The following is a 280251-nucleotide window of genomic DNA, read 5'->3' as shown; positions in this document are numbered from 1 at the left end:
ACCCTGAGAGGTTATTGTTGTTTCTCTTCTCTAATTCCATCAGTTCAAACCCCAACTAGCTGTGCCCTCACCATTGTAAAGGTCCTATTAGTAGCACCATGGTTTCCTTTGACTCCTTAACATTAATTTCTTACAAAGTAATATTTACCTCAAAGATTTATCAAGGGAGCTGTGAACTAATCCAACTGTTTTGGAAAATAATTTAGAACTGTGTGATTAGAGAAATCATCAGTGCAGAAAGAAGGTATTTGGGGTAGTTTTTTAGAAGTGAGATGGGGGGAGAGGGAGAGAGAGAGAGAGAGAGAGAGAGAGAGAGAGAGAGAGAGAGAGAGAGAGAGAGAGAGAGAGAGAGAGAGAGAAAGAGAGAGAGAGAGAGAGAGAGAGAGGAAGAAAGGGAGCGAGAGAGCGAGCCTTTACCTGAATACCTGGAAAGCAGACAGCTTGAGATGTGTGAAGAATCAACAGTTCCTTAGGGATGTGAAACAAGTTCTAGCCTACAGAGTTAGATAGGGAGAATTTGGGCCAAGATATCTGTATTTCTCTGGCCAGCTCCTAGGGAAAGATGTGACACAGTCGTGGCTACCTCCTAGTTAGATGACTGGATGCCAATGCTTGTGACTGAGATAATAGGAAGTTTCAGAGAGATGAGTCCAGAAAATGGAAGAGGGAAACCAGGAAATTGCTTGATCTCTCCCAAACTTCCCTCAGAAACAACGTTAAATTAAGCCTCTAAATGGATTCTGGAGCTGTACAACCTACAAAAAAGAAAGAGTAAAGCAATCTTCCAGCTTAAAGTAACCTAGAAGGTTTTTAGGAAAGGTCTGTCTCACCTGGATAAAAGGGGCACTCAGCTCAGCCCAGCGGTAGTTTGGGCAAACCAGAAGAGTGCTCTTAGCCATAGCACAGATCAGTAGATGAGGATCCTTGGTCCCAATTCAGCAAGCTAGGGGCACAGGAGCTTTTGTCTTATTTTGTCTGGAGCTGAGTCTAAAGGGCATTTTCTGGCCATGTCTAGACCATGTGGCAGCCAATATTATACCTCCTCCTCTTGCTCCAGCTCCCCTGTGTGTCTTGTCTCTCTGTATGAAAATGTAAACTCTTGAGGGCAGATGCTGAGATGCATGGTTGTATTTGTACCCCTAAAGTTTAGCATAGCACCCAACACATAGAAAGCACTTAATAAAAGCTTTTTCCATTCATCCATTCATTCATGTATTCATTCATGGGACTTCCTTTCCAAGTACTGATATGGCAAGGTGGGGCACAGGGGCCAGCATAGTGAACGCGCATCAAAGAAGTTGTTGTGCTGTATGTACAAAGCAGAATTGCAACAACTCCAAAGACATGTGAGATGCACAAATTTAGAGGCATCTCTAGTCCAAATGTTCATATGGACTCTTTGTAGCTGAGCTGTGTAGAGCCTTCTGAGCTCCTATTAGTCTGATCAGCCACAGTCAGACACATTATACCTTGACTACAACATAATGATGCCATTTTGGTAGTGTGAGGATGAAGGACAACAACCAACCAGCACCTAGGAAAGTGTCAAGTCTTGGTCCACAGTTAGTGAAAAAAGCAAATGTCTTCTCAACTCAAAATGTTTTACTCACTTTTATGGAGCATCTTAGAATAGACCCAATGGATTCCCCCTTCAGAGCCATTTCAAGGACTGTAGATACTGATACTTCAGTGTGAGGGAGAGAGGTAGAGGAGAAATAGAATGGTGAGAAGTCCAATGGAGGATGTGACTTTGAGGTGAGCTTTGAAGGAAGCTACAGATGCTGAGATGCAGAGATAAAGAAAAAGTACATGCCAGACCAAAAAAAGTTTTTCTCAAAACACCAAATTTATGGTCTTTTGGACCATACATAGCAGTTGGACTGTCAAATATGGGCAACAGCTAGCAGCAGGTCAGTTTGGCTGGAATAGGACATTCCTGAAAGTGAGTCATAAGACATAAAACAGACACAGTAGATGGGAATTATAGGATCCTAGATTTAGAACTGGAAAGGACCTTAGAGGCTAGGGAATAATCTCTCTCATTTAGCAGAAATCATATAATCTGGTACTGAGGTCACCACAGATCACAGATTTTGAGTTGGAAGGGACCTAGAGTTCATCTAGTCTAATCTTCTCATTCTATTTTATTTAACATGTTTCATTTGAGGCTTCCTTCATTTACATTGTTGTCATTTCCCATTAATGCTCCTCCCCTTCCCCACTCCCAATGAACTTTCTTCATAAGCAAAATGTAACCTAGATGAGATCACCACTGCCACTGAGATGTCATGAAAATGTTCTAGGCTGGGATATGTGTATGAAGGCAGGTACTCTAAGTTACTCAAGCCTTCGGGGTTATGGGTCTTGAGGTGAACTTCCACCCAGAGACCACAGAGTAGAAACCAAGAAGGACCGTGTGTTGCTCTGGTCTTCCTACTTCCCCTTCTGGGTACAACAGGGAGCATGGGATGGGCACTGACCTTGTCATCTCAAGCAGGGGAATTGTGGAGGAACTGAAACTTCTCTGGGGATGGCAAGAGTGCCAGGAAAAAAGGAAAAATTGGAGAAGAGCTTATAGTTTGGGAAATAGGCTAGAAAGAGCTTTGGGGTAGAACGCCAATCAGCCAAAGCATCAGCCCTGTTTGGTGAGTTGGGTGAAGCCCAGGTCATACCTCCCTTTGTCTCCTCTTTCCGCAGAGGGCAGAACTAGGCAAATTTCTACCCAGGGATTAAGTGTCAGTCTCTCCCTTCAACATCCCCTCGGACCATTGGTGAGGGTGGCAGGAAGAAAGGACAAAAATCCCACCCTCTCAGCCATTTTACAGGGTGCTATCATTGTTTCAGTATCTATATGCTATTTCCAATGGTCTTTGATACTGTTGTTAAAGTACATGGACATTCACTCAGATTTTCTGTAATCATCAGCTCCCCAGTAAATAGATACTTTAAGACAGAGGCACAATAGAAAAGAGAAATGAGGAGGCAAGACCTATATTGGAAATTTTTAAAATATGTTTTGGGGAAGAATATGAAAATTTGCCTTTTTGAAGCTTTAATTTAATGAGGAAAACAAAGACATTAATGAAGGAACAAATACATATACAGACCAAGAGTCAAGGGATAAGAGTGAAAAATGCTTTTTTTTTAATTAGTATTTTATTTTTTTCCGTTACATGTAAAGATAGTTCTCAACTTTTGTTTATACAAGCTTTACAATTTCAGATTTTTCTCCCTCCCTCCCCTCCCTCCCCCCTCCCCTAGACAGCAGGTAATCTGATATAGGTTATATGTGTGTATATATGTATATATATATATATATATATATATGTATACACACACACACACAATAACATTAATCCTATTTCTGCATTAGTCATGTTATAAGAGAAAAAATCATAGCTATGATGAAAAACCTCAAAATAGAAAAAACAACAGCATCAAAAACAAAAGAAATAGTATGGTTCATTCAGCATCTATACTCCGCAGTTCTTTTTTTTTTTTCTTGGATTTGGAGATCCTCTTCTATCACGAGTTTCCTGGAATTCTTCTGTGCCATTGCATTGGTGAGAAGAATATAGTCCATCACAGTAGATCAACACTCAATGTTAATGTTACTGTGTACAATGTTCTTCTGGTTCTGCTCATCTCATTCATCATCAGCTCACACAAGACCCTCCAGGTTTCTCTGAACTCCTCCTGCTCATCATTTCTAACGCAACAATAGTATTCCATTGTATTCATATACCACAATTTGTCCAGCCATTCCCCAGTTGATGGGCATCCCCTCAACTTCCAATTCCTTGCCACCACATAAAGAGCAGCTATAATATTTTTGTACATGTGGGGTCCCTTTCCCCTTTCCATGATTTCTTTTGGGGAAAAGACCCAAAAGTGGTATTGCTGGGTCAAAGGGTATGCACAGCTTTATCGCCCTTTGGGCATAATTCCAAATTGCTCTCCAGAATGGTTGGATCAGCTCACAGCTCCACCAACAATGGATTAGTGTTCCAATTTTTCCACAGCTTCTCCAACATTTATTATTTTCCTTTTTTGTCATTTTTGTCATTTTAGCCAATCTGATAGGTGTCAGGTACCTCAGAGTTGTTTTATTTGCATTCTCTCTAATCATTAGAGATTTAGAGCATTTTTTTCATATGGGAATAGATAGCTTTGGTTTCTTCATCAGAAAACTGCCTGTTCATATCCTTGTGACCATTTCTCAATTGGGGAAGGACTTGGGTTCTTATAAATTTGATTTAGTTCCTTATATATTTTAGAAATGAGGCCTTTATCAGATAGTACTGGCCTCAAAAATTGTTTCCCAGCTTTCTGCCTCCCTTCTAATTTTTGGATGCATTGCTTCTGTTTGTACAAAAATGTTTAATTTAATGTAATCAAAAATCATCCATTTTGCATTTTATAATATACTCTATCTCTTGTTTGGTCATAAACTGTTTTCCTTTCCAAAGATCTGATAGGTAGACTATTTCCTTCTCTCCTAATTTACCTATGGTATCACCTCTTATGTCTAAATCATGTATCCATTTTTGGACCTTATTTTAGTATAAGGTGTAAGATGTTGGTCTATGCTGCTGAGCTATTCTTCTGGTCCCTCAAAAAGAATATTAAATCGAGCCTCTGAATGGATTCTGAAACTACAGAACCTGCAAAGATAAGGGAGACACAGTCTTCCAAGCAGAGATCATTTAGAAGACTTAAGGAAAAGGTTGGTCTGACTCCGGGCAAAAGGAATGCCCAGCACAGGGCAGCAGCCCAGTGCCGAGGGGGTCAGGGCAAGTCAGCAGGAGCTGGCAGGCCACAGCCGTACCACTGAGGCCTAGAACCTGGCTCAAAAATCTTGGTGGCCAAGAAGGACAGTGGAAAAAACAACCTGCACTGACCCGGGAGGGCCCACGACAGGCAGACGGGAGCACTACACGGGAACGGGCGCCTGGCTGAGCGCAGGCAGCAGGAAGTGCAGGTGGGTGAACTGCACACCCTATAAAGGCCTCAGAGTAAAAAGCGGCCACACAGCACCTATACCCCTGGACAAGAAGCCTAAAACAGGGACCTTTACTCTCTACTTCAAATTCCCACCTGAACTTTCCTGTTCCCCCTAAACACCTTCACATAAAGGGCCTAATTGCTGAACTCATTTTGACTTTGGTGTTTATAGGGGAAGAGTTTTCCCGTTTTGTTTATCCCTCCATGGAAGGATTGGAGGATCTGAAAGCCTTGTGTGAAGCCCTGGTATTTGGGATCCATCCCTAGCCTTTGTACTTAACATGATAATGGCCAGCCTTTTTCCTATGCATCCCCTGAGTCAGGTCAGGAGAGACCAAGGAGGGCTAATCCAGGATGGGATTTCTTTTATCTTCATGATCCCTTGTTAATGGGCTGAAGAAATATTCCACGTCCAATGTCCCCTAAATCTCCACTTCTCTGTTCCAGTCAGGGATTATTTCCTATTCTGCCTGACAGATAGACATCCTGACCCCAGATCAGTCACTGCTATTGCTCCCTGAATCCAGGATCTGGGTCATAGGTCTTCCTGCATGAAAATAGCACCAATCAATAAGCATTTATTATGCACCTACCATGTATCTGGCACCATTCTTGGTGCTGGGAATATGAAGGGGAAAAAACAAACAAACTTGTTCCTGCCCTAAGGGCCTTAGATTCCCTCAGAAGAGATAGCTTCTACAGATGGAAATATACATAGAACAAATGGAAAACAAACACCAGCTCTCTTATGGAGGGAGGGCACTAGCCTGTCTGGGTATCAGGAAGGACTTCATGTAGAAAGTGGTGCTGGACCTTTGTCCTGAAGGAAGTCAGGGACTCTTGAGAGGTGGAGGTGAGGAGGGGTGTATTCCAGGGACAGGGAAAAGTCAATGCAAAATCATGGAGACAAATGATGGAATGCGGTGTGGGGCCAGTGAAGAGATTAATGTGGTGAGACCATAAAGTTTGGGGAGGGAAATAATGTGATAAGATGAAAAGGAAACGTAGGTTGTGGCCACATGGGGAAAAATCCTCCATCCTCAAAAGAAACCCCACTAACCAGAGTTGGTTTGCAGGTAGGCAGGGATCAGATAAAAGTCCCTTTAATACTATTCCCAACATCCCCCCTACATCCTGTCCTGGCCCTCAGCCTGGCCACCTACCTCTAATTGGGTCAATAATCTGGCTTGTATCCATCCTCCATGATTTGTCTTTGAAAATCTCAAATTTACTACTGCGTTTCCTGTGCCTAGCCTATTCCATTGATCTACCACTCTATTTCTTAGCCAGTACCAAATAGTTTTGATGACTGCCGCTTTATAGTAAAGCTCCAGGTTTGGTACCGCTAACCCACCTTCCTGTGCATTTTTTTTTCATATTTCCCTGGATATTCTTGATTTTTTTGTTTTTCCAGATGAATTTTGTTACTATTTTTTCTAGCTCTATAAAATAATTTTTAGGTAGTCTGATTGGTATGGCACTGAATAAGTAATTTGGGCAGTATTGTCATTTTTACTATATTAGCTCTGCCTATCCATGACACTAGTAATTTAGTGTTTGATAAACCCAAAGACTCCAGCTCCTGGGATAGGAACTCAGTATATTGGCAAAAACTGCTGGGAAAACTGGAAGATAGTATGGCAGAAATTAGGCATAGACCAACATCTTACACCTTATACTAAAATAAGGTCAAAATGATACACGAGTTAGACATAAGAGGTGATACCATAGGTAAATTAGGAGAGAAAGGATAGTCTACCTATCAGATCTTTGGAAAGGAAAACAGTTTATGACAAACAAGAGATAGAGTATATTATAAAATGCAAAGTGGATGATTTTGGTTACATTAAATTAAAAAATTTTTGTACAAACCAGAAGCCATGCATCCAAAATTAGAAGGGAGGCAGAAAGCTGGGAAACAATTTTTATGGCCAGTACTTCTGATAAAGGCCTCATCTCTAAAATATATAGGGAACAAATCAAATTTATAAGAATCCAAGTCATTCCCCCAATTGAGAAATGGTCAAAGGATATGAACAGGCAGTTTTCTGATGAAGAAACCAAAGCTATCTATTCCCATATGAAAAAATGCCCTAAATCTCTATTGATTAGAGAGATGCAAATTAAAACAACTATGAGGTACCACCTGACACCTATCAGATTGGCTAAAATGACAAAAAGGAAAATAATAAATGTTGGAGAAGCTGTGGAAAAATTGGAACACTAATGCATTGTTGGTGGAGCTGTGAACTGATCCAACCATTCTGGATGAGCAATTTGGAAATTATGCCCAAAGGGCGATAAAGTTGTGCATACCCTTTGACCCAGCAATACCACTTTTGGGTCTTTTCCCCAAAGAAATCATGGAAAGGGGAAAGGAACCAACATGTACAAAAATATTTTATAGCTGCTCTTTACGTCGGTGGCAAGGAATTGGAAGTTGAGGGGATGCCCATCACTGGGGAATGGCTGGACAAGTTGTGGTATATGAATACAATGGAATACTATTGTGCCTGTAAGAAATGATGAGCAGGAGGACTTCAGAGAACCTGGAGGGTCTTACGTGAGCTGATGATGAGTGAGATGAGCAGAACCAGAAGAACATTGTTACACAGTATCATCAACATTGAGTGTTGACCTACTGTGATGCACTATATTCTTCTCACCAATGCAATGGTACAGAAGAGTTCCAGGGAACTCATGATAGAAGAGGATCTCCAAATCCAGGAAAAAAAAACTGGAGTATAGATGCTGAATGAACCATACTATGTCCTTTTGTTTTGGGGGCTGTTGTTTTTTCTATTTTGAGGTTTTTCATCATTGCTCTGATTTTTCTCTTATAACATGACTAATGCAGAAATATGATTAATGTTATTATGTGTGTATATATATATACATACATATATATGTGTGTGTGTGTATATATATGACTAGGCAGCTCTATCAGCCAAGCCCAGAGTCAGCCACTAATGGATTGAATAGACAATCCTTCCATCTAACCAGTCATCCAAGTACAAATGTTTAAATAACATTTAAGTGACTGTTAAGTAACTGCTCAGCCCTGTGCTTGGGAGCATGGGGAATACAAAGTATCAGAGATACCCTGACTCACACGAAAATGCAGCTGATACAAGTTCATACTGACTGTATGTGTGGTACAGAGAAGAACAGCAGGAGTGGAAAGCAGGGGGATATTCCTGTGGCAGGGGATGGGCAAGGAAGGAGCAGGTAGGATCTGAACTGGGTTAAGATGTGGAGAGAGAACTCATGTTAAATGTCAGCAAGTGTCCCTTCACTATATTAGCTCACATTTATGTGGTGTTTTTAAGGTTGAAAAGTGTTTTGTTTTGTTTTTTTTTGGTTGGTTGGTTTGGGGGGGGGGTTGGTTTTTGTTTTTTGTGGGGCAATAAGGGTTAAGTGACTTGTCCAGGGTCACACAGCTAGTAAGGGTCAAGTGTCTGAGGGCAGATTTGAACTCAGGTTCTCCTGAATCCAGGGCATGTGCTTTATCCACTGTGCCACCTAGCTGCCCCCTGTTTGTTTGGTTTTACAAAATCTCATCTTATTGTCACAACAACCATGGGGAAAAGGTGCTATTATGATCCCCATTTTATAGGTAAAGAAACTGAGGAAGACAGAGGTTAAGTGACTTGCCCAGGGCTACATAGCTAATAAGTGTCTGAGGCTGGATTTGAACTCAGTTCTTCCTGATTCCAGGTCCAATGCTTTACTCCCTAGAGCACCTAGCTGCCTCCTTCATTCATTTAACTTAATTTAATTTAATTTAATTCATCACTGAGAACTACTACATGAGAGCTGTGACAAGAGCTGTGGAACTCAGTTAAAAATACAGGAAGTAGCCCTTCCCATCCAAGAGTTTGTAATCTAGCTGGGAGATAAAAGTACAGACACATAAGTCTGTGCACCAAGGCTGAATAGCATACATGCCATGAGAGTTGCATCAGGAATGCAGATGGTGACCTTACTTTTGTCAGATGCCTTCCCATGGGATTTTGGGCAAAGCTCTGAACCTCACTTTCCTAAATGATAAAATGGCGTATTGTATAGTAGTGGTGGCAGGGAGGGTAGGTCAGACCAAATGATTGCTAACATCATTTCTAGTCCTAACATTCAATCAATTAATCAAGGAATAAACATTGATAAAACACCAACCATGTACCAGGCACTTTGCTAGGTACTGGAAATACAAAGACAGTGATGAAACTTGAGTCCTTACTCAAGGATTTACATTATATTCAGTGTATGTGTGTGTGCATGTGTTTAGCATTTACATGTATAATTATATACAAAATACTTCAAAAATAAATACCAAGTAGAATTGCGGGGAAAGACACTAGAGTAACTGGGACCCAAAGAAAGGTTGGTGTTTGAGGGGAGCCTTGAAGGAAATTAGGAATTCTATAGGCAGGTAAGGATAGAGTGCATTTCAAGCTTCAGAGAAGGGACACAAAAGCAGGAAGGTGGGATTATGGCATACTGTGTATGGGGAACTGGGAGAAGGCCATCTTGGTGGAACTGGAGAGCAGTGGTGCAAACTCACATGGGAATAGGAACCAGTAAACCATAAATCATGTGGGCTGCCACATTGACATAGACAAAACCTATTGATATTATCTATTTTATTTATTTCATCAAATATTTCCCAATTACATTTTGATCTGGTTTGAGCACCCCAGGAGTAGTGTATGATGTCACATGAGGCCTGTGGGCTGGATTGGACACCTCCACTGCAGGGTGTGCAAAGGTATCTGGAAGGGGAGGCTGGAACCTGGGAGTAAAGTACTTGAAGTGCCCAACAGAAGAGTGAGATTTGATTTCGGAGCCAAAAGGGACCCCTAGAGGTAATTGAATTGGGGAAGGGGTGGCAGAGAGTGATAAGGTCAGAACTTCCTTTTAGGAAAATCACCCTGGCTGATGTATGGAGGTTGGGTTAGAGTAGGGAGAGGCCATATAACTATGATCGATTCTTTTGGCTAGAGTGATTATGGAAGGTTTAATGGAGGTGGTGACATTTGAGCTGAGCCTAGAAAGACAACTAATATTGTGATGAGTAGAGATGAGAGAGAGGGAATGCCATGTCTGAGAGGAGGGTGAAAACAGAAGGCTGCAAACAGGTGATCAATTAACAAGCATTTATTTAGAGCCTATTATGTGACATGCCCTGGGGATACGGAGAACAAAGCAAAACAAAACAAAACAAAAAAAGAGCCCCTGCCTTCAAGGCACTTACTTTCTATCAAGTGAAACAATGTATATATACACACACACACAAGCATGCATATTCATCCAAAATGAAAGGCAGTTTTTAGAGGGGGCGGGTACTAGCATGAATCGCTTCATGTAAAAGGTGGAATGTGATCTGAGTCTTGAAGGAAAGGGTGCTAGGAGACAGTAATGCAGAAGGAATGCATTCCAAGTCTAGGAGAGAGCCTGTGTAAAGGCCTGGACATAGGAGATGATGGAGTATTGGGTGGGAGGTACAATAGAAAGCCCCTGGAATGTGTCTGGACTTTGAGAGTGCAGGAACAAAATAAGGCTTGAAAAGGTAGGTTGGGACCATCTTGGAAGGCTTGATAAGCCAAGCACAAGAGAATTTTACATTTCATCCATGAGGTAACAGGGAGACACTGGAGTTTATTGAATAAGGACCTGATGTGGAGAGGCCTGCAGTAAAGGAAAATCATTTTGGAGAAAGGGTTGGAGTAAAGAGAGACTTAGGGGAGGGGAGACCTATTAGGAGGCAACTGCAATAGTACAGGGTCTGAACCGAGGTGGTAGCTGTGTGAGTAGAGAGAAGAGCCCAATTGCTGTGGAGATACAAAGATTCAGAGGTGGACATCCTGAGTAAAGAAGGTTCAGAGAACAGGGAGGGGGACTTGTGGAGAGGAGATGTTGGGAATAATTTCCTTGCAGTGTTTGGTTATGTGTGGACTCCCAGAGGAAGGGAGGTGGGGCAGAGGATGGACATCCTGAAAGGCAGCAGTGGGTGCCATGAAAGGACGACTGGCCTGGGAATCAGGAGGGCACGGTTGTTCTAGTCAATGAATTTGTCTCCCAGCTGGGGCTGGGGGAGCGGAATGGTAAAGCCGTGCATGCACGCAAAGATCAGCCTGATTCTTAGAAGAGAGGAGCACATGCAGCCACTTTTACCCCAGTGCCCAGCCAGGGTTGGGGGTGACTTTGATGCCAGGTAGGGCTGACCTGCCTCTGGGTCCCCCGCAGAGCACTTCATGGAGCAGATGAAGAATGAGTGTCTCTTTGTCAATAGGACTGAGCACGTGCAGTTTGTGGGGAGACTCATCTACAACCGCGAGGAGATTCTGCGCTTCCACAGCGATGTGGGGGAGTTCGTGGCCTTGACTGAGTTGGGGCGGCCTGTTGCAGAGCTAATGAACAGCCTGCTGGAGGCCCTGGAGCAAGCGTGAGCCCAGGTAGCCAGGTGCAAAGACAACTATAGGCTGTTAGAGTCCTTCTGGATGCAGAAGAGGGGTGAGTGGGAGCAACGGGATGGGAGGGGTGGATAAAAAAAAAAGAGTGGAGAGTGGAGAGGAAAGGGGAGAGGAGGGCATGAGGGGAGAGAAAGGGGAGAGGAGGAAAGGAAAGTAGGATGAGGTGAGGAAAGGACAGGAGGCAAACAGGGGAGGAGAGAGGAGAGAAGGGAGCCGTGAGTGGAGTGTGAAGAGGGGCAGGGCAGAGTAGGGGAGACCAGGAGGGGAGAGAAGAGAGGAGAGGGGAAGAGATCAAAGGCTGTCTTCATCAAGAATCTTGTCTAGGGGGGGCAGCTAGATGGCGCAGTGGATAGAGCACCGGTCATGGAGTCAGGAGTACCTGAGTTCAAATGCAGCCTCAGACACTTAATACTTAACTACTTGTGTGACCCTGGGCAAGTCACTTAACCCCTATTGCCTCACTTAAAGAAAATAAAAAAAGAATCTTGTCTAATTCACTGGGATCTTGATGCATGATGTCTACCTATCCCGACAGGGCAGCCTGGCTTAGAGTCAGGATAACTGAGAGGGCCTTAGACTTTTCCCAAGGGCATCCTCCTTCCCAGAGATTTCTTCAGTGGATTTACTGGGGGCCTGCTCTGGGAAGGAGCCTCCTGTAAAGTTGAGGTGTCTGTTCATAATCAGAAAAGCCACCTGCTACTAATTATGATCCATGTCCCTTAGTGCTGGTGTGTCCAAGGACTTATGGGGCTACTTCTTGCTGTCTAAAATGTCTAGTCAAATGGAAATCCTGCCCACATCTTGGAATTGGGATGAAAGGGGGACCTGAGCCTTTTTTGGGATGAGGTGTCAGGACTAGACAACGAAGATCTCCTCTGGCTCTCTCACTCAGGATCTTTCTTTTTTTCTTCTAGTTGGGCCTGAAGTGACTGTGTATCCATCAAAGATGGCTCCCCTAGGATACCCAAATCAGCTTGTCTGTTTTGTTACTGGTTTCTACCCTGGGGACATTGAGGTCAGATGGTTCTTGAATGGGCAGGAGGAGACAGCTGGGATTGTGTCCACAGGCCTGATTAGTAATGGAGACTGGACCTACCAGATCCTGGTGATGCTGGAAATGACCCCCAAGCATGGAGATGTCTACACCTGCCAAGTGGAGCACTCCAGCCTGCAGAGCCCTGTCATTGTGGTCTGGGGTGAGAAGTAGCTCCTGATCCTTCAGACCCAACATTCCTGAGGCCATGAGAACCTCCAGTTCTGGTCTCCTGTTGGCCTCCCTTCTCCTCTAGGACATCTTGTGCTTCTGCCCAGTGCAACCCCCTTAGTACGGTGCAGAGCTGAGGGCTATGGGGACCCAAGACCTTGGCATCGTCAGTGGCCCCAGCACTACAAGCTAGCCTACTTTGGGGACTCTGTATCAGCCTGTATGTTCCTTTCCCCTGGGATGGGACAACTAGGTTTCTCTTCCTCTTTCCCTTTAACCAACTACTCAGGCTCTCCTAGACTTGTCTGCTCACCACAGCAAGATGGCTCCTGGAGGGAGCATTGTATTTCTTGGTGTGTCTCTCCCCTAGAAGCACAGTCCAGATTTTCCCAGAGCAAGATGTTGACTGGAGTTGGAGGCCTTGTGCTAGGGCTGATCTTCCTTGGGCTTGGCCTCACTGTTCACCTGAGGGGTCAAAAAGGTAAGACACCTGCGGGAAGGCCCTGAGGGCCCCATGTTCTCTCCAAGGGAGGAGGTGGGGACTGGATTTTGCTGGGACTGTGAATCTGGTGCAGGGGTGTGGAGGTTGTCTGGCTCTGGTCAGATCTCAGGTATCAAAGGGTTTTGGAGAACCCCTTTTCACAAAGGTAGCTCTTTGGGAGACATCTTGTGCCCCAGCTCTGGGAGCCCCCACACACCCAGAATTATAGAGGGACCTTCTTAATCCATTTTGTTCTACTCTCTTCTCTTATACTGAACATCAAGGTTTTGTGTGAGTATTTCTATCTGTCCCATCTCCCAGGAAATCAAGGCCAACAACCAACAGGTAACTTCTTCTACCCAGGTGGGGCTTGGTTCTGATAACTACAACCTTTTCTCAATAGGTTTTGAAGCTAAGGATGCCCTTGGACCCTGAGGGGGAAGAGATGAGGCTGTTTATGGGCTCAGGGTCCTGTGAATGACTCACCACTGTCCTCTGATAGTCTCCATCTGACCACTGAGGCTGTGTCCCCTGGAGCTGGCGTTTCTCCTCCTGGCATATCTCCCAAACATGGAATCCACCTGCCTATATCGGGGATGTTAGCATTGCTGATCCCTTCCCTGGACTAGCTCCCTCCCTGTCTCTGGACTCTGTGTGCATTGCCTCTCACTGTACCCCTCCTGTTGTGTTTCCCCAGCTACCCATATAGGACCTTGGCTGCTATGGGGCAGGTCTGTCCTTCACCCTCATAGATAGACATGCTGCTCTATGGTCATTTTGACCATTTTTCTCCCTTGAGTCTTTTCTCCAGTAAATCAGAAGGAGGAGAATTCCCTGGTGTTGGGCACAAGAAAATAGCAGAAGTGTGGAGAGGGAAGCAACTTTAGTACTACCATAATCTGTGATATCCATGTGGTTAATCCCTCCAAACATGCAGATAAACACACAGCCTCCCCCGCCCCAGACTTGTTATCCTATGTCACTTTTGTACCTGCCCTCCCATAAACCCTTCATAGATGTCTGGTACCATTTCTCTAAATGGCTTAATGTCATGTGGATGCCAGCGAAGATGTAGGTTCTCCACTGGTCATTGCTCACATTCTCTACAAGATAGCATCACTTCCTTTTTTGGTCACACATCTCTGATGATTTCCTTTATGCTCATTCTCCCCTTAGTTCTTAAAATTAGTAATATGCTATAGCCTACACACACACACACACACACACACATGCCAATGGTGTTCCTCAATATCCTCCCCCTTTTAAATTAAAGTTTTATTGCTATGCTTTGCTTTTCCCTCTTTTTTAATTTACAAATATACCCCCTCCCAACCTCCTCTACCCACTGAGGATTCATTTGTATCAAAGATAAAAAAAGAAATAACCCAAATAATTCTGTAAAAACCAACCACATTTTTGTCTACTGTCTTTGACAACCTAAGTAACATTTCATACTCATAGTCCCCCATCTCTTCAATAAGAGGAAGCAAGTTCAAGTTCTCTGTGGTCAAGGTTGTAGTTACAGAGAGTCCACTTCCATTTTATTGCTCATTGTTTACATTGTTATACTCCTCATCTATATTGTTATCCTGATTCTGCATCATTTCAGGTGAATCCTCCCATTTTCTTACAAATTCCTCATATCTCTCATTTTTTGTATCATTAATATTCTAATATATATCTAGTCCTCAATACGTTTAGCCATTCCCAAATTTATGAATATCGCATTTCTTTTCAGTTCTTTGCTACCAGAAAAAAATACTATAAACATTTGATATCTGAGATACATTTTTGCATATGGACCCTTTTGCAATATATATAAATATACATATATATGTATGTATATATGTATATATATGCAGCAGAGGATAAGAGGTATAATGACTTTAGTTATTATTTTTGTTCAAATTGTTTTCATAATGGATGGACCAACTCACAAGTTCATTAAGAGTGGTCCCAATGTGGCTGTCATCCCAGAGTCCAGCTAATACTATTTCCATATTTTGTCCTCTTTATTAAGCTTGTGGATATGATATGAAACCTCAGAGTTGTTTTGATTTTTATTTCCCTCATTTTTAGTTACTTACAAGAATGTATTATGTTTGGTAATAGCTTTCTATTCTTTGGAAAAATTTACTCATATCTTTTGACCAATTTTGTATTAGATGGTTTTAGTCTTGGATTTTGACAATTGCTTTAGTCACCTAGAAATCGGGGTTATCAGATGTTTGACAGAGATAGTTGATGCAGAATTGTACCTAACTGGCAGTTTCCCTTATTCTAATGTGCTGGGTTTTTTTATTCAAAAGCTTTTTAATTGGCTTGCTTATCTGTTGTGTTCTCTTCTGACACTGATTTTTTGATCAACACTAATGACCTTTGTCATAGTTGTGACAAAGCACCTCCATTTATTCACTGGGCACTGTCCATGGTCATAAAGAACAATTTTGGTAGAAAAGGGAGTCTTTTATCACTTTCCTCCCATGTGAGAAGGCACTGTCTGAGATCTTCACTGAATTGGTGCTATTTGGAGCCCTACATGGATGTATGAAAAGGGGAATTGATAAAATTTCCATTCCAGTGTTTTCCTTCCTCTTACAGGTACATGATTTCTATATGAATGATTGTGTGGTAAGCTAGCTGCCACACCAGAAAGGAACAAGGAAATGTGCCCACATCGAGATTTTATGTGTCCTAATGTGGGTTGTCAACACATTTTATTTTTAGCCAGCAAAACTCTGTTGAAAGATCCCAGTTGGTTCTATATCTTGAGTTGGAGCTACCAGGAACTAAACAAGGATTGAGTTTTTCTTAGGTAGCTTAATGTTTTAAAATGTATATTAAAATTAATTATTGAAGCATTCCACATTGTCTACAGTTACTTTAAATAGAATTTCTTTTTCCATCTCCCATTGCTGAGCTTTGTTGGTCATGTATAGAAATACTGATGATTTATGTGGATTTATTTTATATCCTGCAACTTTGCCAAAAGTTTGTTTTGCCAAAGTTGTTAATTATTTCAAGAATTTTTTTATTTGATTCTCTAGGATTCTCTAAGTATACCATTATATCATCTGCTAAGAGTGATAGTCTCGTTTCCTCCTTGTACATTCCAATTTCTTCAATTCCTTTTTCCTCTCCTATTGCTAAAGCTAACATTTCTAGTACAATATTTTTTTAAATAGAGGTGATAATGGATATCCGTGTTTCACCCCTGATCCCACTGGGAATTCCTGTAACCCATCCCCATTAATTTAATATTTGCTTGGAGATAAATTAGAGGCCTTCCCAATAAGATCAGGGGTGAAACAGGGATGTCCATTATCACCCCTATTATTTAATATTGTCCTAGACACGTTAGCTTTAGCAATCAGAGAAGAGAAAGGAATTAAAGGAATTAGAATAGGCAAGGAGGAAACAAAACTATCACTCTTTGCAGATGATATGATGGTATACTTAAGGAATCCTCGAGAATCAACTCAAAAATTACTTGAAACAATTAACAACTTTAGCAAAGTAGCAGGATATAAAATAAATCCACATAAATCATCAGCATTTCTATACATGACCAACAAAGTCCAGCAGCAAGAAATAGAAAGAGAAATTCCATTTAAAGTAACAGTAGATAATATAAAATACTTGGGAGTCTACTTGCCAAGATGAACCCAGGAACTCTATGAACACAACTACCAAACACTCTTCACACAAATCAAATCAGATCTAAATAATTGGAAAGATATCAATTGCTCATGGATAGGCAGAGCTAATATAGTAAAAATGACAATACTGCCTAAATTAATTTACTTATTCAGTGCCATACCAATCAGACTACCTAAAAATTATTTTATACAGCTAGAAAAAATAATAACAAAATTCATCTGGAAAAACAAAAAATCAAGAATATCCAGGGAAATAATGAAAAAGAATTCACAGGAAGGTGGGTTAGCGGTACCAAACCTGGAGCTTTACTATAAAGCGGCAGTCATCAAAACTATCTGGTACTGGCTAAAAAATAGAGTGGTAGATCAATGGAATAGGCTAGGCTCAGGAAATGCAGTAGTAAATGACACTAGTAATGTAGTGTTTGATAAATCCAAAGACTCCAGCTTCTTGGATAGGAACTCAGTATTTGACAAAAACTGCTGGGAATACTGGAAGATAGTATGGCAGAAATTAGGCATAGACCAACATCTTACACCTTATACTAAAATAAGGTCAAAATGGATACATGATTTAGACATAAGAGGTGATACCATAGGTAAATTAGGAGAGAAAGGAATAGTCTACCTATCAGATCTTTGGAAAGGAAAACAGTTTATGACCAAACAAGAGATAGAGTATATTATAAAATGCAAAATGGATGATTTTGATTATATTAAATTAAAAACTTTTGTACAAACAGAAGCAATGCATCCAAAATTAGAAGGGAAGCAGAAAGCTGGGAAAGAATTTTTGAGGGCAGTACTTCTGATAAAGGCCTCATCTCTAAAATATATAGGGAACTAAATCAAATTTATAAGAATCCAAGTCCTTCCCCAATTGAGAAATGGTCAAAGGATATGAACAGGCAGTTTTCTGATGAAGAAACCAAAGCTATCTATTCCCATATGAAAAAATGCTCTAAATCTCTAATGATTAGAGAGATGCAAATAAAAACAACTCTGAGGTACCACCTGACACCTATCAGATTGGCTAAAATGACAAAAAAGGAAGATAATAAATGTTGGAGAAGCTGTGGAAAAATTGGAACACTAATGCATTGTTGGTGGAGCTGTGAACTGATCCAACCATTCTGGAGAGCAATTTGGAATTATGCCCAAAGGGCGATAAAGCTGTGCATACCCTTTGACTCAGCAATTCCACTTTTGGGTCTTTTTCCCAAAGAAATCATGGAAGGGGGAAAGGGACCCACATGTACAAAAATATTTGTAGCTGCTCTTTATGTGGTGGCAAAGAATTGGAAGTTGAGGGGATGCCCATCAACTGGGGAATGGCTGGACAAGTTGTGGTATATGAATACAATGGAATACTATTGTGCTGTAAGAAATGATGAGCAGGAGGAGTTCAGAGAAACCTGGAGGGTCTTACGTGAGCTGATGATGAGTGAGATGAGCAGAACCAGAAGAACATTGTAAACAGTATCATCATCATTGAGTGTTGACCTACTGTGATGCACTATATTCTTCTCACCAATGCAATGGTACAGAAGAGTTCCAGGGAACTCATGATAGAAGAGGATCTCCAAATCCAAGAAAAAAAAAAAGAACTTTGGAGTATAGATGCTGATTGAACCATACTATTTTGTTTTGGGTGCTGTTGTGGTTTTTTTTCTATTTTGAGGTTTTGCATCACTGTTCTGATTTTTTCTCTTATAACAGGATTAATGCAGAAATAGGATTAATGTTATTATGTGTATATATATGTGTGTGTATAGATATATATATCTATATGTGTATAGATATATAGATTTATAGATATAACCTATATCAGATTGCCTGCTGTCTAGGGGAGGGAGGAGGGAGGGGAGGGAGGGAGAAAAATCTGAAATTGTAAAGCTTGTATAAACAAAAGTTGAGAACTTTCTTTACATGTAATGGAAAAAATAAAATACCTTATATGTAAAAAAAATTAATATTTGCTAATGGTTTTAGGTAGTTGCTGCTTATTATTTTAAGGAAAGCTCCACTCATTCCCATGCTCTTCAATAGGAATAAGTACTATATTTTGTCAAAGGCCTTCTCTGTATCTATTGAGACAATCCCATGATTTTGGTTAGTTTTCTTATTCATGTGGTTGATTCTTTTAGTTTTCACAATATTGAACCAGCCCTTCGTGCCTGGTATAAATCCTACCTGGTCATAGTGTATTATCCTGGCAATGAATTGCTATAATCTCCTCGCTAATTATTTAAGATTTTTGCATCCATATTCATTAAGGAAATTGGTCTATAATTTTCCTTCTCTGTTTTGCCTCTGCCTTGTATAGGCATCAACACCACATCTGTGTCATAAAAGAAATTTGGTAGAACTCCCTCTTCCCCTATTTCTCCAAATAATTTGCATAGTATTGGAATTAATTGTTCTTTAAATGTTTGCTAGAAATTACTCATAAAGCCGTCTGGCTCTGGAGACCTCTTCCCGAGGGAGTTCATTGATGGCTTGTTCAATTTCTTTTTCTAAGATGGGTTTATTTAAGGATTTTATTTCCTCCTCTGTTAATCTGGGACATTTATATTTTTTAAATATTCATCCATTTCATTTAGATTGTCAAATTTATTGGCCTACAGTTCAATAAAATAGCTCCTAATCATTGCTTCAACTTCCACTTTATCAGTAGTGAATTCACCACTCATATCTTTGATACTGGTCATCTGGTTTTCTTCCTTCTCCTTTTTTATCAAATTAATCAAAGGTTTATCTATTTTATTGATTTTTTCATAAAACTAGCTTTTAGTTTTATTGATTAATTCTTCAGTTGTTTTTTTTTTACTTTCAACCCCATCAATTTCTCCTTTGATTTTCAGAATTTCTAATCCAGTATCTAATTGGGGATTTGTAATTTGTTCTTTTTCTAGCTTTTTTTAGTTGCATACACAATTCTTTGATCTCTTCTTTCTCTATTCCATTCACACAAGATTTTAGAGGTACAAACCCTCCCACAAAGAACTGCTTTGGCTGCATCCCACAGATTCTGGTATGTTGTCTCATTATTGTCATTCTCCTGGATGAAGACATTGATCTTTTCTATGATTTGTTGTTTGACCCGCCCATTCTTTAGGATGAGATTATTTAGTTTCCAATTAATTTTCAGTCTATCTTTCCATGGCTCTTTATTACAAGTAATTTTTAATGCATCATGTTCTGAGAAGAATGCATTGACGATTTCTGCCTTTCTGCACCTGATCGTGAGTCTTCCATGCCCCAATACATGGTCAATTCTTTGTGTTTGTGCCATGAGAAAAGATACATTCCTCTCTATCCCCCATTCAACCCTCTCTAGACATCCACCACATCCAACTCTTTCCCAAAAATTCCATTCACCTCGTTAATTCTTTCTTATTTATTTTGCAGTTACATTTTATCCAGTTCCAAGAGGGGAAGGTTCAGATCCCCCAGTAGTACAGTTTCCACTGTCCATTTCCTCCTGTAACTCATTCAACTTCTCCTCCAAGAATCTGGATGCCACACTACCTGGTGCAACATATGTTCGCATTGACCTCACATCATTACCTATGGTTTCTTCTAGCAAGATGTAGTTTCCTTCCTTATCTTTTTAAATTAGATCTATGTTTCCTTAAGGCCTGTCTAGATAAGGATTTTCCAACCCTGCCTTTCCAACTTCAGCTAAAGCACAATATACCCCTGTTCCAACCTTTTACCTTTTCTCTGTGTGTATCCTTCTGCTTCAAGTGTGTTTCTTGCAAACAACATACTGCAAGATTTCTGGTTGTCAATCCATTCTGCTATTGCCTTCCTTCCATGGGAGGAGTGCATTCATTTCATATTCACAGTTATCATTACCAACTGAGCATTTCCTCCATCCTCTTTTCCCCCTTTGTTTGTACTCTTTTTGTTTCTTTCTTTCACCCAATTCCTGTAAAGGAACTTTAAAAAAAATAGTAATACTTGCTTTTTAATAATTAAATTACTGAACATATTCTATAGTAATTTAAACAAATAGAATTAATGATGAGCCTATAAACCATATATCGCTAATTTGTAACAATTTATCTACAACTTAATGTCACAACCCAAGTCAAATCTTTAATATACGATACAGAACTCCTTTTACCCCATGCTAGAAACAGTCTCAAATCATTTATCTCACTCATATAAAGATTCAGGTTTCTAAAGTATCTTTTCATTGTTCTCACAGGATTAGTCCTTTTCTTTGTCCTCCCTTCAATAATGATAGAAAATAGTCTTTCCAAAACCCTATACTTCCTAACTCCTCAGATTCTTCACAGAATTCCTCTTGGAAAGTTTCATTATTATAATAATTCCCATAAAGAATTCCCATCTTCACAAGATTCAGTGATTTGAGAAGGCAAGACTGAGGATGCATTTCATGGTATGTGATAGAAATTTAATCAGATGACTAGTTACCTGGAGCTTTGAGAAACCCATCTCCTCCTGACACAGAAAATGGGGCAACATGAAGTCATAACTAAGGTAGGATGTAGATGATGTCATTGATTGTCCTTCCTCCACATTGTTTCCCACCAAACCCCCACAACTACCTTCTTATTGCCTCCTCTATTTTCATCTCTCTTTTATTTATTGCCCTTTAGAATTTAAGCTCCTGGAGGGAAGGAGTTTCAAATCTTTATTGTCTTTGTGCTTGTTCTTATATTCTGAGCACTGAGTACAATTCCTGTCATGGTGTAAGATCCTAATGAGTGCTTGTGGCCTGCCTGCTACTCCCTCACCTGTCTGGCCAACTTTCCTCAATCCTGCCACCTGGTGGCTACATAAAGATTTCTTTTGGCACAATATTCCAGAGTTAAGTGTCATCAGACTTGTTTTAGATTGTTCAAAGCAGTTTTTTTAAATGTTATATGGGGGACAGCTAGGTGGTGCAGTGGATAAAGTACTGACTAGCTCTGCATTCAGGAGGACCTGACTTCAAATTCAGACCTCAGATACTTGACATTTACTAGCTGTGTGACCCTGGGCAAGTCACTTAACCCTCATTGCCCCACCCCCCAAAAAATGCTACATGAAGGAATAAAAGCTATTCCTTGAAAAACCTACTTCAGTCTACACCTAAATGCTCCTTTACCTCTTTCTTGGGTCATGGCCCTAAAATAACTTTGACCCAAAGGAACAAGCTAATCCTTCCTCCCTTGTTTATATCCTTGTTCTTGATGGATGATTTTACTATATTGGAAACTCTTGCATCTATCCTTACTGCCTAATTCCTTGGAGCCTTAGTCAAATGCCGGTGTCAAAAATGATAGTCTGGGCATCTCCAAGAAAAAAAATACCCCAAAACCTAGAACTTGGGAGGGAGGAATAATGGATCATCACATGTTCCTACTTCTGGATTTCAAACTACTTCTCATTTTCTGATTTCCAAAGCCACTTTCCCATGACTAGTAACTACATTTTAAACCTGTGCCTTTCAGGATAATTCATGTTTCAACAAAAGTTAGTACCTTCTCTCACTGGCCCTTAGTGAAGAATGATAATATGACAGGAAGTGCATATGGGATTAGTTTGCAGCTAAGAGCAGGCCTGGAAGAGTGACAACAATCTTAATATTTTTGCTTTTGCCCCTTTTACCAAGTTGCTGATGACTGAATTTTATAATCACTCTCAAATGATGAGCTAAGATTCAGCAAGAGGCAATGTTTAAAGAGAACTTTCAGCATCAGAGGGCCTGGTAAGAAACCCAGGTCAGTTACTGATGTGTATGTGTGTGCTTCTTTCAGATTCTGGACAATTTTTAGTGAGAAGGGTCCAGGATAGATATGATAGAAGGCTTTGACTAATTGAAAAGTCAGGATAGGAACAGAGACAATAGACTTTCCTCAGGTCATAGACCACCTTGGTCTCTTGTTGCCAAAGGCCTCATTTGCATAAGACTAAGAGGAGAAACTTAGAATTAAAAAAGTAGGAAAACCTGGAGCTCATAATGGTTTGCTGGTGATTGGACAAATGGTTTTATCTTGAAGCAATGATGATTTGGGAAACATACTTCATGGTCACCACAAGTCATTCAATCAGTCAATAAACAAATTATTCATTAGCTTAAAAAGGCCAAGGTCTCCCATTGCATCCAGAGTCATTGCCAGTCATCCTGACCTATGTTGCCACTGGACTCTGATGACTAGAGGAGAGAGTGAGGCTGATGACTTTGCATAGACCTGCCTCACTTAAATCCAGTTCACTTGGATATCAAGATATCACTCTTTTTTTTTTCTTTTCTTTTCTTTTTTTTTTTTTTAGTGAGGCAATTGGGGTTAAGTGACTTGCCCAGGGTCACACAGCTAGTAAGTGTTAAGTGTCTAAGGCCGGATTTGAACTCAGGTACTCCTGACTCCAGGGCTGGTGCTCTATCCACTGCGCCACCTAACTGCCCCAAGATATCACTCTTAATAAACAGTATCCACCTAAAGCCATCAGCAAGTATTATATGCAATGGAGATAAATTAAGGCCCTTCCCAATAAGATAAGGGGTGAAACAGGGTTGTCCATTATCACCCCTATTATTTAATATTGTACTAGAAATGTTAGCTTTAGCAATCAGAGAAGAGAAAGGAATTAAAGGAATTAGAATAGGCAAGGAGGAAACAAAACTATCACTCTTTGCAGATGATATGATGGTATACTTAAAGAATCCTAGAGAATCAACTCAAAAATTACTTGAAACAATTAACAACTTTAGCAAAGTAGCAGGATATAAAATAAATCCACATAAATCATCAGCATTTCTATACATGACCAACAAAGTCCAGCAGCAAGAAATAGAAAGAGAAATTCCATTTAAAGTAACAGTAGATAATATAAAATACTTGGGAGTCTACTTGCCAAGACAAACCCAGGAACTCTATGAACACAACTACCAAACACTCTTCACACAAATCAAATCAGATCTAAATAATTGGAAAGATCTCAATTGCTCATGGATAGGCAGAGCTAATATAGTAAAAATGACAATACTGCCTGAATTAATTTACTTATTCAGTGCCATACCAATCAGACTACCTAAAAATTATTTTATATAGCTAGAAAAAATAATAAAATTCATCTGGAAAAACAAAAAAATCAAGAATATCCAGGGAAATTACGAAAAAAAAATTCACAGGAAGGTGGGTTAGCAGTACCAAACCTGGAGCTTTGCTATAAAGCGGCAGTCATCAAAACTATCTGGTACTGGCTAAGAAATAGAGTGGAGCATCAATGGAATAGGCTAGGCACAGGAAATGCAGTAGTAAATGACACTAGTAATGTAGTGTTTGATAAACCCAGACTCCAGCTTCGTGGATAGGAACTCAGTATTTGACAAAAACTGCTGGGAAAACTGGAAGATAGTATGGCAGAAATTAGGCATAGACCAACATCTTACACCTTATACTAAAATAAGGTCAAAATGGGTACACGAGTTAGACATAAGAGGTGATACCATAGGTAAATTAGGAGAGAAAGGAATAGTCTACCTATCAGATCTTTGGAAAGGAAAACAGTTTATGACCAAACAAGAGATAGAGTATATTATAAAATGTAAAATGGATGATTTTGATTACATTAAATTAAAAAGTTTTGTACAAACAGAAACAATGCATCCAAAATTAGAAGGGAGGCAGAAAGCTGGGAAACAATTTTTGAGGCCAGTACTTCTGATAAAGGCCTCATCTCTAAAATATATAGGGAACTAAATCAAATTTATAAGAACCCAAGTCCTTCCCCAATTGAGAAATGGTCAAAGGATATGAACAGGCAGTTTTCTGATGAAGAAACCAAAGCTATCTATTCCCATATGAAAAAATGCCCTAAATCTCTATTGATTAGAGAGATGCAAATTAAAACAACTCTGAGGTACCACCTGACACCTATCAGATTGGCTAAAATGACAAAAAAGGAAAATAATAAATGTTGGAGAAGCTGTGGAAAAATTGGAACACTAATGCATTGTTGGTGGAGCTGTGAACTGATCCAACCATTCTGGAGAGCAATTTGGAATTATGCCCAAAGGGCGATAAAGCTGTGCATACCCTTTGACCCAGCAATTCCACTTTTGGGTCTTTTTCCCAAAGAAATCATGGAAGGTGGAAAGGGACCCACATGTACAAAAATATTTATAGCTGCTCTTTACATGGTAGCAAGGAATTGGAAGTTGAGGGGATGCCCATCAACTGGGGAATGGCTGGACAAGTTGTGGTATATGAATACAATGGCATACTATTGTGCTGTAAGAAATGATGAGCAGGAGGAGTTCAAAGAAACCTGGAGGGTCTTGCCTGGGCTGATGATGAGTGAGATGAGCAGAACCAGAAGAACATTGTACACAGTATCATCAACATTGAGTGTTGATCTACTGTGATGGACTATATTCTTCTCACCAATGCAATGGCACAGAAGAGTTCCAGGGAACTCATGATAGAAGAGGATCCAGGAAAAAATCCAGGAAAAAAATAAAAGAACTGTGGAGTATAGATGCTGAATGAACCATACTATTTCTTTTGTTTTTGGTGCTGTTGTTTTTCTATTTTTAGGTCTGTTGTCATTGCTCTGATTTTTCTCTTATAACATGACTAATGCAGAAATATGTTTAATGTTATTATGTATGTGTATATATATATATATATATATATATATATATATATATAAAACACCTATATCAGATTACCTGCTGTCTAGGGGAGGGGGGAGGGGGGGAGGGGGGGGAGGGAGAAAAATCTGAAATTGGGAAGCTTGTATAAACAAAAGTTGAGAACTATATTTACATGTAATGGGAAAAAAATAAAATACTTTATTAATTAAAAAAAAAAGATATCACTCTGCTCATGTCATTGGTCCTCCTGTTCAGGAATGAAGGATGAGCAACAGCAACAAAGACTGATTAGTAAGAATATTGTCTCTCACTGAGGAAACCCAATCCTTACCTGGGAAGGTTATTCAAGAAAAAGGAGAGGCTATCCCCTTTTGCACAGCCACCTACTCACTGAGAGAAGAAAAATCCTCAGAGCCCGCCCTAGAGAGAAGCCCTGAAGATTCTGTTGTCAGTTCTAAGTTAGGGTCTTCTCTTTCTGGAAAGAACATGACACTACAGCAGCTGTGGGCCTCAGCTGATCCTAAAAGTGAGAAATAGTAGAGAATATTTTTTCCATCTAGGACCCAGCCTAGGGAAACCAACTTGCTTGAGATCCTGTACCAGGTGAAAAGCTACTCCAGATCAGTAACTGAGCCACCTGAGTTGCAGCATATTCACCTATCTAGCCACTCAGCAGTGTACTTTGAGAGGACAGGTCATGAGAGAGAAAAGACTTTGCATTCTCAGGAGTCAAGATGTCAGAGTAATGGCAGGAACTCACCTGAACACTCCCTAATTCCCCTCCAAATAAGACATTAAAGTTACACATCAAATAATATTCTGAAGCACTAGAAACAACAAAATGTTGGGATAAAACCATTTTCAAGCCAGTACAACTTAAGAGGTCAGCAGGAGAGGTCTGTGACCCCAAGGTGGTATTAGGCCTGGAACAAACATGATCAGGTGAGATTTCTTCCAGGAATATAGGGCTGTTTCAATATTAAGAAAACTATCAGCATAACTAACCATAGCAATAGCAAAAATAGGATATGATTATTTCAATAGTTGCAGAAAAAGCTTTGGAAAAAATACAACACTCATTCTTGTTAAAAAAAACACTAAAGCATAGGGATAAATGGAGCTTTCCTCAGAATGAAAAATATCTATCTAAAATAATCATCAAATATTATCTATAATAAGGATAAGCTAGAAATCTCTCCAATAAGATCAGGGATGAAGCAATGATGCCGTTATCACCACTATTATTCAATATCGTATTAGAAATGCTAGCTATAGCAATAAAAGAAGAAAAGAAATTTAAAGAATCAAAATGAGCGATGAAGAAACAAAATTATCGCTCTTTGTAGATTATATGATTGTATCCTTAGAGAATTCTAAAGAAGCAACTAAAAACGTGGTTTTTAGCATCATTGCAGAATATAAAATAAACCCAAATAAATATTTAGCATTTCTCCATATTACCAACAGAGGCCAGCAAGAAGAAACACAAAATGAAATTCCATCAAAAATCACTGCCATATACAACTTTTGAACATCTACAAATTGATTTTATTACAACACCTAAGGTGGGACATCAGAAGTTTTGTCTTGTTATTGTTTATCAGCTTGCTCAGTGGGTGGAGGCTTTGCCAAGCCCTGGGCCACTGATGTATTTGTTGCGAAAGTTCTCCTGAAAGAGATTATCCCTCGCTTTGGTCCACCAGCACACATTGACTCTGAAAAGGGCACACATTTCACTGATTCTGTTCTTTCCCAAATCTACTCTTTCCTGGGGGTAACTCCACAGTTCCATACACCCTACCACCCACAAAGCTCAGGACAGATGGTACGTATGAATAAAGAGCTTAAGAGCATGATTGGCAAATTGTGCACTGAAACTCATTTGAAGTGGCTTGACATTCTACCCTTGGCACTGTTCTATCTGTGCAGCAGGCCAAGAGGAGAACTACATATATTGCCTTTTCAGATGCTTTTTGGCCACCCCCCTATCCAAGCAACACTTTTTTCCCCAATATACATCATTACTGGGCCCGGGGGGGGGGGGAGGAGGGGATACCGCTGTTGTTTCCTACATACAGGAGTTACAAGCCAGGCTACGTGAACTCCACAGGGCAGGAGCTGTGCAGGCTGGCCCCTTGGATTTTTCCTTTCCTGATCTGAACTCAGGATATATATATCAAAAATCTTCAGCAGACTAGTGGGGCCCAGCCATCTTCGGAAGGTCCTTTCCAGATATTGCTAACAACTCCAATTGCCATCAAAATTGGAGAGAAGAACTCTTGGATCCATTGCTCCCCCATAAAACAAGTACCAACACATGATAAGTAATGCTTCTCCCTTTTAACTTTAGATATTCAATATTACTCATAACTAATGAACTTTCAATGACATTTAAAGTAGTTTCTGGAAGGCAAAGAAGTTAGGATTAAAACCAAGAATCACATACCCAGAAAAACTGAGTATAATTCTTCAAGGGGGAAAATGGATATTTAACAAAATAAAGGAAAATAAAATGTAAGACAAAGAAAGAGAATGTAAGAGAGCAAAAAAAAAAGGAAAAAAATCATAAGGAGGATGATTTCAGAAAAATCTGGAAAGACAAGAACCCATGCAAAGTGAAGTGAGAACCAGAAGAGCATCATATATAGCAACAGCAATAGTGTAAGATAAAGAATTGTAAATGACTTAGCTATTCTCAGCAATATAATGATCCAAGATGATCCCAAAGGACTCATGATGAAACATGTTATCTGCCTCCAGAGAAAGAACTGATGTCAACAGATTGAAGCATACTTTTTCCCTTTTTTTCTTCAAATCTTCTTATATAAAATGAATAATATAGAAATGTTTTACAGGATTGCACTTATATAACCTACCATTTCAGGAAAGGGGGATGGTAGGGAAAAAAAGAGGGATAGAATTTGGAACTCAAAAAATTCATACATTTAAATTTGTTTTAACATGTGATTGGGGGGGGGCGGAAAACAAAATAAAATTTAAAAAAGAAGTAGCAAAGAAGCCCCTGTTATTTGATTGCAGAATACCTGGAGAGGAATAAGGCATAAAAAGACTGGAAAGGTAAGGAGGAGCCACTTTATTTGAATGCCTAATAGAGGATTTTATATTTAATCCTGGAAGTAACAAGGAATCCCTGTAGTTGATTGACCAGGGATATGACATGGTCACATTTGTGCTTTAGGAAGATCAGTTTGGGAGGAAAGGCAGTAAGCTCTCAGAGCCCCTGACACAACCACTCCAAAAAACTCCAAATAAAGCCATAAGGAAGATCAATTTGCTACGTGAATTGAAGATGGACTGGAGTAGTGAGGAACTGAGGTGATAAGGGCCCACATCAGAGAAGTTGCAGTGTCAGAGGAGAGAAGGGGAAATATATGGGAGATATGATAAAGGCAGAAATGACAGGAATTTGACATTGTTTGGATATGAGAGGTCAGAGGGAGTGAGGGCTTAAGGAAGACACCTAGGTTTCAAGCCTGGATGACTGGGAGAAAGATGATACCCTTCCCAGTAATAGGAAAGTTAGTCACAGGAGGGAAAGAAGGGGGCTGTTGCTAACCCCTCATTCCCAGTTTCCAACCAATCATATTATCCCCCTACCTCAACTCTATAACCAATCATGCTGTCCTCACCCCTAGCACGCTGTCACCCCCATAAACAATTGTAACCTTTCCTCACCCATGAAGTCTTCCTTGTTATGTTCAGGGTTTTTTGGCCTTTCACAACCAGTTGATACATTTTATTAGCAGCTATAGATGTCAATGTAAAGAAACTGTTTTAATTGCTTGGAGAAGTGTGCCTCAGTTTGCTTTTGTTGAATTTCACTCGGAACAGTTTGGTAGCAACGCTGATATTAGGGAGAAAGAGCTTGCCCTGAACCCTTATCAGAACCTCTTCCCTTTGCAGGACCTAACTGGAATTTTTCTCACAAAAGGAGAATTTTCTGTTAGGGATTCTATGAGGGAGAAGTGTTGGTTCCCCTGAATACTCACAACAGTCAGAGCTCATGATACTTTGGGCAAGAGGGAAAGTCCCTTTTGGTAATAATTTTATGTGTTCTCTTTTGTGTTTATTATATGTCCAATTTGTATTAAAAATTATAGCTTTGGACATGATTGGTTATACTTAAAACCTGAGTATCTTTTCTAGACCATCTTTTTTATGGAATTCATCCCTCAAAGAGTACCTCTCCAAATAGAATTTTTAGATGTACCCTTGAACATAATTAGTCTCAACCTTCAAATAAGACCAAAAATTGGGGGTAGTTTGATTTCATGCTATATTTTTTTTGCGGGGCAATGAGGGTTAAGCGACTCTCCCACGGTCACACAGCTAGTGTCAAGTGTCTGAGGCTGGATTTGAACTCAGGTCCTCCTGAATCCAGGGCTGGTATTTTATCCACTGTGCCACCTAGCTACCCTGATTGAATGTTATTTCGTTGTTCTCTGAACTTAAAGAGATTGGGAGAGTGTCCTATTTCTCCAAGCACACAAATGAATACTGAATTGATTCCAAGTGACATTCCACTAATTTTTTTTTAATAATTGAGAAATTAATATTCCTAGTCAGGAAGTCTTAGTGTACTCCCTTTTTTGATGTCTTTTTTTTTTTTTAGTGAGGCAATTAGGGTTAAGTGACTTGCTGAGGGTCACACAGCTAGTAAGTGTTAAGTGTCTGTGAGGCTGGATTTGAACTCAGGTACTCCTGACTCCTGGGCCAGTGCTCTATCCACTGCGCCACCTAGCTGCCCTTGATGTCCTTTTTGCAAGGAGGATTGAAGGGCCTACTGAACTATCACCCACCTCGTCTAGGTCTTAGGGAAATATGTAATTATTGATCAAATAAATTCTGGTTCGTTACTGTATGTAGTTTTCTGTGTTCCAATGAGTAAGGGGAATGTAATACAGCATGGTCTCTGCAGACATCTAGTGGACAAAATGAGAATAGCAACACCTTTATGTGTGTTGGATTTTAACATAAAGTCAGTCACTGGTGTTTAATATCAACATCCCTTTACAACCAAATAGGAAATTGAATCAGTAAAACATTTCTTCCAGAAGGCCGTTAAATGAAGGAAACATCTTGTTCAATATCCCACAAGTGTGTGTTTATCTTACAACTCTGTGTATTTATTCTGTCCCTGTAAGTCTACTGGTGTGTGTCATTGGCCAAAACCTTTTTTTCCCTTCTGAAAAATTAAATCTCTCTGTCTCCCTCTCCCTCTCCCTCTCCCTCTCTCTCTCTCTCTCTCTCTCTCTCTCTCTCTCTCTCTCTCTCTCTCTCTCTCTCTCACATGTCACACAGGTGGATGGGAGAAACACAGATAAGAGGGAGCCTTTGTTTTGTAGTGTTACAAACTAATTCAAGACTAAATTTATGACTGAAACATGAGTTCTTTATTGTGAATTTACAATACGTGGTTTGGATGTTTTTTTATAAATGTTGAAATATTCTGGTGAATGTAGGATTAACATTCTTTGGAATTTGTTTTAAAGAAATTAAGAAAACAACTGTGATTGTTATATACAGATTTCTTGTTGTACAACTAAAAGAGCATGGTCATTTTGTGGATTAGAAAGAAGCAAGTTTGTAACTGCTATCAGTGAAGTTTCACAGTGAGAAAAAATAGATCACAGCTTTCATTTTGAATAACTGTGATGCCTAGAAAATACTGTCCATCATTAACTCTTTCCTGGTTCTCAGAAAAGGGAAAAGTTTGTGTAAATCAGGGAACAATCAAAGAAAATAAATAAGTTTGATTAGAACATCTAATTAGATAATTGGAAATTCTACAAAATCAAAGTTATGTGCTAATCAATTTAGAAAGACATTTTCATATTGGTGTGTTTTACAACTAGATATTAATTGAAGTAGATTTTTGATAATTTGTCAAGGAGAAACTGAGACCTGTTTTTATAATAGTTTAGCCATAATTCAATAAAGTATGATTTTTTTTTCTTTGTGGGGTAATGAGGGTTAAGTGACTTGCCCAGGGTCACACAGCTAGTAAGTATTCAAGTGTTTGAGGTCAGATTTTAATTCAGGCCCTCCTGAATCCAGGGCTAGTGCTTTATCCCCTGCGCTACCTAGCTGCCCCCAAGAGTATGATTTTTAAAGGTCAATTAATGGCAAAGTTGCCACAGCAGAAATAAACTACAACTTAGGGAATAAACGTTTTATTGTAATTGGTTTTAATTAACAAAACTGAGTACTACAATTATAAAGGAGGAATTGAGTAGAGTGAAGATTAGTTTTATAGATAATCTGGGATACTATTGAAATATAGAGAATTTAGTAATTGGGCAAGTAAAGACAATTTAGGAAAGAATCTGAAAGAAATTAGAAAGACGTGGTTTCAAAACAACTGGAAGGATATTTATGTAGAGAAATGAAGAAAGATTCAATATGTTGGGAAAAAGAGTTTGAGGAAAGATTTTGGCTTTGCTGAAATAAAAAGGATATGAGGAACTTTATTGTTTGTTGTATGGGAACTATAGTAAAAAAATTCATGAGCCAGGAAAACTCGAGTTACATTCTAGACTCAGAAAATGTGTTAAATATATGATCTTAAACATGATACTTCACTTTATTAATCTGTACATGGGATAAAAATAGCGCCTGCCTCCCAAGGTTGTTGTGAGGATCAAAACTGATATAGTAAATGTGAAATGCTTAACACAAGGCCTGACATCTGGAAAGCACTGTATATTATTGTTAATTCTTTGACTGAATGCAATGATTCCATACTAGATAACTCTACATTGAGTTCTAACTTTGATTACTATAACATGCTAAGGGTGATAAAATGAATGATTTTATATGGAAGATCATTAATTTGGCATGAGTGTATATGTGAATATATTTGTGTGTTTATAGTAGTAGGCCTCCACCAGTCACTGACAACCATGGATCAGCGCCTTGAAGAGCCACAGGCCACAGTGTGGCTGTGCAGTCCAATATAGGAGCCGCAGCTCCTGAGTGATTTATAACCGGTAACTGCCGCATCCTGTGTTGTATCTACCCCATGAGGAGTAGCTGGAGTGTCCTCTCCAGGGCGCTGGACTGGGAGGATCAGTTGGAAAATAAGCTGTTGCCCATGCAGCAGGTTTTCCCTCTCCACGACTTTGGTGGATCCAAAGGAGAGGCAGAGCCAATACAGTTTGACACTAGTGCCAAAAAGCAATGTGTTTATAGATCTCTACATATCTATATGTATGTATATATATATAAATAACTAAGCTTAATTGTAGCCTTCTTTAGGGCAGGAGGAGGGGGGAGGATGAGAAATAAAGTGAAAAGTGCACAGGAGAGAATAAAAGAAAACTTACAAGGAAGCAAAGGAAAGCTGGGCAGTTTTGAAAACAATGTGTAGCATTTATTATATAGGTTTTCTTGAAATGGAAATTTATTTTTTTATAGTGAATCTTCTTTTATGTTATGCTGCATACATGGCAATTTTTTTTTCCTTTTCTCATTTTGTATTTGAGTTTAAGATAAATAAATAAATTTGCAAAAAAAAAAAGAAAGAAAGATAATTTGGAGATACATTTGGCTGAATAGATGTCAGCTGACCAGAAATAAATTGTTTTTCATGCTTTAAATCCATAATATTGCAGACATCATTGTTGTTTGTAAATGTTTATTGTGAATTCTGAGGAACTACTATATATGAAATAACTATGATCGATAATGATTGCTATGATGATGGTTGACTTTAGATACTCTGAAATTATTCATTGAGCTATTAGAGGCTATTATAATGTTAAAGTCTATCAACTAATAAGGTAAATTATAAAAGGGAAAAATAATAAATACTTACTATGTGAAAAAGAACATTTGAAAGGGGCAAAGACCTTGTGAAACTCTCCTTATTTGTAAACCTGCTGAGTTTCTTGAGACCATCTACTCGATTAAGGTCATCATAACCTTATCTACTCTTTGAAAAAATTTGTGAGTTACTTTCCTTAGAAGAATGGGATCCTCTCCTCTATTCCTTGGCAAATGGAGGAGAATTTAAAAGTTTATTTATAGTATGAAAGTATTTTATGTCGTGATTTCTGATTGTGAAAAATTAGAAGTCATACCTGTATACTGACATTACACCTTGAACCATTTAGTTTTTAAACAGACTCCAGTCTTACAGATTTAAATTTATTCTAGGGGTTAATGAGTAACACTACATTAAGGGATGAATATCTGTTTGATGATTAATGTCCGTGTTTGCTGAGGGACTCTTATTAAGTAAGCATATATTAACAATCTATGTAGAATTACAGACTATAATTAGTGTGATTTGCTAATGATTGGGTTTTTTTTTCATACCAAGGATGAATTTAAACTCAAGAGGAAAGAAAAATAAAGAAGAAAAGGATGTTAAAAGGAATATTTTGTTTTCTGTATGAGATCTGATACACATTTACTGCTAGAAACAACATGAGTATTAACGACTCTGTCTAGACCTAAGCTGTGATTATATGAGATTTTTGCTGTTTGAAGTAAAACCGTTCTGAATTGTAAAATTCCATTCTGAGCTTATTTTTATGTATGCTTTTTGCCATGAAGTCAATATTTCATCTACTTCCAGAAAATGCCAGCAGCTCAAGAGGAGGAGGTCTATGACCTACTGCTGGTGGATATCTCTCCCTGGGAAATAGTTGAGAGGGCAACCTTGGGAGGACTGAAGTAAGACCCTCTTCACTCAGTTTGCCATTGAAGACATGTTCCCGTGTAGTCAATTCTGAGCCTGGCCGTGGACATCTGTTTTACATGACTCTTACATGAACTCAAACAGAACTGAGGATATCTTGTCTTATTATACATGTGTTCAGTCACTCAGTGCCATCTGGCTTAGGCCTAGAGGACCAGAATTAGTGTCATGTCCCTGTTGCTTCCTTGCTTACCATGGCAGCATAGCTGTTTTTAGTCTAATGAATCTTGTTGTTGCCAGCAATTTTAGCACCTCTGCAAGTATATAAGATCTTAATGTTTTTAATTATTGAAATTAGGGTAATTTCCAGATCCCAATCAAGTTAGTAGATATGTATTTGGGTTTGTCAAATTCCCTTTAATATCTTGAAATTAAATGAGAATGATTAGAAAAATGATGCAAAAGTTGTGCTGCGGCGAGGGGCGCAGGTGGCACAGTGGATAAAGCGACAGCCCTGGATTCAGGAGGACCCAAGTTCAAGCCAGCCTCAGATACTTGACACTTACGAGCTCTGTGACCCTGGCAAGTCACTTAACCCTCATTGCCCTGCCAAAAACAAAACAAAACAAAAAAGTTGTGGGGCCAAGATATAAATCTATTAGTCAGTAAGGTTGAAATTAGAAACACCTATGCTTTCTTTGTTTGTTCCTATATGATACCTGCTCTAGCATGGGGGTGGTACAAGGATCCATTACCCCATTGTGTCCTCCTGCCACCAAGGACTGGGTCTCATGTGTTTACACAACCTTACACAACCTAATTAACCTAACGAATCCTAATAACTACATGTATAGTTCTAATTTCAGCCTTAATGATTCAGTTGTCCCCAAGGCTAGTGCTGGTTTGCTTGGGCATGGCCTGAGCTGGACTGCTCTCCCACTCTCACCCTGATGCAACAGATGTCTCTTGCCAAGCTTCTAGTTTGTCTCAGGCTAAAAAATTGTGTCACCCATTCTTTCATCTCTGCTGCTCCAAAAATTTGTTTTGAGTCATTACTGAACGTTATTTGGAGGGGTTAGCTTAAGTGAGTCCTGCCATTTCTCCACTATATTGGGCCTCCGACCTTAACAGTTTTTAAATTTGTAGGGACTTATCAGGTTGCTTGGGACTATGAGAAATGATTATTAATAATCAATATCTTGGAGCACCCAGAGATTCTCCCTTCCTTCTTTCTTAGTTCTCCATCCTCCACCAACTCAAAGGCAAATGATCCTTGAGAGATTCTATCAGATCCATCTAGGTCAAACCTAAAAGATTCTTTTGTCTAGATGAGATGAAGGGCTTTACTGTGAGATTAAGCCACACCTAGATGGAAAATATTTGGGGCCAGGGGGTCTCTACATTTTGTCATCTTTACCTGAGTCATGTTCTCTAACTTCATTTTAACATAACCCACCTCCAATTCATGTCAACCAATTAGATTTAAATAATACTAACCAACTAGAATTTGTTGCCTTGTGATGGACCTTCCTACAACTGCAAGAGTATATGAACCAAGGCCCAACATCCATTAGGGGTCTTTGGTCTGAGAGAGACACCATAGACCTCATTTTGTTGAAAACTCACTGCCATATTAATAAAATGATTAATTCCCCAGAAAACTATGTCTCTCATATTTTAATCATCACAGTACCCTTTATTTGAGTTAGGTCATAAAATGATCAGCCTTCCTGACAGCATGTTGTGAAATCCTAAGTTAAGGAAGCCGGGTTAACAAGGAAACTGGGACCTCTCACAGCAGAAATAAGGAGCTTACAAGTTTGTTTTATATGAAGGGATTTTTATCTGATGATGTAAATTCTGATTATGAAAATTATAGAATTATACCTGATTAGTATGCATTGAAGTTATACCTTTAAGCCAACCTACTGTCAACAGACCCCAGATTTAAAGATTTTTGGTTTTGCCTGAATGGTTAATATGCAATACCTTTAGACCTGTCCGACTCAAAGCTTACACAGTGACCAGAATTTTTCTGGGTCTTGTGTGAACTATCATGTAATTACTATATGTGTGTAGTTAGAGAATGTGATTATTTTCTTAATTTCTGATTCTTGATTTCTTCTCCATGGTGGATTTAAATAGGAAAGACAAGGGAAAGTAAGCCTTTATATGTTCTTATTGTTAATTGTTATTACAACAAGAGAAAAATAATATTAATAACTTTATGTAGCCTTAAACTGTGATTACTAAAATGGGCTATTTGATGTAACTTCTCTCAAGGTTATATTTTTATACTGTTTTGAATTTTGGTTTTAGGTAAAACTCTGAATTATCATTAAACCAATAGACCATCATTTAAAGAAAATATCATCTGCTGCTCAAAAGAAGTGCAATCTGAGAACTGCTGTCTACATCTGAGAAAGGTGAAAAGGCCTTATGAAGATAATGACAGGATCTCCTTAAGTCAGTTTCTTCTGTTCTATTTACTCTCTGAAAAAGAATTTTTCCCACCTAGTTAATTATGAGACTGGCTAAGATAACCTGTGAATAATGTGAAACTTTTCTGAATGATTGACTGTTTTTAAAAAAAAAGGCTAATTATGATTCTTATCTGAAATGAAACAGAATTTAAGAAGCTTTATCTTATATTTCTGTCAGGTTAGTCTGTGCCCTTGAAGAGACAGTCTTGATATTGTTATAACAATGTCTCTACTTCTTCATTCCATAGCAAATTTCTATAACAATGGCAGATAAATGTGCAAAGTTTATTTTTATATAACTAATCCTGTTATAATACTCAAACATCTCTGGGTTACTTCAATAGGATACAAGTATGAAAGACTTTTGGTTTTTGTTTTGTTTTGTTTCATTCTTGGTGATCACCATTTGTTTCAAGTTCCTATGCTAAGTAACTAGGTAAATGAGTTCTTAGGTTTTGCCATCCATCCCTTTGTTAATGATTGTACATTCATGTGTAGCATCAGTTCTACATGGTATCACTTTGTTTCTAGATCATGTGATGAAAAAACATGTTTTATCCTCAAAGAGAGGACAAAAATGTGATGTAATAAAGATGTAATGGTTTTAAGTTTCATCTAAATTTCACTTTGAAATAAGCAACAGGGGCAGCTAGGTGACACAGTGGATAGAGCACTGGCCCTGGATTCAGGAGGACCTGAGTTCAAATCCGCCCTCAGACACTTAACACTTACTAGCAGTGTGACCCTGGGCAAGTCACTTAACCCCAATTGCCTCACCAAAAAAAAAAAAAAGAAAGGAAAAAAAAAGAAATAGGCAACAATAGTAAACAATTTCTCAAAAAATTCATATTTTGGGGGCAGCTAGGTGGTGCAGTGGATAGAGCACTGGCCCTGGATTCAGGAGGACCTGAGTTCAAATCCAGCCTCAGACACTTGACACTTAATAGCTGTGTGACCCTGGGCAAGTGACTTAACCCCAATTTCCTCACCAAAAAAAAAAAAATTCATATTTTGATACACACACACACACGCACACACACATTTATGGCTTCCAAATGTTTTTGTTAATAAAATGACTAAATACAAGTAAACACAATGTTCCTGGATGATTTAAAAATTTTTTATCTTTTAATCCTGAAGGTTAATAAGAACAAGATTGAGAATATGAAGTGTCAAGCATTCTTCAGATTCAATCAAATATAAAAATTCCCCGCAGCAGTAACCGCCTACCTAAGCTCAAAGAGGAGACATTTCTCTCATAACTGGGTCTACAGGCTTCACCAGGTTACCAAGGGGTCCTGGAAACAAAAGAGGTTAAGAACCCATTGCCTATAAATTACCAGTAGCTGGTGTTCTCTTCATTTCAAACCCAACTTCTCCAAAGATGAGTTAATAGTATTCCTCCCCAAACCTTCTCTTCCTTGCTGGCCAGTCACTCTGCTTCATCTCTCCCCATCCTCCACTCAGTTATCAAATAGATCTGCCTCAAGCAAGTTTATGTCACCCCCTCTATTCAATCAACTGCAGTGGCTTCCTGGAGCTTTTCTAATCAAATAGAAAATCGTTAGTTTGGCTCTAAAAGCCCTTCACAAACTGACTTCGTCTTCATCTTGCCTTTCCAGGCTTCTTGTACCTTACTGCCCTTCATGTACATCTCCCCACTCCGGGCATTTTCAGTGGCTGTGCCTCATGCCTAGAACACATTCCTCCTCCTCTCCTCCTCCCAGCTTCCCCAACTTTCTCCAAGTCTCAGCTAAAGTCCCACCTTCTGCAAGAAGCCCTTCAGAATCCTTCTCCATCTTCTTGCCTCCCCTCTGAGGTTACCTCCATTTGCCCTCTAGAGTTCTTGTTTGTAGCTGGCTGTTTGCAGGCTGTCTCCTCCCTTACACCGTGAGATCCTTGAGAGCAAGGACTGTTCTTTGCCTTTCTTTCTATTCTCCCAGCATAGCTGACTGCCTACCTCGCAGCACACTCTTCATTTCGATGTCACAACTTAACTTGGGATTTCACTGTCTTCATCAAAACCACCTCCATTCACTCAGCCTCTCATGTGGAAATCCTGTTGTTAGCTTTGATTCTTACTCTCCCATGACCAGATACAGGGGCTGCTATATCTACCTCCAGGGCATCCCTCATATGTGTCCTCTCCTCTCTCTCTTCCTCATTTTCTCTGCTACAGGACAGGTCCTTATTCATACCCACTGAGACAACTGTACTATCCTCTACCATGTACGTTTCAGGCTATGGATGCTAATAGCAAGTGCAGCCTTGCCTTTGATCGTCCTACTGGTGCTTTTCCTGGTGGACTCTTAGGATCCTCTAGTTTTATTCCTCCTTACAGATCTCCTAGTTTCATCATTCAATGTGCTCCTGACTTGTTACTAGCATCCCATTTCTCTAATGTGTCATTTCTCCCAAATCCACTGTTCTTAATGAAGGCACCAACATCATTCCAGTCATCCAGGTCTGAAACTTCAGTGTTATCCTCACTCTCTCTACAATATCCACTAGAGTCAGCTAGGTGGCACAGGGGATAGAGCACTGGCCGTAGAATTGGGAGGACCTGGGTTCAAATCTCACCTCAGGCACTTACTAGCTGTGTGACCCTGGGCAAGTCACTGAACCCCAATTGCCTTAAACATCCCAGGCTGTCTCCAGTCCTCCTGAGATATATCTGGTCACTTGACCCAGATGGCTCTGAAGAAAGTGAGACTGGTGACCTTGCACAACCCTCCCTCACTTAAATGCAATTCACTGCAAGTTATGACATCACCTCAATGTCATGGTCCTCTATGAGAATGAAGCACCACCACCAACAGCAACAACATCCAGTCCATTATGTGTTGATCAACTGTGATAGACTAGATTCTTCTCACCAATAAAATGGTACAAGAAAGTTCCAAAGGACTCATGATGAAAAAGGCTCTCCAAATCCAGAAAAAAAAAAAGATCTGTAGAATATGGATGCTGATTAAACCATACTATTTCTTTTGTTTTTAGTGCTCTTGTTTTTCTCTTTTGAAGTTTTTCCTTTTTGCTCTGATTTTTCTCTTATAACATGACTAATGCAGAAATATGTTTAATGTTATATATACATGTATATATATATATATATATATGTATATATAACCTATATCAGATTATCTGCTGTCATGGGGAGGTGGGGAGGGAGTGAGAAAAATTTGAAATTGGAAATCTTATATAAACAAATGTTGAAAACTATCTCTACATGTAACTGGAAAATAATAAAATACTTTTATCAAAAATAATTTGCCAAGTCAATTGTCTTAAGGTATATATCTGACCCCAACATATTTTCAGTAAACTCTAGTATTTCCTATTACCTCCTTTTTCAAAATATAAACAATGATATGTTTATTATTTAGGATTTTTGTATCTGCAAATGTACACTTTGCTTTTTCTTTTTAAGTTTTAATATTTTGTTTTTACATGTTCTTCATCCACAAATACATCCCTCCCCTAACCTTTTTTTTTTTTTTTTGCAGGTGTAACGATTGGAATGACGCCACCTGCTGGAGACTTACTGTAGAAAAGCTCTACCATGAAAGAAAGGTCTTTGAGGGCAAGCCATGCGGCTTTTCTTTGGCGTCAGGAAGTGATGTTTGCTGGTGGGAGGAAGAAGGGGGAGCCAAGCACTCAGTCTCTCTCTCTTTCCTTTGGACTCTGGTGGAGAGCGGAGCTAGAAATGTGCTCTCCCTTTAAGAGATAGATGAATGTAGGCCTTTCTCTCTCTCTTTACCAAATTCTTATTCTCCTTGATAAATGCTTAAAAACCTTACTCTTGCTAAAGCTTATAATTTATTGGCGACCACTGATTAGATATTTTAGACAGACTAGCTAGAATTTTAGCCCTTAACACAGGACAATGGGGGTTAAGTGACTTGCTCAGAGTCACACAGCTAGTAAGTGTCAAGTGTCTAAGGCCGGATTTGAACTCAGGTACTCCTGAATCCAGGACCAGCACTTTAACCACTGCACCACCTAGCTGCCCCCTCTCCTAACCTTTTTTTTTCTTTTTTGTTTGTTTTTTTCCTGAGGGGCAATGGGGGTTAAATGACTTGCCCAGGATCACACAGCTAGTAAGTCTCAAGTGTCTGAGGCTGGATTTGAACTCAGGTCATCCTGAATCCAGGGCCAGTGCTTTATTCACTGCCCTACCTAGCTGCCCTCCCCTAACATTTTAAACAATTATTTGAAAAAATAAAAACTTCAAAAACACCCAATACAACTAACAATAGTTTTATATATATATACATATATGTGTGTATATATGTATATATGTATATATATGTATATACATATACATACACATATTCATATACACACACAAGTTTGGACATAAAGAAATAGTATTTGGTTTGGGGGATTTATTCTTTCTATTTATAGTGTTATAATTACTATATATAATGATTTCCTGCTTTTACTTCATTTCATAAGGGTTAACATCTTCCGACTTCTCAGAATTCTTCCGCATTATATTTACATAAGAGAATTTGTCTAGCCATTAAGGAATCAGTGAGCACTCATCTTGTTTCTACTTCTTTGGTGCAACAACAGGTGTGCCATAAATACTTTGACCTATATGTACATACAACTTCTTTGACACTTTTAATGACAAAAGTACATATCTAAAGCTGAAAGCCAGCATTATTGGCAAAGGGGTAGGAATACAAGACATTTTCCCAATAAATAATGGAGTAAAGCCAGGAGCTTCTAGGCTCCACTGTTCTGGGCTCATGCTACCTAGTGTGAAGCATCATGGAGAGATGTCTAGCTCTGGAATCATAGACGTTCAAGTCTAGCCTCTGACACCCACTACCCATGTGACCTTGGGCTCTGTCCTGGGCCCTCTTTTCTTCCATGTTATGTAGCCTGATGATCTCAGCACCTCCCATGGAATCATACATCATCTCTAGACTGAAGACTTTCCTATTTGTCCAAACCTAACCTCTTTCCTGACCTCCATTCTCCAATCTGTGTATTGGACACCCCTAGACTGGATGTACTCTAGATATCTTAAAGTCAACATGTCACAAACTGAACTTGTTACTTTTGCCCACCTCCAACCCCACCCTCTCACTCCCCTAGGGCTGTGGAAGTTACCAGCATCCTATCAGTCACTCAGACTCACATCCTGGTCAGCCCTGACTCTACACTATCACCTCCCATATCCAATCATGTCAAGTCCTGTCATGTCTCCCTTGGTAACATCCCTCACACATGCCCACTTCTCTCCTCTAACCCTGCAATCATCCTAGCCCAGGCCTTCATGCCCTCAGGCCAGAACTAGTGCAACAGTTGCTGAGGGGTCTCCCTGCCTCAGTCTCTCCCCACTCCAGGCCATTCTCTACTCAGCTGTCACACTGACCTTCCTAAAGTGCAGATTTGACCACCTTATTCAGTAGACTCCAGTGGCTCCCTGTCACCTACAGGAACAAAACCCAAAATCCTGTTTGGTTTTTAGACTGTGAGCACCTGCAAAGCCAGGACCAACTTCGGCCTTTTTTTGTATCCTCAGCACTTAACACAGTGCCTGGCATATAGAAGGCACTTAACTGATGCTTAAAGATTTCATGTGACTGATCTGATGGGGCCTCACCCTCCTCATCTATAACATACAGTGATTAGACCAGATGGCCTCTGAGATCGCTTCCAGCTCAAGGCAAATGATTTCTAATCAAAAGGCATTGATTGTTAGAAAATATATCAAAGGAAGCAAGGAAGTCCTTGAACCCAGGGCCTATTCCTTTCTCACCAAAGTATATGGCAGGAAGACAATTCCCTTGGAATTGCACAAGGTACTTGTTTTTGTCGCTCCTTTATTTTTGAAGAGGACCAATGACAGCAAGAGAGAGATGTCCTAACTTGGGAGTGAGTTGGATTTAAGTGAGGCCTCACTCTCTCCTCCAGAACCATCAAAGTCCAGTGAGACTGAAGAGACCACCCTTGGGATGCACCTGTTCCCAACAATCCTTGCTTCTCTATGTGACTCATTGCTTTCTCCTTCTTTACTTTGTACCCCTAAATTCCTGAGATCTTTGTTCCCAAAAATGATGATTTCACAGTTATGACTCATATCAGCCCAAATAAAAGAATTTGGCAGCCTACATGGTAAGAATAGACACAAATGTTTGTATCCTTCCACATGTTCATTAGTGGAAATAAGAAAGATAAACATTCCAATGGAGTAGAATCTTTTGTGTGGGGCAATGAGGGTTAAGTGACTTGCCCAGGGTCACATAACTAGTGTCAAGTATCTGAGGCTGGATTTGAACTCAGTAGGATTGAACCACACTATTTCTATTTTTTTGTTTGTTTTTCTTTTTTGAGGTTTTTCCCTTTTGCTCTAATTTTTCTTTCACAGCATGACTAATGCAGAAACGTTTAATGTGATTAAACATATATAAACTGTATCATATTACTTGCTGTCTTGAGGCGGGAGGAAGGCAGGGAGGGAGGGAGAAAAATTTGAAACTAGAAATCTTATAAAAACAAATGTTGAGGGTCAGCTAGGTGGCACAGTGGATAGAGCACTGGCCCTGGAATCAGGAGGACCTGAGTTCAAATCTGGCCTCAGACACTTGAGACTTGCTAGCTGGGTGACCCCGGGAAAGTCATTTAACCCCAATTGCCTCACAAAAAAAATGTTGAAAACTATCTCTACATGTAACTAGAAAATAATAAAATACTTTGATGATTAAAAAAATCAGTGCCCAACAACTGAGAAAGGGCAAAGGAAATTGTGGCACCTGATGGTCATGGAATTTTGTTGCATCAGGAGAAACAAGAGATATGAGAAATTCAGAAAAACATGGGAAGACTTAAATCAAGTGATGCAGAATGTTCTAAGCACAATCAGGAAAGAAACATATCCAAAATAAAAATAGTAAAAAAACAAAACAAAACAAAACAAATGATGCTGAATATTATGTACTAACAGTCACCAAGCTTGGCCACAGAGTTGAGAAAACAAACTCTTCATGGCAGATGCAGACATGCTATGGGCATGGATTGCTGCATATGGTGTTGGACAGACATGGGTAATGTGATGGTTATTTGGGGACTTTTAAATAAATATTTTGTTATGAGGGAAGGCGAATGGGAGTAGAGTATACATTAAGCAATGAATATGATGCAAATGCAAAAGGTTTTTACTAAAACTTTAATTTTTAAAAATACAACAGAGAGGCCCATGATAGACAAGCACAGGCAACAGCAATAGATCATCCAGGAAGAACTGAGCAGAAGGGACAGAAGCAAAGTCATCAGAGAGAGGAATGACCAGAGTGAGGAGGGCCCATCCCATGGGGAAAGGGAAGGACTCCTGGGCAAGAAGCCTGGGAGGCCCATTGACATCTACATCATATCAGGACATGGACAGGAAGGCCACCAGCAGGCTGGGTAATGGAGGGGCCTGGACAAGAGGCCATGTGGATGCAAAGGTGTGGATGGATCACAATCTGCACCTCTAGAGGCCTTTCACACACTGAGAGGTTACACAAATCCCTCTGCTCCCCAACCTTGTCTCCCTGTCACCAAGAACCAGGTGATTCTCACTCTTCTAATTATTGGGGTGAAGGCTCAGGAGACAAAAATGGATAAAACACGGGTGCAGGAAGATAGGAAGGAGGAGTGGGTCATTAAAGCTCTGTTGGGAAATGCCAAAGAGTCCAGACAGAGCCCAAGGCACAGGCAAGGAGCCCCTCCAGGGAAGGGGTCAGCAGGGCTAAGATCCTGGAGAGCTGGGCACAAGCAGGGGCTTCCAAATGTGGGAGGGAGGCTGAGGGGAAGGCAGCAGCTCCAGGGAACACAGCCTCAGGGATCAGCTCAGGAGCCCTGCAGAGGACACAGAACACCCAGGTGAGAGTCTACACCTGGGTCTGAAGCCACACGTAGAGCCACCCTCTTCCCACTAAGGGCCCCCAAGTCTTGCTCAGCTTCAGGCCCCACTGGGCAGAGACTGATAGCTATGAGAACCTGATCCCACCTGGGCAGAAGGATCTTACCTGCTGGCTGTGAACCCCGATTCCTGGGAAAGGAAGGAAGAGAGACAGATGTACAAATACTTGTAAATCCCAGAGTCACAGAAGCAAAGGACACCAAGGCTCCTGAGCACTGTGGACAGGGGGCTCCTAACAGTGCTTAGCCTAGTACCTGACCCCACAGAGGAAGCACTTCATCAATGCTCTATCCATCCATCTATAGCTGTAGGCGTGGGGGGGGGGAGGGAATGGCAGGGGGAGGGACTGAAGGCTGGAGTCTGACACCCCTCCCCAGGCTGTCTCTACTATTGAATATGGGACTCCCTCAAGACCCTGAGTCCTGGGATCTGGCCCCCTTCACCACCTTGTGTAAGTTCCAGGGTAGAAGAGCTCGAAGCCAGAGCCAGCCCAGCCCTTCCTCCCTGACCTTGGGGCCAGATTTCTGGCACCATCCAACATCCTCCCTCCCCTGGAGGGGAGGGGCCTCAGGGCCTCCCCAGAGTATCTCACCTTTCTGACTCCTCCTGTGGACAACGAGGCCAACCCCAAAGAAGATCAGCCCCAGCACGAGGCCCCCGACTCCACTCAGCACCTTGCTCTGGGCAGATCCAGACTGTGCTTCTGGGGACAAGAGACACCAAGGATCAAAACTTTCCCTCCAGGAGCCAGCCCTGGGGGGCAGACGGGTCTGAGGGGAGCTGAGAAGGGGCTAAATCCTATCTAAGAAGGGAAGGGACAGACTGCAAAGGGTCTTCAGGGCTCAGCCAGTGAAGGCTCATCAGGGGACACTGACATCCATGTGTCTCACAGCCAGCTCCCCCACCCCAGGGGAAGGTCACTGAGTCCAGAAGGAGGCCAGCTCCCAGGGCAGGGGCCAGTGAGGAGCCTGATGAGGTTCTAGGTCTCCACAGCTCTTAGCTCAGCACAGCCATTGGAGGCCATGCTGGGGAAGGGGGGTAGCACCACATGGGGTTTGTATTAGCCCAGGACTGGACACACTCTGGGGGTCCTCAGAGCTGGCTCCTGTCCTGATGCAAGGTGAGAACTGGAGGCTGAGGGAAGCTCTGGCTCACTCCAGTCCAAGGTGAACAGGTCTCTGCAGGCTGGAGTGCTCCACGTGGCAGGTGTGACATCCCCACGCACTGGGGGTCATCTCCAGCATCACCAGGACCTGGTAGGTCCAGTCTCCATTGCTGATCAGGCCTGTGGACACAACCCCAGCTGTCTCCTCTGCCCATTCAGGAGCCACCTGACCTCAATGTCCCCAGGGTAGAAACCAAGTGACAGAGCAGACAAGCAGGTTGTGGTGTCCCAGGGGAGCCATCTGGATGGATACACAGTCACCTCGGGCCTCAACTGGAAGAAAGAAGAAGGATCCTGAGTGAGGGGGCCAGGGCAGGTCTTCCTAGTCCAGCCCCCACCTCTGTCACCTGATCCCTCACCAGGCTCAGGCCTCCTCTTCTCCCCAGAGCTTGAAATGGGCATCTTGGGGACATTTAAGCTCCCCCAAGACTAGAAATCTGAACTAACAGGAAGCAGCCCCAGGGGTCCATGGGCAGAATGACCCCAGCCCCAGCTCAGCAGGATTCAGGGATGGGGGAAGAAATGGGCAGGCAAGTTTTCTCATTATAAGTGGATTCTTTATAATGGATTCTTTCCAAAAGCAGGTCACAGGTGTGGATAATAAACTGTTTTCAGAAAGACTCTGAGCTCAAACATTAAGAGATGTTATCGATACAGTGAAAGAATATTGACTCAGGGGCTTGTGGGGAGTGTCTAGGCCCAGGAGAAACCTGAGCATCCTGACCCAGAGTCCAGGGGCCCTGGGAGAAGCAGAAAGATGTCTGGGAGCCTGGAGAAAGACAAGTTCAGTCATGAGGCCTCAGTTGTAGGAGTTTGTGTCACCAGAGAAGGCTGGGAGGGGGAGGGAGGGAGAGAATGGAGGAGATGGGAAGGAGCAGGGCATGGGAAGCCTCTGCTGAGCTTAGCTTCAGGGATAAAAAAGGAAAAGTTTTATTTAAGATTTTAAAAGGTTTATGGCACCTGGGCACTGAGGACTTAGGGGAATGAATTCCATAATAACCATTTTGCTGTTCAGTCATTTTTCAGTTGTGTCTGACTCTTTGTGACCCTATTTGGGCTTTCCTGACAGAGACACTGGAGTGGTTTTCCATTTCCTTCTCCAGCTCAGTTTACAGATGAGGGAACTGAGGCAAACAGGGCGAAGTGACTTGCCCAGGGTCACACAGCTAGTAAGTGTCTCAGGCCAGATTTGAACTCAGGAAGATGAGTCTTGCTGACTTTAGGCCTGGCACTCTACCCTCTGTCCTACCTAGCTACCCATTAACCATTGTAGTCCTGTATAAATGTGCATTATTTGTTGGTGATGGGTTTTGGCTTGTTCCCAGTGCAGTTTTTCTCCATTAGAATTGGAGGGGGTAAAAACATCCGAATTTGACTGAGGGGAAAGGACTCCAGGCCCCCAAATCCCAGCTGGTAGAAGAGCTTCCTCCCCCTCCCTCTCCAGCCCCCCTCCCCCCTCCCTCTGTCCCCACCCTCTTTCTCCCCCTTCATTTCCCCCTTTCTTCTCCTCTCTTCCCTCCCATCCTCTCCATCTCTCATCTCCAGTGTTTCTGCCCCTAATTCCTCCCTATCATCTCTGCTTCCCTCCCTCTTCTCCTCCTCCTCCTCCCTCTTCTCCTCATCCCTCCTTCTTCCTCCCTGCATCCCCCTCCCATCCCCCATTCTTCCTCCTTCCCCTTCAGACCCCTCTGGCCCCAATCTCTCCCCCTCCCCCAACTCTCTTCCCTCCACTTCCCCTCTTAGTCCCCTCCCTCCTCTCTCCCATCCATCATCTCCCCCTCCTTCCATCCCCTTCCCCCCTTGTCTCTCCCCTGCTCTGGGGGCCCCTGTCCCTGTCCCTGCTTCTGTTCCCCCCCTTCTCTGCTCCCCACCTGCCCCCTCCCATCACAGCCTCCTCCTCCTCTCCTCCCCTCCCCTCTGGCCCCTCCCTCTGCTCTCCCTTCCAGAACCTTCTCTTCCCTCCCTGCTCCGTCCCCCTCTTCCGGACTCACCTCCTCTCTCTCCCCGGGTCCCTCCCACTCCCCTCCGGGGGGCGCTCACTCACCGCGCCGGGCACCAAAGACGGGCTCAAACAACCACGTATGTTGTGCCTGCAGTAAGTGTCCACCTCGGCCCGGTCTCCGCTCCAGTTCCTCCTTCTGGCTGTTCCAAAGCTCAGCATCAGGCCGCCCCAGCTCCGTCACCGCCACGAAACTCCCCGACGTCGCTGTCGAAGCGCACAGTCTCTACCCGTTGCTGATGGACCTCGCCACAAACCGCACGCGCTCCGTCCGTTCTCAAAGTAACATTCGCCTTCAACTGCTCGGTGAAGTGCTCTGAGGAAACAACCAGGAGCGGCTCAGCCCGCACGGACACACCCGCTCTCAATCGCTGACCACAGGCTGGGCACTGACCGAGGAGAACACGGCCAACATCCGGCTGCCCTTCCTGCGCATGCTCAGTCCCGCCCTGTGAAGCCCAGAGAGGTCAAGCGACTTTTCCGAGGTCACACAGCGCAGATATGCGATGGCGGTAGGACTAGACTCTCAGTTCTCAGACCTCTCTGCCTCGTTATAGCTGCCTCTCAACTACACCCAGCCTGGAGCAACACTCCCAGGAAATGTTTACCCAACAACCTCCCCAAGTCCTTCTCACCCCAAAATTAAACTCACTCTCTGATCCTCCTCCCTCCAGTGCACCTTTGTATCCCCCCTCCCCAGCCCCCTCTGCAGAGATCCGGGCAGGGGACAGACCCCTACCACACTCCCATGACCCTAGAGGCCACACCCTCTTTCATTCGAGGTCAATGATCCAATCAGTGTCACCCTGGGGATCTTCTGGGCTCTGTCTGGCTCTGCCTCAGGATCCCTGTAACTGCTGGTGCAGGGCCCCTCCCTGGGTCACCCTCCTGGGCATGTCCTACATCCTCCATCCCCTAGAATGGAAGCTGCTCCAGGGCAGGAAATGACTGATTTTATATATAACCCAGTGCCAGCACAGGCCTGGTACAGGGTAATCCCTTATGAGTCTTCCTGACTGATTGATATCATTCATCTCTCCAGCCCACAAATGACAAATAAATCTTAGAAAGTCCAAGTCTGACCACTTCACTCACCTCCTCAAGAACCTGTGGTGGCTCCCTATGGACCCTTGGAGAATTTCCAACCCTAACTTAGAGCCCTCCCCATTCTGACTCCTGCCACCCTTTCCAGCATCTCCTGTTACTCCCTCTCACACACAATTTACATTTCAACTGGCCTCCTTGTGGCTCCCCAAACTCAGCCTTTCATCTCCCCACCTCCACACCTGTAAACAGCCTCTAGGCCTGGACTGCCTCTGCCCCAACTCCCCCAAACCCCAGTTCATGGATTCCTTGCTTTCTTTCTACTTAACTGTCTTTCCTTCTCTGTGCACTGCTGTGCTTCCCCAAAGGGTCAGTCAATCAACAAGCACTTAATAAGTGCTTACTGTGTACCAGGCCCCATGTCAGTTGTTGGGAATACAAACATAAAGATAGCAAACAGTCCAGCCACTTACATTCAAATAGGGGTGACAAGTGCACACAAAAGTATGGGAAGCATGAATACAAACAAGTAGAGGGTGATGGGCATTGGCATGTGGGGGATCAGGAAAGGCTTCACCTAGAAAGTGGTGCTTGAGGGCAGCTAGGTGGCACAGTGGATAGAACACTAGCCCTGGATTCACAAGGACCTGAGTTCAAATCAAACTTCAGACACTGGACACTAACTAGCTGTGTGATCCTGGCAAGTCACTTAACCCTCAATGCCCCGCCAAAAAAAAAAAAAAAAAAGAAAGAAAGGAATTAAAGAAAAGAAAAAAGTGGTACTTGAGCTGGGCCTTGGAGGGAAAGAGGATGCATGAGGCAAAGGGAAGGAGGGAGTGGAATCCAGGCATGGGGGGATGGCAGGGGCAAAGGCCAAGAGGTGGGAAATGGGGTGCAGGGTGTGAAGAAAGGGCCAGTTTGGGCAGATCCCAGAGTGCAGGAAGAGGGTTATCATACAATGAGACAGGAGCCAGGCTGTGAAGCAATAAACATAGGAAGTTATAATGTATCCCAGGAGCACTAGGGAGCCACTGCTGTCTCTTTTTTTTTCTTTTTTTCTTTTTTGTGAGGCAATTGGGATTAAGTGACTTGCCCAGGGTCACACAGTTAATAAGTGTCAAGTGTGTGAGGCTGGATTTGAACTCGGGTCCTCCTGAATCCAGGGCCGGTACTCTATCCACTGTACCACCTAGCTGCCCACTGATGTCTCTTGAGGAGAGCAGTGACTCATTCAGATTTGCCCTTAAGGAAAAGCACACATTTCGGGTATAAAAGATGGTCTGGAGGGAAGAGAGACTGTCAGGGCCCATCCTAGTAATCTGGGTGAGAGGGAAGAGGCTCTGCTCCTATGGAGGCCACATGAGCATAGAGAAGGGGGGAGTGTGCAGAAGGAAATTGTGGGGATTAGCTGAGCAAGTGTTTAATTGTGGGGATTGAGGGAGCCACACTGACACCCTCTTGTGACTCAGTTCTGTAGCTGCCTCAGTTCCCTCTATGCAGTTATGGGTCTGATCCAATTTCTGTCTTGTGAGAAAACTTTATTCAACTGTGAGAATTGGGAGCAAACCTTATTTCCTTGTTTGAACCTGGCCCTGCATGGCTGGGGAGCTGGACCACCTCTCCCTGGGGCTTAGAGACCCTTAACTAGAGCCTGAGGTTCTGCTGGTCAGAAACCTGGGCTGATCCCAGGACTGAGGCAAGGAGTTTTCTCACAGTTGTACATCCCCAGCAGCCCCCAGGGCTTATCTGAAAACTGGCCCCCTGCTGAGCAATCCTATGGTTTCCATGCTCTTTTGATTGTTCACAGACACTTGGGGTCAAGGGGGGTTTGGGGGTGGGGGGTGGAACACCGCTCTTCTGATTTCAGGGAATTGCACCTGTTTGCTCTCCCCTCCCAACCTGGAAAGTCCCTAATCTTCCCTCCAATTAGAAATCAGATTACCTCACGATGGACAGTCTCCTTTTCATTCATTGGCCTTATTTGATTAATTGCTTTTTTTTTTTTTTTTTTTTGCTGGGCAATGGGGGTTAAGTGACTTGCCCAGGGTCACACAGCTAGTAAGTCAAGTGTCTGAGGCCAGATTTGAACTCAGGTACTCCTGAATCCAAGGCTGGTTCTTTATCCACTGCGCCACCTAGCCGCCCCTGATTAATTGCTTTTAAAGTATAAATGTCCGCTGCCCCTGCATTCAGGGTCTGGCCCTAAGCTGAGGAGGTCTGGTCCTGGATTGTGGGGTAATGGGCAGCCTTTGCTTCATAAATCGATGGGGTCAGAAGCTCCAACCTTTGTTTCCTGGGTCATTTCATCTTTCATTTGTCACAGGGAAGGGATGTTATGGCTGTGACCAGGGGATAGGGGGAGCAGAGGGAGGAGGTGGAGATAAATCCAAGGTCATGAACCATGAGACTGGAAGAATTGTATTAGGTTCATTGGGAAGAGGGAAGTCTGAAGAGGCCTGGGTTTGGGGCAAAGCAGTGAGTCCGGTTTGGGAAGTGTTGTGTTTAAGGGAGCTTAGAGATTCAGGCCTGAAACATCCAGGAGGCAACAGGGGATGCTGGACAGAGGCTGGGGCAGGAAACACAGATGCAGGAGTCACGTGAACAGAGATGGGAATTCACTCTGTGGGAGCTGATGAGGTCACAGAGAGGAGACAAGAGGGCCCAGGGCAGAGCCTTAGCAAACACCCCTATTAGGGGACAAGATGTGGATGATAAGCCTGCAAAGGGGACTGAGAAAGTGGGATCAGACAGGGAAGGGGAGAACCCAGAGACAGCAGAGGCACAAACCCCCAGAGGGGAGAGAATACCCAGGAGGGAATGGGGCTGACAGTGTCCAGTTCAGCAGGAAGTTCAGGAAGGATGAAGCCTGGGAAAAGGCCATCAGCTTTGGCCATTGAGGCTGGATCCTTGGTGACTTTGGTGAGAGCAGTCTCCCATTGGCTAATGAGGGGGGAAGCAGGACTGCCCAGGACTGAGAAGTGAGGGAGAGGAGGAGGGGAGACTGTGTGTGCAGACACTGTTTGTAGGAGTCTGACTGAGAAAGGAAGGAAAAGTGTGCAGGGCAATGGCTTGGGTGTAACATCATCTAGCTAAGGTCCAGTGAAGTATCTTACAAAGCAGAGTCTGCTCCCATCTGGCTTTCTCTGTAGGAATTCTGTAGGAAAACAATTTATATGATAACCACAATATGGTAAAGATAAACAACTTTGAAAGACTTGGGAACTCTGATCACCACAATAACCAACCATGATTCCAGAGGACCAAGGGTGAGACAGGCTGCCCACTTCCTGACCAAGAGGACTCAGAATGCAGCATGAGAATTTGTTTTTTCAAAATGGCCAATGAAGATATTTGTTTTGCTTCACTACAAGTGTTTTAATATGGGGTGAGGATTTTCTCTCAGTTTGAGAGGGAGGAGTATGGGTTTGGGAGGGAGAAAAGGTGAATGTTTGCAGATTGAAAATATATTTTTTAAAAGATAGAAAAAAATTGTAATTCAACCCAACAAAGTCAGTAAACAATCCTTCATTGACCCAGAAATAGGAGTACCAGGCATACACTGCAAAGGAAATCTAAGAGAGAAGACACGCAGGTGAGATGCACAGACATCCATATTTGCACATATACACATACATATATTAGATATAACATGTACACAGAGGTGAGATATGTGTGTACACACCAGCAGCACTTTTTGCTATAGCAGAGACCTGGAGACAAAGTGTGTGCCTCCACTTGAGAAATGACTGAGCAAATTCTGTGCTAAGAGAGTGAAAGTGTGTCCTTGGGCTGTAAGCAGTGAAGAAAGGCATAGATCCATTGAATCCCAGAGAACATCGTCTGAACTAATGCAGAGGGAAGGGAGCAGAGCAAGGAGACTCCCACACTCCCACACTGACAACAATAACCTCAAGGACAGAGGTCAGACCTCAGCTCAGTGCAATGACCCATCCAGGCTTCAGGACACACAGGCTGAAGTGCTTCCCATCTCTTGGCAAAGAGGTGATGGACCCGAGGTGGGGGATGATACAGACATTTCAGTCTCAGGCCAAAGACAGAGGGCTTCTAATTGAGGGGGTGGGGAAGGTTTGGTTTGGGGCTGGGTGACTGATGGGGAGTGATAGTGATGCAAAATGAGGAAGAAAAGGGCAGCTAGGTGGCACAGTGGATAGAGAACCAGCCCTGGAGTCAGGAGGATCTGAGGTCAAATCCATCCTCAGATACTTGACATTTACTAGCTGTGGGACCCTGGGCAAGTCACTTAACCCCAATTGCCTCACCCCCCCCCAAAAAAACGAAAAAGAAAAGAGCATAAGTGAAAAGTTTTTAAAATACAGAGAAAAGAGCAAAATAAATTGCAAAAAGGATCAGAGACAAGCAAGGCAATTTGGATCCTCTCATGTTAAATTTAACAGGAACTTGAAAGAACCAAAAGCATGTAAGAGGAACTCACAGCACAGTGGATAAAGCACCACCCCTGGATTCAGGAGGACCTGAGTTCAAATCCAGCCTCAGACACATGACACTTACCAGCTGTGTGACCCTGGATAAGTCACTTAACCCTCCTAGCTCCACCAAAAAATAAGAGGAACTCACAGTGTTATCTCAAGTGATTTTTCCTGGTTTTGAAAGGTCTCTTGCAGGAAGTGATCACAGGCTGAGCCTTGAAGGGAGAATGAGCTCCTCAGAGAGAGAGAGAGTTGAGGAGTTGGGAGGGTGTATTTCTTTGCGGGAGAGTGGGGAAAACCCACCAATTTTACAATACTCAGATCCTAGATGCAGAGCTGGAAGGGAAGCTAGCAGCCATCTAGCTCCACCTCCTTGTTTTACAGATGAGGATGCTGAGGCCCAGAAGAGTGATGTGACTTGCCCAAGGTCACTGACCTAGTAAAGAAGGGATCAAGCCTTGAACCCAAGATTCCTGACCTCTTTTCCACTGGACCACACTGTCACTGCAGGCAAAACCCAGGGTTTCCAATCCCAGCTGTGCTGCTGACTCTCTCTGAGGCCTTGTACTAGTCACTTCTCTCTGAACCAATTTCTTCATCTGTAAAATGGAGTCAATAACTGGGGCAGCACCTGCTTCATAGACTTATGGTGAGGATCAGAGAGGACCGTGTATGGGAAGCACTTTGTAACAACAGAGCCTGTGTCAGCATGAGTGACTTGGATTCTCTGATGCATCTCTGACCTCCTCCCAGTGGGTCTTCCCTCTGTCAACACAGAGCATAGCCCACCCACACTGGCTCCTTGGATGATTTTCCCATAGATCCTCTATAGAAGGCCAAGCCCCACATTTGGACATTCTGAGGTTACCAAGAGGACCCATCCATCTTTCTTTCCAATCAGGCATTTCCTCCATGATCTTTCTTACTATTACTTGTTAGAATGGGTTATAACAGGAATAAGGTTACAACTAATAAGTGCATATAAAACCTTGACACCCAAGGGCTGTAGTATTCCCAGATTCTAAAGCAGAGAAAACATTTGGGCTAAAAATGTGTCTGAACTGGGAGTTCCCAAAGGCAATCTAACCAATTCCATGGCTCCTTTTCAATTCTGGGCCCAATTCATTATCCACCTGCAGAGCCTCCTCCAAATATGCACAGGGATGCACTAATTAGAATGTCATCATTTGAACAATGGGTATTTTTCATCCTTTTCAGACTTTCTTGAATTGATTGTAAGGCTCTTCTCTTTTCCATATAAGTGTAAATTAATAATATGACTATTAAACTTCTTCTGTGTCCCTGGGTGTTTATGATCAGAGCAGCATTAAATAAGGTTATTTCTGGTTTTTCTATCTTTCAGGGAATTTTGAATGATTATGGAATCAAAGATTTTCTTGTAATTAACAACCAATAAGCATGAGGGGACCTTATATTCTATAGAACTTATTTTTAAATGATAAAGATGTTGTCCATTGCTGAATGCTTCTTGTGAAAGCCTGTTTGTTCCCTTCCAATACTCTGATCAAAGAAACTCAGTTCAGACATAGATGAGTCTCATAAAGATTTTTAAGAGATGAAAGAATGGGCACTAATTCAGTGGTTAGTGATATTCTCTCAGTCACCATTGCTTTTGCTCTCAGTAAGGTCCAAGCATTTCCAGTCTCTTTCCCTCCTTCAGATCCCTTGAATACTGGTCCCTTAATACCCTCACACTTGTGTCATTTCCAGCATAAATCTCTTCTACAAACACTTGGGAATCCGGCTGCTTTTCCTGTCTTTGTTCTCTTTGCAGTCATTTTTACCTCCATGTTGAGCACATCCAGGACTGGGTTGTTAGGGTCCAAGTGCTGGGTGGTTGCTCTATCCTTGAGAGAGAAATCCCTGAACTGCCTATTTGCCAAAGATATTGGCCATGGTGATGGAGGAGATCCAGCATAGAGTCTAGGCCAAAGAAGAATGGACAGGGAGGTTCCCTAGAAATTTTTTCCTTGTGGAGGACACTGTGTTGACTCCAAGAAGACCTAGAACATTGGAGAACCTTCTAGAAGAGACCTGTAAGCACTCAGAGGAGTTTGGCCTATTCATGCACCTGGGAAAGACCAAGTGAATGAAGAGTCTCTGTTTCACAGATTTCAGCATCCACTTGGATGGACATTCTATGGAGCTTGTCCATCAGTATGTCTGTCTGGGGTATTGGGGAGGAGTTGGGGACAAAGCCGATCAGAAGGAGAAGAATGGTTTGGATTTCAGTCAGGAGGCTTTTCATGAAAGCAAAGGCTCATCTTTTCAGTACTAACATTCTCCTGATATTGTGATAGGTCAGTATGATGTGGATAACCACTGCCTCTGAAGAATTAAGCTTCACAGAAAAGGCACTGTCAAGGCATATGGTGGGTGTAAGCATGTTGAAATATATAAACATTCCAAATAGGGAAAGGGGATCAAAGACATCTTTGAGGAAATGCATGATAGGAAGACAAAGGGGCTGCATGCATACAAAGAAAAATGGATGACTGATGGACAAAGAGTGGGGAGCCACAGACACCCTCCCAGTGTCAGGAGAGAGTAAGGATGACTGCTATGAACCTGGGTGGACTCCATATGGAAGTTTGTGGGAGAGTGTGGACAAGAGTCACATGGAATGGGCAGCCATGGATGGGTTGAGATCTGCACCTGGAAAGGAACTTTGGAATCAATGAGGTCATAGATCCAGTTGAGTGGGACTGCTGAAATATACACAAGTATTCAATGCATGGAACTGTCCTTCACTTGATTCTCCATCCCTCACTAGATTATATCCTATTTTTCTGTTTCCTTTTATAGACACATCTCTCTAAGTAGTCATCTGGATCCAAAGTCCTCTTACTTAACGCTCAGTAATATATGTTTATAACAATACTCTTGAATGAATGAATGAAAAAAACACTAATTGATAACTATGTGCTAAGCATTGGGAATACAAGTACAAAAATAAAGAGACTCCTCTTTAAAGGAGCAGGCATTCTAAATGGAGAAAGAATATTCATAGGGCAGAGGTGGCCCAGGAGGGACACTTTGAGCTAAAGGTGGTGAGTGGGGCCACAGGGGAGTAGATAGACAGAGCTCATCCAGGAAAAGTAGATTTTGTCACAGTTCTTGGATACAGGTTGTCCTTTTGGGTGGGAGGAGAAGGAGCTGTGAGGAGAGGGTAGGTACATCTCTGTGAAGAAGTTGGCAGTGGGGTTGAGGAGGAAGTTGCTGCAGAGAAGGGAATGAAGTGAAGCCTGACAGGACCTTTTCTGAAATAGTACTCAGGGTTGGGGGCAGCCAGGTGGTGCAGTGGATAGAGCACTGGGTTTGGAATCGGGAAGACCTGAGTCCCAATCTGGCCTCAGACACTTACTAGCTGTGTGACCCTGATCAAGTCACTCACCCCATTTGCCTCAACTTTCTCATCTGTAAAATGAGCTAGAGAAAAAATAAAGCAAACCTTTCCAGGATCTTTGCTGAGAAAACCCAAATAGCATCACAAAGAATCAAATGGGACTGACATGTCTGAACAATAACAACACTCAGTCACTAATGAAAACAGCAGGCCCCAGAGCAGGAGATCCTCCAGGGCATAATTGTTGGTGTGGGTAGCAAGATGACATTAAAGCCTCAGAGGCAGCAGTGCCCCCTTTACCTCCCTCCACAAATTACAACAATTTTGCCTCCAAACTCGTCCTTCTGTCCCTGCAGCCTTTGACACTGATGGTCACCTCCTTGAGATCCTCCCCTCCCTAGGCTTCTGTGACACCTCCCCATCCTCCCTTTTTTCTCACCTCCCCAACTCCTGCCTCCCTGCCTCCTGAGCTGCCTCCTCTTCCTCTTCTCAATCACTAAACAGATTCATGACCAAAGTCACCTCCCTCTGTCTCCTCTCTCTCTGCTCTCTCCCTCAGATGTCTCTATCCCTTCATTTCTCCCTCTCTACAGACACCTCCAGAATCTGGACCTTGGTCCACCCTCCCTCATAGTCTCCCTTCCTACATTTCCAGCTCCTGCCAAACATCTCCTCCTGCATGTTCCCAAGCACCTCAAACTAACCATGTAAAAGTCACTATCTTGTCCCTGAAATCAAATCCTCCTCCCGACTCCCTGACTTCTATTAATGGCACGTCCACTGCCTCACACCAGCTCTAGGAAACCTGGAGCAACTGGGGACTCAGGGCTCTCTCTTTCCCTCACCTCCCACAGACAAGTCAAAAAAACCTTCCTGATTCTTCCTCTCCAGTGTCTCCTCTCTGCCCAAGTTTTTCCAGGTACACCATGACCACCCAACTTAAAACCTTTTACTCCTCAAATATCCTCCCCCACACTAATATAGCCATTTTCCATACTAGCTACATTACCCTGCTGATTACTGGTGTCACCTTGGTTGAGTCACTAATTGGGGGGCCTCAGTTTCCTCATCTGTAAAATGAGAGAGGTGGTATGGGTGCTCTCTAAGGTGCAAATCCTGGGATTCTGTGCAGATAAGGAGATAGTATGAGGGAATCACCCACAGGCAAAGCTCCTTCAGAAGAAAAAGGGATTGGGGGCAAGGGAGATCCTTGACTTCTGACATTGGGGCTCAGAATGACACGAGACACTCCAGCGAGCACCCCCCTCCCCAGCCACAGCGCTAGGTCAGCTGGTGGATTAGCTCAGTGTGTGGGGGGGCACAGGAAGCCCTGAGACTTGAGTGGAGAGAAAGAAGATATATTGACCTGGGAGTTAGGCAGCAAGGGGGGCTGACAAGATTAGAAGAACAGAGAGGGGACTGACAAGATTAAGGAGGACTCTGGACACTAGAGACCCTGAGACAACAGAACAGAGAAGGATGAAGGAGATTAAGAGGACTGGGGAAGGAGAAAAAGCTAAGAGCAAGAAGGGACGGAGGCCAATACGGAGCAGGGGGCTTTTCTGTGAGGAGGAGGCCAAAAAAGTTCCAGGCGCAGCAGGTGGAAAGAGACGTGCCAGAATGCAGTCAGGTTGTACATTTTATTTCCCTGTATTTTTATGTTTAAATTGTATCTCATAAATAAAGTCTGCTTTGATTATTTAGTTAAGAGGCTTCTTAATCTTTTGCTTATCAATTTTGGAAATGGAGCAGCGTGGTAGAACTTTATAAACAGCCCATATTAAAATGATAGCAGTCAGATAGCCAGTGAGTCAAAAGTCCCCAGATTAGTCCTCCAGTCAGATTAGTCCCCCCCAAATTAGCCTTAGTCATTTAAAATATTTTTACATTTGAATGGCAACCCAGATGGGACTTATGGCCCAATTATAATTTTTCTAAACTTATAATTTTTCATAAGTCTAATTATAGAATTTTCAGACTAGATTAGTAAGCTAATAATTAATTTTTTTTACAGACTGCCCTGCTAAGCTCAGTCCTCCCTACCAGGATCACAGCCTACAACATGGCTCTCTGCCAAGCCCCAGGAGCCAGGCATGAGGGTTCAAGCTTCAACATCCCCATTGGCCTCCTCACTGTTCTTTGTGCTTTACCATCTTCTCCTCTCCATAGCCCCCAGCTCACTCCACGACTCTCCATTGCCATTAGATAAAGAACAACTCTGTTAGCCCAGAAACCAAGGCCTTCTCCACCTCTGATTCATTGCCCTTTCTAGCCTTCTTTTCCACTGTTGCCCCCATGACATCTCAGCCCAAGCCAAAGTCTAGTGACAATCCCTTAGTGCCTCCCTGTGCTTGCCCTTTTCTGTGGTCATTCTCCCCCAGATGTGGATTCTCTCCTGTTACTGGTGAGGCACCACCATCCTCCCAGTCACCCGGGCCCACAGCCCTGGGGGTATCCTCACTGTCATCACCCACATTGAATCTGTTGCCAAAACCTGACAATTTTACCTCTGTAGCATCTTGAATAATGCCCCTTTTCTTCTCTGACCCGGCGATGGCCCTGATGCAGGCCCTCATTGCCTTCTATCTGCACTATTTTAATAACCTCCTGGTGGGTCAGCCTGCCTCTACTCTCTCCCTATCAAATGAGTCTTCCTAAAGCACAGATCTTACCATGTTACCCACCTGCTCAATAACCTCCTGTGGCTCCCCATCACCTCCAGCATCAAATACAAAAATCCCTTTTGGCCATCAAAGCCCCTCACAACTCGGCCCCTCCTGCCTTTCAACTTTCTTACCCCTGATTGCCCCTCCCCCTCCCATGTACTCTGTGATGCTGAGACACTGGCTCCCTGCTGTCCCTCCTACTAGACGCTCCATCTCCCAGCTCTGAGCAGCTTCCCTTGTTGTCCCCCATGTCTGAAACACTCTCCCTCCCCCTGCCTGCCTCCTGATTTCCTTTAGTTAACATCCCTCCTTCTACAGGAAGACTTTCCCATTCTCCCTCATCCCTAGTGCCTTCCCTCTGTGGGGTATTTCCAAATTATCCTCAACATCACTCGTTTGTACACAGGGCTTTTCATGTTGTCCTCCCCAGGGACTTTGACCTCCCTTTGTATCCCCCTCAGTTACCACAGTGCCTTGCCCATAGTAAGTGGTTTGACTATCTACAGGCTGGGAGGCTCCTTCAATATTGTGTAGTTTGCATTATTGTCCACATGGGGGCATCCCCTGCTCAATACACCCATGGCTGATACCAGGGTGTTCCTGGAGATGTCAGCTGGGTTAAGCAGCCATCACCCTGCTAGGAGTGGCAGATCCCACTGCCCTTGGGTTTCCCTTGCTCAGGCCCTGACAGACTGTCTCTAGAAGGCCCCTCCTCTCTTGCCCAACACTGGAGAATGGGTGTTACACATGGCAGACTCTCCCCCCAGAGGTAGTCCAGGTGACAAAGCTCAAAAGTGGGTCAGATTCCCGGTGGATGGCTCTAGATCAGGTGAGGAGCCCAAAGAGGCCGTGACTGGCCATGCCAGATGCCAGGCCAGGCTGCAGGGGAAATAACACAGACTATGCCAGAGGGGCTTTTCTCTGCTCCCCTACAATACTTACACTGGCTGGGAGAAGCCTGTGGCCCATCCCTGGGGTTTCCCTCCCTGTCCAGGACAAAGGGTCTCCCACTCATGCGGTGTCATGGCAGAGGCCCCTTGATCCAGCCTGGGGCTTCAGAGAGAGCAGCAGCAGTGTGGAGACCAGAGACGACACTGAGAGACTGGGGGTAGAGGGTGCAAGTCCTGCCTGCTCCAGGGCAGTGGGGATTGGGGAACATGGGGCTCCCACCTCTTCTTTCAGCCCATTAACAAGGATCAGGAAGGTAGGAGAAGAGCCAGCCTGGGTCAATGCCCTTGGTCTCTCCAGCCCAGGATCTGCCTCCAAGGGATGGAGGGGGAGACCTTCCCTTACTCCACCAGGATGTCATTAGTGAAAACTGGGGGCTCCCACACACTGTAGCTTCACTTATGGCCATGAAATCCTGCCTGGGAAATTAAACCAGCAAAGTCCATCCCTCCCTCCAATGGCCAAACTGAAACCTCTCCAGCAGCTTGGGCAGACTCTGTGAAGATGCTTAATGGCACAGAAAAGTTCAGATGGGGGTGGGAGACCTTGGCAGCTCTGACCCTGTCACCCCCTCCCCAATCAACTCCACTGACTCCCTATCAGCTCCAGGCTCAAATATCAAACCCTTTTCTTGGCCTTCAAGGCCTCCACAACCGACTCCCTCCTATCTCCCCACCCTTCTTATACTTTACATTCCCAGGCTCCCAATCCTCTTCCATCCAGTGACACTGACCTTACTGTTCTTCCTCCCACAAATTTCTCCATCTCCCCAGTCTGGGCACTCCCTGGCTGTCCCCCAGGCTGAGGACACTCTCCCTCCTCACCTCTGCCTCCTGACTTCAAGTATCAGTTCCAATCCCTCCTTCCACAGGAAGCCTTTCCCGACCCTCTTCATGCCAGTGCCTTCCCTCTCCTGATTCTGTCCAATTTACCCTGGATATGTCTTGGTTGTACAGAGGTGTCCGCGTATTGTCTCCCCCATTAGACTGGGAGCTCTTTGAGAGCAGGAACTGTCCTTTGCCTTTCTTTCTGTCCTTAGCAGTAATTACACAGAGCCCAGTAGACAGTAGGTGCTTAATAATTGCTTATTGAAAAACTACCTGGAGCCCTCACCTCTCCAGGGGGCCTCCACAAAGTCCATGAGCCCTGGGGAAAAGGAAACAAAGACCAAAGGAAGGGATAGGTGGAGGGGAGCCTGAAATTCAGTTTCACCTGCTGCCCATCTCTCTGAGGACCATCCTGTCCCAAGCCCCTCCTTTGATCTGGGCCTAGAGAGAAGAGTGCTCCCCTTGGGCCCCCACCTGGGCTCTCTGCGGAGCTGCTGCTCTGTACTTACCTGGGACCTGTCTGCCTGCAGTTACCTGGGAATTCAGCATCAGCAGGGTCACAGCCAGAACTCCTATCCAGATGCCCTTGGGGAGCCAGACACACACCATCCTGGAGACAAGAGGAGGTTAAAGGAAAGAGGGAGATAACAGCCAGGATGGCCCTCACTTCATGGGAACTCCCCCCTGCATCTCCCAGACTAAGAATTTAGAGACTCCCTTTTCTGCCCCATGGTTGGTCAGCTTGAGAGATGAGAGAGCCAATTAGCTTTAGGGACGAAGTGCATCATTAGTTCCCAGGCAGAGGCTCCTTTTGCAGGGTCTTTTCTAATACTTAAACATTTTTCTGGTGAAAAAAATGATCCCAGAAATACTAGAATGTCAGGGAAGTAAGGGGCCCCAGAGGTCATCTCTTGCTGGACCATTCCAACAGCCTCGGGCCTGGTCTCCCTCCTCCCAGCCTCTTTCCTCTCATTCCCCACAACTGCCAAAGGAATCAGCCTAAATCACGGGGCTGATCATGTCACTGGAGGCTCCATTTTGGCTCTAGGATCAAAAACAAGCTCCCCTGTTTGGCATTTCAAGCCTTTCACAATTTGTCTTCAGTCTCTCTCCCCAGGTTCATTCTATATTAGTCCCTTCACAAACTACAAACCAACCGAAGGTGCCTACTTGCTGTTTGTGACACAAAGTATGACACTTCCTGTCTCCACACCTTTACAAAGGATGTTCCTCAGGCCCAGAAGGTGCTTCCTTGTTCCCCCCAACTCCTAGAAACCCTGCCTTCCTGCCAAACTCCCCCACAGATCCAGCTCTTCTAGGAATCCTTTGCTGATCCCCACATGCTGCTATGGCTTCTCCTCTCCATGGGACCTGGCAGTCATTTTATTTGTACTTGGTATCCATTGTTGTGGACATGTTATCTATGCTGATAGAATGTGAGCCCCTTGAGGACAGGGACTACTGAGTTTTCTCTTTGGTGAGTCAGTCAATAAATACCTAATAAGCACCTACTATGTGCCAGGCCCTGTGCTGAGCTCTGGGGATACAAAAAGAGGCAAAAGACAGTCCCAGTTCTTCCTCAATTCATCAACAAGTCTTTACTGAACAGCCCCTCTGTCCTCAGGACCGAATCCCATCCCAGCCATGCCCTAGTCCCACTCATCATGGCTGCTGAGCTCTCTGACTCTGTCATTTCCATGACCTTAGAACCTGGGGCATGAAGCCCACTGGGAGAGACAATTGAGTCTATTGACTTTGCCCTGAGCCTGGCTGTGGACCTAGTGTCTACACAGTGATACTACCTCAATCACCCTAGCCTCCTAGCATAATTTTTGGATACTTCCTTAATCTGGACTTTTGGTTTTATCTGGAGAATGGCCTGGAATGACGAGAGGCTAGAGGCAGGAAGACCAACCACCAGGTTCTTACAGCAGTCCTCATGTGAGGGGGATGGGCATATAAGAAGAAAGGAAATGTAGACGTGGAACATACTAGAGAGTCTATGAAGGCAACAGTGTGAATCCCTGATCCTTCTCCCAGAGGCAGGGCAGGTATCTCTCTCCCTCAAGATTCTAGAGGATAATAACCCTGAGAGGTTATTGTTGTTTCTCTTCTCTAATTCCATCAGTTCAAACCCCAACTAGCTGTGCCCTCACCATTGTAAAGGTCCTGTTAGTAGCACCATGGTTTCCTTTGACTCCTTAACATTAATTTCTTACAAAGTAATATTTACCTCAAAGATTTATCAAGGGAGCTGTGAACTAATCCACCTGTTTTGGAGAATAATTTAGAACTGTGTGTGCCCTTTATCCAGCAATACTGCTAGTAAATCTATGCCCCAAAAAGATCAAAGAAAAAGGACAAAATGATGACTTTTCTTTTAATATTTTGAATTTGACATATCTATGTGGGAGGCAGCTGGTGATGCAGAAGTGGAAGTCAGGGGCTGCATAAATAGACCTCACAATCATTTGCACAGTAATGATCATTGCATCCATGGGAGCTGAGAATTATGAAGTGTGGCCCCAAAGAAGTGACATGAGACTATGCCTCCTCTTGTTCCCACTCCTTTACTGAGGTAGGAGTTCCACAGGTGTGGAACATTGCATCTATTTTCAGATTTTGTCAATGTATTAATTGCTTTTGCTTCCCACCCCCCTTCCCCCTGCCCCTGCTTGTCTTCCCTTTTTTTAACTTTTTTATTTATTTTTTTTAATGTATAAGCTATTTTATTTTTCCTGTAACATGTAAAGATAGTTCTCAACTTTTGTTTATACAAGCTTTACAATTTCAGATTTTTCTCCCTCCCTCCCCTCCCCCCCCCCTTCCCCTAGACAGCAGGTAATCTGATATAGGTTATATCTATATATCTCTATACATATACATATATACACATACATAAATATACACATAATAACATTAATCCTATTTCTGCATTAATCCTGTTACAAGAGAAAAAATCAGAGCAGTGATGCAAAAACTCAAAATAGAAAAAAAAAAAAACAACAGCACCCAAAACAAAAGAAATAATATGGTTCAATCAGCATCTATACTCCTCAGTTCTTTCTTTCTTTTTTTTTCTTGGATTTGGAGATCCTCTTCTATCATGAGTTCCCTGGAACTCTTTTGTACCATTGCATTGGTGAGAAGAATATAGTCCATCACAGTAGGTCAACACTCAATGTTGATGATACTGTGTACAATGTTCTTCTGGTTCTGCTCATCTCACTCATCATCAGCTCACGTAAGACCCTCCAGGTTTCTCTGAACTCTTCCTGCTCATCATTTCTTACAGCACAATAGTATTCCATTGTATTCATATACCACAACTTGTCCAGCCATTCCCCAGTTGATGGGCACCCCCTCAACTTCCAATTCCTTGCTACCACGTAAAGAGCAGCTATAAATATTTTTGTACATGTGGGTCCCTTTCCCCCTTCCATGATTTCTTTGGGGAAAAGACCCAAAAGTGGAATTGCTGGGTCAAAGGGTATGCACAGCTTTATTGCCCTTTGGGCATAATTCCAAATTGCTCTCCAGAATGGCTGGATCAGCTCACAGCTCCACCAACAATGCATTAGTGTTCCAATTTTCCCACAGCCTCTCCAACATTTATTATCTTCCTTTTTTGTCATTTTAGCCAATCTGATAGGTGTCAGGTGGTACCTCAGAGTTGTTTTAATTTGCATCTCTATAATTATTAGAGATTTAGAGCATTTTTTCATATGGGAATAGATAGCTTTGGTTTCTTCATCAGAAAACTGCCTGTTCATATCCTTTGACCATTTCTCAATTGGGGAATGACTTGGATTCTTATAAATTTGATTTAATTCCCTATATATTTTAGAGATGAGGCCTTTATCAGAAGCACTGGCCTCAAAAATTGTTTCCCAGTTTTCTGCCTCCCTTCCAATTTTGGATGCATTGCTTCTGTTTGTACAAAAATTTTTTAATTTAATATAATCAAAATCATCCATTTTGCATTTTATAATATACTCTATCTCTTGTTTGGTCAAAAACTGTTCTCCTTTCCAAAGATCTGATAGGTAGACTATTCCTTTCTCTCCTAATTTACCTATGGTATCACCTCTTATGTCTAAATCATGTATCCATTTTGACCTTATTTTAGTATAAGGTGTAAGATGTTGGTCTATGCCTAATTTCTGCCATACTATCTTCCAGTTTTCCCAGCAGTTTTTGTCAAATACTGAGTTCCTATCCCAGAAGCTGGAGTCTTTGGGTTTATCAAACACTACATTACTAGTGTCATTTACTACTGCATTTCCTGAGCCTAGCCTATTCCATTGATCTACCACTCTATTTTTTAGCCAGTACCAGATAGTTTTGATGACTGCCGCTTTATAGTAAAGCTCCAGGTTTGGTACCGCTAACCCACCTTCCTGTGAATTCTTTTTCATTATTTCCCTGGATATTCTTGATTTTTTTGTTTTTCCAGATGAATTTTGTTATTATTTTTTCTAGCTGTATAAAATAATTTTTAGGTAGCCTGATTGGTATGGCACTGAATAAGTAAATTAATTTAGGCAGTATTGTCCTTTTTACTATATTAGCTCTGCCTATCCATGAGCAATTGATATCTTTCCAATTATTTAGATCTGATTTGATTTGTGTGAAGAGTGTTTGGTAGTTGTGTTCATAGAGTTCCTGGGTTTGTCTTGGCAAGTAGACTCCCAAGTATTTTATATTATCTACCGTTACTTTAAATGGAATTTCTCTTTCTATCTCTTGCTGCTGGACTTTGTTGGTCATGTATAGAAATACTTTGCTAAAGTTGTTAATTGTTTCAAGTAATTTTTGACTTGATTCTCGAGGATTCCTTAAGTATACTATCATATCATCTGCAAAGAGTGATAGTTTTGTTTCCTCCTTGCCTATTCTAATTCCTTTAATTCCTTTCTCTTCTCTGATTGCTAAAGCGAACATTTCTAGGACAATATTAAATAATAGGGGTGATAATGGACATCCCTGTTTCACCCCTGATCTTATTGGGAAGGCCTCTAATTTATCTCCATTGCATATAATACTTGCTGATGGCTTTAGGTAGATACTGTTTATTATTCTAAGGAAAGCTCCCCCTATTCCTAAACTCTCTAGTGTTTTTATTAGGAATGGGTGCTGTACTTTGTCAAAAGTTTTCTCTGCATCTATTGAGATAATCATATGATTTTGGTTGGTTTTCTTATTGATGTGGTTGATTATGTTAATAGTTTTCCTAATGTTGAACCAGCCCTGCATTCCTGGTATAAATCCCACCTGGTCATAGTGTATTATCCTGGTGATCACTTGCTGTAATCTCCTTGCTAATATCTTATTTAAGATTTTAGCATCAATATTCATTAGGGAAATTGGTCTATAATTTTCTTTCTCTGTTTTTGCTTTGCCTGGTTTTGGTATCACCACCATATTTGTGTCATAAAACGAATTTGGTAGAACTCCTTCTTCACCTATTTTTCCAAATAATTTGTATAATATTGGAATTAATTGTTCTTTAAATGTTTGGTAAAATTCACCCGTAAACCCATCTGGCCCTGGGGATTTTTTTCTTAGGGAGTTCATTAATAGCTTGTTCAATTTCTTTTTCTAATATGGGTTTATTTAAGGATTTTATTTCCTCTTCAGTTAACCTGGGTTTGTAAATATTCATCCATTTCATTTAGATTGTCAAATTTATTGGCATACAGTTGGGCAAAATATTTCCTAATTATTGCTTTAATTTCCACTTCATTGGTGGTAACATCACCCTTTTCATTTTTGATACTGGTAATTTGGTTTTCTTCTTTCTTTTTTTTAATCAAATTAACCAATATTTTATCTATTTTATTGGTTTTTTCATAAAACCAGCTCTTAGTTTTATTGATTAATTCTATAGTTTTTTTGCTTTCAATCTCATTAATTTCTCCTTTAATTTTCAGGATCTCTAATTTAGTGTCTAATTGGGGATTTCTAATTTGTTCTTTTTCTAGCTTTTTAAGTTGCACGCCCAATTCATTAATCTCCTCTTTCTCTTTCTTATTCATGTAAGCATTTAGAGCTATAAATTTTCCCCTAAGCACTGCTTTGGCTGCATCCCATAGATTTTGGTATGTTGTCTCATTATTGTCATTCTCTTGGATAAAGTTATTGATTGTTTCTATGATTTCTTGTTTGGCCCATTCATTCTTTAGAATGAAATTATTTAGTTTCCAATTGATTTTCATTCTACTTTTCCCTGGCTCTTTCTTAAATGTAATTTTTATTGCATCATGATCTGAGAAGGATGCATTTACTATTTCTGCCTTTCTACATTTGACTATGATGTTTTTGTGCCCTAATACATGGTCAATTTTTGAAAATGTGCCATGTACTGCTGAGAAAAAGGTATATTCCTTTCTATCCCCATTCAATTTTCTCCAGACATCTATCATATCTGACTTTTCTAGTAATCTATTCACCTCTTTCACTTCTTTCATATTTATTTTTTGGCTAGATTTATCTAATTCTGAGAGGGGGAGATTCAGATCCCCCACTAGTATAGTATTACTGTCCAATTCCTCTTGTAACTCATTTAACTTCTCCTCTAAGAACTTGGATGCTATACCACTTGGCGCATACATATTTAATATTGATATTACTTCATTATCTATAGTCCCTTTAAGCAAGATATAATTTCCTTCCTTATCTCTTTTAATGAGATCTATTTTTACCTGCACTTTGTCTGAGATAAGGATTGCTACCCCTGCCTTTTTTACTTTAGCTGAGGCATAATATATTCTGCTCCAGTCTTTTACCTTTACTCTGTGTGTATCTCTCTGCTTCAAATGTGTTTCTTGTAAACAGCATATTGTAGAGTTCTGGTTTTTAATCCACTCTGCAATTCGCTTCCGTTTTATAGCAGAGTTCATCCCATTCACATTCACAGTTATTATTGCTGACTGTCTATTCCCCTCCATTCTATTTACCCCCTTTGTACTTTTCCCCCCTTCTTTCACCCTATTCCTCCTCACCGACGTTTTACTTCTTACCCCTGCCTCCCCCGATCTGCCCTCCCTTTTTATCATCCCCCTCTCTTTTCTTTACCCTTTTCTCCCTTGCTTTTGTCCTCCCTTCTATCAGTCCCTCCCTTTCCCTTCCCCTTTTGTTTCCCTAAAGAATGAGTTGTTTCTTTATCCCAATGAACGTATATGCTGTTCCCTCTTTGAGTCAAATATAATGAGAATAGGGTTGAAACACTGTTCCCCCCTCCTTTCTTTCCCTCTATTGTAATAGGTTTTTTCCACCTCTTCATATGATATAATTCATCCCATTCCACCTCCCCTTTCCTCTCCTCCCCATAGACTCCCTTTTTAACCCCTTAATTCTTTTGTATTATCGCATCCAAGACAATTTATATTTATACCCTCTATATAAAGTCCTTCTCTCTGCCCAAATACATTTACAGTTCTTAAGAGTTATGAGTATTATCTTCCTGTGTAGGGATATAAACAGTTTAACCTAATAGGGTAACTTTTTTTTTCCCCTCTGTTTACCTTTTTAAACTTCTCTTGAGTCTTGTATGTTGAGATCAAATTTTCTATTCAGTTCTGGTCTTTTCACCAGGAAAGATTGAAAGTCCCCAATGTCATTAAATGTCCATCTTTTCCCCTGAAAGAAAATGCACATTTTTGCTGGGTAATAGATTCTCGGCTGCAATCCAAGCTCCTTTGCCTTCCGGAATATCATATTCCAAGCCTTGCGGTCCTTTAGTGTTGAAGCTGCCAGGTCCTGAGCAATCCTGACTATGACTCCATGATATTGAAATTGCTTCTTTCTGGCTGCTTGGAGTATTTTCTCCTTCACCTGATAATTCTGGAATTTGGCTACAATATTCCTTAGAGTTTTCCTTTTGGGGTCTCAGGAGGTGATTGGTGGATTCTTTCAATGATGATTTTATCCTCTGATTCTATGATAGCAGGGCAGTTCTCCTTAATAATTTCCTGGAATATGGTATCTAGATTCTTTTTCTGGTCATGGCTTTCAGGCAGTCCAATGATTCTCAAATTGTCTCTCCTCAATCTGTTTTCCAGATCAGTTGTCTTTCCAATGAGGTATTTCACATTTTCTTCTATTTTTTCATTTTTTTTATTCTGCTTGACTGATTCCTCGTGTCTCATGGATTCCTTATCTTCCAACTGTCCCACTTTAATTTTTAAGGCATTGTTTTCTTCAGTGAGATTATGCACCTTTTTTTCCATTTGGCTAAGTTAATTTTTTAAGTTATTGTTTTCTTCAGTGAGATTATGCACCTCTTTTTCCATCTGGCTAAGTGAATTTTTTAAAGTATTGTTTTCTTCAGTGAGATTATGCAGCTTTTTTCCCATTTGGCCAAATGAATTTTTTAAGGCTTTGTTTTCTTCAGCTTCCTTTTCCAAGCTGCTGATTCTTTTTTCATAGTTTTCTTGTTTTGCTTTCATTTCTCTCCCCATTTTTTCTTCTACCTTTTGCAATTGATTTTTAAAATCCTTTTTGAGCTCTTCCAGGAAGGCTTTTTGTTCTTGCGACCAATTCACCTTCCCTTGTGAGGCTTCAGATGTAGACAATTTGAGGCTATTGTCCTCATCTGAGTTTGTGTTGGCTTCTTCCCTATTGATACAGAAGCTCTCAATGGAGAGGGCTCTTTTTTGCTTCTTACTCATTATTGCAGCTTATTTATTTATTCTTTAAGTTGAGGTCTGCTCTGGGGGCACCAGGGTCCCTGTTTTGGGCTTCTTGTGCAGGGGTATAGGTGCTGTGTGACAGGGCTTTTACTCTGAGGCCTTTATGGTGTGTGGAGATTCCCCACCCTGCACTTCCTGTCTGATTGTGCTCGGCCAGCCAGGCGCCAGACCCCGGCGTCTGATGCTGCCTGACCCATTCGTCTCCCTCCCGTCCGGTGCAGGTAGGTTTTTCCACTGTCCTTCTTGGCCACCAGATTTTTGAACCAGGTTCCGGGAGCCTCAGTTGTCCGGCTGTGGCCCGCAGCTCCTGCTGACTTGCCCCGACCCCCTCAGCGCTGGGTTGCTGCCCTGCGCTGGGCCTCCCTTTTGCCCAAGTCAGACCGACCTTTTCCTGAAGTCTTCTAAATTATCTCTGGTTGGAGGACTGTGTCTCTCTGTCTCTTTGCAGGTTCTGTAGTTTCAGAATCCGTCCAGAGGCTTGATTTAATGTTCGTTTTGAGGGAACAGAAGGAGAGCTCAGGCAGCTTGCTGCTTCCTCTTCGCCATCTTGGCTCCGCCCCTTCCTTTTTTATTCTTAAAAATTCTTGGTTATACGGGATGGCTTTCTAGAAGTGAAGGCAAAGGAGAAATTTGGGTAGCAAAAGACAAAAGTATTCTTTCAATAAAAAATTATTTTTTAAAACAAGTAAACAGGCAGCTAATTAAGGAGCACCAGGCACTGTGTTGTGCGTATGGAATATAAAGATTCCTTCTTGTACAAGAGAGGAAGAGAAATCTTGATCTCCCCCTTTGCTGCTCACTACTCTAATGTTGGAACAACCTAGAAAACAGAGGACACCTAAGAGACCAGCCCCTTTAGGGCATAAAACAGAGGAAAACATGAAGTAGAAATAGGAGAAAAGTAAGAAGCAGCTCAGAAAGGAGCTAAAGATATTCACTTCAGCTCAACAGGACTAGAAGAAACCAAATGTTAGGGCACTGAAGCTGAGGTACCAGTGGAGATCATTAAAAGTCTTCACTTCTATCATGGGTCTCACAGAACTGGAGAAGGACAAATGTTCCAATGTTTTTTCAAAAGGGAAGATGGACAAGTCTGTAACCTATGGTTTGATGAGTTTTAATTGTGACTCCCCCGAAAGATTTAAAAACCCATTATGAAGGATAGGGTTGTGAGAATTTTGAAAGAGAAAAGTGATCATATTAAGGCCATCAAAGCCTCATCAAGAACAGGTCATGCTGGATGAAGCTTCCTGTTTTCACAGTATAACAGAACTGAGAGATCAGGGCAATGCTGTAGATGTATTAAACCTAGATTCCAGCAAAGAATCTGACAGAGTCTCCAGTGCTACCCTTGGGGAGAAGATGGACAGATATGCAATAAATGAGAGTGTTGCTAGCTGGATTTGGAAATGGCTGAATGGCTGCGGCCCAAAGATTGGTCCTTAATGGGTGAATGTCAGACTGAAGGAAGTTCTCCAGGAGAGTATACCAGGGATCTGTCCTTGGTCCTGTTCCAGTTAACTTTTTTTTTACCATGCCTTGGATGAAGACATGGAATACCTGCAAAGCATATTTTGAAATGACTCAAAACTGGGAGACACACCTGACATATTGGGTGACAGAGTCAGGATCTAAATAGTTACTGACAGGTCACAGTGATGGGAGGAGATTTAAATATAATAGAGATAAATGGAAAATTTTACACTTTGGGTTTTAAAAAATTCACTTTTATCTGTTGTACTGACTTTATTTGATGAGGAGACGTCATAATAATAACAAGTGTAACTTTAAAGCAAAGTGCTTTATTAATGTTATACTATTTGTTACTATCCTGGCTCTTGATTGACATAAAGAATGCTAAGGTGTCTGCTTGGCTCAGGGACTTATCTCAATGGCTTCAGAGCCTTTAGAGGCATTATTCAGAGAGAAGTAAGGACAGAAGGAATTCCAGGGTGTTAATGAAGACTTTAGAATGGTATTTATGTATGGAAGGTCAAGCCTGTGTTGTCTTTTCTCTTGCTTGAAATTCTAGAGACTGCTAAGAATAGATCTGAGTGAGATTGTTTGCTCATTCCTTGTTTAAACTGAAAACTTAACTCACTCCCAGATGAAGAGCTCATTTGCTCCTGTTTATTTTATGTCATTCTTCTCATTTGGGGGGGGGCAGTGAGGGTTAAGTGACTTGCCCAGGGTCATACAATAGTAAGTGTCAAGTGTCTGAGGCCAGATTTGAACTCATGTCCTCCTGAATCCAGGGCTGGTGCTTATTTTATGTCATATTTTAATCTGACTTTTAAAATTTCCATTTGCTCTTTTGCTTGGGTAACAGGGCTCATTCAAGATTTGCTCTTGATTATAATCTTTTGGGTAACCAGCATTTGGGGGAAAGGATCCAAGCTGAGGGATTTCAGCTTGGGGTTACCCTCTCCCTTTAAAAGTAATCAGGAGGGGCAGCTAGGCGGCACAGTGGATAAAGCACCGGCCCTGGATTCAGGAGGACCTGAGTTCAAATCCAGCATCAGACACTTGACACTTAGTAGCTGTGTGACCCTGGGCAAGTCACTTAACCCTCATTGCCCAGCAAAAAAAAGTAATCAAGAAAGCAGCTTCGGTTGTGAAGCTGTCATTCTCTACACTACAACTATTTGGAGGGCAGAGTTGCCCCAATGGTGTTTTAGGGAATGACATGGAAAGAGAGCACTCTGATCCAGAAAAGGACCATAGTCAGATGTCTCCAGAATTTCAAGTAAGCCCAAGGAAAGCCTGGAGCCACTTTCCCATGTGTGTGTGTGTGTCATCCCAAAGCTTTTCTCCAGCACCTCTCTGATGTCCTCTGTCCACATGGCTCTCTAAATAACGTCTCTAAAGTTCCTGTAACCAAATGAAGTAACCCCATACACAGTTATGTGATATCACAGCCAGTCAGTCTTCTTTCCACCAGTCAGCAGTCACATACCCCTCCATGTGAGCAGCCTGCAGCTCAAGGCTGTCCCTTTTCCACTTGTCCTCATGCCCATTGCAAGTTTCTTCTGTCACATTAGCAATCAGATCATGGTTATGACTTTAGTGTTCAGCAAGATCTAATGAAGCATGGGGAAATACAAGAAGCCCATGGCAGAGCAGCTAGGTGTCACAGTGGTTAGAGCACAGACCCTGGAGTCAGGAGAACCTGAGTTCAAATCTGGCCTCAGACAATTGATACTTCCTAGCTGTGTGATCCTGGACAAGTCACTTAACCATGATTGCCCTGCAAGACATACACAGACACAAGTAGGGCTAGGGACAGAATTCTGATCTTTCATTGTCTCTTAGAAGTTCAGAGCTAATGCTGAGGTCTCTTCTGGCTAATGGCCTATAATTAGGTTTCAAAAAACAAATGCCTGAGAAACGTTCATGCTCAGACCTACCTCAATCACAAGTGCCCTTTTAATGAGATATCTCCACTTGAGATCCTAAGTTAGGCAGAGAAAGGCCTGATGTAGGGAAGAGGGACAAGTGTTTAATAAGGCCCTCTCAGTAGGAAGAACATCCTGAGTCTTTGTTGTTGATGGCTGTGCCAATGTCCTTTCTCTCACCTGGCTCTACTTATGCATGCCCATTCCATCTTTCTTAGATTGTCACCTAGGTCTTATCCCTCATTGACATGAGTTCCTTCCACAAAGCCCCTAACCCCACTCTGGAAGGGAAGAACAGAATATTTCTTTTTTAGTTGCAACAAAAGGTTGCTCTATTCTGAGCTTCTTGGAGTGGAGGAGAAAGTTGCAGATTTCAGAGCAAGCTTTGAGGAAGCTGTTTGAGAAAAACCCTCCAGTTCCAGCCAATGGGGAGTAGAGGGATGGGTAGCATCATCTATCTCCAGCAGATGAAGCCTAGCAGTAGGTCTGGTCTAGGGGATTAGAGAAATCATCAGTGCAGAAAGAAGGTATTTGAGGTAGTTTTTTAGAAATGAGAGGAGAGACACACACACAGAGACAGAGAGACACAGAGAGAGACAGAGAGGAAGAGAGAGGGACTGATAGAGCAAGCCTGTACCCGAATACCTGGAAAGCAGAGAGCTTGAGATGTGTGGAGAATCAACAGTTCCTTATGGATGTGAAACAAGTTCTAGACTACAGAGAGAGTGAGATGGGGAGAATTGGGGCCAAGATATCTATATTTATCTGGCCAGCTCCTAGGACAGGATGTGATACTATCGTGGCTACCTCCTAGTGAGATGACTGGATGCCAATGCTTGTGACTGAGATAATAGGAAGTTTCAGAGAGACAAGTCCAGAAAATGACAGAGGGAAGCCAGGAAATTGCTTGATCTCTCCCAAATTTCCCTCAGAAACAACGTTAAATTAAGCCTCTAAATGGATTCTGGAGCTGCAGAACCTACAAAAAAGAAAGAGTGAAACAATCTTCCAGCTTAAAGTAACCTAGAAAAGTTTTTTAGAAAAGGTCTGTCTCACCTGGAAAAAAGGAGCGCTCAGCTCAGCCCAGCGGTAGTTTGGGCAAGCCAGAAGAGTGTTCTTAGCCATAGCACAGATCAGTAGATGAGGATCCTTGGTCCCAATTCAGCAAGCTAGTGGCACAGCAAGCCAGTTGTGAGGCTCCCAGCTTCAGTGCAAAACACAATCTATGAGCAGGGGTTTCAGCTACCCAACAGGCCTAACTAGGCTGGGTCACTCCAGTGCAGTGATCAAGCAATAAGCAGGCAAGGCCACAGAGGAGAAAGCCAGTGACTGAGCAGCTGACTCCTAGCAAAAGAATCTTGGGACAGTGCATGCTGTACACCATGAGGAGAACTTCATGACATTATCAAGGAGAAGTGCTCCAATGTCTTAGAACCAGAGTAGAAAAGTCATTGAAAGAATCCACTGATCACCTCCTGAAAGAGACCCCTAAAGGAAAACTCCAAGGAATATTATAGCCAAATTCTAGAATGACCAGGTAAAGGAGAAAAATACTGCAAGCAGCTAGAAAGAAACAATTTAAATATCAAGGAGAAACTATCAGGATTCCACAGGGCCCAGTAGACTCAACATTAAGGGATGGTAGGACTTTGAATATAATGCTCCAGAGGGCAAAGGAACTTGAATTACAACCAAGAATGTACTACCCTGTAAAATTAAGCATAATCTTTCAGTGGAAAATATGGGCATTCAGAAAAATAGGGGACTTAAAAACCTTTCCTAATGAAAGATGGGTCAATGCTCAGGCCTGCTCAGTCTTGGGAGTGAGCTTGGCCCACAGGCTAGCTTCCACACCAACATCGGCATCAGAATCAGCACCCAATATTTATAAGGCGATGGGGTTTGGTGATTCATTGAGTCAGTGTCACTTATCCCTATGGTGACTAAGGATTGAGGGCAAAGATGGGCAAATTGTGACCTGAGATTGGTCTTGAAGACAGAAAATTAAGCCCCATACATTTTATGTGACTTAACATGTGCCAGATAAAGGCCTCTTGCTTTAAGTATGACTGGCCAGCCTGTCTCTTCTGTGGGAACTTCTAAGTCTTCCAAAGCAGTCACAATAGCTTGGGATAGTAGTGTTCATCTTTGATATTATCCTGGAGTCTGGCAGCCCAGAAGCCTTAGACCAGTGGTACAGGATAAAAGTAAAATGATTGTAACATGGGTCACCTCTCAGATTTTGAATAAGAGAACAAAGAAGGACCATGATGTTATGTCATACACGGAGGGTGACCCAAATTGCCTCTTCAGTAGGTTATAGTTCTCAGTGTCAGTCCTTTGAAGTAGAAACTATCAGGTATTTATGGCAGGAAAAGGAGAGGAGAAGGAGTACATTTATTTGTCTAGTGGGCTGATTCAATTTAGACAACACACTCAAAGCAATTTCTGAGGGATCTTCCACCACCTAAATTAATTCAATTATCCTGTGTTCTATTAATTAGCCTACTAAAGGACTATTTTATAGAACTGAAAACAATAAAAAATTTCACCAGGAAAACATATGATGAAGAATCTCAAGGGAAACCATGAAAGGAAGGGGGAATAAGAGTATCAGATCTTAAAGTATGCTACAAAACAGTAAAAATGAAAACAATTTGGTACCGTGTAAGAAATCATAGAGAATAATCAGTATGATATTGAGTAAGAAAGTAATAGGTTCATCAATGGGGATTTATGCATTCAACTCACAGAAACAAAGGAACGCAGTAACTACCTGTTCAACAAATTTAAGAGCCTCAGCACCTGAGTAAGAATTCATTCTTCAAGTATAACTGCTAGGAAAAGTGGAATGCAATCTGACACAATTTAGGTTTAGGCCAGCATTTTACACTATATATCAAACTCCAAATGCATACATGACTTAGAAATGAAGTATGCTACCACAAACAAAATAGAGGAGCAAGGGTGGAAAAAAAAACATCCTTTGGATCTATGATTAGGGCAATAATTCACAAGAAAGCAAGAAAAAAGGTCACAGAAGAGAAAATGAACAATTTTAGTATATTTGATTAAATTTTTTTGTACAAACAAACCAATGTAGCTAAAACAATAAGGCTTATAATAACTGAGATATTGAAGCCAGTTTCTCTCATAAAGGACTCATTTCAAATTTGTGTATGTATGTATATATATATAATATCTACACACATATATAATCATATGTGCATATTGAATATTGAATATATATGGATCAAAAGTGTGACCAAGGGGCAACTAGGTGCCACAGTGGATAAAGCACCAGCCCTGGAGTCAGGAGTACCTGAGTTCAAATCCGGCCTCAGACACTTAACACTTACTAGCTGTGTGACCCTGGGCAAGTCACTTAACCCCAATTGCCTCACTAAAAAAAAAAAAAAAAAAAAAGTACATGCCAGACCAAAAAAAGTTTTTCTCAAAACACCCAATTTATGGTCTTTTGGACCATACATAGCAGTTGGACTGTCAAATATGGGCAACAGCTAGCAGCAGGTCAGTTTGGCTGGAATAGGACATTCCTGAAAGTGAGTCATAAGATATAAAACAGACACAGTAGATGGGAATTATAGGATCCTAGATTTAGAACTGGAAGGGACCTTAGAGGCTATGGAATAATATCACTCTCATTTAGCAGAAATCATATAATCTGGTAGTGAGGTCACCACAGATCACAGATTTTGAGTTGGAAAGGACCTAGAGTTCATCTAGTCTAATCTTCTCATTCTATTTTATTTAACATGTTTCATTTGAGGCTTCCTTCATTTACATTGTTGTCATTTCCCATTAATGCTCCTCCCCTTCCCCACTCCCAGTGAACTTTCTTCATAAGCAAAATGTAACCTAGATGAGATCACCACTGCCACTGAGGTGTCATGAAAATGTTCTAGGCTGGGATATGTGTATGAAGGCAGGTACTCTAAGTTACTCAAGCCTTCGGGGTTATGGGTCTTGAGGTGAACTTCCACCCAGAGACCACAGAGTAGAAACCAAGAAGGACTGTGTGTTGCTCTGGTCTTCCTACTTCCCCTTCTGGGTACATCAGGGAGCATGGGATGGGCACTGACCTTGTCATCTCAAGTAGGGGAATTTTGGAGGAACTGAAACTTCTCTGAGGATGATAAATGAACCAGGAAACAGGAAAAATTGGAGAAGAGCCTATAGTTTGGGAAACAGGCTAGAAAGAGCTTTGGGGTAGAATGTCAGTCAGCCAAACCAGCAGCCCTGTTTGGTGAGTTTGATGAAGCCCAGGTCATACCTCCCTTCACCTCCTCTTTCCCCAGAGGGCAGCACTAGGCAAATTTCCACCCAGGGATTAAGTGTCAGTCTCTACCTTCAGCAGCCCCTCAGACCATTGGTGAGGGTGGCAGGAAGAAAGGACAAAAATCCCACCTTCTCAGCCATTTTTTAGAGTGCCATCATTGTTTCAATATCTATATGCTATTTCCAATGGTCTTTGATACCGTTGTTAAAGTACATGGACATTCACTCAGATTGTCCTAATCCTATAAGTCTGGGTGTAAGAGTAGGAGAAAGAAAGCCAGACCAAGGGAGAGAGTTAGAGGCTAGAGGCTTAAAGTCAAAGATAGAGAAAGAGTGATAGACAGGAGGGGGGTGGGGAATTGACAATGAATAAATACGAAAACTTGATGTATCAGTGAATTTTGGACTGGAAACATCATTCAGAAATTATAGCCCAGTAGATTTTTGGCTCAAAACAAAAATGAATTTTGAATTTTCCACAAAAGCAATTGTAAGATTCTCCTACAATTTTCCACTACATATTTATATGAATGAGCATTTTGGCTTTTCTTCTATTTTAAATCAAAATCCGGAAATAAACTTGATGCAGAACCAAATTTAAGATTGTAGTTGTTTGGTGTTAAGCAAACTATTGCAAACTTTTGTCCAAATGAAAACCTTTATCATTGAACTTAAATTTATATATGACTATCATGTTACAAAAACATCTTACATCTTGTAACTTAATTAAAATATTATTTGTAGTCAACTAAATTTGAAAAATAAAAGAAGTTAAAATGAAATCTTGCAGATAACAGTAAGCATATGAGGAATTCATGATTTATTCTTCTAATTCTTATAGAATGTGCCAAATGAAATATGCACAATTATTCTATAATTAGAAGTTTATAATTTATATCTAGTGTTTTTTAAATTATAGGCTAAAAAATTTTATATTTTATAAGTATACAATGTAAAATTTAATTTGGAGCTTTGGGACAACAGTTATCACTGTAGTTATTTTAGGCACTTAATAAATCTGAAAGAATTTTATTACTATTGTGTAAAATAAGCCCAGAAACACACAACACATTTTTCTACTGAAAGGGATTTGTGGACCAAAAAGCACTGAAAATCACTGCTATAGACTAAACCCCATATCCTACCATATGGATGCATCAATATATCTTTGGAGGCTACATTTCAGAATGTGAAAGGTCGTGAAAGGGTAGAGAGGAGGTAGAGATAGGAGGGTGATATTTGATTTTCTCTGATCAAATTAATGGGATACAACAAAGTCAAAATGAGGTGTCATCTCTCAGGAAAAAGAAAATGTATGAGAAGAAGTTAGGAGGGAAAGGGAGGGATTGAAAAAAGGAGGAAAGAGAGGGGAAATCATAACTCTATGGAGAGGAGTAGAATTTCAGTGAAGAGTACTCCATGGGGGAGAGATACATTCCATAACAATTGATGTATCTAATCTACAGTGGGCTGGTTCATGGGGACACTATGAACCATGGGAAAACTATTTCTCTGAGAGACTGGTTCACACCCTTCTTCAGGAGAATGGGCATCAGAATTGTTGGGAGCTCCTTCAATCCAGAAGGGTGAGAAGCCAAGCACTCAAAAAGGACTTGCCATGGGAGATGGAGAAGAACATGATCCCAAGGAGGATGAGGAGTAGAATTGGACTGAATAATTGGGATGTGGGTAAATTTATACCTTGAGATAATATTTCTGTAATCATCAGCTCCCCAGTGAATAGATACTTTAAGACTGAGGCACAATAGAAAAGAGGAATGAGGAGGCAAGACCTATATTGGAAATTTTGTTAAAAAATGTTTTGAGGAAGAAAATGTAACTTTGCCTTTTTGAAGCTTTAATTTAATGAGGAAAACAAAGACATTAATGAAGGAGCAAATACATATACAGACCAAGAGTCAAGGGATAAGAGTGAAAAATGCTTTTCAAAGGAAGAAAATTAAAGTATAGGAAAAAAGAAATTCTTTTTACAGAAGGAAATATATATATATATGTGTGTGTGTGTGTATGTGTGTGTGTGTGTGTGTGTGTATATATATATATATATATTTTTTTTTTTTTTTAAGAATTTGGAGTCCCCTTCAACCCCAGCAGCCAACATGGGTCACTTTCAGACCAAGACCATGAAGAAGGCGGCATGGGTCATCATCGAAAAGTACTACACCCACCTGGGCAAAGACTTCCACACCAACAAGTAAATGTCTGAACAAAGTACTAATTTAGAAGGAGGAAAAAACCCTACTTCAGAAATAAAAAGAGTAAAGCCAAAAATGTGAAGAGTTATTGGAGAGGGTATCAGGGAGAGATGCTAATGAATCTTGGGGAAGTGGGTCAAAGGGAGGAAACAGGGAGAGGATTTGGGGACCCAGAATACCAACTTCACCTACTTTACAATATTACTGACAGTCAGCTCTGTTCCCAATCAACCAATGAGTCAACAGGTATCTCTTAAGTGATTACAATGTGCCAGAGACAGTGATATGTGTTTTGAACAAAAAGAAAAAGAAAAAGCCATTCCAGTTCTTTAATTCAAACCCTGTAGAGAAGAAAATTTCCCTTCTTCTTCCAGTCTTGGCTCTCTGGGGATTTGTTGCTTAGCATTTATCTGGAGTGTCTCCAGAAGAGACTGGCATATTTAGCAGTATCAATGTCACAATCAGAAAATATATACCTAACTCTCATAACTATAAATGTGAATATCTTGAACACTTCAATAAAACTGGAAAGAGTGAAAGATTGGTTAAGAAAACAAAGCCTCACAATCTGTTGCTCACATGAAACACTTTTTTTGCTTTTATTTTATTTACAAATTTTCCCCAAATTACATGTAAAATACACATTTTGGGGGCAGCTAGGTGGCGCAGTGGATAGAGCACCGGCCCTGGAGTTAGGAGGACCTGAGTTCAAATCCGGCCTCAGACACTTAACACTTACTAGCTGTGTGACCCTGGGCAAGTCACTTAACCCCAATTGCCTCACTAAAAAAAAAAATAAAAAAAAATACACATTTTGACATCAATTTTTAAAAAGTTTATGTTCCAAATTCTCTTCCTCCCTCCCTCCCCCCACCCCAAGAACTCAAGCAATTGAAAAAGGCTATACATGAGCAATCGTGCAAAACATTTCCACATTAGCCAGGTTGTGAAAGAAAACAGACAAAAAGAAAACTTCAGATAAAGGAACTAACAAAAAAGTTATACTTCAATCTGTATTCAGATACCAACAGTTCTCTCTCTGTAGATGGATTACATTTTTCATAAGACCTTCAAAGTTGTCTTGGATCATTGCATTGCTGAAAATAACTAAGTCATTCACAGCAGATCATCTCACAACATTGCTGTTTATGAATGTTTATGGCATTCCCTCCTTGAGCAAATTATGATGAGAGTAAGGTCTTTGAGCCAATTCTGATAACTATACTACTCATTCACTGCCCCACTCCTCCCCCATCTCTCCACCCATTCCTAAGCCCTTTTCTGCTTCTTTCCTGTGATATTTCACCTAATTCTACCTTTGTCTTTACCCCTCGCCCAGTGCAATCCTCTCCCCCCTCAATTTTACCCTAAAGATGTCATCATGGGGCAGCTAGATGACACAGCAGACAAAACACCTGCCCTGGACACAGAAGGACCCAAGCCCAAATTTGGCCCCAGACACAAGACACTCACTAACTCTGCAACCCCAGGGATGTCAACTGACCCTGACCACCCCACAAAAAAACAAACAAAAAAAATGCTTTACAGGTATCATCCCTTCACAATCAATTCCCACCTGTACCCTCTGTCTAAATTTATTCCTATTATCTCCCTTAATATTCAGAAAGCTCTTATGAATTAGATGTATCATCTCCCCATGTAGGAATGTAAACAGTTTAACCTTTTAACATCCCTAATGATTTCTTTTTCCTGTTTACATTTTTATGCTTCTCTAGGGTCTTGTATTTGAAAGTCAAATTTTCTATTCAGTTCATGTCTTTTCATCACAAATATCTGAAAATCCTCTTTTTCATTGAAGTCCCATTTTCCCCCTGAAAGATTATATTCAGTTTTGCTGGCTAGGTGATTCTTGGTGGTAGTCCCAATTCCTTTGTCCCCTGGAATATCATATTCTATGCCCTCTGATCCTTTCGTGTAGAATCTGCTAGATCTTGTGCTATTTTAACTGTGGCTCCAAAGTACTTGAATTTTTTCTTTCTGGCAGCTTGCAATATTTTCTCCTTGACCAGGGAGCTCTGGAATTTGGCTCTAATATTCCTGGAAGTGTTCCTTTTGGGATCTCTTTCAGGAGGTGATCAGTGAATTCTTTCCATTTCTATTTTGCTTCTTCTAGAATACCAGAGCAATTTGCCCCAACAATCTCCTGGAAGATGATGTCTAAGCTCTTGTTTTGATCATGGTTTTCAGGTAGTACAATAATTTTCAAATGATCTCTCCTGGAGGGCTGCAAGGTAGTGCAGTTGATAAAGCACCAGCCCTGGATTCAGGAGGATGTGAGTTCAAATCCAGCCTCAGATACAACACTTACTAGCTGTGTGACTCTGGGCAAGTTACCCACATTGCCCTATTAAAAAAATCATCTCTACTGGATCTATTTTCGAGGTTTACTCTTTTTCCAAGAAGATATTTTACATTGCCCTCTATTTTTTATTCATTTGGATTTGCTTTATTGTGTCTTGGTTTCTCATCAAGTCACTAGCTTCCATTTATTCAATCCTAATTCTCAGGCAATTATTTTCTTCAGAGAGCTTTTCCATTCAGCTTTTCAAGCTATGGAATTTTTTCTCATGACTTTCCTGTATCATTCTGATTTTTTTCCTCTACCTCTCTTACTTTATCTCAAAATCCTTTTTGATCACCTCTATGGTCTGAAACCAATTCATATTTTTCTTGGAAGCTTTGGTTATAGGAGCCCTTATGTTGCTATCTTCTTCCTTTTTTTCAGAAAAGTATTTTATCATTTTCCACTTACATGTAGAGATAGTTTTCAACATTTGTTTTTATAAGATTTCTAGTTTCAAATTTTTCTCCTTCCCTCCCAAAGACAGCAAGCAAGCTATCCTCTTCTTCTTCTTCTTCTTCTTTTTTTTTTTGTTTAGCAACAAACATTTATTTTATTTATTCCAGTTACATGTAAGGGTAGTTTTCAACATTCATGCATTTTCATAAGATTTAGAGTTCCAAATTTTTCTCCCTCCCTCCATTTCCTCCCCCCTCCACAAGATCACAACCAGATTATATATGGACAATCCACAAGTGTTCTTTTTATCAGTTCTTTCTATGGGGGTTCATAGTAAGCTACCTCATTAGTTCCTTGGGATTGTCTTGGATCATCGCATTGCTGAGAATAGTTAAGTCATTCACAATTGCTCATTGAACAATACTGCTGTCACTATGTACAATGTCCTCCCAGCTCTGTTCACTTCACTATACATCGATGTTCATTAGTCTTTTCAGGCTTTGGGGGGAATCATCCCGTTTGTCATTTCCTGTAGCACAAGACCATTCCACTACAATCATATAGCACAGCTTTTTCCATCATTCCTCAATTGATGGACATTCCCTTGATTCTCAATTCTTAGCCTCCACCAAGAGTTGCTATAAATATTGTTTTGTACAATTTTCCCCCCTTTTCTCTTTTTCATGATTACTATTGTTAACTGTTTCCCTTCCATCCTCTTCCCTTCCCCATGATATTTATTCTATTATCCATCTTCTTTCATCCTAATGCTCTTCAAAAGGGATTTGCTTCTGCCTGTCCCTTCCCCCACTCTGCCCTTCCTTCTTTTGCCCCTCTCGCTTTATCCCCTTCCCCTCTTATTTTCCTGCAGGGTTGGAGAGATTACTTCACCCAATTGAGTGTGTACATTATTCCCTCCTTGAGCCAATTCTAAAGAGATTGAGGTCTTTGAGCCAATTCTGATGAGTGTTAGGCTCATTTACTGCCCAGATTAAATAGATTACTCCACCCAGTTGGGGGGGTGTGTTAGTCCCTCCTTGAGGCAGCTCTGATGAGTTTAAGGTCTTTGGGCCTTTTCTGATGAGTGTAAAATTCATTTACTGCCCTGCTCCTCTCCCATCTCTTCCCACACTCCCTAAGCCTTTTCCTGTTTCTTTCATGTAGGATTTCACCTCTGCCCTTTCCCCTCCCCCAGTGCATTCCCTTCACCCCTCAATTTAACCCTATAGATATCATCACCTAGCTAGGTGGCACAGTGGACAAAGCATTACCCCTGGACCCAGGGGGATCCCAGCCAAAACCCAGCCTCAGACACAAGGCAGTCACCCATCGTATGACCCCAGGCATGTCCTCCAGCTCCAATTTTTTATGGTTCTCTAGGTTCTTGTATTTGGAAGTCAAATTTGCCATTCAGCTCATCACAAATATCTGAAAGTCTTCCTTTCCAATAAAGTCCTATCTTTTCCCCTGAAAGACTACCCTGAGTTTTGCTGCGTATGCAATTCCCGGTTGCAATCCTATTTCCTTTGCCCTCTGAAACATCACATTCCATGCCCTCTGGTCCTTTAACATAGAAACTGCCAGATCTTGGGTTATCCTGACTGGGGCTCCACAGTACTTGAATTCTTTCTTTTGGGCAGCTTGCAATATTTTCTCCTTGACCTGAGAGCTCTGGAATTTGGCTGTAATATTTCTAGGAGTTTTCTCTTTGGGACCTCAGTCTGGAGGTGATAGGTGGATTCCCTCAGTCTCTATCTTAGCCTCTTCTTCTAGAATCTCAGGGCAATTTTCCCTGAGAATATCATGGAAGATGATGTCTAAGCTCATTCCCTGATCATGGTTTTCAGGTAGACCAATAATTCTCAAATTATCTTTCCTAGAACCATTTTCCAGGTCAGCAGCTCTTCCCAGAAGATATTTCACATTGCCCTCTACTGTTTTATCCATTTGGATTTGCTTTATTGTGTCTTGGTTTCTCACAGAGTCACTGGCTTCCATCTGTTCAATCCTCATTCTTAGGCAATTATTTTCATCAGAGAGCTTTTGTACCTCCTTTTCCATTTGGCCAATTTGACTTTCCAAGCTGGTGACTTTTTTCTCATGTCTTTCCTGTGTCACCCTCATTTCCCTTTCCATTTTTTCCTCTACTTTATCTTCAAAATCCTTTTTGAGCACCTCTATGGCCTGAGACCAATTCATATTTTTCTTGGAAGCTTTAGATATAGGGGCCCTGATATTGACATCTTCCTCTGAGGGTGCACCTTGGTCTTCCTTGTTAGTGAAGAAACTTTCTATGGTCCTCACCTTTCTCTGTCTGCTCATCTTGCCTTTCTTTTACTTGACTTTTAGCTCCTTAAAGTGGGGCACTGTTTCCAGGCTGCAGTATCCCAAGCTTAAGAAGCCCCAGGTGGTATGATTTAAGGAGGATCAGGTTCTTCACTCACCCAGCCTGTTCCCTGGTCCGTAGATGACCCCAGAACAACTTGCTAGTCAACCAGCTTTGTGGGCTGTGATTGTCAGCTCCCAGTAACCTGTGCCCCTCCCCACCTGGGCCACTGCTACTCAAGCCTACCTCCTAATTCTCAGCAGGGGTGAAAAATCCAAGTTCTGCCTCAGCACCAGCATAGACCCCTGCAGTCTCCCCCCTGCCCAGGGCTCAGCCCCCTCACCAAACTGTGAGCTTAGTTCCAGGCAACACTGGTGCTTCAGCTGATTCAGAGGCTCTGGGGGTCTCCTTCTCTGGTGAGGCCTTCCTGGGACTGGATCTGTGTCAGGGTGACTGTGGGGTTGGGCTCAACTCCTGTATCAGCACAGCAGCTCCCTCCTTCTCACCTTCCAAGTTGTTCTTGGTTAGAAGATGATATGAGCACAATCTTCTGTGAGTTTTGCTACTCCGGGCATTTTCCTGGCTCTGTCTCAACCCGAGCCACACCAGGGGTCCGTAATTTCTATGGGAGGCAGCAGCCAGAATCTAGTCCGCTCCCAATCAAGCTATCCTCTTCTAAGGGTGCACCTCAATCTTCCTTGTCACTAAAGAAATTTTCTATGGTCAACATCTTTCTCTGTCTGTTCATCTTGCCTGCCTATTTCCTGACTTTTAACTCCTTCTTGAAGTAGGGCACTGGTTCCAGGCTGCACTGTCCCAAGCTTCAGGGTGTCTAACGTGGTATAATTGAAGGAGTGGCAGGTTCTTTATTCACCTGGCCTGTGCTCTGGTTTGTAAATAACCCCAAGCCTACTTCCTCTTCAAGCAGGAAACAAAATTTTATTTTGCTGGGTTGAAAACTCTTGCCAGCCTGCACCCCTCCCCAACCTTAGCCCGCCACTAATGTTGACTTCCTAGTTCCCAGCAGCTGGGGTAGAACAACTGAATTCTGCCTCAGCTCCAGCAGAGATCCCTGTAGTCTCCCCCCCGCAGCTAACCACTCAACCCTCTCACCAGACAGTGATCTTAGTTCCAGAAGATGCGGGTGCTGCAGCTGTTTCAGATTCTCCAGGAGTAAATTTCTCTGTCATGGCCTGCCTGGGGCTGGATCTGTGTCAGCGTGACCACAGGGTTGGGCTCCACTCCCACCCTGGTATAGTAGCCCCTAATGCAAACTTCTAAGCCATCTTTGGCTGGAAAATGGGCTCAGCCAGTCCCTTTGTGGGTTCTGTTGCTACAGGAATTGTCTTATGGCATTATTTGGAGTTTTCTGGAGTGAGTGTCTCAGGAGCTCTGAGTGCTTACTCATGGAACACTCTTAAAAAGCAAAGAAATATACAGAATTAAAATCAAAGCTAGCATTTCTGTTACTCTATCAAATGATCATGACAAAAATGGACATCTTTGCTTTATCCTGGACATAACTGGAATGGCCTCCAGCGCTGCTTCTCTATTACAGATAATGCCAGCTCTTTACTTCTAGGCTGACACTATTTGCCCCACTAAGGAAAGGTCCCTTTATTCCTATGTTTTCAACATTTAGAAAAAGCAACAAAAGTTGGTGTTTTCTCAAAACCTTTTTGCTTTACATCCACAAAGTAAATGCAGAGAGCCTAAAAGTCTAGACCTTCCCCAGCAAACCTCAGTCTAAATCTTTCTCTCCTACCATTTTTCCTGCCATGCTTAAACTGTTCAGATCATTTTAACTCTGGTGTTACTGGCGAAATAAGCTTTCTTTGCTCTTCCCTTCCAGATGGGATTGGAAGGATTTTAATGAACATGGGGTAATTGGCAACCAATCTCAGACATTATAGGAAACCTTATGGAATGGGAGAAATGGGGAGGAAGATTTCCCCATCTGTCCCTTGGCGATAGCTCAGAAGCTGATACTGTGCTGGAGAGACCAAGAGGGCTGATTCAGGATGCAATTTCTCATGCCTTCAAGATCACATGTAAATGGACTGAACAACCATACCCAGACCAGGTCTTCACCAAGCCCTCTCTCACTTCCCCATCTCTGACCCAGGCAGGGCTTACTTCCTGTTGCTGCTGCCAGACACATTCCCTGACCCCAAATCAGATAGTACCACTTCTTTTTCCAGCTGATGGTCCTGGTATCTATACCAGAACCTCTCTGATCATATAATAGGAGGCGAGGGATCCCATGTCCGGGGGAGAGAATCTTCGGCACTATAACAGAATTACCTTCCAGCCAGGAGAATTCTGCAGATAGAAAGTGTCAGACCTCCTGACCCTGTCCAGCCATCTCCCCTGCAGCCTGTCCTGTCCTGGCACTTGGAGTTACCAATAACTCCCTCTCTGGGGACATTAATCTGATTTACATCCATCAGAACCTTGAACCCCTTCAGGATTGTAGCCTACACAACCTCTCTAGGTGAGTTCTTTATGAATACCATCCATTTTGGGGGGTTGAGTCTGAGATAGGAGCCTCCCAGGGATCATCTATCAGGGTCAGAGATGTGAAAACAGGAAGATAGCAGGAACTTTCAGTCCCAGGAGGTTTCTGAACAGAACCTACAATTCCAGTCAGTCCTTGTGTTAGCTGTGGATCTACTGAGCAGGCAGCGCCCCCATGTGGCCACTCATCCAAACTAAAAACATTTATTAATTTACTCTGTGCTCAGAACCATGCTTGGGGTTATGGGACCTACAAAGTATAATACCGCACATAATGTCCAAATGAAAATACAACTAAGAATTTACGTTAACATACAACATCTATGGTACATAAAAGAAGCCAACACAAGATTCCAAAGACGATTCAAAGAAATGATCTCCCCATTGTTTAGGGTGGTCATGAAGGAGCCTGTTAAATTTGAACTGTGGAGTAAAGGAATGATTTTCTCAAAATGACTTGCTGTGTGACCTTGGTCTAGGAGCTCAGATTCTCTGGGCTTCAGTAGCCTAAACTATAAAATAGTGGTTGGGGAGAGGATGGACCCAATGACTGCTAAGGTGCTTTCTAGCCCTATCCAGCAGTTGTGTTGCTGAGACTTAACCACAGGTTTAGAGCCTCTAAAAACCAGGATCAGCCTAGGCCCTAGATCAGAGCACTTGAGCCCATTGAATGTTTGTAGCTCCTGGTTCTGAGCTGCTCCTGTGATTCTTGAAGAAGGCAATACCCAGAGAAAGAGCAGCAGGATTTCAGGCACAACTGTTAGATACCTTGACATTCCCTGGTGAAATATGTAGAGTCTAACACCAATCTGGGGAGGAAAGCTGGGAGAATGAGTAGCAAGGAACCCTCACTATAAATAACTGCTAGGGTACAAACAGTCCAACTCAGAAGAGAAGAAATCCAAAATAGATTGAAGATAAACACTGCTGGGTGTTTTGGTGACAGGTCAGTTGTAATCACTAGAAGAAATGATACAAGAATTTTTAAACAGCATTGTAAAAAGAATTTAAGGTAACAACGTCAATGAAAGAATAAGGCTAATGAAAAGAATTAGAAAAGGAGGAAGAGATTTGGAGGGAAAACTTGGAGAATTAACTACTTGGCATATGCGGTACAAAACTTTACCTAAATAAATTACTCTGTAGACTGGCAATATTTCTAAATGCTTGATCTGTAAATCTCTTGCAGTGGTCAAGGATTTACATATGGCCTTGGTGCCCAGGTCAAAAGTTGAAGAATCTATATTCAGAAAACCCACCTTCTAATATATCCCAGAATACTGATGAAACTAAGCTGCAATAATTCAGAAAAATGGATTGATGATCCAAGGCTGCCTCGTGCTAGCCAAGATGTATGGCTTAATAGGAATCCTGCCCATTTCCAGGTTGTGGGAATAGTGGAGAGACTGGAACCTTTCTATGGAATGGGAGATTGAGGTAGGATTTTGATAAGAAAAACTACACTGATTTTCTCACACAGGATTATATTTTTCTTATTACAGTTGAGTAAAAAGTGACTGGATATCCAGAAAAGGGGGTTCTCCTGGTACACCACAAATTGATTGGCTTCTCTGCAATTGATTTCCTTCCTGGAACCATTAGTCGCAAATGGCTCTTGATTAAGCAGGAAGAGCCAGCATGGGTTGCAAACATATGCTTGATCCATAATGGAGTTTAAGCTTTCTAGACCCTGATGATATTAGAAATGACCACCTCTTCTCCAGTGTGGAGTTGTCTGCACCTGCCAAAAAGAGCATGCTGACTTTCATCATCATCATTGTTATAGTCATCATCATCTCTAGTTAGTTCTCTTCTGGATATCTAACTGGGCAGCATTGATTAACTCATGGAGGGGAGAGGAATGGGAGGAAACTCCCTGAGGGGAGTTGCAATACTCTAGTGGGGGTTGCAATACTCCAGATGGCTCACCAAGATTCAATTTTTCTTCATCTCTACTCTCTTTGTCTCCCCTTAAGACCACAGGAAGTTATATAACTTCTAGTAGCATGGGATAGACGTAAGACTAGAGAACATCAATGAGTCAATTATTATCTGAGCATTATTGTATCCCCAGCAGTGTTCATCTCTGTGGGGAATAGAGAAGTATAAGATGAGTCTCTGTCCTCTGGTTGCTTAAAATTTAGGTGAAGAAAGGGAGAGTTACTTCCAGCTTTTTGAAGTCATTATTATTTTGTCTTTTCATCAGAGTTCTGAGGTCTTCCAGAGTTTTGTTTTTCTGATATTTAATATACTATAGTACTGTTTATGTATTTCAGATATTTCATGGTTGGCAGGCTCCTCTTTTGTCTCCATTTATGAGATGTGCTTTCTCAGGCAGGGACAATTTTAATTCATTGTGAACAGGGTCTTTGCTGCTAGGTGTAGGAAGAAGTGGTGACAGTGGATAGTTATAACCTAAAAAAAGCTCTGACGAGGAGGTTAAAATCTGTTATCTGTAGCTCTCAGAGCTAGGGTTCAACAGTGATTTCCCCTTAGAAAAAAGATCATTATCTATGAAATCATAAGTTTTGAAAACAAGGAAAGGTTTCTCAGCCTTTAGAGATATAACTCAATAATGGCTGATAAATACTTAAGTATGAATGTGATCAAAGGATGGGAACCCCAGAACCTAAGGAAGGACACTTAGTTGCTAAATAATTTGCCCCCTGGGAAGGGACATTGTCTTGAGGAATGTTCCTCAGAGACAAGATAATATAAAGGTTTTGCTCAAGGGGTTTCTAGCTTTCCCTTGATCCATTACTTCAACCTTCACAACATCTCTCCTATTTGTCCCCTGCTCTTTCCTCTCAGCCCCCGTCCTCATCTAGATCCTCATCACTTCTCTAGATACTTCTCTCTGGACTTTGCCACCATGTTTCAGCTGCCTTACTCCCTTGCCCCTACAGTCCCCTACAGTTCATGATTTCTCCCATAACCTCCGTTATGGGAAAGAGCCCCAAAGAATCCTGCTTCGTTTTCTGGACATCAGCCCCATGCCTTCCATGGGTACCTTCCCTCTCTCCCTCTGCCCCCAAAGTCTTCTCAGCTCCTTTTACATACTGGCTTCTCCCTTTAGAATGCCAGCTCCTTGAGAGCAGGATGGGCTTTCTGCTTGTATTTGTATCCCCAACACTTAGGGCAGCCCCTGACACATATGAAGTATTTCATCAATGCTTGTGGACTTGTTGCCTTGACTCTTGTCTGGACCATTGCAATAGGTTTCTAATTTGTCTTTCTACTTCATGTTTCTCTACACTCCAATTGCTTTTTGTTTCAGGTGCAAAAATCTTTTTCCTAAAGCACAGATCTGCCCATATCATTCTCCTAATCCACAAACTCCAGTCATTCCCTGTTATCTCCAGGGTCTTCTATTTGGCATTTCAAGCACTTCATAAACCTCCCCTTTCCCCTCTTCCCAGTCTTCATATACTTGTCTTTCCTCCCACATTCTACTCTCAGTTACAGCCTACCTGCTGTCATTCACTCAAGACACTTCATTACCCATCACTGTTTCTTGTCCTTGACTGTCCCCCATGCCCAGCATGTTCTCTTTCCTCACCATTGCCTCTTTGTTTTCCTGACTGGCATCCCCCAAGATTCACCTCCAATCTCCATCTTCCTTGGGAGGCCTTTTTTACATCCTCCAGCAGCCAAATTGTCTAAGATTATTTTTCACTTCCACTTGCTCTCTCTTATCCCTCATTCCTCACCTCCCTCTCTCTTTCTCTCTTTCTCTTCATTCTCTCTCCATACATATATGTGTGTATATATATGTCTATATGCATATATTTGTATCAGAATGTATCAGAATATATATGTGTGTGTGTATGTATGTATAAATATATAGTGCCCACTTAGCTATTTACATGTCTACCTCATCAGAATATATATGTGTGTGTGTGTCTGTATATATGTATGCATAAATATATAGTGCCCACTTAGCTATTTACATGTCTACCTCATCAGAATGTGAACTCTTTGAAAGCAGTGGATGTTTTTGCCTTTCTTTGTTTTTCCATCGCTCACCATGGCTCTTGTTGCCTGACTGAATTCACCTCTCTCTGGGTAAGAAGCAAATGCCATAATATCTTGCTTCCTTGAGCTGGGAGGGGATCTCTTAAGTGGGAAGCTGAGAACCCTTTAGGTCATAGAGGGAAGAGGAGAGTATGAGTGAGTCAGGTCCCTGGGGCCACATGAGTGACTCTCTACTCAGAAGAATTGAGCTGATCTAGGTGAGAGACTGAGTGAGGGAGGCAAGGTTGAACTGTGTGCTTTGGGGACCCCAAAAGTCTGATTAACTAAAGTCCCTGCCCTCCTGTAAAACATCCTAAGCTTAGGACCAGCTCTTCCCATTCAAGTGGGAGGGTGCACTGCAAAGTATGAGCCAGCAGAGGGAGGAGGCCTAACTTGTCTGAAACAATTCATGGAAGGGAGGTTTGAGTGCAACTATGTGATCACAATTTCCATTTCCAACCTTAGAATCCTGCAATAAATTTTAAGGATCCATCTACAGCTATATCCCCCCCACATACACACACACACACACACACACACACACACATACACACATGCACATTAAATTTATTTTAAACTTGCCCCATAGGAAGGTGCATTGACTTTCCCCGAGGTTTCACAGCTAATCAGAGGAAGAAACAAGACCAAAAATTGAATCCCTTGGCTCTTCCTTAGGACTTTTTCTGTGCCCTCTTGTCTATGAAGACATTGGCCGTCTTCCTCTGCACATCAGAGATGAAGGCTCAGCCCATGTGATGCTGGTCCAGCTTTGTGTAGTTAATGGCCTTACTTCATTTTTCTCTTGCCTCAGCCCTGTTTTGAAGGCCCCATAAAGTCACAGAAATGCACACAGAAACAGAGAAAAGGACTTATGTGGAGGAGGAAACTAAAATTAAAGGGAAAGATGGATGGCTAGATAGAGAAATAAAAAAACATCATATTTCTTTTTCTATATTATCTGTACAAGGTTATATATTTTTACACACATATTAGAAAACAAAAGGGGATTGAATATGAATTCTAAGGCTTCATTTCACAATAATTTTTAAGAAAAGTATAATAAATTTTATATATGACTTTCAAAACTGTCCTTTCTCTCTGTGCTTTCTTCTGGATTTCCTTTTGTTGTCCTCTATGTATGTAAAAAAAGTTTCAGCGGCCTTCTTTTGTGCCATCAGAATTGCTAACTCTCCCTTCCCCCTCATACACAAAGCCCTCTCAATTTAAGAAACTACAGAAAAGAAAGAAAAAATAACCCTTGTAATAGATAAGCATACTCAAGCAAAATTAATTCTCACAGTGACCATTATCAAAAAGGAAAGTCTGTTTCAGCACCTTGAGTCCAATACATCTGTGTCATGAAGTGACTAACATGCTTCATCACTACATTGATTAGAGTTCTTCAATCTTTCAAAGTTGTTTTTCTTTACAATGTTGCTTTTTTTAGTATCACTTATTCTCCTGACTCTGCTCACTTCACCCTACTTCAATTCAAACTACCTAGCAACCTCTCAGAAGGGCTTTCACATCATTTCTTATGGCTCAGTAATATTTCATTAATTCCTACACCACAATTTGTTCACATTTTCTCAATTGATAGGGAACCCTCTCTTAGATGCTAGTTCTTTTCTTTTTTTCTTTTCATCCTCCCTTAAGGATGAGAAATATTTCCCTCCTTCCTTCTTTACCATTCTTCCCTTCCTTCCTTCCTTCCTTCCTTCCTTCCTTCCTTCTTTCCTTCCTTCCTTCCTTCCTTCCTTCCTTCTTTCCTTCTTTCCTTTCTTCCATCTTTCCTCTTTTTTCCCTGCAACTATTTCCTTTCCAGTATTATCTTCCTGATTACCATGCCTATGTCAAACTCCCATGTTCCCCTCATGAATCTGACCTATTTCTACACCAAACTGTGTTCAATAAGTCATTCCTTTTGGATTAGAAAAAGATTACATGGGTCTGTGGTTGTGCTGGGATGCTACTGGCATATTTACCTGCCCTGGTGCTGCCTTTGGCAGTGGCCCTCTTTGCTTTTGTCCATGGGCTACTGGTTAACTTTGGGGGGCTTTTGGCATGGGAGAAACCATTTTCTGTAGTTTTTCATTGGATTTCTTGATCATTGTTTGTCCTGGAGTGAATTTCTGGTTTTGGTGGGAGTAGGTGGGGGAGGGGAGTTAGGCAGCATGCCTCTCTTTAGGCAGCCATCTTGTTCAAAACCAATATTTTCTCCTTAGATAGATTAAGAGTTCTGTGAGGGCAGGATCTATTTCATTTTGGTTTTGTATCCCTAGCCCTTAGCACAGTACCTAACCTATAGTAGGCTCTTAATAAAATGCTTCTTAATTGATTAATATGAGTTTCATGGAGGCATCTATGGCTTCTGACAGTAAATAGGTCTATGGGGACACAGCTGACTGGGAAGGAGAGGATTCAATTTCATTGTTCTTTTAAACTCCTTATATGGCCAAAGTACCAAAGTCTGGGGTGTATTTGGGAGAGAAAATGAGATTAGACAGCCTTGTAGAGGTTCCTGTCTGGTAAGGGATTAAGATATATTTTTTAAAACACCCTGCAATTGGGATAGCTAGGTGGCGCAGTGGATAAAGCACCAGCCCAGAGTTCAAATCCGACCTCAGACACTGGACACTTACTAGCTGTGTGACCCTGGGCGAGTCACTTAACCCTCATTGCCCCACAAAAAACCAAAACAACAAAACAAAGACACCCTGCAATCAAAATTAATACATAGGAGAGGTACAATATGCAAAAGCCAGGGTAATGGGAGTATTCCAGACAACTGACATCAGGGAAGGTTTCCTGAAGGAGGTGACATTTGAATTAGACTTTATAGAATGATTATGGACAAATAGAGGGTAGAAAGGGAATTTTAGGTATCCATGTACTTCTTTTTCTGCACACATGGGACTGGGGAATTAGTTGGGTAGAGTCTGGCTTTAATCTGTCTTTAGTCTGATCTCAGTTTCTCTCTGCCAATATGAGAACATTTGTCCTTAGGATGGAGAGAGAAACAACTGCCCTTTCCTTTGGCTGGTCTAGGAACCACTACTAGAGGTTGAGCTAAATGGCCTCTCAGACTTCACTTTAATCTCCTATGCTGTGATTCTATTCAATATCTATTGAAACATCTCCTGTGTGCTCTGAAGACTTCAAGGCAATGTAGACCCCAGTACAGAACAAGACTGGGAGAAGGCTTAGTCTGTGCTTTTCAGTGATGACCACAATGAGAGTCAAAGTCAGGAAGCTCTGCAAAGCTCACCAAAATCCATGTACAATTGGGGGATTGCTGAATCTGCAAATGAAAGGGTGAGGACTTTGGCTGACCAGGTGAAGGTGACATTGGCCTAGTCTGATAAATGTCTTTCTGACTTTTCCCACTCACCTACATGGAGGAGCAGAAGAGACTAAGGGTTCTGAAGCTTGGGAAGGCTGAGCCACCATCACTGGGCAAACAACCATTCTCATGTTTGCATATGAGTATTCTGCCATTGAAACTGGAACAAATATGGAATGGTCATCTTAAGCTCATGGCAGCTCTCTGATAGTGAGAGAGAAGCCCCTGGATAAGTGTGGAGGGAAAGAGAAAAGTGACCATGCATTTCCTTGTACTCTCTCCCCCTTAACAGGAATAACTGCATTTTAGAAATTGGTCTCCAACCTGGAGGCTCTTGCATGGGCTGATGATTAGTGAGATGAGCAGAACCAGGAGAACATTGTACACAGTATTGTGAGATTAAAATTGGATATTAGATCATAAATCTCCCCTACTTAACCTTTCCCTTAATTTATCTCCCAGACTAGTAAATGGAAGAAGCTTCTGGTTTTCTAGTTAGGGCTTTTATTGTATGGTAGTCACAAGGTGATGTTGATTAGAAGGATAGGAAAGTAGAAATACAATACAAATCGTCTTAAGTCTAGGCTTAGTCTATATTCCGTATAAAACTCACCAAAAGCCGAAGGCCACCTTTGGGGAGAGAGACTGAGTCTAGCGTGTGCTGTTAACCGAGAGCCGGGCCGAGTCAAACTCCAGTCCGAGTCTGTCTGTGCAGCGCAGCCAGGAGACCAGCTGAGCAGGAAAAAGCTCCACTTCCGTTCTCTCCTTGCCTTTTTTTTTTTTTTTTTTTGCGGGGCAATGGGGGTTAAGTGACTTGCCCAGGGTCACACAGCTAGTAAGTGTCAAGTGTCCGAGGTCAGATTTGAACTCAGGTACTCCTGAATCCAAGGCTGGTGCTTTACCACTGCGCCATCTAGCTGCCCCCCTCTCCTTGCCTTTTAAGTTCGCACCCCGGAAGTGGAGTGCTAGCAGGCAGTCTGACGTGCACAGCAGGCCGACTGGCGTGCGTAGCTCATGTCATTGGTCTCCTCCCCGAAAGGGTGGTCCTTCAGTTATCCTAACCGACTGTTAAAAACTTTCATTTTTTTTACCACAGTATCATCAACATTGTGTCTTGATCAACTGTGATAGACTAGATTCTTCTCACCAATCCAATGGTACAAGAAAGTTCCAAAGGATTCATGATGGAAAAGGCTCTCCAAATCGAGAAAAAAAAAGTGTGGAATATGGATGCTGATTGGGCCATACTATCTCTTTTGGTTTTGGTGCTGTTGTTTTTCTTTTTGGAGGTTTTTCCTTCTTGCTCTGATTCTTCTTCTATAACATGACTAATGCAGAAATATGTTTAATGTTATATATCAGACTACCTGCTGTCTAGGGGAGGGGGTAGGGAGGGAGAAAAATTTGAAATTGGAAATCTTATCTAAACAAAGGTTGAAAACTTAAATTAATTAATTAATTAATTTTTAAAAAAAGAAATTGGTCCGCTATATTATGCATTGCTTTATCTTTTCTGTTTAAATGTACCCTACCTCTGCCCTTGCTGCTAGGCTGATAAAGTGTAAATCCAGTGCTGAATCCTGCTGCCCTGTTGACTATACCCAACAATGGAAAAGACCATGTCTCTATTCTGTCACTGCACAGCTCCTTATTCCCAGGCTTGACCTAAAAGATGTCCTTCTCCATAAGCCCAATCTCCTCTTATCCCTGGATGGATGCTGCCTGAGGAGACTCTAAAGGATGGTTGGCCACAGGGTATTCTGACTGCCCTCAGTAATCTGCCCAATTTGCTAGACTTCTTGCTTTCACTTGTGTCTATATTGCTACTGATAAGCAGACTGCATTCAAATGAATGGACCCTAAATATACAATTTGTGTGGTGCATGATATTAATCTAATATAGGAACCAATAGGATTCCTGCCTTCACCTGGAGCCCAGATCCATGATGGTTCTCTGTTAGATGATAAGTCAATCTATTACCTTCTTCCAGCTGTTCTAAACTTTAAGGATCACATAGCCATTAAAGGACATTACAAGAGGAAATGACCTGTAGGCCCATTTCACTGGACTGGTGGTCATTTCAATCAAATGCAATCATGCTTGTAATGCGCTTAGCACAGTGCCTGGCACATAGCAGACAATAATTATTCCCCCTTCCTTTCTAGCCCCAGACTCCTACCTCTATTCTCATTTGTCCATTCTTAGACGGGTGACCCCTGGCCAGCCTTTAGGATCTGGCCATCCTTCAAGATCAGCAACCATAAGAAGGACAATATGGCTGGCTTGCTGAATCATATTCCTTATATTATGATGACCTGATGCTTCCCCCACGTGGCCACTTGAGGGCGCCAAAAGAACTTCTTGCTCTCCTTCCTTGTCCCACTCTGGTTCATTAAGAACAAAGTGTGAACAATGTTCTTGTGGAAGTCAGAAAAAAATTGGCTGCTCCAAATTCTCCCTCTTTCTCAAATGCCCAATGAGCTTGGCCCTCAGCATTGGCCAGTGGGAAATAACCACACCTGCTACACAAGAGGCACTATTTGTAAACTTGCAGGTTGAATTGACACATTTACCTAAATATTGTACCTATTACTATGTTCTTTTATTATTATTACTGACATTCTGCCCTCTGTAATCCATTTGACTATTCTGGAGGAGTCAAAGTCTCTCCTTTCATTCAAACAGACTACACTGACAAAGCCAAAAGATTCCTTAAGGAATTCATTGCTAGCTATGGATTGTTGCTCACTTTAGGCCATAATTGTTACACACATTTCATAGGTCAGATATTCAAATATATGTATATATTATGTATTTATATAATATTACTTGAGTATATTATATAATATACAATAGAAATAGAAAATAAGTGGTATATATATTTATTTGTATGAATATCAGACCTATGAAATCTGTGCATTATATATGTGTATATGTATGTGTGTATATGTATGTATGTGTGTGTGCATGCCCATGTGTCTACATGTATGTATATATGTGTAATATAAATGAGAACTACACTGTAGCTACCATCTACAACCCAGCAGAGCTGTGGAACACAGAAATTCCAATAGGAGAATATGCTGGGCCAAAGTTTCTATAAGAAACTGGCTTCAAAGGGCCTCCTAGCACAGGACTTAACTGGAGGGTGACTGTTTATGGGAAAGGAGAGCAAGGGACCCTTATTTGTACTCCTTACCTACATGATGACTACATCCTATAGCACTGGCAGTAATCTGAGCCAGGCTGAAGTGTGATCTGTCTGACATTTGGGAATCAGACCCAGATGCTCTAGATGACTTAATCTGGGCTAATTGTTTATTCTCCTTTTGGTCTAATTTGTTTTTTATCATCCACCCTGAGGCTGTATCTCCAAGATAGACAGATAATACTTCCTGAAACTGATGGGGGGGAAGGAGGGGGAAGGCTGGGGTGATGGTACCAGCATGCTCCAGCCAGTCCCCAGATCAGAGGGTGACTGAAGCTGCCACTACCATCTGGTGGTTATATCTTTAAGAAAGAGCAGGAAGATGTAAAAATGCTGGAGAGTCCAGTGGCTGGGCTCAGATTATGAAAGCCCTCAAATGCTAAATGGGCTTACTAGCTGTGTGACCCTGGGCAAGTCACTTAACCCTCGTTGCCCTGCCCCCCAAAAAATGCTAAATGGGGAACTTGATATTAAATTCTAGGGACAATAGGGAGTCAGTGGAGGTTTTGGATAAGGGGGATGTTACAGTCAAACTTCTTATGCTTTAGCAATCATTATTCACCTTTGTGCATTATTCAAGAAGCTAGAGAGAATGGAGGCAAGGAGAACTACTAGGGGACTATTGAAATAGTCCAGGGCAGAGGTAACCTCTGAGGTCCTTGGTAAGCATGAGATTCTACGAATTCTATTCTCTGTTTCCTTCAGGAAAATCTAAGTATTCTGAGTCTTCAAATGAAATCTCTGCCTAGGAACTGATGATGTCATTCATTGCTGATCCAGATTGGTTCTCCCATCTCTGAGGTGGTCCAATCCCGGAACTCATAAGTAAGTACTTAAATTCTTATTCTGGAAGTCATGAGGCAGTTCCTATGGGATGGGGACCTTTGTGCCGGCCATTCCTCTGTGTCCCTTGTCCTTTCCCTGTCCCCAGGATGCTGTGTATGTGGACAAAAGTTCTGATTATGACCCTGCTGGTGCTGAATTCCCTAGTGGCTACAGGCAGAGACAGCCCAGGTAAGCACAGAGTAGTAGCTCCCCGGAGAGCACAGGTGGAGAAATAAGAGAAATGCTCTTCTCCATATGGGCAGCCCAAAAAGGACCAGAGCAGGCTGGCACTTGGCAGCATGGGGAGGTGGAAGAAGTTGGTCTCCGAGATCCCATTATCCTATTCCTCTGCTCCCTTCCTCCCCTTAACTCATGTTCCAAATGTGTTCTTGCTTCCCCTTCATTTCTTTGTCCCTAAACCCATCCCTTCTCAGGGGCTCTGAGTCTTTACTCTCTACTTCAAATTCCCACCTGAACTTTCCTGTCCCCCTAAATACCTTCACATAAATGGCCTAATCTGCTGAACTCATTTTGATTTTGGTGTTTATAGGGGAAGAGTTTTCCTGTTTTGTTTATCCCTCCATGGAAGGATTGGAGGATCTGAAAGCCTTGTGTGAAGCCCTGGTATTTGGGATCCATCCCTAGCCTTTGTACTTAACATGATAATGGCCAGCCTTTTTCCTATGCATCCCCTGAGTCAGGTCAGGAGAGACCAAGGAGGGCTAATCCAGGATGGGATTTCTTTTATCTTCATGATCCCTTGTTAATGGGCTGAAGAAATATTGCAGGTCCAATGTCCCCTAGATCTCCACTTCTCTGTTCCAGTCAGGGATTATTTCCTATTCTGCCTGACAGATAGACATCCTGACCCCAGATCAGTCACTGCTATTGCTCCCTGAATCCAGGATCTGGGTCATAGGTCTTCCTGCATGAAAATAGCACCAATCAGTAAGCATTTATTATGCACCTACCATGTATCTGGCACCATACTTGGTGCTGGGGATATGAAGGGGAAAAACAAACAAACTTGTTCCTGCCCTAAGGGCCTTAGATTCCCTCAGAAGAGATAGCTTCTACAGATGGAAATATACATAGAACAAATGGAAAACAAACACCAGCTCTCTTATGGAGGGAGGGCACTAGCCTGTCTGGATATCGGGAAGGACTTCATGTAGAAAGTGGTGCTGGACCTTTGTCCTGAAGGAAGTCAGGGACTCTTGAGAGGTGGAGGTGAGGAGGGGTGTATTCCAGGGACAGGGAAAAGTCAATGCAAAATCATGGAGACAAATGATGGAATGCGGTGTGGGGCCAGTGAAGAGATTAATGTGGTGAGACCATAAAGTTTGGGGAGGGGAATAATGTGATAAGATGAAAAGGAAACGTAGGTTGTGGCCACATGGGGAAAAATCCTCCATCCTCAAAAGAAACCCCACTAACCAGAGTTGGTTTGCAGGTAGGCAGGGATCAGATAAAAGTCCCTTTAATACTATTCCCAACATCCCCCCTACATCCTGTCCTGGCCCTCAGCCTGGCCACCTACCTCTAATTGGGTCAATAATCTGGCTTGTATCCATCCTCCATGATTTGTCTTTGAAAATCTCAAATTTACTACTGCGTTTCCTATGCCTAGCCTATTCCATTGATCTACCACTCTATTTCTTAGCCAGTACCAAATAGTTTTGTTTTTGTTTTTGTTTTTGTTTTTGTTTTTTGCAGGGCAATGAGGGTTAAGTGACTTGCCCAAGGTCACACAGCTAGTAAGTGTCAAGTGTCTGCGGCCAGAACCGAACCCAGGTACTCCTGAATCCAGGGCCGGTGCCTCACCACTGCGCCATCTAGCTGCCCCAGTACCAAATAGTTTTGATGACTGCTGCTTTATAGTAAAGCTCCAGGTTTGGTACCGCTAACCCACCTTCCTGTGCACTTTTTTTTCATTATTTCCCTGGATATTCTTGATTTTTTGTTTTTCCAGATGAATTTTGTTACTATTTTTTCTAGCTCTATAAAATAATTTTTAGGTAGTCTGATTGGTATGGCACTGAATAAGTAAATTAATTTGGGCAGTATTGTCATTTTTACTATATTAGCTCTGCCTATCCATGACACTAGTAATTTAGTGTTTGATAAACCCAAAGACTCCAGCTCCTGGGATAGGAACTCAGTATTTGGCAAAAACTGCTGGGAAAACTGGAAGATAGTATGGCAGAAATTAGGCATAGACCAACATCTTACACCTTATACTAAAATAAGGTCAAAATGGATACACGAGTTAGACATAAGAGGTGATACCATAGGTAAATTAGGAGAGAAAGGAATAGTCTACCTATCAGATCTTTGGAAAGGAAAACAGTTTATGACCAAACAAGAGATAGAGTATATTATAAAATGCAAAGTGGATGATTTTGATTACATTAAATTAAAAAATTTTTGTACAAACAGAAGCCATGCATCCAAAATTAGAAGGGAGGCAGAAAGCTGGGAAACAATTTTTATGGCCAGTACTTCTGATAAAGGCCTCATCTCTAAAATATATAGGGAACTAAATCAAATTTATAAGAATCCAAGTCATTCCCCAATTGAGAAATGGTCAAAGGATATGAACAGGCAGTTTTCTGATGAAGAAACCAAAGCTATCTATTCCCATATGAAAAAATGCCCTAAATCTCTATTGATTAGAGAGATGCAAATTAAAACAACTCTGAGGTACCACCTGACACCTATCAGATTGGCTAAAATGACAAAAAAGGAAAATAATAAATGTTGGAGAAGCTGTGGGAAAATTGGAACACTAATGCATTGTTGGTGGAGCTGTGAACTGATCCAACCATTTTGGAGAGCAATTTGGAATTATGCCCAAAGGGCGATAAAGCTGTGCATACCCTTTGACCCAGCAATACCACTTTTGGGTCTTTTTCCCAAAGAAATCATGGAAAGGGGAAAGGGACCAACATGTACAAAAATATTTATAGCTGCTCTTTACGTGGTGGCAAGGAATTGGAAGTTGAGGGGATGCCCATCAATTGGGGAATGGCTGGACAAGTTGTGGTATATGAATACAATGGAATACTATTGTGCTGTAAGAAATGATGAGCAGGAGGAATTCAGAGAAACCTGGAGGGTCTTACGTGAGCTGATGATGAGTGAGATGAGCAGAACCAGAAGAACATTGTACACAGTATCATCAACATTGAGTGTTGACCTACTGTGATGCACTATATTCTTCTCACCAATGCAATGGTACAGAAGAGTTCCAGGGAACTCATGATAGAAGAGGATCTCCAAATCCAGGGAAAAAAAACTGGAGTATAGATGCTGAATGAACCATACTATGTCTTTTGTTTTGGGGGCTGTTGTTTTTTCTATTTTGAGGTTTTTCATCATTGCTCTGATTTTTCTCTTATAACATGACTAATGCAGAAATATGATTAATGTTATTATGTGTGTGTATATATATATATACATACATATATATGTGTGTGTGTGTATATATATGACTAGGCAGCTCTATCAGCCAAGCCCAGAGTCAGCCACTAATGGATTGAATAGACAATCCTTCCATCTAACCAGTCATCCAAGTACAAATGTTTAAATAACATTTAAGTGACTGTTAAGTAACTGCTCAGCCCTGTGCTTGGGAGCATGGGGAATACAAAGTATCAGAGATACCCTGACTCACATGAAAATGCAGCTAATGATACAAGTTCATACTGACTGTATGTGTGGTACAGAGAAGAACAGCAGGAGTGGAAAGCAGGGGGATATTCCTGTGGCATGGGATGGGCAAGGAAGGAGCAGGTAGGATCTGAACTGGGTTAAGATGTGGAGAGAGAACCCATGTTAAATGTCAGCAAGTGTCCCTTCACTATATTAGCTCACATTTATGTGGTGTTTTAAGGTTTGAAAAGTGTTTTGTTTTGGTTTTTTTTTTGGTTGGTTGGTTTGGGGGGGGGTTGGTTTTTGGTTTTTGTGGGGCAATAAGGGTTAAGTGACTTGTCCAGGGTCACACAGCTAGTAAGGGTCAAGTGTCTGAGGGCAGATTTGAACTCAGGTTCTCCTGAATCCAGGGCATGTGCTTTATCCACTGTGCCACCTAGCTGCCCCCTGTTTGTTTGGTTTTACAAAATCTCATCTTATTGTCACAACAACCATGGGGAAAAGGTGCTATTATGATCCCCATTTTATAGGTAAAGAAACTGAGGAAGACAGAGGTTAAGTGACTTGCCCAGGGCTACATAGCTAATAAGTGTCTGAGGCTGGATTTGAACTCAGTTCTTCCTGATTCCAGGTCCAATGCTTTACTCCCTAGAGCACCTAGCTGCCTCCTTCATTCATTTAACTTAATTTAATTTAATTTAATTTAATTTAATTCATTCATCACTGAGAACTACTACATGAGAGCTGTGACAAGAGCTGTGGAACTCAGTTAAAAATACAGGAAGTAGCCCTTCCCATCCAAGAGTTTGTAATCTAGCTGGGAGATAAAAGTACAGACACATAAGTCTGTGCACCAAGGCTGAATAGCATACATGCCATGAGAGTTGCATCAGGAATGCAGATGGTGACCTTACTTTTGTCAGATGCCTTCCCATGGGATTTTGGGTAAAGCTCTGAACCTCACTTTCCTAAATGATAAAATGGTGTATTGTATAGTAGTGGTGGCAGGGAGGGTAGGTCAGACCAATGATTGCTAACATCATTTCTAGTCCTAACATTCAATCAATTAATCAAGGAATAAACATTGATAAAACACCAACCATGTACCAGGCACTTTGCTAGGTACTGGAAATACAAAGACAGTGATGAAACTTGAGTCCTTACTCAAGGATTTAACATTATATCAGTGTATGTGTGTGTGCATGTGTTTAGCATTTACATGTATAATTATATACAAAATACTTCAAAAATAAATACCAAGTAGAATTGCGGGGAAAGACACTAGAGTAACTGGGACCCAAAGAAAGGTTGGTGTTTGAGGGGAGCCTTGAAGGAAATTAGGAATTCTATAGGCAGGTAAGGATAGAGTGCATTTCAAGCTTCAGAGAAGGGACACAAAAGCAGGAAGGTGGGATTATGGCATACTGTGTATGGGGAACTGGGAGAAGGCCATCTTGGTGGAACTGGAGAGCAGTGGTGCAAAACTCACATGGGAATAGGAACCAGTAAACCATAAATCATGTGGGCTGCACATTGACATAGACAAAACCTATTGATATTATCTATTTTATTTATTTCATCAAATATTTCCCAATTACATTTTGATCTGGTTTGAGCCACCCAGGAGTAGTGTATGATGTCACATGAGGCCTGTGGGCTGGATTGGACACCTCCACTGCAGGGTGTGCAAAGGTGTCTGGAAGGGGAGGCTGGAACCTGGGAGTAAAGTACTTGAAGTGCCCAACAGAAGAGTGAGATTTGATTCTGGAGCCAAAAGGGACCCCTAGAGGTAATTGAATTGGGGAAGGGGTGGCAGAGAGTGATAAGGTCAGAACTTCCTTTAGGAAAATCACCCTGGCTGATGTATGGAGGTTGGGTTAGAGTAGGGAGAGGCCATATAACTATGATCGATTCTTTTGGCTAGAGTGATTATGGAAGGTTTAATGGAGGTGGTGACATTTGAGCTGAGCCTAGAAAGACAACTAATATTGTGATGAGTAGAGATGAGAGAGAGGGAATGCCATGTCTGAGAGGAGGGTGAAAACAGAAGGCTGCAAACAGGTGATCAATTAACAAGCATTTATTTAGAGCCTATTATGTGACATGCCCTGGGGATACGGAAAACAAAGCAAAACAAAACAAAACAAAAAAAGAGCCCCTGCCTTCAAGGCACTTACTTTCTATCAAGTGAAACAATGTACATACACACACATACACACACACACAAGCATGCATATTCATCCAAAATGAAAGGCAGTTTTTAGAGGGTGCAGGTACTAGCATGAATTGCTTCATGTAAAAGGTGGAATGTGATCTGAGTCTTGAAGGAAAGGGTGCTAGGAGACAGTAATGCAGAAGGAATGCATTCCAAGTCTAGGAGAGAGCCTGTGTAAAGGCCTGGACATAGGAGATGATGGAGTATTGGGTGGGAGGTACAATAGAAAGCCCCTGGAATGTGTCTGGACTTTGAGAGTGCAGGAACAAAATAAGGCTTGAAAAGGTAGGTTGGGACCATCTTGGAAGGCTTGATAAGCCAAGCACAAGAGAATTTTACATTTCATCCATGAGGTAACAGGGAGACACTGGAGTTTATTGAATAAGGACCTGATGTGGAGAGGCCTGCAGTAAAGGAAAATCATTTTGGAGAAAGGGTTGGAGTAAAGAGAGACTTAGGGGAGGGGAGACCTATTAGGAGGCAACTGCAATAGTCCAGGGTCTGAACCGAGGTGGTAGCTGTGTGAGTAGAGAGAAGAGCCCAATTGCTGTGGAGATACAAAGATTCAGAGGTGACATCCTGAGTAAAGAAGGTTCAGAGAACAGGGAGGGGGACTTGTGGAGAGGAGATGTTGGGAATAATTTCCTTGCAGTGTTTGGTTATGTGTGGACTCCCAGAGGAAGGGAGGTGGGGCAGAGGATGGACATCCTGAAAGGCAGCAGTGGGTGCCATGAAAGGACGACTGGCCTGGGAATCAGGAGGCAGGTGTTCTAGTCAATGAATTTGTCTCCCAGCTGGGGCTGGGGGAGCGGAATGGTAAAGCCGTGCATGCACGCAAAGATCAGCCTGATTCTTAGAAGAGAGGAGCACATGCAGCCACTTTTACCCCAGTGCCCAGCCAGGGTTGGGGGTGACTTTGATGCCAGGTAGGGCTGACCTGCCTCTGGGTCCCCCGCAGAGCACTTCATGGAGCAGATGAAGAATGAGTGTCTCTTTGTCAATGGGACTGAGCACGTGCGGTTTGTGGGGAGACTCATCTACAACCGCGAGGAGATTCTGCGCTTCCACAGCGACGTGGGGGAGTTCGTGGCCTTGACCGAGTTGGGGCGGCCCATTGCAGAGCTAATGAACAGCCTGCTGGAGGCCCTGGAGCAAGCGCGAGCCCAGGTAGCCAGGTGCAAAGACAACTATAGGCTGTTAGAGTCCTTCTGGATGCAGAGGAGGGGTGAGTGGGAGCAACGGGATGGGAGGGGTGGATAAAAAAAAAGAGTGGAGAGTGGAGAGGAAAGGGGAGAGGAGGGCATGAGGGGAAAGAAAGGGGAGAGGAGGGGAGGAAAGGAGGATGAAGTGAGGAAAGGACCGGAGGCAAACGGGAGGAGAGAGGAGAGGAGAAGGGAACAGTGAGTGGAGTGTGAAGAGGGGCAGGGCAGAGTGAGGGGAGACAGGAGGGGAGAGGAAGAGAGGAGAGGAGAAGAGATCAAAGGCTTCTTCATCAAGAATCTTGTCTAATTCACTGGGATCTGATCATATATCTACCTATCCCAAGGCCACCTGGCTTAGGAGTCAGGATACTGAAGGCCTAGACTTTTCCCAAGGGCATCCTCCTTCCCAGAGATTTCTTCAGTGGATTTACTGGGGGCCTGCTCTGGGAAGGAGCCTGCTGTAAAGTTGAGGTGTCTGTTCATAATCAGAAAAGCCACCTGCTACTAATTATGATCCATGTCCCTTAGTGCTGGTGTGTCCAAGGACTTATGGGGCTACTTCTTGCTGTCTAAAATGTCTAGTCAAATGGAAATCCTGCCCACATCTTGGAATTGGGATGAAAGAGGGACCTGATCCTGGTTTGGGATGAGGTATCAGGAAGGACGAGGAGTAGGAAGATCTCCTCTGGCTCTCTCACTCAGGATCTTTCTTTTTTTCTTCTAGTTGGGCCTGAAGTGACTGTGTATCCATCAAAGATGGCTCCCCTAGGATACCCAAATCAGCTTGTCTGTTTTGTTACTGGTTTCTACCCTGGGGACATTGAGGTCAGATGGTTCCTGAATGGGCAGGAGGAGACAGCTGGGATTGTGTCCACAGGCCTGATTAGTAATGGAGACTGGACCTACCAGATCCTGGTGATGCTGGAAATGACCCCCAAGCATGGAGATGTCTACACCTGCCAAGTGGAGCACTCCAGCCTGCAGAGCCCTGTCATTGTGGTCTGGGGTGAGAAGTAGCTCCTGATCCTTCAGACCCAACATTCCTGAGGCCATGAGAACCTCCAGTTCTGGTCTCCTGTTGCCCTCCCTTCTCCTCTAGGACATCTTGTGCTTCTGCCCAGTGCAACCCCCTTAGTACGGTGCAGAGCTGAGGGCTATGGGGACCCAAGACCTTGGCATCGTCAGTGGCCCCAGCACTACAAGCTAGCCTACTTTGGGGACTCTGTATCAGGCTGTATGTTCCTTTCCCCTGGGATGGGACAACTAGGTTTCTCTTCCTCTTTCCCTTTAACCAACTACTCAGGCTCTCCTAGACTTGTCTGCTCACCACAGCAAGATGGCTCCTGGAGGGAGCATTGTATTTCTTGGTGTGTCTCTCCCCTAGAAGCACAGTCCAGATTTTCCCAGAGCAAGATGTTGACTGGAGTTGGAGGCCTTGTGCTAGGGCTGATCTTCCTTGGGCTTGGCCTCACTGTTCACCTGAGGGGTCAAAAAGGTAAGACACCTGCGGGAAGGCCCTGAGGGCCCCATGTTCTCTCCAAGGGAGGAGGTGGGGACTGGATTTTGCTGGGACTGTGAATCTGGTGCAGGGGTGTGGAGGTTGTCTGGCTCTGGTCAGATCTCAGGTATCAAAGGGTTTTGGAGAACCCCTTTTCACAAAGGTAGCTCTTTGGGAGACATCTTGTGCCCCAGCTCTGGGAGCCCCCACACACCCAGAATTATAGAGGGACCTTCTTAATCCATTTTGTTCTACTCTCTTCTCTTATACTGAACATCAAGGTTTTGTGTGAGTATTTCTATCTGTCCCATCTCCCAGGAAATCAAGGCCAACAACCAACAGGTAACTTCTTCTACCCAGGTGGAGCTTGGTTCTGATAACTACAACCTTTTCTCAATAGGTTTTGAAGCTAAGGATGCCCTTGGACCCTGAGGGGGAAGAGATGAGGCTGTTTATGGGCTCAGGGTCCTGTGAATGACTCACCACTGTCCTCTGATAGTCTCCATCTGACCACTGAGGCTGAGTGTCCCCTGGAGCTGGCGTTTCTCCTCCTGGCATCTCTCCCAAACATGGAATCCACCTGCCTATATCGGGGATGTTAGCATTGCTGATCCCTTCCCTGGACTAGCTCCCTCCCTGTTTCTGGACTCTGTGTGCATTGCCTCTCACTGTACCCCTCCTGTTGTGTTTCCCCAGCTACCCATATAGGGCCTTGGCTGCTATGGGGCAGGTCTGTCCTTCACCCTCATAGATAGACATGCTGCTCTATGGTCATTTGGGCCATTTTTCTCCCTTGAGTCTTTTCTCCAGTAAATCAGAAGGAGGAGAATTCCCTGGTGTTGGGCACAAGAAAATAGCAGAAGTGTGGAGAGGGAAGCAACTTTAGTACTACCATAATCTGTGATATCCATGTGGTTAATCCCTCCAAACATGCAGATAAACACACAGCCTCCCCCGCCCCAGACTTGTTATCCTATGTCACTTTTGTACCTGCCCTCCCATAAACCCTTCATAGATGTCTGGTACCATTTCTCTAAATGGCTTAATGTCATGTGGATGCCAGTGAAGATGTAGGTTCTCCACTGGTCATTGCTCACATTCTCTACAAGATAGCATCACTTCCTTTTTTGGTCACACATCTCTGATGATTTCCTTTATGCTCATTCTCCCCTTAGTTCTTAAAATTACTAATATGCTACAGCCTACACACACACACACACACACACACACACACACACACACACGCCAATGGTGTTCCTCAATATCCTCCCCCTTTTAAATTAAAGTTTTATTGCTATGCTTTGCTTTTCCCTCTTTTTTAATTTACAAATATACCCCCTCCCAACCTCCTCTACCCACTGAGGATTCATTTGTATCAAAGATAAAAAAAGAAATAACCCAAATAATTCTGTAAAAACCAACCACATTTTTGTCTACTGTCTTTGACAACCTATGTAACATTTCATACTCATAGTCCCCCATCTCTTCAATAAGAGGAAGCAAGTTCAAAATCTTCTCTGTGGTCAAGGTTGTAGTTACAGAGAGTCCACTTCCATTTTATTGCTCATTGTTTACATTGTTATACTCCTCATCTATATTGTTATCCTGATTCTGCATCATTTCAGGTGAATCCTCCCATTTTCTTACAAATTCCTCATATCTCTCATTTTTTGTATCATTAATATTCTAATATATATCTAGTCCTCAATACGTTTAACCATTCCCAAATTTATGAATATCCCATTTCTTTTCAGTTCTTTGCTACCAGAAAAAAATACTATAAACATTTGATATCTGAGATACATTTTTGCATATGGCCCCTTTTGCAATATATATAAATATACATATATATGTATGTATATATGTATATATATGCAGCAGAGGATAAGAGGTATAATGACTTTAGTTATTATTTTTGTTCAAATTGTTTTCATAATGGATGGACCAACTCACAAGTTCATCAAGAGTGGTCCCAATGTGGCTGTCATCCCAGAGTCCAGCTAATACTATTTCCATATTTTGTCCTCTTTATTAAGCTTGTGGATATGATATGAAACCTCAGAGTTGTTTTGATTTTTATTTCCCTCATTTTTAGTTACTTACAAGAATGTATTATGTTTGGTAATAGCTTTCTATTCTTTGGAAAAATTTACTCATATCTTTTGACCAATTTTGTATTAGATGGTTTTAGTCTTGGATTTTGACAATTGTTTTAGTCACCTAGAAATCAGGGTTATCAGATGTTTGACAGAGATAGTTGATGCAGAATTGTACCTAACTGGCAGTTTCCCTTATTCTAATGTGCTGGGTTTTTTTATTCAAAAGCTTTTTAATTGGCTTGCTTATCTGTTGTGTTCTCTTCTGACACTGATTTTTTGATCAACACTAATGACCTTTGTCATAGTTGTGACAAAGCACCTCCATTTATTCACTGGGCACTGTCCATGGTCATAAAGAACAATTTTGGTAGAAAAGGGAGTCTTTTATCACTTTCCTCCCATGTGAGAAGGCACTGTCTGAGATCTTCACTGAATTGGTGCTATTTGGAGCCCTACATGGATGTATGAAAAGGGGAATTGATAAAATTTCCATTCCAGTGTTTTCCTTCCTCTTACAGGTACATGATTTCTATATGAATGATTGTGTGGTAAGCTAGCTGCCACACCAGAAAGGAACAAGGAAATGTGCCCACATCGAGATTTTATGTGTCCTAATGTGGGTTGTCAACACATTTTATTTTTAGCCAGCAAAACTCTGTTGGAAGATCCCAGTGGTTTGTTGGTTCTATATCTTGAGTTGGAGCTACCAGGAACTAAACAAGGATTGAGTTTTTCTTACGTAGCTTAATGTTTTCAAATGTATATTAAAATTAATTATTGAAGCATTCCACATTGTCTACAGTTACTTTAAATAGAATTTCTTTTTCCATCTCCCATTGCTGAGCTTTGTTGGTCATGTATAGAAATACTGATGATTTATGTGGATTTATTTTATATCCTGCAACTTTGCCAAAAGTTTGTTTTGCCAAAGTTGTTAATTATTTCAAGAATTTTTTTATTTGATTCTCTAGGATTCTCTAAGTATACCATTATATCATCTGCTAAGAGTGATAGTCTCGTTTCCTCCTTGTACATTCCAATTTCTTCAATTCCTTTTTCCTCTCCTATTGCTAAAGCTAACATTTCTAGTACAATATTTTTTTTAAATGGAGGTGATAATGGATATCCGTGTTTCACCCCTGATCCCACTGGGAATTCCTGTAACCCATCCCCATTAATTTAATATTTGCTTGGAGATAAATTAGAGGCCTTCCCAATAAGATCAGGGGTGAAACAGGGATGTCCATTATCACCCCTATTATTTAATATTGTCCTAGACATGTTAGCTTTAGCAATCAGAGAAGAGAAAGGAATTAAAGGAATTAGAATAGGCAAGGAGGAAACAAAACTATCACTCTTTGCAGATGATATGATGGTATACTTAAGGAATCCTCGAAAATCAACTCAAAAATTACTTGAAAAAATTAACAACTTTAGCAAAGTAGCAGGATATAAAATAAATCCACATAAATCATCAGCATTTCTATACATGACCAACAAAGTCCAGCAGCAAGAAATAGAAAGAGAAATTCCATTTAAAGTAACAGTAGATAATATAAAATACTTGGGAGTCTACTTGCCAAGACAAACCCAGGAACTCTATGAACACAACTACCAAACACTCTTCACACAAATCAAATCAGATCTAAATAATTGGAAAGATATCAATTGCTCATGGATAGGCAGAGCTAATATAGTAAAAATGACAATACTGCCTAAATTAATTTACTTATTCAGTGCCATACCAATCAGACTACCTAAAAATTATTTTATACAGCTAGAAAAAATAATAACAAAATTCATCTGGAAAAACAAAAAATCAAAAATATCCAGGGAAATAATGAAAAAGAATTCACAGGAAGGTGGGTTAGTGGTACCAAACCTGGAGCTTTACTATAAAGCGGCAGTCATCAAAACTATCTGGTACTGGCTAAAAAATAGAGTGGTAGATCAATGGAATAGGCTAGGCTCAGGAAATGCAGTAGTAAATGACACTAGTAATGTAGTGTTTGATAAACCCAAAGACTCCAGCTTCTGGGATAGGAACTCAGTATTTGACAAAAACTGCTGGGAAAACTGGAAGATAGTATGGCAGAAATTAGGCATAGACCAACATCTTACACCTTATACTAAAATAAGGTCAAAATGGGTACACGATTTAGACATGAGGTGATACCATAGGTAAATTAGGAGAGAAAGGAATAGTCTACCTATCAGATCTTTGGAAAGGAAAACAGTTTATGACCAAACAAGAGATAGAGTATATTATAAAATGCAAAATGGATGATTTTGATTATATTAAATTAAAAACTTTTGTACAAACAGAAGCAATGCATCCAAAATTAGAAGGGAAGCAGAAAGCTGGGAAACAATTTTTGAGGGCAGTACTTCTGATAAAGGCCTCATCTCTAAAATATATAGGGAACTAAATCAAATTTATAAGAATCCAAGTCCTTCCCCAATTGAGAAATGGTCAAAGGATATGAACAGGCAGTTTTCTGATGAAGAAACCAAAGCTATCTATTCCCATATGAAAAAATGCTCTAAATCTCTAATGATTAGAGAGATGCAAATTAAAACAACTCTGAGGTACCACCTGACACCTATCAGATTGGCTAAAATGACAAAAAAGGAAGATAATAAATGTTGGAGAAGCTGTGGGAAAATTGGAACACTAATGCATTGTTGGTGGAGCTGTGAACTGATCCAACCATTCTGGAGAGCAATTTGGAATTATGCCCAAAGGGCGATAAAGCTGTGCATACCCTTTGACTCAGCAATTCCACTTTTGGGTCTTTTTCCCAAAGAAATCATGGAAGGGAGAAAGGGACCCACATGTACAAAAATATTTGTAGCTGCTCTTTATGTGGTGGCAAGGAATTGGAAGTTGAGGGGATGCCCATCAACTGGGGAATGGCTGGACAAGTTGTGGTATATGAATACAATGGCATACTATTGTGCTGTAAGAAATGATGAGCAGGAGGAGTTCAGAGAAACCTGGAGGGTCTTGCCTGGGCTGATGATGAGTGAGATGAACAGAACCAGAAGAACATTGTACACAGTATCATCAACATTGAGTGTTGACCTACTGTGATGGACTATATTCTTCTCACCAATGCAATGGTACAGAAGAGTTCCAGGGAACTCATGATAGAAGAGGATCTCCAAATCCAAGAAAAAAAAAAAGAACTTTGGAGTATAGATGCTGATTGAACCATACTATTTTGTTTTGGGTGCTGTTGTGGTTTTCTTTCTATTTTGAGGTTTTGCATCACTGTTCTGATTTTTTCTCTTATAACAGGATTAATGCAGAAATAGGATTAATGTTATTATGTGTATATATATGTGTGTGTGTGTGTGTGTGTGTATATATATGTGTGTATAGATATATAGATTTATAGATATAACCTATATCAGATTGCCTGCTGTCTAGGGAAGGGAGGAGGGAGGGGAGGGAGGGAGAAAAATCTGAAATTGTAAAGCTTGTATAAACAAAAGTTGAGAACTATCTTTACATGTAATGGAAAAAATAAAATACCTTATATGTAAAAAAAATTAATATTTGCTAATGGTTTTAGGTAGTTGCTGCTTATTATTTTAAGGAAAGCTCCACTCATTCCCGTGCTCTTCAATAGGAATAAGTGCTATATTTTGTCAAAGGCCTTCTCCATATCTATTGAGACAATCCCATGATTTTGGTTAGTTTTCTTATTCATGTGGTTGATTCTTTTAGTTTTCACAATATTGAACCAGCCCTTCGTGCCTGGTATAAATCCTACCTGGTCATAGTGTATTATCCTGGCAATGAATTGCTATAATCTCCTCGCTAATTATTTAAGATTTTTGCATCGATATTCATTAAGGAAATTGGTCTATAATTTTCCTTCTCTGTTTTGCCTCTGCCTTGTATAGGCATCAACACCACATCTGTGTCATAAAAGAAATTTGGTAGAACTCCCTCTTCCCCTATTTCTCCAAATAATTTGCATAGTATTGGAATTAATTTTTCTTTAAATGTTTGCTAGAAATTACTCGTAAAGCCGTCTGGCTCTGGAGACCTCTTCCAAGGGAGTTCATTGATGGCTTGTTCAATTTCTTTTTCTAAGATGGGTTTATTTAAGGATTTTATTTCCTCCTCTGTTAATCTGGGACATTTATATTTTTTAAATATTCATCCATTTCATTTAGATTGTCAAATTTATTGGCCTACAGTTCAATAAAATAGCTCCTAATCATTGCTTCAACTTCCACTTTATCAGTAGTGAATTCACCACTCATATCTTTGATACTGGTCATCTGGTTTTCTTCTCCTTTTTTATCAAATTAATCAAAGGTTTATCTATTTTATTGATTTTTTCATAAAACTAGCTTTTAGTTTTATTGATTAATTCTTTAGTTGTTTTTTTTTTTTACTTTCAACCCCATCAATTTCTCCTTTGATTTTCAGAATTTCTAATCCAGTATCTAATTGGGGATTTGTAATTTGTTCTTTTTCTAGCTTTTTTTAGTTGCATACACAATTCATTGATCTCTTCTTTCTCTATTCCATTCACACAAGACTTTAGAGGTACAAACCCTCCCACAAAGAACTGCTTTGGCTGCATCCCACAGATTCTGGTATGTTGTCTCATTATTGTCATTCTCCTGGATGAAGACATTGATCTTTTCTATGATTTGTTGTTTGACCCACCCATTCTTTAGGATGAGATTATTTAGTTTCCAATTAATTTTCAGTCTATCTTTCCATGGCTCTTTATTACAAGTAATTTTTAATGCATCATGTTCTGAGAAGAATGCATTGACGATTTCTGCCTTTCTGCACCTGATTGTGAGTCTTCCATGCCCCAATACATGGTCAATTCTTGTGTTTGTGCCATGAGAAAAAGATACATTACTCTCTATCCCCATTCAACCCTCTCCAGACATCCACCACATCCAACTTTTCCAAAATTCCATTCACCTCTTTAACTTCTTTCTTATTTATTTTGCAGTTACATTTATCCAGTTCCAAGAGGGGAAGGTTCAGATCCCCCAGTAGTACAGTTCCACTGTCCATTTCCTCCTGTAACTCATTCAACTTCTCCTCCAAGAATCTGGATGCCACACTACCTGGTGCACATATGTTCGGCATTGACCTCACATCATTACCTATGGTTTCTTCTAGCAAGATGTAGTTTCCTTCCTTATCTTTTTAAATTAGATCTATGTTTCCTTAAGGCCTGTCTAAGATAAGGATTTCCAACCCTGCCTTTCCAACTTCAGCTAAAGCACAATGTACCCCGTTCCAACCTTTTACCTTTTCTCTGTGTGTATCCTTCTGCTTCAAGTGTGCAAACAACATACTGCAAGATTCTGGTTTTCAATCCATTCTGCTATTTGCCTTCCTTCCATGGGAGAGTGCATTCCATTCATATTCACAGTTATCATTACCAACTGTGCATTTCCCTCCATCCTCTTTTCCCCTTTGTTTGTACTCTTTTTTTCTTCTTTCACCCTATTCCTGTAAAGGAACTTTAAAAAAAATAGTAATACTTGCTTTTTAATATTTAAATTACTGAACATATTCATATATAATTTAACAAATAGAATTAATGATGAGCTTAAAACCATATATCACTATTTGTAACAATTTATCTACAACTTAATGTCACAACCCAAGTCAAATCTTTAATATACCGATACATAACTCCTTTACCCATGCCTAGAAACAGTCTCAAATCATTTATCTCACTCCATATAAAGATTCAGGTTTTCTAAAGTATCTTTTCATTGTTCTCCACAGGATTAGTCCTTTTTCTTTGTCCTCCCTTCAATAATGATAGAAAATAGTCTTTCCAAAACCCTATACTTCCTAACTTCTCAGATTCTTCACAGAATTCCTCTTGGAAAGTTTCATTATTATAATAATTCCCATAAAGAATTCCCATCTTCACAAGATTCAGTGATTTGAGAAGGCAAGACTGAGGATGCATTTCATGGTATGTGATAGAAGTTTAATCAGATGACTAGTTACCTGGAGCTTTGAGAAACCCATCTCCTCCTGACACAGAAAATGGGGCAACATGAAGTCATAACTAAGGTAGGACGTAGATGATGTCATTGATTGTCCTTCCTCCACATTGTTTCCCACCAAACCCCCACAACTACCTTCTTATTGCTGCCTCTATTTTCATCTCACTTTTATTTATTGCCCTTTAGAATTTAAGCTCCTGGAGGGAAGGAGTTTCAAATCTTTATTGTCTTTGTGCTTGTTCTTATATTCTGAGCACTGAGTACAATTCCTGTCATGGTGTAAGATCCTAATGAGTGCTTGTGGCCTGCCTGCTACTCCATCACCTGTCTGACCAACCTTCCTCAATCCTGCCACCTGGTGGCTACATAAAGATGGCATTTGGCACAATATTCCAGAGTTAAGTGTCATCAGACTTGTTTTAGATTGTTCGAAGCAGTTTTAAAAAAATGTTATATGGGGGGGGCAGCTAGGTGGTGCAGTGGATAAAGTACTGGCTCTGCATTCAGGAGGACCTGACTTCAAATTCAGACCTCAGACACTTGACATTTGCTAGCTGTGTGACCCTGCGCAAATCACTTAACCCTCATTGCCCCACCCCCCAAAAATGCTACATGAATGGAAAAAAGCTATTCCTTGAAAAACCTACTTCAGTCTATACCTAAATGCTCCTTTACCTCTTTCCTTGGGGCATGGCCCTAAAATAACTTTGATCCAAAGGAACAAGCTTATCCTTTCTCCCTTGTTTATATCCTTGTTCTTGATGGATGATTTTACTATATTGGAAATTCTTGCGTCTATCCTTACTGCCTAATTCCTTGGAGCCTTAGTCAAATGCCAGTGACAAAAATGATAGTCTGGGCATCTCCAAGAAAAAAATACCTCTCTTGTAAACTTAGAGCAACCATATCTTGTTCTCCAGATGGTGGCATCTCCCTGAAATTGCCAGAGGACACTGTCCACTTGCTGCCAATTTTGATCACAGAAACTCAGGAAACAGAAAGGTTACATTTGAAATCCCTTCTGATATTCCTGAGTCCCTGTGGGTTTCTTCCTCTTCTGATGTAGGGCTCCTTAAATCTGCTGTGCCTGTTACCATTAAGACCAAAGGTGGCCCACAACCATCCATTCCAAAATATCCCTTACCTAGGGAACCCACTGAGGGAATTGCTCCTATAATTGAGACTTTGAGAAACCAATGTATTATTGTCCCATGCCATCATTCCCCATGTAATACGCCCATTTGGCGTAAGCCTAAGCCTGGCCCAGATGGCAAACCTGTTTATCGTTTTTTACAAGATCTGTGAGTAATTAATTCTTATGTTGTACCTAGACATCCAATAGTGTCCAACCCTGTTATTATCATTTCCTCAATCCTGTGTAAGACAATATACTTCACAGTGGTAGATCTCTGTTCTGCTTTTTTTTTAAAATACCAGTACATCAAGACTCCCAATATTTATTTGCCTTCACCTGGAAACATACACAGTGGACTTGGACCAGACTCCCCCAGGGATTTGTTGACAGTCCCACACTATTCTCTCAAATTTTGCAGCAGGATTTAGCCTCCATCCTTTTTAGAGATTGCACCTTAGTTTAATATGTAGAGGACTTACTCCTGGCTGCACCCAATGCAGAGATTTGCCAGTAAAACAGCCGCAATTTATTGCTAGAGCTGCATCAGAGAGGCCACAGGGTCTCTAAGTTAAAGGTACAATGGTGCATATCTCAGGTGGAATATTTGGGTTTTGTTTTGGCCACTGGCACACAATCCATCTCTCCTAAGTGTGTACAGACTATTCAACAACTCTCTGCTCCCTCTACTCAGAAGAAGCTAAGGGCTATTCTGGGAGCAGATGGGTATTGCAGACAATGGATACCCTCTTTTGGTGAAATTACTAAACCTCTTATATCTCTAACCAAAAGTTTTGTCCCAGAACCTTTACGGCGGGATCCCCAGCATCTTTCAGCTATATCAGAATTAAAATGGGACTTGTTATCAGTACCTGCACTTGGACTCCCAGACTACAGTAAGTCTCTTACTTTTTTTGTATGTGAACAGAGAGGAGTGGCTTCTGGGGTCCTGACTCAAAAATTAGGACCTGCCCAGAGCCCAGTAGCCTATTATTCTGCCCAACTTGACTTTGTAGTTGCTGGAGCATCACCCTGCCTGTGGGCTGTGACTGCCACTGTTCTCCTGGTAGAAAAAGCTTCTGATCTGGTCCTAGGTAACCCTCTAATCATACAGTGTCCCCATGAAATTGAAACTCTCTTATTGAATCACAGGACACAGGCTTTTTCAAATCAAAGGCTTACTAGGTAAGAAGTAACCCTGTTAGGAAATGAGAGAATCACTTTAAAGCATTGTACAATCCTTAACCCAGCAACACTGCTTCCTGACTTGCCACTCTCAAGAGAGACTTTGCATGACTATACCTCCCTAGTTGACATAGCTGAGAAATCTTGCGATGATCTTTTTGACACACCTTTAAATAACCCTGTTTTTATTGTCTATACTGATGGGTCCTCTTTTATACATGCGGGAACCCACTATACAGGTGCTGCTATAGTTTATGATTGTGATACTGTCTGGGCAGCTTCTCTGTCCTCCCATCTTACCACACAGGCTGCTGAATTTGTGGCTCTCACACAAGCCTGTCACCCAGCCAGAGGAAAAAGTGCTACTGTTTACACTGATTCCAGATACATATTTAGTGTCTGCCATGCTTTAGGAATGTTATGGCTACAGAGAGGATTTTTAACTTCAGCTGGGAAAGTCATTGCTAATGGAAAATTTATTAAGGATCTTTTATCTGCCTTGAAGCTTCCCTCTGCTCCAGCTGTTGTTCATTGCCCTACCCACACAGGGAAGAGTGTCCTTTTCTCAAAAGGGAACACACGGTCGTCTGCTGCTGCTGCTGCTGCTGCTAAGCTTGCTGCCTTAGAAGCCCCTGAATATGTATTTAACCTCTCATTTCTGACGATGATGTTGCCATTTTTCTTACTTATGATAAGTCTGAAGTAGAGAAGTGGAAACAAAAATGCAAGGCTAAACAGGTCAATGGGGTCTGGGTGACTTTGAAGGGAAAGCCACTTCTTGTCTGGAGTTTCTACCATCAGGTATGCCTATCTATTCACAGAAATGGCCACTTTGGCACACAGGGAATTGTGGACTCAGTTAAAAGGGCTTGGGTTGCCCCAGCTGTTACCAACATAGCCTCTCGAGTGTGTGCCTCTTGCTCTGCCTGTCAGACTCATAATCAACACACCTTCCATGCTAAAGCTTATGGAGGGCATTCTTTAGCATATACAACTTTTGAACATCTACAAATTGATTTTATTACAATGCCTAAGGTAGGACATCATAAGTTTTGTCTTGTTATTGTTGATCAGCTTGCTCAGTGGATGGAGGCTTTGCTAAGCCCTGGGCCACTGATGTATTCATTGCCAAGCTTCTCCTGAAAGAGATTATCCCTTGCTTTGGTCCGCCAGCACACATTGACTCTGAAAAGGGCACACATTTCACTGATTCTGTTCTTTCCCAAATCTACTCTTTCCTGGGGGTAACTCCACAGTTCCATACACCCTACCACCCACAAAGCTCAGGCCAGATGGTATGTATGAATAAAGAGCTTAAGAGCATGATTGGCAAATTGTGCACTGAAACTCATTTGAAGTGACCTGACATTCTACCCTTGGCACTGTTCTATCTGTGCAGCAGGCCAAGAGGAGAACTACATATATTGCCTTTTCAGATGCTTTTTGGCCACCCCCTATCCAAGCAAAACTTTTTCCCCAATATACATTATTATGGAGGCGGGGGGGGGGGAGGATGCTGCTGTTGTTTCCTATATACAGGAGTTACAAGCCAGGCTACGTGAACTCCACAAGGCAGGAGCAGTGCAGGCTGGCCCCTTGGATTTTTCCTTGCATGATTTGAACTCAGGATATATATCAAAAATCTTCAGGAGACTAGTGGGGCCCAGCCATCTTGGGAAGGTCCTTTCCAGGTATTGCTAACAACTCCAATTTTCATTAAAATTGGAGAGAAGAACTCTTGGATCCATTGCTCCCCCGTAAAACAGGTACCAACACATGATAAGTAATGCTTCTGTCTTTTAACTTTAGATATTCAATATTACTCATAACTAATGAACTTTCAATGACATTTAAAGTAGTTTCCTCACTCATGTACATGATACCATTCTTTGGAATTTTAATCATAACCTTATTACCTCTAGTGATAGCTCCAGGATCCTGCTTTGATGATGATTGGGCAAAGGATAATGCTATCATTAGGCTAAATAGTCATGTGGGACATGCATTACATAAAGCTGGGGCTACTGGGCCTCATGGCTGTTGGGGCTGTCATTAACTCCACTGGTGCTCTATTCTTTCCTGGGCACCTCTTCCCATTTTTTATGTGTGTCTTAAGAAAGATAAAGGACCAGGTGCTATTATTTATGTGGGTGACCATGTAAAATGTGATTCATGACAATGCTTGTATGTACAAAAGCTTTCATATTCATGTAATCACATTTATATTTTGTAATACTCTCATTATTATTAAGTTCATATTCATTTACAACTTTCCAGTTTTCACAGCATGTTTTACATTTTTTTTAAATTACTAGGCTATTGAGTTTCATTGTTTTTTTTATTTTTTGTGTAGTTTATTCCATTCATCTATCTCTCTATTTTTGAACCAATGCCAGATGGCTTTGATTTCATAATAAAGTATGCAGTACTGAAGTATTATTTAATTATTTTTACTAAGCTTAAAAAAAAATAAGGGATTCATGGGCAGCTTACATTGATTCTCAAGGTGATGTGATTTTACTTAGTAATGCATTGATGGAAATTATATAATAATGAATAATGTTGTCAGTCATTTACATTTGTCATCTACTATCTATGTGATTGTGATGTGAGATTTAAAATTGGATATTAGATCATAAATCTCCCCTCTTTAACCTTTCCCTTAATTTATCTCCCAGACTAGTAAATGGAAGAAGCTTCTGGTTTTCTAGTTAGAGCTTTTATTGTATGGTAGTCACAAGGTGATGTTGATTAGAAGGATAGGAAAGTAGAAACACAATACAAATCATCTTAAGTCTAAGCTTAGTCTATATTCCATATAAAACTCACCAAAACCGAAGGCCACCTTTGGGGAGAGAGAGACCATGTCAAGCGAGTGCTGCTGCTAACCGCGAGCCGGGCTCAGTCAAAACTCTCATCAGCATCAGCCTGTGCAGCGCAGTCAGGAGACCAGCAGAGGAGGAAAAAAGCCCCACTTCCATTCTCTCCTTGCCTTTTAAGCTCGCACCCCGGAAGTGGAGTGCTAGCAGGCAGTCTGACGTGCGCAGCAGGCGGACTGGCATGCGTAGCTCATGCCATTGGTCTCCTCCCCGAAAGGGTGGTCCTTCAAAAACTGGCATCTTTCAGTTATCCTAACTGACTGTTAAAAAACTTTCATATTTTGTTACCACATTTCCCCCCTTTGCTTCCTCAAGAAACGGAATGTTTCCTTGATGGAACAGTAAAAAGAATATAATAACTATTGCTAACTAATAATATGTGAACAACAATATAGAAAAGGAAGAGAGGAAAGTTTTGTCCAGAGGGGCGATTTTTTTTATCCTCATGAACTTTGACATTAGTCTTGCAAAGAGAGAGCCTCTGCAGAGAGTACATGTTACAGATAGTATATATTATAACAGAAAGGAGATAGTAAAAACTAATAAAGCAAAACAGTTCATATACAGTCTCTGAGTTCTCTTGTCTTCTTGAAGTGGTAAGATGTCATCAGGAGGAAACTGGATTCTGGTCTGGAAAACTGGATTCTGGACTCTGGTCTGGAAAGCTGGATTATCTTCTTTAACTGTTTGAATTGCTATATTTTTACTAAACCTTAGCATAGCATTGTCAATGATCAAATTAATAAATTCCATTACATTCCCTCCTTTATATCCTTAGACTTCTAATAGAGGGTTGAGGTAGTTATGCAATCTGTAATACTTTTTACCACCATGTGTCTGGATCAAAGCCAAATTTAGTATGTGTTCATGACACCTGAAAATGTTATGGAAAGGTTATCATACCATATCTCATGGTTCCGAGACAGCCAGTGACTGTGCTAGGCCACAGGTGAGTTCAACTGAGTGAGATAAAAAGATAAATAAGTTCAGTTAAATTAGGTTAAATTAGGAGGGAGAGAGGATGAATACTGGACTGTGCCTAGTAATTGTGCTCTACATAGTCACCATCATAAGCAAACCATGGACTTATGTATACCTGTCTCTCCTTTTGTTGCACATATATTCCCTCCAGGGCCTGCATCAGAGTTCACCGCAAGTTAGTCTCTGAAATGATAAGTTTCCATAGTTCTGAAATCTCATTAATTTCACCGAAGACAGTATGATGGTAGAAATGTGTGCTATGCTGCATAACTGAGAATATATTAGTGATATATACAATAATTCCAAACCATACCCAGAGTATAATGACATATAAATAATAAATGAATGTAAATAGCTGATTATATTAGACATTATTACATAATCTTTTAGCAAGTAAACCACATCATCTTATACATGAATTCTCTAGTATAACAGTAACAGATACTTAAAGTGGTGATTAATTTATCAAAAAGAAATAAGACTTCAATTAGCAAGATTCAATATTCAATGTTTTCAGTGAGGTATCAAGCAATAGGGTTCAATAACCCTTTCTGGTCCTTTTTAGTTAAACAGAACAACATAAAAGAGAAAGGAGGAAAAAAAATAAAACAAAACTCATTAGAACTCATAGTTCTCTCAAAAAGAAAGAGTAAAAAAAAAAGAATTCTGGTAGCTTCTGAGGCCCAATGGCCTCACCCACAGCATACACTTAAAATGTCTTTGAAAAGTCATTTAGTTTACAAAATTTAGTTTTAAAGAAAAGCAAAAGAAACAAAAGTCAAAAAAAAAAAAACCAAAGCAAAACCAAAAACCAAAAATAAAAAGCAAAAGATTCGCTAAGCACCCTTTTGTGCTCTTAAAGAACTTAAAGGTGTGGTGAATTCCAGGTCTTTTCAGTGCCTTTCAAAAGCCAAAACAAAACAAAAAAAAAAGGATGAAAAAAAATAGGTATAGGGTAGGGAAAGGGTGGGGGAAATTGAGGTGGGCCAGAAAACTAGGCCATGTGCTTCAGTGCTTTGCCTGTAGAAGGAAATGCTTGTTAAATTTTAAGGTATTTAAGCTGCTAGAGTTTGGAGTATGCCACATTGTTTTAACTGGTTCCCCAATTCTCTGCATGCCAAAGTGGCAGGGGTTTCTGAATTGTCATTGATCTTTCTAATGCTGTCATAATGTTCTTTATGGTAGAAAATGTGGAGTTCTCTAGCCTCAGTTTTGTCTGTGCCACTGATTTTCAATAAAGGCTGATTTAACTGATGAAATACCACATTCAGCTGATGCTGCTTAGCAAATGCTACAATCATATCATTTCCTCCCCACTTTCCAAATTTCTTTAATTCGTCAACATATTCTTCAAAAGGGGAGTCATTTACTCTAAAAGACTCAAACTCTTGTCTTTGGTTAATCATGTAAGAAGAAGCTTCTTGTCTATGTCTGAGATGATTTCTAAAGTGACCTTCTAGCTGGTCTGCTAAAGCCCTAAAAAGGCAATTTCTGTCTCCTGATACTTTACGAAGACTGAGTCCCAAAGCATTTAACTGATCAGTGGGATTATCAAATGGGAACTGCCTATTTCCTCTGAACTCTCTTTGCTCTTTAACAGTTGCTATCGTTAGGGTTTTTAGCTCTTTAGCATCTACCTCAGGTCTATCTGAAATCTCTTCACCTATGAATGGTGCAGGCTTTACATGAGAGCAATGAATCCATGAGTCTTTTTCACCAATTTTAATGGCAGTAGGAGTTGTCAATAATACCTGAAAAGGTCCTTCCCAGGCAGATTGGGTTCCACTGGTTCTCTGAAAATTCTTTACATATATTTTATCTCCTGGGTTGAGGTTGTGCAATGAAAAGTCTAATGGGCCTGCCTGGACCACAGCTCCTGCCTCATGGAGTTCACGTAGCCTGGTCTGTAATTCCTGTATATAGGAGGCAACAGAAGTATCACCTCCCACCATTGATGTATAAACTGGGGAAAAAGTTTTAGCTTGGATAGGAGGGTGACCAAAAAGCATTTCATAAGGAGATATATGAATTTCTCCTTTTGGTCTACTTTGTAGATAGAATAATGCCAATGGTAGAACATCAGGCCATTTCAAATGGGTTTCAGTACATAATTTGCCAATCATACTCTTAAGCTCTTTATTCATACGTTCAACTTGGCCTGAACTTTGTGGATGGTAGGGAGTGTGGAATTTTGGAGTCACTCCCAAGAAAGAGTAGATTTGGGATAAAATCGAATCAGTGAAATATCAGAATCGATGTGGGCTGGTGGGCCAAAACGAGGTACTATCTCTTTAAGAAGAATTTTGGCAACAAAGGCAGCTGTGGCTCGGGGGCTGGGAAAGGCCTCCACCCACCGAGTGAGCTGATCAACTATAACAAGGCAAAATTTATAATGTCCTGCTTTTGGCATAGTAATATAATCAATTTTTAAGTGCTCAAAAGGTGTATATGCTAGAGGACGCCCTCCATAAGCTTTGGCCTTAAAAGCATACTGATTATAAGATTGACATGTGGAGCAGCCCGAGCAGATTCGAGATGCTGTGTTAGTCACACCTGGTGCTATCCAGGTTCTCTTAATAGAGTCTACAATGCCTTGTGTACCAAAATGGCCTTTTCTGTGAACAGAGAGGCATACCTGGTGGTAGAATTTACGGGGAAGAATGGCTTACCTTCCGGAGACACCTGACGCCGCTGATCTGTTTCACCTTAAATTTCTTTTTCCACTTTTCTACTTCAGAATTGTCATAGGTTAGGTTGGAAGGAATATCCTTAGAAGGTGAAAGGTTAAATATATGTTCAGGAGCTTCTAATGCAGCAAGCTTGGCTGCAGAATCGGCTCGTGCATTTCCCTTTGAAACAGGATCACTATTCCCTGTGTGGGCAGGGCAATGAACAACGGCTAGGGAAGAAGGCAGTTTCAGGACATCTAAGAGGTCCTTGATAAGGTCCCCATTGGCAATAGCCTTGCCCAAGGATGTTAGGAAGCCTTGTTGATGCCAAATCATACCAATAAAGTGGCATATGCCAAAGCCATATTTCAAGTCAGTAAAAATAGTGGCACTCTTATCTTTGGCTATATTACAGGCCTGTGTAAGAGCCACAAGTTCAGCAGCCTGTGCACTAAAATGGGAAGGCAGAGAAGCTGCCCAGAGGGTGTCATAATCAGAAACTACAGCAGCTCCAGTAAAACGGGTTCCCTCTCTCATAAATGAGGAACCATCTGTATAGAGGACAAGATCAGGATTTTCTAAAGGTGTATCAAAAAGATCATCACGGGGTTTTTCAGCCATATCAACTAAAGAAGCACAGTCGTGCAATGGTTCCCCCGAGAATGGTAAGTTAGGGAGTAGTGTTGCTGGATTAAGAACTGTGCAGTGTTTTAAAGCAATATTCTCATTACCTAACAGGGTTATTTCATACTTAGCCAGCCTTTGATCTGAAAAGGCTTGTGTCCTGTGACGAAGTAAGAGAGCCTCCACTTCATGAGGGCATTGCACAGTTAGAGGGTTACCTAGGACCAAATCAGAGGCTTTTTCTACCAAAAGGGCTGTGGCCGCCACTGCTCTAAGGCAAGGTGGTGCTCCAGCTGCTACAGGGTCCAGCTGAGTTGAATAGTAGGCTATAGGGCGTTGGTTAGGCCCCAGTGACTGAGTCAGAACTCCAGAAGCCACCCCCCTTTGTTCATGCACAAAGAGAGTGAAAGGCTTATTATAATCTGGTAGTCCTAGGGCAGGTGCTGATAACAAGTCCCGTTTTAATTCCTTTATGGCTGAGAGATGCTGGGGATCCAATTGTAAAATATCTGGGACAGAACTTTTTGTTAGAGCTATGAGAGCTTTAGTAATTTCACCAAAAGAGGGTATCCATTGTCTACAGTACCCGGCTGCTCCCAGAATGACTCTCAACTGCCTCTTAGTAGTGGGGGCAGAAAGTTGTTGAATGGCCTGGACTCGCTTAGAAGAGACAGAGCGAGTTCCAGTAGCCAAAATAAATCCTAAATATTCTACCTGGGGCAAACACCATTGTACCTTTCACTTGGAAACCTTGTGTCCTCTCTTGTGCAGCTCCAGCAGTAAGTGACGGCTATCTTCCTGACAAATTTCAGCATTAGGAGAGGCTAAAAGTAAGTCATCAACATATTGTACTAGTGTGGAGCCTTTAAAGGTAATGGAGGCCAGATCCTGCTGTAAAATTTGGGAAAATAATGTGGGACTGTCTACAAATCCCTGTGGGAGTCCAGTCCAGGTCCACTGTCTATTTTTCCAGGTAAAAGCAAATAAATATTGGAAGTCCTCATGTACTGGTATGGAGAAAAACGCAGAGCAGAGGTCTACCACTGTGAAACATGTAGATTCATAGGGAATGGATGAATTTATCATAACTGGGTTTGCAACTATAGCATGTCTAGGAATAACATAATTATTACTTGCTCTAAGATCTTGCACAAAACGATAAACAGGTTTACCATCTGGCCCAGGCTTGGGTTTTTTAACTGGCAAAATGGGAGTATTGCATGGAGAGTGATGACATGGAATAATAATACCCTGGCTTTTCAAAGCCTCAATTATAGGGGTGATCCCTTCTATTGCTTCCCTAGACAATGGATACTGTGGAATGGAGGGGGGTGGTCCCCCCTTAACTTTAAAGGTAACAGGCATGGCAGACTTAAGGAGCCCCATATCATTAGGGGATAAGGCCCATAAAGACTCAGGAATGTCAGAGGGGATTTTGGATACCTCCCCTGCTGTTCCTTGAGCTTCTGTAAGTAAAATTGGTAATAAATGAACAGTATCCTCTGGCAATTGTAGGGAGACAGCCCCATCTGGAGCACAAGATATGGTTGCTCTAAGCTTGCAAAGGAGATCACGACCTAATAAATTTACAGGGGCATCAGGCATGAGTAAGAACAAATGTTCCACTGTTAAGGGCCCCATACATACCATGCGAGGATTCAATTTTGCCACTCTCTGGCTCTTTCCTGAGACTCCTACTACATTCAAAAATCCTACAGGTCTACACCCAGCATCTGGTTTGCTTACTAATACTGATTTAGAGGCTCCTGTGTCTAGCAGACAATCACAATAAGTCTCCCCCACTTTTAGGGTAACATGTGGTTCTTTACTCTGGGGAGGTGAATGGACTGGTACAAGGGCATTCAAAAAATCTGGATCTGGGAATATATGACTTTCATTATCTATGTTCCATTCCTCCCCAAGACCCCATCAATCCTGTGCCCTCCTCTGAGAGGGACCTTGGTTACCATTATTCTGGTACTGCCTTTCTGTATTCCTCCTAAAAGATCTATTTCTATTTTGATTTCACCTGTAATTAGAATTAGAATTTCTTCTCCAAGTCCTACATTCTCTCAATTCATGCCCCTCCTTATGACAGTAACAACACACCTTAGTGTCCTTGTTCCGGTGTTCACATGGCTGACAGGAACAACACACCTTAGTGTCCTTGTTCCGGTGTTCACATGGCTGACAGGAACAACATACCTTAGTGCCCTTGTTCTGGTGCTCACATGGCTGACTAGGAATCACCGGTGCCAGAATGCTCTGTTTACGGTGATCTGGACCTGTCTCACCTGAGTCAAAGACATAATTTGCAAGTTCCTTAAGTCTATCAGCTGTTAAGCTCCTCCAATCTGGACATTGGGTCAGAAAATATTTGCGTACTTCTGGCAGTGAATTACAAATAAACATGTTGAGAATAATATAAGAATCTTTTGAATCAATTGGATCTAATCTGGTGTATTGCCTGGCGGTCTCACAAAGCCCATTGTAAAATCTGCTTGATCTTTCATTAGCCTCCTGAAATGTGCTCATAAATTTCGTCCAGTTTTCGGGTTTTCTAGAGCATAATTCCATTCCCTTCAGAAGTGTTTCCCTAGCATCTTTTAATCTTTGGAAATCCCTGTTGTTATTATAATTCCACTCTGGATCCTTTAGAGGCCATTCCTCATCGGCCTTACCCTTCACAACAAGGGCATTTCCTGCTGAGATAATATCTGTAATCTCAGTTGGGGACAGTAAAGTTTCCATAAGGCAAGTAACATCAGCCCAAGTGGGTTGATATATATTAAATATAGTCCTTAACTGTGAAACTACACCATTTGGATGTTTCTCAAAACTAGGGAAGATTGTTTTCCATGAGCTCAAGTCAGTTGCTGTAAAGGGGTGACATTTTCTAACCTGAAGTGACACTCCCTTTTTATTAAGTTCTATATCTTCCTGCAAGGGAAGTAGTTTCAGCTGATTTGATTCTAAAGACTGGCCAATATCCGTTTCTGTAACTGGGTTACCTTCAGTAGGGGGAGCTATCTTAGCGTCTCCCTCACCACATGGTGAGGCTGGGTTACCTTCAGCAGAGGGAGCCATCTTAGTGTCTCTCTTGCCACGTGGTCTGCCTTTAATCTCTTTCCACATTACAACCATGATAATACCCATAATGAGAGTTATAGTCATGTGAACTATCGTGAGTATGGTATTACAATTTATTTCAACTGCAGGCATAAAATTCCTACTAATATTAAATGCATTTTCAGTGGAGACAGTTACACTCATACCATTATACCAAAAAGATTTTGCTGTGTGAGTGAGGAGGAGACCGATAACACAATGAAGGAATACCGAGTAAACTAGATGTCTAAATTTGGACAGTATGGTACCCCAACATGCTCCAATGCAAAAAAAATGAAAAAACCAAAGGGAAAATGACATATTCAATCATATTTTAAACTGGACTGGCGTTTTTTTTTTTAAAACAAGGCTTTTAGAGGCTTAAAGTCTTTAAGGGAGATTAGACAAAGGGAAAGTCCGTGGGGGGGGGGGTGGATTTGGAAAATCCACCGAATTAGCTGGCTTGTGGCCAAACTAGGGAGGGTGGGAGGGTCCTTAAGGTCCCTTCAGGGTCACCAAACTGTGAGATTTAAAATTGGATATTAGATCATAAATCTCCCCTCTTTAACCTTTCCCTTAATTTATCTCCCAGACTAGTAAATGGAAGAAGCTTCTGGTTTTCTAGTTAGAGCTTTTATTGTATGGTAGTCACAAGGTGATGTTGATTAGAAGGATAGGAAAGTAGAAACACAATACAAATCGTCTTAAGTCTAAGCTTAGTCTATATTCCATATAAAACTCACCAAAACCGAAGGCCACCTTTGAGGAGAGAGAGACCGAGTCAAGCGTGTGCTGTTAACCGAGAGCCGAGCCGAGTCAAACTCCAGTCCGAGTCTGTCTGTGCAGCTTACCCAGGAGACCAGCGGAGCAGGAAAAAGCTCCACTTCCATTCTCTCCTTGCCTTTTAAGCTCGCACCCCGGAAGTGGAGTGCTAGCAGGCAGTCTGACGTGCGCAGCAGGCAGACTGGCGTGCGTAGCTCATGCCATTGGTCTCCTCCCCGAAAGAGTGGTCCTTAAAAAAACTGGCATCTTTCAGTTATCCTAACCAACTGTTAAAAAACTTTCATATTTTTTTACTACAGTGATTATATATCTGTAGTTATTATTTGGAATTATTATATTTTGTATATTATATCCTGAGTCATGAAGCAAATTCACATTTTTTGCTTTCATCACTATCCTCAGTAGTTAAATCCATATGAGCCTTGGATTATGGAGACTTACCATTTGAGACATTAGTTGTCTTTGTTCTGAGTTCTCAGATCCTGAATAGCCAAGATGCCAGCCAGCCACGAGGGGAATACATACAAGAGTGGGCATTGAACTGTCACAGGAGAGGAGACACGCATGAAGTCGAGGTACTGCACTGCCTTTAGAAAGGCTGAAAGAATGGCCATTGGCAAGAGCTGAGGTTGGATTCTTTTGGCTTCATTCCCCACACCCCACCATAACACCAAACAGCCTGGCTATGTAATATAGGTGGCTGGACATTTGCATCCCAGCCATCTCATTCTATGCCTGATCTCGATCCCCCCTCTTATATGCCTGATGCCATGGACGTCTCAATCCCATGCATCTGATTAAGCCCGACTCAGTTTCCCCTCAACATACTGCATTGGCTGCTTGCAGAGCCATGAAGCTTAGCAATGTTCATTTCCATTTCTTCTCTATTTTTTATGGTAATCCCATAATTATCTCAGGTGTCATGATAAACACAATGTTTAAACTGGCCTTGACATCTGTTACCAGTTATATTAGATTCTTTAATTTCTCATAATGGCATGAGGATAATTAGTCACATGATAACAAAAAGTGATGAAACCAGGATATAAATCCTTTTCTTAATATCACAATTGTCTTAGCCCTGTATTAAAGAAGGATATATCAGCAAAACTAATGGACTCTTTTGCAAGTAACTTAAGGAGACATCCACTTTGGTTAGAAGTTATTATAAATGAAATCAATCTAACAATTTCTATATTATATCTTCTCAATTTATTCTCCACAGGGGGTATGTAGTAATATTAAGGTTTATAAAATGTTTCAATTTTTGTTTTTATTATATCTGTTTTGTGTGTAACAATTGGACAATACATAATTATAAAATCTCTAAAGATTCTGAATTTCCTTAGACATGTTTTTGAGACATCTCATTGTTTGATTTGGTTATTGGCAAAGCTATTTAAAGTTGTGTTAAGATCAATTTTGTAGGAAACTTTCCAGCTGAGGAGACTTTCTTGCTGATCATCAGCATCTGAAACACCTGAGACAACCACACCTGAGACCCTGCCTAGAATCTAGAGCTACACACAGATGACATCCCAAGAATCATTTGCAATAAGACTTCCAAAGACTTAAATGGACATTTTCCTGTTTTCCTTTTCCTATAGCATACACTATTTATAATAACTACCTCCTAAAGGGGACAGCCCTCTTTAGTTTTTGTCAATGCATCACTCAAATTCTTTTCTCTCTTTTCATCCCCCTTACATTGTTACTCATCACAGAACCCTTTATAAGTATTTTGTCATGCTATTGCTTCACTTAAGGAAACCCTGTTTCTTAATGAAGCAGAGGGGGCTATGGGAGAAAATAATGGGGTTTTGAGACTCCCAGAGAACCCTTTACTCAAGGGCCCAACTGCCTGACCTCTTAAGACTGGCCCAGAGTCAGCCAAGTGGGACCTTGGACTGGGAATAGAGGTTAAAACCACACCTACCTGAAAGCCTTCCCCCCAGAGGGTCTATTCTCTGGACTCTGACCTCAGTGTGTACTGTTCATGGACCACCCTCAAGTCCAATGAGCCAATAGATTTGAATGATGCTAGCCAATTAGCTTAAAGCAGTGTGTAAGGGCCACCTCTCCTCCTTCCCTCAGTGAGCTTATGCTCTTGGAATCTCTCTCTTGCCTGGGAACACTGAAGGAGCAGCCACACAGCTGGTTATGCTCTCTCCTCTCTCCTAGATAGGTTTTCTTATCTTTCCGAGCCATGTGCACTCTCTTTACTAATATTTAATATGCTTTAATAAATGCTTAATGCCCAAAACTGGTGAAGTGGTCTCTAATTTCTAAGTAGCAATATATTAGAACCCCAGCCAAGTTTCCCTAAAACTTGGGACAGAAATAGGGTGGTCATACATAATTTTAGACAGTACATTAATAAGTCCATTTTGAGTTGGATTGAGCTAAACCTTTCCTTCTCCAGTAGCAAATTTCTTTCTTCATCATTCAATCACCAAGCATTTATTAAGCACCCATGTGCTTAGGAAATGGATACAAAGACAAAGCAAGAGTCCTTGACCTCAAACACTTGCTTTCCCTTTGGAGGAACTGCAATACATATACAGAGAAGTAAATGCACTCAGGTTTCCCCTTGTACCTATCAGATTGGTAAAGATGACCAAAAAAGGGAAATGTTTATTATTGGAAGACCTATGGGAAAAGAGGCATAATAAAAATTAAGTGAACTATGAATTAATTTAATCCTTTTGGAAAGCAATTTAGAAAACTCTACTTTAAAAATCACTAAACTTTTCATACCCTTTAATGCAGTAATATCAGTATCAAGCTTATATCCCAAAGAAATCAAAGACAGAGGGAAAGGACGTATACATTCAAAAATGTTACTAGTAATACTTTTAATTATAGCAAAGAACTAGAAACAAAGTAAGTATCCATCCATTTTGGAACTACTAGATGAATTATAGGACAATGAATGCTATTCTGTTTTAAGAAATGATGAAAGGAATAGATTCAGAGAACTTTGACATATGGGTAGAATGGATTGATATTTTCCCAATCAGGTTAGTGCACCCCACTTAAAGTAAGTGATAAGATGCTCAATAAGTCATAAACTTTAAGAATTGAAAGTCTTTGAAAGTCATTGAATAAAGAGAAATGTTGCCAGTTAGGAAGTTCATTCCAATTAGTTGAGGTATTTTGTCATGTCCTCTGGGTCCTGAGTAAAAGTATTGCATTAGGTGTAATCAGGAAGGTCCTTTAAGTGTCTGAAGACTGAAGATTCCAGAAAATCCCTGATGAGGAATCTGTTGGGGCAGAATGAGAATCCTCAGCTCAGACCCCAGTGTGTATCTCCTTTTCCTCCACCTTTGCTCAGAGGAAGACCTTATTATAGGTTTTGAAGGGTCTGGAGGATATTGGGCCTCTCGTTTTCATTTTCTAATCAGTGTCAGCATTATTTCCACATTAAGTAGATAATACTGATGTTGGCAGTGCCAGCTAAGAATAGACTGGATATACATTGATGATACCACAAGGAGCCCAACTCCATTTACAAAGTGGCTTCCTTTCCATAGGGGAAGGGTCTGTTTGCTTCTCAGCTTTATACCTTTAGGAGACATGTTGTGTGTGTTTGGAGGTAGATGGAAATGTCAGTCAGTCAACAAGAATTCATTAGAGCCTATGATTTCCTAGGCATTACACAAAGTGCTAGAAATACATAGAAACCACAAAGTAGTCTCTGTCCTTGGGAGTTCATCATTTAAAGGTGAAGAAAGCATGAACAAGATATACACGGGATAAGCTGGGGAATCAGGTTCAAAGGAAAGGCACCAAAGATTAAGGCAGACTGGGAAAGGTTTCTTGCAGAAAGTGGGACTTTAGCTGAAACTAAATGAAGCCAGGAAAGCCAGGAAACAAAGATGAGGAAGGTTGGCTTGGGAGGTATAGGAGTTAGTCATTGAAAACACCTGGAGTTGGGAGATAGACTATCTTCAAGAAACAGCAAAGAGAACTGCCCTGATATCCTAGAACCAGAAAACAAAATAGAATTTGAAAGAATTCACCAATCACCATCTGAAAGAGGTCCTGAAATGAAAACCCCAAGAAACATCATGGCCAAATTACAAAGCTCCCAGGTCAAGGAGAAAGTACTTCAAGCAGTCAAAAAGAAACAATTCAGATATTGTAAACTGACAGTCAGGATTCCAAAGGATTTGTCAGCTTTTTTTTGTTTGTTTTTGTTTTTGTTTTGGGTTTTGTTTTGTTTTTTTGGTGAGGCAATTGGGGTTAAGTGACTTGCCCAGGGTCACACAGCTAGTAAGTGTTAAGTGTGTGAGGCCGGATTTGAACTCAGGTACTCCTGACTCCAGGGCCAGTACTCTATCCACTGTGCCATCTAGCTGCCCCATTTGTCAGCTTTTAACATTAAAGAACCAAAGAGCTTGGAAAATTATATTCTGGAAGGCAAAGAAGTTAGGATTAAAACCAAGAATCACATAACCAGAAAAACTGAGTATAATTCTTCAAGGGGAAAAATGGATAATTAACAAAATAAAGGACTTCCAAGCATTCCTAATTAAAAGACCAGAGCTAAAAAAAATATTGATCTTCAAACCCAAGACTCAAGGGAAACATAAAAAGCAGAAAAGAAACCAGAAAGAGAAAACAAGAAATTCAATAAAGTTAAACTGTTTGTATGACGCATTCCACAAATAGGAGCATTTGGAGGACCTCATTATTCACAGGAATCTCTGTTCAACTTGGACTCTCCTCTATCACAGCAGCAAACAGTTATGGTGACCATACATATCCTTACTTTATGCTTTGCATGAGGTTTACGATTAGTGGTTCATGGAAGAAGGTTTTCTCTATTGTTCTAGCTTTCCAAAAATCTTGAATGTTTTAGATTTATGGAAGGGGAATGGCAGAATTTCTCAAATATTATTTTTGTTTTATTTTACTTTTGAATAAAATAATCTGTACATGATAAATTTCTGTGGAAAGATGGTTAACAGGAAAATAAAATGTAAGACAAAGAAAGAGAATGTAAGAGAGCAAAAGAAAAAGGAAAAAATCATAAGGAGGATGATTTTAGAAAAATCTGGAAAGACAAGAACCCATGCAAAGTGAAGTGAGAACCAGAAGAACATCATATATAGCAACAGCAATAGTGTAAGATAAAGAATTGTAAATGACTTAGCTATTCTCAGCAATATAATGATCCAAGATGATCCCAAAGGACTCATGATGAAACATGTTATCTGCCTCCAGAGAAAGAACTGATGTCAACAGATTGAAGCATACTTTTTACCTTTTTTTCTTCAAATCTTCTTATATAAAATGAATAATATGGAAATGTTTTACAGGATTGCACTTATATAACCTACCATTTCAGGGAAGGGGGATGGTAGGGAGGAAAAGCGGGATAGAATTTGGAATTCAAAAAGTCCATGCATTTAAACTGTTTTAACACGTAATTGGGAGGGGGGGACAAAATAAAATTTTAAAAAGCAGGAGCGGCTAGGTGGCACAGTGGATAGAGCACCGGCCCTGGAGTCAGTAGTACCTGAGTTCAAATCTGGCCTCAGACACTTAACACTTACTAGCTGTGTGACCTTGGGCAAGTCACTTAACCCCAATTGCCTCACAAAATTTAAAAAAATAAATTAAAAAAGCAGTAGCAAAGAAGCCCCTGTTATTTGATTGCAGAATACCTGGAGGGGAATAAGGCATAAAAGACTGGAAAGGTAAGGAGGAGCCACTTTATTTGAATGCCTAATAGAGGATTTTATATTTAATCCTGGAAGTAACAAGGAGTCCCTGTAGTTGATTGCCCAGGGATATGACATGGTCACATTTGTGCTTTAGGAAGATCAGTTTGGGAGGAAAGGTAATAAGCTCCCAGAGCTCCTGACACAACCACTCCAAAAAACTCCAAACAAAGCCATAAGGAAGATCAATTTGCTAGGTGAATTGAAGATGGACTGGAGTGGTGAGAAACTGAGGTGATGAGGGCCCACATCAGAGAGGTTGCAGTGTCAGAGGGGGAAATATACGGAAGATGTGATAAAGGCAGAAATGATAGGAATTTGACACTGTTTGGATATGAGAGGTCAGAGGGAGTGAGGGCTTAAGGAAGACACCTAGGTTTCAAGCCTGGATGACTGGGAGAAAGATGATACCCTCCCCAGTAATAGTAAAGTTAGTCACAGGAGGGAAAGAAGGGGGCTGTTGCTAACCCCTCATTCCCAGTTTCCAACCAATCATATTATCCCCCTACCTCAACTCTATAACCAATCATGCTGTCCTCACCCCTAGCATGCTGTCACCCCCATAAACAATTGTAACCTTTCCTCACCCATGAAGTCTTCTTTGTTATGTTCAGGGTTTTTTGGCCTTTCACACCCAGTTGATACATTTTATTAGCAGCTATAGATGTCAATGTAAATAAACTGTTTTATTGCTTGGAGAAGTGTGCCTCAGTTTGCTTTTGTTGAATTTCACTCGGAACAGTTTGGTAGCAATGTTGATATTACAGAGAAAGAGCTTGCCCTGAACCCTTATCAGAACCTCCGCCCTTTGCAGGACCTAACTGGAATTTTTCTCACAAAAGGAGAATTTTCTGTTAGGGATTCTATGAGGGAGAAGTGTTGCTTTCCCTGAACACTCACAACAGTCAGAGCTCATGATACTTTGGGCAAGAGGGAAAGTCCCTTTTGGTAATAATTTTATGTGTTCTCTTTTGTGTTTATTATATGTCCAATTTGTATTAAAAATTATAGCTTTGGACATGATTGGTTATACTTAAAACCTGAGTATCTTTTCTAGACCATCTTTTTTATGGAATTCCTCCCTCAAAGAGTACCTCTCCAAATAGAATTTTTAGATGTACCCTTGAACATAATTGGTCTCAAACTTCAAATAAGACCAAAAATTTGGGGTAGTTTGATTTCACACTATATTTTTTTTGCGGGGCAATGAGGGTTAAGTGACTTTCCCACGGTCACATAGCTAGTGTCAAGTGTCTGAGGCTGGATTTGAACTCAGGTCCTCCTGATTCCAGGGCTGGTGTTTTATCCACTGTGCCACCTAGCTACCCTGATTGAATGTTATTTCGTTGTTCTCTGAGCTTAAAGAGATTGGGAGAGTGTCCTATTTCTCCGAGCACACAAATGAATGCTGAATTGATTCCAAGTGATATTCCACTAATTTTTTTTTAATAATTGAGAAATTAATATTCCTAGTCAGGAAGTCTTAGTGTGCTCCCTTTTTTGATGTCTTTTTTTTTTTTAAGTGAGGCAATTGGGGTTAAGTGACTTGCTGAGGGTCACACAGCTGGTAAGTGTTAAGTGTCTGTGAGGTCGGATTTGAACTCAGGTACTCTTGACTCCTGGGCCGGTGCTCTATCCACTGCGCCACCTAGCTGCCCTTGATGTCCTTTTTGCAAGGAGGATTGAAGGGCCTACTGAACTATCACCCACCTCGTCTAGGTCTTAGGGAAATATGTAATTATTGATCAAATAAATTCTGGTTCATTACTGTATGTAGTTTTCTGTGTTCTAATGAGTAAGGGGAATGTAATACAGCATGGTCTCTGCAGCCATCTAGTGGACAAAATGAGAATAGCAACACCTTTATGTATGCTGGATTTTAACATAAAGTCAGTCACTGGTGTTTAATATCAGCATCCCTTTACAACCAAATAGGAAATTGAATCAGTAAAACATTTCTTCCAGAAGGCCATTAAATGAAGGAAACATCTTGTTCAATATCCCACAAGTGTGTGTTTATCTTACAACTCTGTGTATTTGTTCTGTCCCTGTAAGTCTACTGGTGTGTGTCATTGGCCAAAACCTTTTTTTCCCTTCTGAAAAATTAAATCTCTCTGTCTCCCTCTCCCTCTCCCTCTCCCTCTCCCTCTCCCTCCCTCTCCCTCTCTCTCTCGCTCCCTCCCTCTCTCTCTCTCTCTCTCTCTCTCTCTCTCTCTCTCTCTCTCTCTCTCTCTCTCTCTCTCTCTCTCTCGCATGTCACACAGGTGGATGGGAGAAACACAGATAAGAGGGAGCCTTTGTTTTGTAGTGTTACAAACTAATTCAAGACTAAATTTATGACCGAAACATGAGTTCTTTATTGTGAATTTACAATACGTGGTTTGGATGTTTTTTTATAAATGTTGAAATATTCTGGTGAATGTAGGATTAACATTCTTTGGAATTTGTTTTAAAGAAATTAAGAAAACAACTGTGACTGTTATATACAGATTTCTTGTTGTACAACTAAAAGAGCATGGTCATTTTGTGGATTAGAAAGAAGCAAGTTTGTAAGTGCTATCAGTGAAGTTTCACAGTGAGAAAAAATAGATCACAGCTTTCATTTTGAATAACTGTGATGCCTAGAAAATACTGTCCATCATTAACTCTTTCCTGGTTCTCAGAAAAGGGAAAAGTTTGTGTAAATCAGGGAACAATCAAAGAAAATAAATAAGTTTGATTAGAACATCTAATTAGATAATTGGAAATTCTACAAAATCAAAGTTATGTGCTAATCAATTTAGAAAGACATTTTCATATTGGTGTGTTTTACAACTAGATATTAATTGAAGTAGATTTTTGATAATTTGTCAAGGAGAAACTGAGATCTGTTTTTATAATAGTTTAGCCATAATTCAATAAAGTATGATTTTTTTTTCTTTGTGGGGTAATGAGGGTTGAGTGACTTGCCCAGGGTCACACAGCTAGTAAGTATTCAAGTGTTTGAGGTCAGATTTGAATTCAGGCCCTCCTGAATCCAGGGCTAGTGCTTTATCCCCTGCGCTACCTAGCTGCCCCCAAGAGTATGATTTTTAAAGGTCAATTAATGGCAAAGTTGCCACAGCAGAAATAAACTACAACTTAGGGAATAAACATTTTATTGTAATTGGTTTTAATTAACAAAACTGAGTACTACAATTATAAAGGAGGAATTGAGTAGAGTCAAGATTAGTTTTATAGATAATCTGGGATACTATTGAAATATAGAGAATTTAGTAATTGGGCAAGTAAAGACAATTTAGGAAAGGATATGAAAGAAATTAGAAAGACGTGGTTTCAAAACAACTGGAAGGATATTTATGTAGAGAAATGAAGAAAGATTCAATATGTTGGGAAAAAGTTTGAGGAAAGATTTTGGCTTTGCTGAAATAAAAAGGATATGAGGAACTTTATTGTTTGTTGTATAGGAACTATAGTAAAAAAATTCATGAGCCAGGAAAACTCGAGTTACATTCTAGACTCAGAAAATGTGTTAAATATATGATCTTAAACATGATACTTCACTTTATTAATCTGTACATGGGATAAAAATAGCGCCTGCCTCCCAAGGTTGTTGTGAGGATCAAAACTGATATAGTAAATGTGAAATGCTTAACACAAGGCCTGACATCTGGAAAGCACTGTATATTATTGTTAATTCTTTGACTGAATGCAATGATTCCATACTAGATAACTCTACATTGAGTTCTAACTTTGATTACTATAACATGCTAAGGGTGATAAAATGAATGATTTTATATGGAAGATCATTAATTTGGCATGAGTGTATATGTGAATATATTTGTGTGTTTATAGTAGTAGGCCTCCACCAGTCACTGACGACCATGGATCAGCGCCTTGAAGAGCCACAGGCCACAGTGTGGCTGTGCAGTCCAATATAGGAGCCGCAGCTCCTGAGTGATTTATAACCGGTAACTGCCGCATCCTGTGTTGTATCTACCCCATGAGGAGTAGCTGGAGTGTCCTCTCCAGGGCGCTGGACTGGGAGGATCAGTTGGAAAATAAGCTGTTGCCCATGCAGCAGGTTTTCCCTCTCCACGACTTTGGTGGATCCAAAGGAGAGGCAGAGCCAATACAGTTTGGCACTAGTGCCAAAAAACAGTGTGTTTATAGATCTCTACATATCTATATGTATGTATATATATATATAAATAACTAAGCTTAATTGTAGCCTTCTTTACGGCAGGAGGAGGGGGGAGGATGAGAAATAAAGTGAAAAGTGCACAGGAGAGAATAAAAGAAAACTTACAAGGAAGCAAAGGAAAGCTGGGCAGTTTTGAAAACAATGTGTAGCATTTATTATATAGGTTTTCTTGAAATGGAAATTTATTGTTTTATAGTGAATCTCCTTTTATGTTATGCTGCATACATGGCAATTTTTTTTCCTTTTCTCATTTTGTATTTGAGTTTAAAATAAATAAATAAATTTGCAAAAAAAAAAAAGAAAGAAAGATAATTTGGAGATGCATTCGGCTGAATAGATGTCAGCTGACCAGAAATAAATTGTTTTTCATGCTTTAAATCCATAATATTGCAGACATCATTGTTGTTTGTAAATGTTTATTGTGAATTCTGAGGAACTACTATATATGAAATAACTATGATCGATAATGATTGCTATGATGATGGTTGACTTTAGATACTCTGAAATTATTCATTGAGCTATTAGAGGCTATTATAATGTTAAAGTCTATCAACTAATCAGGTAAATTATAAAAGGGAAAAATAATAAATACTTACTATGTGAAAAAGAACATATGAAAGGGGCAAAGACCTTGTGAAACTCTCCTTATTTGTAAACCTGCTGAGTTTCTTGAGACCATCTACTCGATTAAGGTCATCATAACCTTATCTACTCTTTGAAAGAATTTGTGAGTTACTTTCCTTAGAAGAATGGGATCCTCTCCTCTATTCCTTGGCAAATGGAGGAGAATTTAAAAGTTTATTTATAGTATGAAAGTATTTTATGTCGTGATTTCTGATTGTGAAAAATTAGAAGTCATACCTGTATATTGACATTACACCTTGAACCAATTTAGTTTTAACAGACTCCAGTCTTACAGATTTAAATTTATTCTAGGGGTTAATGGAGTAACATTACATTAAGGGATGAATATCTGTTTGGAGATTAATGTCAGTGTTTGCTGAGGGACTCTTATTAAGTAAGCATATATTAACAATCTATGTAGAATTACAGACTATAATTAGTGTGATTTCTAATGATTGTTTTTTTTTTCATACCAGGATGAATTTAAACTCAAGAGGAAAGAAAAATAAAGGAAGAAAAGGATGTTAAATGGAATATTTTGTTTTCTGTATGAGATCTGATACATATTTACTGCTAGAAACAACATGAGAGTATTAATGACTCTGTCTAGACCTAAGCTGTGATTAATGAGATTTTGCTGTTTGAAGTAAAACCGTTCTGAATTGTAAAATTCCATTCTGAGCTTTATTTTTATGTATGCTTTTTGCCATGAAGTCAATACTTCCAGAAAAATGCCAGCAGCTCAAGAGGAGGGAGGTCTATGACCTACTGCTGGTGGATATCTCTCCCTGGGAAATAGTTGAGAGGGCAACCTTGGGAGGACTGAAGTAAGACCCTCTTCACTCAGTTTGCCATTGAAGACATGTTCCCGTGTAGTCAATTCTGAGCCTGGCTGTGACATCCTGTTTTACATGACTCTTACATGAACTCAAACAGAACTGAGGATATCTTGTCTTATTATACATGTGTTCAGTCACTCAGTGCCATCTGGCTTAGGCCTAGAGGACCAGAATTAGTGTCATGTCCCTGTTGCTTCCTTGCTTACCATGGCAGGCATAGCTGTTTTAGTCTAATGAATCTTGTTGTTGCAGCAATTTAGCACCTCTGCAAGTATATAAGATCTTAATGTTTTTAATATGAAATTAGGGTAATTTCCATATCCCAATCAAGTTAGTAGATATGTATTTGGGTTTGTCAAATTCCCTTGTAATATCTTGAAATTAAATGAGAATGATTAGAAAATGATGCAAAAGTTGTGCGGCCGGGGGCAGCTAGGTGGCACAGTGGATAAAGCGACAGCCCTGGATTCAGGAGGACCCGAGTTCAAAGCCGGCCTCAGATACTTGACACTTACTAGCCCTGTGACCCTGGGCAAGTCACTTAACCCTCATTGCCCTGCCAAAACAAAACAAAACAAAAAAGTTGTGGGGCCAAGATATAAATCTATTAATCAGTAAGGTTGAAATTAGAAACACCTATGCTTTCTTTGTTTTGTTCCTATATGATACCTGCTCTAGCATGGGGGTGGTACAAGGATCCATTACCCCATTGTGTCCTCCTGCCACCAAGGAATGGGTCTCATGTGTTTACACAACCTTACGCAACCTAATTAACCTAACGAATCCTAATAAATTACATGTATAGTTCTAATTTCAGCCTTAATGATTCAGTTGTCCCCAAGGCCTAGTGCTGGTTTGCTTGGGCATGGCCTGAGCTGGACTGCTCTCCACTCTCACCCTGATGCAACAGATGTCTCTTGCCAAGCTTCTAGTTTGTCTCAGGCTAAAAAATTGTGTCACCCATTCTTTCATCTCTGCTGCTCCAAAATTTGTTTTGAGTCATTACTGAACGTTATTTGGAGGGGTTTAGCTTAAGTGAGTCCCTGCCATTTCTCCACTATATTGGCTCCGACCTTAACAGTTTTTTAAATTTGTAGGGACTTATCAGGTTGCTTGGGACTATGAGAAATGATTATTAATAATCAATATCTTGGGGCACCCAGAGATCTCCCTTCCTTTCTTTCTTAGTTCTCCATCCTCCACCAACTCAAAGGCAAATGATCCTTGAGAGATTCTATCAGATCTCATCTAGGTCAAACCTAAAGATTCTTTTGTCTAGATAAGATGAAGGGCTTTACTGATGAGATTAAGCCACACCTAGATGGAAAATATTTGGAGCCAGGGGGTCTCTACATTTTGTCATCTTTACCTGAGTCATTTTTCTCCTAACTTCATTTTAACATAACCCACCTCCAAATCATGTCAACCAATTAGATTTAAATAATACTAACCAACTAGATTTGTTTGCCTTGTGATGGACTTCCTACAACTGGAAGAGTATATGAACCAAGGCCCAACATCCATTAGGGGTCTTTGGTCTGAGAGAGACACCATAGACCTCATTTTGTTGAAAACTCACTGGCCATATTAATAAAATGATTAAATTCCCCAGAAACTATGTCTCTCATATTTTTAATCATCACAGTACCCTTTATTTGAGTTAGGTCATAAAATGATCAGCCTTCCTGACAGCATGTTGTGAAATCCTAAGTTAAGGAAGCAGGTTAACAAGGAACTGGGACCTCTCACAGCAGAAATAAGGAGGCTTACAAGTTTGTTTTATATGAAGGGATTTTTATCTGATGATGTAAATTCTGATTATGAAAATTATAGAATTGTACCTGGAATAGTATGCATTGAAGTTATACCTTTAAGCCAACCTACTTTCAACAGACCCCAGATTTAAAGATTTTTGGTTTTGCCTGAGTGGTTAATATGCAATACCTTTAGACCTGTCCGACTCAAAGCTTACACAGTGACCAGAATTTTTCTGGGTCTTGTGTGAACTATCATGTAATTACTATATGTGTGTAGTTAGAGAATGTGATTATTTTCTTAATTTCTGATTCTTGATTTCTTCTCCATGGTGGATTTAAATAGGAAAGACAAGGGAAAGTAAGCCTTTATATGTTCTTATTGTTAATTGTTATGACAACAAGAGAAAAATAATATTAATAACTTTATGTAGCCTTAAACTGTGATTACTAAAATGGGCTATTTGATGTAACTTCTCTCAAGGTTATATTTTTATACTGTTTTGAATTTTGGTTTTAGGTAAAACTCTGAATTATCATTAAACCAATAGACCATCATTTAAAGAAAATATCATCTGCTGCTCAAAAGAAGTGCAATCTGAGAACTGCTGTCTACATCTGAGAAAGGTGAAAAGGCCTTATGAAGATAATGACAGGATCTCCTTAAGTCAGTTTCTTCTGTTCTATTTACTCTCTGAAAAAGAATTTTTCCCACCTAGTTAATTATGAGACTGGCTAAGATAACCTGTGAATAATGTGAAACTTTTCTGAATGATTGACTGTTTTAAAAAAAAAGGCTAATTATGATTCTTATCTGAAATGAAACAGAATTTAAGAAGCTTTATCTTATATTTCTGTCAGGTTAGTCTGTGCCCTTGAAGAGACAGTCTTGATATTGTTATAACAATGTCTCTACTTCTTCATTCCATAGCAAATTTCTATAACAATGGCAGATAAATGTGCAAAGTTTATTTTTATATAACTAATCCTGTTATAATACTCAAACATCTCTGGGTTACTTCAATAGGATACAAGTATGAAAGACTTTTGGTTTTTGTTTTGTTTTGTTTCATTCTTGGTGATCACCATTTGTTTCAAGTTCCTATGCTAAGTAACTAGGTAAATGAGTTCTTAGGTTTTGCCATCCATCCCTTTGTTAATGATTGTACATTCATGTGTAGCATCAGTTCTACATGGTATCACTTTGTTTCTAGATCATGTGATGAAAAAACATGTTTTATCCTCAAAGAGAGGACAAAAATGTGATGTAATAAAGATGTAATGGTTTTAAGTTTCATCTAAATTTCACTTTGAAATAAGCAACAGGGGCAGCTAGGTGACACAGTGGATAGAGCACTGGCCCTGGATTCAGGAGGACCTGAGTTCAAATCCGCCCTCAGACACTTAACACTTACTAGCAGTGTGACCCTGGGCAAGTCACTTAACCCCAATTGCCTCACCAAAAAAAAAAAAAAAGAAAGGAAAAAAAAAGAAATAGGCAACAATAGTAAACAATTTCTCAAAAAATTCATATTTTGGGGGCAGCTAGGTGGTGCAGTAGATAGAGCACTGGCCCTGGATTCAGGAGGACCTGAGTTCAAATCCAGCCTCAGACACTTGACACTTAATAGCTGTGTGACCCTGGGCAAGTGACTTAACCCCAATTTCCTCACCAAAAAAAAAAAATTCATATTTTGATACACACACACACACGCACACACACATTTATGGCTTCCAAATGTTTTTGTTAATAAAATGACTAAATACAAGTAAACACAATGTTCCTGGATGATTTAAAAATTTTTTATATTTTAATCCTGAAGGTTAATAAGAACAAGATTGAGAATATGAAGTGTCAAGCATTCTTCAGATTCAATCAAATATAAAAATTCCCCGCAGCAGTAACCGCCTACCTAAGCTCAAAGAGGAGACATTTCTCTCATAACTGGGTCTACAGGCTTCACCAGGTTACCAAGGGGTCCTGGAAACAAAAGAGGTTAAGAACCCATTGCCTATAAATTACCAGTAGCTGGTGTTCTCTTCATTTCAAACCCAACTTCTCCAAAGATGAGTTAATAGTATTCCTCCCCAAACCTTCTCTTCCTTGCTGGCCAGTCACTCTGCTTCATCTCTCCCCATCCTCCACTCAATTATCAAATAGATCTGCCTCAAGCAAGTTTATGTCACCCCCTCTATTCAATCAACTGCAGTGGCTTCCTGGAGCTTTTCTAATCAAATAGAAAATCGTTAGTTTGGCTCTAAAAGCCCTTCACAAACTGGCTTCGTCTTCATCTTGCCTTTCCAGGCTTCTTGTACCTTACTGCCCTTCATGTACATCTCCCCATTCCGGGCATTTTCGGTGGCTGTGCCTCATGCCTAGAACACATTCCTCCTCCTCTCCTCCTCCCAGCTTCCCCAACTTTCTCCAAGTCTCAGCTAAAGTCCCACCTTCTGCAAGAAGCCCTTCAGAATCCTTCTCCATCTTCTTGCCTCCCCTCTGAGGTTACCTCCATTTGCCCTCTAGAGTTCTTGTTTGTAGCTGGCTGTTTGCAGGCTGTCTCCTCCCTTACACCGTGAGATCCTTGAGAGCAAGGACTGTTCTTTGCCTTTCTTTCTATTCTCCCAGCATAGCTGACTGCCTACCTCGCAGCACACTCTTCATTTCGATGTGACGACTTAACTTGGGATTTCACTGTCTTCATCAAAACCACCTCCATTCACTCAGCCTCTCATGTGGAAATCCTGTTGTTAGCTTTGATTCTTCCTCTCCCATGACCAGATACAGGGGCTGCTATATCTACCTCCAGGGCATCCCTCATATGTGTCCTCTCCTCTCTCTCTTCCTCATTTTCTCTGCTACAGGACAGGTCCTTATTCATACCCACTGAGACAACTGTACTATCCTCTACTATGCACTTCTCAGGCTATGGAGGCTAATAGCAAGTGCAGCCTTGCCCTTGGCTCGTCCTACTGGTGCTTTTCCTGGTGGACTCTTAGGATCCTCTAGTTTTATTCCTCCTTACAGATCTCCTAGTTTCATCATTCAATATGCTCCTGACTTGTTACTAACATCCCATTTCTCTAATGTGTCATTTCTCCCAAATCCACTGTTCTTAATGAAGGCACCAACATCATTCCAGTCATCCAGGTCTGAGACTTCAGTGTTATCCTCACTCTCTCTACAATATCCACTAGGGGCAGTTAGGTGGCACAAGGGATAGAGCACTGGCCCTAGAATTGGGAGGAAATGGGTTCAAATCTCACCTCAGGGACTTACTAGCTGTGTGACCCTGGGCAAGTCACTGAACCCCAATTGCCTTAAAAATCCCAGGCTGTCTCCAGTCCTCCTGAGATATATCTTGCCACTTGACCCAGATGGCTCTGAAGAGAGATTGAGACTGGTGACCTTGCACAACCCTCCCTCACTTAAATCCAATTCACTGCAAGTTATGACATCACCTCAATGTCATGGTCCTTTATGAGAATGAAGCACCACCACCAACAGCAACAACATCCAGTCCATTATGTGTAGATCAACTGTGATAGACTAGATTCTTCTCACCAATAAAATGGTACAAGAAAGTTCCAAAGGACTCATGATGGAAAAGGCTCTCCAAATCCAGAAAAAAAAGATCTGTAGAATATGGATGATGATCGAACCATACTATTTCTTTTGTTTTTAGTGCTCTTGTTTTTCTCTTTTGAAATTTTTCCTTTTTGCTCTGATTTTTCTCTTATAACATGACTAATGCAGAAATATGTTTAATGTGTTTTTAATATATATATATATATATATAAAACCTATATCAGATTATCTGCTGTCATGGGGAGGTGGGAAGGGAGGGACAAAAATTTGAAATTGGAAATCTTATATAAACATGTTGAAAACTATCTCTACGTATAACTAGAAAATAATAAAATACTTTTATTAAAAAAAATTTGCCAATTCAATTGTCTTAAGGTATAGGTCTGACCCCAACATATTTTCAGTAAACTCTAGTATTTCCTATTACCTCCTTTTTCAAAACATAAACAATGATATGTTTATTATTTAGGATTTTTGTATCTGCAAATGTCCTCTTTGCTTTTTCTTTTTAAGTTTTAATATTTTGTTTTTACATGTTATTCATCCACAAATACATCCCTACCATAACCTTTTTTTTTCAGGGCAATGGGGGTTAAGTGACTTGTCCAGAGTCACATAGCTAGTAAGTGTCAAGTGTCCAAGGCCGGATTTGAACTCAGGTACTCCTGAATCCAGGGCCAGTACTTTAACCACTGCACCACCTAGCTGCCCCCTCCCCTAACCTTTTAAACAATTATTTGAAAAAATAAAAACTTCAAAAACACCCAATAGAACTAACAATACTTTTATGTATATACATATATGTGTGTGTCTATGTAGATATGTGTGTGTATATATACATATGTATATACATATATGTGTGTATATATGTGTGTACATATACATATGCATATACATACACATATATATACACATACACACACAAGTTTGGACATAAAGAAATAGTATTTGGTTTGGGGGATTTATTCTTTCCATTTATATTGTTAAAATTACTATATATAATGATTTCCTGCTTTTACTTCATTTCATAAGGGTTAACATCTTCCAAGACTTCTCAGAATTCTTCCTCATTATATTTACATAAGACAATTATTGTAGCCATTAAGGAATCAGTGAGCACTCATCTTGTTTCTACTTCTTTGGTGCAACAACAGGTGTGCCATAAATACTTTGACCTATATGTACATACAACTTCTTTGACATTTTTAATGACAAAAGTACATATCTAAAGCTGAAAGCCAGCATTATTGGCAAAGGGGTAGGAATACAAGACATTTTCCCAATAAATAATGGAGTAAAGCCAGGAGCTTCTAAGCTCCACTGTTCTGGGCTCATGCTACTCAGTGTGAAGCAGCATGGAGAAATGTCTGGCTCTGGAATCATAGACGTTCAAGTTTAGCCTCTGACACCCACTACCCATGTGACCTTGGGCTCTGTCCTGGGCCCTCTTTTCTTCCATATTATGTAGCCTGATGATCTCAGCACCTCCCATGGAATCATACATCATCTCTAGACTGAAGACTTTCCTATTTGTCCAAACCTAACCTCTTTCCTGACCTCCATTCTCCAATCTGTGTATTGGACACCCCTAGACTGGATGTACTCTAGATTTCTTAAAGTCAACATATCACAAACTGAACTTGTTACTTTTGCCCACCTCCAATCCCACCCTCTCATTCCCCTAGGGCTGTGGAAGGTACCAGCATCCTATCAGTCACTCAGACTCACATCCTGGTCAGCCCTGACTCTACACTATCACCTCCCATATCCAATCATGTCAAGTCCTGTCATGTCTCCCTTGGTAACATCCCTCACACATGCCCACTTCTCTCCTCTAACCCTGCAATCATCCTGGCCCAGGCCTTCATCCCCTCAGGCCAGAACTACTGCAACAGTTGCTGAGGGGTCTCCCTGCCTCAGTCTCTCCCCACTCCAGGCCATTCTCTGCTCAGCTGTCACACTGACCTTCCTAAAGTGCAGATTTGACCACCTTATTCAGTAGACTCCAGTGGCTCCCTGTCACCTACAGGAACAAAACCCAAAATCCTGTTTGGTTTTTAGACTGTGAGCACCTGCAAAGCCAGGACCAACTTCAGCCTTTTTTTGTATCCTCAGCACTTAACACAGTGCCTGGCATATAGAAGGCACTTAACTGATGCTTAAAGATTTCACGTGACTGATCTGATGGGGCCTCACCCTCCTCATCTATAACATACAGTGATTAGACCAGATGGCCTCTCAGATAGCTTCCACCTCAAGGCAAATGATCTCTAATCAAAAGGCATTGATTGTTACAAAATATATCAAAGGAAGCAATGAAATCCTTGAACCCAGGGCCTATTCCTTTCTCACCAAAGTATATGGCAGGAAGATAATTCCCTTGGAATTGCACAAGGTACTTGTTTTTGTCGCTCCTTTATTTTTGAAGAGGACCAATGACAGCAAGAGAGAGATGTCCTAACTTGGGAGTGAGTTGGATTTAAGTGAGGCCTTACTCTCTCTGCCAGAGCCATCAAAGTCCAGTCAGACTGAAAAGACCTCCCTTGGGATGCACCTGCTCCCAACAATCCTTGCTTCTCTATGTGACTCATTGCTTTCTCCTTCTTTACTTTGTACCCCTAAATTCCTGAGATCTTTGTTCCCAAAAATGATGATTTCATAGTTATGACTCATATCAGCCCAAATAAAAGAATTTGGCAGCCTACATGGTAAGAATAGACACAAATGTTTGTATCCTTCCACATGTTCCTTAGTGGAAATAAGAAAGATAAACATTCCAATGGAGTAGAATCTTTTGTGTGGGGCAATGAGGGTTAAGTAACTTGCCCAGGGTCACATAACTAGTAAGTGTCAAGTGTCTGAGGCTGGATTTGAACTCAGTAGGATTGAACCACACTATTTCTATTTTTTTGTTTGTTTTTCCCTTATGCTCTAATTTTTCTTTCACAGCATGACTAATGCAGAAACGTTTAATGTGATTAAACATATATAAACTGTATCAGATTACTTGCTGTCTTGAGGTGGGAGGAAGGCAGGGAGGGAGGGAGAAAAATTTGAAACTAGAAATCTTATAAAAACAAATGTTGGGGGCGGCTAGGTGGCACAGTGGATAGAGCACCAGCCCTGGAGTCAGGAGTACCTGAGTTCAAATCCGGCCTCGGACACTTAACACTTACTAGCTGTGTGACCCTGGGCAAGTCACTTAACCCCAATTGCCTCACTAAAAAAAAACAAAAACAAAAACAAATGTTGAGGGTCAGCTAGGTGACACAGTGGATAGAGCACTGGCCCTGGAATCAGGAGGACCCGAGTTCAAATCTGGTCTCAGACACTTGAGACTTGCTAGCTGGGTGACCCTGGGAAAGTCATTTAACCCCAATTGCCTCACAAAAAAAAAGTTGAAAACTATCCCTACATGTAACTAGAAAATAATAAAATACTTTGATGATTAAAAAAATCAGTGCCCAACAACTGAGAAAGGGCAAAGGAAATTGTGGCACCTGATGGTCATGGAATTTTGTTGCATCAGGAGAAACAAGAGATATGAGAAATTCAGAGAAACATGGGAAGACTTAAATCAAGTGATGCAGAATGTTCTAAGCACAATCAGGAAAGAAACATATCCAAAATAAAAAATAGTAAAAAAACAAAACAAAACAAAACAAATGATGCTGAATATTATGTACTAATAGTCACCAAGCTTGGCCACAGAGTTGAGAAAACAAACTCTTCATGGCAGATGCAGAGATGCTATGGGCATGGATTGCTGCATATGGTGTTGGACAGACATGGGTAATGTGATGGTTATTTGGGGACTTTTAAATAAATATTTTGTTATGAGGGAAGGCAAATGGGAGTAGAGTATACATTAAGCAATGAATATGATGCAAATGCAAAAGGTTTTTACTAAAACTTTAATTTTTAAAAATACAACAGAGAGGCCCGTGATACACAAGCACAGGCAATAGCAATAGATCATCCAGGAAGAACTGAGCAGAAGGGACAGAAGCAAAGGCATCAGAGAGAGGAATGACCAGAGTGAGGAGGGCCCATCCCACTGGGAAAGGGAAGGACTCCTGGGCAGGAGGCCTGTGAGGCCCATTGACATCTACATCATATCAGGACATGGACAGGAAGGCCACCAGCAGGCTGGGTAATGGAGGGGCCTGGACAAGAGGCCATGTGGATGCAAAGGTGTGGATGGATCACAATCTGCACCTCTAGAGGCCTTTCACACACTGAGAGGTTACACAAATCCCTCTGCTCCCCAACCTTGTCTCCCTGTCACCAAGAACCAGGTGATTCTCACTCTTCTAATTATTGGGGTGAAGGCTCAGGAGACAAAAATGGGCAAAACACAGGTACAGGAAGATAGGAAGGAGGAGGGGGTCATTGAAGCTCTGTTGGGAAATGCCAAAGAGTCCAGACAGAGCCCAAGACACAGGCAAGGAGCCCCTCCAGGGAAGGGGTCAGCAGGGCTAAGATCCTGGAGAGCTGGGCACAAGCAGGGGCTTCCAAATGTGGGAGGGAGGCTGAGGGGAAGGCAGCAGCTCCAGGGAACACAGCCTCAGGGATCAGCTCAGGAGCCCTGCAGAGGACACAGAACACCCAGGTGAGAGTCTACACCTGGGTCTGAAGCCACAAGTAGAGCCACCTCTTCCCACTAAGGGCCCCCAAGTCTCTGCTAAGCTTCAGGCCCCACTGGGCAGAGACTGTAGCTATGAGAACCCTGATCCCACCTGGGCAGAAGGATCTTACCTGCTGGCTGTGAACCCCGATTTCCTGGGAAAGGAAGGAAGAGAGACAGATGTACAAATACTTGTAAATCCCAGAGTCACAGAAGCAAAGGACACCAAGGCTCTGAGCACTGTGGGACAGGGGGCTCCTAACAGTGCTTAGCCTAGTGCCTGACCCCACAGAGGAAGCACTTCATCAATGCTCTATCCATCCATCTACAGCTGTAGGAGTGGGGGGGGAGGGAAATGGCAGGGGGAGGGACTGAAGGCTGGAGTCTGACACCCCTCCCCAGGCTGTCTCTACTATTGAATATGGGATTCCCTCAGACCCCTGAGCCCTGGGATCTGGCCCCTTCACCACCTTGTGTAAGTTCCAGGGTAGAAAGAGCTGAAGCCAGAGCCAGCCCAGCCCTTCACCCCTGACCTGGGGCCAGATTTCTGGCACCATCCAACATCCTCCCTCCCCTGGAGGGGAGGGGCCTCAGGGCCTCCCCAGAGTATCTCACCTTTCTGACTCCTCCTGTGGACAAAAAGGCCAACCCCAAAGAAGATCAGCCCCAGCACGAGGCCCCCAACTCCACTCAGCATCTTGCTCTGGGCAGATCCAGACTGTGCTTCTGGGGACAAGAGACACCAAGGATCAAAACTTTCCCTCCAGGAGCCAGCCCTGGGGGGCAGACGGGTCTGAGGGGAGCTGAGAAGGGGCTAAATCCTATCTAAGAAGGGAAGGGACAGACTGCAAAGGGTCTTCAGGGCTCAGCCAGTGAAGGCTCATCAGGGGACACTGACATCCATGTGTCTCACAGCCAGCTCCCCCACCCCAGGGGAAGGGCCTATAGGCTGGTCACTGAGTCCAGAGGGAGGCCAGCTCCCAGGGCAGGGGCCAGTGAGGAGCCTGATGAGGTTCTAGGTCTCCACAGCTCTTAGCTCAGCACAGCCATTGGAGGCCATGCTGGGGAAGGGGGGTAGCACCACATGGGGTTTGTATTAGCCCAGGACTGGACACACTCTGGGGGTCTCAGAGCTGGCTCCCTGTCCTGAGCAAGGTGAGAACTGGAGGCTGAGGGAGCTCTGGCTCACTCCAGTCCAAGGTGACAGGTCTCTGCAGGCTGGAGTGCTCCACGTGGCAGGTGTAGACATCCCCACGCCTGGGGGTCATCTCCAGCATCACCAGGACCTGGTAGGTCCAGTCTCCATTGCTGATCAGGCCTGTGGACACAACCCCAGCTGTCTCCTCCTGCCCATTCAGGAGCCACCTGACCTCAATGTCCCCAGGGTAGAAACCAGTGACAGAGCAGACAAGCAGGTTGTGGTGTCCCAGGGGAGCCATCTTGGATGGATACACAGTCACCTCGGGCTCAACTGGAAGAAAGAAGAAGGATCCTGAGTGAGGGGGCCAGGGCAGGTCTTCCTAGTCCAGCCCCCACCTCTGTCACCTGATCCCTCACCAGGCTCAGGCCTCCTCTTCTCCCCAGAGCCTGAAATGGGCATCTTGGGGACATTTAAGCTCCCCCAAGACTAGAAATCTGAACTAACAGGAAGCAGCCCCAGGGGTCCATGGGCAGAATGACCCCAGCCCCAGCTCAGCAGGATTCAGGGATGGGGGAAGAAATGGGCAGGCAAGTTTTCTCATTACAAGTGGATTCTTTATAATGGATTCTTTCCAAAAGCAGGTCACAGGTGTGGATAATAAACTGTTTTCAGAAAGACTCTGAGCTCAAACATTAAGAGATGCTATCGATACAGTGAAAGAATATTGACTCAGGGGCTTGTGGGGAATGTCTAGGCCCAGGAGAAACCTGAGCATCAGGACACAGAGTCCAGGGGCCCTGGGAGAAGCAAAAAGATGTCTGGGAGCCTGGAGAAAGACAAATTCAGTGATGAAGCCTCAGTTGTAGGAGTTTGTGTCACCAGAGAAGGCTGGGAGGGGGAGGGAGGGAGAGAATGGAGGAGATGGGAAGGAGCAGGGCATGGGAAGCCTCTGCTGAGCTTAGCTTCAGGGATAAAAAAGGAAAAGTTTTATTTAAGATTTTAAAAGGTTCATGGCACCTGGGCACTGAGGACTTAGGGGAATGAATTCCATAATAACCATTTTGCTGTTCAGTCATTTTTCAGTTGTGTCTGACTCTTTGTGACCCTATTTGGGCTTTCCTGACAGAGACACTGGAGTGGTTTTCCATTTCCTTCTCCAGCTCAGTTTACAGATGAGGGAACTGAGGCAAACAGGGCGAAGTGACTTGCCCAGGGTCACACAGCTAGTAAGTGTCTCAGGCCAGATTTGAACTCAGGAAGATGAGTCTTGCTGACTTTAGGCCTGGCACTCTACCCTCTGTCCTACCTAGCTACCCATTAACCATTGTAGCCCTGTATAAATGTGCATTATTTGTTGGTGATGGGTTTTGGCTTGTTCCCAGTGCAGTTTTTCTCCATTAGAATTGGAGGGGGTAAAAACATCCGAATTTGACTGAGGGGAAAGGACTCCAGGCCCCCAAATCCCAGCTGGTAGAAGAGCTTCCTCCCCCTCCCTCTCCAGCCCCCCTCCCCCCTCCCTCTGTCCCCACCCTCTTTCTCCCCCTTCATTTCCCCCTTTCTTCTCCTCTCTTCCCTCCCATCCTCTCCATCCCTCATCTCCAGTGTTTCTGCCCCTGATTCCTCCCCATCATCTCTGCTTCCCTCCCTCTTCTCCTCCTCCTCCCTCTTCTCCTCCTCCCTCCTTCTTCCTCCCTGCATCCCCCTCCCATCCCCCATTCTTCCTCCTTCCCCTTCAGACCCCTCTGGCCCCAATCTCTCCCCCTCCCCCAACTCTCTTCCCTCCACTTCCCCTCTTAGTCCCCTCCCTCCTCTCTCCCATCCATCATCTCCCCCTCCTTCCATTCCCTTCCCCCCTCGTCTCTCCCCTGCTCTGGGGGCCCCTGTCCCTGTCCCTGCTTCTGTTCCCCCCCTTCTCTGCTCCCCACCTGCCCCCTCCCATCACAGCCTCCTCCTCCTCCCCTCCCCTCCCCTCTGGCCCCTCCCTCTGCTCTCCCTTCCAGAACCTTCTCTTCCCTCCCTGCTCCGCCCCCTCTCCGGCTCCCTCCTCTCTCTCCCCGGGTCCCTCCCTCCCCTCCGGGGGCGCTCACTCACCGCGCCGGGGCACCAAGAAGCGATCAAGAATCTCGTAGTTGTGCCTGCAGTAAGTGTCCACAGCGGCCCGTCTGTCCTCCAGGATCTCCTTCTGGCTGTTCCAATACTCAGCATCAGGCCGCCCCAGCTCCGTCACCGCCACGAACTCCCCGACGTCGCTGTCGAAGCGCACGTACTCCTCCCGGTTGTAGAAATATCTCTCCACGAGCCGCACGCGCTCCGTCCCCTTCTCAAAGTGACATTCAGCCTTACTCTGCCGAGTGAAGTGCTCTGAGGAAACAACCAGGAGCGGCTCAGCCCGCACGGACACCCCCGCCTTCCAATCGCTGACCACAGGCTGGGCCTGACCGAGGAGAACACGGCCAACATCCGGCTGCCCTTCCTGCGCATGCTCAGTCTCGCCCCTGTCTAGCCCAGAGAGGTCAAGCGACTTTTCCGAGGTCACACAACGCAGATATGCGATGGAGGTAGGACTAGACTCTCAGTTCTCAGACTCACTGCCGCGTCATAGCTGCCTCTCAACTACACCCAGCCTGGAGCAAACACTCCCAGGAAATGTTACCCAACAACCACCCCAAGTCCTTCTCACCCCAAAATTAAACTCACTCTCTGATCCTCCTCCCTCCAGTGCACCTTTGTATCCCCCTCCCCAGCCCCTCTGCAGAGATCCGGGCAGGGGACAGACCCCACCACACTCCCATGACCCTAGAGGCCACACCCTCTTTCATCTAGGTCAATGATCCAATCAGTGTCACCCTGGGGATCTTCTGGGCTCTGTCTGGCTCTGCTCAGGATCCCTGTAACTGCTGGTCCAGGGCCCCCTCCCTGGGTCACCCTCCTGGGCATGTCCTACATCCTCCTCCTCCTGGAATGGAAGCTGCTCCAGGGCAGGAAATGACTGATTTTATATATAACCCAGTGCCCAGCACAGGGCCTGATACAGGGTAAGCACTTATGAGGCTTCCTGACTGGTTGATATCACTCATCTCTCCAGCCCACAAATGACAAAATAAATCTTAGAAAGTCCAAGTCTGACCACTTCACTCACCTCCTCAAGAACCTGTGGTGGCTTCCTATGGACCCTTGGAGAATTTCCAAACCCTAACCTTAGAGCCCTCCCCATTCTGACTCCTGCCACCCTTTCCAGCATCTCCTGTTACTCCCTCTCACACACAATTTACATTTCAAACTGGCCTCCTTGTGGCTCCCCAAACTCAGCCTTTCATCTCCCACCTCCACACCTGTGAACAGCCTCTAGGCCTGGACTGCCCTCTGCCCCCCCCCTCCCCCAAACCCCAGTTCATGGATTCCTTACTTTCTTTCTACTTAACTGTCTTTCCTTCTCTGTGCACTGCTGTGCTTCCTCAAAGGGTCAGTCAATCAACAAGCACTTAATAAGTGCTTACTGTGTACCAGGCCCCATGTCAGATGTTGGGAATACAAACATAAAGATTGCAACAGTCCCAGCCTTACATTCAAATAGGGGTGACAAGTGCACACAAAAGTATGGGAAGCATGAATACAAACAAGTAGAGGGTGATGGGCATTGGCATGTGGGGGATCAGGAAAGGCTTCACCTAGAAAGTGTTGCTTGAGGGAAGCTAGGTGGCACAGTGGATAAAACACTAGCCCTGGATTCACAAGGACCTGAGTTCAAATCAAACTTCAGACACTGGACACTAACTAGCTGTGTGATCCTGGCAAGTCACTTAACCCTCAATGCCCCGCCAAAAAAAAAAAAAAAGAAAGGAATTAAAGAAAAGAAAAAAGTGGTACTTGAGCTGGGCCTTGGAGGGAAAGAGGATGCATGAGGCAAAGGGAAGGAGGGAGTGGAATCCAGGCATGGGGGGCTGGCAGGGGCAAAGGCCAAGAGGTGGGAAATGGGGTGCAGGGTGTGAAGAAAGGGCCAGTTTGGGCAGATCCCAGAGTGCAGGAAGAGGGTTATCATACAATGAGACAGGAGCCAGGCTGTGAAGGAATAAACATACGAAGTTATAATGTATCCCAGAAGCACTAGGGAGCCACTGCTGTCTCTTTTTTTTTTCTTTTTTTCTTTTTTGTGAGGCAATTGGGATTAAGTGACTTGCCCAGGGTCACACAGTTAATAAGAGTCAAGTGTGTGAGGCTGAATTTGAACTCGGGTCCTCCTGAATCCAGGGCTGGTGCTCTATCCACTGTACCACCTAGCTGCCCACTGATGTCTCTTGAGGAGAGCAGTGACTCAGTCAGATTTGTCCTTAAGGAAAAGCACACGTTTAAGGTATAAAAGATGGTCTGGACGGAAGGGAGACAATTGGGGGCCATCCTAGTAATCTGGGTGAGAGGGAAGAGGCTCTGCTCCTATGGAGGCCACATGAGCACAGAGAAAGGGGGGTGTGTGGAGGAGGAAATTGTGGAGATTAGCTGAGCAAGTGTTTAATTGTGGGGATTGAGGGAACCACACTGACGCCCTCTTGTGACTCAGTTCTGGAGCTGCTTCAGTTCCCTCTGCAGTTATGGGTCTGCTCCAACTTCTGTCTTGTGAGAAAACTTTATTCAACTGTGAGAATTGGGAGCAAACCTTATTTCCTTGTTTGAACCTGGCCCTGCATGGCTGGGGAGCTGGACCACCTCTCCCTGGGGCTTAGAGACCCTTAACTAGGGCCTGAGGTTCTGCTGGTCAGAAACCTGGGCTGATCCCAGGACTGAGGCAGGGAGTTTTCTCACACTTGTACATCCCCAGCAGCCCCCAGTGCTGATCTGAAAACTGGCCCCCTGCAGAGCAATCCGTTATGGTTTCCATGTTCTTTTGATTGTTCACAGACACTTGGAGTCAAGGGGGGTTTGGGGGTGGGGGGGGTGGAACACCGCTCTTCTGATTTCAGGGAATTGCACCTGTTTGCTCTCCCCTCCCAACCTGGAAAGTCCCTAATCTTCCCTCCAATTAGAAATCAGATTACCTCACGTTGGACAGTCTCCTTTTCATTCATTGGCCTTATTTGATTAATTGCTTTTTTTTTTTTTTGCTGGGCAATGGGGGTTAAGTGACTTGCCCAGAGTCACACAGCTAGTAAGTCAAATGTCTGAGGCCAGATTTGAACTCAGGTACTCCTGAATCCAAGGCCAGTTCTTTATCCACTGCGCCACCTAGCCACCCCTGATTAATTGCTTTTAAAGTATAAATGTCCGCTGCCCCTGCATTCAGGGTCTGGCCCTAAGCCGAGGAGGGCAGGTCCTGGATTGTGGGGTAATGGGCAGCCTTTGCTTCATACATCGATGGGGTCAGAAGCTCCAACCTTTGTTTCCTGGGTCATTTCATCTTTCACTTGTCACAGGGAAGGGATGTTATGGCTGTGACCAGGGGATAGGGGGAGCAGAGGGAGGAGGTGGAGATAAATCCAAGGTCATGAACCATGAGACTGGAAGAATTGTATTAGGTTCATTGGGAAGAGGAAAGTCTGAAAGAGGCCTGGGTTTGGGGCAAAGCAGTGAGTCCGGTTTGGGAAGTGTTGTGTTTAAGGGAGCTTAGAGATTCAGGCCTGAAACATCCAGGAGGCAACAGGGGATGCTGGACAGAGGCTGGGGCAGGAAACACAGATGCAGGAGTCACATGAACAGAGATGGGAATTCACTCTGTGGGAGCTGATGAGGTCACAGAGAGGAGACAAGAGGGCCCAGGGCAGAGCCTTAGCAAACACCCCCATTAGGGGACAAGATGTGGATGATAAGCCTGCAAAGGGGACTGAGAAAGTGGGATCAGACAGGGAAGGGGAGAACCCAGAGACAGCAGAGGCACAAACCCCCAGAGGGGAGAGAATACCCAGGAGGGAATGGGGCTGGCAGTGTCCAGTTCAGCAGGAAGTTCAGGAAGGATGAAGCCTGGGAAAAGGCCATCAGCTTTGGCCATTGAGGCTGGATCCTTGGTGACTTTGGGGAGAGCAGTCTCCATTGGCTAATGAGGAGGGAAGCAGGACTGTCCAGGAGTGAGGAGTGAGGGAGAGGAGGAGAGGAGACTGTGTGTGCAGACACTGTTTGTAGGAGTCTGACTGAGAAAGGAAGGAAAAGTGTGCAGGGCAATGGCTTGGGTGTAACATCATCTAGCTAAGGTCCAGTGAAGTATCTTACAAAGCAGAGTCTGCTCCCATCTGGCTTTCTCTGTAGGAATTCTGTAGGAAAACAATTTATATGATAACCACAATATGGTAAAGATAAACAACTTTGAAAGACTTGGAAACTCTGATCACCACAATAACCAACCATGATTCCAGAGGACCAAGGGTGAGACAGGCTGCCCACTTCCTGACCAAGAGGACTCAGAATGCAGCATGAGAATTTGTTTTTCAAAATGGCCAATGAAGATATTTGTTTTGCTTCACTACAAGTGTTTTAATATGGGGTGAGGATTTTCTCTCAGTTTGAGAGGGAGGACTATGGGTTTGGGAGGGAGAAAAGGTGAATGTTTACAGATTGAAAATATATTTTTTAAAAGATAGGAAAAAATTGTAATTCAACCCAACAAAGTCGGTAAACAATCCTTCATTGACCCAGAAATAGGAGTACCAGGCATACACTGCAAAGGAAGTCTAAGAGAGAGGACACACAGGTGAGATGCACAGACATCCATACTTGCACATGTACACGTACATATTTTAGATATAATATGTACACATAGGTGAGATATGTGTGTACACACTAGCAGCACTTTTTGCTGTAGCAGAGACCTGGAGACAAAGTGTGTGCCTCCTCTTCAGAAATGACTGAGCAAATTCTGTGCTAAGAGAGTGAAAGTGTATCCTTGGGCTGCAAGCAGTGAAGAAAGGCATAGATCCATTGAATCCCAGAGAACATCGTCTGAACTAATGCAGAGGGAAGGGAGCAGAGCAAGGAGACTCCCACACTCCCACACTGACAACAATAACCTCAAGGACAGAGGTCAGACCTCAGCTCAGTGCAATGACCCATCCAGGCTTCAGGACACACAGGCTGAAGTGCTTCCCATCTCTTGGCAAAGAGGTGATGGACCCGAGGTGGGGGATGATACAGACATTTCAGTCTCAGGCCAAAGACAGAGGGCTTCTAATTGAGGGGGTGGGGAAGGTTTGGTTTGGGGCTGGGTGACTGATGGGGAGTGATAGTGATGCAAAATGAGGAAGAAAAGGGCAGCTAGGTGGCACAGTGGATAGAGAACCGTCCCTGGAGTCAGGAGGATCTGAGTTCAAATCCATCCTCAGATACTTGACATTTACTAGCTGTGTGACCCTGGGCAAGTCACTTAACCCCAATTGCCTCACCCCCCCCCCCAAAAAAAAACGAAAAAGAAAAGAGCATAAGTGAAAAGTTTTTAAAATACAGAGAAAAGAGCAAAATAAATTGCAAAAAGGATCAGAGACAAGCAAGGCAATTTGGATCCTCTCATGTTAAATTTAACAGGAACTTGAAAGAACCAAAAGCATGTAAGAGGAACTCACAGCACAGTGGATAAAGCACCACCCCTGGATTCAGGAGGACCTGAGTTCAAATCCAGCCTCAGACACATGACACTTACCAGCTGTGTGACCCTGGATAAGTCACTTAACCCTCCTAGCTCCACCAAAACATAAGAGGAACTCACAGTGTTATCTCCAGTGGATTTTTCCTGGTTTTGAAAGGTCTCTTGCAGGAAGTGATCACAGGCTGAGCCTTGAAGGGAGAATGAGCTCCTCAGAGAGAGAGAGAGTTGAGGAGTTGGGAGGGTGTGTTTCTTTGTGGGAGAGTGGGGAAAACCCACCAATTTTACAATACTCAGATCCTAGATGCAGAGCTGGAAGGGAAGCTAGCAGCCATCTAGCTCCACCTCCTTGTTTTACAGATGAGGATGCTGAGGCCCAGAAGAGTGATGTGACTTGCCCAAGGTCACTGACCTAGTAAAGAAGGGATCAAGCCTTGAACCCAAGATTCCTGACCTCTTTTCCACTGGACCACACTGTCACTGCAGGCAAAACCCAGGGTTTCCAATCCCAGCTGTGCTGCTGACTCTCTCTGAGGCCTTGTACTAGTCACTTCTCTCTGAACCAATTTCTTCATCTGTAAAATGGAGTCAATAACAGGGACAGCACCTGCTTCATAGACTTGTGGTGAGCATCAGAGAGGACTGTGTATGGGAAGCACTTTGTAACAACAGAGCCTGTGTCAGCATAAGTGACTTGGATTCTCTGATGCATCTCTGACCTCCTCCCAGTGGGTCTTCCCTCTGTCAACACAGAGCATAGCCCACCCACACTGGCTCCTTGGATGATTTTCCCATAGATCCTCTATAGAAGGCCAAGCCCCACATTTGGACATTCTGAGGTTACCAAGAGGACCCATCCATCTTTCTTTCCAATCAGGCATTTCCTCCATGATCTTTCTTACTATTACTTGTTAGAATGGGTTATAACAGGAATAAGGTTACAACTAATAAGTGCATATAAAACCTTGACACCCAAGGGCTGTAGTATTCCCAGATTCTAAAGCAGAGAAAACATTTGGGCTAAAAATGTGTCTGAACTGGGAGTTCCCAAAGGCAATCTAACCAATTCCATGGCTCCTTTTCAATTCTGGGCCCAATTCATTATCCACCTGCAGAGCCTCCTCCAAATATGCACAGGGATGCACTAATTAGAATGTCATCATTTGAACAATGGGCATTTTTCATCCTTTTCAGACTTTCTTGAATTGATTGTAAGGCTCTTCTCTTTTCCATATAAGTGTAAATTAATAATATGACTATTAATCTTCTTCTGTGTCCCTGGCTGTTTATGATCAGAGCAGCATTAAATAAGGTTATTTCTGGTTTTTCTATCTTTCAGGGAATTTTGAATGATTATGGAATCAAAGATTTCCTTGTAATTAACAACCAATAAGCATGAGGGGACCTTATATTCTATAAAACTTTTATTTTAAATGGTAAAGATGTGGTCCATTGCTGAATTCCTCTTGTGAAAGCCTGTTTGTTCCCTACCAATACTCTGATCAAAGAAACTCAGTTCAGACATAGATGAGTCTCATAAAGATTTTTAAGAGATGAAAGAATGGGCACTAATTCAGTGGTTAGTGATATTCTCTCGGTCACCCTGCCTCTTGCTCTCAGTAAGGTCCAAGCATTTCCAGTCTCTTTCCCTCCTTCAGATCCCTTGAATACTGGTCCCTTCATACCCTCACAATTGTGTCATTTCTAGCATAAATCTCTTCTACAAACACTTGGGAATCTGGCTGCTTTTCCTGTCTTTGTTCTCTTTGCAGTCATTTTTACCTCCATGTTGAGCCCATTCAGGACTGTGTTGTTAGGGTCCAAGTGCTGGGTGGTTGCTCTATCCTTGAGAGAGAAATCCCTGAACTGCCTATTTGCCAAAGATATTGGCCATGGTGATGGAGGAGATCCAGCAAAAAGTCTAGGCCAAAGAAGAATTCCCAATGGACAGGGAGGTTCCCTAGAAATTTTTCCTTGTGGATGACACTGTGTTGACTCCAAGAAGACCTAGAACATTGGAGAACCTTCTAGAAGAGACCTGTAAGCACTCAGAGGAGTTTGGCCTATTCATGCACCTGGGAAAGACCAAGTGAATGAAGAGTCTCTGTTTCACAGATTTCAGCATCCACTTGGATGGACATTCTATGGAGCTTGTCCATCAGTATGTCTGTCTGGGGTATTAGGGATGAGTTGGGGACAAAGCCGATCAGAAGGAGGAGAATGGTTTGGATTTCAGTCAGGAGGCTTTTCATGAAAGCAAAGGCTCACCTTTTCAGTACTAACATTCTCCTGATATTGTGATAGGTCAGTATGATGTGGATAACCACTGCCTCTGAAGAATTAAGCTTCACAGAAAAGGCACTGTCAAGGCATATGGTGGGTGTAAGCATGTTGAAATATATAAACATTCCAAATAGGGAAAGGGGATCAAAGACATCTTTGAGGAAATGCATGATAGGAAGACAAAGGGGCTGCATGCATACAAAGAAAAATGGATGACGGATGGACAAAGAGTGGGGAGCCACAGATACCCTCCCAGTGTCAGGAGAGAGTAAGGATGACTGCTATGAACCTGGGTGGACTCCATATGGAAGTTTGTGGGAGAGTGTGGACAAGAGTCACATGGAATGGGCAGCCATGGATGGGTTGAGATCTGCACCTGGAAAGGAACTTTGGAATCAATGAGGTCATAGATCCAGTTGAGTGGGACTGCTGAAATATACACAAGTATTCAATGCATGGAACTGTCCTTCACTTGATTCTCCATCCCTCACTAGATTATATCCTATTTTTCTGTTTCCTTTTATAGACACATCTCTCTAAGTAGTCATCTGGATCCAAAGTCCTCTTACTTAACGCTCAGTAATATATGTTTATAACAATACTCTTGAATGAATGAATGAAAAAAACACTAATTGATAACTATGTGCTAAGCATTGGGAATACAAGTACAAAAATAAAGAGACTCCTCTTTAAAGGAGCAGGCATTCTAAATGGAGAAAGAATATTCATAGGGCAGAGGTGGCCCAGGAGGGACACTTTGAGCTAAAGGTGGTGAGTGGGGCCACAGGGGAGTAGATAGACAGAGCTCATCCAGGAAAAGTAGATTTTGTCACAGTTCTTGGATACAGGTTGTCCTTTTGGGTGGGAGGAGAAGGAGCTGTGAGGAGAGGGTAGGTACATCTCTGTGAAGACCTTGGCAATGGGGTTGAGGAGGAAGTTGCTGCAGAGAAGGGAATGAAGTGAAGCCTGACAGGACCTTTTCTGAAATAGTACTCAGGGTTGGGGGCAGCCAGGTGGTGCAGTGGATAGAGCACTGGGTTTGGAATCGGGAAGACCTGGGTCCCAATCTGGCCTCAGACACTTACTAGCTGTGTAACCCTGATCAAGTCACTCACGCCATTTGCCTCAACTTTCTCATCTGTAAAATGAGCTAGAGAAAAAATAAAGCAAACCTTTCCAGGATCTTTGCTGAGAAAACCCAAATAGCATCACAAAGAATCAAATGGGACTGACATGTCTGAACAATAACAACACTCAGTCACTAATGAAAACAGCAGGCCCCAGAGCAGGAGATCCTCCAGGGCATAATTGTTGGTGTGGGTAGCAAGATGACATTAAAGCCTCAGAGGCAGCAGTGCCCCCTTTACCTCCCTCCACAAATTACAACAATTTTGCCTCCAAACTCGTCCTTCTGTCCCTGCAGCCTTTGACACTGATGGTCACCTCCTTGAGATCCTCCCCTCCCTAGGCTTCTGTGACACCTCCCCATCCTCCCTTTTTTCTCACCTCCCCAACTCCTGCCTCCCTGCCTCCTGAGCTGCCTCCTCTTCCTCTTCTCAATCACTAAAGAGATTCATGACCCAAGTCACCTCCCTCTTTCTCCTCTCTCTCTGCTCTCTCCCTCAGATGTCTCTATCCCTTCATTTCTCCCTCTCTACAGCCACCTCCAGAATCTGGACCTTGGTCCACCCTCCCTCATAGTCTCCCTTCCTACATTTCCAGCTCCTGCCAAACATCTCCTCCTGCATGTTCCCAAGCACCTCAAACTAACCATGTAAAAGTCACTATCTTGTCCCCGAAATCAAATCCTCCTCCCGACTCCCTGACTTCTATTAATGGCACGTCCACTGCCTCACACCAGCTCTAGGAAACCTGGAGCAATTGGGGACTCAGGGCTCTCTCTTTCCCTCACCTCCCACAGACAAGTCAAAAAAACCTTCCTGATTCTTCCTCTCCAGTGTCTCCTCTCTGCCCAAGTTTTTCCAGGTACACCATGACCCAACTTAAAACCTTTTACTCCTCAAATATCCTCCCCCACACTAATATAGCCATTTTCCATACTAGCTACATTACCCTGCTGATTACTGGTGTCACCTTGGTTGAGTCACTAATTGGGGGGCCTCAGTTTCCTCATCTGTAAAATGAGAGAGGTGGTATGGGTGCTCTCTAAGGTGCAAATCCTGGGATTCTGTGCAGATAAGGAGATAGTATGAGGGAATCACCCACAGGCAAAGCTCCTTCAGAAGAAAAAGGGATTGGGGGCAAGGGAGATCCTTGACTTCTGACATTGGGGCTCAGAATGACACGAGACACTCCATCGAGCACCCCCCTCCCCAGCCACAGCCCTAGGTCAGCTGGTGGATTAGCTCAGTGTGGGGGGGGGCACAGGAAGCCCTGAGACTTGAGTGGAGAGAAAGAAGATATATTGACCTGGGAGTTAGGCAGCAAGGGGGGCTGACAAGATTAGAAGAACAGAGAGGGGACTGACAAGATTAAGGAGGACTCCGGACACTAGAGACCCTGAGACAACAGAACAGAGAAGGATGAAGGAGATTAAGAGGACTGGGGAAGGAGAAAAAGCTAAGAGCAAGAAGGGACGGAGGCTGATGCGGAGCAGGGGGCTTTTCTGTGAGGAGGAGGCTAAAAAAGTTCCAGGCGCAGCAGGTGGAAAGAGACGTGCCGGAATGCAGTCAGGTTGTACATTTTATTTCCCTGTATTTTTATGTTTAAATTGTATCTCATAAATAAAGTCTGCTTTGATTATTTAGTTAAGAGGCTTCTTAATCTTTTGCTTATCAATTTTGGAAATGGAGCAGCGTGGTAGAACTTTATAAACAGCCCATATTAAAATGATAGCAGTCAGATAGCCAGTGAGTCAAAAGTCCCCAGATTAGTCCTCCAGTCAGATTAGTCCCCCCAAATTAGCCTTAGTCATTTAAAATATTTTTACATTTGAATGGCAACCCAGATGGGACTTATGGCCCAATTATAATTTTTCTAAACTTATAATTTTTCATATAGTTATAATTTTTCATAAGTCTAATTATATAATTTTCAGACTAGATTAGTAAGCTAATAATTAATTTTTTTTACAGACTGCCCTGCTAAGCTCAGTCCTCCCTACCAGGATCACAGCCTACAACATGGCTCTCTGCCAAGCCCCAGGGGCCAGGCATGAGGGTTCAAGCTTCAACATCCCCATTGGCCTCCTCACTGTTCTTTGTGCTTTACCATCTTCTCCTCTCCATAGCCCCCAGCTCACCCCACGACTCTCCATTGCCATTAGATAAAGAACAACTCTGTTAGCCCAGAAACCAAGGCCTTCTCCACCTCTGATTCATTGCCCTTTCTAGCCTTCTTTTCCACTGTTGCCCCCATGACATCTCAGCCCAAGCCAAAGTCTAGTGACAATCCCTTAGTGCCTCCCTGTGCTTGCCCTTTTCTGTGGTCATTCTCCCCCAGATGTGGATTCTCTCCTGTTACTGGTGAGGCACCACCATCCTCCCAGTCACCCGGGCCCACAGCCCTGGGGTTATCCTCACTGTCATCACCCACATTGAATCTGTTGCCAAAACCTGACAATTTTACCTCTGTAGCATCTTGAATAATGCCCCTTTTCTTCTCTGACCCGGCGATGGCCCTGATGCAGGCCCTCATTGCCTTCTATCTGCACTATTTTAATAACCTCCTGGTGGGTCAGCCTGCCTCTACTCTTTCCCTATCAAATGAGTCTTCCTAAAGCACAGATCTTACCATGTTACCCACCTGCTCAATAACCTCCTGTGGCTCCCCATCACCTCCAGCATCAAATACAAAAATCCCTTTTGGCCGTCAAAGCCCCTCACAACCCGGCCCCTCCTGCCTTTCAGCCTTCTTACCCCTGATTGCCCCTCCCCCACCCATGTACTCTGTGATGCTGAGACACTGGCTCCCTGCTGTCCCTCCTACTAGACGCTCCATCTCCCAGCTCTGAGCAGTTTCCCTTGTTGTCCCCCATGTCTGAAACACTCTCCCTCCCCCTGCCTGCCTCCTGATTTCCTTTAGTTAAAATCTCTTCTACAGGAAGACTTTCCCAGTCTCCCTCATCCCTAGTGCCTTCCCTCTGTGGGGTATTTCCAAATTATCCTCAACATCACTCGTTTGTACACAGGTGTTTTCATGTTGTCCTCCCCAGGGACTTTTACCTCCCTTTGTATCCCCCTCAGTTAACACAGTGCCTGGCCCATAGTAAGTGGTTTGACTATCTACAGGCTGGGAGGCTCCTTCAATATTGTGTAGTTTGCATTATTGTCCACAAGGGGGCATCCCCTACTCAATACACCCATGGCTGATACCAGGGTGTTCCTGGAGATGTCAGCTGGGTTAAGCAGCCATCACCCTGCTAGGAGTGGCAGATCCCACTGCCCTTGGGTTTCCCTTGCTCAGGCCCTGACAGACTGTCTCTAGAAGTCCCCTCCTCTCTTGCCCAACACTGGAGAATGGGTGTTACACATGGCAGACTCTCCCTCCAGAGGTAGTGCAGGTGACAAAGCTCAAAAGTGGGTCAGATTCCCGGTGGATGGCTCTAGATCAGGTGAGGAGCCCAAAGAGGCCGTGACTGGCCATGCCAGATGCCAGGCCAGGCTGCAGGGGAAATAACACAGACTATGCCAGAGGGGCTTTTCTCTGCTCCCCTACAATACTTACACTGGCTGGGAGAAGCCTGTGGCCCATCCCTGGGGGTTCCCTCCCTGTCGAGGACAAAGGGTCTCCCACTCATGCTGTGTCATGGCAGAGGCCCCTTGATCCAGCCTGGGGCTTCAGAGAGAGCAGCAGCAGTGTGGAGACCAGAGACGACACTGAGAGACTGGGGAGAGAGGGTGCAAGTCCTGCCTGCTCCAGGGCAGTGGGGATTGGGGAACATGGGGCTCCCACCTCTGTTTTCAGCCCATTAACAAGGATCAGGAAGGTGGGAGAAGAGCCAGCCTGGGTCAATGCCTTTGGTCTCTCCAGCCCAGGATCTGCCTCCAAGGGATGGAGGGGGAGACCTTCCCCTACTCCACCAGGATGTCATTAGTGAAAACTGGGGGCTCCCACACACTGTAGCTTCACTTATGGCCATGAAATCCTGCCTGGGAAATTAAACCAGGAAAGTCCATCCCTCCCTCCCCCAACAATGGCCAAACTGAAACCTCTCCAGCAGCTTGGGCAGACTCTGTGAAGATGCTTAATGGCACAGAAAAGTTCAGATGGGGGTGGGAGACCTTGGCAGCTCTGACCCTGTCACCCCCTCCCCAGTCAACTCCACTGACTCCCTATCAGCTCCAGGCTCAAATATCAAACCCTTTTCTTGGCCTTCAAGGCCTCCACAACCGACTCCCTCCTATCTCCCCACCCTTCTTATACTTTACATTCCCAGGCTCCCAATCCTCTTCCATCCAGTGACACTGACCTTCCTGTTCTTCCTCCCACAAATTTCTCCATCTCCCTAGTCTGGGCACTCCCTGGCTGTCCCCCAGGCTGAGGACACTCTCCCTCCTCACCTCTGCCTCCTGACTTCAAGTATCAGTTCCAATCCCTCCTTCCACAGGAAGCCTTTCCCGACCCTCTTCATGCCAGTGCCTTCCCTCTCCTGATTCTGTCCAATTTACCCTGGATATGTCTTGGTTGTACAGAGGTGTCCGCGTATTGTCTCCCCCATTAGACTGGGAGCTCTTTGAGAGCAGGAACTGTCCTTTGCCTTTCTTTCTGTCCTTAGCAGTAATTACACAGAGCCCAGTAGACAGTAGGTGCTTAATAATTGCTTATTGAAAAACTACCTGGAGCCCTCACCTCTCCAGGGGGCCTCCACAAAGTCCATGAGCCCTGGGGAAAAGGAAACAAAGACCAAAGGAAGGGATAGGTGGAGGGGAGCCTGAAATTCAGTTTCACCTGCTGCCCATCTCTCTGAGGACCATCCTGTCCCAAGCCCCTCCTTTGGTCTGGGCCTAGAGAGAAGAGTGCTCCCCTTGGGCCCCCACCTGGGCTCTCTGGGGAGCTGCTGCTCTGTACTTACCTGGGACCTGTCTGCCTGCAGTCACCTGGGAATTCAGCATCAGCAGGGTCATAGCCAGAACTCCTATCCAGATGCCCTTGGGGAGCCAGACACACACCATCCTGGAGACAAGAGGAGGTTAAAGGAAAGAGGGAGATAAAATCCAGGATAGCCCTCACTTCATGGGAACTCCCCCCTGCATCTCCCAGACTAAGAATTTAGAGACTCCCTTTTCTGCCCCATGGTTGGTCAGCTTGAGAGATGAGAGAGCCAATTAGCTTTAGGGACGAAGTGCATCATTAGTTCCCAGGCAGAGGCTCCTTTTGCAGGGTCTTTTCTAATACTTAAACATTTTTCTGGTGAAAAAAATGATCCCAGAAATACTAGAATGTCAGGGAAGTAAGGGGCCCCAGAGGTCATCTCTTGCTGGACCATTCCAACAGTCTCAGGCCTGGTCTCCCTCCTCCCAGCCTCTTTCCTCTCATTCCCCACAACTGCCAAAGGAATCAGCCTAAATCACGGGGCTGATCATGTCACTGGAGGCTCCATTTTGGCTCTAGGATCAAAAACAATCTCCCCTGTTTGGCATTTCAAGCCTTTCACAATTTGTCTTCAGTCTCTCTCCCCAGGTTCATTCTATATTAGTCCCTTCACAAACTACAAACCAACCGAAGGTGCCTACTTGCTGTTTGTGACACAAAGTATGACACTTCCTGTCTCCACACCTTTACAAAGGATGTTCCTCAGGCCCAGAAGGTGCTTCCTTGTTCCCCCCAACTCCTAGAAACCCTGCCCTCCTGCCAAACTCCCCCACAGCTCCAGCTCTTCTAGGAATCCTTTGCTGATCCCCACCTGCTGCTATGGCTTCTCCTCTCCATGGGACCTGGCAGTCATTTTATTTGTACTTGGTATCCATTGTTGTGGACATGTTATCTATGCTGATAGAATGTGAGCCCCTTGAGGACAGGGACTACTGAGTTTTCTCTTTGGTGAGTCAGTCAATAAATACCTAATAAGCACCTACTATGTGCCAGGCCCTGTGCTGAGCTCTGGGGATACAAAAAGAGGCAAAAGACAGTCCCAGTTCTTCCTCAATTCATCAACAAGTCTTTACTGAACAGCCCCTCTGTCCTCAGGACCGAATCCCATCCCAGCCATGCCCTAGTCCCACTCATCATGGCTGCTGAGCTCTCTGACTCTGTCATTTCCATGACCTTAGAACCTGGGGCATGAAGCCCACTGGGAGAGACAATTGAGTCTATTGACTTTGCCCTGAGCCTGGCTGTGGACCTAGTGTCTACACAGTGATACTACCTCAATCACCCTAGCCTCCTAGCATAATTTTTGGATACTTCCTTAATCTGGACTTTTGGTTTTATCTGGGGAATGGCCTGGAATGAAGAGAGGCTAGAGGCAGGAAGACCAACCACCAGGTTCTTACAGCAGTCCTCATGTGAGGGGGATGGGCATATAAGAAGAAAGGAAATATAGACGTGGAACATACTAGAGAGTCTATGAAGGCAACAGTGTGAATCCCTGATCCTTCTCCCGGAGGCAGGGCAGGTATCTCTCTCCCTCAAGATTCTAGAGGATAATAACCCTGAGAGGTTATTGTTGTTTCTCTTCTCTAATTCCATCAGTTCAAACCCCAACTAGCTGTGCCCTCACCATTGTAAAGGTCCTGTTAGTAGCACCATGGTTTCCTTTGACTCCTTAACATTAATTTCTTACAAAGTAATATTTACCTCAAAGATTTATCAAGGGAGCTGTGAACTAATCCACCTGTTTTGGAGAATAATTTAGAACTGTGTGTGCCCTTTATCCAGCAATACTGCTAGTAAATCTATGCCCCAAAAAGATCAAAGAAAAAGGACAAAATGATGACTTTTCTTTTAATATTTTGAATTTCACATATCTATGTGGGAGGCAGCTGGTGATGCAGAAGTGGAAGTCAGGGGCTGCATAAATAGACCTCACAATCATTTGCACAGTAATGATCATTGCATCCATGGGAGCTGAGAATTATGAAGTGTGGCCCCAAAGAAGTGACATGAGACTATGCCTCCTCTTGTTCCCACTCCTTTACTGAGGTAGGAGTTCTACAGGTGTGGAACATTGCATCTATTTTCAGATTTTGTCAATGTATTAATTGCTTTTGCTTCCCACCCCCCTTCCCCCTGCCCCTGCTTGTCTTCCCTTTTTTTAACTTTTTTATTTATTTATTTTTTTAATGTATAAGGTATTTTATTTTTCCTGTAACATGTAAAGATAGTTCTCAACTTTTGTTTATACAAGCTTTACAATTTCAGATTTTTCTCCCTCCCTCCCCTCCCTCCCCCCTCCCCTAGACAGCAGGTAATCTGATATAGGTTATATCTATATATCTCTATACATATACATATATACACATACATAAATATACACATAATAACATTAATCCTATTTCTGCATTAATCCTGTTACAAGAGAAAAAATCAGAGCAGTGATGCAAAAACTCAAAATAGAAAAAAAAAACAACAGCACCCAAAACAAAAGAAATAATATGGTTCAATCAGCATCTATACTCCTCAGTTCTTTCTTTCTTTTTTTTTCTTGGATTTGGAGATCCTCTTCTATCATGAGTTCCCTGGAACTCTTTTGTACCATTGCATTGGTGAGAAGAATATAGTCCATCACAGTAGGTCAACCCTCAATGTTGATGATACTGTGTACAATGTTCTTCTGGTTCTGCTCATCTCACTCATCATCAGCTCACGTAAGACCCTCCAGGTTTCTCTGAACTCTTCCTGCTCATCATTTCTTACAGCACAATAGTATTCCATTGTATTCATATACCACAACTTGTCCAGCCATTCCCCAATTGATGGGCACCCCCTCAACTTCCAATTCCTTGCTACCACGTAAAGAGCAGCTATAAATATTTTTGTACATGTGGGTCCCTTTCCACCTTCCATGATTTCTTTGGGGAAAAGACCCAAAAGTGGAATTGCTGGGTCAAAGGGTATGCACAGCTTTATTGCCCTTTGGGCATAATTCCAAATTGCTCTCCAGAATGGCTGGATCAGCTCACAGCTCCACCAACAATGCATTAGTGTTCCAATTTTCCCACAGCCTCTCCAACATTTATTATCTTCCTTTTTTGTCATTTTAGCCAATCTGATAGGTGTCAGGTGGTACCTCAGAGTTGTTTTAATTTGCATCTCTCTAATTATTAGAGATTTAGAGCATTTTTTCATATGGGAATAGATAGCTTTGGTTTCTTCATCAGAAAACTGCCTGTTCATATCCTTTGACCATTTCTCAATTGGGGAATGACTTGGATTCTTATAAATTTGATTTAATTCCCTATATATTTTAGAGATGAGGCCTTTATCAGAAGCACTGGCCTCAAAAATTGTTTCCCAGTTTTCTGCCTCCCTTCCAATTTTGGATGCATTGCTTCTCTTTGTACAAAAATTTTTTAATTTAATATAATCAAAATCATCCATTTTGCATTTTATAATATACTCTATCTCTTGTTTGGTCAAAAACTGTTCTCCTTTCCAAAGATCTGATAGGTAGACTATTCCTTTCTCTCCTAATTTACCTATGGTATCACCTCTTATGTCTAAATCATGTATCCATTTTGATCTTATTTTAGTATAAGGTGTAAGATGTTGGTCTATGCCTAATTTCTGCCATACTATCTTCCAGTTTTCCCAGCAGTTTTTGTCAAATACTGAGTTCCTATCCCAGAAGCTGGAGTCTTTGGGTTTATCAAACACTACATTACTAGTGTTATTTACTACTGCATTTCCTGAGCCTAGCCTATTCCATTGATCTACCACTCTATTTTTTAGCCAGTACCAGATAGTTTTGATGACTGCCGCTTTATAGTAAAGCTCCAGGTTTGGTACCGCTAACCCACCTTCCTGTGAATTCTTTTTCATTATTTCCCTGGATATTCTTGATTTTTTGTTTTTCCAGATGAATTTTGTTATTATTTTTTCTAGCTGTATAAAATAATTTTTAGGTAGCCTGATTGGTATGGCACTGAATAAGTAAATTAATTTAGGCAGTATTGTCATTTTTACTATATTAGCTCTGCCTATCCATGAGCAATTGATATCTTTCCAGTTATTTAGATCTGATTTGATTTGTGTGAAGAGTGTTTGGTAGTTGTGTTCATAGAGTTCCTGGGTTTGTCTTGGCAAGTAGACTCCCAAGTATTTTATATTATCTACTGTTACTTTAAATGGAATTTCTCTTTCTATTTCTTGCTGCTGGACTTTGTTGGTCATGTATAGAAATGCTGATGATTTATGTGGATTTATTTTATATCCTGCTACTTTGCTAAAGTTGTTAATTGTTTCAAGTAATTTTTGAGTTGATTTTCTAGGATTCTTTAAGTATACCAACATATCATCTGCAAAGAGTGATAGTTTTGTTTCCTCCTTGCCTATTCTAATTCCTTTAATTCCTTTCTCTTCTCTGATTGCTAAAGCTAACATTTCTAGGACAATATTAAATAATAGGGGTGATAATGGACATCCCTGTTTCACCCCTGATCTTATTGGGAAGGCCTCTAATTTATCTCCATTGCATATAATACTTGCTGATGGCTTTAGGTAGATACTGTTTATTATTCTAAGGAAAGCTCCCCCTATTCCTAAACTCTCTAGTGTTTTTATTAGGAATGGGTGCTGTACTTTGTCAAAAGCTTTCTCTGCATCTATTGAGATAATCATATGATTTTGGTTGGTTTTCTTATTGATGTGGTTGATTATGTTAATAGTTTTCCTAATGTTGAACCAGCCCTGCATTCCTGGTATAAATCCCACCTGGTCATAGTGTATTATCCTGGTGATCACTTGCTGTAATCTCCTTGCTAATATCTTATTTAAGATTTTAGCATCAATATTCATTAGGGAAATTGGTCTATAATTTTCTTTCTCTGTTTTTGCTTTGCCTGGTTTTGGTATCACCACCATATTTGTGTCATAAAACGAATTTGGTAGAACTCCTTCTTCACCTATTTTTCCAAATAATTTGTATAATATTGGAATTAATTGTTCTTTAAATGTTTGGTAAAATTCACCCGTAAACCCATCTGGCCCTGGGGATTTTTTCTTAGGGAGTTCATTAATAGCTTGTTCAATTTCTTTTTCTAATATGGGTTTATTTAAGGATTTTATTTCCTCTTCAGTTAACCTGGGTTTGTAAATATTCATCCATTTCATTTAGATTGTCAAATTTATTGGCATACAGTTGGGCAAAATATTTCCTAATTATTGCTTTAATTTCCACTTCATTGGTGGTAACATCACCCTTTTCATTTTTGATACTGGTAATTTGGTTTTCTTCTTTCTTTTTTTTAATCAAATTAACCAATATTTTATCTATTTTATTGGTTTTTTCATAAAACCAGCTCTTAGTTTTATTGATTAATTCTATAGGTTTTTTTGCTTTCAATCTCATTAATTTCTCCTTTAATTTTCAGGATCTCTAATTTAGTGTCTAATTGGGGATTTCTAATTTGTTCTTTTTCTAGCTTTTTAGGTTGCATGCCCAATTCATTAATCTCCTCTTTCTCTTTCTTATTCATGTAAGCATTTAGAGCTATAAATTTTCCCCTAAGCACTGCTTTGGCTGCATCCCATAGATTTTGGTATGTTGTCTCATTATTGTCATTCTCTTGGATAAAGTTATTGATTGTTTCTATGATTTCTTGTTTGGCCCATTCATTCTTTAGAATGAAATTATTTAGTTTCCAATTGATTTTCATTCTACTTTTCCCTGGCTCTTTCTTAAATGTAATTTTTATTGCATCATGATCTGAGAAGGATGCATTTACTATTTCTGCCTTTCTACATTTGACTATGATGTTTTTGTGCCCTAATACATGGTCAATTTTTGAAAATGTGCCATGTACTGCTGAGAAAAAGGTATATTCCTTTCTATCCCCATTCAATTTTCTCCAGACATCTATCATATCTAACTTTTCTAGTAATCTATTCACCTCTTTCACTTCTTTCATATTTATTTTTTGGCTAGATTTATCTAATTCTGAGAGGGGGAGATTCAGATCCCCCACTAGTATAGTATTACTGTCTAATTCCTCTTGTAACTCATTTAACTTCTCCTCTAAGAACTCGGATGCTATACCACTTGGCGCATACATATTTAATATTGATATTACTTCATTATCTATAGTCCCTTTAAGCAAGATATAATTTCCTTCCTTATCTCTTTTAATGAGATCTATTTTTACCTGCACTTTGTCTGAGATAAGGATTGCTACCCCTGCCTTTTTTACTTTAGCTGAGGCATAATATATTCTGCTCCAGTCTTTTACCTTTACTCTGTGTGTATCTCTCTGCTTCAAATGTGTTTCTTGTAAACAGCATATTGTAGAGTTCTGGTTTTTAATCCACTCTGCAATTCGCTTCCGTTTTATAGCAGAGTTCATCCCATTCACATTCACAGTTATTATTACTGACTGTCTATTCCCCTCCATTCTATATACCCCCTTTGTACTTTTCCCCCCTTCTTTCACCCTATTCCTCCTCACTGATGTTTTACTTCTTACCCCTGCTTCCCCTGATCTGCCCTCCCTTTTTATCATTCCCCTCTCTTTTCTTTACCCTTTTCTCCCTTGCTTTTGTCCTCCCTTCTATCAGTCCCTCCCTTTCCCTTCCCCTTTTGTTTCCCTAAAGAATGAGTTGTTTCTTTATCCCAATGAACGTATATGCTATTCCCTCTTTGAGTCAAATATAATGAGAATAGGGTTGAAACACTGTTCCCCCCTCCTTTCTTTCCCTCTATTGTAATAGGTTTTTTCCACCTCTTCATATGATATAATTCATCCCATTCCACCTCCCCTTTCCTCTCCTCCCCATAGACTCCCTTTTTAACCCCTTAATTCTTTTGTATTATCGCATCCAAGACAATTTATATTTATACCCTCTATATAAAGTCCTTCTCTCTGCCCAAATACATTTACAGTTCTTAAGAGTTATGAGTATTATCTTCCTGTGTAGGGATATAAACAGTTTAACCTAATAGGGTAACTTTTTTTTTTCCCCTCTGTTTACCTTTTTAAACTTTTCTTGAGTCTTGTATGTTGAGATCAAATTTTCTATTCAGTTCTGGTCTTTTCACCAGGAAAGATTGAAAGTCCCCAATATCATTAAATGTCCATCTTTTCCCCTGAAAGAAAATGCACATTTTTGCTGGGTAATAGATTCTCGGCTGCAATCCAAGCTCCTTTGCCTTCCGGAATATCATATTCCAAGCCTTGCGGTCCTTTAGTGTTGAAGCTGCCAGGTCCTGAGCAATCCTGACTATGACTCCATGATATTGAAATTGCTTCTTTCTGGCTGCTTGGAGTATTTTCTCCTTCACCTGATAATTCTGGAATTTGGCTACAATATTCCTTAGAGTTTTCCTTTTGGGGTCTCTTTCAGGAGGTGATCAGTGGATTCTTTCAATGATGATTTTATCCTCTGATTCTATGATAGCAGGGCAGTTCTCCTTAATAATTTCCTGGAATATGGTATCTAGATTCTTTTTCTGGTCATGGCTTTCAGGCAGTCCAATGATTCTCAAATTGTCTCTCCTCGATCTGTTTTCCAGATCAGTTGTCTTTCCAATGAGGTATTTCACATTTTCTTCTATTTTTTCATTTTTTTTATTCTGCTTGACTGATTCCTGGTGTCTCATGGATTCCTTATCTTCCAACTGTCCCACTTTAATTTTTAAGGCATTGTTTTCTTCAGTGAGATTATGCACCTTTTTTTCCATTTGGCTAAGTTAATTTTTTAAGTTATTGTTTTCTTCAGTGAGATTATGCACCTCTTTTTCCATCTGGCTAAGTGAATTTTTTAAAATATTGTTTTCTTCAGTGAGATTATGCAGCTTTTTTCCCATTTGGCCAAATGAATTTTTTAAGGCTTTGTTTTCTTCAGCTTCCTTTTCCAAGCTGCTGATTCTTTTTTCATAGTTTTCTTGTTTTGCTTTCATTTCTCTCCCCATTTTTTCTTCTACCTTTTGCAATTGATTTTTAAAATCCTTTTTGAGCTCTTCCAGGAAGGCTTTTTGTTCTTGCAACCAATTCACCTTCCCTTGTGAGGCTTCAGATGTAGACAATTTGAGGCTATTGTCCTCATCTGAGTTTGTGTTGGCTTCTTCCCTATTGATACAGAAGCTCTCAATGGAGAGGGCTCTTTTTTGCTTCTTACTCATTATTGCAGCTTATTTATTTATTCTTTAAGTTGAGGTCTGCTCTGGGGGCACCAGGGTCCCTGTTTTGGGCTTCTTGTGCAGGGGTATAGGTGCTGTGTGACAGGGCTTTTACTCTGAGGCCTTTATGGTGTGTGGAGATTCCCCGCCCTGCACTTCCTGTCTGATTGTGCTCGGCCAGCCAGGCGCCAGACCCCGGCGTCTGATCCCGCCTGACCCGTTCGTCTCCCTCCCGGCCGGTGCAGGTAGGTTTTTCCACTGTCCTTCTTGGCCACCAGATTTTTGAACCAGGTTCCGGGAGCCTCAGTTGTCCGGCTGTGGCCCGCAGCTCCTGCTGACTTGCCCCGACCCCCTCAGCGCTGGGTTGCTGCCCTGCGCTGGGCCTCCCTTTTGCCCGAGTCAGACCGACCTTTTCCTGAAGTCTTCTAAATTATCTCTGGTTGGAGGACTGTGTCTCTCTGTCTCTTTGCAGGTTCTGTAGTTTCAGAATCCGTCCAGAGGCTTGATTTAATGTTCGTTTTGAGGGAACAGAAGGAGAGCTCAGGCAGCTTGCTGCTTCCTCTCCGCCATCTTGGCTCCGCCCCTTCCTTTTTTATTCTTAAAAATTCTTGGTTATACGGGATGGCTTTCTAGAAGTGAAGGCAAAGGAGAAATTTGGGTAGCAAAAGACAAAAGTATTCTTTCAATAAAAAATTATTTTTTAAAACAAGTAAACAGGCAGCTAATTAAGGAGCACCAGGCACTGTGTTGTGCGTATGGAATATAAAGATTCCTTCTTGTACAAGAGAGGAAGAGAAATCTTGATCTCCCCCTTTGCTGCTCACTACTCTAATGTTGGAACAACCTAGAAAACAGAGGACACCTAAGAGACCAGCCCCTTTAGGGCATAAAACAGAGGAAAACATGAAGTAGAAATAGGAGAAAAGTAAGAAGCAGCTCAGAAAGGAGCTAAAGATATTCACTTCAGCTCAACAGGACTAGAAGAAACCAAATGTTAGGGCACTGAAGCTGAGGTACCAGTGGAGATCATTAAAAGTCTTCACTTCTATCATGGGTCTCACAGAACTGGAGAAGGACAAATGTTCCAATGTTTTTTCAAAAGGGAAGATGGACAAGTCTGTAACCTATGGTTTGATGAGTTTTAATTGTGACTCCCCCGAAAGATTTAAAAACCCATTATGAAGGATAGGGTTGTGAGAATTTTGAAAGAGAAAAGTGATCATATTAAGGCCATCAAAGCCTCATCAAGAACAGGTCATGCTGGATGAAGCTTCCTGTTTTCACAGTATAACAGAACTGAGAGATCAGGGCAATGCTGTAGATGTATTAAACCTAGATTCCAGCAAAGAATCTGACAGAGTCTCCAGTGCTACCCTTGGGGAGAAGATGGACAGATATGCAATAAATGAGAGTGTTGCTAGCTGGATTTGGAAATGACTGAATGGCTGCGGCCCAAAGATTGGTCCTTAATGGGTGAATGTCAGACTGAAGGAAGTTCTCCAGTAGAGTATACCAGGGATCTGTCCTTGGTCCTGTTCCAGTTAACTTTTTTTTTTACCATGCCTTGGATGAAGACATGGAATACCTGCAAAGCATATTTTGAAATGACTCAAAACTGGGAGACACACCTGACATATTGGGTGACAGAGTCAGGATCTAAATAGTTACTGACAGGTCACAGTGATGGGAGGAGATTTAAATATAATAGAGATAAATGGAAAATTTTACACTTTGGGTTTTAAAAAATCCACTTTTATCTGTTGTATTGACTTTATTTGATGAGGAGACGTCATAATAATAACAAGTGTAACTTTAAAGCAAAGTGCTTTATTAATGTTATACTATTTGTTACTATCCTGGCTCTTGATTGACATAAAGAATGCTAAGGTGTCTGCTTGGCTCAGGGACTTATCTCAATGGCTTCAGAGCCTTTAGAGGCATTATTCAGAGAGAAGTAAGGACAGAAGGAATTCCAGGGTGTTAATGAAGACTTTAGAATGGTATTTATGTATGGAAGGTCAAGCCTGTGTTGTCTTTTCTCTTGCTTGAAATTCTAGAGACTGCTAAGAATAGATCTGAGTGAGATTGTTTGCTCATTCCTTGTTTAAACTGAAAACTTAACTCACTCCCAGATGAAGAGCTCATTTGCTCCTGTTTATTTTATGTCATTCTTCTCATTTGGGGGGGGGGGGGGCAGTGAGGGTTAAGTGACTTGCCCAGGGTCATACAATAGTAAGTGTCAAGTGTCTGAGGCCAGATTTGAACTCATGTCCTCCTGAATCCAGGGCTGGTGCTTATTTTATGTCATATTTTAATCTGACTTTTAAAATTTCCATTTGCTCTTTTGCTTGGGTAACAGGGCTCATTCAAGATTTGCTCTTGATTATAATCTTTTGGGTAACCAGCATTTGGGGGAAAGGATCCAAGCTGAGGGATTTCAGCTTGGGGTTACCCTCTCCCTTTAAAAGTAATCAGGAGGGGCAGCTAGGCGGCACAGTGGATAAAGCACCGGCCCTGGATTCAGGAGGACCTGAGTTCAAATCCAGCGTCAGACTTAGTAGCTGTGTGACCCTGGGCAAGTCACTTAACCCTCATTGCCCAGCAAAAAAAAAGTAATCAAGAAAGCAGCTTCGGTTGTGAAGCTGTCATTCTCTACACTACAACTATTTGGAGGGCAGAGTTGCCCCAATGGTGTTTTAGGGAATGACATGGAAAGAGAGCACTCTGATCCAGAAAAGGACCATAGTCAGATGTCTCCAGAATTTCAAGTAAGCCCAAGGAAAGCCTGGAGCCACTTTCCCATGTGTGTGTGTGTGTCATCCCAAAGCTTTTCTCCAGCACCTCTCTGATGTCCTCTGTCTACATGGCTCTCTAAATAACGTCTCTAAAGTTCCTGTAACCAAATGAAGTAACCTCATACACAGTTATGTGATATCACAGCCAGTCAGTCTTCTTTCCACCAGTCAGCAGTCACATACCCCTCCATGTGAGCAGCCTGCAGCTCAAGGCTGTCCCTTTTCCACTTGTCCTCATGCCCATTGCAAGTTTCTTCTGTCCCATTAGCAATCAGATCATGGTTATGACTTTAGTGTTCAGCAAGATCTAATGAAGCATGGGGAAATACAAGAAGCCCATGGCAGAGCAGCTAGGTGTCACAGTGGTTAGAGCATAGACCCTGGAGTCAGGAGAACCTGAGTTCAAATCTGGCCTCAGACAATTGATACTTCCTAGCTGTGTGATCCTGGACAAGTCACTTAACCATGATTGCCCTGCAAGACATACACAGACACAAGTAGTGCTAGGGACAGAATTCTGATCTTTCATTGTCTCTTAGAAGTTCAGAGCTAATGCTGAGGTCTCTTCTGGCTAATGGCCTATAATTAGGTTTCAGAAAACAAATGCCTGAGAAAGGTTCATGCTCAGACCTACCTCAATCACAAGTGCCCTTTTAATGAGATATCTCCACTTGAGATCCTAAGTTAGGCAGAGAAAGGCCTGATGTAGGGAAGAGGGACAAGTGTTTAATAAGGCCCTCTCAGTAGGAAGAACATCCTGAGTCTTTGTTGTTGATGGCTGTGCCGATGTCCTTTCTCTCACCTGGCTCTACTTATGCATGCCCATTCCATCTTTCTTAGATTGTCACCTAGGTCTTATCCCTCATTGACATGAGTTCCATCCACAAAGCCCCTAACCCCACTCAGGAAGGGAAGAACAGAATATTTCTTTTTTAGTTGCAACAAAAGGTTGCTCTATTCTGAGCTTCTTGGAGTGGGGGAGAAAGTTGCAGATTTCAGAGCAAGCTTTGAGGAAGCTGTTTGAGAAAAACCCTCCAGTTCCAGCCAATGGGGAGTAGAGGGATGGGTAGCATCATCTATCTCCAGCAGATGAAGCCTAGCAGTAGGTCTGGTCTAGGGGATTAGAGAAATCATCAGTGCAGAAAGAAGGTATTTGAGGTAGTTTTTTAGAAATGAGAGGAGAGACACAAAAAGACACAGAGAGAGAGACAGAGAGACAGAGAGAGAGACAGAGAGGAAGAGAGAGGGAGTGATAGAGCAATCCTGTACCTGAATACCTGGAAAGCAGAGAGCTTGAGATGTGTGGAGAATCAACAGTTCCTTATGGATGTGAAACAAGTTCTAGACTACAGAGAGAGTGAGATGGGGAGAATTGGGGCCAAGATATCTATATTTATCTGGCCAGCTCCTAGGACAGGATGTGATACTATCGTGGCTACCTCCTAGTTAGATGACTGGATGCCAATGCTTGTGACTGAGATAATAGGAAGTTTCAGAGAGACGAGTCCAGAAAATGACAGAGGGAAGCCAGGAAATTGCTTGATCTCTCCCAAATTTCCCTCAGAAACAACGTTAAATTAAGCCTCTAAATGGATTCTGGAGCTGCAGAACCTACAAAAAAGAAAGAGTGAAACAATCTTCCAGCTTAAAGTAACCTAGAAAAGTTTTTTAGAAAAGGTCTGTCTCACCTGGAAAAAAGGGGCGCTCAGCTCAGCCCAGCGGTAGTTTGGGCAAGCCAGAAGAGTGTTCTTAGCCATAGCACAGATCAGTAGATGAGGATCCTTGGTCCCAATTCAGCAAGCTAGGGGCACAGCAAGCCAGTTGTGAGGCTCCCAGCTTCAGTGCAAAACACAATCTGTGAGCAGGGGTTTCAGCTACCCAACAGGCCTAACTAGGCTGGGTCACTCCAGTGCAGTGATCAAGCAATAAGCAGGCAAGGCCACAGAGGAGAAAGCCAGTGACTGAGCAGCTGACTCCCAGCAAAAGAATCTTGGGACAGTGCATGCTGTACACCATGAGGAGAACTTCATGACATTATCAAGGAGAAGTGCTCCAATGTCTTAGAACCCGAGTAGAAAAGTCATTGAAAGAATCCACTGATCAGCTCCTGAAAGAGACCCCTAAAGGAAAACTCCAAGGAATATTATAGCCAAATTCTAGAATGACCAGGTAAAGGAGAAAAATACTGCAAGCAGCTAGAAAGAAACAATTTAAATATCAAGGAGAAACTATCAGGATTCCACAGGGCCCAGTAGACTCAACATTAAGGGATGGTAGGACTTTGAATATAATGCTCCAGAGGGCAAAGGAACTTGGATTACAACTGTAACGATTGGAATAACGCCACCTGCTGGATACTTACTGTAGAAGAGTTCTGCCCATGAAGGGAAGGTCTTTGAGGGCAAGACCAGGAGTCAGGAAGTGACGCGGACTAGTGGGAGGAGGAAGGAAGAGACTGGCGCTCAGTCTCGCTCTCTTTCCTCTGGACTCTGGCGGAGAAGGGAGCTAGAAATGTGCTCTCCCTTTAATAGATAGGAATCTAGGCCTTTCTCTCTCTCTTTACCAAATTCTTATTCTCCTTAATAAATGCTTAAAAGTCTAACTCTTGCTAAAGCTTATAATTTATTGGCGACCACTCATTAGATATTTTAGACAGTTTAGCTAGAATTTTAGCCCTTAACAGATGGCTGACCACGAAGAGGAAAGCTGAACCTCACTTCTGATCTTCCGGTTGGGTAAGAAATTTTCCCTACCCTAACCCTTTAAATCTTAAGTACTGCTGAATTGCCTGGTGTTTTCCCTTTAAATTTTTTCAAATGGACCTTTTAAACTCCCTAATTATCCTATTTTTGATTTTAGTCTGTTTAACCAGACAAATGGGAGATAAGATCATGTTAATGCTTTGTTTTTGTGGATTTTCTATTTTTCTTTTTATTTTTGTTAAAAGAGCCAGCAACTTACTCACACAAGGAAATATCTCTCCCTCTCCCAACCATGCTTTTTCAGAGAAACCTGAAGAGATTCCTGCAGCTTTTCCCAGTTCTAACACTAATTGTTGCTTTAATTTTGCATGCCTGGAGGCAATGACCCACCCTCTAGAAGCTTTTAATCCCCTAGCACCTGGAGGCAAAGTGGGGGAAGAGGAATCCAGGCCTGAGTTCAAAATCAAGTCTGATTCAAATTGCTCTGGTCCCTCCCCTCCTCTCCAGACCCCACCCTCTACTCCTCCTATGGCCAAGCCCATAGCTTCCCCTGCCTGGGAAGTCCAGAGATCTGATGCGCATGCTCAACTTTTTCTACCTGCATTTGCAGCTTCAGGCTCAGCCCTTCCCCGGCCTGGCTGTGCTTTTGAGACAATCTTAGAAAACTCTTTAAATTCCAGATATGCTCGTTTTGTTCATAATTTTGCTAACCTGCTTTTGTCTTTAATTAGTAATCTTATAAAGCATTTGTATGGTGAAAAGCCCGACAGACAATATAGAGGGGTTAAAGAAGAAAAACTTAAGCTGAATAAGAATGACAATCAACATAGTTCAAGACTCTGCTTCTTTTGCCATGGAAGGGTATATATTTTACAGAAATGTAGAAGTAAGCAGCAAGGTATTAATATGAGTATTGGGGATTTTAGATATCGGAATCAAGAGTGTTCTGAATTCACTCAGATTATTGTCAGTTCAGAGGTTACATAGGATTTCTATGCTATTACATATACATTTTGAAATTAATGGTATAGGTTTATTTTCATAGAGATTTTCATGCTTTTGAGATTGTGTCATACTTAGTTTCTAAAACAAGGAGAATATTTGTAAAAGCTTTTTATAGTCATATGATCAAGTTTATATTTTATAATACTCATTAATATTAAGTTCATGCTCATTTAGATTTCCTTAGTTTGAATTTCACTGTCTTTTATTGTTCCATGTGTATTTTCTTCTATACATTTATCTAATTTTTAAAAATTGCAAGATGGTTTTGATTTCATAATACAATGTTAATTCTAGGAGTATTGTGCTCCCATATTCTGAGTTGTTTGTTTTTGTTATTTTTTCTCAACTGATTATTTGATCAAACTCTTTAAAGCATTTCCCTGGCAAATTGTTTGCCATGGCAAGTGTAAATTGATTCTAGAAGTATTATTTTTGATAAGCATATTCCAAAAAAAAAAAAAAGAGGGGAACATTTGTAAAAGTTTTCTTTTAAAAAAAAAGTTTTCTTTGAGATTCTGTTGTGCTTTAACTTGTATTTAAATATGTTTTGATTTTTCACAAAAGTAATTGTATACTAAGTAAAAAAAAGGTATTATTTGAAATTGTTGCATAATTATATATTATATTCTGAGTCAAGATGTATTCACATTTTTTGCAATCATTTATTATCCTCAATTTTTAAATCCATATGAGACTTGGATTATGGGAACTTATCATTTAAGACATTAATTGCCTTTATTCTGAGTTATCAGATGCCAGTTGGCCAAGATGCCATCCAATCACAAGAGGAATACATGCAAAGAGCAGACATTGAACTGTTACATGAGGGGAGACATGCACGAAGTTAAGGTATGGCCGAGGGAACGGCTTTTGACAAATGTTGAGGTTGGATTCTCTTGGTTTAATATTTTATTTTATTTTTCCCCACAATATTGTACAGATGGCTGGAAGTATTCATCCCACCCATCTCACTTCTACACCTGGCTTCTATGCTCCCTCCTATATGCCTGATGCCATGGACATCTCAATCCCATGCATCTGATTAAGTCTGACTCAGTTTCTTCTAATATGTTCGGTGGCTTGGACATATATTCCATCCACCTATTTTAAGCCTGGCATACTGTATGGGCAGTACATATTGCTCAAGTGTGGGAATGCTCATATCCCATCATTTCTCTGTTCTTTTATGGTAACCCCCATAATTATCTCAGGTGTCATGATAAATAACAGTGTTGAATTTGGCCTTGACATCTGTTACTAATTATATTAGATTTTAAAATTTGTCATAATGGCATGAGGATAATTAGGCAGATGATGCAAAAAGTGATGAAACAGATAAAAATTATTTTTAATAATTAATATTGCAGCAATTATCTTCTCAATTACCCTCCATAAGGGGGGACTATAGTAATATTATAATTTTAAAGAATGTTTCAATTTTTGTTTTATTATATGTTTCATGTGTAACAACTAAGATTCTGAATTCCCTTAGACATGTTTTTGAGAACTTTCATTGTTTGATTTGATTATTGACAAAGCTATTTTAAAGTTGTGTTAAGCTCAATTTTGTAGGAAATTTTCCTGGCTGATTACCAGCATCCACACATCAACCCCTGAAAAGACTTCCATTCTACGACTACACCTAGAGGACATCTGAGAAAAGACTTTCAGAGACTTTAAATGAACAGTTTTGATTTGTTGTTTTTGTTGTTTTTGTTGTTTTTTTTTCTCTTTCTGTTATAATATACACCATCTGTAACATGTATTCTCTGCAGAGGCCCTCCCTTTGCAAGACTAATGTCAAAGCGTCGGTTCATGAGGACAAAAAAAAAATCGCCCCTCTGGACAAAACTTTCCTCTCTTCCTTTTCTATATTGTTGTTCACATATTATTAGTTAGCAATAGTTATTATATTCTTTTTACTGTTCCGTCAAGGAAAACATTTTGTTTCTTGAGGAACAACAGGGGGGACTGTAACGATTGGAATAACGCCACCTGCTGGATACTTACTGTAGAAGAGTTCTGCCCATGAAGGGAAGGTCTTTGAGGGCAAGACCAGGAGTCAGGAAGTGACGCGGACTAGTGGGAGGAGGAAGGAAGAGACTGGCGCTCAGTCTCGCTCTCTTTCCTCTGGACTCTGGCGGAGAAGGGAGCTAGAAATGTGCTCTCCCTTTAATAGATAGGAATCTAGGCCTTTCTCTCTCTCTTTACCAAATTCTTATTCTCCTTAATAAATGCTTAAAAGTCTAACTCTTGCTAAAGCTTATAATTTATTGGCGACCACTCATTAGATATTTTAGACAGTTTAGCTAGAATTTTAGCCCTTAACACAACCAAGAATGTACTACCCTGTAAAATTAAGCATAATCTTTCAGTGGAAAATATGGGCATTCAGCAAAATAGGGGACTTAAAAACCTTTCCTAATGAAAGATGGGTCCATGCTCAGGCCTGCTCAGTCTTGGGAGTGAGCTTGGCCCACAGGCTAGCTTCCACACCAACATCGGCATCAGAATCAGCACCCAATATTTATAAGGTGATGGGGTTTGGTGATTCATTGAGTCAGTGTCACTTATCCCTATGGTGACTAAGGATTGAGGGCAAAGATGGGCAAATTGTGACCTGAGATTGGTCTTGAAGAAAGAAAATTAAGCCCCATACATTTTATGTGACTTAACATGTGCCAGATAAAGGCCTCTTGCTTTAAGTATGACTGGCCAGCCTGTCTCTTCTGTGGGAACTTCTAAGTCTTCCAAAGCAGTCACAATAGCTTGGGATAGTAGTGTTCATCTTTGATATTATCCTGGAGTCTGGCAGCCCAGAAGCCTTAGACCAGTGGTACAGGATAAAAGTAAAATGATTGTCACATGGGTCACCTCTCAGATTTTGAATAAGAGAACAAAGAAGGACCATGATGTCATGTCATACACGGAGGGTGACCTGAATTGCCTCTTCAGTAGGTTATAGTTCTCAGTGTCAGTCCTTTGAAGTAGAAACTATCAGGTATTTATGGCAGGAAAAGGAGAGGAGAAGGAGTACATTTATTTGTCTAGTGGGCTGATACAATTTAGACAACACACTCAAAGCAATTTCTGAGGGATCTTCCACCACATAAATTAATTCAATTATTCTGTGTTCTATTAATTAGCCTACTAAAGGACTATTTTATAGAACTGAAAACAGAATAAAAAATTTCACCAGGAAAACATATGATGAAGAATCTCAAGGGAAACCATGAAAGGAAGGGGGAATAAGAGTATCAGATCTTAAAGTATGCTACAAAACAGTAAAAATGAAAACAATTTGGTACCGTGTAAGAAATCATAGGGAATAATCAGTATGATATTGAGTAAGAAAGTAATAGGTTCATCAATGGGGGTTTATGCATTCAACTCACAGAAACAAAGGAACGCAGTAGCTGCAGGTTCAACAAATTTAAGAGCCTCAGCACCTGAGTAAGAATTCATTCTTCAAGTATAACTGCTAGGAAAAGTGGAATGCAATCTGACACAATTTAGGTTTAGGCCAGCATTTTACACTATATATCAAACTCCAAATGCATACATGACTTAGAAATGAAGTATGCTACCACAAACAAAGTAGAGGAGCAAGGGTGGAAAAAAAAACATCCTTTGGATCTATGATTAGGGCAATAATTCACAAGAAAGCAAGAAAAAAGGTCACAGAAGAGAAAATGAACAATTTTAGTATATTTGATTAAATGTTTTTGTACAAACAAACCAATGTAGCTAAAACAATAAGGCTTATAATAACTGAGATATTGAAGCCAGTTTCTCTCATAAAGGACTCATTACAAATTTGTGTATGTATATATATATATATATATATATATATAATATCTACACACATATATAATCATATGTGCATATTGAATATTGAATATATATGGATCAAAAGTGTGACCAAGGGGCAACTAGGTGCCACAGTGGATAAAGCACCAGCCCTGGAGTCAGGAGTACCTGAGTTCAAATCCGGCCTCAGACACTTAACACTTACTAGCTGTGTGACCCTGGGCAAGTCACTTAACCCCAATTGCCTCACTTAAAAAAAAGAAGTGTGACCAGTGTTACATGTAGTTGTGGTGGAATGAAGGAATAGGATATGAGAGTTGAGGAAATTGAGAAACTGGGAGGCTAGGGGTGGTTTAGAGAATATCAGTGTGTATGGGGAAAGTACCCAAAAATTAAGGACAGGGGATTGGGGTTCAGAGGAAGAGTATGAGCTACAGACTATATTTTTTTTCGAGTCAATAAGGGTTAGGTGACTTGCCCAGTGTCACACAGTTAGTAAGTGTCAAGTGTCTGAGGCCAAATTTGAACTCAGGTCCTCCTGAATCCAGGGCTGGTGCTTTATCCACTGCACCACCTAGCTGCCCCTGTACTTTTTAATAAAATAGGGGGATCATTGTCTTGCTGAGAAGAGCTCAGTCATTCAGAGATGATCATCCTTACAATAAAGTTATTACTATGTACAATGTTCTCCTTGTTCAGCTCACTTCACTTTGTATAAGTTCATATAAGTCTTTCCACGTTTTTCTAAAATCTGCCTGCTCATCATTTCTCATAGATCAGTAATATTCCATTACACACACATATATACCAAAATTTATTCAGCTATTCCCCAATGGATGGGCATCCATCTCTTGAGGTTCCAATTCTTCATCGCCACAAAAAGAGCTGCCATTACTATTTTTGTAGATATAGGTCCTTTCCCCTTTTTGATGATCTTTTTGGCTTACAGACTTGGTAGTGGTATTTCTGGGTCAAAGGACAGTTTGGTTGTCCTTTGGGCATAGCTCCACTTGCTCTCCAGAATAGTTAGATCAGTCCACAACTCCACCAACAGGACATTAGTGTCCTAATTTTGCTACATCCTCCAACATTTCTCATTTTCCATCTTTTTTTTTTCATATTAGGCAATCTTACAGGTGTTAGGTGGTACCTCAGGGTTGTTTTAGTTTGCATTTCTTTAATAAATATTGACTTAGAGCAATTTTCCAAATGCTATGTACACACAGAGAAAGAACTGATGCAGCAAAAGAATCTGAATGCAGATTGAAGCATACTGTTTTCACTTAATTTTTTATGTTTTTGTCCTATTGGCTGATTTCTTCTTTTACAACATAACTAATATGGAAATATGTTTTACATGATTGTTCACAGATAGCCTATATTAATTTGCTTACTCTCATATGGAAGGGGGAGGTAAGGGAGGGAGGGAGAAAATTTGAAGCACAAAATTTTAAAAATAAGGATTGTTAAGGGGCAGCTAGTTAGTATAATGGATTGAGCACATGCCTTGGAGTAAGGAGTTCAAATCCAGCCTCAGACACTTACTAGCTGTGCGATGCTTGGCAAGTCACTGATTGCCTCAAAAAATTAAGGTTGAAAATTGTCTATACATGTAATTGGGAAAATGAAATTAACTATTATTTTAAAAATAATCAGTGGAAAAAAAAAGAAGGAAAAGAGTGAGAATGACCTAGAATCAAGAGGATAATCACCACTAGGATCTGGATTGGTTGATTTATTTGTATGGAGTGAATCTTAAAGAGATATTTCTCAGTAATGGCAATACAGAGATCATCTAGAAGTGGCAATGGGGAAAAGATTCTAAAAAGAGAGCTTTTGTCTTACTTTGTCTGGAGCTGAGTCTAAAGGGCATTTTCTGGCCATGTCTAGACCATGTGGCAGCCAATATTACACCTCCTCCTCCTCCTCTTGCTCCAGCTCCCCTGTGTGTCTTGTCTCTCTGTATGAAAATGTAAACTCTTGAGGGCAGAGGCTGTGATGCATGGTTGTATTTGTACCCCTAAAGTTTAGCATAACACCCAACACATAGAAAGCACTTAATAAAAGCTTTTTCCATTCATCCATTCATCCATTCATTCATGTATTCATTCATGGGACTTCCCTTCCAAGTACTGATATGGCAAGGTGGGGCACAGGGGCCAGCATAGTGAACGCGCATCAAAGAAGTTGTTTTTGCTGTATGTACAAAGCAGAATTGCAACAACTCCAAAGACATGTGAGATGCACAAATTTAGAGGCATCTCTACTCCAAATGTTCATATGGACTCTTTGTAGCTGAGCTGTGTAGAGCCTTCTGAGCTCCTATTGGTCTGATCCGCCACAGTCAGACACATTATACCTTGACTACAACATAATGATGCCATTTTGGTACTCTGAGGATTAAGGACAACAACCAACCAGCACCTAGGAAAGTGTCAAGTCTTGGTCCACAGTTAGTGAAAAAAGCAAATGTCTTCTCAACTCAAAATGTTTTACTCCCTTTTATGGAGCATCTTAGAATAGACTCAATGGATTCCCCCTTCAGAGCCATTTCAAGGACTATAGATACTGACACTTCAGTGTGAGGGAGAGAGGTAGAGGAGAAACAGAATGGTGAGAAGTCCAATGGAGGATGTGACTTTGAGGTGAGCTTTGAAGGAAGCTACAGATGCTGAGATGCAGAGATAAAGAAAAAGTACATGCCAGACCAAAAAAAAATTTTCTCAAAACACCAAATTTATGGTCTTTTGGACCATACATAGCAGTTGGACTGTCAAATATGGACAACAGCTAGCAGCAGGTCAGTTTGGCTGGAATAGAACATTCCTGAAAGTGAGTCATAAGACATCAAACAGACACAGTAGATGGGAATTATAGGATCCTAGATTTAGAACTGGAAGGGACCTTAGAGGCTATGGAATAATATCACTCTCATTTAGCAGAAATCATATAATCTGGTACTGAGGTCACCACAGATCACAGATTTTGAGTTGGAAAGGACCTAGAGTTCATCTAGTCTAATTTTCTCATTCTATTTTATTTAACATGTTTCATTTGAGGCTTCCTTCATTTACATTGCTGTCATTTCCCATTAATGCTCCTCCCCTTCCCCACTCCCAATGAACTTTCTTCATAAGCAAAATGTAACCTAGATGAGATCACCACTGCCACTGAGATGTCATGAAAATGTTCTAGGCTGGGATATGTGTATGAAGGCAGGTACTCCAAGTTACTCAAGCCTTTGGGTCTTGAGGTGAACATCCACCCAGAGACCACAGAGTAGAAACCAAGAAGGACCGTGTGTTGCTCTGGTCTTCCTACTTCCCCTTCTGGGTACAACAGGGAGCATGGGATGGGCACTGACCTTGTCATCTCAAGCAGAGGAATTGTGGAGGAACTGAAACTTCTCTGAGGATGATAAATGAACCAGGAAACAGGAAAAATTGGAGAAGAGCTTATAGTTTGGGAAACAGGCTAGAAAGAGCTTTGGGGTAGAATGCCAGTCAGCCAAACCAGCAGCCCTGTTTGGTGAGTTTGATGAAGCCCAGGTCATACCTCCCTTCACCTCCTCTTTCCCCAGAGGGCAGCACTAGGCAAATTTCCGCCCAGGGTTTAAGTGTCAGTCTCTACCTTCAGCAGCCCCTCAGACCATTGGTGAGGGTGGCAGGAAGAAAGGACAAAAATCCCACCTTCTCAGCCATTTTTTAGAGTGCCATCATTGTTTCAATATCTATATGCTATTTCCAATGGTCTTTGATACTGTTGTTAAAGTACATGGACATTCACTCAGATTGTCCTAATCCTATAAGTCTGGGTGTAAGAGTAGGAGAAAGAAAGCCAGACCAAGGGAGAGACTTAGAGGCTAGAGGCTTAAAGTCAAAGATAGAGAAAGAGTGATAGACAGGAGGGGGGTGGGGAATTGACAGTAAATAAATACGAAAACTTGATGTATCAGTGAATTTTGGACTGGAAACATCATTCAGAAATTATAGCCCAATAGATTTTTGGCTCAAAACAAAAATGAATTTTGAATTTTCCACAAAAGCAATTGTAAGATTCTCCTACAATTTTCCACTACATATTTATATGAATGAGCATTTTGGCTTTTCTTCTATTTTAAATCAAAATCCGGAAATAAACTTGATGCAGAACCAAATTTAAGATTGTACTTGTTTGGTGTTAAGCAAACTATTGCAAACTTTTGTCCAAATGAAAACCTTTATCATTGAACTTAAATTTATATATGACTATCATGTTACAAAAACATCTTACATCTTGTAACTTAATTAAAATATTATTTGTAGTCAACTAAATTTGAAAAATAAAAGAATTTAAAATGAAATCTTGCAGATAACAGTAAGCATATGAGGAATTCATGATTTATTCTTCTAATTCTTATAGAATGTGCCAAATGAAATATGCACAATTATTCTATAATTAGAAGTTTATAATTTATATCTAGTGTTTTTTAAATTATAGGCTAAAAAAATTTTATATTTTATAAGTATACAATGTAAATTTTAATTTGGAGCTTTGGGACAACAGTTACCACTGTAGCTATTTTAGGCACTTAATAAATCTGAAAGAATTTTATTACTATTGTGTAAAATAAGCCCAGAAACACACAACACATTTTTCTACTGAAAGGGATTTGTGGACCAAAAAACACTGAAAATCACTGCTATAGACTAAACCCCATATCCTATCATATGGATGCATCAATATATCTTTGGAGGCTACATTTCAGAATGTGAAAGGTCATGAAAGGGTAGAGAGGAGGTAGAGTTAGGAGGGTGATATTTGATGTTCTCTGATCAAATTAATGGGATACAACAAAGTCAAAATGAGGTGTCATCTCTCAGGAAAAAGAAAATGTATGAGAAGAAGTTAGGAGGGAAAGGGAGGGATTGAAAAAGGAGGAAAGAGAGGGGAAATCATAACTCTGTGGAGAAGAGTAGAATTTCAGTGAAGAGTACTCCATGGGGGAGAGATACATTCCATAACAATTGATGTATCTAATCTACAGTGGGCTGGTTCATGGGGACACTATGAACCATGGGAAAACTATTTCTCTGAGAGACTGGTTCACACCCTTCTTCAGGAGAATGGGCATCAGAATTGTTGGGAGCTCCTTCAATCCAGAAGGGTGAGAAGCCAAGCACTCAAAAAGGACTTGCCATGGGAGATGGAGAAGAACATGATCCCAAGGAGGATGAGGAGTAGAATTGGACTGAATAATTGGGATGTGGGTAAATTTATACCTTGAGATAATATTTCTGTAATCATCAGCTCCCCAGTGAATAGATACTTTAAGAATGAGGCACAATAGAAAAGAGGAATGAGGAGGCAAGACCTATATTGGAAATTTTTTTAAAAAATGTTTTGAGGAAGAAAATGAAACTTTGCCTTTTTGAAGCTTTAATTTAATGAGGAAAACAAAGACATTAATGAAGGAGCAAATACATATACAGACCAAGAGTCAAGGGATAAGAGTGAAAAATGCTTTTCAAAGGAAGTATAGGAAAAGTATAGGAAAAAAGAAATTCTTTTTACAGAAGGAAATATATATGTGTGTGTGTGTGTGTGTGTGTGTGTGTATATATATATATTTTTTTTTTTAAGAATTTGGAGTCCCCTTCAACCCCAGCAGCCAACATGGGTCACTTTAAGACCAAGACCATGAAGAAGGCGGCATGGGTCATCATCGAAAAGTACTACACCCGCCTGGGCAAAGACTTCCACACCAACAAGTAAATGTATGAACAAAGTACTAATTTAGAAGGAGGAAAAAACCCTACTTCAGAAATAAAAAGAGTAAAGCCAAAAATGTGAAGAGTTATTGGAGAGGGTATCAGGGAGAGATGCTAATGAATCTTGGGGAAGTGGGTCAAAGGGAGGAAACAGGGAGAGGATTTGGGGACCCAGAATACCAACTTCACCTACTTTACAATTTTACTGACAGTCAGCTCTGCTCCCAATCAATCAATGAGTCAACAGGTATCTCTTAAGTGATTACAATGTGCCAAAGACAGTGATATGTGTTTTGAACAAAAAGAAAAAGAAAAAGCTATTCCAGTTCTTTAATTCAAACCCTGTAGAGAAGAAAACTTCCCTTCTTCTTCCAGTCTTGGCTCTCTGGGGATTTGTTGCTTAGCATTTATCTGGAGTGTCTCCAGCAGAGACTGGCATATTTAGCAGTATCAATGTCACAATCAGAAAATATATACCTAACTCTCATAACTATAAATGTGAATATCTTGAACACTTCAATAAAACTGGAAAGAGTGAAAGATTGGTTAAGAAAACAAAGCCTCACAATCTGTTGCTCACATGAAACACTTTTTTTGCTTTTATTTTATTTACAAATTTTCCCCAAATTACATGTAAAATACACATTTTGACATCAATTTTAAAAAAGTTTATGTTCCAAATTCTCTTCCTCCCTCCCTCCCCCCACCCCAAGAACTCAAGCAATTGAAAAAGGCTATACATGAGCAATCGTGCAAAACATTTCCACATTAGCCAGGTTGTGAAAGAAAACAGACAAAGAGAAAACTTTAGATAAAGGAACTAACAAAAAATAATACTTCAGTCTGTATTCAGATACCAACAGTTCTCTCTCTGTAGATGTATTACATTTTTCATAAGACCTTCAAAGTTGTCTTGGATCATTGCATTGCTGAAAATAACTAAGTCATTCACAGCAGATCATCTCACAACATTGCTGTTTATGAATGTTTATGGCATTCCCTCCTTGAGCAAATTATGATGAGAGTAAGGTCTTTGAGGCAATTCTGATAACTATACTACTCATTCACTGCCCCACTCCTCCCCCATCTCTCCACCCATTCCTAAGCCCTTTTCTGCTTCTTTCCTGTGATATTTCACCTAACTCTACCTTTGTCTTTACCCCTCGCCCAGTGCAATCCTCTCCCCCCTCAATTTTACCCTAAAGATGTCATCATGGGGTAGCTAGATGACACAGCAGACAAAACACCTGCCCTGGACACAGAAGGACCCAAGCCCAAATTAGGCCTCAGACACAAGACATTCACCAACTCTGCAACCCCAGGATGTCAACTGACCCTGACCACCCCACAAAAAAATAAACAAAAAAATGCTTTACAGGTATCATCCCTTCATAATCAATTCCCACCTGTACCCTCTGTCTAAATTTATTCCTATTATCTCCCTTAATATTCAGAAAGTTCTTATGAATTAGATGTATCATCTCCCCATGTAGGAATGTAAACAGTTTAACCTTTTAGCATCCCTAATGATTTCTTTTTCCTGTTTACATTTTTATGCTTCTCTAGGGTCTTGTATTTGAAAGTCAAATTTTCTATTCAGTTCATGTCTTTTCATCACAAATATCTGAAAATCCTCTTTTTCATTGAAGTCCCATTTTTCCCCTGAAAGATTATATTCAGTTTTGCTGGCTAGGTGATTCTTGGTGGTAGTCCCAATTCCTTTGTCCCCTGGAATATCATATTCTATGCCCTCTGATCCTTTCATGTAGAATCTGCTAGATCTTGTGCTATTTTAACTGTGGCTCCACAGTACTTGAATTGTTTCTTTCTGGCTGCTTGCAATATTTTCTCCTTGACCAGGGAGCTCTGGAATTTGGCTCTAATATTCCTGGAAGTGTTCCTTTTGGTATCTCTTTCAGGAGGTGATCAGTGAATTCTTTCAATTTCTATTTTGCTTCTTCTAGAATACCAGAGCAATTTGCCCCAACAATCTCCTGGAAGATGATGTCTAAGCTCTTGTTTTGATCATGGTTTTCAGGTAGTACAATAATTTTCAAATGATCTCTCCTGGAGGGCTGCAAGGTAGTGCAGTTGATAAAGCACCAGCCCTGGATTCAGGAGGATGTGAGTTCAAATCCAGCCTCAGATACAACACTTACTAGCTGTGTGACTCTGGGCAAGTTACCCACATTGCCCTATTAAAAAAATCATCTCTACTGGATCTATTTTCGAGGTTTACTTTTTCCAAGAAGATATTTTACATTGCCCTCTATTTTTTATTCATTTGGATTTGCTTTATTGTGTCTTGGTTTCTCATCAAGTCACTAGCTTCCATTTATTCAATCCTAATTCTCAGGCAATTATTTTCTTCAGAGAGCTTTTCCATTCAGCTTTTCAAGCTATGGAATTTTTTCTCATGACTTTCCTGTATCATTCTGATTTTTTTCCTCTACCTCTCTTACTTTATCTTCAAAATCCTTTTTGATCACCTCTATGGTCTGAAACAAATTCATATTTTTCTTGGAAGCTTTGGTTATAGGAGCCCTTATGTTGCTATCTTCTTCCTTTTTTCAGAAAAGTATTTTATCATTTTCCACTTACATGTAGAGATAGTTTTCAACATTTGTTTTTATAAGATTTCTAGTTTCAAATTTTTCTCCTTCCCTCCCAAAGACAGCAAGCAAGCTATCCTCTTCTTCTTCTTCTTCTTCTTTTTTTTTTTTGTTTAGCAACAAACATTTATTTTATTTATTCCAGTTACATGTAAGGGTAGTTTTCAACATTCATGCATTTTCATAAGATTTAGAGTTCCAAATTTTTCTCCCTCCCTCCATTTCCTCCCCCCTCCACAAGATCACAACCAGATTATATATGGACAATCCACAAGTGTTCTTTTTATCAGTTCTTTCTATGGGGGTTCATAGTAAGCTACCTCATTAGTTCCTTGGGATTGTCTTGGATCATCGCATTGCTGAGAATAGTTAAGTCATTCACAATTGCTCATTGAACAATATTGCTGTCACTATGTACAATGTCCTCCCAGCTCTGCTCACTTCACTATACATCGATGTTCATTAGTCTTTCCAGGATTTGGGGGGAATCATCCCGTTTGTCATTTCCTGTAGCACAAGACCATTCCACTACAATCATATAGCACAGCTTTTTCCATCATTCCTCAATTGATGGACATTCCCTTGATTCTCAATTCTTAGCCTCCACCAAGAGTTGCTATAAATATTGTTTTGTACAATTTTCCCCCCTTTTCTCTTTTTCATGATTACTATTGTTAACTGTTTCCCTTCCATCCTCTTCCCTTCCCCATGATATTTATTCTATTATCCATCTTCTTTCATCCTAATGCTCTTCAAAAGGGATTTGCTTCTGCCTGTCCCTTCCCCCACTCTGCCCTTCCTTCTTTTGCCCCTCTCGCTTTATCCCCTTCCCCTCTTATTTTCCTGCAGGGTTGGAGAGATTACTTCACCCAATTGAGTGTGTACATTATTCCCTCCTTGAGCCAATTCTAAAGAGATTGAGGTCTTTGAGCCAATTCAGATGAGTGTTAGGCTCATTTACTGCCCAGATTAAATAGATTACTCCACCCAGTTGGGGGTGTGTGTTAGTCCCTCCTTGAGGCAGCTCTGATGAGTTTAAGGTCTTTGGGCCTTTTCTGATGCGTGTAAAATTCATTTACTGCCCTGATCCTCTCCCATCTCTTCCCACATTCCCTAAGCCTTTTCCTGTTTCTTTCATGTAGGATTTCACCTCTGCCCTTTCCCCTCCCCCAGTGCATTCCCTTCACCCCTGAATTTAACCCTAACGATATCATCACCTAGCTAGGTGACACAGTGGACAAAGCATTACCCCTGGACCCAGGGGGATCCCAGCCAAAACCCAGCCTCAGACACAAGGCAGTCACCCACCGTATGACCCCAAGCATGTCCCCCAGCTCCAATTTTTTATGGTTCTCTAGGTTCTTGTATTTGGAAGTAAAATTTGCCATTCAGCTCATCACAAATATCTGAAAGTCTTCCTTTCCAATAAAGTCCTATCTTTTCCCCTGAAAGACTACCCTGAGTTTTGCTGGGTATACAATTCCCGGTTGCAATCCTATTTCCTTTGCCCTCTGGAACATCACATTCCATGCCCTCTGGTCCTTTAACATAGAAACTGCCAGATCTTGGGTTATCCTGACTGGGGCTCCACAGTACTTGAATTCTTTCTTTTGGGCAGCTTGCAATATTTTCTCCTTGACCTGAGAGCTCTGGAATTTGGCTGTAATATTTCTAGGAGTTTTCTCTTTGGGACCTCACTCTGGAGGTGATATGTGGATTCCCTCAGTCTCTATCTTAGCCTCTTCTTCTAAAATCTCAGGGCAGTTTTCCCTGAGAATATCATGGAAGATGATGTCTAAGCTCCTTCCCTGATCATGGTTTTCAGGTAGACCAATAATTCTCAAATTATCTTTCCTAGAACCATTTTCCAGGTCAGCAGCTCTTCCCAGAAGATATTTCACATTGCCCTCTACTGTTTTATTCATTTGGATTTGCTTTATTGTGTCTTGGTTTCTCACAGAGTCACTGGCTTCCATCTGTTCAATCCTCATTCTTAGGCAATTATTTTCATCAGAGAGCTTTTGTACCTCCTTTTCCATTTGGCCAATTTGACTTTCCAAGCTGGTGACTTTTTTCTCATGTCTTTCCTGTGTCACCCTCATTTCCCTTTCCATTTTTTCCTCTACTTCTCTAACTTTATCTTCAAAATCCTTTTTGAGCACTTCTATGGGCTGAGACCAATTCATATTTTTCTTGGAAGCTTTAGGTATAGGGGCCCTGATATTGACATCTTCCTCTGAGGGTGCACCTTGGTCTTCCTTGTTAGTGAAGAAACTTTCTATGGTCCTCACCTTTCTCTGTCTGCTCATCTTGCCTTTCTTTTACTTGACTTTTAGCTCCTTAAAGTGGGGCACTGTTTCCAGGCTGCAGTATCCCAAGCTTAAGAAGCCCCAGGTGGTATGATTTAAGGAGGATCAGGTTCTTCACTCACCCAGCCTGTTCCGTGGTCTGTAGATGACCCCAGAACAACTTGCTAGCCAACCAGCTTTGTGGGCTGTGATTGTCAGCTCCCAGGAGCCTGTGCCCCTCCCCACCTGGGCCACTGCTACTCAAGCCTACCTCCTGATTCTCAGCAGGGGTGAAAAATCCAAGTTCTGCCTCAGCACCAGCATAGACCCCTGCAGTCTCCCCCCTGCCCAGGGCTCAGCCCCCTCACCAAACTGTGAGCTTAGTTCCAGCCAACACTGGTGCTTCAGCTGATTCAGAGGCTCTGGGGGTCTCCTTCTCTGGTGAGGCCTTCCTGGGACTGGATCTGTGTCAGGGTGACTGTGGGGTTGGGCTCAACTCCTGTATCAGCACAGCAGCTCCCTCCTTCTGACCTTCCAAGTTGTTCTTGGTCAGAAGATGATATGAGCACAATCTTCTGTGAGTTTTGCTACTCCGGGCATTTTCCTGGCTCTGTCTCAACCCGAGCCACACCAGGGGTCCGTAATTTCTATGGGAGGCAGCAGCCAGAATCTAGTCCGCTCCCAATCAAGCTATCCTCTTCTAAGGGTGCACCTCAATCTTCCTTGTCACTAAAGAAATTTTCTATGGTCAACATCTTTCTCTGTCTGTTCATCTTGCCTGCCTATTTCCTGACTTTTAACTCCTTCTTGAAGTAGGGCACTGGTTCCAGGCTGCACTGTCCCAAGCTTCAGGGTGTCTAACGTGGTATAATTGAAGGAGTGGCAGGTTCTTTATTCACCTGGCCTGTGCTCTGGTTTGTAAATAACCCCAAGCCTACTTCCTCTTCAAGCAGGAAACAAAATTTTATTTTGCTGGGTTGAAAACTCCTGCCAGCCTGCACCCCTCCCCAAACTTAGCCCGCCACTAATGTTGACTTCCTAGTTCCCAGCAGCTGGGGTAGAACAACTGAATTCTGCCTCAGCTCCAGCAGAGATCCCTGTAGTCTCCCCCCCAGCTAACCACTCAACCCTCTCACCAGACAGTGATCTTAGTTCCAGAAGATGCAGGTGCTGCAGCTGTTTCAGATTCTCCAGGAGTAAATTTCTCTGTCATGGCCTGCCTGGGGCTGGATCTGTGTCAGCGTGACCACAGGGTTGGGCTCCACTCCCACCCTGGTATAGTAGCCCCTAATGCAAACTTCTAAGCCATCTTTGGCTGGAAAATGGGCTCAGCCGGTCCCTTTGTGGGTTCTGCTGCTACAGGAATTGTCTTATGGCATTATTTGGAGTTTTCTGGAGTGAGTGTCTCAGGAGCTCTGAGTGCTTACTCATGGAACACTCTTAAAAAGCAAAGAAATATACAGAATTAAAATCAAAGCTAGCATTTATGTTACTCTATCAAATGATCATGACAAAAATGGATATCTTTGCTTTATCCCGGACATAACTGGAATGGCCTCCAGCACTGCTTCTCTATTACAGATAATGCCAGCTCTTTACTTCTAGGCTGACACTATTTGCCCCACTAAGGAAAGGTCCCTTTATTCCTATGTTTTCAACATTTAGAAAAAGCAACAAAAGTTGGTGTTTTCTCAAAACCTTTTTGCTTTACATCCACAAAGTAAATGCAGAGAGCCTAAAAGTCTAGACCTTCCCCAGCAAACCTCAGTCTAAATCTTTCTCTCCTACCATTTTTCCTGCCATGCTTAAACTGTTCAGATCATTTTAACTTTGGTGTTACTGGGGAAATAAGCTTTCTTTGCTCTTCCCTTCCAGATGGGATTGGAAGGATTTTAATGAACATGGGGTAATTGGCAACCAATCTCAGACATTATAGGAAACCTTATGGAATGGGAGAAATGGGGAGGAAGATTTCCCCATCTGTCCCTTGGAGATAGCTCAGAAGCTGATACTGTGCTGGAGAGACCAAGAGGGCTGATTCAGGATGCAATTTCTCATGCCTTCAAGATCGCATGTAAATGGACTGAACAACCATACCCAGACCAGGTCTTCACCAAGCCCTCTCTCACTTCCCCATCTCTGACCCAGGCAGGGCTTACTTCCTGTTGCTGCTGCCAGACACATTCCCTGACCCCAAATCAGATAGTACCACTTCTTTTTCCAGCTGATGGTCCTGGTATCTATACCAGAACCTCTCTGATCATATAATAGGAGGCGAGGGATCCCATGTCCGGGGGAGAGAATCTTCGGCACTATAACAGAATTACCTTCCAGCCAGGACTATCCTGCAGGTAGAAAGTGTCAGACCTCCCGACCCTGTCCAGCCATCTCCCCTGCAGCCTGTCCTGTCCTGGCACTTGGAGTTACCAATAACTCCCTCTCTGGGGACAATAATCTGATTTACATCCATCAGAACCTTGAACCCCTTCAGGATTGTAGCCTACACAACCTCTCTAGGTGAGTTCTTTATGAATACCGTCCATTTTGGGGGGTTGAGTCTGAGACAGGAGCCTTCCAGGGATCATCTATCAGGGTCAGAGATGTGAAAACAGGAAGATAGCAGGAACTTTCAGTCCCAGGAGGTTTCTGAACAGAACCTACAATTCCAGTCAGTCCTTGTGTTAGTTGTGGATTTACTGAGCAGGCAGCGCCCCCAGGTGGCCAGTCATCCAAACTAAAAACATTTATTAATTTACTCTGTGCTCAGAACCATGCTTGGGGTTATGGGACATACAAAGTATAATACTGTACATAATATCCAAATGAAAATACAACTAAGAATTTACGTTAACATACAACATCTATGGTACATAAAAGAAGCCAACACAAGATTCCAAAGACGATTCAAAGAAATGATCTCCCCATTGTTTAGGGTGGTCATGAAGGAGCCTGTTAAATTTGAACTGTGGAGTAAAGGAATGATTTTCTCAAAATGACTTGCTGTGTGACCTTGGTCTAGGAGCTCAGCTTCTCTGGGCTTCAGTAGCCTAAACTATAAAATAGTGGTTGGGGAGAGGATGGACCCAATGACTGCTAAGGTGCTTTCTAGCCCTATCCAGCAGTTGTGTTGTTGATACTTAACCACAGGTTTAGAGCCTCTAAAAACCAGGATCAGGCTAGGCCCTAGATCAGAGCACTTGAGCCCATTGAATGTTTGTAGCTCCTGGTTCTGAGCTGCTCCTGTGATTCTTGAAGAAGGCAATACCCAGAGAAAGAGCAGCAGGATTTCAGGCACAACTGTTAGATACCTTGACATTTCCTGGTGAAATATGTAGAGTCTAACACCAATCTGGGGAGGAAAGCTGGGAGAATGAGTAGCAAGGAACCCTCACTATAAATAACTGCTAGGGTACAAACAGTCCAACTCAGAAGAGAAGAAATCCAAAATAGATTGAAGATAAACACTGCTGGGTGTTTTGGTGACAGGTCAGTTGTAATCACTAGAAGAAATGATACAAGAATTTTTAAACAGCATTGTAAAAAGAATTTAAGGTAACAACGTCAATGAAAGAATAAGGCTAATGAAAAGAATTAGAAAAGGAGGAAGAGATTTGGAGGGAAAACTTGGAGAATTAACTACTTGGCATATGCGGTACAAAACTTTACCTAAATAAATTACTCTGTAGACTGGCAATATTTCTAAATGCTTGATCTGTAAATCTCTTGCAGTGGTCAAGGATTTACATATGGCCTTGGTGCCCAGGTCAAAAGTTGAAGAATCTATATTCAGAAAACCCACCTTCTAATATATCCCAGAATACTGATGAAACTAAGCTGCAATAATTCAGAAAAATGGATTGATGATCCAAGGCTGCCTCGTGCTAGCCAAGATGTATGGCTTAATAGGAATCCTGCCCATTTCCAGGTTGTGGGAATAGTGGAGAGACTGGAACCTTTCTATGGAATGGGAGATTGAGGTAGGATTTTGATAAGAAAAACTACACTGATTTTCTCACACAGGATTATATTTTTCTTATTACAGTTGAGTAAAAAGTGACTGGATATCCAGAAAAGGGGGTTCTCCTGGTACACCACAAATTGATTGGCTTCTCTGCAATTGATTTCCTTCCTGGAACCATTAGTCGCAAATGGCTCTTGATTAAGCAGGAAGAGCCAGCATGGGTTGCAAACATATGCTTGATCCATAATGGAGTTTAAGCTTTCTAGACCCTGATGATATTAGAAATGACCACCTCTTCTCCAGTGTGGAGTTGTCTGCACCTGCCAAAAAGAGCATGCTGACTTTCATCATCATCATTGTTATAGTCATCATCATCTCTAGTTAGTTCTCTTCTGGATATCTAACTGGGCAGCATTGATTAACTCATGGAGGGGAGAGGAATGGGAGGAAACTCCCTGAGGGGAGTTGCAATACTCTAGTGGGGGTTGCAATACTCCAGATGGCTCACCAAGATTCAATTTTTCTTCATCTCTACTCTCTTTGTCTCCCCTTAGGACCACAGGAAGTTATATAACTTCTAGTAGCATGGGATAGATGTAAGACTAGAGAACATCAATGAGTCAATTATTATCTGAGCATTATTGTATCCCCAGCAGTGTTCATCTCTGTGGGGAATAGAGAAGTATAAGATGAGTCTCTGTCCTCTGGTTGCTTAAAATTTAGGTGAAGAAAGGGAGAGTTACTTCCAGCTTTTTGAAGTCATTATTATTTTGTCTTTTCATCAGAGTTCTGAGGTCTTCCAGAGTTTTGTTTTTCTGATATTTAATATACTATAGTACTGTTTATGTATTTCAGATATTTCATGGTTGGCAGGCTCCTCTTTTGTCTCCATTTATGAGATGTGCTTTCTCAGGCAGGGACAATTTTAATTCATTGTGAACAGGGTCTTTGCTGCTAGGTGTAGGAAGAAGTGGTGACAGTGGATAGTTATAACCTAAAAAAAGCTCTTACGAGGAGGTTAAAATCTGTTATCTGTAGCTCTCAGAGCTAGGGTTCAACAGTGATTTCCCCTTAGAAAAAAGATCATTATCTATGAAATCATAAGTTTTGAAAACAAGGAAAGGTTTCTCAGCCTTTAGAGATATAACTCAATAATGGCTGATAAATACTTAAGTATGAATGTGATCAAAGGATGGGAACCCCAGAACCTAAGGAAGGACACTTAGTTGCTAAATAATTTGCCCCCTGGGAAGGGACATTGTCTTGAGGAATGTTCCTCAGAGACAAGATAATATAAAGGTTTTGCTCAAGGGGTTTCTAGCTTTCCCTTGATCCATTACTTCAACCTTCACAACATCTCTCCTATTTGTCCCCTGCTCTTTCCTCTCAGCCCCCGTCCTCATCTAGATCCTCATCACTTCTCTAGATACTTCTCTCTGGACTTTGCCACCATGTTTCAGCTGCCTTACTCCCTTGCCCCTACAGTCCCCTACAGTTCATGATTTCTCCCATAACCTCCGTTATGGGAAAGAGCCCCAAAGAATCCTGCTTCGTTTTCTGGACATCAGCCCCATGCCTTCCATGGGTACCTTCCCTCTCTCCCTCTGCCCCCAAAGTCTTCTCAGCTCCTTTTACATACTGGCTTCTCCCTTTAGAATGCCAGCTCCTTGAGAGCAGGATGGGCTTTCTGCTTGTATTTGTATCCCCAACACTTAGGGCAGCCCCTGACACATATGAAGTATTTCATCAATGCTTGTGGACTTGTTGCCTTGACTCTTGTCTGGACCATTGCAATAGGTTTCTAATTTGTCTTTCTACTTCATGTTTCTCTACACTCCAATTGCTTTTTGTTTCAGGTGCAAAAATCTTTTTCCTAAAGCACAGATCTGCCCATATCATTCTCCTAATCCACAAACTCCAGTCATTCCCTGTTATCTCCAGGGTCTTCTATTTGGCATTTCAAGCACTTCATAAACCTCCCCTTTCCCCTCTTCCCAGTCTTCATATACTTGTCTTTCCTCCCACATTCTACTCTCAGTTACAGCCTACCTGCTGTCATTCACTCAAGACACTTCATTACCCATCACTGTTTCTTGTCCTTGACTGTCCCCCATGCCCAGCATGTTCTCTTTCCTCACCATTGCCTCTTTGTTTTCCTGACTGGCATCCCCCAAGATTCACCTCCAATCTCCATCTTCCTTGGGAGGCCTTTTTTACATCCTCCAGCAGCCAAATTGTCTAAGATTATTTTTCACTTCCACTTGCTCTCTCTTATCCCTCATTCCTCACCTCCCTCTCTCTTTCTCTCTTTCTCTTCATTCTCTCTCCATACATATATTTGTGTATATATATGTCTATATGCATATATTTGTATCAGAATGTATTAGAATATATATGTGTGTGTATGTATGTATAAATATATAGTGCCCACTTAGCTATTTACATGTCTACCTCATCAGAATATATATGTGTGTGTGTCTGTATATATGTATGCATAAATATATAGTGCCCACTTAGCTATTTACATGTCTACCTCATCAGAATGTGAACTCTTTGAAAGCAGTGGATGTTTTTGCCTTTCTTTGTTTTTCCATCGCTCACCATGGCTCTTGTTGCCTGACTGAATTCACCTCTCTCTGGGTAAGAAGCAAATGCCATAATATCTTGCTTCCTTGAGCTGGGAGGGGATCTCTTAAGTGGGAAGCTGAGAACCCTTTAGGTCATAGAGGGAAGAGGAGAGTATGAGTGAGTCAGGTCCCTGGGGCCACATGAGTGACTCTCTACTCAGAAGAATTGAGCTGATCTAGGTGAGAGACTGAGTGAGGGAGGCAAGGTTGAACTGTGTGCTTTGGGGACCCCAAAAGTCTGATTAACTAAAGTCCCTGCCCTCCTGTAAAACATCCTAAGCTTAGGACCAGCTCTTCCCATTCAAGTGGGAGGGTGCACTGCAAAGTATGAGCCAGCAGAGGGAGGAGGCCTAACTTGTCTGAAACAGTTCATGGAAGGGAGGTTTGAGTGCAACTATGTGATCACAATTTCCATTTCCAACCTTAGAATCCTGCAACAAATTTTAAGGATTCATCTACAGCTATATCCCCCCCACATACACACACACACACACACACATACACACATGCACATTAAATTTTTTTTAAACTTGCCCCATAGGAAGGTGCATTGACTTTCCCCGAGGTTTCACAGCTAATCAGAGGAAGAAACAAGACCAAAAATTGAATCCCTTGGCTCTTCCTTAGGACTTTTTCTGTGCCCTCTTGTCTATGAAGACATTGGCCGTCTTCCTCTGCACATCAGAGATGAAGGCTCAGCCCATGTGATGCTGGTCCAGCTTTGTGTAGTTAATGGCCTTACTTCATTTTTCTCTTGCCTCAGCCCTGTTTTGAAGGCCCCATAAAGTCACAGAAATGCACACAGAAACAGAGAAAAGGACCTATGTGGAGGAGGAAACTAAAATTAAAGGGAAAGATGGATGGCTAGATAGAGAAATAAAAAAACATCGTATTTCTTTTTCTATATTATCTGTACAAGGTTATATATTTTTACACACATATTAGAAAACAAAAGGGGATTGAATATGAATTCTAAGGCTTCATTTCACAATAATTTTTAAGAAAAGTATAATAAATTTTATATATGACTTTCAAAACTGTCCTTTCTCTCTGTGCTTTCTTCTGGATTTCCTTTTGTTGTCCTCTATGTATGTAAAAAAAGTTTCAGCGGCCTTCTTTTGTGCCATCAGAATTGCTAACTCTCCCTTCCTCCTCATACACAAAGCCCTCTCAATTTAAGAAACTACAGAAAAGAAAGAAAAAATAACCCTTGTAATAGATAAGCATACTCAAGCAAAATTAATTCTCACAGTGACCATTATCAAAAAGGAAAGTCTGTTTCAGCACCTTGAGTCCAATACATCTGTGTCATGAAGTGACTAACATGCTTCATCACTACATTGATTAGAGTTCTTCAATCTTTCAAAGTTGTTTTTCTTTACAATGTTGCTTTTTTTAGTATCACTTATTCTCCTGACTCTGCTCACTTCACCCTACTTCAATTCAAACTACCTAGCAACCTCTCAGAAGGGCTTTCACATCATTTCTTATGGCTCAGTAATATTTCATTATTTCCTACACCACAATTTGTTCACATTTTCTCAATTGATAGGGAACCCTCTCTTAGATGCTAGTTCTTTTCTTTTTTTCTTTTCATCCTCCCTTAAGGATGAGAAATATTTCCCTCCTTCCTTCTTTACCATTCTTCCCTTCCTTCCTTCCTTCCTTCCTTCCTTCCTTCCTTCTTTCCTTCTTTCCTTTCTTCCATCTTTCCTCTTTTTTCCCTGCAACTATTTCCTTTCCAGTATTATCTTCCTGATTACCATGCCTATGTCAAACTCCCATGTTCCCCTCATGAATCTGACCTATTTCTACACCAAACTGTGTTCAATAAGTCATTCCTTTTGGATTAGAAAAAGATTACATGGGTCTGTGGTTGTGCTGGGATGCTACTGGCATATTTACCTGCCCTGGTGCTGCCTTTGGCAGTGGCCCTCTTTGCTTTTGTCCATGGGCTACTGGTTAACTTTGGGGGGCTTTTGGCATGGGAGAAACCATTTTCTGTAGTTTTTCATTGGATTTCTTGATCATTGTTTGTCCTGGAGTGAATTTCTGGTTTTGGTGGGAGTAGGTGGGGGAGGGGAGTTAGGCAGCATGCCTCTCTTTAGGCAGCCATCTTGTTCAAAACCAATATTTTCTCCTTAGATAGATTAAGAGTTCTGTGAGGGCAGGATCTATTTCATTTTGGTTTTGTATCCCTAGCCCTTAGCACAGTACCTAACCTATAGTAGGCTCTTAATAAAATGCTTCTTAATTGATTAATATGAGTTTCATGGAGGCATCTATGGCTTCTGACAGTAAATAGGTCTATGGGGACACAGCTGACTGGGAAGGAGAGGATTCAATTTCATTGTTCTTTTAAACTCCTTATATGGCCAAAGTACCAAAGTCTGGGGTGTATTTGGGAGAGAAAATGAGATTAGACAGCCTTGTAGAGGTTCCTGTCTGGTAAGGGATTAAGATATATTTTTTAAAACACCCTGCAATTGGGATAGCTAGGTGGCGCAGTGGATAAAGCACCAGCCCAGAGTTCAAATCCGACCTCAGACACTGGACACTTACTAGCTGTGTGACCCTGGGCGAGTCACTTAACCCTCATTGCCCCACAAAAAACCAAAACAACAAAACAAAGACACCCTGCAATCAAAATTAATACATAGGAGAGGTACAATATGCAAAAGCCAGGGTAATGGGAGTATTCCAGACAACTGACATCAGGGAAGGTTTCCTGAAGGAGGTGACATTTGAATTAGACTTTATAGAATGATTATGGACAAATAGAGGGTAGAAAGGGAATTTTAGGTATCCATGTACTTCTTTTTCTGCACACATGGGACTGGGGAATTAGTTGGGTAGAGTCTGGCTTTAATCTGTCTTTAGTCTGATCTCAGTTTCTCTCTGCCAATATGAGAACATTTGTCCTTAGGATGGAGAGAGAAACAACTGCCCTTTCCTTTGGCTGGTCTAGGAACCACTACTAGAGGTTGAGCTAAATGGCCTCTCAGACTTCACTTTAATCTCCTATGCTGTGATTCTATTCAATATCTATTGAAACATCTCCTGTGTGCTCTGAAGACTTCAAGGCAATGTAGACCCCAGTACAGAACAAGACTGGGAGAAGGCTCAGTCTGTGCTTTTCAGTGATGACCACAATGAGAGTCAAAGTCAGGAAGCTCTGCAAAGCTCACCAAAATCCATGTACAATTGGGGGATTGCTGAATCTGCAAATGAAAGGGTGAGGACTTTGGCTGACCAGGTGAAGGTGACATTGGCCTAGTCTGATAAATGTCTTTCTGACTTTTCCCACTCACCTACATGGAGGAGCAGAAGAGACTAAGGGTTCTGAAGCTTGGGAAGGCTGAGCCACCATCACTGGGCAAACAACCATTCTCATGTTTGCATATGAGTATTCTGCCATTGAAACTGGAACAAATATGGAATGGTCATCTTAAGCTCATGGCAGCTCTCTGATAGTGAGAGAGAAGCCCCTGGATAAGTGTGGAGGGAAAGAGAAAAGTGACCATGCATTTCCTTGTACTCTCTCCCCCTTAACAGGAATAACTGCATTTTAGAAATTGGTCTCCAACCTGGAGGCTCTTGCATGGGCTGATGATTAGTGAGATGAGCAGAACCAGGAGAACATTGTACACAGTATTGTGAGATTAAAATTGGATATTAGATCATAAATCTCCCCTACTTAACCTTTCCCTTAATTTATCTCCCAGACTAGTAAATGGAAGAAGCTTCTGGTTTTCTAGTTAGGGCTTTTATTGTATGGTAGTCACAAGGTGATGTTGATTAGAAGGATAGGAAAGTAGAAATACAATACAAATCGTCTTAAGTCTAGGCTTAGTCTATATTCCGTATAAAACTCACCAAAAGCCGAAGGCCACCTTTGGGGAGAGAGACTGAGTCTAGCGTGTGCTGTTAACCGAGAGCCGGGCCGAGTCAAACTCCAGTCCGAGTCTGTCTGTGCAGCGCAGCCAGGAGACCAGCGGAGCAGGAAAAAGCTCCACTTCCGTTCTCTCCTTGCCTTTTTTTTTTTTTTTTTGCGGGGCAATGGGGGTTAAGTGACTTGCCCAGGGTCACACAGCTAGTAAGTGTCAAGTGTCCGAGGTCAGATTTGAACTCAGGTACTCCTGAATCCAAGGCTGGTGCTTTACCACTGCGCCATCTAGCTGCCCCCCTCTCCTTGCCTTTTAAGTTCGCACCCCGGAAGTGGAGTGCTAGCAGGCAGTCTGACGTGCACAGCAGGCCGACTGGCGTGCGTAGCTCATGTCATTGGTCTCCTCCCCGAAAGGGTGGTCCTTCAGTTATCCTAACCGACTGTTAAAAACTTTCATTTTTTTTACCACAGTATCATCAACATTGTGTCTTGATCAACTGTGATAGACTAGATTCTTCTCACCAATCCAATGGTACAAGAAAGTTCCAAAGGATTCATGATGGAAAAGGCTCTCCAAATCGAGAAAAAAAAAGTGTGGAATATGGATGCTGATTGGGCCATACTATCTCTTTTGGTTTTGGTGCTGTTGTTTTTCTTTTTGGAGGTTTTTCCTTCTTGCTCTGATTCTTCTTCTATAACATGACTAATGCAGAAATATGTTTAATGTTATATATCAGACTACCTGCTGTCTAGGGGAGGGGGTAGGGAGGGAGAAAAATTTGAAATTGGAAATCTTATCTAAACAAAGGTTGAAAACTTAAATTAATTAATTAATTAATTTTTAAAAAAAGAAATTGGTCCGCTATATTATGCATTGCTTTATCTTTTCTGTTTAAATGTACCCTACCTCTGCCCTTGCTGCTAGGCTGATAAAGTGTAAATCCAGTGCTGAATCCTGCTGCCCTGTTGACTATACCCAACAATGGAAAAGACCATGTCTCTATTCTGTCACTGCACAGCTCCTTATTCCCAGGCTTGACCTAAAAGATGTCCTTCTCCATAAGCCCAATCTCCTCTTATCCCTGGATGGATGCTGCCTGAGGAGACTCTAAAGGATGGTTGGCCACAGGGTATTCTGACTGCCCTCAGTAATCTGCCCAATTTCCTAGACTTCTTGCTTTCACTTGTGTCTATATTGCTACTGATAAGCAGACTGCATTCAAATGAATGGACCCTAAATATACAATTTGTGTGGTGCATGATATTAATCTAATATAGGAACCAATAGGATTCCTGCCTTCACCTGGAGCCCAGATCCATGATGGTTCTCTGTTAGATGATAAGTCAATCTATTACCTTCTTCCAGCTGTTCTAAACTTTAAGGATCACATAGCCATTAAAGGACATTACAAGAGGAAATGACCTGTAGGCCCATTTCACTGGACTGGTGGTCATTTCAATCAAATGCAATCATGCTTGTAATGCGCTTAGCACAGTGCCTGGCACATAGCAGACAATAATTATTCCCCCTTCCTTTCTAGCCCCAGACTCCTACCTCTATTCTCATTTGTCCATTCTTAGACGGGTGACCCCTGGCCAGCCTTTAGGATCTTGCCATCCTTCAAGATCAGCAACCATAAGAAGGACAATATGGCTGGCTTGCTGAATCATATTCCTTATATTATGATGACCTGATGCTTCCCCCACGTGGCCACTTGAGGGCGCCAAAAGAACTTCTTGCTCTCCTTCCTTGTCCCACTCTGGTTCATTAAGAACAAAGTGTGAACAATGTTCTTGTGGAAGTCAGAAAAAAATTGGCTGCTCCAAATTCTCCCTCTTTCTCAAATGCCCAATGAGCTTGGCCCTCAGCATTGGCCAGTGGGAAATAACCACACCTGCTACACAAGAGGCACTATTTGTAAACTTGCAGGTTGAATTGACACATTTACCTAAATATTGTACCTATTACTATGTTCTTTTATTATTATTACTGACATTCTGCCCTCTGTAATCCATTTGACTATTCTGGAGGAGTCAAAGTCTCTCCTTTCATTCAAACAGACTACACTGACAAAGCCAAAAGATTCCTTAAGGAATTCATTGCTAGCTATGGATTGTTGCTCACTTTAGGCCATAATTGTTACACACATTTCATAGGTCAGATATTCAAATATATGTATATATTATGTATTTATATAATATTACTTGAGTATATTATATAATATACAATAGAAATAGAAAATAAGTGGTATATATATTTATTTGTATGAATATCAGACCTATGAAATCTGTGCATTATATATGTGTATATGTATGTGTGTATATGTATGTATGTGTGTGTGCATGCCCATGTGTCTACATGTATGTATATATGTGTAATATAAATGAGAACTACACTGTAGCTACCATCTACAACCCAGCAGAGCTGTGGAACACAGAAATTCCAATAGGAGAATATGCTGGGCCAAAGTTTCTATAAGAAACTGGCTTCAAAGGGCCTCCTAGCACAGGACTTAACTGGAGGGTGACTGTTTATGGGAAAGGAGAGCAAGGGACCCTTATTTGTACTCCTTACCTACATGATGACTACATCCTATAGCACTGGCAGTAATCTGAGCCAGGCTGAAGTGTGATCTGTCTGACATTTGGGAATCAGACCCAGATGCTCCAAATGACTTAATCTGGGCTAATTGTTTATTCTCCTTTTGGTCTAATTTGTTTTTTATCATCCACCCTGAGGCTGTATCTCCAAGATAGACAGATAATACTTCCTGAAACTGATGGGGGGGAGGGAGGGGGAAGGCTGGGGTGATGGTACCAGCATGCTCCAGCCAGTCCCCAGATCAGAGGGTGACTGAAGCTGCCACTACCATCTGGTGGTTATATCTTTAAGAAAGAGCAGGAAGATGTAAAAATGCTGGAGAGTCCAGTGGCTGGGCTCAGATTATGAAAGCCCTCAAATGCTAAATGGGCTTACTAGCTGTGTGACCCTGGGCAAGTCACTTAACCCTCGTTGCCCTGCCCCCCAAAAAATGCTAAATGGGGAACTTGATATTAAATTCTAGGGACAATAGGGAGTCAGTGGAGGTTTTGGATAAGGGGGATGTTACAGTCAAACTTCTTATGCTTTAGCAATCATTATTCACCTTTGTGCATTATTCAAGAAGCTAGAGAGAATGGAGGCAAGGAGAACTACTAGGGGACTATTGAAATAGTCCAGGGCAGAGGTAACCTCTGAGGTCCTTGGTAAGCATGAGATTCTACGAATTCTATTCTCTGTTTCCTTCAGGAAAATCTAAGTATTCTGAGTCTTCAAATGAAATCTCTGCCTAGGAACTGATGATGTCATTCATTGCTGATCCAGATTGGTTCTCCCATCTCTGAGGTGGTCCAATCCCGGAACTCATAAGTAAGTACTTAAATTCTTATTCTGGAAGTCATGAGGCAGTTCCTATGGGATGGGGACCTTTGTGCCGGCCATTCCTCTGTGTCCCTTGTCCTTTCCCTGTCCCCAGGATGCTGTGTATGTGGACAAAAGTTCTGATTATGACCCTGCTGGTGCTGAATTCCCTAGTGGCTACAGGCAGAGACAGCCCAGGTAAGCACAGAGTAGTAGCTCCCTGGAGAGCACAGGTGGAGAAATAAGAGAAATGCTCTTCTCCATATGGGCAGCCCAAAAAGGACCAGAGCAGGCTGGCACTTGGCAGCATGGGGAGGTGGAAGAAGTTGGTCTCCGAGATCCCATTATCCTATTCCTCTGCTCCCTTCCTCCCCTTAACTCATGTTCCAAATGTGTTCTTGCTTCCCCTTCATTTCTTTGTCCCTAAACCCATCCCTTCTCAGGGGCTCTGAGTCTTTACTCTCTACTTCAAATTCCCACCTGAACTTTCCTGTCCCCCTAAATACCTTCACATAAATGGCCTAATCTGCTGAACTCATTTTGATTTTGGTGTTTATAGGGGAAGAGTTTTCCTGTTTTGTTTATCCCTCCATGGAAGGATTGGAGGATCTGAAAGCCTTGTGTGAAGCCCTGGTATTTGGGATCCATCCCTAGCCTTTGTACTTAACATGATAATGGCCAGCCTTTTTCCTATGCATCCCCTGAGTCAGGTCAGGAGAGACCAAGGAGGGCTAATCCAGGATGGGATTTCTTTTATCTTCATGATCCCTTGTTAATGGGCTGAAGAAATATTGCAGGTCCAATGTCCCCTAGATCTCCACTTCTCTGTTCCAGTCAGGGATTATTTCCTATTCTGCCTGACAGATAGACATCCTGACCCCAGATCAGTCACTGCTATTGCTCCCTGAATCCAGGATCTGGGTCATAGGTCTTCCTGCATGAAAATAGCACCAATCAGTAAGCATTTATTATGCACCTACCATGTATCTGGCACCATACTTGGTGCTGGGGATATGAAGGGGAAAAACAAACAAACTTGTTCCTGCCCTAAGGGCCTTAGATTCCCTCAGAAGAGATAGCTTCTACAGATGGAAATATACATAGAACAAATGGAAAACAAACACCAGCTCTCTTATGGAGGGAGGGCACTAGCCTGTCTGGATATCGGGAAGGACTTCATGTAGAAAGTGGTGCTGGACCTTTGTCCTGAAGGAAGTCAGGGACTCTTGAGAGGTGGAGGTGAGGAGGGGTGTATTCCAGGGACAGGGAAAAGTCAATGCAAAATCATGGAGACAAATGATGGAATGCGGTGTGGGGCCAGTGAAGAGATTAATGTGGTGAGACCATAAAGTTTGGGGAGGGGAATAATGTGATAAGATGAAAAGGAAACGTAGGTTGTGGCCACATGGGGAAAAATCCTCCATCCTCAAAAGAAACCCCACTAACCAGAGTTGGTTTGCAGGTAGGCAGGGATCAGATAAAAGTCCCTTTAATACTATTCCCAACATCCCCCCTACATCCTGTCCTGGCCCTCAGCCTGGCCACCTACCTCTAATTGGGTCAATAATCTGGCTTGTATCCATCCTCCATGATTTGTCTTTGAAAATCTCAAATTTACTACTGCGTTTCCTATGCCTAGCCTATTCCATTGATCTACCACTCTATTTCTTAGACAGTACCAAATAGTTTTGTTTTTGTTTTTGTTTTTGTTTTTGTTTTTTGCAGGGCAATGAGGGTTAAGTGACTTGCCCAAGGTCACACAGCTAGTAAGTGTCAAGTGTCTGCGGCCAGAACCGAACCCAGGTACTCCTGAATCCAGGGCCGGTGCCTCACCACTGCGCCATCTAGCTGCCCCAGTACCAAATAGTTTTGATGACTGCTGCTTTATAGTAAAGCTCCAGGTTTGGTACCGCTAACCCACCTTCCTGTGCACTTTTTTTTCATTATTTCCCTGGATATTCTTGATTTTTTGTTTTTCCAGATGAATTTTGTTACTATTTTTTCTAGCTCTATAAAATAATTTTTAGGTAGTCTGATTGGTATGGCACTGAATAAGTAAATTAATTTGGGCAGTATTGTCATTTTTACTATATTAGCTCTGCCTATCCATGACACTAGTAATTTAGTGTTTGATAAACCCAAAGACTCCAGCTCCTGGGATAGGAACTCAGTATTTGGCAAAAACTGCTGGGAAAACTGGAAGATAGTATGGCAGAAATTAGGCATAGACCAACATCTTACACCTTATACTAAAATAAGGTCAAAATGGATACACGAGTTAGACATAAGAGGTGATACCATAGGTAAATTAGGAGAGAAAGGAATAGTCTACCTATCAGATCTTTGGAAAGGAAAACAGTTTATGACCAAACAAGAGATAGAGTATATTATAAAATGCAAAGTGGATGATTTTGATTACATTAAATTAAAAAATTTTTGTACAAACAGAAGCCATGCATCCAAAATTAGAAGGGAGGCAGAAAGCTGGGAAACAATTTTTATGGCCAGTACTTCTGATAAAGGCCTCATCTCTAAAATATATAGGGAACTAAATCAAATTTATAAGAATCCAAGTCATTCCCCAATTGAGAAATGGTCAAAGGATATGAACAGGCAGTTTTCTGATGAAGAAACCAAAGCTATCTATTCCCATATGAAAAAATGCCCTAAATCTCTATTGATTAGAGAGATGCAAATTAAAACAACTCTGAGGTACCACCTGACACCTATCAGATTGGCTAAAATGACAAAAAAGGAAAATAATAAATGTTGGAGAAGCTGTGGGAAAATTGGAACACTAATGCATTGTTGGTGGAGCTGTGAACTGATCCAACCATTTTGGAGAGCAATTTGGAATTATGCCCAAAGGGCGATAAAGCTGTGCATACCCTTTGACCCAGCAATACCACTTTTGGGTCTTTTTCCCAAAGAAATCATGGAAAGGGGAAAGGGACCAACATGTACAAAAATATTTATAGCTGCTCTTTACGTGGTGGCAAGGAATTGGAAGTTGAGGGGATGCCCATCAATTGGGGAATGGCTGGACAAGTTGTGGTATATGAATACAATGGAATACTATTGTGCTGTAAGAAATGATGAGCAGGAGGAATTCAGAGAAACCTGGAGGGTCTTACGTGAGCTGATGATGAGTGAGATGAGCAGAACCAGAAGAACATTGTACACAGTATCATCAACATTGAGTGTTGACCTACTGTGATGCACTATATTCTTCTCACCAATGCAATGGTACAGAAGAGTTCCAGGGAACTCATGATAGAAGAGAATCTCCAAATCCAGGAAAAAAAAACTGGAGTATAGATGCTGAATGAACCATACTATGTCTTTTGTTTTGGGGGCTGTTGTTTTTTCTATTTTGAGGTTTTTCATCATTGCTCTGATTTTTCTCTTATAACATGACTAATGCAGAAATATGATTAATGTTATTATGTGTGTGTATATATATATATACATACATATATATGTGTGTGTGTGTATATATATGACTAGGCAGCTCTATCAGCCAAGCCCAGAGTCAGCCACTAATGGATTGAATAGACAATCCTTCCATCTAACCAGTCATCCAAGTACAAATGTTTAAATAACATTTAAGTGACTGTTAAGTAACTGCTCAGCCCTGTGCTTGGGAGCATGGGGAATACAAAGTATCAGAGATACCCTGACACATGAAAATGCAGCTAATGATACAAGTTCATACTGACTGTATGTGTGGTACAGAGAAGAACAGCAGGAGTGGAAAGCAGGGGGATATTCCTGTGGCATGGGATGGGCAAGGAAGGAGCAGGTAGGATCTGAACTGGGTTAAGATGTGGAGAGAGAACCCATGTTAAATGTCAGCAAGTGTCCCTTCACTATATTAGCTCACATTTATGTGGTGTTTTAAGGTTTGAAAAGTGTTTTGTTTTGGTTTTTTTTTTTGGTTGGTTGGTTTGGGGGGGGTTGGTTTTTGGTTTTTGTGGGGCAATAAGGGTTAAGTGACTTGTCCAGGGTCACACAGCTAGTAAGGGTCAAGTGTCTGAGGGCAGATTTGAACTCAGGTTCTCCTGAATCCAGGGCATGTGCTTTATCCACTGTGCCACCTAGCTGCCCCCTGTTTGTTTGGTTTTACAAAATCTCATCTTATTGTCACAACAACCATGGGGAAAAGGTGCTATTATGATCCCCATTTTATAGGTAAAGAAACTGAGGAAGACAGAGGTTAAGTGACTTACCCAGGGCTACATAGCTAATAAGTGTCTGAGGCTGGATTTGAACTCAGTTCTTCCTGATTCCAGGTCCAATGCTTTACTCCCTAGAGCACCTAGCTGCCTCCTTCATTCATTTAACTTAATTTAATTTAATTTAATTTAATTCATTCATCACTGAGAACTACTACATGAGAGCTGTGACAAGAGCTGTGGAACTCAGTTAAAAATACAGGAAGTAGCCCTTCCCATCCAAGAGTTTGTAATCTAGCTGGGAGATAAAAGTACAGACACATAAGTCTGTGCACCAAGGCTGAATAGCATACATGCCATGAGAGTTGCATCAGGAATGCAGATGGTGACCTTACTTTTGTCAGATGCCTTCCCATGGGATTTTGGGTAAAGCTCTGAACCTCACTTTCCTAAATGATAAAATGGTGTATTGTATAGTAGTGGTGGCAGGGAGGGTAGGTCAGACCAATGATTGCTAACATCATTTCTAGTCCTAACATTCAATCAATTAATCAAGGAATAAACATTGATAAAACACCAACCATGTACCAGGCACTTTGCTAGGTACTGGAAATACAAAGACAGTGATGAAACTTGAGTCCTTACTCAAGGATTTAACATTATATCAGTGTATGTGTGTGTGCATGTGTTTAGCATTTACATGTATAATTATATACAAAATACTTCAAAAATAAATACCAAGTAGAATTGCGGGGAAAGACACTAGAGTAACTGGGACCCAAAGAAAGGTTGGTGTTTGAGGGGAGCCTTGAAGGAAATTAGGAATTCTATAGGCAGGTAAGGATAGAGTGCATTTCAAGCTTCAGAGAAGGGACACAAAAGCAGGAAGGTGGGATTATGGCATACTGTGTATGGGGAACTGGGAGAAGGCCATCTTGGTGGAACTGGAGAGCAGTGGTGCAAAACTCACATGGGAATAGGAACCAGTAAACCATAAATCATGTGGGCTGCACATTGACATAGACAAAACCTATTGATATTATCTATTTTATTTATTTCATCAAATATTTCCCAATTACATTTTGATCTGGTTTGAGCCACCCAGGAGTAGTGTATGATGTCACATGAGGCCTGTGGGCTGGATTGGACACCTCCACTGCAGGGTGTGCAAAGGTGTCTGGAAGGGGAGGCTGGAACCTGGGAGTAAAGTACTTGAAGTGCCCAACAGAAGAGTGAGATTTGATTTCGGAGCCAAAAGGGACCCCTAGAGGTAATTGAATTGGGGAAGGGGTGGCAGAGAGTGATAAGGTCAGAACTTCCTTTAGGAAAATCACCCTGGCTGATGTATGGAGGTTGGGTTAGAGTAGGGAGAGGCCATATAACTATGATCGATTCTTTTGGCTAGAGTGATTATGGAAGGTTTAATGGAGGTGGTGACATTTGAGCTGAGCCTAGAAAGACAACTAATATTGTGATGAGTAGAGATGAGAGAGAGGGAATGCCATGTCTGAGAGGAGGGTGAAAACAGAAGGCTGCAAACAGGTGATCAATTAACAAGCATTTATTTAGAGCCTATTATGTGACATGCCCTGGGGATACGGAAAACAAAGCAAAACAAAACAAAACAAAAAAAGAGCCCCTGCCTTCAAGGCACTTACTTTCTATCAAGTGAAACAATGTACATACACACACATACACACACACACAAGCATGCATATTCATCCAAAATGAAAGGCAGTTTTTAGAGGGTGCAGGTACTAGCATGAATTGCTTCATGTAAAAGGTGGAATGTGATCTGAGTCTTGAAGGAAAGGGTGCTAGGAGACAGTAATGCAGAAGGAATGCATTCCAAGTCTAGGAGAGAGCCTGTGTAAAGGCCTGGACATAGGAGATGATGGAGTATTGGGTGGGAGGTACAATAGAAAGCCCCTGGAATGTGTCTGGACTTTGAGAGTGCAGGAACAAAATAAGGCTTGAAAAGGTAGGTTGGGACCATCTTGGAAGGCTTGATAAGCCAAGCACAAGAGAATTTTACATTTCATCCATGAGGTAACAGGGAGACACTGGAGTTTATTGAATAAGGACCTGATGTGGAGAGGCCTGCAGTAAAGGAAAATCATTTTGGAGAAAGGGTTGGAGTAAAGAGAGACTTAGGGGAGGGGAGACCTATTAGGAGGCAACTGCAATAGTCCAGGGTCTGAACCGAGGTGGTAGCTGTGTGAGTAGAGAGAAGAGCCCAATTGCTGTGGAGATACAAAGATTCAGAGGTGACATCCTGAGTAAAGAAGGTTCAGAGAACAGGGAGGGGGACTTGTGGAGAGGAGATGTTGGGAATAATTTCCTTGCAGTGTTTGGTTATGTGTGGACTCCCAGAGGAAGGGAGGTGGGGCAGAGGATGGACATCCTGAAAGGCAGCAGTGGGTGCCATGAAAGGACGACTGGCCTGGGAATCAGGAGGCAGGTGTTCTAGTCAATGAATTTGTCTCCCAGCTGGGGCTGGGGGAGCGGAATGGTAAAGCCGTGCATGCACGCAAAGATCAGCCTGATTCTTAGAAGAGAGGAGCACATGCAGCCACTTTTACCCCAGTGCCCAGCCAGGGTTGGGGGTGACTTTGATGCCAGGTAGGGCTGACCTGCCTCTGGGTCCCCCGCAGAGCACTTCATGGAGCAGATGAAGAATGAGTGTCTCTTTGTCAATGGGACTGAGCACGTGCGGTTTGTGGGGAGACTCATCTACAACCGCGAGGAGATTCTGCGCTTCGACAGCGACGTGGGGGAGTTCGTGGCCTTGACCGAGTTGGGGCGGCCCATTGCAGAGCTAATGAACAGCCTGCTGGAGGCCCTGGAGCAAGCGCGAGCCCAGGTAGCCAGGTGCAAAGACAACTATAGGCTGTTAGAGTCCTTCTGGATGCAGAGGAGGGGTGAGTGGGAGCAACGGGATGGGAGGGGTGGATAAAAAAAAAAGAGTGGAGAGTGGAGAGGAAAGGGGAGAGGAGGGCATGAGGGGAAAGAAAGGGGAGAGGAGGGGAGGAAAGGAGGATGAAGTGAGGAAAGGACCGGAGGCAAACGGGAGGAGAGAGGAGAGGAGAAGGGAACAGTGAGTGGAGTGTGAAGAGGGGCAGGGCAGAGTGAGGGGAGACAGGAGGGGAGAGGAAGAGAGGAGAGGAGAAGAGATCAAAGGCTTCTTCATCAAGAATCTTGTCTAATTCACTGGGATCTGATCATATATCTACCTATCCCAAGGCCACCTGGCTTAGGAGTCAGGATACTGAAGGCCTAGACTTTTCCCAAGGGCATCCTCCTTCCCAGAGATTTCTTCAGTGGATTTACTGGGGGCCTGCTCTGGGAAGGAGCCTGCTGTAAAGTTGAGGTGTCTGTTCATAATCAGAAAAGCCACCTGCTACTAATTATGATCCATGTCCCTTAGTGCTGGTGTGTCCAAGGACTTATGGGGCTACTTCTTGCTGTCTAAAATGTCTAGTCAAATGGAAATCCTGCCCACATCTTGGAATTGGGATGAAAGAGGGACCTGATCCTGGTTTGGGATGAGGTATCAGGAAGGACGAGGAGTAGGAAGATCTCCTCTGGCTCTCTCACTCAGGATCTTTCTTTTTTTCTTCTAGTTGGGCCTGAAGTGACTGTGTATCCATCAAAGATGGCTCCCCTAGGATACCCAAATCAGCTTGTCTGTTTTGTTACTGGTTTCTACCCTGGGGACATTGAGGTCAGATGGTTCCTGAATGGGCAGGAGGAGACAGCTGGGATTGTGTCCACAGGCCTGATTAGTAATGGAGACTGGACCTACCAGATCCTGGTGATGCTGGAAATGACCCCCAAGCATGGAGATGTCTACACCTGCCAAGTGGAGCACTCCAGCCTGCAGAGCCCTGTCATTGTGGTCTGGGGTGAGAAGCAGCTCCTGATCCTTCAGACCCAACATTCCTGAGGCCATGAGAACCACCAGTTCTGGTCTCCTGTTGCCCTCCCTTCTCCTCTAGGACATCTTGTGCTTCTGCCCAGTGCAACCCCCTTAGTATGGTGCAGAGCTGAGGGCTATGGGGACCTAGGACCTTGGCATCTTCAGTGACCCCAGCACTACAAGCTAGCCTACTTTGGGGACTCTGTATCAGCCTGTATGTTCCTTTCCCCTGGGATGGGACAACTAGGTTTCTCTTCCTCTTTCCCTTTAACCAACTACTCAGGCTCTCCTAGACTTGTCTGCTCACCACAGCAAGATGGCTCCTGGAGGGAGCATTGTATTTCTTGGTGTGTCTCTCCCATAGAAGCACAGACCAGATCTTCCCAGAGCAAGATGTTGACTGGAATTGGGGGCCTTGTGCTAGGGCTGATCTTCCTTGGGCTTGGCCTCACTGTTCACCTGAGGGATCAAAAAGGTAAGAAACCTGTGGGAAGGCCCTGAGGGCCCCATGTTCTCTCCAAGGGAGGAGGTGGGGACTGGATTTTGCTGGGACTGTGAATCTGGTGCAGGGGTGTGGAGGTTGTCTGGCTCTGGTCAGATCTCAGGTATCAAAGGGTTTTGGAGAACCCCTTTTCACAAAGGTAGCTCTTTGGGAGACATCTTGTGCCCCAGCTCTGGGAGCCCCCACACACCCAGAATTATAGAGGGACCTTCTTAATCCATTTTGTTCTACTCTCTTCTTTTATACTGATCATCAAGGTTTTGTGTGAGCATTTCTATCTGTCTCATCTCCCAGGAAATCAAGGCCAACAACCAACAGGTAACTTCTTCTACCCAGGTGGGGCTTGGTTCTGATAACTACAACCTTTTCTCAATAGGTTTTGAAGCTAAGGATGCCCTTGGACCCTGAGAGGGAAGAGATGAGGCTGTTTATGGGCTCAGGGTCCTGTGAATGACTCACCACTGTCCTCTGATAGTCTCCCTCTGACCACTGAGGCTGAGTGTCCCCTGGAGCTGGCGTTTCTCCTCCTGGCATCTCTCCCAAACGTGGAATCCACCTGCCTGTATCCAGGATGTTAGCATTGCTGATCCCTTCCCTGGACTAGCTCCTTCCCTGTCTCTGTCTGGACTCTGTGTGCATTGCCTCTCACTGTACCCCTCCTGTTGTGTTTCCCCAGCTACCCATATAGGGCCTTGGCTGCTATGGGGCAGAACTGTCCTTCACCCTCATAGATACACATGCTGCTCTATGGTCATTTTGGCCATTTTTCTCCCTTGAGTCTTTTCTCCAGTAAATCAGAAGGAGGAGAATCCCCTGGTGTTAGGCACAAGAAAATAGCAGAAGTGTAGAGAGGGAAGCAACTTTAGTACTACCATAATCTGTGATATTCATGTGGTTAATCCCTCCAAACATGCAGATGAACACACAGCCTCCCCCCCCCCCACGCCAAAGCCTTGTTATCCTATGTGACTTTTGTACCTGCCCTCCCATAAACCCTTCATAGATGTCTGGTACCATTTCTCTAAATGGCTTAATGTCATGTGGATGCCAGTGAAGATGTAGGTTCTCCACTGGTCATTGCTCACATTCTCTACAAGATAGCATCACTTCCTTTTTTGGTCACACATCTCTGATGATTTCCTTTATGCTCATTCTCCCCCTTAGTTCTTAAAATTAGTAATATGCTACAGCCTACTCACACACATACACACATGTCAATGGTGTTCCTCAATATCCCCCCCTTTTAAATTAAAGTTTTATTGCTATGCTTTGCTTTTCTCTCTTTTTTTATTTACAAATATACCCCCTCCCAACCTCCTCTACCCACTGAGGATTCATTTGTGTCAAAGATAAAAAAAAAGAACCCAAATAATTCTGTAAAAACCAACCACACTTTTGTCTACTGTCTTTGACAACCTATGTAATATTTCATACTCATAGTCCCCCATCTCTTCAATAAGAGGAAGCAAGTTCAAAATCTTCTCTATGGTCAAGGTTGTAGTTACAGAGAGTCCACTTCCATGTTATTGCTCTTTGTTTACATTGTTATACTCCTCATCTATATTATTTTCTGGATTCTGCTTCTTTTCATGTGAATCCTCCCATTTTCTTACAAATTCCTCATGTGTCTCATTTTTTGTATCATATTAATATTCCAATATATATGTGGTCCTCAATACGTTTAGCCATTCCCAAATTTATGAATATCCCATTTCTTTTCAGTCCTTTGCTACCAGAAAAAAATGCTATAAATATTTGATATCTGAGATACATTTTTGTATATGGCTTCTTTTGGAATATATATATGCAGCAGAGGATAAGAGGTATAATGACTTTAGTTATTATTTTTGTTCAAATTGTTTTCATAATGGATGGACCAACTCACAAGTTCATTAAGAGTAGACCCAATGTGGCTGTCATCCCAGAGTCCAGCTAATACTAACTATTTCCATATTTTGTCCTCTTTATTAAGCTTGTGGGTATGAGATGAAGCCTCAGAGTTGTTTTGATTTTTATTTCCCTCATTTTTAGTTACTTACAAGAATGTATTATGGCGGGGCAGCTAGGTAGCACAGTAGATAAAGCACTGGCCTTGGATTCAGGAGAACCTGAGTTCAAATCCAGCCTCAGACACTTGACACTTAACTAGCTGCGTGACCCTGGGCAAGTCACTTAACCCTCAATGCCCTGCAAAAAAATAATAATAATAATAAAGTGAATTATAAGAATGTATTATGTTTAGTAATAGCTTGCTATTCTTTGGAAAAATTTACTCATATCTTTTGTCCAATTTTGTATTAGATGGTTTTAGTCTTGGTTTTTGACAATTGTTTTAGTCACCTAGACATTGGGGTTATCAAATGTTTGTCAGAGATAATTGATGCAGAATTGTACCTAACTGGCACTTTCCCTTATTCTAATGTGTTGGGTTTTTTTATTCAAAAGCTTTTTAATTGGCTTGCTTATCTGTTGTATTCTCTTCTGACAGTGATTTGATCAACATGGATGGCCTTTGTCATAGTTGTGACAAAGCACCTCCATTTATTCACTGGGCACTGTCCATGGTCATAAAGAACAATTTTGGTAGAAAAGGGAGTCTGTTATCACTTTCCTCCCATTTGAGAAAGCACTGTCTGAGATCTTCACTGAATTGGTGCTATTTGGAGCCCTACGTGGATGTATGAAAAGGGGAATTGATAAAATTTCCCTTCCAGTGTTCTCCTTCCTCTTACAGGTACATGATTTCTGTATGAATGATTGTGTGGTAAGCTAGCTGCCACACCAGAAAGGAACAAGGAAATTTGCCCACATCGAGATTTTGTGTGTCCTAATGTGGATTGTCAACACATTTTATTTTTAGCCAGCAAAACTCTGTTGGAAGATCCCAGTGGTTTGTTGGTTTCTATATCTTGAGTTGGAGCTACCAGAAACTAAACAAGGATTGAGTTTTTCTTACATAGCTTAATGTTTGCAAATGTATATTAAAATTAATTATTGAAGCATTCCACATTGTCTACAGTTACTTTAAATAGAATTCTTTTTCCATCTCCCATTGCTGAGCTTTGTTGGTCATGTATAGAAATACTGATGATTTATGTGGATTTATTTTATATCCTGCAACTTTGCCAAAAGTTTGTTTTGCCAAAGTTGTTAATTATTTCAAGAATTTTTTTAGTTGATTCTCTAGGATTCTCTAAGTATACCATTATATCATCTGCTAAGAATGATAGTTTCATTTCCTCCTTGTACATTCCAATTTCTTCAATTCCTTTTTCCTCTCCTATTGCTAAAGTTAACATTTCTAGTACAATATTTTTTTTAAATAGAGTTGATAATAGATATCCCTGTTTTACCCCTGATCCCACTGGGAATTCCTGTAACCCATGCCAATTACATTTAATATTTGCTAATGGTTTTAGGTAGATGCTGCTTTTTTTTTTTTTTTAGTGAGGCAATTGGGGTTAAGTGACTTTCCCAAGGTTCACACAGCTAGTAAATGTTAAGTGTCTGCGGCCGGATTTGAACTCAGGTACTCCTGACTCCAGGGCCGGTGCTCTATCCCCTGCGCCACCTAGCTGCCCCAATGCTGCTTATTATTTTAAGGAAAGCTCCACTCATTCCCATGCTCTTCAATAGGAATGAGTGCTATATTTTGTCAAAGGCCTTCTCTGCATCTATTGAGACAATCCCATGATTTTGGTTAGTTTTCTTATTCATGTGGTTGATTCTGTTAGTCTTCACAATATTGAACCAGCCCTTCATGCCTGGTATAAATCCTACCTGGTCATAGTGTATTACCCTGGCAATGAATTGCTGTAATCTCCTTGCTAATACTTTATTTAAGATTTTTGCATCGATATTCATTAAGGAGATTGGCCTATAATTTTCCTTTTCTGTTTTGCCTCTGCCCTGTTTAGGCATCAACACCACATCTGTGGCATAAAAGAAATTTGGTAGAACTCCCTCTTCCCCTATTTCTCCAAATAATTTGCATAGTATTGAAATTAATTGTTCTTTAAATGTTTGCTAGAAATTACTCATAAAGCCATCTGGCTCTGGAGACCTCTTCTGAGGGAGTTCATTGATGGCTTGTTCAATTTCTATTTCTAAGATGGGCTTATTTAAGGATTTTGTTTCCTCCTCTGTTAATCTGGGACATTTATATTTTTAAATATTCATCCATTTCATTTAGATTGTCAAATTTATTGGCCTACAGTTCAACAAAATAGCTCCTAATCATTGCTTCAACTTCCACTTTATCAGTAGTGAATTCACCCCTCATATCTTTGATACTGGTCATCTGCTTTTCTTCCTTCTCCTTTTTAATCAAATTAATCAAAGGTTTATCTATTTTATTGATTTTTTTAAAAACTAGCTTTTAGTTTTATTGATTAATTCTTTAGTTGTTTTTTTTACTTTCAACCCCATCAATTTCTCCTTTGATTTTCAGAATTTCTAATCCAGTATCTAATTGGGGATTTGTAATTTGTTCTTTTTCTAGCTTTTTTTAGTTGCATACACAATTCTTTGATCTCTTCTTTCTCTATTCCATTCACACAAGATTTTAGAGGTACAAACCCTCCCACAAAGAACTGCTTTGGCTGCATCCCACAGGTTCTGGTATGTTGTCTCATTATTGTCATTCTCCTGGATGAAGACATTGATCCTTTCTATGATTTGTTGTTTGACCCACCCATTCTTTAGGATGAGATTATTTAGTTTCCAATTAATTTTCAGTCTATCTTTCCATGGCTCTTTATTACAAGTAATTTTTAATGCATCATGTTCTGAGAAGAATGCATTGACGATTTCTGCCTTTCTGCACCTGATCGTGAGTCTTCCATGCCCCAATACATGGTCAATTCTTGTGTTTGTGCCATGAGAAAAAGACACATTCCTCTCTATCCCCATTCAACCCTCTCCAGACATCCACCACATCCAACTTTTCCAAAATTCCATTCACCTTTTTAACTTTTTTCTTATTTATTTTGTGGTTACATTTATCCAGTTCCAAGAGGGGAAGGTTCAGATCCCCCAGTAGTACAGTTCCGCTGTCCATTTCCTCCTGTAACTCATTCAACTTCTCCTCCAAGAATCTGGATGCCACACTACCTGGTGCACATATGTTCAGCATTGACCTCACATCATTACCTATGGTTTCTTCTAGCAAGATGTAGTTTCCTTCCTTATCTTTTTAAATTAGATCTATGTTTCCTTAAGGCCTGTCTAAGATAAGGATTTCCAACCCTGCCTTTCCAACTTCAGCTAAAGCACAATGTACCCCGTTCCAACCTTTTACCTTTTCTCTGTGTGTATCCTTCTGCTTCAAGTGTGCAAACAACATACTGCAAGATTCTGGTTTTCAATCCATTCTGCTATTTGCCTTCCTTCCATGGGAGAGTGCATTCCATTCATATTCACAGTTATCATTACCAACTGTGCATTTCCCTCCATCCTCTTTTCCCCTTTGTTTGTACTCTTCTTTTCTTCTTTCACCCTATTCCTGTAAAGGAACTTTAAAAAAAATAGTAATACTTGCTTTTTAATATTTAAATTACTGAACATATTCATATATAATTTAACAAATAGAATTAATGATGAGCCTAAAACCATATATCACTATTTGTAACAATTTATCTACAACTTAATGTCACAACCCAAGTCAAATCTTTAATATACTGATACATAACTCCTTTACCCATGCCTAGAAACAGTCTCAAATCATTTATCTCACTCCATATAAAGATTCAGGTTTTCTAAAGTATCTTTTCATTGTTTTCCACAGGATTAGTCCTTTTTCTTTGTCCTCCCTTCAATAATGATAGAAAATAGTCTTTCCAAAACCCTATACTTCCTAACTCCTCAGATTCTTCACAGAATTCCTCTTGGAAAGTTTCATTATTATAATAATTCCCATAAAGAATTCCCATCTTCACAAGATTCAGTGATTTGAGAAGGCAAGACTGAGGATGCATTTCATGGTATGTGATAGAAGTTTAATTAGATGACTAGTTACCTGGAGCTTTGAGAAACCCATCTCCTCCTGACACAGAAAATGGGGCAACATGAAGTCATAACTAAGGTAGGACGTAGATGATGTCATTGATTGTCCTTCCTCCACATTGTTTCCCACCAAACCCCCACAATTACCTTCTTATTGCCTCCTCTATTTTCATCTCTCTTTTATTTATTGCCCTTTAGAATTTAAGCTCCTGGAGGGAAGGAGTTTCAAATCTTTATTGTCTTTGTGCTTGTTCTTATATTCTGAGCACTGAGTACAATTCCTGTCATGGTGTAAGATCCTAATGAGTGCTTGTGGCCTGCCTGCTACTCCCTCACCTGTCTGGCCAACTTTCCTCAATCCTGCCACCTGGTGGCTACATAAAGATTTCTTTTGGCACAATATTCCAGAGTTAAGTGTCATCAGACTTGTTTTAGATTGTTCAAAGCAGTTTTTTTAAATGTTATATGGGGGACAGCTAGGTGGTGCAGTGGATAAAGTACTGACTAGCTCTGCATTCAGGAGGACCTGACTTCAAATTCAGACCTCAGACACTTGACATTTACTAGCTGTGTGACCCTGGGCAAGTCACTTAACCCTCATTGCCCCACCCCCCAAAAAATGCTACATGAAGGAATAAAAGCTATTCCTTGAAAAACCTACTTCAGTCTACACCTAAATGCTCCTTTACCTCTTTCTTGGGGCATGGCCCTAAAATAACTTTGACCCAAAGGAACAAGCTAATCCTTCCTCCCTTGTTTATATCCTTGTTCTTGATGGATGATTTTACTATATTGGAAACTCTTGCATCTATCCTTACTGCCTAATTCCTTGGAGCCTTAGTCAAATGCCGGTGTCAAAAATGATAGTCTGGGCATCTCCAAGAAAAAAAATACCCCAAAACCTAGAACTTGGGAGGGAGGAATAATGGATCCTCACATGTTCCTACTTCTGGATTTCAAACTACTTCTCATTTTCTGATTTCCAAAGCCACTTTCCCATGATTAGTAACTACATTTTAAATCTGTGCCTTTCAGGATAATTCATGTTTCAACAAAAGTTAGTACCTTCTCTCACTGGCCCTTAGTGAAGAATGATAATATGACAGGAAGTGCATATGGAATTAGTTTGCAGCTAAGAGCAGACCTGGAAGAGTGACAACAATCTTAATATTTTTGCTTTTGCCCCTTTACCAAGTTGCTGATGACTGAATTTTATAATCACTCTCAAATGATGAGCTAAGATTCAGCAAGAGGCAATGTTTAAAGAGAACTTTCAGCATCAGAGGGCCTGGTAAGAAGCCCAGGTCAGTTACTGATGTGTATGTGTGTGCTTCTTTCAGATTCTGGACAATTTTTAGTGAGAAGGGTCCAGGATAGATATGATAGAAGGCTTTGACTAATTGAAAAGTCAGGATAGGAACAGAGACAATAGACTTTCCTCAGGTCATAGACCACCTTGGTCTCTTGTTGCCAAAGGCCTCATTTGCATAAGACTAAGAGGAGAAACTTAGAATTTAAAAAGTAGGAAAACCTGGAGCTCATAATGGTTTGCTGGTGATTGGACAAATGGTTTTATCTTGAAGCAATGATGATTTGGGAAACATACTTCATGGTCACCACAAGTCATTCAATCAGTCAATAAACAAATTATTCATTAGCTTAAAAAGGCCAAGGTCTCCCATTGCATCCAGAGTCATTGCCAGTCATCCTGACCTATGTTGCCACTGGACTCTGATGACTAGAGGAGAGAGTGAGGCTGATGACTTTGCATAGACCTGCCTCACTTAAATCCAGTTCACTTGGATATCAAGATATCACTCTTTTTTTTTTATTTTATTTTATTTTTTTTTTTTTAGTGAGGCAATTGGGGTTAAGTGACTTGCCCAGGGTCACACAGCTAGTAAGTGTTAAGTGTCTAAGGCCGGATTTGAACTCAGGTACTCCTGACTCCAGGGCTGGTGCTCTATCCACTGCGCCACCTAGCTGCCCCAAGATATCACTCTTAATAAACAGTATCTACCTAAAGCCATCAGCAAGTATTATATGCAATGGAGATAAATTAAGGCCCTTCCCAATAAGATAAGGGGTGAAACAGGGTTGTCCATTATCACCCCTATTATTTAATATTGTACTAGACATGTTAGCTTTAGCAATCAGAGAAGAGAAAGGAATTAAAGGAATTAGAATAGGCAAGGAGGAAACAAAACTATCACTCTTTGCAGATGATATGATGGTATACTTAAAGAATCCTAGAGAATCAACTCAAAAATTACTTGAAACAATTAACAACTTTAGCAAAGTAGCAGGATATAAAATAAATCCACATAAATCATCAGCATTTCTATACATGACCAACAAAGTCCAGCAGCAAGAAATAGAAAGAGAAATTCCATTTAAAGTAATAGTAGATAATATAAAATACTTGGGAGTCTACTTGCCAAGATGAACCCAGGAACTCTATGAACACAACTACCAAACACTCTTCACACAAATCAAATCAGATCTAAATAATTGGAAAGATATCAATTACTCATGGATAGGCAGAGCTAATGTAGTAAAAAAAATGACAATACTACCCAAATTGATTTATTTATTCAGTGCCATACCAATCAGACTACCTAAAAATTATTTTATAGAGCTAGAAAAAATAATAAAATTCATCTGGAAAAACAAAAAAATCAAGAATATCCAGGGAAATTATGAAAAAAAAATTCACAGGAAGGTGGGTTAGCGGTACCAAACCTGGAGCTTTGCTATAAAGCGGCAGTCATCAAAACTATCTGGTACTGGCTAAGAAACAGAGTGGAGGATCAATGGAATAGGCTAGGCACAGGAAATGCAGTAGTAAATGACACTAGTAATGTAGTGTTTGATAAACCCAAAGACTCCAGCTTCTTGGATAGGAACTCAGTATTTGACAAAAACTGCTGGGAAAACTGGAAGATAGTATGGCAGAAATTAGGCATAGACCAACATCTTACACCTTATACTAAAATAAGGTCAAAATGGATACATGATTTAGACATAAGAGGTGATACCATAGGTAAATTAGGAGAGAAAGGAATAGTCTACCTATCAGATCTTTGGAAAGGAAAACAGTTTATGACCAAACAAGAGATAGAGTATATTATAAAATGCAAAATGGATGATTTTGATTATATTAAATTAAAAACTTTTGTACAAACAGAAGCAATGCATCCAAAATTAGAAGGGAAGCAGAAAGCTGGGAAACAATTTTTGAGGGCAGTACTTCTGATAAAGGCCTCATCTCTAAAATATATAGGGAACTAAATCAAATTTATAAGAATCCAAGTCCTTCCCCAATTGAGAAATGGTCAAAGGATATGAACAGGCAGTTTTCTGATGAAGAAACCAAAGCTATCTATTCCCATATGAAAAAATGCTCTAAATCTCTAATGATTAGAGAGATGCAAATAAAAACAACTCTGAGGTACCACCTGACACCTATCAGATTGGCTAAAATGACAAAAAAGGAAGATAATAAATGTTGGAGAAGCTGTGGAAAAATTGGAACACTAATGCATTGTTGGTGGAGCTGTGAACTGATCCAACCATTCTGGAGAGCAATTTGGAATTATGCCCAAAGGGCGATAAAGCTGTGCATACCCTTTGACTCAGCAATTCCACTTTGGGGTCTTTTTCCCAAAGAAATCATGGAAGGGGGAAAGGGACCCACATGTACAAAAATATTTGTAGCTGCTCTTTACGTGGTGGCAAGGAATTGGAAGTTGAGGGGATGCCCATCAACTGGGGAATGGCTGGACAAGTTGTGGTATATGAATACAATGGAATACTATTGTGCTGTAAGAAATGATGAGCAGGAGGAGTTCAGAGAAACCTGGAGGGTCTTACGTGAGCTGATGATGAGTGAGATGAGCAGAACCAGAAGAACATTGTAAACAGTATCATCAACATTGAGTGTTGACCTACTGTGATGCACTATATTCTTCTCACCAATGCAATGGTACAGAAGAGTTCCAGGGAACTCATGATAGAAGAGGATCTCCAAATCCAAGAAAAAAAAAAAAGAACTTTGGAGTATAGATGCTGATTGAACCATACTATTTTGTTTTGGGTGCTGTTGTGGTTTTTTTTCTATTTTGAGGTTTTGCATCACTGTTCTGATTTTTTCTCTTATAACAGGATTAATGCAGAAATAGGATTAATGTTATTATGTGTATATATATGTGTGTGTATAGATATATATATATCTATATGTGTATAGATATATAGATTTATAGATATAACCTATATCAGATTGCCTGCTGTCTAGGGGAGGGAGGAGGGAGGGGAGGGAGGGAGAAAAATCTGAAATTGTAAAGCTTGTATAAACAAAAGTTGAGAACTATCTTTACATGTAATGGAAAAAATAAAACACCTTATATGTAAAAAAAAATTAATATTTGCTAATAGTTTTAGGTAGTTGCTGCTTATTATTTTAAGGAAAGCTCCACTCATTCCCATGCTCTTCAATAGGAATAAGTGCTATATTTTGTCAAAGGCCTTCTCTGTATCTATTGAGACAATCCCATGATTTTGGTTAGTTTTCTTATTCATGTGGTTGATTCTTTTAGTTTTCACAATATTGAACCAGCCCTTCGTGCCTGGTATAAATCCTACCTGGTCATAGTGTATTATCCTGGCAATGAATTGCTATAATCTCCTCGCTAATTATTTAAGATTTTTGCATCCATATTCATTAAGGAAATTGGTCTATAATTTTCCTTCTCTGTTTTGCCTCTGCCTTGTATAGGCATCAACACCACATCTGTGTCATAAAAGAAATTTGGTAGAACTCCCTCTTCCCCTATTTCTCCAAATAATTTGCATAGTATTGGAATTAATTGTTCTTTAAATGTTTGCTAGAAATTACTCGTAAAGCCGTCTGGCTCTGGAGACCTCTTCCGAGGGAGTTCATTGATGGCTTGTTCAATTTCTTTTTCTAAGATGGGTTTATTTAAGGATTTTATTTCCTCCTCTGTTAATCTGGGACATTTATATTTTTTAAATATTCATCCATTTCATTTAGATTGTCAAATTTATTGGCCTACAGTTCAATAAAATAGCTCCTAATCATTGCTTCAACTTCCTCTTTATCAGTAGTGAATTCACCCCTCATATCTTTGATACTGGTCATCTGGTTTTCTTCCTTCTCCTTTTTTATCAAATTAATCAAAGGTTTATCTATTTTATTGATTTTTTTCATAAAACTAGCTTTTAGTTTTATTGATTAATTCTTTAGTTGTTTTTTTTTTTTACTTTCAACCCCATCAATTTCTCCTTTGATTTTCAGAATTTCTAATCCAGTATCTAATTGGGGATTTGTAATTTGTTCTTTTTCTAGCTTTTTTTAGTTGCATACACAATTCATTGATCTCTTCTTTCTCTATTCCATTCACACAAGACTTTAGAGGTACAAACCCTCCCACAAAGAACTGCTTTGGCTGCATCCCACAGATTCTGGTATGTTGTCTCATTATTGTCATTCTCCTGGATGAAGACATTGATCTTTTCTATGATTTGTTGTTTGACCCGCCCATTCTTTAGGATGAGATTATTTAGTTTCCAATTAATTTTCAGTCTATCTTTCCATGGCTCTTTATTACAAGTAATTTTTAATGCATCATGATCTGAGAAGAATGCATTGACTATTTCTGCCTTTCTGCACCTGATCGTGAGTCTTCCATGCCCCAATACATGGTCAATTCTTGTGTTTGTGCCATGAGAAAAAGATACATTCCTCTCTATCCCCATTCAACCCTCTCCAGACATCCACCACATCCAACTTTTCCAAAATTCCGTTCACCTCTTTAACTTTTTTCTTATTTATTTTGTGGTTACATTTATCCAGTTCCAAGAGGGGAAGGTTCAGATCCCCCGGTAGTACAGTTCCACTGTCCATTTCCTCCTGTAACTCATTCAACTTCTCCTCCAAGAATCTGGATGCCACACTACCTGGTGCACATATGTTCAGCATTGACCTCACATCATTACCTATGGTTTCTTCTAGCAAGATGTAGTTTCCTTCCTTATCTTTTTTAATTAGATCTATCTTTCCTTAAGGCCTGTCTAAGATAAGGATTTCCAACCCTGCCTTTCCAACTTCAGCTAAAGCACAATGTACCCCGTTCCAACCTTTTACCTTTTCTCTGTGTGTATCCTTCTGCTTCAAGTGTGCAAACAACATACTGCAAGATTCTGGTTTTCAATCCATTCTGCTATTTGCCTTCCTTCCATGGGAGAGTGCATTCCATTCATATTCACAGTTATCATTACCAACTGTGCATTTCCCTCCATCCTCTTTTCCCCTTTGTTTGTACTCTTTTTTTCTTCTTTCACCCTATTCCTGTAAAGGAACTTTAAAAAAAATAGTAATACTTGCTTTTTAATATTTAAATTACTGAACATATTCATATATAATTTAACAAATAGAATTAATGATGAACCTAAAACCATATATCACTATTTGTAACAATTTATCTACAACTTAATGTCACAACCCAAGTCAAATCTTTAATATACTGATACATAACTCCTTTACCCATGCCTAGAAACAGTCTCAAATCATTTATCTCACTCCATATAAAGATTCAGGTTTTCTAAAGTATCTTTTCATTGTTCTCCACAGGATTAGTCCTTTTTCTTTGTCCTCCCTTCAGTAATGATAGAAAATAGTCTTTCCAAAACCCTATACTTCCTAACTCCTCAGATTCTTCACAGAATTCCTCTTGGAAAGTTTCATTATTATAATAATTCCCATAAAGAATTCCCATCTTCACAAGATTCAGTGATTTGAGAAGGCAAGACTGAGGATGCATTTCATGGTATGTGATAGAAGTTTAATTAGATGACTAGTTACCTGAAGCTTTGAGAAACCCATCTCCTCCTGACACAGAAAATGGGGCAACATGAAGTTATAACTAAGGTAGGACGTAGATGATGTCATTGATTGTCCTTCCTCCACATTGTTTCCCACCAAGCCCCCACAATTACCTTCTTATTGCTGCCTCTATTTTCATCTCACTTTTATTTATTGCCCTTTAGAATTTAAGCTCCTGGAGGGAAGGAGTTTCAAATCTTTATTGTCTTTGTGCTTGTTCTTATATTCTGAGCACTGAGTACAATTCCTGTCATGGTGTAAGATCCTAATGAGTGCTTGTGGCCTGCCTGCTACTCCCTCACCTGTCTGACCAACCTTCCTCAATTCTGCCACCTGGTGGCTACATAAAGATTTCTTTTGGCACAATATTCCAGAGTTAAGTGTCATCAGACTTGTTTTAGATTGTTAAAAGCAGTTTTAAAAAAATGTTATATGGGGGGGCAACTAGGTGGTGCAGTGGATAAAGTACTGGCTCTGCATTCAGGAGGACCTGACTTCAAATTCAGACCTCAGACACTTGACATTTGCTAGCTGTGTGACCCTGCGCAAATCACTTAACCCTCATTGCCCCACCCCCCAAAAATGCTACATGAATGGAAAAAAGCTATTCCTTGAAAAACCTACTTCAGTCTATACCTAAATGCTCCTTTACCTCTTTCCTTGGGGCATGGCCCTAAAATAACTTTGATCCAAAGGAACAAGCTTATCCTTCCTCCCTTGTTTATATCCTTGTTCTTGATGGATGATTTTACTATATTGGAAATTCTTGCGTCTATCCTTACTGCCTAATTCCTTGGAGCCTTAGTCAAATGCCAGTGACAAAAATGATAGTCTGGGCATCTCCAAGAAAAAAATACCTCTCTTGTAAACTTAGAGCAACCATATCTTGTTCTCCAGATGGTGGCATCTCCCTGAAATTGCCAGAGGACACTGTCCACTTGCTGCCAATTTTGATCACAGAAATTCAGGAAACAGAAAGGTTACATTTGAAATCCCTTCTGATATTCCTGAGTCCCTGTGGGTTTCTTCCTCTTCTGATGTAGGGCTCCTTAAATCTGCTGTGCCTGTTACCATTAAGACCAAAGGTGGCCCACAACCATCCATTCCACAATATCCCTTACCTAGGGAAGCCACTGAGGGAATTGCTCCTATAATTGAGACTTTGAGAAACCAATGTATTATTGTCCCATGCCATCATTCCCCATGTAATACGCCCATTTGGCGTAAGCCTAAGCCTGGCCCAGATGGCAAACCTGTTTATCGTTTTTTACAAGATCTGTGAGTAATTAATTCTTATGTTGTACCTAGACATCCAATAGTGTCCAACCCTGTTATTATCATTTCCTCAATCCTGTGTAAGACAATATACTTCACAGTGGTAGATCTCTGTTCTGCTTTTTTTTTAAATACCAGTACATCAAGACTCCCAATATTTATTTGCCTTCACCTGGAAAAATACACAATGGACTTGGACCAGACTCCCCCAGGGATTTGTTGACAGTCCCACACTATTCTCTCAAATTTTGCAGCAGGATTTAGCCTCCATCCTTTTTAGAGATTGCACCTTAGTTTAATATGTAGAGGACTTACTCCTGGCTGCACCCAATGCAGAGATTTGCCAGTAAAACAGCCGCAATTTATTGCTAGAGCTGCATCAGAGAGGCCACAGGGTCTCTAAGTTAAAGGTACAATGGTGCATATCTCAGGTGGAATATTTGGGTTTTGTTTTGGCCACTGGCACACAATCCATCTCTCCTAAGTGTGTACAGACTATTCAACAACTCTCTGCTCCCTCTACTCAGAAGAAGCTAAGGGCTATTCTGGGAGCAGATGGGTATTGCAGACAATGGATACCCTCTTTTGGTGAAATTACTAAACCTCTTATATCTCTAACCAAAAGTTTTGTCCCAGAACCTTTACGGCGGGATCCCCAGCATCTTTCAGCTATATCAGAATTAAAATGGGACTTGTTATCAGTACCTGCACTTGGACTCCCAGACTACAGTAAGTCTCTTACTTTTTTTGTATGTGAACAGAGAGGAGTGGCTTCTGGGGTCCTGACTCAAAAATTAGGACCTGCCCAGAGCCCAGTAGCCTATTATTCTGCCCAACTTGACTTTGTAGTTGCTGGAGCACCACCCTGCCTGTGGGCTGTGACTGCCACTGTTCTCCTGGTAGAAAAAGCTTCTGATCTGGTCCTAGGTAACCCTCTAATCATACAGTGTCCCCATGAAATTGAAACTCTCTTATTGAATCACAGGACACAGGCTTTTTCAAATCAAAGGCTTACTAGGTAAGAAGTAACCCTGTTAGGAAATGAGAGAATCACTTTAAAGCATTGTACAATCCTTAACCCAGCAACACTGCTTCCTGACTTGCCACTCTCAAGAGAGACTTTGCATGACTATACCTCCCTAGTTGACATAGCTGAGAAATCTTGCGATGATCTTTTTGACACACCTTTAAATAACCCTGTTTTTATTGTCTATACTGATGGGTCCTCTTTTATACATGCGGGAACCCACTATACAGGTGCTGCTATAGTTTATGATTGTGATACTGTCTGGGCAGCTTCTCTGTCCTCCCATCTTACCACACAGGCTGCTGAATTTGTGGCTCTCACACAAGCCTGTCACCCAGCCAGAGGAAAAAGTGCTACTGTTTACACTGATTCCAGATACATATTTAGTGTCTGCCATGCTTTAGGAATGTTATGGCTATAGAGAGGATTTTTAACTTCAGCTGGGAAAGTCATTGCTAATGGAAAATTTATTAAGGATCTTTTATCTGCCTTGAAGCTTCCCTCTGCTCCAGCTGTTGTTCATTGCCCTACCCACACAGGGAAGAGTGTCCTTTTCTCAAAAGGGAACACACGGTCGTCTGCTGCTGCTGCTGCTGCTGCTAAGCTTGCTGCCTTAGAAGCTCCTGAATATGTATTTAACCTCTCATTTCTGACGATGATGTTGCCATTTTTCTTACTTATGATACGTCTGAAGTAGAGAAGTGGAAACAAAAATGCAAGGCTAAACAGGTCAATGGGGTCTGGGTGACTTTGAAGGGAAAGCCACTTCTTGTCTGGAGTTTCTACCATCAGGTATGCCTATCTATTCACAGAAATGGCCACTTTGGCACACAGGGAATTGTGGACTCAGTTAAAAGGGCTTGGGTTGCCCCAGCTGTTACCAACATAGCCTCTCGAGTGTGTGCCTCTTGCTCTGCCTGTCAGACTCATAATCAACACACCTTCCATGCTAAAGCTTATGGAGGGCATTCTTTAGCATATACAACTTTTGAACATCTACAAATTGATTTTATTACAATGCCTAAGGTGGGACATCATAAGTTTTGTCTTGTTATTGTTGATCAGCTTGCTCAGTGGATGGAGGCTTTGCTAAGCCATGGGCCACTGATGTATTCATTGCCAAGCTTCTCCTGAAAGAGATTATCCCTTGCTTTGGTCCGCCAGCACACATTGACTCTGAAAAGGGCACACATTTCACTGATTCTGTTCTTTCCCAAATCTACTCTTTCCTGGGGGTAACTCCACAGTTCCATACACCCTACCACCCACAAAGCTCAGGCCAGATGGTATGTATGAATAAAGAGCTTAAGAGCATGATTGGCAAATTGTGCACTGAAACTCATTTGAAGTGACCTGACATTCTACCCTTGGCACTGTTCTATCTGTGCAGCAGGCCAAGAGGAGAACTACATATATTGCCTTTTCAGATGCTTTTTGGCCACCCCCTATCCAAGCAAAACTTTTTCCCCAATATACATTATTACGGAGGCGGGGGGGGGAGGGTACTGCTGTTGTTTCCTATATACAGGAGTTACAAGCCAGGCTACGTGAACTCCACAAGGCAGGAGCAGTGCAGGCTGGCCCCTTGGATTTTTCCTTGCATGATTTGAACTCAGGATATATATCAAAAATCTTCAGCAGACTAGTGGGGCCCAGCCATCTTGGGAAGGTCCTTTCCAGGTATTGCTAACAACTCCAATTTTCATTAAAATTGGAGAGAAGAACTCTTGGATCCATTGCTCCCCTGTAAAACAGGTACCAACACATGATAAGTAATGCTTCTGTCTTTTAACTTTAGATATTCAATATTACTCATAACTAATGAACTTTCAATGACATTTAAAGTAGTTTCCTCACTCATGTACATGATACCATTCTTTGGAATTTTAATCATAACCTTATTACCTCTAGTGATAGCTCCAGGATCCTGCTTTGATGATGATTGGGCAAAGGATAATGCTATCATTAGGCTAAATAGTCATGTGGGACATGCATTACATAAAGCTGGGGCTACTGGGCCTCATGGCTGTTGGGGCTGTCATTAACTCCACTGGTGCTCTATTCTTTCCTGGGCACCTCTTCCCATTTTTTATGTGTGTCTTAAGAAAGATAAAGGACCAGGTGCTATTATTTATGTGGGTGACCATGTAAAATGTGATTCATGACAATGCTTGTATGTACAAAAGCTTTCATATTCATGTAATCACATTTATATTTTGTAATACTCTCATTATTATTAAGTTCATATTCATTTACAACTTTCCAGTTTTCATAGCATGTTTTACATTTTTTTTAAATTACTAGGCTATTGAGTTTCATTGGTTTTTTTATTTTTTGTGTAGTTTATTCCATTCATCTATCTCTCTATTTTTGAACCAATGCCAGATGGCTTTGATTTCATAATGAAGTATGCAGTACTGAAGTATTATTTGATTATTTTTACTAAGCTTAAAAAAAAATAAGGGATTCATGGGCAGCTTACATTGATTCTCAAGGTGATGTGATTTTACTTAGTAATGCATTGATGGAAATTATATAATAATGAATAATGTTGTCAGTCATTTACATTTGTCATCTACTATCTATGTGATTGTGATGTGAGATTTAAAATTGGATATTAGATCATAAATCTCCCCTCTTTAACCTTTCCCTTAATTTATCTCCCAGACTAGTAAATGGAAGAAGCTTCTGGTTTTCTAGTTAGAGCTTTTATTGTATGGTAGTCACAAGGTGATGTTGATTAGAAGGATAGGAAAGTAGAAACACAATACAAATCGTCTTAAGTCTAAGCTTAGTCTATATTCCGTATAAAACTCACCAAAACCGAAGGCCACCTTTGAGGAGAGAGAGACCGAGTCAAGCGTGTGCTGTTAACCGAGAGCCGAGCCGAGTCAAACTCCAGTCCGAGTCTGTCTGTGCAGCTTACCCAGGAGACCAGCGGAACAGGAAAAAGCTCCACTTCCGTTCTCTCCTTGCCTTTTAAGCTCGCACCCCGGAAGTGGAGTGCTAGCAGGCAGTCTGACGTGCGCAGCAGGCAGACTGGCGTGCGTAGCTCATGCCATTGGTCTCCTCCCCGAAAGAGTGGTCCTTAAAAAAACTGGCATCTTTCAGTTATCCTAACCAACTGTTAAAAAACTTTCATATTTTTTTACTACAGTGATTATATATCTGTAGTTATTATTTGGAATTATTGTATATTGTATATTATATCCTGAGTCATGAAGCAAATTCACATTTTTTGCTTTCATCACTATCCTCAGTAGTTAAATCCATATGAGCCTTGGATTATGGAGACTTACCATTTGAGACATTAGTTGTCTTTGTTCTGAGTTCTCAGATCCTGAATAGCCAAGATGCCAGCCAGCCACGAGGGGAATACATACAAGAGTGGGCATTGAACTGTCATAGGAGAGGAGACACGCATGAAGTCCAGGTACTGCACTGCCTTTAGAAAGGCTGAAAGAATGGCCATTGGCAAGAGCTGAGGTTGGATTCTTTTGGCTTCATTCCCCACACCCCACCATAACACCAAACAGCCTGGCTATGTAATATAGGTGGCTGGACATTTGCATCCCAGCCATCTCATTCTATGCCTGATCTCGATCCCCTCTCTTATATGCTTGATGCCATGGACGTCTCAATCCCATGCATCTGATTAAGCCCGACTCAGTTTCCCCTCAACATACTGCATTGGCTGCTTACAGAGCCATGAAGCTTAGCAATGTTCATTTCCATTTCTTCTCTATTTTTTATGGTAATCCCATAATTATCTCAGGTGTCATGATAAACACAATGTTTAAATTGGCCTTGACATCTGTTACCAGTTATATTAGATTCTTTAATTTCTCATAATGGCATGAGGATAATTAGTCACATGATAGCAAAAAGTGATGAAACCAGGATATAAATCCTTTTCTTAATATCACAATTGTCTTAGCCCTGTATTAAAGAAGGATATATCAGCAAAACTAATGGACTCTTTTGCAAGTAACTTAAGGAGACATCCACTTTGGTTAGAAGTTATTATAACTGAAATCAATCTAACAATTTCTATATTATATCTTCTCAATTTATTCTCCACAGGGGGGTATGTAGTAATATTAAGGTTTATAAAATGTTTCAATTTTTGTTTTTATTATATCTGTTTTGTGTGTAACAATTGGACAATACATAATTATAAAATCTCTAAAGATTCTGAATTTCCTTAGACATGTTTTTGAGACATCTCATTGTTTGATTTGGTTATTGGCAAAGCTATTTAAAGTTGTGTTAAGATCAATTTTGTAGGAAACTTTCCAGCTGAGGAGACTTTCTTGCTGATCATCAGCATCTGAAACACCTGAGACAACCACACCTGAGACCCTGCCTAGAATCTAGAGCTACACACAGATGACATCCCAAGAATCATTTGCAATAAGACTTCCAAAGACTTAAATGGACATTTTCCTGTTTTCCTTTTCCTATAGCATACACTATTTATAATAACTACCTCCTAAAGGGGACAGCCCTCTTTAGTTTTTGTCAATGCATCACTCAAATTCTTTTCTCTCTTTTCATCCCCCTTACATTGTTACTCATCACAGAACCCTTTATAAGTATTTTGTCATGCTATTGCTTCACTTAAGGAAACCCTGTTTCTTAATGAAGCAGAGGGGGCTATGGGAGAAAATAATGGGGTTTTGAGACTCCCAGAGAACCCTTTACTCAAGGGCCCAACTGCCTGACCTCTTAAGACTGGCCCAGAGTCAGCCAAGTGGGACCTTGGACTGGGAATAGAGGTTAAAACAACACCTACCTGAAAGCCTTCCCCCCAGAGGGTCTATTCTCTGGACTCTGACCTCAGTGTGTACTGTTCATGGACCACCCTCAAGTCCAATGAGCCAATAGATTTGAATGATGCTAGCCAATTAGCTTAAAGCAGTGTGTAAGGGCCACCTCTCCTCCTTCCCTCAGTGAGCTTATGCTCTTGGAATCTCTCTCTTGCCTGGGAACACTGAAGGAGCAGCCACACAGCTGGTTATGCTCTCTCCTCTCTCCTAGATAGGTTTTCTTATCTTTCCGAGCCATGTGCACTCTCTTTACTAATATTTAATATGCTTTAATAAATGCTTAATGCCCAAAACTGGTGAAGTGGTCTCTAATTTCTAAGTAGCAATATATTAGAACCCCAGCCAAGTTTCCCTAAAACTTGGGACAGAAATAGGGTGGCCATACATAATTTTAGACAGTACATTAATAAGTCCATTTTGAGTTGGATTGAGCTAAACCTTTCCTTCTCCACTAGCAAATTTCTTTCTTCATCATTCAATCACCAAGCATTTATTAAGCACCCATGTGCTTAGGAAATGGATACAAAGACAAAGCAAGAGTCCTTGACCTCAAACACTTGCTTTCCCTTTGGAGGAACTGCAATACATATACAGAGAAGTAAATTCACTCAGGTTTCCCCTTGTACCTATCAGATTGGTAAAGATGACCAAAAAAGGGAAATGTTTATTATTGGAAGACCTATGGGAAAAGAGGCATAACAAAAATTAAGGGAACTATGAATTAATTTAATCCTTTTGGAAAGCAATTTAGAAAACTCTACTTTAAAAATCACTAAACTTTTCATACCCTTTAATGCAGTAATATCAGTATCAAGCTTATATCCCAAAGAAATCAAAGACAGAGGGAAAGGACGTATACATTCAAAAATGTTACTAGTAATACTTTTAATTATAGCAAAGAACTAGAAACAAAGTAAGTATCCATCCATTTTGGAACTACTAGATGAATTATAGGACAATGAATGCTATTCTGTTTTAAGAAATGATGAAAGGAATAGATTCAGAGAACTTTGACATATGGGTAGAATGGATTGATATTTTCCCAATCAGGTTAGTGCACCCCACTTAAAGTAAGTGATAAGATGCTCAATAAGTCATAAACTTTAAGAATTGAAAGTCTTTGAAAGTCATTGAATAAAGAGAAATGTTGCCAGATAGGAAGTTCATTCCAATTAGTTGAGGTATTTTGTCATGTCCTCTGGGTCCTGAGTAAAAGTATTGCATTAGGTGTAATCAGGAAGGTCCTTTAAGTGTCTGAAGACTGAAGATTCCAGAAAATCCCTGATGAGGAATCTGTTGGGGCAGAATGAGAATCCTCAGCTCAGACCCCAGTGTGTATCTCCTTTTCCTCCACCTTTGCTCAGAGGAAGACCTTATTATAGGTTTTGAAGGGTCTGGAGGATATTGGGCCTCTCGTTTTCATTTTCTAATCAGTGTCAGCATTATTTCCACATTAAGTAGATAATACTAATGTTGGCAGTGCCAGCTAAGAATAGACTGGATATACATTGATGATACCACAAGGAGCCCAACTCCATTTACAAAGTGGCTTCCTTTCCATAGGGGAAGGGTCTGTTTGCTTCTCAGCTTTATACCTTTAGGAGACATGTTGTGTGTGTTTGGAGGTAGATGGAAATGTCAGTCAGTCAACAAGAATTCATTAGAGCCTATGATTTCCTAGGCATTACACAAAGTGCTAGAAATACATAGAAACCACAAAGTAGTCTCTGTCCTTGGGAGTTCATCATTTAAAGGTGAAGAAAGCATGAACAAGATATACATGGGATAAGCTGGGGAATCAGGTTCAAAGGAAAGGCACCAAAGATTAAGGCAGACTGGGAAAGGTTTCTTGCAGAAAGTGGGACTTTAGCTGAAACTAAATGAAGCCAGGAAAGCCAGGAAACAAAGATGAGGAAGGTTGGCTTGGGAGGTATAGGAGTTAGTCATTGAAAACACCTGGAGTTGGGAGATAGACTATCTTCAAGAAACAGCAAAGAGAACTGCCCTGATATCCTAGAACCAGAAAACAAAATAGAATTTGAAAGAATTCACCAATCACCATCTGAAAGAGGTCCTGAAATGAAAACCCCAAGAAAGATCATAGCCAAATTACAAAGCTCCCAGGTCAAGGAGAAAGTACTTCAAGCAGTCAAAAAGAAACAATTCAGATATTGTAAACTGACAGTCAGGATTCCAAAGGATTTGTCAGCTTTTTTTTGTTTGTTTTTGTTTTGGGTTTTGGGTTTTTTTGGTGAGGCAATTAGGGTTAAGTGACTTGCCCAGGGTCACACAGCTAGTAAGTGTTAAGCGTGTGAGGCCGGATTTGAACTCAGGTACTCCTGACTCCTGGGCCGGTACTCTATCCACTGTGCCATCTAGCTGCCCCATTTGTCAGCTTTTAACATTAAAGAACCAAAGAGCTTGGAAAATTATATTCTGGAAGGCAAAGAAGTTAGGATTAAAACCAAGAATCATATAACCAGAAAAACTGAGTATAATTCTTCAAGGGGAAAAATGGATAATTAACAAAATAAAGGACTTCCAAGCATTCCTAATTAAAAGACCAGAGCTAAAAAAAATATTGATCTTCAAACCCAAGACTCAAGGGAAACATAAAAAGCAGAAAAGAAACCAGAAAGAGAAAACAAGAAATTCAATAAAGTTAAACTGTTTGTATGATGCATTCCACAAATAGGAGCATTTGGAGGACCTCATTATTCACAGGAATCTCTGTTCAACTTAGACTCTCCTCTATCACAGCAGTAAACAGTTATGGTGACCATACATATCCTTACTTTATGCTTTGCATGAGGTTTATGATTAGTGGTTCATGGAAGAAGGTTTCTCTATTGTTCTAGCTTTCCAAAAATCTTGAATGTTTTAGACTTATGGAAGGGGAATGGCAGAATTTCTCAAATATTATTTTTGTTTTGTTTTACTTTTGAATAAAATAATCTGTACATGATAAATTTCTGTGGAAAGATGGTTAACAGGAAAATAAAATGTAAGACAAAGAAAGAGAATGTAAGAGAGCAAAAGAAAAAGGAAAAAATCATAAGGAGGATGATTTTAGAAAAATCTGGAAAGACAAGAACCCATGCAAAGTGAAGTAAGAACCAGAAGAACATCATATATAGCAACAGCAATAGTGTAAGATAAAGAATTGTAAATGACTTAGCTATTCTCAGCAATATAATGATCCAAGATGATCCCAAAGGACTCATGATGAAACATGTTATCTGCCTCCAGAGAAAGAACTGATGTCAACAGATTGAAGCATACTTTTTACCTTTTTTTCTTCAAATCTTCTTATATAAAATGAATAATATGGAAATGTTTTACAGGATTGCACTTATATAACCTACCATTTCAGGGAAGGGGGATGGTAGGGAGGAAAAGAGGGATAGAATTTGGAATTCAAAAAGTCCAGGCATTTAAACTGTTTTAACACGTAATTGGGGGCGGGGGAACAAAATAAAATTTTAGAAAGCAGGAGTGGCTAGGTGGTACAGTGGATAGAGCACCGGCCCTGGAGTCAGTAGTACCTGAGTTCAAATCCGGCCTCAGACACTTAACACTTACTAGCTGTGTGACCTTGGGCAAGTCACTTAACCCCAATTGCCTCACAAAATAAAAAAAAATAAAAATAAAAAAAGCAGTAGCAAAGAAGCCCCTGTTATTTGATTGCAGAATACCTGGAGGGGAATAAGGCATAAAAGACTGGAAAGGTAAGGAGGAGCCGCTTTATTTGAATGCCTAATAGATGATTTTATATTTAATCCTGGAAGTAACAAGGAATCCCTGTAGTTGATTGCCCAGGGATATGACATGGTCACATTTGTGCTTTAGGAAGATCAGTTTGGGAGGAAAGGTAATAAGCTCTCAGAGCTCCTGACACAACCACTCCAAAAAACTCCAAACAAAGCCATAAGGAAGATCAATTTGCTAGGTGAATTGAAGATGGACTGGAGTGGTGAGAAACTGAGGTGATGAGGGCCCACATCAGAGAGGTTGCAGTGTCAGAGGGGGAAATATACGGGAGATGTGATAAAGGCAGAAATGACAGGAATTTGACACTGTTTGGATATGAGAGGTCAGAGGGAGTGAGGGCTTAAGGAAGACACCTAGGTTTCAAGTCTGGATGACTGGGAGAAAGATGATACCCTCCCCAGTAATAGGAAAGTTAGTCACAGGAGGGAAAGAAGGGGGCTGTTGCTAACCCCTCATTCCCAGTTTCCAACCAATCATATTATCCCCCTACCTCAACTCTATAACCAATCATGCTGTCCTCACCCCTAGCACGCTGTCACCCCCATAAACAATTGTAACCTTTCCTCACCCATGAAGTCTTCTTTGTTACACTAAGTGTTCAGGGTTTTTTGGCCTTTCACAACCAGTTGATACATTTTATTATACATGTCAATGTAAATAAACTGTTTTATTGCTTGGAGAAGTGTACCTCAGTTTACTTTTGTTGAATTTCACTCAGAACAGTTTGGTAGCAACGCTGATATTAGGGAGAAAGAGCTTGCCCTGAACCCTTATCAGAACCTCTTCCCTTTGCAGGACCTAACTGGAATTTTTCCCACAAAAGGAGAGTTTTCTGTTAGGGATTCTATGAGGGAGAAGCGTTGCTTCCCCTGAACACTCACAACAGTCAGAGCTCATGATACTTTGGGCAAGAGGGAAAGTCCCTTTTGGTAATAATTTTATGTGTTCTCTTTTGTGTTTATTATATGTCCAATTTGTATTAAAAGATTACAGCTTTGGACATGATTGGTTATACTTAAAACCTGAGTATCTTTTCTAGACCATCTTTTTTATGGAATTCATCCCTCAAAGAGTACCTCTCCAAATAGAATTTTTAGATGTACCCTTGAAGATAACTGGTCTCAACCTTCAAATACGACCAAAAATTGGGGGTAGTTTGATTTCATGCTATATTTTTTTTGAGGGGAAATGAGGGTTAAGCGACTCTCCCACGGTCACACAGCTAGTGTCAAGTGTCTGAGGCTGGATTTGAACTCAGGTCCTCCTGAATCCAGGGCTGGTATTTTATCCACTGTGCCACCTAGCTACCCTGATTGAATGTTATTTCGTTGTTCTCTGAGCTTAAAGAGATTGGGAGAGTGTCCTATTTCTCCAAGCACACAAATGAATACTGAATTGATTCCAAGTGACATTCCACTAATTTTATTTTTTTAATAGTTGAGGAATTAATATTCCTAGTCAGGAAGTCTTAGTGTACTCCCTTTTTTGATGTCTTTTTTTTTTTTAGTGAGGCAATTGGGGTTAAGTGACTTGCTGAGGGTCACACAGCTAGTAAGTGTTAAGTGTCTGTGAGGCTGGATTTGAACTCAGGTACTCCTGACTCCTGGGCCAGTGCTCTATCCACTGCGCCAACTAGCTGCCCTTGATGTCCTTTTTGCAAGGAGGATTGAAGGGCCTACTAAACTATCACCACCTAGTCTAGGTCTTAGGGAAATATGTAATTATTGATCAAATAAATTCTGGTTCATTACTGTATGTAGTTTTCTGTATTCTAATGAGTAAGGGGAATGTAAGACAGCATGGTCTCTGCAGACATCTAGTGGACAAAATGAGAATAGCAACACCTTTATGTGTGTTGGATTTTAACATAAAGTCTGTCACTGGTGTTTAATATTAACATCCCTTTACAGCCAAATAGGAAATTGAATCAGTAAAACATTTCTTCCAGAAGGCCGTTAAATGAAGGAAACATCTTGTTCAATATCCCACAAGTGTGTGTTTATCTTACAATTCTGTGTATTTGTTCTGTCCCTGTAAGTCTCTGGTATGTGTCATTGGCCAAAACCTTTTTTTCCCTTCTGAAAAATTAAATCTCTCTCTCTCTCTCTCTCTCTCTCTCTCTCTCTCTCTCTCTCTCTCTCTCTCTCTCTCTCTCTCTCTCTCTCTCTCTCTCTCTCGCATGTCACACAGGTGGATGGGAGAAACACAGATAAGAGGCAGCCTTTGTTTTATAGTGTTGCAAACTAATTCAAGACTAAATTTATGACTGAAACATAAGTTCTTTATTGTGAATTTACAATTAGTGGTTTGAATCTTTTTTATAAATGTTGAAATATTCTAGTGAATCTAGGATTAATATTCTTTGGAATTTGTTTTAAAGAAATTAAGAAAACAACTGTGATTGTTATATACAGATTTATTGTTGTACAACTAAAAGAATATGGTCATTTTGTGCATTAGAAAGGAGCAAGTTTGTAAGTGATATCAGTGAAGTTTCACAGTGAGAAAAAATAGATCACAGCTTTCATTTTGAATAACTGTGATGCCTAGAAAATACCGTCTATCATTAACTCTTTCCTGGTTCTCAGAAAAGGGAAAAGTTTGTGTAAATCAGGGAACAATCAAAGAAAAGTAAATAAGTTTGATTAGAACATCTAATTAGTTAATTGGAAATTCTACAAAATCAAAGTTATGTGCTAATCAATTTAGAAAGACATTTTCAAATTGGTGTGTTTTGCAACTAGATATTAATTAAAGTAGATTTTTGACAATTTGTCAAGGAGAAACTGAGACCCGTTTTTATAATAGTTTAGCCATAATTCAATAGAGTATGATTTTTTTTTTCTTTGTGGGGTAATGAGGGTTAAGTGACTTGCCCAGGGTCACACAGCTAGTAAGTATTCAAGTGTTTGAGGTCAGATTTGAATTCAGGCCCTCTTGAATCCAGGGCTAGTGCTTTATCCCGTGCGATACCTAGCTGCCCCCAAGAGTATTATTTTTAAAGGTAAATTAATGGCAAAGTTGCCACAGCAGAAATAAACTACAACTTAGGGAATAAGCCTTTTATTGTAATTGGTTTTAATTAACAAAAATGAGTACTACAATTATAAAGGAGGAATTGAGTAGAGTGAAGATTAGTTTTATAGATAATCTGGGATACTATTGAAATATAGAGAATTTGGTAACTGGGCAAGTAAAGACAATTTAGGAAAGGATCTGAAAGAAATTAGAAAGACGTGGTTTCAAAACAACTGGAAGGATATTTATGTAGAGAAATGAAGAAAGTTTCAATATGTTGGGAAAAAGAGTTTGAGGAAAGTTTTTGGCTTTGCTGAAATAAAAAGGATATGAGGAACTTTATTGTTTGTTGTATGGGAACTATAGTAAAAAAATTTATGAGCCAGGAAAACTCGAGTTACATTCTAGACTCAGAAAATGTGTTAAATATATGATCTTAAACATGATACTTCACTTTATTAATCTGTACATGGGATAAAAATAGCGCCTGCCTCCCAAGGTTGTTGTGAGGATCAAAACTGATATAGTAAATGTGAAATGCTTAACACAAGGCCTGACATCTGGAAAGCACTGTATATTATTAATTCTTTGACTGAATGCAATGATTCCATACTAGATAACTCTATATTGAGTTCTAACTTTGATTACTCTAACATGCTAAGGGTGATAAAATGAATGATTTTATATGGAAGATAATTAATTTGGCATGAGTGTATATGTGAATATATTTGTGTGTTTATAGTAGTAGGCCTCCACCACTTGCTGACAACCATGGATCAGCACCTTGAAGAGCCACATGACACAGTGTGGCTGTGCAGTCCAATATAGGAGCCGCAGCTCCTGAGTGATTTATAACCGGTAACTGCCGCATCCTGTGTTGTATCTACCCCATGAGGAGTAGCTGGAGTGTCCTCTCCAGGGCGCTGGCCTGGGCGGATCAATTGGAAAACAAACTGTTCCCCCTGCAGCAGGTTTTCCCTCTCCATGACTTTGGTGGATCCAAAGGAGAGGCAGAGCCAATACAGTTTGGCACTAGTGCCAAAAAACAGTGTGTTTATAGATGTCTACATATCTACATGTATGTGTATATATATATATATATATAAATAACTAAGCTTAATTGTAGCCTTCTTTAGGGCAGGAGGAGGGGAGAGGATGAGAAATAAAGTGAAAAGTGCACAGGAGAGAATAAAAGAAAACTTACAAGGAAGCAAAGGAAAGCTGGGCAGTTTTGAAAACAATGTGTAGCATTTAGAATCCTCTTTTATGTTATGCTGTGTACATGGCAATTTTTGTCCTTTTCTCATTTTGTATTTGAGTTTAAAATAAATAAATAAATTTGCAACAAAAAAAGAAAGAAAGATAATTTGGAGATGCATTCAGGTGAATGGATGTCAGCTGACCAGAAATAAATTGTTTTTCATGCTTTAAATCCATAATATTGCAGACATCATTGTTGTTTCTAAATGTTTATTGTGAATTCTGAGGAATTACTATATATGAAATAACTATGATCGATAATGATTGCTATGATGATGGTTGACTTTAGATACTCTGAAATTATTCATTGAGCTATTAGAGGCTATTATAATGTTAAAGTCGATCAACTAATCGGGTAAATTTTAAAAGGGAAAAATAATAAATACTTACTATGTGAAAAAGAACATATGAAAGGGGCAGAGACCTTGTGAAACTCTCCTTATTTGTAAACCTGCTGAGTTTCTTGAGACCATCTCTTGATTAAGGTCATTATAACCTTATCTACTCTTTGAAAGAATTTGTGAGTTACTTTCCTTAGAAGACTAGGATCCTCTCCTCTATTCCTTGACAAACAGAGAATTTAAAAGTTTATTTATAGTATGAAAGTACTTTATGTAGTGATTTGTGATTGTGAAAAATAAGAAGTCATACCTATATATTGACATTACACCTTGAACCAATTTAGTCTTAACAGACTCCAGTCTTTTTTTTTTTTTTTTTTTTGGCGGGGCAATGAGGGTTAAGTGACTTGCCCAGGGTCACACTGCTAGTAAGTGTCAAGGGTCTGAGGCTAGATTTGAACTCAGGTCCTCCTGAATCCAGGGCCGGTGCTTTATCCACTGTGCCACCTAACTGCCCCCCAGACTCCAGTCTTACAGATTTAATTTTATTCAAGGGGTTAATGGAGTAATATTACATTAAGGGATGAATATCTGTTTGGAGTTTAATGTCAGTGTTTACTGAGGGATTCTTTTTAAGTAACCATATATTAACAATCTATGTAGAATTACAGGCTATAATTAGTGTGATTTCTAATGATTTTTTTTCATACCAGGATGATGAGTTTAAACTCAAGAGGAAGGAAAAATAAAAGAAGAAAAGGATGTTAAGTGGAATATTTTGTTTTCTATATGAAGTCTGGTACATATTTATTGCTAGTTAATTTATTGAAACAACATGAGAGGGGGAAGCTAGGCAGCACAGTGGATAAAGCACCAGCCCTGGATTCAGGAGGACCTGAGTTCAAATTCGGCCTCAGACCCTTGACACTTACTAGCTGTGTGACCCTGGAAAAGTCACTTAACCCCCATTGCCCCGCAAAAAAAAAAAAAAAGAAAAGAAAAGAAAAGAAACAACATGAGAGTATTAACAACTCTGTCCAGACCTAAGCTGTGATTAATGAGATTTTGCTGTTTGAAGTAAAACCATTCTGAATTGTAAAATTCCATTCTGAGCTTTATTTTCAGCTATGTTTATGCCAAGAAGTCAATGTTTCATCACTTCCATAAAAATGCCAGCAGCTCAAGAGGAGGGAGGTCAATGACCTACTGCTGGTGGATATCTCTCCCTGGGAAATAGTTGAGAGGGCAACCTTGGGAAGACTGAAATAAGACCCTCTTCACTCAGTTTGCCATTGAAGACATGTTCCTGTGTAGTCAATTCTGAGCCTGGCCGTGACATCCTGTCTTACATGACTCTTATATGAATCAAACAGAACTGAGGATACCTTGTCTTTTTATACATGTGTTGAGTCATTCAGTGCCATGTGGCTTAGGCCTAGAGGACCAGAATTAGTGTCATGTCCCTGTTCCTTCCTTGCTTACCATGGCAGGTATAGCTGTAATTGTTTTAGTCTAACGAATCTTGTTGTTGCAGCAATTTAGCACCTCTGCAAGTATATAAAATCTTAATGTTTTTAATATGAAATTAGGGTAATTTCCATATCCCAATCAAGTTAGTAGGTATGTGTTTGGGTTTGTCAAATTCCTTTGTAATATCTTGAAATTAAATGAGAATGATTAGAAAATGATGCAAAAGGGGCAGCTAGATGGTGCAGTGGTTAAAGCACCGGCCCTGGAGTCAGGAGTACCTGAGTTCAAATCCGACCTCAGACACTTAACACTTACTAGCTGTGTGACCCTGGGCAAGTCACTTAACCCCCATTGCCCCGCCCAAAAAAAAAAAATGATGCAAAAGTTGTGGGCCAAGATATAAATCTATTGATCAGTAAGGATGAAATTAGAAACATCTTCTGTTTTATTCTGAGGATAAGTATTTAGTCCAATCAGTGGAAGAGAATAACTTACAGACTATCTTGTGTTACCTCAAATGGAAATCTAATTTTAGTTGGGCTTATTATTTATTTGGGGATTGACTCCTCTGTGTAGAGCATGCCCTGACTAGCAAGTTATTTATAAGTACACTACTCCCTAATGACAGCTTCCCTTCTTCCCTCTCTACAGAGATAGACCAGAGCCTAGGAACAGGACCTCGAGTCTCACAGAGAACATAAATTACATTGAGTAAGCAGCAAAAGAAGCTCTCCCATGGGAACACTTGAACATAACCCTGGCCATCCCTGGCACTATGCCTTCTTTGTTTTGTCCCTATATGATACCTGCTCTAGCATGGGGTTGGTACAAGGATCCATTACCCCATTGTGTCCTCCTGCCACCAAGGACTGGGTCTCATGCGTTTACACAACCTAATTAACCTAACGAATCCTAATAAAACTACATATATAGTTCTAATTTCAGTCTTACTGATTCAGTTGTCCCCAAGGCCTAGTGCTGATTTGCTTGGTGTAAATATATTTTTAAATGACTAGGCCTAATTTGGGGGCTAATTTGACTGGAGAAATAATCTGGGGACTTTTGACTCACTGGCTATCTGACTGCTATTAACTTAGTATGGGCCATTTAAAAATTCCACCACACTGCTCCACTCCCAAATTGATAAGCAAAATATTAAGAAGCCTCTTAACTAAATAATCAAAGCAGAGTTTATTTATGAGATACTATTTAAAATTAAGAATACAGGGGGGGGGGCGGCTAAGTGGCGCAGTGGATTAAACACCGGCCCTGGATTCAGGAGGACCTGAGTTCAAATCCGGCCTCAGACACTTGACACTTACTAGCTATGTGACCCTGGGCAAGTCACTTAACCCTCATTGCCCTGCAAAAAAAAACCAACAACAAAACAAAAGAATACAGGGAAATAAAATGTACAACCTGACTGCTCCGGTTCCGGTGCTTCCACCTGCTGCCCCTGGCAATAAGGGGCTGTAGCCACCTCTTGCCTTAGGGTTTATTTATGTTCCACTTTCCCTGCTCTTCTCTTAATCTTCACTTTCTCCAACCTGCACCCTGTGCTAACCAATTCTGTGCTCTCTGCTGCCTCCTGTTCTGTCTGTCTGCTCCATCAGTCTGCTCTCTTAACCTCGTCAGCCTCTCCCAAGCTCTGTCAATTTGGCCTCCTAATCTTGTCCTTCAGCCTCCTCCTCTTGTCCATGTATCCCTGCTAATCTTGTCAGATTTCCTTTAATCTTGTCCACTGGCCATTCCCTGTGTACCAATGGACCTTCTTCTAACTGGAAAGCCCTTTCTCACTTTCTCTAGCGTCCTTGTAGCAGCCTCCCTGTCTGTCTTCTCCAACCTGTGACACCCCTCGAATCTTGTCAGCCGGCCTCCAGTCTTCCTGTCCACCAGTCTCCTAACCTTGTCCATCCTCCTGAGTCTAACCCCCAGGTCTATATATATATATATATTTTTTTTTTTCTCCACTCAAATCTCGGGGCTTTTTGTACCCACACACCAAGCTAATCCACCAGTCAGGGCTGCGGCTGGGGCTGGGGGGATCCTTGAGCATCCCGTGCCTCAGCACAGGCTATGCCGGAGCCCAGCCAGGATGAGCCCAGGATCTCTCAGATAGCTCTGCTCAGGGTGGAGGGAGCTAGTGCTCCCTCCCCACAGCTGTCTAACCTGGCCTCTTGAACAGCCCATAGGGTTTTTTGGCTCAGCTGAAGCAGAAGGGGAGGGGCACCAGCACCTCCCACACAGAAGAGACCCTGAGGGCCTAAGGCTTTCTAATCTCAGCCTAAAGGTAGGGTCCCCAAATCAAAATAAATTTACACATTGGGCATGGCCTAAGCTGGACTGCTCTTCACTCTCACCCTGATGCAACAGACTTCTCTTGCCAAGCTTCTAGTTTGTCTCAGGCTAAAAACTTCTTTCACGCATTCTTTCATCTCTGCTGCTCCAAAATTTGTTTTGAGTCATTATTGAAAGTTATTTGGAGGGGTTTAGCTTAAGTGAGTCCCTGCCATTTCTCCACTATATTAGCTCCAACCTTAACAGTTTTTTAAATTTCTAGGGACTTATCAGGTTGCTTGGGACTATGAGAAATGATTATTAATAATCAATATCTTGGGGCACCCAGAGATATCCCTTCCTTTCTTTCTTAGTTCTCCATCCTCCCCCCACTCAAAGGCAAATGATCCTTGAAAGATTCTAAGAGATCTCATCTAAGTCAAACCTAACCCAAACCCAAGCTCCCAAAAGCAGCCTTGGGTGAAGACAGATTCTTTTGTCTAGATAAGATGAAGGATTTTACTGATGAGATTAAGCCACAACCAGATGGAAAATATTTGGGGTCAAGGGGTCTCTACATTTTGTCATCTTTACCTGAGTCATATTTCTCCTGACTTCATGTTAATATAACCCACCTCCAAATCATGTCAACCAATTAGATTTAAATAATACTAACCAACTAGATGTGTTTGCCTTGTGATGGACTTCCTACAACTGCAAGAGTATATGAACCAAGGCCCAACATCCATTAGGGGTCTTTGGTCTGAGAGAGACACCATAGACCTCATTTTGTTGAAAACTCACTGGCCATATTAATAAAATGATTAAATTCCCCAGAAACTATGTCTCTCATATTTTTAATCATCACAGTACCCTTTATTTAAGTTAGATCATAAAATGATCAGCCTTCCTGACAGCATGCTGTGAAATCCTAAATTAAGGAAGTGGGTTAACGAGGAACTGGGACCTCTCACAGCAGAAATAAGGAGGCTTACAAGTTTGTTTTATATGAAGGGATTTTTATCTGATGATGTAAATTCTGATTATGAAAATTATAGAACTGTACCTGGAATATTATGCATTAAAGTTATACCTTTAAGCCAACCTACTTTCAACAGACCCCAGATTTAAAGATTTTTGGTTTTGCCTGAGTGGTTAATATGCAATACCTTTAGACCTGTCCGACTCAAAGCTTACACAGTGACCAGAATTTTTCTGGGTCTTGTGTGAACTATCATGTAATTACTATATGTGTGTAGTTAGAGAATGTGATTATTTTCTTAATTTCTGATTCTTGATTTCTTCTCCATGGTGGGTTTAAATAGGAAAGACAAGGGAAAGCAAGCCCTTATATGTTCTTATTGTTAATTGTTATTACAACAAGAAGAGAAAAATAATATTAATAACTGTATGTAGCCTTAAACTGTGATTACTAAAACGGGCTATTTGATGTAAGATTATATTTTTGTACTGTTTTGAATTTTTATTTTAGGTAAAACTCTGAATTATCATTAAATCAATAAACCATCATTTAAAAAAAAAATCATCTGCTGCTCAAAAGAAGTACAATCTGAGAACTGCTGCAGGTGAATGTCTACATCTGAGAAAGGTGAAAAGGCCTTATGAAGATAATGACAGGATCTCCTTAAGTTAGTTTCTTCTGTTCTATTTACTCTCTGAAAAAGAATTTTCCCCACCTAGTTAATTATGAGACTGGCTAAGATAACCTCTGAATAATGTGGAACTTTTCTGAATGATTGACTGTTTAAAAAAAAAAAGGCTAATTATGATTCTTATCTGGAATGAAACAGAATTTAAGAAGCTTTATCTTATATTTCTGTCAGGTGAGTCTGTGCCCTTGAAGAGACAGTCTTGATATTGTTATAACAATGTCTCTACTTCTTCATTCCATAGCAAATTTCTATAACGATGGCAGATAAATGTACAAAGCTTATTTTTATATAACTAATCCTGTTATAATACTCAAACACCTCTGGGTTACTTCAATAGGATGCAAGTATGAAAGACTTTTGATTTTTTTGTTTTGTTTTGTTTCATTCTTGGTGATCACCATTTGTTTCAAGTTCCTATGCTAAGTAACTAGGTAAATGAGTTCTTAGGTTTTGCCATCCATCCCTTTGTTAATGATTGTACATTCATGTGTAGCATCAGTTCTACATGGTATCACTTTGTTTCTAGATGGTGTGATGAAAAAACATGTTTTATCCTCAAAGAGAGGACAAAAATGTGATGTAATCAAGATGTCATGGTTTTCAGTTTCATCTAAATTTCACTTTGAAATAAGCAACAATAGTAGACAATTTCTCAAAAAATTCATATTTTGATAAACACACACACATTTATGGCTTCCAAATGTTTTTGTTAATAAAATGACTAAATACAAGTAAACACGATGTTCCTGGATGATTTAAAATTTTTTTCTTTTAATCCTGAAGGTTAATAAGAATAAGATTGAGAATATGAAGTGTCAAGCATTCTTCAGATTCAATCAAATATAAAAATTCCCCTCAGCAGTAACCTCCTACCTAAGCTCAAAGAGGAGACATTTCTCTCATAACTGGGTCCACAGGCTTCACCAGGTTACCAAGGGGTCCTGGACACAAAAGAGGTTAAGAACCCATTGCCTACAAATTACCAGTAGCTGGTGTTCTCTTCATTTCAAACCCAACTTCTCCAAAGATGGGCTTATAGTATTCCTCCCCAAACCTTCTCTTCCTTGCTGGCCGGTCACTCTGTTTCATCTCTCCCCATCCTCCACTCAGCTATCGAATTGATCTTCCTCAAGCAAGTTTATGTCACCCCCTCTATTCAATCAACTGCAGTGGCTCCCTGGAGCTTTTCTAATCAAATAGAAAATCATTTGTTTGGCTCTAAAAGCCCTTCACAAACTGACTTGGTCTTCATCTTGCCTTTCCAGGCTTCTTGTACCTTACTGCCCTTCATGTACTCTTTGATCCGTGACACTTCATCTCCCCACTCCAGGCATTTTCAGTGGCTGTGCCCCATGCCTGGAACACATTCCTCCTCTTCTCCTCCTCCCAGCTTCCCCAACTTCCTCCAATACAAGTCTCAGCTAAAGTCCCATCTTCTGCAAGAAGCCCTTCAGAATCCTTCTCCATCTTCTTGCCTCCCCTCTGAGGTTACCTCCATTTGCCCTGTAGAGTTCTTGTTTGTAGCTGGCTGTTTGCAGGCTGTCTCCTCCCTTACACTGTGAGATCCTTGAGAGCAAGGACTGTTTTTTTGCCTTTCTTTCTATTCTCCCAGCATAGACGACTGGCTACCTCACAGCACACTCTTCATTTGTTTTCGATGTGAGAACTTAACTTGGGATTTCACTGTCTTCATCAAAACCACCTCCATTCACTCAGCCTCTCATGTGGAAATCCTGTTGTTAGCTTTGATTCTTCCTCTCCCATGACCAGATACAGGGGCTGCTATATCTACCTCCAGGGCATTCCTCATATGTGGCCTCTCCTCTCTCTCTTCCTCATTTTCTCTGCTACAGGACAGGTCCTTATTCATACCCACTGAGACAACTGTACTATCCTCTACCATGTACTTTTCAGGCTATGGATGCTAATAGCAAGTGCAGCCTTGCCTTTGATCGTCCTACTGGTGCTTTTCCTGGTGGACTCTTAGGATCCTCTAGTTTTATTCCTCCTTACAGATCTCCTAGTTTCATCATTCAATGTGCTCCTGACTTGTTACTAGCATCCCATTTCTCTAATGTGTCATTTCTCCCAAATCCACTGTTCTTAATGAAGGCACCAACATCATTCCAGTCATCCAGGTCTGAGACTTCAGTGTTATCCTCACTCTCTCTACAATATCCACTAGGGTCAGCTAGGTGGCACAGGGGATAGAGCACTGGCCCTAGAATTGGGAGGACCTGGGTTCAAATCTCACCTCAGGTACTTACTAGCTGTGTGACCCTGGGCAAGTCACTGAACCCCAATTGCCTTAAACATCCCAGGCTGTCTCCAGTCCTCCTGAGATATATCTGGTCACTTGACCCAGATGGCTCTGAAGAAAGTGAGACTGGTGACCTTGCACAACCCTCCCTCACTTAAATGCAATTCACTGCAAGTTATGACATCACCTCAATGTCATGGTCCTCTATGAGAATGAAGGACCACCACCAACAGCAACAACATCCAGTCCATTATGTGTTGATCAACTGTGATAGACTAGATTCTTCTCACCAATAAAATGGTACAAGAAAGTTCCAAAGGACTCATGATGAAAAAGGCTCTCCAAATCCAGAAAAAAAAAAGATCTGTAGAATATGGATGCTGATTAAACCATACTATTTCTTTTGTTTTTAGTGCTCTTGTTTTTCTCTTTTGAAGTTTTTCATTTTTGCTCTGATTTTTCTCTTATAACATGACTAATGCAGAAATATGTTTAATGTTATATATACATATATATATATATGTATATATAACCTATATCAGATTATCTGCTGTCATGGGGAGGTGGGGAGGGAGTGAGAAAAATTTGAAATTGGAAATCTTATATAAACAAATGTTGAAAACTATCTCTACATGTAACTGGAAAATAATAAAATATTTTTATCAAAAATAATTTGCCAAGTCAATTGTCTTAAGATATACATCTGACCCCAACATATTTTCAGTAAACTCTAGTATTTCCTATTACCTCCTTTTTCAAAATATAAACAATGATATGTTTATTATTTAGGATTTTTGTATCTGCAAATGTACACTTTGCTTTTTCTTTTTAAGTTTTAATATTTTGTTTTTACATGTTCTTCATCCACAAATACATCCCTCCCCTAACCTTTTTTTTTTTTTTTGCAGGTGTAACGATTGGAATGACGCCACCTGCTGGAGACTTACTGTAGAAAAGCTCTACCATGAAAGAAAGGTCTTTGAGGGCAAGCCATGCGGCTTTTCTTTGGCGTCAGGAAGTGATGTTTGCTGGTGGGAGGAAGAAGGGGGAGCCAGGCGCTCAGTCTCTCTCTCTTTCCTTTGGACTCTGGTGGAGAGCAGAGCTAGAAATGTGCTCTCCCTTTAAGAGATAGATGAATGTAGGCCTTTCTCTCTCTCTTTACCAAATTCTTATTCTCCTTGATAAATGCTTAAAAACCTTACTCTTGCTAAAGCTTATAATTTATTGGCGACCACTGATTAGATATTTTAGACAGACTAGCTAGAATTTTAGCCCTTAACACAGGACAATGGGGGTTAAGTGACTTGCTCAGAGTCACACAGCTAGTAAGTGTCAAGTGTCTAAGGCCGGATTTGAACTCAGGTACTCCTGAATCCAGGGCCAGCACTTTAACCACTGCACCACCGAGATGCCCCCTCTCCTAACCTTTTTTTTTCTTTTTTTCTTTTTTGTTTGTTTTTTTCCTGAGGGGCAATGGGGGTTAAGTGACTTGCCCAGGATCACACAGCTAGTAAGTCTCAAGTGTCTGAGGCTGGATTTGAACTCAGGTCGTTCTGAATCCAGGGCCAGTGCTTTATTCACTGCCCTACCTAGCTGCCCTCCCCTAACATTTTAAACAATTATTTGAAAAAAATAAAAACTTCAAAAACACCCAATACAACTAACAATAGTTTTATATATATACATATATGTGTGTATATATGTATATATGTATATATATGTATATACATACACATATTCATATACACACACAAGTTTGGACATAAAGAAATAGTATTTGGTTTGGGGGATTTATTCTTTCTATTTATAGTGTTATAATTACTATATATAATGATTTCCTGCTTTTACTTCATTTCATAAGGGTTAACATCTTCCAAGACTTCTCAGAATTCTTCCTCATTATATTTACATAAGACAATTTGTCTAGCCATTAAGGAATCAGTGAGCACTCATCTTGTTTCTACTTCTTTGGTGCAACAACAGGTGTGCCATAAATACTTTGACCTATATGTACATACAACTTCTTTGACACTTTTAATGACAAAAGTACATATCTAAAGCTGAAAGCCAGCATTATTGGCAAAGGGGTAGGAATACAAGACATTTTCCCAATAAATAATGGAGTAAAGCCAGGAGCTTCTAGGCTCCACTGTTCTGGGCTCATGCTACCCAGTGTGAAGCATCATGGAAAGATGTCTGGCTCTGGAATCATAGACGTTCAAGTCTAGCCTCTGACACCCACTACCCATGTGACCTTGGGCTCTGTCCTGGGCCCTCTTTTCTTCCATGTTATGTAGCCTGATGATCTCAGCACCTCCCATGGAATCATACATCATCTCTAGACTGAAGACTTTCCTATTTGTCCAAACCTAACCTCTTTCCTGACCTCCATTCTCCAATCTGTGTATTGGACACCCCTAGACTGGATGTACTCTAGATATCTTAAAGTCAACATGTCACAAACTGAACTTGTTACTTTTGCCCACCTCCAACCCCACCCTCTCACTCCCCTAGGGCTGTGGAAGTTACCAGCATCCTATCAGTCACTCAGACTCACATCCTGGTCAGCCCTGACTATACACTATCACCTCCCATATCCAATCATGTCAAGTCCTGTCATGTCTCCCTTGGTAACATCCCTCACACATGCCCACTTCTCTCCTCTAACCCTGCAATCATCCTAGCCCAGGCCTTCATCCCCTCAGGCCAGAACTACTGCAACAGCTGCTGAGGGGTCTCCCTGCCTCAGTCTCTCCCCACTCCAGGCCATTCTCTACTCAGCTGTCACACTGACCTTCCTAAAGTGCAGATTTGACCACTGTATTCAGTAGACTCCAGTGGCTCCCTGTCACCTACAGGAACAAAACCCAAAATCCTGTTTGGTTTTTAGACTGTGAGCACCTGCAAAGCCAGGACCAACTTCAGCCTTTTTTTGTATCCTCAGCACTTAACACAGTGCCTGGCATATAGAAGGCACTTAACTGATGCTTAAAGATTTCACGTGACTGATCTGATGGGGCCTCACCCTCCTCATCTATAACATACAGTGATTAGACCAGATGGCCTCTGAGATCGCTTCCAGCTCAAGGCAAATGATTTCTAATCAAAAGGCATTGATTGTTAGAAAATAGATCAAAGGAAGCAAGGAAGTCCTTGAACCCAGGGCCTATTCCTTTCTCACCAAAGTATATGGCAGGAAGACAATTCCCTTGGAATTGCACAAGGTACTTGTTTTTGTTGCTCCTTTATTTTTGAAGAGGACCAATGACAGCAAGAGAGAGATGTCCTAACTTGGGAGTGAGTTGGATTTAAGTGAGGCCTCACTCTCTCCTCCAGAACCATCAAAGTCCAGTGAGACTGAAGAGACCTCCCTTGGGATGCACCTGCTCCCAACAATCCTTGCTTCTCTATGTGACTCATTGCTTTCTCCTTCTTTACTTTGTACCCCTAAATTCCTGAGATCTTTGTTCCCAAAAATGATGATTTCACAGTTATGACTCATATCAGCCCAAATAAAAGAATTTGGCAGCCTACATGGTAAGAATAGACACAAATGTTTGTATCCTTCCACATGTTCATTAGTGGAAATAAGAAAGATAAACATTCCAATGAATTAGAATCTTTTGTGTGGGGCAATGAGGGTTAAGTGACTTGCCCAGGGTCACATAACTAGTAAGTGTCAAGTGTCTGAGGCTGGATTTGAACTCAGTAGGATTGAACCACACTATTTCTATTTTTTTGTTTGTTTTTCTTTTTTGAGGTTTTTCCCTTTAGCTCTAATTTTTCTTTCACAGCATGACTAATGCAGAAACGTTTAATGTGATTAAACATATATAAACTATATCATATTACTTGCTGTCTTGAGGCAGGAGGAAGGCAGGGAGGGAGGGAGAAAAATTTGGAACTAGAAATCTTATAAAAACAAATGTTGAGGGTCAGCTAGGTGGCACAGTGGATAGAGCACTGGCCCTGGAATCAGGAGGATCTGAGTTCAAATCTGGCCTCAGACACTTGAGACTTGCTAGCTGGGTGACCCTGGGAAAGTCACTTAACCCCAATTGCCTCACAAAAAAAAATGTTGAAAACTATCTCTACATGTAACTAGAAAATAATAAAATACTTTGATGATTAAAAAAATCAGTGCCCAACAACTGAGAAAGGGCAAAGGAAATTGTGGCACCTGATGGTCATGGAATTTTGTTGCATCAGGAGAAACAAGAGATATGAGAAATTCAGAAAAACATGGGAAGACTTAAATCAAGTGATGCAGAATGTTCTAAGCACAATCAGGAAAGAAACATATCCAAAATAAAAATAGTAAAAAAACAAAACAAAACAAAACAAATGATGCTGAATATTATGTACTAATAGTCACCAAGCTTGGCCACAGAGTTGAGAAAACAAACTCTTCATGGCAGATGCAGAGATGCTATGGGCATGGATTGCTGCATATGGTGTTGGACAGACATGGGTAATGTGATGGTTATTTGGGGACTTTTAAATAAATATTTTGTTATGAGGGAAGACGAATGGGAGTAGAGTATACATTAAGCAATGAATATGATGCAAATGCAAAAGGTTTTTACTAAAACTTTAATTTTTAAAAATACAACAGAGAGGCCCATGATAGACAAGCACAGGCAACAGCAATAGATCATCCAGGAAGAACTGAGCAGAAGGGACAGAAGCAAAGGCATCAGAGAGAGGAATGACCAGAGTGAGGAGGGCCCATCCCATGGGGAAAGGGAAGGACTCCTGGGCAAGAAGCCTGGGAGGCCCATTGACATCTACATCATATCAGGACGCAGACAGGAAGGCCACAAGCAGGCTGGGTAATGGAGGGGCCTGGACAAGAGGCCATGTGGATGCAAAGGTGTGGATGGATCACAATCTGCACCTCTAGAGGCCTTTCACACACTGAGAGGTTACACAAATCCCTCTGCTCCCCAACCTTGTCTCCCTGTCACCAAGAACCAGGTGATTCTCACTCTTCTAATTATTGGGGTGAAGGCTCAGGAGACAAAAATGGATAAAACACGGGTGCAGGAAGATAGGAAGGAGGAGTGGGTCATTAAAGCTCTGTTGGGAAATGCCAAAGAGTCCAGACAGAGCCCAAGGCACAGGCAAGGAGCCCCTCCAGGGAAGGGGTCAGCAGGGCTAAGATCCTGGAGAGCTGGGCACAAGCAGGGGCTTCCAAATGTGGGAGGGAGGCTGAGGGGAAGGCAGCAGCTCCAGGGAACACAGCCTCAGGGATCAGCTCAGGAGCCCTGCAGAGGACACAGAACACCCAGGTGAGCGTGTACATCTGGGTCTGAAGCCACAAGTAGAGCCACCTCTTCCCACTAAGGGCCCCCAAGTCTCTGCTAAGCTTCAGGCCCCACTGGGCAGAGACTGTAGCTATGAGAACCCTGATGCCACCTGGGCAGAAGGATCTTACCTGCTGGCTGTGAACCCCGATTTCCTGGGAAAGGAAGGAAGAGAGACAGATGTACAAATACTTGTAAATCCCAGAGTCACAGAAGCAAAGGACACCAAGGCTCTGAGCACTGTGGGACAGGGGGCTCCTAACAGTGCTTAGCCTAGTACCTGACCCCACAGAGGAAGCACTTCATCAATGCTCTATCCATCCATCTACAGCTGTAGGAGTGGGGGGGGGGGGAGGGAAATGGCAGGGGGAGGGACTGAAGGCTGGAGTCTGACACCCCTCCCCAGGCTGTCTCTACTATTGAATATGGGATTCCCTCAGACCCCTGAGCCCTGCGATCTGGCCCCTTCACCACCTTGTGTAAGTTCCAGGGTAGAAAGAACTGAAGCCAGAGCCAGCCCAGCCCTTCACCCCTGACCTGGGGCCAGATTTCTGGCACCATCCAACATCCTCCCTCCCCTGGAGGGGAGGGGCCTCAGGGCCTCCCCAGAGTATCTCACCTTTCTGACTCCTCCTGTGGACAACGAGGCCAACCCCAAAGAAGATCAGCCCCAGCACGAGGCCCCCGACTCCACTCAGCATCTTGCTCTGGGCAGATCCAGACTGTGCTTCTGGGGACAAGAGACACCAAGGATCAAAACTTTCCCTCCAGGAGCCAGCCCTGGGGGACAGACGGGTCTGAGGGGAGCTGAGAAGGGGCTAAATCCTATCTAAGAAGGGAAGGGACAGACTGCAAAGGGCCTTCAGGGCTCAGCCAGTGAAGGCTCATCAGGGGACACTGACATCCATGTGTCTCACAGCCAGCTCCCCCACCCCAGGGGAAGGGCCTATAGGCTGGTCACTGAGTCCAGAGGGAGGCCAGCTCCCAGGGCAGGGGCCAGTGAGGAGCCTGATGAGTTTCTAGGTCTCCATAGCTCTTAGCTCAGCACAGCCATTGGAGGCCATGCTGGGGAAGGGGGGTAGCACCACATGGGGTTTGTATTAGCCCAGGACTGGACACACTCTGGGGGTCTCAGAGCTGGCTCCCTGTCCTGAGCAAGGTGACAACTGGAGGCTGAGGGAGCTCTGGCTCACTCCAGTCCAAGGTGACAGGTCTCTGCAGGCTGGAGTGCTCCACGTGGCAGGTGTAGACATCCCCACGCCTGGGGGTCATCTCCAGCATCACCAGGACCTGGTAGGTCCAGTCTCCATTGCTGATCAGGCCTGTGGACACAACCCCAGCTGTCTCCTCCTGCCCATTCAGGAGCCACCTGACCTCAATGTCCCCAGGGTAGAAACCAGTGACAGAGCAGACAAGCAGGTTGTGGTGTCCCAGGGGAGCCATCTTGGATGGATACACAGTCACCTCGGGCTCAACTGGAAGAAAGAAGAAGGATCCTGAGTGAGGGGGGCAGGGCAGGTCTTCCTAGTCCAGCCCCCACCTCTGTCACCTGATCCCTCACCAGGCTCAGGCCTCCCCTTCTCCCCAGAGCCTGAAATGGGCATCTTGGGGACATTTAAGCTCCCCCAAGACTAGAAATCTGAACTAACAGGAAGCAGCCCCAGGGGTCCATGGGCAGAATGACCCCAGCCCCAGCTCAGCAGGATTCAGGGATGGGGGAAGAAATGGGCAGGCAAGTTTTCTCATTATAAGTGGATTCTTTATAATGGATTCTTTCCAAAAGCAGGTCACAGGTGTGGATAATAAACTGTTTTCAGAAAGACTCTGAGCTCAAACATTAAGAGATGTTATCGATACAGTGAAAGAATATTGACTCAGGGGCTTGTGGGGAATGTCTAGGCCCAGGAGAAACCTGAGCATCCTGACCCAGAGTCCAGGGGCCCTGGGAGAAGCAGAAAGATGTCTGGGAGCCTGGAGAAAGACAAGTTCAGTCATGAGGCCTCAGTTGTAGGAGTTTGTGTCACCAGAGAAGGCTGGGAGGGGGAGGGAGGGAGAGAATGGAGGAGATGGGAAGGAGCAGGGCATGGGAAGCCTCTGCTGAGCTTAGCTTCAGGGATAAAAAAGGAAAAGTTTTATTTAAGATTTTAAAAGGTTCATGGCACCTGGGCACTGAGGACTTAGGGGAATGAATTCCATAATAACCATTTTGCTGTTCAGTCATTTTTCAGTTGTGTCTGACTCTTTGTGACCCTATTTGGGCTTTCCTGACAGAGACACTGGAGTGGTTTTCCATTTCCTTCTCCAGCTCAGTTTACAGATGAGGGAACTGAGGCAAACAGGGCGAAGTGACTTGCCCAGGGTCACACAGCTAGTAAGTGTCTGAGGCCAGATTTGAACTCAGGAAGATGAGTCTTGCTGACTTTAGGCCTGGCACTCTACCCTCTGTCCTACCTAGCTACCCATTAACCATTGTAGCCCTGTATAAATGTGCATTATTTGTTGGTGATGGGTTTTGGCTTGTTCCCAGTGCAGTTTTTCCCCGTTAGAATTGGAGGGGGTAAAAACATCCGAATTTGACTGAGGGGAAAGGACTCCAGGCCCCCAAATCCCAGCTGGTAGAAGAGCTTCCTCCCCCTCCCTCTCCAGCCCCCCTCCCCCCTCCCTCTGTCCCCCCCCTCTTTCTCCCCCTTCATTTCCCCCTTTCTTCTCCTCTCTTCCCTCCCATCCTCTCCATCCCTCATCTCCAGTGTTTCTGCCCCTAATTCCTCCCCATCATCTCTGCTTCCCTCCCTCTTCTCCTCCTCCTCCCTCTTCTCCTCATCCCTCCTTCTTCCTCCCTGCATCCCCCTCCCATCCCCCATTCTTCCTCCTTCCCCTTCAGACCCCTCTGGCCCCAATCTCTCCCCCTCCCCCAACTCTCTTCCCTCCACTTCCCCTCTTAGTCCCCTCCCTCCTCTCTCCCATCCATCATCTCCCCCTCCTTCCATCCCCCTCCCCCCTTGTCTCTCCCCTGCTCTGGGGGCCCCTGTCCCTGTACCTGCTTCTGTTCCCCCCCTTCTCTGCTCCCCACCTGCCCCCTCCCATCACAGCCTCCTCCTCCTCCCCTCCCCTCCCCTCTGGCCCCTCCCTCTGCTCTCCCTTCCAGAACCTTCTCTTCCCTCCCTGCTCCGCCCCCTCTCCGGCTCCCTCCTCTCTCTCCCCGGGTCCCTCCCTCCCCTCCGGGGGCGCTCACTCACCGCGCCGGGGCACCAAGAAGCGATCAAGAATCTCGTAGTTGTGCCTGCAGTAATTGTCCACAGCGGCCCGTCTGTCCTCCAGGATCTCCTTCTGGCTGTTCCAATACTCAGCATCAGGCCGCCCCAGCTCCGTCACCGCCACGAACTCCCCGACGTCGCTGTCGAAGCGCACGTACTCCTCCCGGTTGTACACGTGTCTCTCCACGAGCCGCACGCGCTCCGTCCCGTTCTCAAAGTGACATTCAGCCTTACCCTGCTCAGTGAAGTGCTCTGAGGAAACAACCAGGAGCGGCTCAGCCCGCACGGACACCCCCGCCTTCCAATCGCTGACCACAGGCTGGGCCTGACCGAGGAGAACACGGCCAACATCCGGCTGCCCTTCCTGCGCATGCTCAGTCTCGCCCCTGTCTAGCCCAGAGAGGTCAAGCGACTTTTCCGAGGTCACACAGCGCAGATATGCGATGGAGGTAGGACTAGACTCTCAGTTCTCAGACTCACTGCCGCGTCATAGCTGCCTCTCAACTACACCCAACCTGGAGCAAACACTCCCAGGAAATGTTACCCAACAACCACCCCAAGTCCTTCTCACCCAAAAATTAAACCCACTCTCTGATCCTCCTCCCTCCAGTGCACCTTTGTATCCCCCTCCCCAGCCCCTCTGCAGAGATCCGGGCAGGGGACAGACCCCACCACACTCCCATGACCCTAGAGGCCACACCCTCTTTCATCGAGGTCAATGATCCAATCGGTGTCACCCTCGGGATCTTCTGGGCTCTGTCTGGCTCTGCTCAGGATCCCTATAACTGCTGGTCCAGGGCCCCCTCCCTGGGTCACCCTCCTGGGCATGTCCTACATCCTCCTCCTCCTGGAATGAAAGCTGCTCCAGGGCAGGAAATGACTGATTTTATATATAACCCAGTGCCCAGCACAGGGCCTGGTACAGGGTAAGCACTTATGAGGCTTCCTGACTGGTTGATATCACTCATCTCTCCAGCCCACAAATGACAAAATAAATCTTAGAAAGTCCAAGTCTGACCACTTCACTCACCTCCTCAAGAACCTGTGGTGCCTTCCTATGGACCCTTGGAGAATTTCCAAACCCTAACCTTAGAGCCCTCCCCATTCTGACTCCTGCCACCCTTTCCAGCATCTCCCTCTCACACACAATTTACATTTCAAACTGGCCTCCTTGTGGCTCCCCAAACTTAGCCTTTCATCTCCCACCTCCACACCTGTGAACAGCCTCCAGGCCTGGACTGCCCTCTGCCCCCCCCTCCCCCAAACCCCAGTTCATGGATTCCTTGCTTTCTTTCTACTTAACTGTCTTTCCTTCTCTGTGCACTGCTGTGCTTCCCCAAAGGGTCAGTCAATCAACAAGCACTTAATAAGTGCTTACTGTGTACCAGGCCCCATGTCAGATGTTGGGAATACAAACATAAAGATTGCAACAGTCCCAGCCTTACATTCAAATAGGGGTGACAAGTACACACAAAAGTATGGGAAGCATGAATACAAACAAGTAGAGGGTGATGGGCATTGGCATGTGGGGGATCAGGAAAGGCTTCACCTAGAAAGTGGTGCTTGAGGGCAGCTAGGTGGCACAGTGGATAAAACACTAGCCCTGGATTCACAAGGACCTGAGTTCAAATCAAACTTCAGACACTGGACACTAACTAGCTGTGTGATCCTGGCAAGTCACTTAACCCTCAATGCCCCGCCAAAAAAAAAAAAAAAAAGAAAGGAATTAAAGAAAAGAAAAAAGTGGTACTTGAGCTGGGCCTTGGAGGGAAAGAGGATGCATGAGGCAAAGGGAAGGAGGGAGTGGAATCCAGGCATGGGGGGATGGCAGGGGCAAAGGCCAAGAGGTGGGAAATGGGGTGCAGGGTGTGAAGAAAGGGCCAGTTTGGGCAGATCCCAGAGTGCAGGAAGAGGGTTATCATACAATGAGACAGGAGCCAGGCTGTGAAGGAATAAACATAGGAAGTTATAATGTATCCCAGAAGCACTAGGGAGCCACTGCTGTCTCTTTTTTTTTCTTTTTTTCTTTTTTGTGAGGCAATTGGGATTAAGTGACTTGCCCAGGGTCACACAGTTAATAAGAGTCAAGTGTGTGAGGCTGAATTTGAACTCGGGTCCTCCTGAATCCAGGGCTGGTGCTCTATCCACTGCACCACCTAGCTGCCCACTGATGTCTCTTGAGGAGAGCAGTGACTCAGTCAGATTTGTCCTTAAGGAAAAGCACACGTTTAAGGTATAAAAGATGGTCTGGACGGAAGGGAGACAATTGGGGGCCATCCTAGTAATCTGGGTGAGAGGGAAGAGGCTCTGCTCCTATGGAGGCCACATGAGCACAGAGAAAGGGGGGTGTGTGGAGGAGGAAATTGTGGAGATTAGCTGAGCAAGTGTTTAATTGTGGGGATTGAGGGAACCACACTGACGCCCTCTTGTGACTCAGTTCTGGAGCTGCTTCAGTTCCCTCTGCAGTTATGGGTCTGCTCCAACTTCTGTCTTGTGAGAAAACTTTATTCAACTGTGAGAATTGGGAGCAAACCTTATTTCCTTGTTTGAACCTGGCCCTGCATGGCTGGGGAGCTGGACCACCTCTCCCTGGGGCTTAGAGACCCTTAACTAGGGCCTGAGGTTCTGCTGGTCAGAAACCTGGGCTGATCCCAGGACTGAGGCAGGGAGTTTTCTCACACTTGTACATCCCCAGCAGCCCCCAGTGCTGATCTGAAAACTGGCCCCCTGCAGAGCAATCCGTTATGGTTTCCATGTTCTTTTGATTGTTCACAGACACTTGGAGTCAAGGGGGGTTTGGGGGTGGGGGGGTGGAACACCGCTCTTCTGATTTCAGGGAATTGCACCTGTTTGCTCTCCCCTCCCAACCTGGAAAGTCCCTAATCTTCCCTCCAATTAGAAATCAGATTACCTCACGTTGGACAGTCTCCTTTTCATTCATTGGCCTTATTTGATTAATTGCTTTTTTTTTTTTTGCTGGGCAATGGGGGTTAAGTGATTTGCCCAGGGTCACACAGCTAGTAAGTCAAGTGTCTGAGGCCAGATTTGAACTCAGGTACTCCTGAATCCAAGGCTGGTTCTTTATCCACTGCGCCACCTAGCCGCCCCTGATTAATTGCTTTTAAAGTATAAATGTCCGCTGCCCCTGCATTCAGGGTCTGGCCCTAAGCCGAGGAGGTCTGGTCCTGGATTGTGGGGTAATGGGCAGCCTTTGCTTCATAAATCGATGGGGTCAGAAGCTCCAACCTTTGTTTCCTGGGTCATTTCATCTTTCACTTGTCACAGGGAAGGGATGTTATGGCTGTGACCAGGGGATGGGGGGGAGCAGAGGGAGGAGGTGGAGATAAATCCAAGGTCATGAACCATGAGACTGGAAGAATTGTATTAGGTTCATTGGGAAGAGGAAAGTCTGAAAGAGGCCTGGGTTTGGGGCAAAGCAGTGAGTCCGGTTTGGGAAGTGTTGTGTTTAAGGGAGCTTAGAGATTCAGGCCTGAAACATCCAGGAGGCAACAGGGGATGCTGGACAGAGGCTGGGGCAGGAAACACAGATGCAGGAGTCACGTGAGCAGAGATGGGAATTCACTCTGTGGGAGCTGATGAGGTCACAGAGAGGAGACAAGAGGGCCCAGGGCAGAGCCTTAGCAAACACCCCCATTAGGGGACAAGATGTGGATGATAAGCCTGCAAAGGGGACTGAGAAAGTGGGATCAGACAGGGAAGGGGAGAACCCAGAGACAGCAGAGGCACAAACCCCCAGAGGGGAGAGAATACCCAGGAGGGAATGGGGCTGACAGTGTCCAGTTCAGCAGGAAGTTCAGGAAGGATGAAGCCTGGGAAAAGGCCATCAGCTTTGGCCATTGAGGCTGGATCCTTGGTGACTTTGGGGAGAGCAGTCTCCATTGGCTAATGAGGGGGGAAGCAGGACTGCCCAGGACTGAGAAGTGAGGGAGAGGAGGAGAGGAGACTGTGTGTGCAGACACTGTTTGTAGGAGTCTGACTGAGAAAGGAAGGAAAAGTGTGCAGGGCAATGGCTTGGGTGTAACATCATCTAGCTAAGGTCCAGTGAAGTATCTTACAAAGCAGAGTCTGCTCCCATCTGGCTTTCTCTGTAGGAATTCTGTAGGAAAACAATTTATATGATAACCACAATATGGTAAAGATAAACAACTTTGAAAGACTTGGAAACTCTGATCACCACAATAACCAACCATGATTCCAGAGGACCAAGGGTGAGACAGGCTGCCCACTTCCTGACCAAGAGGACTCAGAATGCAGCATCAGAATTTGTTTTTCAAAATGGCCAATGAAGATATTTGTTTTGCTTCACTACAAGTGTTTTAATATGGGGTGAGGATTTTCTCTCAGTTGGAGAGGGAGGAGTATGGGTTTGGGAGGGAGAAAAGGTGAATGTTTGCAGATTGAAAATATATTTTTTAAAAGATAGGAAAAAATTGTAATTCAACCCAACAAAGTCGGTAAACAATCCTTCATTGACCCAGAAATAGGAGTACAAGGCATATACTGCAAAGGAAGTCTAAGAGAGAAGACACACAGGTGAGATGCACAGACATCCATATTTGCACATATACACATACATATATTAGATATAACATGTACACAGAGGTGAGATATGTGTGTGTACACACCAGCAGCACTTTTTGCTATAGCAGAGACCTGGAGACAAAGTGGGTGCCTCCTCTTGAGAAATGACTGAGCAAATTCTGTGCTGAGAGTAAAAGTGTGTCCTTGGGCTGTAAGCAGTGAAGAAAGGCATAGATCCATTGAATCCCAGAGAACATCGTCTGAACTAAGGCAGAGGGAAGGGAGCAGAGCAAGGAGACTCCCACACTCCCACACTGACAACAATAACCTCAAGGACAGAGGTCAGACCTCAGCTCAGTGCAATGACCCATCCAGGCTTCAGGACACACAGGCTGAAGTGCTTCCCATCTCTTGGCAAAGAGCTGATGGACCCGAGGTGGGGGATGATACAGACATTTCAGTCTCAGGCCAAAGGCTTCTAATTGAGGGGGTGGGGAAGGTTTGGTTTGGGGCTGGGTGACTGATGGGTAGTGATAGTGATGCAAAATGAGGAAGAAAAGGGCAGCTAGGTGGCGCAGTGGATAGAGAACCAGCCCTGGAGTCAGGAGGATCTGAGTTCAAATCCATCCTCAGATACTTGACACTTACTAGTTGTGTGACCCTGGGCAAGTCACTTAACCCCAATTGCCTCACCCCCCCAAAAAAAACGAAAAAGAAAAGAGCATAAGTGAAAAGTTTTTAAAATACAGAGAAAAGAGCAAAATAAATTGCAAAAAGGATCAGAGACAAGCAAGGCAATTTGGATCCTCTCATGTTAAATTTAACAGGAACTTGAAAGAACCAAAAGCATGTAAGAGGAACTCACAGCACAGTGGATAAAGCACCACCCCTGGATTCAGGAGGACCTGAGTTCAAATCCAGCCTCAGACACATGACACTTACCAGCTGTGTGACCCTGGATAAGTCACTTAACCCTCCTAGCTCCACCAAAACATAAGAGGAACTCACAGTGTTATCTCAAGTGGATTTTTCCTGGTTTTGAAAGGTCTCTTGCAGGAAGTGATCACAGGCTGAGCCTTGAAGGGAGAATGAGCTCCTCAGAGAGAGAGAGAGTTGAGGAGTTGGGAGGGTGTGTTTCTTTGTGGGAGAGTGGGGAAAACCCACCAATTTTATAATACTCAGATCCTAGATGCAGAGCTGGAAGGAAAGCTAGCAGCCATCTAGCTCCACCTCCTTGTTTTACAGATGAGGATGCTGAGGCCCAGAAGAGTGATGTGACTTGCCCAAGGTCACTGACCTAGTAAAGAAGGGATCAAGCCTTGAACCCAAGATTCCTGACCTCTTTTCCACTGGACCACACTGTCACTGCAGGCAAAACCCAGGGTTTCCAATCCCAGCTGTGCTGCTGACTCTCTCTGAGGCCTTGTACTAGTCACTTCTCTCTGAACCAATTTCTTCATCTGCAAAATGGAGTCAATAACAGGGGCAGCACCTGCTTCATAGACTTGTGGTGAGGATCAGAGAGGACTGTGTATGGGAAGCACTTTGTAACAACAGAGCCTGTGTCAGCATAAGTGACTTGGATTCTCTGATGCATCTCTGACCTCCTCCCAGTGGGTCTTCCCTCTGTCAACACAGAGCATAGCCCGCCCACACTGGCTCCTTGGGTGATTTTCCCATAGATCCTCTATAGAAGGCCCAGCCCCACATTTGGACATTCTGAGGTTACCAAGAGGACCCATCCATCTTTCTTTCCAATCAGGCATTTCCTCCATGATCTTTCTTACTATTACTTGTTAGAATGGGTTATAACAGGAATAAGGTTACAACTAATAAGTGCATATAAAACCTTGACACCCAAGGGCTGTAGTATTCCCAGATTCTAAAGCAGAGAAAACATTTGGGCTAAAAATGTGTCTGAACTGGGAGTTCCCAAAGGCAATCTAACCAATTCCATGGCTCCTTTTCAATTCTGGGCCCAATTCGTTATCCACCTGCAGAGCCTCCTCCAAATATGCACAGGGATGCACTAATTAGAATGTCATCATTTGAACAATGGGCATTTTTCATCCTTTTCAGACTTTCTTGAATTGATTGTAAGGCTCTTCTCTTTTCCATATAAGTGTAAATTAATAATATGACTATTAATCTTCTTCTGTGTCCCTGGGTGTTTATGATCAGAGCAGCATTAAATAAGGTTATTTCTGGTTTTTCTATCTTTCAGGGAATTTTGAATGATTATGAAATCAAAGATTTTCTTGTAATTAACAACCAATAAGCATGAGGGGACCTTATATTCTATAAAACTTATTTTTAAATGATAAAGATGTGGTCCGTTGGTGAATGCCTCTTGTGAAAACCTGTTTGTTCCCTTCCAATACTCTGATCAAAGAAACTCAGTTCAGATATAGATGACTCTCATAAAGATTTTTAAGAGATGAAAGAATGGGCACTAATTCAGTGGTTAGTGATATTCTCTCAGTCACCATTGCTTTTGCTCTCAGTAAGGTCCAAGCATTTCCAGTCTCTTTCCCTCCTTCAGATCCCTTGAATACTGGTCCCTTCATACCCTCACACTTGTGTCATTTCTAGCATAAATCTCTTCTACAAACACTTGGGAATCTGGCTGCTTTTCCTGTCTTTGTTCTCTTTGCAGTCATGTTGACCTCCATGTTGAGCACATCCAGGACTGTGTTGTTAGGGTCCAAGTGCTAGGTGGTTGCTCTATCCTTGAGAGAGAAATCCCTGAACTGCCTATTTGCCAAAGATATTGGCCATGGTGATGGAGGAGATCCAGCAAAAAGTCTAGGCCAAAGAAGAATTCCCAATGGACAGGGAGGTTCCCTAGAAATTTTTCCTTGTGGATGACACTGTGTTGACTCCAAGAAGACCTAGAACATTGGAGAACCTTCTAGAAGAGACCTGTAAGCACTCAGAGGAGTTTGGCCTATTCATGCACCTGGGAAAGACCAAGTGAATGAAGAGTCTCTGTTTCACAGATTTCAGCATCCACTTGGATGGACATTCTATGGAGCTTGTCCATCAGTATGTCTGTCTGGGGTATTAGGGATGAGTTGGGGACAAAGCCAATCAGAAGGAGAAGAATGGTTTGGATTTCAGTCAGGAGGCTTTTCATGAAAGCAAAGGCTCACCTTTTCAGTACTAACATTCTCCTGATATTGTGATAGGTCAGTATGATGTGGATAACCACTGCCTCTGAAGAATTAAGCTTCACAGAAAAGGCACTGTCAAGGCATATGGTGGGTGTAAGCATGTTGAAATATATAAACATTCCAAATAGGGAAAGGGGATCAAAGACATCTTTGAGGAAATGCATGATAAGAAGACAAAGGGGCTGCATGCATACAAAGAAAAATGGATGACGGATGGACAAAGAGTGGGGAGCCACAGATACCCTCCCAGTGTCAGGAGAGAGTAAGGATGACTGCTATGAACTTGGGTGGACTCCATATGGAAGTTTGTGGGAGAGTGTGGACAAGAGTCACATGGAATGGGCAGCCATGGATGGGTTGAGATCTGCACCTGGAAAGGAACTTTGGAATCAATGAGGTCATAGATCCAGTTGAGTGGGACTGCTGAAATATACACAAGTATTCAATGCATGGAACTGTCCTTCACTTGATTCTCCATCCCTCATTAGATTATATCCTATTTTTCTGTTTCCTTTTATAGACACATCTCTCTAAGTAGTCATCTGGATCCAAAAGTCCTCTTACTTAACGCTCAGTAATATAAGTTTATAACAATACTCTTGAATGAATGAATGAAAAAAACACTAATTGATAACTATGTGCTAAGCATTGGGAATACAAGTACAAAAATAAAGAGACTCCTCTTTAAAGGAGCAGGCATTCTAAATGGAGAAAGAATATTCATAGGGCAGAGGTGGCCCAGGAGGGACACTTTGAGCTAAAGGTGGTGAGTGGGGCCACAGGGGAGTAGATAGACAGAGCTCATCCAGGAAAAGTAGATTTTGTCACAGTTCTTGGATACAGGTTGTCCTTTTGGGTGGGAGGAGAAGGAGCTGTGAGGAGAGGGTAGGTACATCTCTGTGAAGAAGTTGGCAGTGGGGTTGAGGAGGAAGTTGCTGCAGAAAAGGGAATGAAGTGAAGCCTGACAGGACCTTTTCTGAAATAGTACTCAGGGTTGGGGGCAGCCAGGTGGTGCAGTGGATAGAGCACTGGGTTTGGAATCGGGAAGACCTGAGTCCCAATCTGGCCTCAGACACTTACTAGCTGTGTGACCCTGATCAAGTCACTCACCCCATTTGCCTCAAGTTTCTCATCTGTAAAATGAGCTAGAGAAAAAATAAAGCAAACCTTTCCAGGATCTTTGCTGAGAAAACCCAAATAGCATCACAAAGAATCAAATGGGACTGACATGTCTGAACCATAACAACACTGAGGCTTCAGTCACTAATCAAAAGAGCAGGCCCCAGAGCAGGAGATCCTCCAGGGCATAACTGTTGGTGTGGGAAGCAAGATGACATTAAAGCCTCAGAGGCAGCGGTGCCCCCTTTACCTCCCTCCACAAATTACAACAATTTTGCCTCCAAACTCGTCCTTCTGTCCCTGCAGCCTTTGACACTGATGGTCACCTCCTTGAGATCCTCCCCTCCCTAGGCTTCTGTGACACCTCCCCATCCTCCCTTTTTTCTCACCTCCCCAAATACTGCCTCCCTGCCTCCTGAGCTGCCTCCTCTTCCTCTTCTCAATCACTAAAGAGATTCATGACCCAAGTCACCTCCCTCTGTCTCCTCTCTCTCTGCTCTCTCCCTCAGATGTCTCTATCCCTTCATTTCTCCCTCTCTACAGACACCTCCAGAATCTGGACCTTGGTCCACCCTCCCTCATAGTCTCCCTTCCTACATTTCCAGCTCCTGCCAAACATCTCCTCCTGCATGTTCCCAAGCACCTCAAACTAACCATGTAGAAGTCATCATCTTGTCCCTGAAATCAAATCCTCCTCCTGACTCCCAGACTTGTATTAATGGCACATCCACTGCCTCACACCAGCTCTAGGAAATCTGGAGCAACTGGGGACTCAGGGCTCTGTCTTTCCCTCAGCTCCCACAGACAAGTCAGAAAACCTTCCTGACTCTTCCTCTACAGTGTCTCCTCTCTGCCCAAGTTTTTACAGTTACACCATGACCACCCAACTTAAAACCTCTTACTCCTCAAATATCCTCCCCCACACTAATATAGCCATTTTCCATACTAGCTACATTACCCTGCTGATTACTGGTGTCACCTTGGTTGAGTCACTAATTGGGGGGCCTCAGTTTCCTCATCTGTAAAATGAGAGAGGTGGTATGGGTGCTCTCTAAGGTGCAAATCCTGGGATTCTGTGCAGATAAGGAGATAGTTTGAGGGAATCACCCACAGGCAAAGCTCCTTGAGAAGAAAAAGGGATTGGGAGCAAGGGAGAACCTTGACTTCTGACATTGGGGCTCAGAATGACACCAATGTGGCCACCAATCCAAGGGATTGGCATCAAACACCTTCAGCCTCCTGGTTTCTTAGACATTTCTCTTTCCTTTTGGCAACATCAGGATCTAAAGGTGGGAAAATGTGTTCTAACATTTCCCCTTTTTGGCTCCTGATGTTACTAAATTCCTGACATTGTGCTTCTGAATCTTGGACACATCCCTTTGCTTCCCTGACACTTTGAGCTGTGCTGATAACCCCTGAGTCCATCCCCATACCTTTGACTTGTGGAAATTTATTTTGATTTGGGGACCCTACCTTTGGGCTGAGATTAGAAAGCCTTAGGCCCTCAAGGCTTTTCTGTGTGGAAGGGGCTGGTGCCTCTCCCCCTCAGTTTCAGCTGAACCAAAAAGCCCAGTGGGCTGAGACGCCAGGTCAGACAGCTGGGGGATCAAGCCCTGAGCGAATCTATCTGAGAGATCCCGAACTCGTCCAGGCCAGCCTCTGGCATAGCCCGTGCAGAGGTCCCTGGGCACACAGCAAGGGGCATTGAAGATTTGAGTGGAGAGAAAGAAGATATATTGACCTGGGAGTTAGGCAGCAAGGGGGGCTGACAAGATTAGAAGACCAGAGAGGGGGCTGACAAGATTAAGGAGGACTCCGGAGACTAGAGACCCTGAGAGGAATGGAACAGAGAAGGACAAAGGGGATTAAGAGGACTGGGGAAGGAGAAAAAGCTAAGAGCAAGAAGGGACGGAGGCCAATACGGAGCAGGGGGCTTTTCTGTGAGGAGGAGGCCAAAAAAGTTCCAGGCGCAGCAGGTGGAAAGAGACGTGCCGGAATGCAGTCAGGTTGTACATATTATTTCCCTGTATTTTTATGTTTAAATTGTATCTCATAAATAAACTCTGCTTTGATTATTTAGTTAAGAGGCTTCTTAATCTTTTGCTTATCAATTTTGGAAATGGAGCAGCGTGGTAGAACTTTATAAACAGCCCATATTAAAATGATAGCAGTCAGATAGCCAGTGAGTCAAAAGTCCCCAGATTAGTCCTCCAGTCAGATTAGTCCCCCCAAATTAGCCCTAGTCATTTAAAATATTTTTACATTTGAATGGAGACCCTGATGGGACTTATGACCCAATTATAATTTTTCTAAACTTATCATTTTTCATAAGTCCAATTATATAATTTTTCAGACTAGATTAGTTAGCTAATAATTTTTTTTACAGACTGCCCTGCTAAGCTCAGTCCTCCCTACCAGGATCACAGCCTACAACATGGCTCTCTGCCAAGCCCAGAGGCCAGGCTTGAGGGTTCAAACTTCAGCATCTGCACTGGCCTCCTCTCTGGTCTCTGTGCTTTAACACAGCCCCCAGCTGTCTCCTGTCCACAGCCCCCAGCTCACCCCACAACTCTCCATTGCCATTAGATAAAGAACAACTCTGTTAGCCCAGAAACCAAGGACTTCTCCACCTCTGATCCATTGCCCTTTCTAGCCTTCTTTTCCACTGTTGCCCCCATGACATCTCAGCCTAAGCCAAAGTCTAGTGACAATCCCTTGGTGCCTCCCTGTGCTTGCCCTTTTCTGTGGTCATTCTCCCCCAGATGTGGATTCTCTCCTGTTACTGGTGAGGCACCACCATCCTCCCAGTCACCTGGGCTCACAGCCCTGGAGGCATCCGCACCGTCATCACCCACATTGAATCTGTTGCCAAAACCTGACAATTTTACCTCTGTAGCATCTTGAATAATCCCCTTTTCTTCTCTGACCCGGCGATGGCCCTGATGCAGGCCTTCATTACCTTCTATCTGCACTATTTTAATAACCTCCTGGTGGGTCAGCCTGCCTCTACTCTCTCTCTGTCAAATGAGTCTTCCTAAAACACAGATCTGACCATGTCACCCACCTACTCAATAACCTCCTGTGGCTCCCTATCACCTCCAGCATCAAATACAAAAATCCCTTTTGGCCATCAAAGCCCCTCACAACCCGGCCCCTCCTACCTTTCAGCCTTCTTACCCCTGATTGCCCCTCCCCCACCCATGTACTCTGCAGAGACACTGGCTCCCTGCTGTCCCTCCTACTAGATGCTCCATCTCCCAGCTCTGAGCAGTTTCCCTTGTTGTCCCCCATGTCTGGAACACTCTCCCTCCCCCTCCCTGCCTCCTGATTTCCTTTAGTTAAAATCTCTTCTACAGGAAGACTTTCCCATTCTCCCTCATCCCTAGTGCCTTCCCTCTGTGGGGTATTTCCAAATTATCCTCAACATCACTTGTTTGTACACAGGTGTTTTCATGTTTTCCTCCCCACGGGCTTTTACCTCTCTTTGTATGCCCCTCAGTTACCACAGTGCCTGGCCCATAGTTAGTGGTTTGTCTATCTACTGGCTGGGAGGTTCCTTCAATATTGTGTAGTTTGCATTATTGTCCACAAGGGGGCATCCCCTGCTCAATACACCCATGGCTGATACCAGGGTGTTCCTGGAGATGTCAGCTGGGTTAAGCAGCCATCACCCTGCTAGGAGTGGGAGATCCCACTGCCCTTGGGTTTCCCTTGCTCAGGCCCTGACAGGCTGTCTCTAGAAGGCCCCTCCTCTCTTGCCCTACCCTGGAGAATGGGTGTTACACATGGCAGACTCTCCCCCCAGAGGCAGTGCAGGTGACCAAGCTCAAAAGTGGGTCAGATTCCTAGAAGGTGGATCCAGATCAGGTGAGGAGCCCAAAGAGGCTGTGACTGGCCATGCCAGGTGCCAGGCCAGGCTGCAGGGGAAATAACACAGATTATGCCAGAGGGGCTTTTCTCTGCTCCCCTACAATACTTACACTGGCTGGGAGAGGCCTGCGGCCCATCCCAGGGGGCTCCCTCCCTGCCCAGGACAAAGGGTCTCCCACTCATGCTGTGTCATGGCAGAGGCCCCTTGATCCAGCCCGGGGCTTCAGAGAGAGCAGCAGCAGTGTGGAGACCAGAGATGACACTGACAGACTGGGGGTAGAGGGTGCAAGTCCGGCCTGCTCCAGGGCAGTGGGGACTGGGGAACATGGGGCTCCCACCTCTGTTTTCAGCCCATTAACAAGGATCAGGAAGATAGGAGAAGAGCCAGCCTGGGTCAATGCCCTTGGTCTCCCCAGCCCAGGATCTGCCTCTGACCTGCCTCCAAGGGATGTAGGGGGAGACCTTCCCCTACTCCACCATGATGCTATCAGTGAAAACCAGGGGGTCCCACACACTGCAGCTTCACTTATGGCCATGAAATCCTACCTGGGAAATTAATCCAGGAACGTCCACCCCTCCCTCCCCCAAGAACGGCCAAACTGAGACCTCTCCAGCAACTTGGGCAGACTCTGTGAAGATGCTTAATGGCACAGAAAAGTTTAGATGGGGGTGGGAGACCTTGGCAGCTCTGACTATGTCACCCCCTCCCCAATCAACTCCAGTGACTCCCTATCAGCTCCAGGCTCAAATATGAAACCCTCCCATCTCTTCAGCCTTCTTATACTTTATGTTCCCAGGCCCCCAGTCCTCTTCCATCCAGTGACACTGACCTTCATTTTCTTCCTCCCATAACTTTCTCCATCTCCCCACTCTGGACACTCCTGGCTGGTCCCCAGGCTGAGGACACTCTCCCTCCTCACCTCTGCCTCCTCCTGACTTCCCTGGCTGACTTCAAGCATCAGTTCCAATCCCTGCTTCCACAGGAAGCCTTTCCCGACCCCCTTAATGCCAGTGCCTTCCCTCTCCCGATTATGTCCAGTTTACCCTGGATATGTCTTGTTTGTACAGAGGTGTTTGTGTATTGTCTCCCCCTTTAGACTGTGAGTTGAGACTAGCATCTGTCCTTTGCCTTTCTTTCTGTCCTTAGCAGTAATTAGCACAGGGTTAGTAGACAGTAGGTGCTCCATAACATTATTGATACACTGCCTGGAGCCCTCACCTCTCACAGAGGGGCTGCACAAAGTCCCTGAACCCTGAGGAAAAGGGGGAAAGGAAGAGAGGGCCAAAGGAAAAGTTGATTGGAAGAAGAGCCTGACAACCATTTTCACCTGCTGTCCATTGCTCTGAGGACCATCCTGTCCCAAGCCCTTCCCTTGGTCTGGGCCTAGAGAGGAGAGTGCTCCCCTTGGGCCCCCACCTGGGCTCTCTGGGGAGCTGCTGTTCTGTACTTACTTGGGACCTGTCTGCCTGCAGCCACCTGGGAATTCAGCACCAGCAGCGTCACAGCCAGAACTTCTATCCAGACGCACTTGGGGAGCCAGACACACACCATCGTGGAGACAAGGGGAGGATAAAGGACACAGAGGGAGATAACAGCCAGGATGGCCCTCACTTAATGAGAACTCCCCCCTGCATCTACCAGACTAAGAATTTAGACTCTCTGGTCTGCTCCAGCATTGGGCAACCAGAGAGATGAGAGAGCCAATTAGCATTAAGGATGAAGTGCATCATTAGTTCCCAGGCAGAGGTTCCTTTTGCAAGGTCTGTTCTAATACTTGAAAGTTTTTCTGGTGAAAAAAAAAAGTTTACAGAAATCATAGCATCTCAGGGAAGGAAAGGGCTATTACAATAGCCAACAGTCAGGGTGCTGAAGCTGAGCTGTGTAGATCAGTGAAAGTCTTCACTATTGTAGTGGGTCCCATAAAACTGGAGAGCAAATATTCAAATAATTTTAAAAAGGGAAGATGGACAAGGGTTTTTTGTATTTATATTTAGAATTTTATTTTTTCCCCAAATTACTTGTAAAAACAAATTTTAACATCGATTTTTAAAACTTTGTGTTCCAAATTCTTTCTCCCCACCCCTCCTTTAAGAACTTGAGCAATTCAATATAAGTTATACATGTATACTCATGCAAAATATTTCCACATTAGTCAGGTTGTGAAAGAAAATGGACATGGGGCAGCTAGGTGGTACAGTGGATAGGGTACCAGCCCTGGATTCAGGAGGACCTGAGTTCAAATCCAGCCTCAGACACTTGACACTTACTAGCTATGTGACCATGGGCAAGTCACTTAACCCCCATTACCCTGAAAAAAAAAACAAAAATAACAAACAAACAAAAAAAAACAGAATGTTTGAATCAGTTTACAACTTTACCAAGAGTGTATTAATGTCTCATTTTCTTCTGCTGTGCTATTATCCAATCTAATGGGTATGAAGTAGTACCCAGAATTGTTTTGACCTGAATCTCTCCAATCCGTAGTGAGTTAGAGCATTTTCTTTTCCATATGGCTATAGGTGTCTTTGATTATTTCATCTGAAAACTTCATGTCTTTTGATCATCTATCAATTGGGAAATGGCTCTTATTTTAACAATTTGACTCAGTTCTCTGTGTGTTTGAGAATTGAGACTTATCAAACAAATTTGCTTCAATTTTTTTTCACAGTTACTATTGCTAACTGTATTTCCCTCCATCCTATTCCATCCCCATGACATTTACTCTATTTTCTATCTTCTTTCACCCTATCCCTCCTCAAAAGAGTTTTGCTTCTGACTACCCCCTCCCCCAATCTGCCCTCCCTTCTTTCAATGCCCCCCTTATCCCTTTCCCTTCCTACTTTCTTTCAGGGTAAGATATATTACTATACACAATTGAGTGTGTATGTTATTCCTTCTTTGAGTCAGTTCTGATGAGAGTAAGGCTCACTCACTTCCCCGTATCTCCCCCATCTTCCCCTCTACTCCATAAGCTTTTTCTTGCTTCTTTTATGTGAGATACTTTACCTCATTCCACCTCTCCCTTTCTCTTTCTCCCAGTGCATTTATCTCACCTCTTAATTTCATTTTTTTAAAAATATCATCCCTTCTTATTCAACTCACACCTGTGCCCTCTGTCTAAATATACTCCAGTCAGCTGCCCTAATAATGAAAAAGTTCTTATGAGTTAGAAGTATCATCTTCCCATGTAGGAATGTAAACAGTTTAACCTTTTAATATCCCTTATGATTTCTTTATCCTGTTTACCTTTTTATGCTTCTCTAGTGTCTTGTATTTGAAAGTCAAATTTTCTATTGAGTTCAGTTCTTTTCATCAAGAATGCCTGAGGGGCAGCTAGGTGGTACAGTGGATAAAGCACTGGCCCTGGATTCAGGAGGGCCTGAGTTCAAATCCAGCCTCAGACACTTGACACTTACTAGCTGTGTGACCCTGGGCAAATCACTTAACCTTCATTGCCCGGAAAAAAAAAAAAAGCCTGAAAGTCCTCTCTTTCATTGAATTTCCTTTTTTTCCTCTGAAGGATTATACTCAGTATTACTGGGCAGGTGATCCTTGGTTGTAACCCCAGTTCCTTTGCCCTCTGGAATATCACATTCCAAGTCCTACAGTCCTTTAATGTAGAAGCTTCTAGGTCTTGTGATATCCTGACTGTGGCTCCAAAATACTTGAATTGTTTCTTTCTGGTCACTTGCAATATTTTCTCCTTGACCTGGGAATTCTGGAATTTGGCTATAATATTCCTGGAGGTTTTAATTTTGGGATCTCTTTCAGGAGGTGATTGGTGGATTATTTCAATTTCTATTTTACCTTCTGCTTCTAGAATACCAGGGCAATTTTCCCTGACAATTTCTTGGAAGATGATGTCTAGGCTCTTTTTTTGACCATGGCTTTCAGGTAGTCCAATAATTTTCAAATGATCTCTTCTGGATCTATTTTCCAGGTCAGTTGTTTTTCCAAGGTGATATTTCACATTGCCTTCTATTTTTCCATTCTTTTGATTTTTCTTTATTGTGTCTTGATTTCTCATAAAGTCATAAGCTTCCATTTGCTCAGTCCTAATTTTTTTTTTGCAGGGCAATGAGGATTAAGTGACTTGCCCAGGGTCACACAGCTAGTTAAGTGTCAAGTGTCTGAGGCCGGATGTGAACTCAGGTCCTCCTGAATCCAGGGCCGGAGCTTTATCCACTACACTAAATAACTTCCCCCTCAGTCCTAATTTTTAAGCAATTATTTTCTTCAAAGAGCTTTTGTACCTCTTTTCCATTTGGCCAATTTGACTTTGCAA

At 41.9% G+C, this 280251-nt stretch overlaps 3 protein-coding genes and 2 pseudogenes across 6 annotated transcripts; 3 read left to right on the top strand and 2 right to left on the bottom strand.

Annotated features, from left to right (window-relative positions):
• The first annotated feature begins 11231 nt into the window (after positions 1-11231).
• On the top strand, positions 11232-13643 carry LOC122754990 (annotated as a pseudogene).
• A 30109-nt stretch (positions 13644-43752) lies between these two features.
• Positions 43753-61650, bottom strand: LOC122755810 (annotated as a pseudogene).
• Positions 61651-98623: 36973 nt separating this feature from the next.
• On the top strand, positions 98624-108392 carry LOC122726074 (DLA class II histocompatibility antigen, DR-1 beta chain-like). Its single transcript, XM_043963541.1, has 5 exons — positions 98624-98755; positions 105394-105660; positions 106362-106643; positions 107022-107132; positions 107536-108392. Exons 1-5 carry the CDS (start codon positions 98674-98676, stop codon positions 107565-107567), a joined length of 774 nt encoding a protein of 257 aa, XP_043819476.1. The 5' UTR covers positions 98624-98673; the 3' UTR covers positions 107568-108392.
• Positions 108393-149002: 40610 nt separating this feature from the next.
• LOC122755399 (H-2 class II histocompatibility antigen, E-S beta chain-like) lies at positions 149003-277611 on the bottom strand. 4 transcript variants are annotated; one of them, XM_044003786.1, is made up of 6 exons: positions 277418-277611; positions 153182-153451; positions 151139-151420; positions 150565-150675; positions 150081-150104; positions 149003-149910 (listed from the first exon to the last, which is right to left on the bottom strand). In XM_044003786.1, the coding sequence occupies exons 1-6, from the start codon at positions 277515-277517 to the stop codon at positions 149897-149899; spliced, it is 801 nt and encodes a 266-aa protein (XP_043859721.1). In that variant the 5' UTR covers positions 277518-277611; the 3' UTR covers positions 149003-149896. The 4 variants fall into 4 exon arrangements, with proteins under 4 accessions (XP_043859721.1, XP_043859720.1, XP_043859719.1 ...); XM_044003785.1 differs by lacking the exon at positions 277418-277611 and adding an exon at positions 166966-167117; XM_044003784.1 differs by lacking the exons at positions 149003-149910; positions 150081-150104; positions 150565-150675; positions 151139-151420; positions 153182-153451 and adding exons at positions 259279-259968; positions 260139-260162; positions 260627-260737; positions 261201-261482; positions 263244-263513.
• On the top strand, positions 153537-219004 carry LOC122753463 (DLA class II histocompatibility antigen, DR-1 beta chain-like). The gene is made up of 7 exons (XM_044000854.1): positions 153537-153648; positions 209890-210009; positions 210116-210198; positions 216830-217096; positions 217799-218080; positions 218459-218569; positions 218973-219004. The coding sequence occupies exons 3-7, from the start codon at positions 210117-210119 to the stop codon at positions 219002-219004; spliced, it is 774 nt and encodes a 257-aa protein (XP_043856789.1). The 5' UTR covers positions 153537-153648; positions 209890-210009; position 210116.
• Positions 277612-280251: the final 2640 nt, after the last annotated feature.

The sequence above is a fragment of the Dromiciops gliroides genome, chromosome 4 (assembly GCF_019393635.1).
Source record: "Dromiciops gliroides isolate mDroGli1 chromosome 4, mDroGli1.pri, whole genome shotgun sequence".
Taxonomy (NCBI): Eukaryota; Metazoa; Chordata; class Mammalia; order Microbiotheria; family Microbiotheriidae; genus Dromiciops; species Dromiciops gliroides.
This window is presented reverse-complemented; position numbering and strand designations above follow the sequence as displayed.

Coding starts and splice junctions, on each gene's coding strand:
- LOC122726074 (XM_043963541.1), top strand. CDS start 98,674: ATGCTGTGTATGTGGACAAAAGTTCTGATTATGACCCTGCTGGTGCTG. Junction 98,756..105,393: donor TACAGGCAGAGACAGCCCAG/GTAAGCACAGAG, acceptor GGTCCCCCGCAG/AGCACTTCATGGAGCAGATG. Junction 106,644..107,021: donor CCCTGTCATTGTGGTCTGGG/GTGAGAAGTAGC, acceptor TCTCTCCCCTAG/AAGCACAGTCCAGATTTTCC.
- LOC122755399 (XM_044003783.1), bottom strand. CDS start 264,089: ATGCCCAGGAGGGTGACCCAGGGAGGGGGCCCTGGACCAGCAGTTATA. Junction 263,648..263,961: donor ATTGACCTCGATGAAAGAGG/GTGTGGCCTCTA, acceptor TGGGCTAGACAG/GGGCGAGACTGAGCATGCGC. Junction 260,163..260,626: donor CCACAGGAGGAGTCAGAAAG/GTGAGATACTCT, acceptor TTCCTTTCCCAG/GAAATCGGGGTTCACAGCCA.
- LOC122753463 (XM_044000854.1), top strand. CDS start 210,117: ATGCTGTGTATGTGGACAAAAGTTCTGATTATGACCCTGCTGGTGCTG. Junction 217,097..217,798: donor CTTCTGGATGCAGAGGAGGG/GTGAGTGGGAGC, acceptor TTTTTCTTCTAG/TTGGGCCTGAAGTGACTGTG. Junction 218,081..218,458: donor CCCTGTCATTGTGGTCTGGG/GTGAGAAGCAGC, acceptor TCTCTCCCATAG/AAGCACAGACCAGATCTTCC.